Source organism: Saccostrea cucullata, unplaced genomic scaffold (genome assembly GCF_032062105.1).
Source record: "Saccostrea cucullata isolate Sc308-1 unplaced genomic scaffold, CSIRO_AGI_Scuc_v1 ctg544, whole genome shotgun sequence".
In the NCBI taxonomy this organism is placed as follows: Eukaryota; Metazoa; Mollusca; class Bivalvia; order Ostreida; family Ostreidae; genus Saccostrea; species Saccostrea cuccullata.
In genome coordinates this window covers 1-209,998 of record NW_026922756.1, presented here as the reverse complement: position 1 = coordinate 209,998, position 209,998 = coordinate 1, and the positions used below count along the sequence as shown (strand labels likewise).

Here is a 209,998-nt window from a genome sequence, read left to right as displayed (position 1 = left end):
GCTCCATTTTGATAATTTTCGGTCGATAACAATATCGCTTGACCTTTTTGAAGTACAACTAACAAGGATGTCCACCACATAGGCCTACATTTTCCCGCCAGAATGGTATTAACATGACGTCATAGTAGCGCGTTTGTAAACAAAACACTGAAAACGGATTTTTACATAAATACACCAAATTTTGAACTTGTGCACAAGGATTTTTACTCCCTTTATTCAAAGGACACGTCTGGCTTAAGTAATTTATTTTTTAAGAAAGTAACTGGCTTATTGTGATTCCGACATCAAGTTCAAGCTTCATGTAACACTTGTGTTCTTCCATGTTTGAACAATATGATATTTATCAAAATATTTTGCATAAAAAGTTTAAAATTTTTGTATAATATTGTTTTACAAGCTGTATTTAATAAATTTATACCACAAAATTTTATGGTAATTTATTAGGCTTACACAAAAATTTCCTAAATATGGCAAAAACATGTTTTGGGCAACTTCAGACGTTGTTTTATGAAGCATAATAGATAGAAGCATGATGTTTGATTAATCCACACGTATATTTTAAGAAAAGACCAATAAATGATTTTAAATAATGCATTCAAACTTGTTGAATTTGTAAAAACTAACCATTATTTACAAAACATTGTATCTAGCATGAAGCACAAAACCAACCCCCATGTTGTTTTTTGACGTGGGTACAACGTTTTAGCGCTCTTCGCTCATTGGATGACTCACTTTTGGAGAACCAATTAGCACGAGCAAAACTGAGCCAATCAGTAGCAAGTATATTCCCTAAAAAAGGATATAAGCACGAGAGCTCTAGGATCAGCATCAGTTGCTTTCAACGCATTGCGAAGGAAGGACGCAAAATGGAAACCTCCAAGCTCATTCAATCTTCCGCCATTCTTGGCACATTTCTTTCATCAACAGGCCGTGCCCTGCATCTAGACATGTATAAGTAAGTAATTTAAAATCTATTATTGATAAAGAAAAATTTGATAAATAACCTCAATTTTTATTGCTTTACAAAAGAGCGTCCATAGCAACGCATATTGTTTTGTATATAGATTGGGTTGTGATGTATGCCAATTTAGTAAAGAGATGGGTGCCACACTAGGGGTAAGTTGCTTACTAGAATTTTTATTCAATGTTTCTATGTTTCGTTGTGTTCGTGTTCTAGCATTCTGTCTCTATCGACTTTCTAATTCTCTTGTTATTAACTCTCTGTCGCTCATTTTAAATGTATTTCAAAAAAATTTCTTTTTTAAGTAACAACAGCAACACTGAGAGAATTATATATCTTAGTGTAGTCTACTTGTGTGCCACAGCTTTACCACAACTACTTCTGCTGCTGCTCTGTCTTTCTTCTCGGCAACAGATCTGCTCTTCTTTCTGGCCTTTCTGCTCTTTGTTGTTTCGTTTGTTGGTTGTGTTCAGTTTGTTCGTCAATTCAACACTGCAATGCAAGACCTCAAAAAACTGAGGAGAACTATAGACTTGTGTGCCAAGTTATATTGGAAATGGCAGAACAGACAACACCGTTACAGACAGACAGACACTTGTGTGCCAAGTTATATTGAAATCAGACAAAACTGTACATTTTGGTTTACAGGGACAGACAGACAGACAGACAGACAGACAGACGGACTTGCAGAAGGTGAATTTTGTTTAATTTTCTATGTACTGTCTTTGCATTTGCCATTTTACGGTGGCATTTCATATTTTATTTGAACCACAAAAGAATACAATTAGAAGAGGGTTATATGTTTAATTTTTCTTTTATTACATTTTCAGAGAATGTGCAGATGAGACTGGCTTTAACAGCTCTGATGAACGATGCCGAAGAAGCCGAGAAACCATTAGGTAAGTACACCTCAGCTCTCACCCAAAGGAATCCCTATAAGTAAAAAAAATATATAATACTAATCATTAGCTTATTTATAAAGCATTGGGATTTTAAAATCAAGCAAACGACTTATAATATTACTTTTCTATTATAGATTTGAAGTTGAGCGCTCTATCCCAGGAACAGAAAAATTTAAGCAAGTGGCTGAACTTCCACACTGATATGTTCAGCATCAGGTACTATTATTTTACTCCGTATTTTTGTTTTAGGTACAGATGCCTTAAAAATGAATAAACAGTGATCATTCTTGTAATTTGATGAGTTATATGAGTAAATTATTTACATTTCTAAATTTGATTTCAGACTGAACAGCATGGAGAGCCAAGCTCACAAAGCATCACAGAGCCGTAGATACAGAAGATGAAGTATTGAGCCAGAGCGCCCATGAACTTTGCATCAGCGAATTTTTAAATCATATTAAAACAGTTAAATATGTTCTAATAAAGTATTGTTGTTTGAAACTTTTGACTTCATTTAAAATTTTCCTTTTACTCGTAAACAGTAGAAATGACATGGGCTGTATACTGAACATTTGTCAGCGACATGTACAAATACAGGAAGGAAGGGGAGAGGGGAATCGCTTGGATCTTCCTGAGAAGAGAAATATATGTTAATTGTTCATCTACAGTTTAACCTGGTTTAGTTTGATTTGGAAATGGAAGATCACATTAAGGTGCTTTAGACCCCCTCTCCTCCAAGTCGTACGTGATTCAGTTCAGTTTATTGAAGTCGAGAGACATACATCTCATAGATTCATGCAATCTTATTTATCGGAGCTAGATACTAGAGGACCACGGCCGGGAACCAGAAGGTGTATACAAAGTATACTAGTTCTGTTAAATTTACAACTTGTAGCAGACGTTCAAAAGCACTTACACCTACTTATTTATGGGGATACGAAGCAAATGGAGAAATTTTGTGATCACTGTACTTAAAAAAAACCTTCACTGATTTTGACTTCGGCGCATGTTATTCCTATCAACCAAAGGCGTTTTAAGCATGTGATTGAAATGATAAGAAATATTAATAAGTACGGATATCAATGAAATACAGGGTGTTTCATAATAAATGTTACATTTTGAGATCTGATTATTTTTCTTACTTAACATATTTCTACTTTTATATCATTTTACATACACTCAGTGCTGAATTGTAAAGCTGTTTTTTTTTTTCAAATCATGTCGCCAATATTCATTCCATTCATTCACAAGTTCATGAAATAAATTTTCAAAAGAAAATAGAAGCTTTCTAGCATGCTTATCAGAAGGATAATAACAAGGTTAAAGGACAGGGACGGACAATATGTGATAAATGACACAGTATTCCAGGAAGCCAAAAAGACTTTAAGTAGTGGAGATTTTAATGGTGAAGTCGAGACTCTTCGTGTAGCGAACATCTGAGAAAAGTGTCTGATAGATATTTTCAGAAATTTATTTTGGCAATATCAACATTTTCAGCATATAATGAACTTTTCAATATGATTTGAAGTAATCAGTATACAATTACAGTGTACTTCTTTCAATAAGTAATGCGAGGAAAGAGTTTGACCTCTGCATCATCTCAATTTTGGGCTAATTTCTGGGGGATGTTCTTCAGGAACAGGGTCTACAATCCTAGACCACAGATATTGAGTGAGCTTAAAAAGATAATGGACCTTCAAATGAGTGTCTATGCAAAAATATGTGACAAGGTTATATACAAATTTCAAGTAGCAACTTCATTTGTTGTAGAATTTATGGAGATCATTTGGAACATGTAATTTGAATTTGAAACGAAAGCATGTAGAAACTTTTATGTGAATATGTATGGGCGTTGGAGAAATAAATGGTCACGTTGTCCCATCTGTTCAAAAATGGAAACTACCTACTCCATATCGTTGCTACAACAATGCTTTTACTTTAGAAGCAAGATCTACGGTGTATCTGTTCAGGAAAGAAATACTTGTAGCACCCTCCCCCACCCCACCCCTTTCTTCAATATACATGAAAGCACACCAACCATAACAGGATCTATCTTGAAGGGAAAAACGTTCGTCTATACAAATCAGAAATGCTGGAATATGTATACTTGTACTTGTATAATTCGGTGTGGTCCTGGTACTCTTGAAATCAATTATTTCTACAAATTCCATTGAAAAACTACCCATGCATGATTTAAAAAAAAACGAATAGAATCTATACTAGTACATAAACTGAGAATGTTTCAATGTAAATATGACTAATCAAGACCAAAAAATCTGTTAAAAGGATTTTTTCCATTTTTTCCTTGTATGTTATCTTTTATTGTGGCCTCCATCTACCCCAGAGCTATGTTGTGAATAAGCTTGAATCTACATCCTTATGTAAAATTTAATCTTTTCTATCATCAAATGTTCGTCAATGCTTAATTACATTTTCTAGATTTTATTGAAAAACAGAAAAATATCTATGTACAGGCATTAATTCACAATATATAAAAGAAACAACCAAATGAATGAGGAATATTGATAAGTTTTATAGATGTCCATTCCTCCATCAAAGACATTTTACTAATATTAAAATTATTTTACTGTTGTCCTTGTGACAAGATTAAATTCTGAGTTATGGCAAAATTTAGTCAAATGCGACTTGTTGGTGGTCAGCTATAGGTACTTGTGCTATTTTTGAGTGAAAAACTAAGGAAAATGTTGTTAATCATCAAAATGTGTATCCACTTTCTCTCTCTCTCTCTCTCAGAAGAAATTTTTAATTCGCATTAGTTTACTTCGCATTAATTTACTGCGAATTAAACTCTCTGTGTGAATAGGGCATTATATTATCTACCCTTTCTCTCTCTCTCTCTCTCTCATCATTTTTTTACAGAAAAATCATAAATGTTGTAAAGCGATATATTAGAATCGGTGTCAGAATTTAAAAAAAAAGATTTAAGCTTTTATTAATTTGGGTGTAATCATTTTTTTTTCATCTTTTGAGCTTGGAGTTTGACTTGCATCCTTCGTCATGAGTTGTCAAAATAAATTAAAGTCTGCCCTGTAAGTTTAGCGATCAATATCGCATCGTTCCAACAACCCTATTGTTCAATAAAACGCCAAGATATTGAAGACCATACTTCTCTAGATTTTTAGAATTTTTTTTTTAATCATAGACTAAATGTATTTATCAAATATATTATAAATACTTAAATTGCATCTCAGCCATATCAACTTTCATTGCGGTGAGGATGAAAAATATTGATTGTATACTAATGTTATCACGGCAGGACGTATCCAGTGTAGTAATGTAGTAAAAATATTACACAAATAGATTGATGCATTAAATTGCAACAAATCAAATAAACGGATTTCCACTTGTCATGTTGATAAACTATAAAAGGAACATTTCATTCAACAATTAAAATACACACGTCACAGCAAAACCGGATGTGTACACTTTGCCATGAGCTCAACAATGTGATTGGCTGGCGAAGACAAGCCCCCAGTACACGAGGTTTATTAGGAAACATAACCAAATAGAGAATACCCAGGTAAGTCTTATCATTTGATATCATCCCGAAAGTTAATATTGCGGTATATTTTGACTTATAAAAGCGATTTCATATAGGACTAAAATCCAACACACAGTTATGATACAAATCCACAGAACAACGCGACATATTGCACGATGTTTTTAAACGATTAGTGTACTGATGAGGTCAAAAGGTCGTGTCATATGTTGTAATGTAAAGAATATATTTTTATAGGTTATGAAAAGTATATATTATGTAGAATTTTTATTCTTTACTGCCTCGGGAATGCCGTCATTTTATCAGAATGTCCGTGTGTACACTGTAGGTAATTATTAGGAACGGAACAAGTCTAGACCGTGACAAGGAACTTCATAAAATCAATCACTGTATTGCTTTTTGAAGAAGAACGTGATTAATATTGAGATTTTAAAGATACATAGTGTTTACATTTCAGTACAAGTATACATACAGATTATTCATGATATTTCGATAATTCTGAACGATAAAAAATTAAACAAATATGTCAATTTGTAACACTAAGCACTTATAAGTGTTTTTATTTTTAAATGTGAACATTCCTAGTCCGATCATTGCGTAGATTAAAAGTCAATATGTTACTGTATGCCCTGGTTGTTTCACCAATTCCTACTAAACACGTGTGTCACAGGGGAAAAAATCGGTTCCACTCAACCATATACTCCCTCAACCATGAATGAATTTAGTAGATTAATACTTTTGATCCTTGAAAATCGTTAAAACTAGCGAACAAATGGGTCTTGTGACTCTTGTCCATGGGCGGATCTAGAGGGAGGGTGGCGGTCCCTCTTAAATTTTCAGAATGGAAAAAAAACCTTTGGACCCCCATCCCCCTTTGGAAACAGAGACCCTACAAAAATAGTAAGAAAAGTGTTATCTTTTAACCTCCAACATCTCGTACGTTCTATGGTCGATACAATGACATCCAAATATTATTTTCAAGTTTGGATGGGAAGTTTAAAAGATTCCGAGTCTGATGAATAACGAGTCGACATTGTGAAAATTTTCTATTTCTGGGTGTTTGTAATTTTGGGGTTTGGGGTTAAATGTGTATACTTTACAATGTATAAATGCGTTTTGATTCATTTGACACATGACAAATTAGTTAATTTGTCGTCTCAATTTGCACAACGACATCGACCAAGACACTGACAAAAAATCGTACGTGTCAATATGCTGCACACTAAAGGGAAGAACGCGATTAATAATGAATGTTAAATTATGAATTTTAAGTGCATTTTAAAAGAGCAAATACTTCTTGAAAAGGCACGCCACGTTTAAGTGCATTTTGCTTTCTTTTTGTCATTTTACCTGAAGGGTTTGTTGGAATGAGTGGACTGCCCGTCAGGAATTTGTTGCGTAGCTGTGTCCCGCGGGCAAGTTTTGTTCGCCAGTACAACGGTGTCAGTGGCGCACCAGGGGTCAAAGACAAAAATGAGCATCCTAACGTTCTAATTACAGGTAGTTACCATAAGAAGTAATCCTAGATCTAAGATATTATTTTCAAAATTAAGAATTTTTATGTTTACGATAGATAATTTTTTTTTACTTGACATTCACACCCCCCTCCAATTTGGCAAATGAATGTTTTAGATTTAGTTTGATGAGAATCGATGCAATGGATGAAAAAATTGCCTAATATGTATTATGTATGCTTAAAGTGTCGTTTGCATTTATACTTTGTGTATTTTCTTCTTACGATCCGTATGTTTTTTTTTTCAGGAAGCCTTGGGCAGTTGGGGACTGGACTTGCCAAAGTAATGAGGTCGGTAGATTTTTTTCTGTATACATTTAATGTTTCTAACAAAGATTTTAAGGTATAAAAGATTCGGGCCTAAAGTATAGATTTAATATAACTGTTTTTGGCTTGATAATAGAGAGGTTAAGCATTTGACCGTGTACGTCTACTTGTACGTGTAAACCTAGAAGTGATTTTACACGTACGCGTAACTGTCATCGTGTTCTGTTTAACAAACTGCACGTGTACCGGTACGTGTAAAACGTCATTTCAGTAAGGCACTTTACAATCCATTTGTGTCAAGTAAATCTATGACTTGAAATAAAAAAGATGCATTGGATGTACGTAATAAATTCTCAACTTCATACCTAACACCGGCTGAAAAATATATATTCTGTAGTTTAAGTTTAAGAAGTACAAGTTCTCACCTACGTGTACTTGCGAATCTACACGTTGTGTACAACTTGTAGAATTCATCGGTATGCAAAACTGATGATGTAAATCGCATTAAATTAGGGGATTTCCCTAGCTACACGTACACGTAGACGTACACGGTCATCTGCTTAACCTCTCTATTAGGCCAGTTTTTTTAAGTAACATTTCAATACAATCGGAAATGCGATACATACATGTATTTAAAAAAAATCTTTTTGTTTACAGACAACGTTATGGTCGGAATAACGTAATAATGTCCGACATCCTCAAACCATCAAAGGAAGTTTCGGAAAGCGGTGAGTGTTCTTTTATAATGTTATATTGGCTACAGATATATGCACTTTGTATTATTCTGTTACATTTTTTAAATAAAACAAAAAAATCTTTTATTCAGCGAGAATCTTTTAAAAGAAACATATACAGATAACAAACAGCATTCAAGGTCAAAAATGCATAAAATAATACAAAAACAGGAGCAGAGCAAACACGGACCTCCAAAACACCAGGAGGTGGGATCAGGTGCCATGGAGGACTGAGCATCTCCTTCCGACCGGTCACACCTGCCGTGTGCTCTTTGTCATGATCGCGAAATAACGGGAAAATCCGTCGTCAATTCAGTGTTTAAATAATGCACTAACAATTAGTATGAAAAACGTCAGTATGACTCAATGATAAATTGTATTTGCTGACAAGGTCATTGTATCGACCATAGAACGTACGAGATGTTGACTTTAAACGAAACTGCTGATATTCTTGTTTCATCAACTTGATTGTCAATAATTAACCTCATTTTTGAAATTATTCATACATAGAGCATGCTCAACTGAGATATATAAACTCAGGTGATAAAAGGATATTGCTGCATAAGTAAGGGAAGTTGACGATTGAAAAGTTAAAGTAATCATATTTATCATAAAGCTTGGTTGTTAAATTACCATTGACGTCTTATTCTTAAAATGAAATATCTAAATATGAAACAGTTGTGTCAAACTCTATGGTATCTTTTATCTCAAGGTCACCAGGATATATGATATCGGCATAGAATGGAAATAACCATTATTAATTGACAACACGTCGTCGATATATCTAAATGTCGAGTTGAAGGCCACAGCAAGTGTTTTCTTCTTTTCATGCATAAGATTTTGCATAATTTCTGCTTCATATGAATACAAAAATAGGTCTGATAATAACGGGGCGCAATTGGTACCCATGGGAATTCCAATAGATTTTCTTTGACCATACCATTCATGATTCTTTTTCTGGACTAGGTCCATATATTTTTGCCGATATATTGACTTTGAAAAGCAACAACATATTATCAAAAGTTTAGCTTTTTCTTGACTAGGTCCCTATGTTTTTGCCGATATTTTGGACTTTAAGAAGCTACAGGAACTGATTGTTAACTACAACATTGACTGGATCATTCACTTTAGTGCACTGCTTAGTGCTATAGGAGAAAACAATGTCCCACTGGCCATGCGAGTCAACATTGAGGGTCTCCATAATGTACTGGAGTTAGCCAAACAGTACAGACTTAAAATATTTGTGCCAAGTACTATCGGTAGGCAGATCGTGTGTCCACTTCCTTGCCAATTCCTTCACTAATTAACAGTTTATTTTTAACAATTTATTAATTACATATCTGTATCATTTATAGGGGCCTTTGGTCCAGATTCACCACGCGATCCCACTCCTGACCTGTGTATTCAACGCCCAAGAACAATTTATGGGGTCTCCAAGGTTCATGCTGAACTGATGGGCGAGGTAATTCTTTTCCCCACTAGGCACTACTCTGATAGTTTTTTAAAGAGTTCCCGAGAATTTGTTTGGAACTTATTTTTTAAATGAATCAAAAGGACTGGAAACAAGCTCTTTCAGCTTACGAGTTCCTTGAGAATTTGTGTATACTTTATAAAAAAAAAAAAAGTCTATATTTTTCAGTATTATTATCACAAGTTTGGTATGGACTTCCGAAGTTTACGATTTCCTGGAATCATATCAGCTGACACAAACCCTGGGGGTGGCACCACGGGTACGTTTTAAACTAAATTTTTCTGTTTCTCCTTTAAATAATCTAATTGGTAGCTTTACAAACAAATGACATTTTTTTCATTCTTTTAGATTACGCTGTCAAGATCTTCCATGACGCTCTGAAAACCGGCCACTTTAAATGCTATCTACGCGAGGACACAAGACTTCCGATGATGTTCATAGACGATTGTTTGAGATCAGTCGTGGAATTCATGGAAACTCCCGACTCGAAGCTGAAAATGAGGACCTATAATGTGACTGCAATGAGTTTTACACCCGGCGAGATTGTGGAAGAAGTCCGAAAACACGTACCGGAACTAAAAGTGACGTATGAAATTGATGGACGACAAGACATAGGTAGCCACTCCGTGAATTGTTTCACTTTAATTCAGTTTAAGATAAATGCATTTTAGAGACAATTACTATAATTCTTCTTGTAATTTGCAGCCGACACCTGGCCTAAACGTTTTGATGACAGTAACGCACGCACAGATTGGGGATGGAAACATACACTTGATCTTCCGGGAATGTGCAAGGCCATGTTTGATTTCCTAGCTCCCTCAGAAAAACCAGAACAAAGGATAAAAATGTAAACTCTAGTGTTAATTGTGTAAGGACTCTGGACTCAAGTCCCGCTAGAGAAAGCAATCTCATGATCAACAAATTAACGCAATGGAATCTCAATTTTTACTTCACATGGAATCTCACTTTTTTTGGAATTGTTTTATTTGCCTGATGTGAACTTTTGCGAGTTTTAATATTTATATTTGGTTTTTTGTTACCTGCTTTATATTGTTAATAAAGCTATAAGTTTTATTTGAAAAAAATATTTTATTTGCATTGTGGAGTTTGAATGACTTTGTTTTGGTTATGAATTTCATACTTTCTCAGTTATATCTTTTTTTTTAATTAAGAAAACGTGTAGCCAGTTCAGAGCATACTGTTTCAAACAAACTCGTATTTTTCTTTTGAAAGAGGGGGGTGGGGGGGGGCAGTCAGCAAAAAATTAGCTGATCCAAAAAAATTGACATGGAAATAAAAGGAAGGGAAAATGCCATAAAGTGATTTTTTATTGGCGGGGAGCTAACTTCAGCTTACTTTAGCAGATTTGTTTTAGCCTGCTTAAATTCTAATCGCTAAATTTGCACCCTTGTTTATTAATATGGAGAACAAGGGGTAAAAAAAACGATCAACCTATTTTTAAACTTTACGTAGTTCATTTTGTATTGTTATATTTTTTACTCAAAAACTCTTAACGTACTGAAATTCATTTTAAATCTGAATTTCATCTCTTGCAACAGCATGGAATCTTTTGTCCGCAAAAATAATCGACATGCTTTGATCAAGCAAATGCTAAAGAAACCCGCTATTCGATCATGTTAATGGCGAATACAGGAAGTCTTTAGGAATTCGTATAAGTACATGCACACGGAAATTTTCATAAATAAGCACCAATCTTATCCCAAATATTTACACAGGATTAGCAGCCGCAAAAAAAGAAAATTTGAAACAACAGGTCGACTTTTTTTTTTCCTTTCATAATAAGAAAATGTGAGAGATGATTGGATATCCTATTATCCACAGTGACGTCATGTGACTATGACGTCACAATAGTCCCGTTTCTATTATCTCAACAACAATGGAACCGGAAAACAGACCTCGCAGGTTTATGAACTTTTTTAGACGCCTGAGAAAAAGAAATCGTGTAAACGTTTACATTGAAAAACCTGATACAGAAGCATGCCAAGCCCGTCCACCTAGGAAAGGTCTGCTGACTAGAATGAGAGACGCGTGGTCACGCATTAAAAAGATCGGGAGGAATCGTGTACACCCCCAGGCTCAGGAAACCTCTGGTTCTTTACCTGATGCGGAGTCAGAAAGCTTATCTGAATTATCACTTACAGAAGGGATAGTCCTGTCTATTGATAGAACGCCGTCACTTATTTCATTAGTAGAGAGCCCGGCTAGGACTTGCTTACTTCCCTATGAAGAGGAATCGGACAATGTGTTGATAGCGTGTTTTGATAGAGACTGAGGTAATAATAACAGTTATTTATTTTAAGAAATGTTCTACATATTTCAATTACCTTTGAAAATAAATGTACTAATACACATTCATAACTTCTATTTCAGCTTTCAGTGAAACTGCTTTGCATTTTCCAAGAAAAGAAACCCTTGCAATGCTGTCATTCTTCAACCAAGGGATCAAGGGAAAAACATTAATACAAACGAGCTGACCCCATACTTTTACTTAGAAGTATGCATGTTGCAGGAAAGTGAAAAAAGGAAATGTATTAACTGACGGGATGTGGGACCATGTCGTAACTGAAGAAAATGTCGTCACAGTGCAGATTGAATGAAAACATACACTTAAAAATTACTTTTACTATCAAGTTATTCATTTTATCTGGTATTATTTCATGTTTTGTTTTTGAATTCAGCAAGTAATATTTTAAAAAAGATGATATGAATATTTTTTTTTTTGAGTTGTTTTTGTTTGTTTCTTCTTTTTTCGTTAAATAACCTAGCTGAGTCGGGTCAGTGAGCTATCTTTGTTTGGCATTGTGCGTCTAGCATTAAAATTTTTAGCGTCCGCTAAACTGCACGATTCCAACCAATTTTGACCAGTAAAATATCTATGGGTAAACCGTAGTGGGTAGTAAAAGTCAACCTCCGGGAGGATGGACTGAGGCGTGGGGCTAACTCAAAAAGTGGGGGATATATGAGACCTGAGCACGGTGAAAGTTTTAAAATCTACTAATTTTTTGTGTGCTCTCATTAATTGCCTTTTGTATAAGAGTGATGTTGATTCAAAGTTATGCAGTAAAACATGGAAACTTGAGTCAGTATAGATACTTTGCAGTTCCTAGGTAGTACTTGTATGAAAAAAGTCAGAGGTGTTCATATAATTATGCTGAAATTGCCTTTGTTCATACAATTCAGGACCATGTTATAAAACAAAGGATTATTACCAATTCTACTTTCGCAATTTTTTGTTATTCTTTACGGTGATTTATATTAAATTTTTATTACAATTAAAGAGAATTCAATTAATTTATGTAATTTTATATACTAGTAAATATATTCTCTAAAAATTTACAAGTTGTAGATATTTAAAAATGTGTACATATTTAAGGCTTCGTTGTTCTTTTGTAAAGCAGAACTCAGGTTCTGTTGAATCGAGAGGGGAAAAAAAAATAACACATGCATTTATTATTATAATTAAGATTAACCCTTGGATTTCAAGCATTTTATATATAAATGTAGCTCTTTCTTTCTGGTTCACTCTCTCTATCCCCCCCTCTCTCTCTCTCTCTCTCCTAAAAAGTATTATAACGTTGGTGTTGGAATTCACTTATTACTAGTATTACAGGAGAGCTAGGTGAATCAAAGTAAGGAATAAATTATCAGATTATTATCATGATTAAATAGTTTTGTATTGTGATTTTTCAAAATTTATTACAATGTAAGGAGTCTTTTACACACAAAAAGTCACATCTTGGTGCAGTGATAGTATTTACTTTTGAAAACAAGAGCATGTAAAAGTTGCTCATGAAAGTGCATCTCTTTGATACATTTTGAATTCTAAGTTCTAAAAATGTCTGGGCTATATAACATGTAGCAAATGGTTTGTAACCACACAATTATTACATGAAGGAAAGCATAAAGGATGTCAATTCCACAATGTCATAAATCATTGCATTAATAGTCGATATGCTCAATCTGCTTAATTGATATAAATTCTTTCATTAAGGCTTTTACGCGGTGATTTAGCATTAGCGGGTTAAAAGGGTTAATGCAATAATTTGTGGCAATAACGTTACAGTTGCGGTTGCTACACACGCTCACACATCCTCTCCCTCCCTTACGAAAATACACCATAACACACACAATATTTTCTCAAAGCTAAGAACAAATGCTACAGTCATTATAAAACATGTTTCTAACCAAGTCATAAAGTAAAAGAATCACTCAAAATGTTTGCGTAACTTTCATTGTTTCTTGGCATTCACAGGTGGCACCAAACGCCAGAATAATAAATCCCAATGCTTCCGTATTGTAAGGACTGAATTATATGGAATGTCTCTTATATGCACACAGCGTCCATGAAGTCGGTGTAAAGTTTTACCTTTAATTAATAGATAGTCCAGCACGTAGCATCGGAACAGAAGGGGACTTTCCCCTTCTTTTGAAACATAAACCTATACTATTGAAAATCTTCATCGTAAGGCCGATTCACCCCCACTTTTTGTTGCAATGATGGTCAAATAAGAGTAACAGCTTATGACCGCACCCCCAACCCCCCGCGCACTGACACAAAATAGGATTTTCGAATATGATTTGCAATTAAGACTCCCACTTTTTTTTTAGTCGACTACTCGACGTGTTTTTTTTTTTTTTTAGGTATATTAGCTGAATTCCCCTCTCAGGGCTATCATATATTTAATCATTTTTCTTGTACATTTTCCAGACATCCCTGTAGGTTAGTTCCTTGTACTTTTTATTTGAGTATCCTGTGTCTTCTATTGATGAAGATACCTGTAAATCACTATGTTCTTTAACCCATCCCCGTTCGCTGAGAAACTCACCAATCTGTAATCTTACATCACATTTATTGATCGTCAGTTTGCTGTAATTTGAACCGAGGTCCGTTAGCAAATTTTCAGGAAAATTGACAAAGTCTGGAGGCAATGCTTTCAGATCATCAGTCCTCCCATATAACGATGTAACTGTGCGTACGTATGTAGAGTGTAGAAAGTAATAAGATTTCTCTTCCACAACTTCTATGTAATTGAATCCTTGGTATTTTTTCATTGCTTGTTTTCGGGAAGATTTGATACTAGTTACCAAGGGTTCAATTTCGTAAAATTTGGCCTCATTTTCTAGTAAATCATAATCAGAAAATTGTTGTGGCAGGCAAAGTTTTCCAGACCTACAAAAATTCAGTATGTATCTAAACATTTGTCCGTCTCGGTCAATGAAGAAGTTTCCATCTTGATCCTTACTGAACAGGGTATCCTCTTTCATCATCAAACCCAGCGTTGAATTTGGATACTTGACAAGGGTGGCTCTTGTGGTGTTATAAATATAACCACCAACATTTAATAGTATGACTTCACTTTTTTCCATTCTCACAAACTGTAAGATAAAAGTATTTCAAATTAAAATGAAATAAATGTTATCGTTATTGTATAAGATGAAGTCTTTCGAAGGTAAGTGTGAGATCAACAAAAAGAGATAAAGATTTTTAGCTGACACGAGCTGAAAACTCTAATGAGCTTTAATTTTCTCATCAGATTTGTTGTCCGGCGTCCGTCCGTTTGAAAACTTTTCACATTTTCGACTTAATCTCAAGAATCACTGAGCTTATTTAATTAAAATTGCAAAAAACACCTTAGAGGTTAGTTTGACCTAATCTTGGCCCTAACTTTTTGGCTCACCTGAGCTGAAGGCCCAATTGAGCTTTTCTGATCACGTTTTGTCCGGCGTCCGTCTGTCTGTCTGTAAACTTTTCTCATTTTCGACTTCTTCTCAAGAACCGCTGCACCAATTTCAACCAAACTTGCCACAAAGTATCCTTGGGTTAAGGAGATTCAAGTCTGTTCAAATGAAGAGCCACACCCTCTTTCAAGGGGAGATAATTAAGAATTAGTGAAAAAATAATGACATCTTTTAAAAATCTTCTTCTCAAGAGCCACTGGGCCAGGAAAGATACAATATAAATTATATGGAAGCATCCTCAGGTAGTGTAGATTCAAGTTCAAAGATCAAAGTTTTACATACAAATATACTAGTATAGGGAAAATATTTGAAAATCTTCTTCTCCAGAACCGTTGGGCCAGGAAAAATGAAACTCATGTGGAATCATCCCAAAGTTGTGTAGTTTCATTTGTATTCAAATCATGACCCCCGGGGGGGGGGGGGGGGATGGGGTGAGGCCACAATGGACGATCAAAGTTTTATATAGGAATATATATGGGTCATTTTCAAAAAAAGTCCATTTTTTGAATGACATATTTTTGAAAAATGAAAGTGGTTTTACTATGATTTTTTCAACTTTATTTGAATAATAGGGTAATAAAGTACTAAAATCCACTGCATTGCATAAAAGAAAATATTTCTTTTAAAAAATATAGATATTTTATCTTAGTCATTTAAACTTTAATGTCCTTCCTGTTACTTTCATAAAAAGAGCTGTAAATCTCTATTTCAAAATTTTCATCAAATTATCTTTTGTATACCGTTAAAAAATGAAAAAATTATCATTGAATGCCAAGATATTTGACATTCATTTAATATATGAGCGTTTAAAAGCATGTCAAACTACCATATACTAAACAGAAGCAAAATCTATGGGTTTTTCTTCATGAAAAGCCTTATTGCAGAATGTTTATATGTTATAGTTGAAAAAAACATTCTTGTACATTATTTTTGTGATTAGAATAAACAGTTACAGAAAGTTATTTAATCAGGTGCTCTGCCAAAGCAATTTAAACTAAGAAAATATACTAGTAACAGTAAGGACTCGGGTAACAGGAAGGACAAAGCAGTGACAGGATGGACAAAACAGTGTAACAGGATGGACAATGAAATCTACATTTTAAATAAATATTGATTTTTTAAAAACTTTATTGGTTAGGAAAAGAGAAATAAATGTAGAATAAAAACATGATTTTGTCAAATCTGGCAAATTTGAGACAATAAAAGACATTTATGTCCATCCTGTTACGAAATTTAATTGTAAAGTGCTATTAAAATATTTATCAGTTCAATTTTTTTTATTAAGGTAGTATATTCTGTTGCAAAACTAAGAATTTTTCATAATTTTAAGAAAAACAAATGATGAAACTTGAATAGGTATATAAATACCAGGATAATTGTCCCTCCTGTTACAATTTCTGTCCATTCTGTTACAAGAGTGCATGTTTAAGTTATAATGGCACTATTTGAAGCACAAACTTATTTCAATATGATTTACGAAGTTTTTTAACATGTGTTATTAAGCTTATATTACCTAGAAAAATAAAAGTAATTGTTTTTATTGTTAAAACTCATGATATGAAGTCCAGTTTTCCTTACTGTTACCATATTAATGGTAACAGGAAAGACAGTAACAGGATGGACGTTTCTCATATAAATCACCCGTTATTTAGTATAATGTACTCTTTTTGCATCATCAAGACATTGAAACAATTTCTTTGTAGCTTAGTTAATCTAATTGTTTTAGCAGAATAAACAATTTAAAGAGTACTTGCATATTACGAAGGTAACAGATAGGACATATTTTCATTATACTCTACCAATAAGACAAACTTATCGACCTTTGGACCCTTTCTTTACTCACTTTCAAATCATGGCGCTCATAAACTTGAGACAACAGAAAATGATGATATATTGCGGATCATGAAAACAGTTCCTAGGAAAGTGAGATAACTTTTATTTTAACATTTTCTTTTGGTAACAGGAATGACATAAACTGGAGGGACATGTCACTTCCTGAATGTTAAATGCACAATACTAGTATCTAGTGGGCGGCATAATTAAAACAATCATATTAAATTAATCTGTAAATGAATGTAATTAATATGAGGTGCAAAATTGGTACATATCTTCACAGGGTAATATTTTCCCTATCATTTAAATAAGCATGTTATAAAATTTTTGTTAATGTGACATGGTTTTACTGTTAAATTTTACTTGGAATGCATAGAATATTTTTTATAAAACACCTGGGAGATGATCATAAAATAACTTATAAGCTGTATGACCATGTATATTAACCAACGGGGAAAAAATTCACTCTAAAAAAGTTTTTCTCATTTTTCTGATCAAAAGACAAAAAAATAGACTTTTTTTGAAAATGACCCATATATATAGGAAAAATCTTTAAAAATCTTCTCAATAACCACTGGGCCAGGAAATTTGAAACGCATGTGGAATCATCCCCAAGTAATGTATATTCAAGTTTGTTCAAATCATGACCCTTGGGGGGTAGAATGGGGCCACAGTGGACGATCAGATTTATACAGGAATACATATATACTAGGGAAATTCTTTTAAACTCTTCTTCTCAAGAACAGCAAAGATTTGAACAAGCTCGAATCTATACTACCTGAGGATGCTTCCATGTAAATATGACCAATCAAGGCTTTGCTGTTCCTGGGATGGGGTAGAGCCACAGAGGTGGATCAAGTTTTACACAGAAATAAATAGGAAAATATTGTTAGAAATCTTCTCAAGAACAGCAAAGCTATGATTGATCATATTTATATTGAAGCATCCTCGGTTGGTGTAGATTCAAGTTTGTTCATTTCATGTCAGTCGTGACCTCTGGGGTAGTTTGGGGTAAAGAAAAATGCGAGAAAAGAAGAGAAACTTTTTTGGCAACGAAGCAAAAGATGCAGAAAAATATCTGCCTGAAAACAATATACAGGGATCCTTAATATATTAAACTAAAAAATGGAACACAACACTGTATGCCAACCTCATCAAGTCAGCCAAAGCATTTAACAGTCCTGCGTTGAAGATCCTCGCATATTATCCATAACAAGATCATTCCATCATTCAGATGCTTTGCAATTTACAAATTCCATGGGCATTGTAGAGGAGGGGTCGCATCCTGAACTATCTGCTTTCTCTTCTTTTTTTTGGGGGGGGGGGGGGGTTGCTCCTGAGAAGGGGTATGACCAACCCAACCACCGGTTCTGCACTTGAGAATGTAATTTTCTCTCCCAAAAGTAAATTGAAAAAAAAATTTCTCGAAACGATTTCTCGTGTTTGCATGAAAGAGAATATATTAAACGTGACGTTTATTTTTTACGCGGTGACACCCCCTATGCTTTCCGATTGAAACATTAATAAAATCAATTTAACATTATTAAACCAAAATTTCAATGTTAATTAGATTAATGTATGTGTAGATTATGGTATATTGTGTTGATTATATGACGCTAACTACTAGTATCGAAAATATGGACACTGTGACATTACTTTTGGATCAATCCTCTTAAATTTCAATCAACTTCTTTCGATTTGGAATGACTTTGATATTTACAGATTCATTAAATTGATAATAAATTTAAATTATCTTAATTTTTAAAATGATAACAATTGTGACTATGAGTCAACAGTAGTAATAAAGTTGAGTCAAAAATAGTAATAAAGTTATTAAAAAATAAAAATGGAAAATACCTGACGATTTAAACGAAATTAGAGGTGTATCAATGCAAGAGGTCAACTGATCTATCTGATAAAAAAGTCCAAGCTCCAAACAGCTCAGTATTACGTTACGCTACAACTCCATATTATTCGTAGGGGAAAAGTAGTCCCAGAGAATTGACACTGTATGGAGTTGGAAAAAAGTCAGTCAGTAGAATAACAAAACTGAAAGATAGGAGATGCTACTTTCCAGACTCGTGATTTCTGTTTACTTAATCTAAAAACTCGATGAGTATACTTTTATTACCTGATACCGGTATATCCTCTCTCGTTCAAAGGTTTTGATCAAGGTGTAATGATAAATTTTATGAAACGTGAGTAAAATTTCAAGGTCAAGAGGTAAAACAGTGATATATATTGAAAGGCTACAGGTAATGTTCATATGACGTACATTGGAAGTGCATGGGTGGAAAATACATTAATTTTTCAGGTGAAGGAGGCATGCAGTCCTCTCCAGACATTTTTGATTCTGAAGATTTAATAAAAACTAGAGAGTACTGTGAGCAATGAACTCACACTAAATTATTACCCCCTCCCATATGATTAAAATGGTCAATGGTTTGTTCTGAGAGACCCGATATAAATGTCAGATCTAAAAGTAAAAAAGGGAGTGCAAACTGGCATTAGGTAATAAAGAAGCTGTGAACGTTTCATTAAATTTTATTAATTTGTGTAGGAGTATTTGTGGATGGATGGAGATAGATACCCTTCAATGTAATAGAAAGATTGCCGTGGAAGTGTCCATGTTCTGCTATGGGAAACCCGAAATGTGTATCCGATCAAAAAGTAAAGTAGGGGTGCACAATAACACTGTCCCAAAGATTCTGTGAATTTATAGCATAGACATCCCTATCACCATATATTATCCCACTTTCAAGCGGGAGTATAATAAAATTAATTCCCATCTATGTCAATCACTCAATATTGATGAAAAGGGAAAGAAGCCGTTTTGTTGTAATTAAAAATACCTGATTTCCATTAGAACCCCCCAAAGTGAGGCTAAGATAATATCTCTTAACACTCTGTGCATTTTGAGGTCTCTTTCTTTCATGACATACTGTGTTTGTGTTTCTTAAAAGTCTTGGTTTTACTTTGTTATCAGAAAGATGTTGAGGCTGACCTGGATCCCAAATCCAGGAGATTCCTTTCAACTGCAGTAGTCACTGCATATGGAAGATGTAATAAGAAACCGACTTTTCTTCTTGAACCTTTTCATTGCAATGTCTGTTGATGTTGACCGTTATTCAGGCCCCTTGACTTATAAAGTAACGATTTCTAATTGGCAGGATGCAGCAGGACGGAGAAGATTTTTTTAATTTATGGCCTTCTATCTCATATCCCCTCCGTACTCTAACATAACTAACAATCCACACCCCCTCCTCATCCTTTCTTTTTTCCCTTTTACCCTTTTCCGACCTAACTGTCTTTCTTTGCTGACTTGTTTTTCGTCTAATTTTCATGTCAGTAGTAATATGTCTGAATTTCTGTATTTTGTTTCATTGTTCGGAATTTTTACTAACTTTCTGTCAGTTGTGTATTTTCAGGGCTTCCGACGTAGGACGACGAGGGAGGAGCAAGGCCGACCAACAGAAGAAAAGAACACCATTGCCCACCCTTGTCTGGCACCCAACATTGAGGAAAGAGGCAAGAAGCTCCTTTTTTGCACTTTAAAATTCCTGATTGCATTAGAACCCTAAGTGTTTGTAAGATAATAGATCGTTGCACTCTGGGAATTGTGAGGCCTCTTCCTCACCTGATATACATGTATGCTTTCTTTGTGTTTCTTAAAGTTCTTGGTTTTGCTTTGTTAACAGAAAGAGTTGAGGTTGACCGGGATTCTAAATTGACATGCAGGATGGACCAGGACGAGACCAATCCGAAGAACAGTGCAAGGAACCAATTCCTTTACCATGAAGCCTAAGAGGGAAAATTTTTGACTTTTTTGCTTCTATCTCCTAGAGGTATTCTAACGTAAATAACAATCCACATTTTCCGTTCCCTTTCCATTTTCCCCTTCTACCCTTTCCCAACCTTCGAACCTGCAATGTAAGGATCAACTCCTTACTTCGAGACTCTAGAACAGACGCTTTAACCACTGCGGCACGCGGGCGACCTTTTCAACAGAAAAAGCATTCCAAATCCAATTTGATGAAAATTTTCAGATAAATTTCAAAATATAATTTTTACTATGCTGTGTTTGAACAACAACAATTCTTGCACCTTATCTATTGTGTTTGTTTAAAATAGCAAGAGGCCTATGACCTGTACACTAACCTGAGTCACAATAGCCGTTCATCAGAAGATTTCTGCAGCAGTATTTCTTTGTGAAATTTTGATCAAATACTGTGGACCATTCCACTCCCAAAGTTATAATTTGAACTTGAACCTATGCTACCTGAGGATGTTTCTATACATCTATACATGTAAGATTCAGAAATCTTTTAGTTTCATTATAAACTATTTCTCGCAAAGCTTAATTCTTCGGTAGAAGATGATATTTTCTAGATGACGAAGCACTTTTTACGTTTATGTAAGTTCTCATACTATGCAATTATGCAAAATACCAAATGCCATTCGAGATATTTGATTTATGGATATGTCAAGTAAATAAATTTTGAAATTGTTAATGGTTTGGATATGATCCGACCCCTGAATAAATTGAATTTTGGTTCTGAATTTGTAAGACGTTTATTTTATTACATATTAATGGTTTTAAATAATTATTAATGGATAAAATAGTTGCAGTTTATTACCGCTGGAATATGTATGAACGCTGAATGACCATGCAATTACTGCTATAACATACCCTTGCTGCATTTTTCTTCTAAGGAGCATTCTCAGTTGTTGGCAGATCTTATGATTGTCATGAGTCAGATTTTAACATTATCTTATGATCTGTATTAGGAAAAATTTTACGATAGTTTTGTGAAATCCAGTCTTGAAAACTATAAGACTACTGGTCCGAGTGGGCTCAGGACTCATGAGATTGAAGGATGATTGTTTTTACAAGTTTGCAACAAGTTTAAGTTTCTAGATAACCCCTAGCTTAATGTATATTAACTCAAACAAAGACTGTATCGACCTCTGTGAGCTTTGATACAAAAATAAGTACACTTGATGAAACAAGAGAAAAATCCATTATTCCATGCAAAAACTACTTTCTCTGCTTTGCACGTAACACCATGACCCCAACCAATTAATTAAACTTAGAAGTGATAACATTAATAAAAAACGAATCTTTTTTTTTTTGGGTACTACTTCATCGTATAAAGGCACGGACATGTACTTGTAGGTTTTTATTGTTTATCGCAATGATCTGATACTGGTAATGTTGCAGGAAAACAGCCACAAATATAAAATGGGACAAGACACTCTTCTTTCTAGTAATGTAAATATTATACATATCTGACCAGACAGATAAACGGAAGCGTCAATTGGTACATTATTTATAAAAAAGAGTTTGTAAATGATATAGTCTTGTTTTCCTGCAAAGCAATTGTAATTATTGCTCACATAATCTGATAGCTAGGTCACGTGGGTTTTCTCTGGACATTTATAAAGAACAATTACGTGTAATGAAATTGATTGTACCCAGATACCGATATTTTTATTTCCTTCAAGGAAAACGAGTCATTGTGCGTGTGAAGGAATATCAAAAGAAAGAACAAAGTAAAAACCGTTGATGCAAACTTCCATTGCGAAAACGTTCACTTTCTACCACAATTTTATGGACACTTTATGATGATGCAGAGTTAAGAGTCGGACATCCGGCAATATCACATAAAACTCAAGGAAGGTCCAGGAATTCTGTATGTTCATTTTACAGTATGAGTGCAGAGACGAGAAGACAGGCGCAGAACCGAAACAATATGGAAAGGAACGGTTTACGTGTGAGACTGTCCCGTCTTGATGGTGAGAGAGAAGAAACATTGTTTGATATCAAAAGGAAAGAGAAATCTATTCTGACGAAAAGAAGGAGTTTTCGTATCCGAAGAGAAAATTGTAAGAAAGCAGACTTAGGGGAGACTAGACGTGGCGGAGAAACGACGATAGAAACCATAGAACGCGGAACAAGTCATTCAGTGCGTCACCTACAGGGATCACTGCGCAGAAGTCGAACAGAAAGTTGTCTCCCCTGTATACCCCCTCTTCCCTCGTATAATGAACGGATGCAGAGTTTACATCTAACGCCTCCTGACCATACCCAAGTCGAGACTCCAGTACCGGATGACAACGAAACTGATCATGATCACAAAGGAGGAAACAAATCTTCATCTTGGGAATGTATGAAACAAAACAATACCAAACATTCTCTTGATCTAGATTTGACAAAACGTGTGTCATCTAATGAGAAAATGGATTACTTAGTGAGGAACGTGTTTGAACGTTTGTACCATGGCACCCGGAGTTTAAAGAAACCACCGGAGCCCCACCTTGACGAAGACTTTGATTCTTTGCGATCTTGCCGTTATTTACGACTTCCAAAGCTAAAATAAAACAGAGCTCATTTGCTCCTATGTTCAATGAAGATTAAACAAATTGTAAATATACATACAGATCTAGTCGCAGAGTATTTTTACCGGACCAGAAAATGGTTCATGGATAAAATATGTTCATACATCTGTTACAATTTGCTTAACTGTGTTTTGACTACATTGCTGTGGGGGATTGCAATTATTATTTTATCTTAGAATTTCTTGCCATGTAATTGCTTCACACGCATAAAATACAGTGTGATTATTGATATTTTTTCTTGTTTTGATACCATGAATTGCAATCTCATACGTGATCTTTTGTAGCCAGTCAGTATTGATTGGAATTTCTGCTGCAATTTGTAAACAACACAGTGTTTGTTTATTTTGGAGACGTCTTTTTTTTTCTTGAGTATTTATCATATTTCAGTCAGCTATGGAGTAGTGAACTGCTTGAAAAAACGTTAACGTATACCGTTTGTTTACTATGTTGCATACATTTTTTGATTGATTGATTGTATGTTGTTTAACGTCCCTCTCGAGAATTTTTCACTCATATGGAGACGCCATCACTTGCCGATGGAGCGCGGCAAATGTTGTCCTATGTTCGGCACTTAGGGATATTAAGCAGTGAAGGGTCAGTTCGTGCCAGCATCTACTGTGACACTAGACCTCGGTTTATATGGTCTCATCCGAAAAACCGATCTCCGAACCCCCATGTTTACAGTAAGATATCAATTGGTGTGAATGGTGCCTCATTTATACTTCAAGGAATGTCCAAAAAACAACATTTTATTAAGTAATATGAGAAGAATGATTCTGCACTATTTTTAGTTATAGGTGCGAAGTATGATACTAGTTATTTAGGAACTATAATAAGCAAGGTAAAATTCGTTTTGTGCGGACATGAATACCACGAACTTGTGGATTTAGCGGAGTTTCCGGAGGTACCTGATAAATGTAATTTATAATTTTACGAATTCGTAGATAGTACTTTTTTCGATCTTGTAGGAGTTGAAAAATTACGAAATTTACATCTTGCATAGCTATATTTAGGTCTCAAAAGTAAAAAAAAAAATTACATATAACTTTTCTTTAGTAATTTAATTTTGAAGATTTTTTAACTCTCTGTTCACTCAGATAAAATGTTTCTTTAAATGTAATAATTCTCTAAAGGAAACATAAATGGGGAGTAAAATTCAAAAGAATTATAGCATGGCATTCAGCGATAAACTGGACAAAAAAGACACTTCAACTTAACAAATTAGAAAGAGATAATAGACATTTTTGTTGTTTTGAGTTACCTCTCTTATCAGAGTATCGATGTACTTTAATTCAATAAAAAAATAATGTCTAGTGTATAAAAATTGATCATATTCGGTAGTTATACAAAGAGAAACATGTTCATGCATAATTTGCAACATGTATGTACTCTACGAATTCATTATTTGGACTCAAATTCAACATGTACTCTTCTTACTCGAATTCGTAATTCAAATATACATGTTCTAAGGACATTGCTATAACTGAGTTATACTGTAAAGTAATTCTAAAACGTATTATTAAAACAAATATAATATTCTAGTAACAGATAGTAAACATTAAATTTAAATAAAAATTATCATTATTTCATCAAGGCCACTACAAGGAAAGTTGTTTTCATGTTTCAATGTCTGTAAAGAACTTTTAAAAACTATGCAAACAGAATATTAGTACCATATTGTAACTGAAAGATCTTGCAGGCACATTGAAGATCGATCTTGAACTATATGCTGGTCTTATCCCCTACGAAGAGAAGACGAGCATAGTAAATATCCATTATTGAACAGTTTTAATTCAAAAAAGTATATAATCTTTGATTGAAAATCTAGATGTCAAGTATTTAAAAAAAAAATCAAAAGCCACTTCCAGGAACCACTTAAAGACAGAATAAATGGATGGACGACCTATTTGCAGACGGAGAGAGGAGACTAATAGTCCGTTTACCTTTTCGTCTATACACAAGTAGCTGGCTTCCTTAAAAGTCAGTGTCATCAACATACATCATTTCATCGTAAACTTTAGGACTTGAAAAAGGTTTTATATAATACGTGTATATGAAAGCCCTATCTTGGCGTTTGTTTCTTTGAACCCAGAATCAATACGATTTTTATACAGTTCTAGGGAGTCAAGAAATGGCTCAGAGAAATAAAAGTACATGTATTTCGAAGCCATTTTATTCAGAATGTCTGACCTTGGCGTTTAACCTTCTAACCTACGAAAGCTGTTCAATAAATAATGTCTTCGGTGCTCGGAAAGAAACAAAAGACGCTTTTCAATAAATTAGTCTTAATGATTTCACTTAAATATTCTCTTTTAATTAAAACACATGTCTGTTACATTTGTATCCAATTTCTGATTGTGTTTGAAACTCATTTTTGAGTATGATCCTTCGTATACTGGAATATGGCTGATCCTATGATTTCATGCACTTGTTTCTTCTTTCTGAAAGATGTTTTTTTTAAGTTTGGAAAATTAAATAAAGCAAAGGGTGAAAGGTCTGGCGAATATTGTTGGTGTGACAAACATTAACTTTCTGTTTATTCCAAAATTTCCTTTACTCTTTAGGGCGTGTGGGTTAGGACGCTGTCATGAAGAAATTCAATGTAGTGAAATCCTGATTCTGGTTCCTTCCTCTCATAAACCTTTCGTTTTTTGTCAAAAATTTTATATTCTAGACTTCTCCAGAAATTGAACTGCCTCCCCGAATGAAAATCCGAACAACAAGACCACTAATATTTAAGAAAATGACATATAAAACTGTCTTTGTGCTCTTGCAATTTTTTGCTCTCCTCAGACTTTTACTATTTTTTGTCAAGTGCATCTTATTGTGAATTTGTTTAGAGGGTTTTAGGCAATGGATTCAAGTTTCATTATCTGTTTGAGTTTCAGACAAACGTGGATGACTACAATTTATGATGTTTTGAAATAACTGTTTAGATATTCTTAAATGCTGTCGTTGTCATTCATTTTTCAAAACATAGGGTGACCAATGAGTACTAAGCTTTTTTTTACCGTCAAATGTTTCTTTAAACCTGTGTGACCTACTCCCAAAATAATGCCAATCAATTTTCCTATGTGTCTTAATTAAAGTCAATCAAACATCATCAGTGATTTTGTGTTGAATTTTGGCAAACAGAACATTGGTTGTTGTCTTTGTCGCGAAAGAGAGTACCCATTTTTGATGCCCATTATATAATTTTTGTTCATTGAAATCAACCAGCTCATGTGTCTATAAAACAGGCATTGGTTGCTGTAAATTTCACATATTTCAGTGAATATTTCTTTGGGATTCTTAACGAGTTTTACAGTAGTTTTAATGAAGCATTTAATTTCACTCTAGTTTACTGATTCTTTACCATTCATTTTTAGTGGAGTGTCTCGAATAGCCCTTGTTTTCCAGCTTCTCAAAATGAAACTATGTGATGAAAAGGGGACACAATAACTGTTTCAATCCATTAAAGATTCAATCATGAGAGAAAGTCAAGCTTAATGCCATATGATTATTACTATGTTGTTTGTCATAGAGTTCAGGACATTATTTATTGAACAGCCCTCGTAAAAGTAGAGAGTTGTTAATATGTTCAATAAATATGTAGTACTAAACATTACAAAAAGAACTAAAGGCGTCATCTTGAAACTTTTCAAAAACAATTTTTAGTTTATTGCTTTGCCGGCTTATTATGTTCAATAATAGTCGCCATGTTACGTGCAAAAATATAGTTCTTACTCTCAACCGCTTTTGAGATAATACAAACGCTAAATAAAGCAACAAAAATAAAACGAAGTTTTTTCTAAAATAAACATTAGTAGTAATGACTTTGAAAACTTCATAAGTCAAAGAACATAGTTCATTAGCGTAAGGATTTTTGATCATCAGTGTTACCGTAGTTCTCTACACATACGAGGTAAAAAGCAGGAGAGGGAACCAGACTGGCCTGTTTGTTTACATTCAGCTGCGGTACCAGATTAATTCTGATTCTGACAAAATCGGAGTGGTATTAGGATTGAAAAACTCACTGTCAGTGTCTTATCATTTATATTGGTTTAAATATAATTTTTTATCAGAATATAAACGTGATTCATGTAAGAAATCTTTTCAAAAACAATTTTATAATTTCTGACCCGGCCTTTGATTTTTTGAATGAAACATGGAGATAACGAACGGTACTCAAGATCAAAAGTCCATAAAACGATACAAAATAGGAGCAGAGCAAACACGGACCTCTAAAACATTAGAGGTGGGATCAGGTACCATGGAGGAGTGAGCATCCCCACCCGACCAGTCACACCCGTCGTGTGCTCCTTGTCATGATCGGGAAATAACGGGAAAATCATCATCAGTATTAAATTGATTATATCCCTTTAAACGAAAGAAGATGGAGGAGGGAGGCAAAATTAGTTAAATAAATTTGCATCTGAAAACTCGACATTTATATTTGGTGCTGTTTATCGATACATGTTATATTTGTGTTTGTCATTGTCTAATGTACAGGTGCATTAGCTTACGTTGCGTTTACGTAGTGTTGGTGTACATGCAGCGTGAGACGCCAATCAGTCTCTCAAAAATGGAGTACACTTGTTCTATCATACTTCTGATATTTCGAGAAAAGAGATTAAGTTTGTCCTTAGACTTATTAGTGTAATGTGTGTGTTTTAATAATCCGATAAAAACAATTCGGTAAATAATACTAGTTTAGAATCGGAACCAGTTTTTAAATCTCGTAGTGCTGTATCGTCAAAAAATAAATCGCGAGAGATGGCTTTGAATTTAACAAGTGAATGTAAAGCAGACTTTTTAATAGTTAGCTATTTTTAATCCGACTTAATATAATCCTATAAGTAACATCTTAACTCCGCGCAGATTGTGTTGATCAGGAGAGCACACTGACTTGTTCCTTACACAACCTTGGGAGAACTTGGAAGAATGAAAAGTATGAAGAAGTTGGAGGTACTTGCAGAAAAACTGGAAGCGTCGGAGATGCTGCGACGACTTCAGACCGTGACGGACTATAGAAGAATGCATACCATGGATGTGCATAGACAGTTTCACTTACAGAAAGATAAAGAGGAGATACAAGAACAAATGGAAAGACGCATTAAAGAAATCCGCATTGACAAGCGGATGGTCGTTAGAAAGTATCATAAACATTTGTTTAAAGCTAAGAAAGACCGCAGAAAAGGTCCATCAACTGAGAAAAATGGCATCAACGAATCTTCTCAAGAAGGAAAAATTAAGATAGAGGTACATCTTCCAACAGTGAAACTGGAGCGAGAAAACACCTTTTATTCTCCAGATGACGCTTTTTGTAGTGAAAGTGAGGCTGAGGAGTATAGCAGTGACACCGAAAGAGTACCAAGGAAGCATTCCACAGAAAGGACGCAGAGAAAGACAAAGGTGATGACGGTGAAACCTTTGTCTCTTTCTCTGCCAGACATTAACGAAAATTCAGTTTTCACATGGCAAAGTAATTCAGTGAGTGAATCTTCCTCGGTAACTGACCGAACACCGACTCCTTGCGAACGAAGCGACAGTGTTGATACGATCACGAGACTTCACAAAAACGAACAGACAAAAGCTGACGATAATCCTCAATTCCGAAACCGGAGCAGAAGTTTGGCTGGTCTGACGCGCTCTCACACACAATTTCCCAAAATAAAGGAAGAACCACAATTTTTAAGAGCAAGAAGTCAAAGTTTTCACACAATTGGACTTCTCAAGGAAATGGATAAAAACAGTTTGGAAAAGAAAGCTCTACGTCGAATGTCACAATCCCATAAAGGAATGCTTAAATTCAAATACTTTGCAAAATTGATGACCCATAGCATTAAAGAACTTAAAGAAGAGATGCCAGATGAGGAACCAAAGACATCACAAGAAGGACTTTATAGAGAAATGTCGTCATGTCGGTATCTTCGAATTCCGTCCCATGACGTTTAATGTCCATTCCTTGATTTTGTTTAAATACGGGTCGTTGATTTGAGGTTTTACTGTAAATGCATTTTAACCGATGTATTTTCGATTTTTCAAACTGACAGACTAGTATAAAATAATGCTATTATTTGACTTTTTAAAATATTTTGTATGTGTTTATGATAAACGGCTTCCTCGCATTGGATGTTTGTTTTGTGTAGTCCTTACAAATGCAAAGTATGCTTTAACATTCAAGAAAAAAGGGGGAAATAAAAAAACCATGATGTGTTTAAAAAAATCGTGACAGCAATCCATTTTCAGTGGAGGGAGGACCCCCAATTCTGCTTTCTATTCTTTACAAACTCGTTCGCTTTCTCTCAGCAGAAAAGTTATAAATTCTATATTAATGTCCATAATGACCTTACGCAGGGACAGTCAGAGAGTACACAAGATCAGGAGGGATTAAGGAATTTTTCTAGGGTTCTATTGGTAACACTTACGTAATTTAGTCGATTTATTCCTTGTATTGTTTCTAAATAGGTTATCGTAGTCTTATAAAAGCCCTTTAAGATACACGTGTAAATGAAAGACCTTCGAAATTCACCACATAGGGTGAAAGATTAATTATATTTTGCGTCTTTATTTAAGCAATCGGATAAGTATGCGTTTATTTCTGAAAATGGATCAGTTTCAAGTGTGGAAATTCCAACATTTAATCCTTCTAACAAATTAACTGAGCGGAAAATAAGATTAAAGTATAAATATCAGAAAACATTTTAAGTATTTTATTTTTTAAATAAAATGAAGCTTTCCAATGTTGTTTACAAACTGTGAAGATACCAGCAATTAATAATTAAGCATCATAAATGTTAAGTATCAGTAACTTGAAAACTTCATTTCAGATTTGAAACGTTCTTCAAAAACATATAACACAAAATATTACAAAGCAAATATACTGGCAAAAAAAAAAACATTAATAGTTATACAATTAAAAATCAAAAATATGAAACAAAAACTAATGTGAGGTTCCTTCTAGTGAATAAAAAAATCTGAAATGATAAGGGGGTGTATCTTAATTTTGAAAACTAGCACAAATATATATAAATTGGTTATGTCAAACTTTAAAAAAAAAAAAATGAATGTGAGGTTCCTTCAGGTACAATTTTGGCAAAATCTTTCTATAATGAATCAACATACATTACACCATGTAAAAATATAGGATTATTTCATTTACATGTATACAGCTATTAAAACATGACGTGTCAATAAAACATGAAGAGGCATTATAAAACTCCACTTCTTTAAATACATGTACAATATTAGATTTATCATTTTCATGAGTGAAAATTTGATCACTGACTTTTGATCAACCAAAACTATAATCTAGCCAAAATAATACAGTATGTTATTGATGTTTGTACCAACAAAAATTTAAAATAAAAATGTTCTTATGGAATAGTTTGGGGTTTTTCACATCAGCCGCAATTTCCACCAGTAAAAATTAACCAGATGTACAATATAAATTGGCTTATAAAATTGGTTCCATTTTTTTTTAACACAATTAACACTTAAACATGCTTAAAATGAAGTGTCAGGGACGGAAGATTTTGCTTCGTTATAAACATTATTCATTAAATCCATTAACTTAACAATTTAATTTAAAACCATGGGGAATAAAAATCACTTGCTAAAAGTATCAATTCATTAAAAGCTTGTTGGCTATAAGCTTGTTGTACTGTACACTGATTTTCAGAAAATACAGACTGTACATTAAAAAAGTCTTTGTGAGATCCATCTGCTGTGATTCATTTTGATAAAAATAAAATTATAATGGCACATTAAAATACAGCACTAGACTAGAACATGAGGATGGGGCCTTATGTGCCAATAGACACCAAGGATGGGTGGGTAAATGTGAGACAATTACAAGATTGTTATAAATGCCCATGTGATAATATCAAAATTTTAGGTTTTGTTCCTAGTGATCATCACTGGACTCTATAATACTGCTTTAAAAATGTTCCCGTTATCCTGAGAAGTCTATAATTAAGTAAAAATACTGATCCTGAGAAACAATCCAAACAACAATATGCACAAATACATGTGTGTAGCATAAAAAACAAAACATTACTATGGCTTCCACCAGACAAGACATTTTCTGTGTGGGACTAATATTCATAGAAATAGTGATTGCAAAGTACAAACAAGAGATTCAAGACTTACCGGTATCACAAATTTTCAACAACTGTGCATTTTTGTTCTTTTAATTAAAGACACACTACACCATATTCTTTCATTTCTCTAATACCCTGCATTGCTTTGTAAAATGAATCATCCATACATAAATAATTTCATTCTTATCTAAATAAAAATACCTGTAGTATTTATACTGATGTTTTAACTTGTCATGAATACTAGGAGATTCTAATCTAAGATTCTAAAGGACATTCGCAGCAATTAAAACTGGTATGGACTATCAGAAATACATGGGCAGCCATGCCACTTGTGTGTATTTCTTCCTGAGAGCTGATTGTAGTTCTTCTGAGTGGGCTTTGTCTCTTGCCTCCACAACACACTTCACCTAAACAAATCAAAGTCAAAATAGTGCACTTATTATAATATATTATTTTGTGAAAATGTGTAACATAAATATAGATTTAAAGCCAGGCAATGGGAAAAACTTTTGCTAAACATATTGTTATGTATATCATCATGAATGTCAAAAGAAAATCCTTCACTAAAATTCTTTTTATCGTACAACATGGAAATACTTTTTTGATTTTTTAAATGCATTAAATAATGTCATTTTAAGATAAATAACCAAAAAACAGACAAGATTCTCAGCTAGTAACATATACACCCTAATCTTACCTGTACTGAAAACACATCTGATTTAAGCCATGCTCTTTCATGAAATATATCTTTAATACTGCAAATAAATAAACATTTTTCAATTTTTATGATTTTAAATGACTAGTCTTTCCATGTAGCATAAAAACTGAATTTAAATAAAAATCATATTTCCTTGACTATATCACTTTTTTCCCAATCACAGTATGTGAACATAGCATGGTCTCATCTTGTAGTTACCTGACTCCTAGGTCTGCCAACAGCTTGGTAAGCTCAGCTATCCCTCCCGGTCTGTCTGACACAGTCACCACAAATCTAATGAGACGTCCATCAGCAGCCAGACCACGCTCTATCACCCGACCCAGGGCCGTGGTATCAATGTTTCCACCACAAAGTGCCACAACCACCCTATTTATACAATATATTTAACGTACTGGTACTTAAATACTCAGCAATTACCAGTACAGTGTAATACATACATTGTATCTATATACCTACTTAATGTTCACATGTAGAGGGGAAATAAAATGTAAAATGAACTTTTCTGTTGTTGATTTAGCTCACAAAAAACTAATTTTCATAAATTTTATGAGGCTTTTATTTATTTCAACTAACTTTTTGCCCTTGAGTTCTGGAAGTGATCCCTCTAATATGGCGGCCAGTCCTGTTGCTCCTGCTCCTTCTACAATGGCTTTCTCAAGTTCTATCAGACGCAGGATTGCTAAAGCTATATTCTCCTCCCTGGAAAAATCAGACTCACTATAAACCAACTGTTATTCAGGATTTGTCTGTTTAAGTTCAATGTTGACTATTAATTGTTGTGACTGAGTAAATAGTCTTCATAAATGCACAATGAAATACATATGTAAATGGTTCACGGCAAGCAATATCAAAAGTGAAAGAAGGTGATGAAACTCATTATTATTCCTGATGGACAAAAGTAAGTTACTTTACAGCTACTCACACTTCAAAAGCTTTCTTTTTAATTATTTGGCGTCACTTTGTTAAATTAACCTTACTTACTTTACAGTTACCATTTTATTCACCAAGTCTTTGGCAGTCTCAAATGCATTCACTCCAACTGTTGGTACAGCTAAACCTATAAATAATCATAATGCCCTATTACAGCGCTGTAAGTTTATAGTGCAACATATTTGACTTGTGTTATTGTAAGTTACAGAAAACAAGCAAACATCATGGATCTCTCACCATCAGCAATAGAGGAAGACATTGCAGTCCGTACTGGTTTTCTAGCTTTTAATGCTTCTGTAAAACTGGCACATCTCTCTGCCTCAACCCCCTAAAAAATCACCACAGTTATAATCAATATGGTTACAGTTCACATTGCACTAAATTTTGTGTAATCTGCAAAGGAAAATGCACTGCATATTGTCTTTGTCATCTGTTAATATTGTAATGGGAGAGGAGAAAAATGCAGCAGACAAGATCGAGATTCGAACCCAGGCCCCCTGAATCTCAGGTGCTCTTCCAACTGAGCTATCTGGCCACCAGCAATCAAAACCAACTGACTGCCACAATATCATACAGCTAGATTGTTTTGTAATGTTATTCTTACAATGATCTGTACAGATGGTTTGAGGTTCTTGATGGCGAGGGCAGCTCCAGCAATTAGCCCTCCCCCACCCACGGGTATAACAACAGCATCCACATCAGGTACTTGTTCTACAATCTCCAATCCCATAGTTCCCTGTCCAGCTAGGATGTGAGGGTGGTCGTAACTATTCAAAACAAAAAAGGAATGAATTAAAATATAAATAAAAGTTAAGCATAAATTTTAAGGTATATGTATATATCTAATGAAAAAAAAAATTGCAAAACATACCCATTTATGTAAACATATCCTTTTTCTTTCCCCATTGTCTGTGCATGTACTTTTGACTGAAAAAAAAAACAAAATTTGAAACATTATAAAGTTCCACATCACAACATTTTAAAACACAACTTTTGAAGTTTTTTCTTTTTCTTTTTCTTTTTTTTAAATGATTTACAGTTATATCACTAAGTGTAATAAACCTACTATAGTACCTCTACTTGAATTTTGTAGGAGCCCAGTTATTTTTAGCATATATTTCCTTAAGAATCTTTTTACATATTCAATATGACAAATGATAGTCAATAAAAAAAGTTTCTGTCAGATCTAAGTAAAATCAATAAAGGGATTCTCTTCCAGGTATACAATTAATAATGAAGTACCTGTATTCATATAACAAAAGACAGCAGATTCATCAAATTCCTGTCTACCAACCTCTGAGATATCATTGCCTTTGATAATGACATTGGCTCCATAACTGACACAAGCTTGGACTTTCATCATCGGAGCTATAAGGGGCATGACTACGGTCACTGGGATGTCCAGACACTGACCGTGGTAGGCCAGAGCAAGGGCGTGGTTACCGGCACTGGCTGCTATCACCCCTATCTCCTTCTGCTCCTGTGGGAGAAATTTCCAAACTATAATAATCCAACAGCATTTATTAAATGCACATTAAAAGTTTTTAATTGAATTTCTTATATAAAATTTAATTTCAGCTTAATAGCCTTAGGTGTCTTCTGTATCTACCAGTAAATGGGTTTTGAAATATAAAACACAGAGGAATCCGTGAAGTTTTTACATTCTTTGCTTCTTGCCATTTTGGTTTTAAATCACATTGAAAGGGAGACAACCCATTCACTGGACATGAAAAGTGTGTAATGAAATTCAAATGCATATTTCCTTACTTTTGATAGCTGCATCAGAGCATATCTTGCTCCTCTTTCTTTGAAGCTAAATAAATAGACAAAAATAATAAATGTGAAATCAAATTAAAAATACATCTTCAAATTTCAGTTAAACAATAACAGTTTGTAAAGGAAAAAAGTGGGTTTTTTTTAAAAGAAATAGAAAAATTTAGTTTAAAACAGTTATCTTAATATTTCTGATGCATAAGAATATAAAAGTCGGTATACAACTCTACAGCGCTAGTGCAGAGCAGTCTTTCATCTTACCTTCCTGTGAATTGCAGGAATTCTTTCTTGAAATAAATGTCCATATTCAACATGGCAGACATTCTAGATCTCTGAAATACATGTATTAATAAGAATCAGACATTATTCAAGAGGACCAGTTTGGAGAATACATTTACTTCTAAAGCACAAACTATCAGATTGTAAAAGGAGGAAAATCCATCAAGGATTTTTTTCTTATATGAATTTCCTATCCAAAAAAAGCAATATTTTTCAAAAAAGATTTTGTCCATTATAATTTATTTATTTCATATACTGTATTTGCTATATAATTTTGAAGTAACATCAATATACAAATTTACATCTTCAGAGAGAGAGAGAGAGAAGTAGGACAGTAGTAAGACAAAACAGGATAAAGGATACAGATTGATAATAAATGAACATTTTATGATGTGTAATACAATATTCATGTCTTACAATACATGGACTCCGGTGAATGCCATCTTTAATTTTATATGCTGCTGCGCTGACATCCTGGAACAGGATTTTCTTTGGATTGTCTGGATCACAGAATGGGTCTTTAATCTGTTCTGTGTTAGTGCCATTACAGACCGAGGGGCTGGTACTGGAGTTAGGTTTCTCCAGTTCTTTGGACTTTTTACCTTTTGAAGCACTCACAGGTGTCCCCTCGGATTTCCTTTTCTGCCAAAAATATAAAAATTTCAGTTTAAAAAAATATAGCATGTGATATCTACTAATACTTTGTAACTCAATGAGTAGCAGATGATTAAAATCTTCAATACTGGAAATTATTAAACAGTCTAGTATTTTAAACAGCCTAAACAGGTATGACAGTACTAGTGTGCAAGCATTTTAATTAATTTGAAAGGCTATGCTTCACATAACAATGATACTGTACCTATCTATACAAATAAAAAAACTTCACAAGCAAGTCAATTATCGCAACTTTCATAAAATAATAGTTAATGCATGGTTATCATGGTTATGGCCCAATTAAAGTAACAAGTAAATAAATTCATACTTATATGGAAGATATAGTGGTAGATTAAGTTATATAGATAAAATTTTCAAGAAGCAATACAAAATATAAATCAGATTTATTTTATTTGGCCTTTTGACAATAGTTACTTCTGCTAGATCCGCCTGTAACTGGTCTGGATCCTGCTGAAGAAAACATGTTTATCATACTTACTCTATTAGATCTACGAGGAATTTTTAACCAGTAAGTTTAGAAAAAATTAATAAATCCACCTATGAAATAGTAACAAATACACACATACTTGCTCATGTAGTATTTTAACTAACAACGCGGAAAAAAAAATATTGACTTACAGACATAGTTTCTCCTTGACCTTGTAGTCGAGGGTGTGAGCGTTTTCAACCAATAACGTTTATGGGTGCGATTTTTTGTGTTTCACGAGCCCGAAGAAATACTCCCTTGCACCGCGAGTGGGGATAATAATGACCCCCACAACGTAGTAAAAAAAAAGTGCGTTAAAACTGATAAAGAATCAACACACAATGAAAAAAATCAAAGTAGGTTTAAATTAGGACAAAATTTAAGGGTGTAAAAAATTCTGGACATATGTCTTTCACTTGTGAACAGTTTTCTTTAGGCCATCGGGGGTTGTGTAAAATTTCATTGCAAAAGCTAAAGCTTTAATACGGACCCTTACATCTGCCAAACTTATTACAGATTGGATGAATTTTTTAAAAAAATGAAATTGTGCAATTAAACAATCCTTTCTCCATTATGTCTACAGGACACATTTCTCTTTTTTAACATTTACGAGAACTGTCTTTCCACACATTTTATTTAATAATAAACTTTGTTGTTATGATTAGTTTTAGTCATAACAACAGAGTTTATTTTTAAAATAAAATTTGTGGAAACTGAAAGACAGAGAACCTTTGGGGAAAAGGCAATCCCTTAAAATCTTTAAATTGTCTATACCTCACAAATCTTGAAACGGCGACATCATTACCGAAGAGTTATCCATTCAGGTTCAAATAATAATTCATCATACCTAAAATTTTTAAGAACATTCCCCAAGCAATGCATTGATTTTTTTTAACATGTGTATTATTTAAAGTGCGTTGTAAAACCCCTATTTATCTGAGGTCAAATGTCAAGGTTGTAAATTCATACATTCTGTGTGTGAGTAGGACTTTGCCTCAAGAAGCTTTTGAGTTTTGCAATTCATTGGTTTTTTTTTACCATAACTCCCTGTGGTCCCGCTCGCCCTTCTTTTAACCCCCCCCCCCCTAATAACGTTAAAATTACAACGAAAAGCATCAAACAAGTTGAAAAAGTACCCAAGTGTATACTCCTTACTTAACAGGCATCTTTAAAAACTTTTATAAAAATGCCTTCTCATCTTTAAAATAAATTTTCTCCGATGCTTAATTTTTAAATAAAAAAAAAATAAAAATCATCAGAATATTTCTGCAAGGCTTTTAAACTGGCATTTGATGATTAGTATTAATAAATAATATTCACGTACCCCTTCATTCTCACGCCATTTTGGTGAATCTAACTCCGAAAACGACCCGAAGGATCCATCATCTGTATCAGATGTATCGTGTAGAATTTCTTGGATATCTTGAGTTGCACTTCGAGAATATGGATCATAACCAAGTTTTGTTTGTGCACACGGTGCCTTAATGTAGTAGTTGTGAATGTCTCCTTTCTTCAAACCGCAGCTTGGATTTCTTCGCCCTTTCTCTTCTTCATTCATTTTGTCTGTGTGAAAATACATGAATAAAAAGTGAATCTTAAGTCACTTTTGCATAAGGTCATGTCAATAAATCTTATTGTTATTTTGTTATACAATATATTTTCTTGACAATATACACAGATGTAATTATATTAGTATCCTGTGATGAGCTCGTATATCTGTACTGTCAACGCGGTCACCTTCAATATCAAAGCAATTCAACTGTTTTCTAAGTGTTATTAGGACACCCCCCACCCGCCTCATTTTTCTCATTCAGTGAAATTTAAAGTTTTGAAAATGGTACTTTATATTTTGATTTTTAAAAAAGATATACGGTCTGATTTTTTAAAAGTCACTTTGATTCTAATTATAATTTTACACTTCGTCACATGCATTCATGGTGGATCCAACATTTCATCAATTTTCCCAAAAGTGTTCAAAATAATTTCAATGAATGTTGGAATTTAACATGCAGTTAATGAGAAAATAAACCAATACTGTCTAATTAAATTTTGTTTTTCCTTTTATATAATGTTTATTTCTTTTCTTGAAACCTCCCGAAATTATGAATTATCCTATGACTCTTCCTGAAGTCACCCTTCATTGTTTCTCAGTCGAAATGACATGAGTACGTTAACTATATCTGACAATATACAAAGACTGGACAAAGATAACTTCAATATTTCGTTATATACTTTATTTATGCCATATACACTATAGGTACTTTTCGTTGTCCCTCCCCCCTCTCCTCTTAGTTGAACTGGGATCTCTAAAATTCTGGCATACGACTTCCATTGGCCAATATTGTATAAAAATGTATGCCTTTATAAACGCCATCTCTTTTGCCATATCATTTTGACATCATTTTTAAAAAAGTCTTGGTTTATACATTGTGGGAAAAGGGCTATGTAGTACCAGGCGCGGATCCATATTTTTTTCCAGCAGGGTTGGGGGGGGGGGGGGGTCCACCCAGTCAAAAAAAATTCCAACCCTGATCTTGACAAGCAAATAAAAAAAACCCAAAATAAAACAAAAGCAAAAAACTTAAACTTATTTCCCAAACACGAAAAATCTAAAACTTCATACCAGTGACTTTTTGTACCAATTTCACACAGATCTGTGTTTTCGAGGAGGGGTCTGCGTTTTCTAGGGGGGGGGGGGTCCAATATCACGTTTACTTGCTTTAGTAAATACATTTGATAACTCTGCAAATTCCGGGGGGGGGGGGGGGGGGGGACCCCGACCCCCCTGGATCCGCGCATGTATAGGTTTCTGGAAAGGGGGAAAGGAGGGGGTTACAGGAGAAGATTTGCCAGGGGTAACCCCTTTTCTGACTCTTTTATTTATTTTTAGTCATTTTTTTCACATATTTAAAACTAAACATAATCAAGCTGCATTACTTTGTTTACATTTAAAAAATGACAATTTTTGTTTCAAAAGTGAATTTTTTTCTTTTACTGAATTAACCAGCCCCTTTGGATAAGGCCTTGAAAGGCTTTAGAGAATTACCATACAGCATATTACATGTACTAGTACTGTCCCAAAATCCCAAGAAAAGGTAAAACTTCTCTGGACGTCCAACAAAACGAACGCATTTGTATCACATGTAACAAAATCCAGGAATTCCCAAACAACAGCTAGTTAAGAGGAAGAGGTCTTTGCGCACATACATGTAAATTTTGTAAAAAGTAAAAAGAATTGAAATTTTACAAAGTGAAAATTTGTGATAAAGACAGTTGAAATGATACTTGAAATTGCACTGATCCCTTAAATAATCTTCTCCCAGGTCCAAAAATCAAAGAGCTATAATAGCTGTGAGGATTTTGAGTAAATGAGTGTTTTAACTCAAAATTTACAAACAGTTGATTTACTCAACATGAGTGATATTTTAAAATAGCTGTCACTCGTTTCTAAAAGGCATTTATTATGATATTCATACCTGTAGCCCTATAATTTTTTTTTTTAACTAGCGTTTGACAGACTGCGTTATGAGCCTAGAGCACGCACATCATGTTAATAGAGGTGTTCACTTTGTTCATTGCTGGACAAAAATTTCGCATAAATGCATTTTTTTCTTTTAATTAACGAATAGAATGAAGAGTTGCTGAGTACAAAGATTAAATTGTAAAAATTCACAAGTAAAGACTAAATGGTGCTTTCCACGGTTCCACCTACATGTATTTAAGTTGTTTAAATTGTTTTTATTTAAAAAAGTTGTTTTTCGGTAGGGTAATTTGTATAAACAGATTTGAATTAATGAGTTAGACTTTTTAGCTAGCTGTTGTAATTTCTCCTTTTATCATGAAATCTTGTCTGAACTAATTGTGTTTTTAAAAAAAAGCAAACAAACAATCAAAACTTTTAAAATGCAGGAATTCAAGTTAATAAAATGAACAATTTTAAAAATTATTTTAAATGAAAGACACCTTAATTCGAAAGTGACGTTACATTTTAATATATTGCGTGTTTTGTTCTTGTTTTTTTTTTTTATTAGTTTTTTAAAATTAGTTTGTTTATTCTATTTTTTTAAATGTATTATTAGATTTTTTCCCTTTTTCTCTTTTTTTTTTTTTTACTTTTAACTAAAATTACGAGCGAGGCGTAAAACTGGAATAGTTCTCTTTCTATATGTGTGAAACGCATCCATCCGATATCGGAGTAACTCTACACAGGACAAATGCAAAAATTTAATCTGACGTATTGCAATTTTGATTAGCCCCGCTAATCTATAGGTAAGCTAATAAGGCCTTTACCTTTCAAAAGGTATTAGAGAGGTCACGTGACTAATTCATTTCCGGTCGAATGATGGCCGACTTCTTGAAGTTTTGGAAGTTCTGTCAAAGTTATGAACTTTGTATATAGCAATTTTAAACGTTGTATAGATCAGTATTAATGTAATTGACATGGAAATACTCGATAATTATGGTGCTTGTGCTGAGATTTTCAAGGCGTTTTCATAATGTCCGCATTGGAACGCCAGGAATTAGCATCAGGCAGGAAAATACCAAGTCTCGAAGCAGTGGAACAAAAGGTATATGCATGACAATGTCTGTAACTTAAAATGAATGGTTTACCCATATTTATAGTGTTGTAATTTAGTTAAGGCATGAAACATTTGCAAGAGGGCTAAACTTTAAAACATACTTTAGAGATGCTATATTTATGTGGCGGATCAAAAGTCAAATCATGGGTGGGGCTTTGCAAAATATTGTTTTAGCATTTTTCTGACTTTTCAGTTGTCTTTTAAAACTCTAAATCTTTTACACATATTTACACCAGTATATGTCTTTTGCTATGTAATGTACATACATTTAATGTGCATTGGGTGGAAAGCTCTCATCCAAGTTTTATCATTATATCATACAATACACACTCCCTAACCATGCTAACTGTGTAAAATATACTTGATACTGAAGCAATGTCTACAAAGTCACACAAAGTCTTAAGTGTTGTTTATAGTACATTTTTAAGTAGCAAAAATAAAATAGAAGTGGTAAAGCATATTAAGGACAGATGATGCAAACAGACTTTACTAAAAATTCACAAAAAATTCAAGTTTTCAACTAGACTCTTGTTTATAACTAAAACAAATAAGTTTAACCACATAGATTTGATTTTTTCATTCAAAGTTTTAAATGATGTGATTTAAAGTGACAAAAAGTGGTATAGATTAATAAGGGTGATTACAGAAAAGTAGAATTTTAAACATTATAGAAAATTAATAATTTCTTAATATTTTACAAGATTTACAATTTAAAATGGTTTTAAAATATATATACCAATCTTCGTATCATCTCTCCTTAAAATATACTTTATGTGTATAGATTGATACATTTTTTCAATAGTTGTATTAGCATAAAAGTTCACAATGCTTTTAAAGATAAAATACTTAAAAGGGATATTGACAGTCATACTTGAGCAGCATGATATATTTATTACATACTTTTTTTCTGTTGTTGAGTTAATAAATTTTGAAATGGCCATTTTGAATATAATATGGTGTGTTATCTTTTTGAAGACCGAATTCCACTCAATAGAAATTCTCTGCTTTGAAGGACACATTTATAATTTATGTTGGTGTTTTCTCCTGTGGTTCAGCATGTCACCTTTGTAAACAGGTACCTTCCCAATTATTCACTTGTACAAATCAATGAGAGGGATGTTTATGGCTGTATTCTCAATGTGGACAATTTAGCGGGAGACACATAACATGCAAACAGACAATTTAGCCGAGTATATAAACATGCAAATGTGACTTGTTCAATTTGACCAATCTGTAAATAATGGTTCAATAAACATTCAAGTATTGATTACGTGTTAGGGTTACAAATGTTTAACTTTTGAAATGATGTTTGTAGGAAATGCTGGGTTAATTTGATGTTAATGTACTTCATAGAGTGAGATTAGGATGTTCCTTGTGAATTTAATGAGCAAAGCTTTTATTCAGCTTCATAGATCACTGATCAGAGATGTGGGGGTTGACAGCTAGTGTGTGACTGGGAGATAGGCCTTGTAAAAGGGGCCAGCGCTCAATGCTTGTAAACTGTGTGAAGTCCAAACATTTCTATCCTGTCCCATATCTTGAAGTGATTGTGAAGTCGTTTTATAAATCGTTAGTTTACGTTCTTTATTTGTTCAAGATTTTAAATGGTCCTAGAGGGTAATTGATTTAATGACCATTTTATGTACTAAAACTGATAAGAGATCTGAAAATACACCTTGTGTACAGGTAAATTTTCATCTTGCTTTTTAATGTGGGTACCTGTATTTCTTATAGGTCTTTGAAGGTACATAGCTTCAACTTTTTAAAAAAGATTTAACAATAAAGTGCTGCATTTATCTGTTTTAATGTCACTTAAAAGGTAATGCAGTCCATAATTTTGCATTTAAATGATGTACATTTTAAAATTAGGAATGGAACTATAGAAATTTTCAAGGAACATAATTTCACAAGCTATGAAAAAAATGTAGTGTACAGTATTTTTGATACTTATATGATTATACTGAATTATCAGGGACCAGAGAAGTGCATGCCAACGGGGTCTGGAGAAAGCCCTGCCCCTCAAAGTTCAGCCTCACAGAAAATGACCAAGAGCATGTCATTGTCAAATCTGAACAATAACCAGAAGGCCAATGCTGGCCCTGTGGACCAAGACGATATATTGGCCCTCACTCAGCAGGTCAAATTGTTCTCAGATGGCCTCTCCCACCTTAAAACAATCTTCACAGACTTTGCAGGTAATAAAAATATTTTATAAGAATTTTAGAATATTTAAAGGTTTAAAGTTGTTTATTTTTTTGGAATTGTAAATTTTGTAAAAGGGAAAATTTACTATGGAATAATGATCAAAGTGATTGATATGGTAATGTTTTAGTATTTAGTTTAAGGACTTTGCATAATTTATCATCAACTGCTAATTTAAACTTCACATCTAGTTTATTTTGGACACCTTTAAAGTCTATAAGATGTAAGAGTTGTTTTTTATTGTTCACATCAATAGCCGCAAACCTTTGTTAATAGGAAGTTTAAAATTGTCAAGGTTACAGAGCTAATCAAAATTTTAACTGAATCAAGCAAGAGAACAGTTGGTCATATTTTATGGCTGGTTACTCAATACTGTTTGGTGTAAGAAAACAAAAGTTCGACAATTACTAAAGGCAATTTTTTGAAAATACTGTATTTTGAGAATCAGTTAGGACAATAATTGTGTCCTCATGCAGTTGTCATTTTGACATGAAAAGGCAATTACTGAAAAAAAAGTTTACAGAGCAGAATATCTAGGCAGGTAGAGCAGAATAACAAACAATTACAAGTGAAAAAAAATGTCAGATAAAAGCCTCAGATAAAACACCTTTATCAGGAAACCATCTCAGAAAACTGCTGATAGGTGATTGACTTCAAATTTCTCGGGAGAAAGCATGCATGTTTTATTGAACAAATACAATGCAACAATTAGGAAAATCCATGAATTTATTTTCTGAATTCAAGCATTAAGTGGTACATACGTAATTCCTCACATTTTATGTTGACCATGCCGCAGGATCGGGAGAGGACCTCAGAGTTATGTCCCATTCTCGTCTGGGAGAAGTCCTGGCCATCTTAAAGAACATCCTCAATAAATATCCTGCTCTGCAGTCCACAGAGTTATTTTCATCCTCTGCAGCTCTGATCAGCAAAATTAAAAGTAGGTGGCTTGTTTTTGAGTTTTTCTTACATTAGAATTTTTTTTTAAAATTGGAATCAGTAGAGCAAGAGAGAGAGAGAGAGAGAGAGAAAGAGAGAGAGAGAAAGAGAGAGAGAGTAGAGAGAGATAAAAAAGTAGAGAGGAGAAATTATAAAATATGTATTTAGATATTACATACTGAGATAGTAACATGTTATCATTGCAGCACATGACTATAGTCAGTCTCCTGCCTCCCCAGCTGAACATAATTTTTGTGAAGCAATTGACCAACTGGCTCTGGCTTTTAGCAGCAGGTGGGTTAAATGAAGAATTGTCAAACTGTTGCTCAAGTATGTGAATACATTATTTTGTTAAATATAAATTATTGATCTATTAATATCTAGGTATGTAGTCAATAGCTAGGTTACATGTAGTTGTAAATTGTTACAGTGTGTCTGAGTATTTGATGGGAGATCTGGGGAACATAGCTTTAGTGAAGCAGGAGAAAGTGGACAAAACCAAGGTAAGTTATACTTACTGTTGTAATTTTAGTTAAACTTCACAAAGTTTTAAAAGAATTAAACAGTACCCCCTTTAATTAATTCTTGGATGCATTTTATGTTAGAATGCTTTGATTAAAATATAGATGATGTGTGTTGAGGGGAATTACATCACTATCATTTTTGTCACATTTACAGTTTTCTTTTGCTTCAAAATGGGTATAAAAGGGATGTAGAAAAGAGAGAGAGGGGGGACTAGTAATTCTATTTTTGTCAAACACAATCATTGAAAATAGTTCCATTTTTCTTCATTGCCAATCAAATACACATATTCATTTATTGGTAGCTCCTTTTTTTCTAAGAAGAATATCATGCTTGTATTTTAATTTCCTGATCTGTAGAATGTCTTCTAAAGTTCCCAATATTTATTTATATAGTCTTACGGAGATCTTCTGAAGTTGGATAAGACTTCCGGGTTATGTGCTGCAGAACAGGCTACTCAAGATAGTAAGTTATTGTAAGGACAAAATCTAATAATGTGAGGCATTCAGTCAAGCTACACAAGAGTCCTGTCCTACTCGGGGAGAATTTCACCAGAAATAGGATGTAATTGAGTGTTTTATGTAGAAACCCGGGCATCGTTCTCAAAGGACCTATCATATTAGTCCCAAGAGGTAACATTGACCTTTTCATTAAGTGTGATGAAATGGTAAGGCAGGTTTCCATTGTGTGTAATTGGGATGGTGGCATGTCAGCTAATGAATATGTTGGTTGCAGCTTCTGTCATCTCTCTCTTACTGATGGCTGCTGCAAAGCAATTTAACATGAAACTGCTGCATCAGGAAAGCCTTCAACATCCTCTTTAAAACAGAGTTGTTGGCATAAAAAAAAGCTTATTTGTCTTTAAATTTCTGTGCAGTTGTAAAGTGCTCCATATCCTGAAGTGCATTGTTTGACATTGTGTGGATTATTGTATTTGTTTTATTTTATCCATTAGTGATGAATCCTGAGGAAATTGATACGGTGCTGCTGCGGTTACAAGCTGGAGTGGACCTGGCAATGCAAAGGGCCAAGGCATGGTCCAAGTATATGAAAGAAATAACAACTTATATAGAGAAAAAAACTCAGTTAGGTAAGCCATGCAAATTGAATGAAATCATTCAACAGATCTTGGAGAGTAATCTTAAAAATGGCTATAGGCTGTCTAGTGTGTATCATAAAAAAAGTATTGAGACTGTATTGAAGTGGAATCTACTTCCTGAGTTATAGACATGTTGAATTGATGTCAGGGAGCAATAGTTTTTTGCTCTCTTCTGTTGCATTGACATACCTAATTCTGTATTGGACTATAGAATAACGTTCCTTATTGAGAGGCAAGAAAATTTATTTATTGTATTTGGATTGATTTTACAGAAACTGATTACTCCAAGAATCTTCTTCGATTGGCAAACAATATGCTTCCCGTCCTATCAGAAGAGGTAATTATGGTGATTGTATTTCAGTTAATGACAGAATAATGTACACAAAATTTTCTATTTCTTTGTCTATTATATCATAGAGCTTTACAGAAAGCAAATTATCAAAGCCTTACAAATTTTAGAAAGGAGATTTACATATCTCTTTTCTGCTCAATCTTATCTAAAGGCTTGCATGAACATTTCTTATGCTTTGTTGTCTTTCCCTATGTATTGTAGATCCTTCATCAGAATTATTTTTTTCCCAAACAACTTGACATAAATTCCTTTTTAGGATGTAAGAAATAATTGTGGTTAAAAACCTTATTGCAGATGAATTGTATATTTCCTCAAATGGAAAATGAAAATGGAAAATGAAAAATAGGAATGATTATTTTAAAAATCTTCAGCTTTCTAGATTGTGTAATTGGAGGGTATACAAGGGTCTATAGAAATTCTGGGTATCATGGTTGAATAAAATGTTTAACAAATACGAGGCTAAAATAATCAAATTATTACATTAGTGACATTCAGTGTTGATACATTTCTCTGGGGAGATATTGTTCAGGTAAGCTTTGTAGTAAACGGGCCTCTTGTTTCTTTTACAGGACTACTTACCTCTGCAGTCTGTGTTCTGTACAATGATCTCACAAGTAAGTCATCAAAATACTATTATAAAAAAAGTGGAATTATTAAAATTATCTGTCTATGGATGTTAAGTAAATATTTTCTGCAACTTATAACAGTTTTAAAGGTTCAAATTGTTAAGCACAATTTTTTTTAATTCCAAATTTTTATGATCAGTATTGAAGATTCATAAGTACCTGTTAACTAGGAAATCATTATAGTATTTCATAGGAAACATGATGTAGTTGAATACTAATTCTATGTATTGCTCTATAATTACATTGTTTCTTTGTATTGTAGGATATTGAATATGCCAATACTTGTCAAGCCACTCAAGCCCTTGTTCAGTCAGCGAAATTTGTGGAGGTATGTCAGAAATAAACTAGATATCTCTGTGTGTCTCTCTGTTTCTCTGTCTACATTTACCTCTGTATTCCACTCATGTACATGTATATAATTTAATTCTGTTTGTATTCTTGTCTCTCATTGGTTGATTTCCAAAAAGGAACGCATAACATTTTGTATAATCTGGTTTGGTATGGGGACACACCCCTTTGACAACCAGCTGAATATTGTAATCAATCCCCTCATTTCCAGTCCTTCGGATTCATGAAAAATTCCAGATTTAATGAATGTACCTTTAACTTCAAACAGTTGCTTGATCTTACCTCATGTAAACAAGCATCATGGCTGCTAAATTTGTATCAGTTTTTACCTCCCCTTGCTTCCCATCACTTCCGTTACTACGGTTGTATTATTGAAATTTGAACTAATAAAAACAACACAATTTTACATCCCCAGTTGTTTAATTATTTTAAAATTAAATTATAAGGAATGACCTAATCTCTCTCGAGTCTAATATGTTTCTCTATCTACCTTTATATTTCTTCGCGGATTATAAAGTATATAATTCATTAATCTGGCAAGAATTCATTCCTTAAATAATTAATTGTTATATTTTCCTATTCAACAGCCTCTAACCACAAGGAGAATTGAGCATGACAAGATGAGGAGGACAATTAAAGACATGTGGATGAAAGAAGTTAAGAAAATGGTAAAAACTTTACTTAGAGGAATTTATATGCAATATGTATATATGTCTTTTAACATGTACAAGATACTTCTGAAAGTCTAGTTCAGTTCCAAATGAAGCGTTAGGGACTAGGCACTATTTCTTTTCAAATATTTGGATAATGAAAATGATTGTTATTTTATCAGTTAGTCTTTCAAAACCTTCATTTCAAGAATTATGACACATATTGTTTTGTTTTTACTGAGAAACTGGTTTCATGTTTTTATCAGCATGAGGCAGTGAACAGCCTGAGGAAGTCCCACTCTATGTACATAATGAGGAAGCAGGAATACGAGAAGGCCCGGGAACAGTCCAGTAAGGTGGAGTCAGACTTACTAGACAAGAGTAACAGCAGTAGTATACTCAGTAAGATGGACAAAAAGAAGAAAGTCGAGGAGGACGCAATGCACAAGGTAAAGAAGGCTTAGTTTATAGGAGCATTGGCTTGTTCTGGATTTGTTTAAGAAGTTCATAATGATTGATTTTCTGTGGTTTACAGGCAGCAGAGGCAGAGACGACGTACAAAGCGTGTGTGGCGGAGGCCAATTCCAAGCAGCAAGAACTGGGCAAAACTAAGGTACAGAACTTCATTTAATTAGAAGCAAATGAAAAATTGCAGTAGCTTATTGTAAACATTTCTGTGAAGTAACCTGTAACACATCTATATTTTATACTTGTAGAGTGAACTTCTGTCAAAGATCAGAGAGCAGATTTTGCTATGTGACCAAGTTATAAAAACTGTAAGTATTGTCTTACACATGTGATATTTAAGATAATTCAGTCCATTTTTGTTCCTGACTGTCCTATGTTGATGTATATTACAGGTGACGGTGGATTACTTCCATCTCCTCCACACCGTGACTGCCCCCGTTCCTGTTCAGTACCAGACTCTCTATGAGGCCAGTGACAGCTACCAACCAGGCTCACAGTACGGGGCCTTTGTACGCAGTGTTTCCATGTCCCCCACTAATGTTCCCATGAAAGAAGACGCTTTTGTGTTCGAGCCCTATATATCTTCAAGGTACAAAATTTTTAACTTTATGTAGGGAATTTTTTTGGTATTTTGTAAATAATTCTTTAATTTAGATTGTTTTTTAATAAAAAGTGTACAACTTAAAACGTATCGCATAAAAAATTTTTGTTGAAAGGAAAACATTTAATGTAAAGTAACACACGTGTAACAGGGATTTATTGGTGTAATGTTTTTGTAGAGAATCTCAGTTGAGGAAGACCAGTGGTCAGTCTACATCGTCCTCCAATGATCTTCAGTTACAGGATGGATCTCCTTTAATGGGTAGAAATGGTGTGATATTGATTTCAAACTGTTTTCCATATATTTCATCTCTGGATAAATTAAAGTGCAAAATTTGAGTGAGAAGATGTGCATGTATTTAACTTTTCCTGAAATACTGTCTAACTGCATGTTTGAAGATTGAGCAAATAGTTTTGGACTGATTACAACAATTACAAATTTGTTTTGATGAATTTTAAATAATGCATATCATCTTGAGTTGTTTCTTCTTCTTAAATGTAAAGTTATGATATAGGAATTCTTGATTCTGTAGATCAGATGTTTATATTGACTGTTTTGTTTAGATCGGTACCATGTGTTATTATTGACTGTCTTGTTTAGATCGGTACCGCGTGAAGGCCTGGGGGACAACTCTAGTAAGTGAATCAGACAGTGGGAGCAGTCGGTCCGTGGAGTCCTCCCCCAGTAGTAGTCCCCACCAGAGTGGACGCAAACCCTTTGTCAAATCTGGCTCACTTGACGACCTGGAGGAAACAGATGGTAATGGCTTATGTTTACTTGTTTTGCATAGACTTGACTATGTTTATCTTTGATGCATGTATTTAAGTAAATTTCAGTCTCCTTAGAGAGCCTTCCCTATTCAAATTTATAAATATTATTATTATGTACATAATCTGTTAAGATGAAAATGTGGGTGCTTATAGAAATTATTCTTTTTGTCAGTGTTTGGTTAGATGAGTAGAGGATATTTTTCATTGGATCTTTATTAAAGTCCCTTTCTTTGTAATCAAAATACATAATCATGCTGTGGGGCCTTGCTTGTTTTGTCTACTTTCAGTTCTGAGTAAATGTATGTTTGTGTTTCAGGTGAAGCTATTTTGCTTGGGTTACCATCTACCGAACTAGACCTACAAGCTTTATTAAAGGTAAGAGATTGAGTCTTATCAATAACATTTCATATCTACTGTAAAGTTCTGTGGAATAGTGTGCAGAATTAAAAAGTGCATAAATAAGTTAAAAGGTGTTTTTAAAATTCTATACAAAAGTGTATGCCTTTTTCAGAGACAGAACAAACGTCGTAACACCACATTTGGTGTAGACTTTCAGGAACAAGTGGAGAAAAGTCATTCAGCAATTCCTTGTATTGTGACAAAATGTTTAACAGAGATAGAAAAAAGGGGCATTTTAATAAAGGTAAAGGAAGCAAAATGTATGGTTGTAAATTAATGAATTATTGGACATACATGTATATCTATTTTTCCACTGAAGTATTACTTAAAATCAATTCCATTTGTTGCCTTTATAGTGTACAATGTACATCTCTACTATTAAGTACATATTTTGGGAAAATATTTTATCAGTTAAAAAATGAACGACTCTAAATTGACTAAGAACAAGGTACACTTTCAATACACAGTAAGCCCTGTATTTTTCAAAAATATGAAAGTGATGTAAGAAATTAAAATTCATTCTTTCTGAATCATAGGATTTCCATGCAGTAAGAGTACATAAATCGTTTTTCTCATATGACCTCCTAAATGCTAATTGTGACATCATTAACTTGTGCAATTTACCGTATTTTCTAAAAAGTTGCAGAAAACATCAATTTTCAGTGGAATTTCCCTTCAGAAAACATACTCTGCCACCGTCGCCCACAAAGATTTTGAGATTTGTGAATTTTCAAAGCACTTCGCATAATATATTCAAAAATTGATGCGGGCAATGGTGGCAGACACTATTTTCTAAAGGAAAACGAGCACAGAATGAGTCATTCTCAGGGTTTTCTGCAATAAACTTAGAAATGTTCCAAATTAGTGACGTCATATTTCCAGAATGGCCTTCCATCATGCCACATTCTTTAATGATTTATCATATTTATCTACTCAACTACTGTAAAAGCCAATTTCATACCTTTATGAAATTTTTAGGGCACAATAAAGCCTAAACCATACCTTCTTCTTTTAATAGGATTCTCATTTAGTGTGTGTAGCATGATCTTTCCTGTGTTAATTAGGGCCCCGCAAGGATTTGCGGGTGCCCTATAGTAATCACTCTGTCTGTCCGTCTGTCATTCTTCCGTCCACAAATTTTCTGTTTTTTTCTAATAACTTTTTTTATGGTTGCCCAATCAAGTTCAAATTTGGTATGGTAGTTCAGGAGGCAGAAAGACATATTTTGATGCTAAGTTTGGTTCTCTACGCTTTCTGGTTTGGAGCTGGGGTGGTGGGTAGATTTAACTATGCATAAGAATGAATGGGCAAAGAGAGATAACTGCTGAGAATGTTACCATTGTAAACTGGGAAGGCTGTGCAATTTGTCCTTTGGGATTAATTAACCTTCCACATGAAGAAAATCCTAAGCACTATCTTTATCTGTCATATTGAGGTTAATTACTGTACTAGCCTCTGTCTGCAATGAACTTTGTTTTGAAGTTAAGGTCAATTTTGAATGATGTGTACATTCTCTGAAATATGGATTTAAAATAATGTTCATACTTTATTTTGGTTAAAATACTGTACACAATGATTTATGATAATTTTATTGAATTCTAAAATCAAGATATATATTAAGATATCTTTTTATATTATTGCTATTTTATTTTATTTCATTATTTTTTTTTTTTTGCTGCCTTAATGCTGTTAATTTTAACAGGTAATCAGATAATAACCCCATTCTGTCAGTGCTGAAAAAACTTCTTATTGTAAATTTAGAAGAAAAGGATGAGAGAGCAGTACAATTAATCCTCTGGGACTAATTATCTTGCTTGCTGCAGAAAATTTAGAGGCTTGTCTTTATCTGTCACATGAAGATTAATGAACACCTTTGTCTGCAACTGATGTTTGTTTTGAAGTTGAGGTGTGTATTTGCATTCACTGAAGGCTTTCATTTTATAAAACACCTGTGTTTTTTTTAATGAGGTTTTCCCTGTTTTATGTAAATACAAGGTTATTATTTATAGGTTTTAGGACATTCAGGAATTATCTTGAAATTTTAAAAATACAGTTGTTACTTATAATCTTCATATATTTAAATAAAAAAAATGTAATCAAGTAAAACTCTCATTCAATGAGCCGCACCCTTGTATTTCTACCCCTCAGCGGGGCCCTTGCTGACTGGTCAGTTTTCTAGTTTATACTGGTATAATTAAAAAGTGATTCTTGATTACCCGTCTGATTGTTTTCTTAATTTTTAGGGCATATACAGAATGTCGGGAGTGAAAAGTAAAGTAGAGGCATTGTGTTCAAGGTTTGAAAAGGATCCAGATTCTGTGAACTTGGATGATGAGCATCCTAATGTTATATCTAATGTACTCAAACTCTACCTTAGACAGGTAACATTCCTACTCTATTCATAAACTCTTTTGTGAAGTATTTTTGTTTTTTGTATTTTTTAAATATATTCAAAGTCAGATAAAGCTTTGGAGCAATCATTCTGTAGCTAAAGTACAAGTGATGCATTTATTCAACTGTGCCAATTTTTTTCTTTTCAGCTGCCTGAACCACTTCTAAGTTTTAAGTTGTATTCCAGTTTTATACAAGTTGCAAAGGTCTGTATAGCATACACTGTAATGAGCAAATAGGAAAAGAGAATCTCTCTCTGTGTGTCTCTCTCTCTCTCTCTCTCTCTCTCGTTTTTAAAAATATAAGTATACTAGCATTAGGATTTTTTTAAAATTTAAAATTCAATAGAAAGATTTAAAACTAAAGTATTGTTTTTAATTAATTTGTATAATCTTTTTTTTTCAAAAGATACATGTACTTTGCTCATTGAACATTGATATTATTGAATTTTTATTGATTTTATGATGCAGGATAACATGGGTAATGTGTTGAGTGAAGATGACACAGTCAGCAAACTAGGGGACCTGGCATCACAACTTCCTTATTCCAATTTCAAAACATGTGCAATGTTAATGCATCATCTAGCAAGGTATGGTTATTCAATTGATATGAAGAGTTATCTCCCTTAAGAAAACATTTTCCTCTTTTGATATTCTCTTTCCAATGCATTACATCAATACTAGTGATATTTATGGAAATTTAACCCATAATTATTGTTTTTTTTCCTTATTTTATATTCAATTATTAAGTTTTCACTAAATTTATTTTAACAGGATAGCATCTTACAGCAGTACAAATCAGATGACATCCAGTAATTTGGGTATTGTGTTTGGACCTACTCTTCTGAGGCCATTGTGAGTTTATTGAAATAAGTATTACTTTTAGCTCACCTGAGCTCACCAGCGTTTACTTGACAACCTAAAAAGTACTTAAAATGGAATCAGAATTTTTATTTAACTAGAGGAAAATAAAAAAAAAAAATCAAATGCTATAAATTTTTTTTTAAAAATTGCTGGAAAGTTTGTTAAAAGTTGCTGTTGTGAATTTTTACAGGGAAGGGACGGGAAGCCTTGCTTCATTAGTTGACACGCCTCATCAAACTCGTACAGTGGAACTGCTGATAGCAAATGTCAAGGTGATTAATTGTACTGCTGGTTCAAGATTTTAGTGGTTTTCATTTTGATTGTACTCAAATAGATCAACTACTTGTAGATATGCTGGTATGTTAGGAAATGTTTTTAAAATTTGCTATATTCATGTATTGACACTTAAAATCTACTTGTTTCTTTATTCTCACTTCTGTATTGGAACAGGAAATCTTTGGGCCGGAGACAGAATATGAGTTGATACCAGGAGAAACACCTGTAGAATCCTTGTCAGTAAACGGACAAAACAGGCATGAGAAAGATACGGGTCATTCAGGTAACCACAGTAATAATCAAGCCCACCAGTACTTGTGATTGGTTTCTTTTTAGTTATGATTACAAAAGTAGAAATCTTAATTATTTTTCAATTTTTAGTGGAATCTGGTGGAACCAAAGAGAGAACTAACAGAACCAGATCTAGGTATTGAAAAAAAAATCTGACACTCAGAATCTATATGTATTTCTTATACGGAAATTGAATATGGGGTTGTTATACATAACTTTGCAGATTTAGCTGTCCATTTTCAATACACTACTTGTTATTTTTTAGCATTGAAGAGGGGAGCCTGCACTTGTTGAATGTTTCAGAGGATAACAAATCTAAGGTGTGTATCTCATATTATAAATCTAAATATATGTATTACTATATATAAGATTCAAAGGTAATTCTCAAGTTCAAAAATCAACAACTAAAAAATGATCAGTACTTATTTCTCATGAAGCGATCTTAATTCAATAACTTTTGTTGCTTTGTAGGTTGCAATCTTTTTTATAGCTCACCTGAGCTAGGGTCTCACGTGAACTTTTCTGTCTTGCGTATATATGAAAATCTTTCAAATTCTCATTTTTACCTAAATTATTAGAGGGTCAAAGTTTATCCTGAGGGTATCATGTACATGTATGAGAAAAAAAATTCTTGAAATCTTCTCTGAAACAAGACCTTGATAAGTGATATTAATATGTTATCATATTAAGGACATTTGGTTTAAAGGTTATATATTAGGGAAAATGTTTTGAAATCTTTTTAAGAACAGCAGACCATGATTATTGATATGCAAGCATTCATATTAAGAATCTTTAATGTGAATAAAGATGAAATTCTTTCTTAAATTTGGTAATTGAAAAGAGGGCAACTATGATTCAGGTGAACTCTTTGGCCCATGGGCCTCTTTTTGATGACAGTTTCTTTAACACATGCAGTTTATATGTTATAGCTAAATGTTCAATTATTTTTAGATTATCTTGTACGGTTAATATAAAAGGTAAAAGAGTGTTGAAAATACTTAGTGCTTGCTTTATATGCCTAAACATTCAAGATTCATCAATATTACAGATTTCAGAGAGCTTTTGGGAGTTGTGTCCCCTGGTTTCCTTTTTCCATTTAAATTAGAGTTGATTTATAGTGCTAATGAATTTGCAGTATATTGGTAGATTTAAAAGTTTGAACAGAGATTTTCATCAGATTTTTTCTCACATTAGTTCTTACATTCCTACACTATACATGTAGATTCTTAGAAAAACTGATTATGTGATTTTTTTTTTCCAGCAGACATTTTATACAGTAAAACTTCTCTAAACCGGCCAGCTGCCGGACTGAATAAAATGGCCGGATTTTAGTAGGGGTGGCCGGTTTTTTTAATCTAACATACTGAAGAAATGCAGAACTTTCTGACAGATGCTAGGAAAAATATATAATTAGTGTCTGTTATAATTATTTGTCAACACGTTATTGATTATCGGCAGACACGTAATGTACTCTCACGGTCTAAAAAAATGGAAATTATTATTAGTGAGGATAAATTCCACATACATGTTGATTTTTATAAATAGAAATTAAAAAATAAAAACAGAAAAAACGTGGAGAGTTACTTTAATAACCATATGCGAAGAAATAAACCAGACCCTTTACCTTAACTGAACTCTAGAATACTGCATGTGTATCTGTGTATCTGCTTACGTCATTAAAAAAATTGTTTGTACTTCAGTTAAATGTAAATAATTAAAACATTTCTGAGCAAAACTTCTGCTAATTTAATTATGAAATGTATATTTTGGTTAACATTTTATTTTATTTTTTTTCTTAGCATTTTTTAACAGTGCCCAATTTTAAGGCCGCTTATGTGTATTTAAAAAGATGATGCAATATGGCGTGCGATAATTTGTTAATTCATTCTGTGATTTAAATTTATTAGTTGCTTGATATTTTATTAATTCAAGTTTAATTGATGTTAATCATATGTACACAGCTTAGACCGGCCATTTACGTAGTCTGGCATGATGACTACCCCTTCAAGACGGCTAAACAATAGAAAACCCTGGGAGGCCATATTCAGTTTTTCACACCTCTGGGTAGGCTATTTTTCACACCTCCGGCCGGTCATTATTACCCTTCTGGCAAATGACAATTAAATTTCTTGCAATCAAAAAGTGGCCGGTATGATGAGGGTGAATTTCCTATGTTTCTTAACTTTTGTTCTTGGAAAAGTGGCCGGTGTCCGGTTTTCAGGGGTGGCCGGTTTTATGAGAGTTTATGTGTAAAGAAATGTTAAGAATTTTGCCGGGACTAATAAATTTGGCCGATGTTCAGGGAGAACCGGTTTCCAGGGGGGCCGGTTTGGAGAAGTTTCACTGTATTTCAGTGTTAAATTCTTTAATTTAAAGTAGACCTCTTAGGCATTTCTCATTATCTACAGGGGTTGGAGAAAAGTTTACATTAAATTATTAATGAATGTCAAAAAAGATACATCTAGTATCATTTTTTCAAAGAGAAATTTGTACCTGGATATTGAAATTGTGTGCTGGATCAACGTTTAAACAAAATTATTTCATTGTTGATTTAGACGTTGATGACACTTACTATCATCATATATTAGCGCCATTTATTGTTGTAAAAAAATATAGGATTCAACTTCAACTTTCTTTGGGAATTGAATTGAGTTGTATCATCTTTATATTTCTGAAGCAGAGAAGGCTTTAGATTCATTGAACAAAATTAACATTGTACTGAAAAGTTGGAGGAAATCAAATATCATTGACACACTTGATGCCATGACAGATATTTTCATTCCAGACCCCTGATACAGATTACGTTTTACCTGGTAGCACTGACAAGAAAAGTTCTTCGCCCCCAGCCGTGTCCGAGGGTAACAAAATTAACCTCACTCTAGCAATGTAGCTTTAACACCACATGATGGCAGCATTGTCTTGTTACTCTTCTCTGTTTACGCTGCTTATCTGTCCTTGTCTTTGAGGAAATGTTATGAAATGGTATCTGGCTTTATACTGGACTATATCGTACTAATGTTCTGTACATGTACATAGGTCTGAATTGTTACTTTTTGTACTTAGGGTGTTTTTTTTTCAGGATTATATGCTTATAATATTTTTGAAAACATTATTCGAGGCATAATTTTGGTAGATTTCATTTATTCAACAAATTCTTATTTGTTTTACATGTACCATAAGATATTACAGAAATTCTTTTTTTTTTTTAAATCTATAAATTCTAAAGCATGTTCATGTACAAATAAGTGTTTGTTTCTCTCTATGTGTGTATACAGTAATAACCTATATGTATTTGTATGAACTGTGTTTGTATCAAGGAAAGCGTTGTGTGAATCCTTCCCCTGTGTGTTTCTCTGTTGAGGGTGTTATTGTAGCCTGCATGCCTGTAGCGTTCTGTACATATTTGGATGGTGTTTTGTGTGTATTGTCCTTTATGACAATCAGGGAAAACAATGTCCGCTGTGTTTTATACTGTTGCCTATTCTGTTTTGCCTTGACTTTATATGTGCTTTCAGTGTTTATCACTTGTACCATAAAAGTCCAAAACTATTGCCTTGCCAAGCTACATGTAATCTTTTTATGCTTTGAAATTCTATTTTAGGAAAAAAAGTTTTAAATACATATGATTATTCACCAGTAATTTGATTCTTCTTTTTTAATATGTAGCAGATAACTTTAAATTTGATTAAGCATTAGGAAACAGCATGCTTGCTAGAAATAAATTTTGAAATCTTGTGCATTTTCCTGTTAATTTTGCATGGCCTTGAGTTTTGTTGGTGACCCTTTCAGATGATGATGTTAACTTCGATGACTTCACAGATATTAATCTTCCTGACGAGTCTTTTTCTTCCCAGCATGCAAATTCTTCTGTTTCTTCAACAACTTGCAAAGGTAGTATAGCTACTCCTGCTTGATTGTGTGCTTTCACTTCATTTAAAAGAATTTTCTGAGTTGAATTTTTGTGTGTTTTCACTTCAAGTGAATTTTCTGAGTTTGATGTGATTGAGTGATTTCCCTTGCCATTGATTTTTCTCCCTTGAACTGCAGATCGTGTGGATATCATGCATGGTTCAAATAAATACTAGGTAACAAGCTGCATGTAAAATATTGTGTGATTATATTGAATATGCTAAGTAAAGTCAAGACTTGTGGATAGCTGTGCTTGCCAGATTAGTACACTGGTGTTTATAGGCATGGATATTGATGTATTTTGAAAAACATGAAATATTCACATGCATGTTAAGAATATGACTAGATGAACACATATCTTTTTCCTTATATATAGATAGGATCTCCCATGGTTTGTTCTTGGATAAATTATGAATCCATGAAGATAAGTGTTGTTTCTATCCACAAACCTTTGGCAATGGAATAATAGAAAACACACAAGATGGACAAAACTTTATCCAATTAAAGACCACTTATTTGCTATCTTATTTTACATACTTTCCAGTACATGTAATTTTAATTCAATTTATACAACAAGTGTTATAAAATTTGGTAAAAAGATAAACATGTGATAAAAAATGAAGACGCATTTAGTCAGAGAACACAAGAATTACTTTAAAAGGGTAGCCAAATTTGAAATGTGGTTAGTTAGTTTAGGAAATGTAAGATTTATATACATGTACAGTTTTACAAGGATATTTATAAAGTAATATAAGCAGAATCAGATATGGTGTTGTATGTAGACAGTTGCATGTAAGCATTGTTAATATACAGTCAGTTTGTATCTTTTAACTTAGGATGTTGATAAAAAGACTATTTTTTATCATAGTGAAGAGTTGCAGCAATATTCTTTAGAGCATTAATTGATTGTGCTTTTGGAATTTTTGGAAAATGCTTTTGATAATAGGAATGTGAAGAAAAAGTTAAAACTTCATCAGTTTGTGATATGTTTTATTAATTTTCAACTTCTCTCGTTAACTGTGTGTATACATTACTGTAATATTACTTACCAACCATAGCTTAGAAAGCAGATGTTGAACTTGTCTGATTGTTTGTTGCATATAAATGGCATAAAAAGCTGAAAACTAAATGATTATGAACATTTAAATTTGAATTTCATCAAAGGATAGTGACATTGCTTTCTAGGCCATAGATAAATATTACAACTTGCCACTTTTATACTAACCTTGAAATTCATTTTGTCCCTCTATTTATTTTTAAAAAATATGATAGTGAATTGAATTATGATTTACAATATGTAATAAGAAATAAGTATTAATAAACACCTTTTTGTTGTGGAATGGCTTAATGTATAACTGATGGTTTATTTTGTAAGTGTTGATCTAATTTTACCCCCGATTGAACTCTGTGTTCTTAACTTTGTTGTTGTCACTAATAACAATGTTTTTGCATCTTGATTTACAGTTCAAATTGATTTCCTCGGCTACGTGTAAATGTAAGTCATGTTGTACTGTTTTAAACCAACTCCATCTCACTGTGCCTACAAACTGGGTGTTTTTGGCAGTAGAAATATATTCCATTTACATGTACTTCAAAATCTCTTGCTAAAATTCAGATTTTTGCTTTTGATCTTTCCATTTGTAATTACATTATAACTTAAAATATAATTAACAGAAAACATTTATTTTTATTACAATTAATTGTTACTGACAAAGATTAATATTTGTATAGGAATAAAAAATAACTTCTGTTTACTATTTAGTAGCCTTAAACCCCCAGTTTTCACCTTTTCATTTGGTTTGGCTGTAACATCTACAGGGGATAGGGTGCTCCAAATTTTCCAAAGACCAGTGTTATAGTAATTGCATGCATTGTGTTAAGAATGTCATGCATGAGACCATATGTCGGATGTGTATTTGTTGGCATGTTTAAAACTTAATACATTACTGATTGAAAAAACAACAATTAAAAACAAGAATGCCTTGACTTCACAAAATAATGAGCGAGTGTGCAGGTTCATAATTGGTTTTGGTGCATATTCAACCAAATATCCTTATACATGTAGTTAAGATTTGCTATCATTTTGATGTAGAAATTAGAACTGTTTATTGAATCACTGAATTACTAGTACCACATAATATTGTAGGAGAGACCACTTTTGGCTGGTATTAATGGCACACAGGTAATGAAGCATGATTAGTTCGCACTGAATCTTGATGCCTTAAGTAGCCTGTTGACCTTTGACCTCAGTTGACCTTTGTGTGTCCTGCAGTGTTCTCATTCTGTTTCTTTTTGATTTCTTCTTTTTAAGCTCACCTGAGCCAAAGGCTCAAGTGAGCTTTTCTGATCACATTTTGTCCGGCGTCCGTCTGTCTGTCTGTCTGTAAACTTTTCATATTTTCGACTTCTTCTCAAGATCCGCTGGGCCAATTTCGACCAAACTTGACACAAAGTATCCTTGGGTGAAGGAGATTCAAGTTTGTTCAAATAAAGGGCCACGCCCTCATTCAAGGGGAGATAATGGAGAATTAGTGAAAATTTGGTGGTATGTTTTAAAAATCTTCTTCTCAAGAACCACTGTGCCAGGAAAGATGAAAATTATGGGGAAACATCCTCAGGTAGTGTAGATTCAAGTTTGTTCAAATCATGTCCCCCGGGGGTAGGGCGGGGCCACAATGGCCGACCAAAGTTTTATATAGAAATATATAGGAAAATTCTTTAAAAATCTTCTTCTCAAGAACAGAAAAGCTTTATTTGCTCATATTTATATGGAAGCATCCCCAGGTAGTGTAGATTCAAGTTTGTTCAAATCATGACCCCCGAGGGTAGGGCGGGGCCACAATGGCCGACCAAAGTTTAATATAGAAATATATAGGAAAATTCTTTAAAAATCTTCTTCTTAAGAACAGCAGAGCCATAATTGCTCATCTTTATATGGAAGCATCCCCAGGTAGTGTAGATTCAAGTTTGTTCAAATCATGACCCCCGGGGGTAGGACGGGGCCACAATGGCCGACCAAAGTTTTATATAGAAATATATAGGAAAATTCTTTAAAAATCTTCTTCTCAAGAACAGCAAAGCTATAATTGCTCATATTTATATGGAAGCATCCTCAGGTAGTGTAGATTCAAGTTTGTTCAAATCATGACCCCCGGGGTAGGACGGGGCCACAATGGCCGACCAAAGTTTTATATAGAAATATATAGGAAAATTCTTTAAAAATCTTCTTCTCAAGAATAGCAAAGCCATAATTGCTCATATTTATATGGATGCATCCTAAGGTAGTGTAGATTCAAGTTTGTTCAAATCATGACCCCCGGGGGTAGGGTGGGGCCAAACTTTTGGATTTAAACTTTTCAATAGTAAACCTAATTACTACTTTTTCCTAGCCACAATGCTCGGGTGAGCGATGTGGCCCATGGGCCTCTTGTTTTCAAATTATTTCTCTATTAAATGCATATTTTTCCAAATGTGTGCACCATGATACTTTTATTCATGATTTGTAAACTGTCTATCAACTATTTAACTTTTAAAATGTGAAATATGGTCCCTAAATTTGTTCAGAATTGTTCCCTTCAAGTCTGAAGATAGGATTTTGTGAGACGATGTAAACATACATGTAGTAGAATGATACTGGGTATTTATATAAATTACATGCATTATATAAATGTTTGAAAGTAACTCATGTTGAAATTTTTATTATGTTTGTAATGTTCAAGTAAAAATTGATACTTGTATGGGAACAAATTCCTTTACAAAAACAAATTTACTTTTCATAATATTTTCACACATAAAAGTACAATGAGCATTTTGTAGCCAAAGGACCTTAGTTTTAGGTTTTAGTACTTATAATCAAAGGTGTATTCTTTCTGCCGGCCAGTGAAGTGAGATGAGTAGATATGTTAGTCAATAGCTGATACATTTATATTGTAAACTTTGGGATAGAAATTTAGAAGTATGTTATATTCCATATGTAGAAGATATAGTAGATGAACAAGAAGATGAAAATGATCTTAATCTTTTATAAAACTTGATTGTTGTTGACTTGCCAAGCTAGGTACTTCCACAAATTGTAAGTGTGTGCTAAAGACTTTGATTCCACCCCCACCTCATTTATATGAACCATTTTATTCCCAAATTATAAATAATCCATCTTTTATTTATCATTTTCTATTGCAGTAAATCATGATGATAGCTAAATGATGAATGCATGTATTATTTTTGATTCTTTTTCAAACATAAATGGGGGCCATTTCTATGTAGGATGAATCTATTTGTTGAAATGTGGATCATTGTGTAAGTTGAAAATAATAATTTAAAAATAAGATCATGGACCCAGAATTTCATCCTGTGCTATAAGTTGATTGTTTTCTTGTCATAGTCAGCTTCTGTGCTCCCTTCAAATTAGTCCTTACACAAGAAATATGTTCCATTGGATTACTTGTAAAATGTATATGCTTATTCTTAATTCACTCAATTTTGGGGGTAATTATTTTAATTAAAAATATGCTTCAATGGGGATAATTTTACATTGTGTTAAGTTGTTAATTTTCAGGCATGAGGTTGTTTATATTTTCTGCATGAATTAAACAATTTTTATACCTAGACGATATTTCTTTAAAGAAGTTATATCATGATCAAAATCATTTGAAAAAATATTCCCTTAATGCAAATACTTAGTAAACATTGCATTAATTGATCATTTAATATTGTAGGAGTGGAGCGGCTAGCCAGGCAGTATCGTCTCCAGAGTTTACCAATAAAGGAGGAGATTCAGAAAGTGACCCGGCCTATTATCATGAAGCCTTGCCCCCCACAAGATCTAGCCCTGAGTCCAGAGTCTGCCAAGAAGATGTTGGTGCCCTCCATAACAATTGTAGAGAGCAGTCCTATCACCGACTCCAAGCCACAGATGTGTTATCCCCTTAAGCCTTCAGACAAGTCCAAATTCCGAACAAGTGCCCTCCAAAACCTCAAATCCATAGGGCCTTCTTTACAGTCCTTTGTTATTGCAACAGCAAAAGGGCTCAAAGCTAACTTTCCTTCCAGTACCAAAACAGAAAAGTCTGATTCTGTGAAAGAAAAGAAATCAAAGACCTCTCCCCCATTACAACGCCAGTCTTCTTCTGACAGCTTGTCCTTGTCTTCCATAAAAAATGTTCTTCAGAAATCTCCCAAACTTCCTAGGCAGTCATCCTTGTCAGAAATTAAAGAAAAGCCTCATGTTTCAAAAGGTTTTAAATCTCTATCAGATGAGAGTAGTGAAACATTTTATGAATCTGCCAAAAAAATTAACACTGCATTATTAATTAATGAGCCCAGAGACAATGTGGATGAAGGAGGAAGGGATGATCCTATGGTGGAACCAGAAACAGGAATGGGTGATCCTATCATTGAAGGAGTGAAGGGTGATCCTGAGGATGAAGCAGTAAAGGATACCCAGAGACATTCAGACCTAGAAGTTGTGGATCCAACTTCTGCTGCCACATCCTTACCAGAGACCATGAGAAGGATGCCAGCTTCTTACCCAACTGTGAGTAATACTGAATTCCCAGTGCAAAAAATGACACCACCTATAACGAGACAAACCAAGGTGTCCTTTACACTTCCAGAGGACTCGGACGATTCCTCAATCTCCTCAGGAGTTTCTTCCTTAACCAGTCCTTTGTCCTCACCACAAACACAGAGGCCATCATTAAATAGACAGAAACCAATAGAAACTGAAATCACTGTTGATGAAAGCAGAATTGAATCCCATGAAGAAGATACTAAAAAAGTCCATTCAGTGACAAAAGATGAGTCTTTGGAGAAAGCTGAAAAAGATTCAGCTAATTCCTCAAAGAGTGATGAAATGTCTCAAAGTGGTTCCACTATCAAAGATGTGATGCCTCTTTTGACCATTGAAGGTCAGCCAGCTTTGGTACCTGTAGAAAAACTACCATCATTTGACCAAGAAAATCAACCACAGTCCATTGAAAGTGGCCAAGCTATTCAGCAAAATTTCAATTCAGAACATACAGACATTGCAATTGTAGAGAATACTGCTGAATCCTTGAGTCAAAGTGCAACACCCAGTTCAACAGAAAAGGGAAGCTTTAATTTAATGCCAAATATGGCTACCATACAAGAGAGTCAAGTAGAGGAGGAAGGTAAAAACCAATTGAAACCTCCAGATACCACACCTAAAGGACTCTCATCATCAGCCAGTGAGGGGGACATTGTTCATAATTTACTTTGCAAAGGTGAAAGTGACAGAAATGTTCTTGATAAATCGGTGAATGATGATACAGTGAAGAAAGCTTCCTCTACTGATTGCCTTAGGAGTGATTTAACAGGAGAGAAACCCTCTTCTAAAGCACCAACAGAACCATTTAAATCCTCCATCAGCTCCTCAGCTCTACTTCTGTCCAGTTTATCCCCAGTTCTTCCTCGCAGTCACAACTACTACTCGTATTCTCTGTCATCTCTGAATGCCAACTCCATCTTGGCAGGCAATGTACCCATGAGATCCAGCAGATCAACAGCAGTACCAAGTATTCAGGCTTCATACACTCCCTTCAGATCCCTGTCTCAGAGTGTCCCAAATCTGAGAGGGTCTCAGAAAAGGCAATCCTCAGCACCACCAGGATTCAGACAGAGCTTGCCAGAAACCACTTTTCTGGAGGAAGAACCAGGGAACTTGGATGTTGATGTTATGAGTGCCAGTGTTGAAGGGTTACCTAGAATTCTTGACACGGGCAACGAACCAGAACTTGACAAAAAGTCTCAGCAAATTGGTGCCAAGTACAAAGAGGGTCCAAGTAAAATATCAACCAATCCTGCTGTTACCAGAACAAAATCAGGTCCAAAAACACAAATGCAATCTTCCAAACCAGTGCGAGATAACCAGAGGCCCCCAAAGGGTCCAAGTGGGATAGTGATGGGAAAGGCAGCCATTATACCAAGCAGAACAGGATCTAGATCTGCTATAAGTCCCCGTAGAACTGGTCAATCACAAGAAGTTAAGAAACTATCAGATGTCTCAAAAGTGGAAGATGCGGGTCATAAGAAGTCTTCCTCACCTCGCAGACCTTCAGCTACTCTGGCTACATCTGAATCACATAACTATTCTTGTGCCACATGTGGAAGACGTAGGTCTTCAGCATCAAAAATAGAAACTCAGACTTTGTTAGAGAAAGAGAAAGGTAGTTCAGAAAAAGACAAGCCCAAAACTGAGAGGAAGGCATCTAGTGCTAGCAGGGGGACAAAAACTGCTACAGAGGAAAAGAAGTCTTCGGACAGCAAAAGCAGATCAAAGTTACAGAAGGACAGGACACCAAGATTTGTATAGTCTTAAACAGTGATGATTTTGGCAGATTCATTAACAAAATTTTTTTGGGAAAAATATAAGAATGACAAGGATGGTGCCTCCTTTTGTACTAAAAGTGGAATATTTCAAACACATAAATTTCTGGAACATAGAAAATGAAAAAAAAAGTTCTAGATGGACTAGAAAAAATTCTTATGGTTGCCATATTTTAACAAAAATCTCCTTAGCTTTTACCACAAATCTGTGATATTTCATTCTTGGTTACAACGCTACACAATAGTCACAACAGTTGTCCCGAGATATTTATGTATTGTGCAATATGATTGGCTGCATTCATAGCCAACAGGTCATGCTGTTTTATTGTGGTTGTTTTTAATCACATTTCAAATTGTTTGTGTTTGTAAATTTTTAAGACTATTTATTGTATCTGCTTTGTGGTTTTATATTTTATAATGTTTCTAGGTTTATACATTTGAATGTTTGTTTTTTTTTTTTTTTTTTTTGGTAGAGTGCATCGTGTTCATTAGATATCTTTTAAATCATTATATATATATATGTATACGGTTTTGAGCTTTGTTGTGTGTTGTCTTTATGTTCGTCATCAGCTGTAATATCTAGTCACTCTCTCAGGAATCCTCAGATAGTCCATCATTCAACATCAGAGATGCAATATTGTTGTTGACGCAAGTCACAGAGATTTCACATATCACTTCTTTTTTTTCTCACACTTTTGTTACTGAATTAGAACATCTTTGTATAAGAATCTCAATTTTATGATAATTTCTTTGAATGATTTCTCTGATCGTCTTACGGCTGTACATTCCTGAAGGAAGAATTTCGGGACTCCTGATTTAGCTTATTCTGATCAGGTGTCAAAACCCAAGATGCTTGCTGTTGCCTAAAAACAAAAAATTGGAATGACCTATCTTAATAATATCAAAAAATTTAAGTACTTTTAGTGCAAATAATAATCAAATATTCTCTTTAAATTCATATATTCTAAAAATATCAAACACAATGCATAACGACCTTCTGAATTCCTGCTTAAAAAAGTCTCATTTCCAGTAAGTGGTAAACACACATTCTTAAACTACCTCATATCCTTGTAATATATGGGAAAATTGACACATTTCACATTACCTGGTAACTAAAATTGAGGTTAAGGTCAAGGTCACAACAGGTAATGCTTAAAAACTGAAATAAAAGGAGGCACGAGACATTTTCGAGAGGCAGTAGTTTTCAAGGAATGTACACCATTAAGATACCATCAAAGAATCTATTTACCAGTCTAAGAATATAATTTAATAATTGTACATGTTCACTTATTAGGGTGATCATGCATTTTCTTTGTTTTACAACTGTTTCAAGAACAAAGTTATTCAGAGGAATCTATTTTGTACTAAATAATATCTTGACCAAGATTGGCATTTGTTCAGTAACTTGTAAAAGAATTTTTAAACAATATATCTCTATTTATTGTTTTTTTTTTCCAACAGAAAAATTTGATGAAAAGTTAACTATTTAAAAGCGTAGGTGTTGACAAATAGAATAATCCTGTGTTATAGTGTCTTTTGTATATTATACTGTTACTGTAATTGACAAACATTTAATTTTAGTTATCATTTTATTCAAAAGAGTGAGAGAGAGCATTCAAATAAAGATATTTGTATCCAAACAAAGTTTATAATAATTTAATAATATATTTATCTAATATTTCAATTTTTAATACTCAGTTTTTAACGAAATGTAATTTTCTTTATGGCCATATTTTGTTACCATTAATTTGGCAGGGTGCCTATAAAATAGTATAAGGGTTATGATGCAAAAAAAAAAAATGAAGACAACAAAGTTGGGTTGTATCCATTTTAATTTCAACCATCACATATTGTGTAGAATTAGATACCTCTTTAGTTGTACTTGGAAATTTCTTCTATTGTAATTTGGACATACGTTAGTTATTTACCATCAGTGTATCTCTGTTTGGTAGTGCTTGTCGGTTAGATATTAAGGCAGTTCATGGAATTGTCTTGCAATAAAGACTTGATATTAAATACAGAAAATTGATTTCTTTCTTTTCTGTGGAGGTTTGATACAGTATAACGTGATGACAAGTTTATCTTTTAATAAAAAAGATAGGTGAGCTAGCGCATAGCAATTTTTAAACACAGAAAGGAAGGTTCATGTTAAACTAATTTATTTTGCTGAAGTCTTTGTTTAATGAGTATGGGGTCTGATAGTTAGAGTTATAATCTTTTATGAAGTGTATTTTATAGAATTAAAATTATATTAGTGCAGAAGTGCATTGTATCAATTGCTTATTGTGTCTTGCTAATTCAACAAACTGAGAAAAGAAAAAAAGAGATTTTTTATGAGGTTGACGGCATTATCCAGGAAGGTGGTGTAACTCGCAGGCTAGAAGTCTCGAATCTTGGCATTATATGACCTAAGTTTTTTCTTGTGTAGTTTACTTTAAAGTGAAAGTTACACAGTAAATAAACAAACTTCAGAATCAAACAGAAAAGACCAGTGTTATATACTTAATGACACAACGAAATTTTTATAGTACAATCTATTTATGGTCGTGTGATGTTTTCCCAGAATGCCCGTCTGTGAAGCCGAGCGCTAGCAAAATACCTCTCTTGTCTTTGTTTAGAATAGTCAGATAATGATCAGGCTTTCCATCAGAAAAAAAGGAAAATTTGAAGTATTACAATAATGTAGTTATCTTTAAAGTGTAAACTACACAATGAATAAACAAAGTTATTTAATGATACAACAAAATTGTTATTGTACGGTCTATCTATGCTAGTTTTCAATCGTGAAGCCAAGCATGCGTATTCACGAGCGCTAGCAATTATACCCCACCCACACAACAAGTTGCGTGAGGTATAATGTTTCTGACCCGTCAGTCAGTCAGTTCATCAGTCCTGTTTTTTTTTTTTGTTAGCGCAACTCCTCATAAGCTGCTGCACAGAATTTTGTCAAACTTTGCAGATATTTAGGACACAATGTGTAGATATGCATATTACCAGGAAATTCTGATTCCTTTATTTTTCTGGGAATTTTCACACTTTTACACTTAGATTTTTGGCCATATCTTGAATATACAGAGTTTGTCAGTGCAACCCCTCGTAAACTGCTGCACACAATTTCGTCAAACTTTGCAGATATTTAGGACACAATGTGTAGTTGTGCATATTACCAGGAAATTCCAATTCCTTCATTTTTCCGGGAACTTCCTCACTTTTCAACTCAGATTTTAGGCCATATCTTGAATATAGAGATGAATAGTTTGTAAGCACAACTCCTCTTAACCCGCTGCAAACAATTTCGTCAAACTTTGAAGATATTTAGGACACATTGTGTAGATTTGCTTATTACCAGGAAATTCCAATTCCTTTGTTTTTCCCAGGAATTTCCGCACTTTTGGGGGAGCGTGGGGTATGTGAGCTTGTGAGTATGTGGTTGCATATTCCATGGCAAAGACAATTGAAGAAAAGAGGAATGTAATTGTGAATTTTGGCCTGGGTAGTTCAGTCAGTTGGTTCAATTCCCAGTATAGCCATTTATATTCATTTTTAACAAGAAAGAAAATGTATGACTGGACTTGGAATTGAACCCGGGACCATGCATCACTAATCAGGTGTTCTACCAACTGTCCTTCAGGGCCCAAATCATACACATATACACGCAACTTATTTACATTTTGCTACCAATAAATTAACTTGTCACACAAATAAATTGAAATATTCTTTATTCCATTTAGAACAACATTATTCGAGATAAATAGCATAGATAAAGTATAAATAAAGTAAATAATTTAATGATCAACATGAAAAATATTCTATAAATAATTACAATATACTGATAAATAACACTGCCTGCAACATGCAAAATAAGATATTGGTGTTGTCATACACAATTTAAACAAAAATCATTGAATACACAGAAATCAAATAACAGAGGCCTATAGGCCACATCTCTAACCTGAGCAAAAACAAAAATACATGTAATTCATTGATGGTCTAGACTAAGCATGCAAGTATAATTGTATAATTTAATAAGGTCAAGAAATAAATTTCTAATGATTAATTTCTAATGATTACCTAATTTGCTGTATGGAGGAACAAATGTGTCTTTGAGCTATAAATGGACATTTGACTTGAAATCTTGATTTTAGACCTTTTATAATCAAGCTGAACCATAGCAGGGACATCATTATAAGATATATATATATGTATAACCAAATATGATAGCATTTGCATGATTATAGTCTAAATATAAATCACCAGGGTATACACTGTATATGGGTCCACCAGGGTGTATAAATACAATTTAAACCATAATTATGTACAAGTCATGAGAAAGCAGCGAAATACTCGTACAAGCAATTTCCAGAGAGAAAATAAACAAATATGTCAGTATATTGAACAACCAACTCAGTTGATGCTAAACCAAAAATTTTAAACAATAACACTAGGGAGGATGGATATATAGCTCCCCTTCTCACGGTTTTGGGCCTCAGCTCATGTGTGGATATTCTCCTGAGATTAGAGGTCTCTGTAGATCCAACAGCATCAGTGCTGCCTCAGTGTCACCATGCTGCAAATGAAGAATGTCCAAATTATTTACACATTTTGTTGTAAAACTTTTTTTTTTTGATATTTAAAAAAAGGAGGAATGATTTTAAAAACAAATTTTTAAAAGCTTTGATAAGAGAAATCATAAGTTTAAGTGCAAGGGTTCTTTTTCCTTCTTTTTTTTTGTTTTGAATACAACTAACATCAAGGTAAATAAATATAAGACTGTGAATGTATGGACTTGATGTTTTGTTTTCCTAGTTTAAGTGCATAAACTCCAAAGTTCTGGAGATGACATACCTGAACTCCTGCACCATTATACTGATACTGAAAGGCAGCTTCATAGGACTCTCTAAATTGCAAAATTGAGATGAAAACAAAAGATAAAAAAAATTAATGAGCAACACACTTGCCGTAAAAAGAAGCTTTCTGTGCAACACGTTTACTCAGTACTCCTGATGTTGTGAGGACTTGTATGTTCTAATTGCTTATGATTAAGAAAATTCAAATGGCCTATAATCTAGTGTTTTCCAGCTTTATTTCTAAGTGAAGACTTAGTGTTTAATGTTTATGAACAAATCTCTGGACTTTACAATTTGAAAATTGAACCTAAGCTCTCTAAAACTTCATAGGTCTGACCAATCCTTCCTTTGTTGTCTCTGCAGGTTCATCCCTAGCAGGATTCTATAGGCCATGCTCAGGTCATGACACCAAATATAGCAAGGAAGGTCTCATTGGACCAAAACTTTAACTGGGGCCTAAACTTGGATTCTATAGTAAAGACATGCACAAATAAATGAAGACCTGCCTGCTTGCTGCCACATGAGAAAATATAATATATTTAAAGTACCTGAGGCAACACTGTCTGCAAAACTGATTTGGAGGTGTTTGATAGGTCAAAGGTTGGCAAAATGTGTCGCCATACACATATTTTGGTTCTCCCATATACTGGCTTGGCATATTTACTGGAAACACTGGATCTAAAACGAAGAATAAATGAAACAATATTGTTTTGGTAGAGACAACTATATGTATTTCACAAATAATATATTTAGAAATTTTATGGTGTATTTATGAAGAAATACAAAGCATAAAATGAGTATTTTATAGAGATATAAAAATTTGTAACACATCATACAGAATGTGTTGAACATCTCATGTGACTCAAACAACTTGTTATAAAACATGAGAGGGCCCTGAGGCCCATAGACCACAATGCCCACCTGTGCAATTACTTCACCTGAGCTTTCACCTCAGGTGAGCTAAAAGTATAATAATAAAAAGAAAGAATGAATAGATTTTAGAAGTATGAACATGCATGTGTACCACTTTGTTTCCAATATCAACCAAAGCAATTTTTTCCATTTGTTTAAAAGTGCGTTTTTCCAAGACGGCAAAATTATATTTCCATTGCTTTGAAAAAAAAATGGTCTTATCAAGTGAAGCCAGAATCTAACCAATGCTAATAGTACCAGTACATACCTTTAAAACATTGTGTTTGGTCATTGGGCCAGAATTTCATGTCATAGGATGGACTTACATCCTGATAATTATACGGCTGGGAAATGCTGGTATATCCAAGAGCTTTTTGTTGCCAATCATTGCACCATTTTTCTGCTTAAACAAAAAACAAGATGTATTTGTGAATGTGAAACACTGACACCCCCATATAGCAGCTTATAACGAGGGGTGAAGTTTCTCAAATGCAAGTCAGACTCCAAGGACTTAGGTCAAGGTCAAAATTGTTTGTATCCAAGGGAAAATCTTGTCATTAGTAATAAATCTGTGAAATATGAAAGCCCAAGTACTTAGGCTTACTGTTCAAAAGCTAGAGCCAGGGTTCAAGTTTTTTTTAAAAGTGGGTGACGGTCAAACTCTAAGGTCAAAAATTCTTATGTGAAGTTGAAACCCCTAGCACAAACTAAATCAAAAGTTGTGGTCAGGGTTAAAGTTTGGTAATTTTAGTAGAAGTGGGTCAAACTCAAAGGTCAAGGCCAAGAAGTCAAATTGGGTGGTACTCAAAGAAAGATCTTGTCCCATGGAATAAGCCTGTGAAATATGAAAGTCCTAGCCCCTCCCAATCAAAAGTTATGGACAAGGTCAACATTTTTGCAGACAAATAGAAAGATTAACAGATATATGGATGGACAAGAGAAAAGAAAATTATACATTCCCTATATCTACGATTACATGGGCATAAATAGAAATTATGTCTCTAATACTTCTTTTAAAAAGTTTAAAAGCAAAATATTTTGCATACTTTAATTCATACTTTTGTGAACATTACATTTGCAGATATGGTTTAAATTACATTGCATTGACCCTTTATTCATTAAAAAAAAATCCATAATTTGAGAAAACATGATTTAGAATTATCACAAAATAAATAAAATTTGTTCAGAAAGAAAACCATCATCATAATTTATTCAAGCTAGATTCTAAAGATACTGTACCTGTGTCAAATGATGATGCTGTGTTGGGATTTAGAAAAAGCTGGGGTTTTACTGAATCTGTCACCAAATACTTGGCTGTGCTTTTTGCCTGTTCTTTCTTGCCTCCAAAAGAGTTGTGTTTGACTTTACGCCTTGCATTTGAAAACCAAGTTTTGACCTGCAACAAAGATAAAAAATTAACCAATCATTCTCTATATATATCACAAGTACTTGTACATTTTTATTATAAAAAAATATTCTAAACTAAACAAGAGGCCCAGGGGCCACATCGCTCACCTGAGCAATTGGCTAGGAAAAAGCACATATCAGATCAAACATGAATCAGATCAAACATGGGTCATGATTTGAACAAACTTGAATCAACACTACCTGGGGATGATACCACAGGAGTTTCATCTTTCCTGTCTCAATGGTTCTTGAAAAGATTTTTCCTATATATTCCTATGTAAAACTTTGATTGGCCATTGTGGCCCCACCCTACCCCCTGGGGTCATGATTTGAACAAACTAGAATCTACACTACCCGAGGATTATTCCCTATAAATATCACTAAACATGGCTTTGAAGTACTTGAAAAGAAGATTTTAAAAGGTTTCCCTATATATTCCTATGTAAAACTTTTATCGGCCGTTTGGCCCCACCCTACCTCGGGGATCATGACTTGAACAAACTTGAATCTACACTACCTGGGGATGATTCCACAGGAGTTTCATCTTTCCTGTCTCAATGGTTCTTGAGAAGATTTTTCCTATATATTCCTATGTAAAACTTTGATCGGCCATTTTGACCCCACCCTCCCCCCGGGGGTCATGATTTGAACAAATTTGTATCTACACTACCTGAGGATGATTCCACATGAGTTTCATCTTTCCTGGCCCAGTGGTTCTTGAGGAGAAGATTTATAAAGATTTTTCCTATATTTCCTATGTAAAACTTTGATCGGCCATTGTGGCCCCACCCTACCCCCTGGGGTCATGATTTGAACAAACTAGAATCTACACTACCCGAGGATTATTCCCTATAAATATCACTAAACATGGCTTTGAAGTACTTGAAAAGAAGATTTTAAAAGGTTTCCCTATATATTCCTATGTAAAAACTTTTATCGGCCGTTTGGCCCCACCCTACCTCGGGGATCATGACTTGAACAAACTTGAATCTACACTACCTGGGGATGATTCCACAGGAGTTTCATCTTTCCTGTCTCAATGGTTCTTGAGAAGATTTTTCCTATATATTCCTATGTAAAACTTTGATCGGCCATTTTGACCCCACCCTCCCCCCGGGGGTCATGATTTGAACAAATTTGTATCTACACTACCTGAGGATGATTCCACATGAGTTTCATCTTTCCTGGCCCAGTGGTTCTTGAGGAGAAGATTTATAAAGATTTTTCCTATATTTCCTATGTAAAACTTTGATCGGCCATTGTGGCCCCACCCTACCCCCTGGGGTCATGATTTGAACAAACTAGAATCTACACTACCCGAGGATTATTCCCTATAAATATCACTAAACATGGCTTTGAAGTACTTGAAAAGAAGATTTTAAAAGGTTTCCCTATATATTCCTATGTAAAACTTTTATCGGCCGTTTGGCCCCACCCTACCTCGGGGATCATGACTTGAACAAACTTGAATCTACACTACCTGGGGATGATTCCACAGGAGTTTCATCTTTCCTGTCTCAATGGTTCTTGAGAAGATTTTTCCTATATATTCCTATGTAAAACTTTGATCGGCCATTTTGACCCCACCCTCCCCCCGGGGGTCATGATTTGAACAAATTTGTATCTACACTACCTGAGGATGATTCCACATGAGTTTCATCTTTCCTGGCCCAGTGGTTCTTGAGGAGAAGATTTATAAAGATTTTTCCTATATTTCCTATGTAAAACTTTGATCGGCCATTGTGGCCCCACCCTACCCCCGGGGGTCATGATTTGAACAAACTTGAATCTACACTACCTGAGGATAATTCCACACGAGTTTCATCTTTCCTGGCCCAGTGGTTCTTGAGAAAAAGATTTTTAAAGATTTTTCCTATATACTCCTATGTAAAACTTTGATCGGCCATTGTGGCCCCACCCTACCCCCGGGGGTCATGATTTGAACAAACTTGAATCTGCACTACCTGAGGATGCTTCCACATGAGTTTATCTTTCCTGGCCCAGTGGTTCTTGAGGAGAAGATTTTTAAAGATTTTTCCAATATATTCCTATGTAAAACTTTCATCGGCCATTGTGGCCCCACCCTACCCCCGGGGGTCATGATTTGAACAAACTAGAATCTACACTATCTGAGGATGCTTCAACATGCGTTTCATCTTTCCTAGCCCAGTGGTTCTTGAGAAGAAGATTTTTTAAAAGTGACCTTAATTTTTCACTATTTCCTAATTATCTCCCCTTGGAAGAGGGCGTGGCCCTTCATTTGAACAAACTTGAATTCCCTTTACCCAAGGATACTTTGTAGCAAGTTTGGTTGAAATTGGCCCGGTGGTTCTTGAGAAGAAGATGAAAATGTGAAAAGTTTACGACGCCGAAATCGATGAATATATTTAGAGTAAACATGTTATTTGATGGCGTTTTGAAAAAAGTCTCTCAAAGTTATTCATGATGATAATTAATTTTTTCAGGAGTAAGCATTTCAATGAGGTGGGAGGCAATTCCATACAAACAATTTTATTTTGGCCTCATTTGGTAAGGATTATAAGACCATAGGCGTAGTCACAGGGGGGGCAGCGGGGGCACTAGCCCCCCCACTTTCAGATCTGGGGGGGCAAGAGTATGTCTGTGCCCCCCCACTTTTTAATGAAGAACAAAATAACCGTTATTTTGAAATGATAGCAATATATAGTTGTTTAATAAAATTGTGTAGAAAAATTGTAATTGAAAGCAACTTGCAACTTGCCTCTGAAAAAAAAGTTGGCCACTAACCCCCCCCCCCCCCCCCCCCCCCCCCCCACGAAATAGAAATTTTCGAGTTTTGGGAACTTTAAAGAATTTTTTTTTTTTTTTTTTTTTTTGCTTGTCAAAGAATTTCTGGACATGAGCCCCCCTCCCCCCGAAATGCGAAATAGGATTTTCGAGTTTGGGGAACTTTCCATTTTTTTGTTGTTGTTTTTTTTTTTTTTGCTTGTCAAAGAATTTCTGGACTTGAGCCCCCCCACTTTTAAGCTTGTGACTACGCCTCTGAAGACTACTTATTTCAAATGAAAGTGAATGAATCTTGTACTTTGTTTTTACCTGGTAGTCTGATAGACCAGTAGCCTTACACAAGTCCTCCCTCTGAGGTTTGGAGGGGTAGGGGTTGTTAGCATGTTCAGCAAACCAGTTCTTCAGGGTCTCTCTTGCAATCTCTGGTAATTTGTGCTGGGGCCTTTCTCCAGTGGGGCAGATATTTTTGGGTGGAGGATATCTAAGAGCCATAATAATTTCAAATTTAGCAACAATAATGATTTATAAGCTTTGCTTTTTGGCAATATTTCACAACCCTGCTCCTATTTTTTTTTCAGGAAAATAAGTTTACAAATTCTCTTTTGAGAAGTTGATAGCTCTTCTCAATAGAGAATTTACTAAAACATAGATCATGTATTCTCATGAATTAAAAAAAAGTACCAAAAAAAAACTTCCAACAAGAAATGAATTCTTTAATAATCTTAACAAATTATTATCATCGTTGTCTTCTCATACTTTTTTTTTTATTTTTGAAAATTATACTTTGCTAAGCCGTTTACTTTTTGCGGACTCTGAACCTCATCAGGGGATTAAGGGGTTTGTTGATGATGATCTCCCGTTCTCTGTAGTGTGCCTGATCCCAGATTTCTATCAGATCTCGAGGATTCTTAAATTTTCCCGTCTGTTGAAATAGAATCATTAATGTAAGTATGTAACACCATATCTTCAATATAAACCTTTGTCCGTTGTGTGTTAAAAGATTTTCGATTTTTATACACTTTAAATAATTTAATCTAATTAACCTACTTCAAGTATGTGGTAAACTTTCTCGAACTCCCTTTTTTCGAAGTTGAAAGCGATCAGAGCCCGACAAAATTCGTCATATTGCATCAAACTTTCCTCTCTCTTTTCGTCCAAACTGTCCATAAATATACCAAGCATTTCATACTTTCTGTCCAAGACAAATGATTTGACTATATCTATGATGTACTTATCAGTGCTCCCTTCCATCTTTTCTCCTTGGAAATTTTGAAAAAGTGTAACCAACCAAACTTTTAAATGCGAGTCGAAGGGTACGGAAAGGATTATTACATTGTCCGCAACTGCTTTTCTCGAACTAACCTTATCGGATGCTTAATTTTCAGGGTGATTACTGAAAATTGATAATATATACAAAACTCACAAATAAGTTGTTCAGTTGTCGAAGAAATAATTTCTTATTAAAGATACTTAATACCTTTTTTTCACTGCATTACCCTTGGTGACCCCAATGCCTGACGCAATTTCTTTCCTCCCCATTTCCTGTTTGTCGGTAACTTCTAAGCATGTTAATTACTGCATGTACGTTACCGAAATTTACAAGATCAACTGCTGGACCATCTGACACCTGCTGGAGATATATTTCAATCTAAAAGCCACGAAGAGGGAAAAAAGGGAGCACAAATAGTGAATTCGAGTAACTTCTCTACAGAAAAAACAAAATCAAGGTTCGATCAATTTACAGACTGCGACTCGGTCCATAAAAAGTTAGAGAACAGTATAATTATATTTAAATCGTTTTGTAAATTACTTTCAAAATTATGAATATTTTAACTTTTTTTTTCAACGTGATCTACGGGCATATGCATACTATAGATCACTAAATTTTCGAGACACCTTATTTTCGCGAGATAGTCATCGACTCTTAATAAGCAAGACAAAATTTTCACATAAAAAATATTTCTTTTATAATCCTAAAATACAATTATACCGAGAATATTTTTCGCGAGCACATTGTCTCGCGTTACGAAGCCAAAATAAAGTTCTCGCGAATAAAAAGTGATTTACAGTACTAAGATATCGAGTGTCGGCTGTTCCATCAATTACGCATATAGTGACATGCACATCGATCTATACTACAATTTTTTTTACATTTTTAATATTACTTTGAACTTTTTTATACAAATAATTATTAACAATGAAATACAGTGACGTAGCATCGTTATTGAAGAGGGGCAACCCAAGGGGAAAAAAATTTCAACTTACTTGGAAAAACTTGACAAGCAACCAAAAGTGTGTGTGTTGGGGAGGGGGGGGGGGGGGGGGGGGGGGGGGGGGCCAACTTTCAATGAACATTTCCACTTTATCTGAAAACAGCCCCCCCCCCCTTTAAGCTACGTGCAAATTTCTTAATGTTACCTGACTTAAACTATATTACTGAAAAAATTACAACTTTTACCTGCTTATACGGGTTATTTTTTTTCTGCAAAAGCTGCGACATTAATTCCCATACTAACAATCAAAGAATGCATTAATATTGACAATCTAGCAAAATATGAAGCTCAACCTAAAACTGTTGTTTTCATACATGCCCAATTCAGCTGCATCTTGGGCCCCAAACTCTGGATCCTGTGCTATCAGTTACATATAATTTGTTTACTCTAGCAAATTGTTTGCTTGATGGACAATCAAAATGAGATTATTTTTTTAATTGCATGAATTTTAAATCATTTGGCCCTGACTTTAGATCTCTTGTCCAGTTCAATTTTTCTTTAGTCCATACTGTTAAAATTTTCTAAAATTTGTCCAGTTCATTCAAATATAAAGTTGAAAATATCTGATTGACAGATGAAAACGGATAGCAATACATCATTCATATGACGCTGGTTAACTTAATATTGAATGTATGAAGTCCCATTTAAAATTACTTGTAAATTAATTTATTTCTACAAATATTGCATAAAATTTATGACAAATATACATACAAATTTCAAGGTTTCTAATTTTTTTTAAAAATGAGCATGCAAAATTGTACAAAATAAAACACTGCATAGATTGGCAAGACATAATACATTGTATTGCATAGTGATAAAAATTCAAAATGAGGAGTTGGCCTCCACACGAGCATTTATTGCACACACCATATGTCGAGAAATTGCATAAAACCAACTATTAAAATATGATATCCGCAATGTATGAATAATTGCTTAATTACACAGACCATCTATTCTACAATAAATATGGCAGGATTTCTGGCAACTTAAAACATTTTGGCACTTTTTATGGGCTGCCTTGTGTACATGATATTTCCATGTCACTTGGATTTGCTAGGATTTCAAAAGTTCATGTATTTCTGGATTTCAACAATCTGTGTCTTTTTTTGCTTAAGAAAAATAGTCAACCCTTTGGTTACTTGCTGTGGGGCATGATAGCTTCACTCACAAATTCAGTCATAGCATTGCCAATGGTGGAAGCTGCCTGAAGCATTTCATCCTGTTCCACACCACACTTTGATAGAGAGTACACTGTGAAATAAAAAAAAAATCATGAGATATTGAGAAGTAATCAAAACCAATGTCTTCATTCACCATTCAAAAAGTGATTAAATGACCTTCTATTAAACTTCTGAAACATAATATTTAAAGTGCTATACCCTACTTGTAGAATCCATCTTTAATATTTTTATTTAATATGAAGTTAATAAAAAAAATTCAAACACTTTGGAACCTGTTTTCCCACCATGTGTTTGTATGTTTCAAAATCATGATGGGAACACTAACTATAATCATGTGAAAATTTTCATGTTTTCTACGAAATTAAAAACTTCGAAAAAATGTTAAATATTTGTCTTTACCTGAGTATGACATATTGCTGGGGAATACCAGCTGCATTTTGTCTGTACTGAGGATTCCTTCATTGTCATTCCTCCTCATCCAGAACTCCCTAAGATCTGTTGGTTAGGGTTTTAAACTGTTAGGGTTTAAGTGTAGGACCAAATAGCTGACCTTTTTCCTCAAATTCAATTTTTCTGGCTATTGATATTTTGTTCTGGGATACAAAATCTCTCTTTATATATAATATGAAAGAAATCTGGGTTTTTTGCCCACATAGCTCTGTATGTGGACTATTGTGAAATCAGTCTTCGACTTGAGAATTTCCCTTATTTTAAATTGGATGATTGTGTCAAATTTGTGTAATACTTTAAATAAAATAGCTTTTTGTTACTTTAAATCAGACTTTGATACTGGAAAATTTGGTTTTGAAAATAGAACATACATTGTGTCAGAAACTGAAAATTCACATGTAAATTGTGTTTTCTGAGAAAATGTATAATTCAATTTTTACAAAAAATCAACAGAATTTCAAATGGGTCATAAATAAAATGTGTAGAAATAAATAAACCATGGTTTCTATTTTGGCTTAAAAAAAAATCAATGACAAAAACTAGATCACCACATTCTGATTTACCTTGTATGACCTTGACCTTTGTAGTACATAAAGAATATAGACCTCTTATATATGTGTCACACCAGTCATAGGCCAAAAGTTGCACTGCATTTTATAACAGACTGTTAAATGCATTGCATTGCTCACATCTGTAAGCTCTGACCAATATATAGGATTCCTTTTTTTCATTAACGTCATTATCTTTTCTTTCAGTCTCATCGTTGTCAATATAGTAATATTATGTTCATTATGCTGGTTTTAAACTGTTAACAGCAATTTAAGCAACTTTAATCAAAATGAATTACAACAAACTGATCCATTGTTCATTTAACATATTTCTTTTCACCTCTTTCACTTTATGCCACCATTTTCAATAATAAAGTCTGAGAAATAACGTTTACTCTCTGTTGATACCTAATGCATAGAAGTTAATTTTTCTTGGTGAATTTTTGCCTAATACCATAAAACATCAACTCACCTATTTTCCTCCCGTAACTGTTCAATGATTTTCTGTAGATGCTCCTGCTGATCCAGTGCCTCTTGGTTAGGATGCCCTCTATGATGAGATTCAGTGTCAGCCAACTGCTGGGATTTCTGAGTCAGTGTGTTATGAATATCTGGGGCTGGAGGCTCTATTCTCATCCCACTGTAATCAATTCATATTTAATTATGTATTTTTTTTTCAGTAAAAGAATGATTCTAAGACCAAATACATCTTACTCAGCAAGATTTGACCTCTTTTATTTTTTTCTTTTATCAACAAGAATATAAAATCCCACCTTGATAGTCAAAGGTAAACTTTCTGATATCTCCCCAAAACAAATACAAGGTGGTTTAATAAATCAAGCAACAAATATTTCTCAAGCTTCACACAAAATAAAGGAGTACTTACGTTGTGTGAGAGAACAAGTGACTCTCGGCTACAACAGGGAGATACTTTCTCTTTGACTTCTGTCTGTGTTTCTTACTGAGATTGTTGCGTAGAGTCTTCAGAAAAGCTTTCGTGTCCACTTTGGCTGTTGTCTATCATGATTATATCAAAGATTAATGTTGACTTAATCTATATCTTTTTTTATGAAAAAAAATTCAATTTAACATCTTTTTTTTTTTTAAGTTTATTACTTAAAACAAGTTACATTCTCTTACTACTGAAATTTAATCTCCTTCTATGAAAAGGGTAAAAAAATTCTTAAATAAAGGACAGAAATGAGACAGCAGGTACAAGCATTATTGTTTGGAATAACATTTATTAAAAGACAATATTCTTGAAGAAACTTACAGACAAACAATACTCTTGTATTGGATGTTTTAACTTGTGTTTCTTTTTGGTGCATCCCATGTAAAAACACTGCTGACACATGTCAAAGTTAAAACACTGCAGACACCGATACCTAGGAAAAATACACACAACATTTATTCAATGAATAAATGTTAAAGAAGAAAAAATTGGTTCCACTTTCGTTTGCTTTTTATCACAAATTATACAGTCTTCTATCTTACCTGAATCCTACGATGGGGTAGGATTTGCAGATGTTACACTTTGAGTCATGTTTAACTGTAAAGAAAAAAAAAATTCCATTCTGCATTTTCAACTTTGTTTGGTCACTCTCACTGAAATGTTTTTCTTTCACTCTCTCTATATTATCTCCCTTGACATATGAGGTATTTATTTACCTGTCTCTGATGCTGCCAGCCTATGGAAGGTAGGGAGCCACACCAGGATCTGGGGTTCCTTTAACAGCCAGGAATAGATCTGATCCTCTGAGATCCCCACACTACTGTCCGCCTATCAACAAACAAGATTAACTGATTTACAAAATGTCTGAAAAGTAGAAGCAGTCGACTGGGAAAGTATATTTCATGTGCTGCATGAACAACACATGTTAAATGATATTCCTTTTGGAATGGAATTCCTGAATCATTTTGGTGTGGAAGAATATTAAAATAGGCACAAGTAGAAGTAATATATATAACAAATTACCATATTGATACAACTATTAACTGTTCCTGTGACATCCCCACTAAAAATTGCTCCTTCTTGTAATAGGTCTGGTAACTGTTGGAAATACATTTAAATTACATGCATGTAGTAAACTCAATGGTACACTTCAATGTAGTTCACAGTTTAGCCTTTATCGAGAAAAACCAATTCAAATTCTTATGCATAAAAAGTTTTCTGAACATAACAAGACTTTAACAGCATCCTACCTGACTAATATCCTGTAGAAAAGTGGTCAGACTATTACAGCTGATGTAGGTACTAGGATCAGCCAACTCCTGGTACAGGGCTAACCCAGAGAAAATAAAGGGATCAATATTCAGAAGCATGATTTTCTGTACTGAGCTACCATGATCTTAAACATGTTAAAAGTATCCTCCCTTAGAAATTTAGATTAAAATATAACATGATAATAATTTGTCTCACCTCGATATTTGTCTGCCAGGCGAGCTGATGTTAACACAATGAGGACCTGCTTCACTGAACAAACCCTTATACAACCTGTTCTGTCCCTACATAAATTTCAAAAAGATTATGATTTTATACTCCCTAAATTATTAAAAAAAAACATTAATTAACGATGACTAACATCTCATGGGAACTTCAGTTACAGAGTTTTTTTTTAAATTCTGGTACCTACTAAAACCCTGCTGTATACTTACATGTCAAAGAGATTGAGGATGAGGTTCTGCAGCAGCTGGGCGTACACTTCGGTCTGTTGTATGGTGATGTTGGCCGCCTGGTCAGCAGACTGGTAGACACTGGTCAGTAGTTCCTGTAACTCCTCACAGCCAATCACCATGTCACAACTCTCACGGTAACCATGGCAATCAAACATCTCCTTCAGAGCTTCCAGTTTTACATGGTGCACTGCAAAGTTCACAAAATGATAATTTTCATTAAAAATTTTTCTAATTCAGAATTATTTTAATTGAATATTTAAAAATGAATATTTTTATAAAAATAAATTTAACAATAAGTAAATTAAAATTACATTTCAACTGCTTTTGTACGTGGCGTATCTTGAAGGCAGTTCTGTATGCTGCATATCTAATATCTCTGTATTCATCTGAAACAAATCACATGAACATGAAATGGACAAAATGTTAGCACTAAAATAATTCATAATCAAGTTGAATCAACAAATACAAAAAATGTATTCATATAATGACAAACTCCATGGAAGGGTTTTGTGTCATTCTGCACGTGCACTAAGCAGGAATCATCCTCACAACTTAAATGAATTATTAAGGGGATCAACAAATGCAGTCAACACAAGTGTGTACATAAGAAGAGGATGTATTCTATTGGGAATAACACTGTCTCTCCACTTCAAATAAAAAAATGTGTTACCTAGTACTAACAATATTGAATGCACTGAAACTGAAGTAAGAAGTTTGATCACAAAACCATTGAATGAAGTATCAACTTCTACAAATTCTTTTAACAGTAAATTTTAGGACTCCAATTCTGTTGATCTTAATCAATAACATGTGCCCTATGTCAGCGAGACACATCTTCAGAAATTTATATTTCTCCTGCACAACCCCCTTCCCAAACTTTGTTGGGTGAAAATAAGTTTTGTATTCTTGCTTGATTTACTGTCTTACTGGGTTTTTTTCCCCACAAGAACAAACAGATTCAGAAATACATATAAAATACCTAATTCCTCCATCATCTTCTGATAGAATGGATGATTCCATGATGTGCTCTCTGTCTTGTGGCTGAAAGGGAAAATAGTTAACCATTAGTTAAGTTTCAATCAAGGCAAAAAGTCTGACAGAGAAAAAATGTTTTGTTCTCTATGCTACATGTATTAAAACTTTCTGTCTAAAAGATCATCTAAAATGACAAAAGAGTATCAAATTTTCTTCTCTGTGCTTTTAAAACTATCTGTTATCAACTAAAATGACAAAAGAGTAGCAAACATCTTCTCTACCTGTGTCCGTAATCTTTGGCAAAAAAAAAAATTGAAAACAATACTTCCCACACAGTGTATCATTAAACTTCATTTATCTCAAGTACAACAATTATCTGATTCCCTTTCCAGCATCCAACAATACATTATTTATCAGACAGGAAGAGCCATAGCTTTTAGTGGAACATGATTTTATCATTTGAACTCCTAATCCAAGAATTGTTATTTTTCAAAATCTCCCCAACTTTTATCAAGGATTGCCAGGAATGAAACTACTGGTGGGTGGGAGAAACCAAAGGATAGGTTATTGACATCAGAGAAAGTGGGGAGTTCCCATAAAATATGTACATGATGTACACAATTATAAATCTTTAATGGTTTCTACTCTCTGGAAATTATAATTATTTTAAAATTATTTATGTATCAAATAATATACATGTACATGGTTATTGTCTTCAAAAAGACCAAAGAAAAAGAGCCAATGATTACATAGTCCAATATAATATCACTTATATTTAAAGAAAGTATCCATGTATTTTGTTTATCCTGCAACATATCTTTTACATTAGACCTCCAAAACAGTTTTCAACCAGATTTAGGCACATTTCTGCAGCTGAAACTATGACACCATGCTTGAACATTACAATATACATGATGTCACAATGCTTTTAGAATGTCAGAATATATGCATGAGGTTTTACTAGGGCATTGACCAAATATAGCTTTGGTTTATTAGGTTACCTTTAATATGATAAGTCAATGTGAAAGGGTATTTCAGGATAAAAAAATTAATTTCACAAGTAGACACTAACTCTTTATAAAATACAGTATATACTTTATGTGGCTTAGCATCTGTGGACAAAATGTTGCAATGTTAACATATTTAGGATTCTTTTCACTAAAGATTACCATATGTAATAGGGAACTCCTCTGTCTGTTTCTGTCCTTTCCCATCCATCCACTATCTTATCTATAACAAACAAACAAAACATTTTATTATACAGGGAACCTTTTTTTGCAGTGCTTTATCAGAAGCAACCTTTTTATTTTAAATATTATTCTGAATTCGTACAAATGCAAACAATTAAATAATCTGCATACCAAATTGATTTGAAACTGCACTGACTAGAGTGATAATGAACATGAAGCATAAAATGTGTACTCATAAATACACCTCAAATATTGTTGTACACAATGACTTTACAGTTGGAGTTAGCTCCTGCACCTGAGCAGGAATATTGAGATTACCGGAATAGCATTCATTGGATTAATTCTAAATATTTTGATGGGAAATGATGTTTTCAAATTTCAATGCTAAAAAGGAGAATCTAGAGGATTGCATCATCATTGCAACAGAGGTTATTAAAAGAAAATGATGCGTTACGCAGCCTTTTATAATTCAGACTGTCCAACATGAATAGTAACTAAGAAACTGGCCAGGTAAGGCAGCATTCTTGATTAGAAAACATTTTAAACAATTTTGAATTTATTAAAGGTGACATAAAATTTACATCATGTTAAACAAGATTTCACAGTACACAACATTCAGATTGTACAAGTATTACTGTATATTATGAACACTTATTGTCTGGTGAAATCATTTTAATTTGTGGGGTTCAGTTTCATACATGTGATAATTTCTCAACCCAAACACTGTACAGAAGTCTTCAAAATACTGGAATTTGGGTGAAAATACTTGTACATAGCTAAACAAAAAACAGTTAACTGTACAAATATCGACAAAAAAAATCAATGTAAGATGCTGTCTTTAATTTCTACCGAAATTATTTTAACAAATCATAATGACAGTTGGTAAAATCCTTAATACATGTACATGTAACAGGGGTCCTATTAAAAAATATTCAGCCTAACAAAAAGCTTTGATTCCTCTTAACTACGATGTAATTATTACAGGAATGTTTCACAATTTTGTTAATGATGTTTTGTTGTTTACATGAACCAAATGTAGAAAGTCACGCATTGATCGAGATTTCCGATGTTGCGAGAGTGAGGATGAAAGAAAAATGGTGGTTTCTGGTAAACATTTCAAAATGCGGTTTAAATTTTCATTTTCATTGAATTTTGGTGTACCGCCATAAGCCCATGAATGGGGTAATATATATGTGACAATTTTTGTACCACCGGTACATATCATATGTATGCAATTTTCATGGGCGCACAAAGTTATGTAAAATCAGAAATATTTCAAACAAAATGTTAGTAGAAGTTTAGGCCTTCATCGGTTCTACATTTTACATATTTTCCAGAATAACAACATGAAGGCTTGTGAAGAGAAGTGGATGTAGGCGAAAGCCAGTCCAATTCTCTAAAACAGAATAACTATTGTCTGTACTTTGTTCATAACATCATCTACACAATGAATTCAAAAATTGACTATGATTAGTATGAACATGATGAATTGCACTTTATGCTGCATTCCGAAGTTTTCATTATTAATTTAGGCATCTAATTCTTTTAAGATTTAAAAGTTCCATAGACAAAACATGTTACTGAATTGTAAGAAAATGATGTTTATTTTGCAAACCAAATCCTTCATTAGGCCTATAATATTGTTTCAAGGCACTTAAGAGAATCTTTCGTTCACCAAGGGATAGATTTATATGGGTCACTATTTCTCTTTATCGAACGCAAAAATATAATTTTCATACAACCATGCAGTTAAATTTTACCATAAACATTGGTGTCATCAATTTCCATCTTTAGCTTTTTAAATAAAACTGGTCGCCTGTGGAAGAACACCAGTTTATTAGTAGGTCGTTCGTTTGAAGCACTCACTTCTTTTTCCTGAACAAATCTTCAGTCATAAAGAACGATAGCTCAGTATATTTCATCTTTACTTTTCTAAATGTTTCTCTATATTTGTTAACAATATGAACCTCAGTATTGTAAAATTGCATTTGGAAAACGAAATTTATATGAACATATTAACTTTAGTGGACTTCCGGTCAAAGAAAATTGGGACAAAATGAAAATGAGAAATTGTTATGTTGTAACAGTTTTTGGATTGAATTTTAGCCGTAATAGCGTAATCCCATGGTTTAAAACAATAACATGTAAGTACCTTTCTTGTGGTTTTGTAAACTTGACATTTACTGGAAAATAATTCTCTTAAAAGTATGTGTTTAGGAAATATTTTACTGTTTTTACAAATGTTAAGAAATGTAGCTTGAATGTTACCCACATATTAAGCTGTGAGATTGATAAGTCTGGTATATTTCTATATACAGTCAGACATATTAACTGATTTGTTTTCTCTAGATTCATTGTGTGAGAGACCTAAACACAAGACAGGCCTGTAATGCTTTGACTTGAAAAAAAGGGGGGGTAGAAAAAGTAAGAGAAAAATTGCCAAATTTCAGAGGTGATAGGAATCTTCCTGTATGTTTTGGGGGATATTTCAATACACTGATATGCACTAAAACTGATATTTCCACTTAGAAAGAGCATTCTATCATTAAAATGATATTGTCCTACGGACCCAACACCTGAATGTTTACGGCTTAAACAGTCAGAGCCCTTTCTCTCCCAATCAACTAATAGCTCTCACCTGCAAGAAGTAATGATCCAAATAACATGTAAATTTTTTTCATTCTGTAAAGCCTAAGAAGTGTCCCGAGCTCTCAATGAGCAAATGCCAATTTCACATATTAATCAATCCATACATGTTAACCTGTTGTGATGAAAAATAGGGAGATTCAGACCTCAAAAGCGGTAGCATTGCGCACGTTGTTTTACGCTTGGATGTATGACGATATATTGCATGTAATATATACATGTTTGGTCTTATATGAAAACTACAAGAATTAATCTTAAATATCAACTGTAAAGAAGTATAGACAGAAACACCTTAAGTTTGATATAATTTAAATTATACAAATTCAAAAATTTTTCATGCTCATCATTTTGCTTTGATTGGCTGCTTAACTTACACATGTAGCCTTTTGAAGAGTGATCTTTGCTGATATAGCCTAGAAGCAATAATTCTGAATGTTTATTCAGTTATCAAACACAACAAATGATGACATAGTTTAATCTAGATCTAAAACTAGTTCCTATCTTTCGTTAAATAAATCGGATTTCCCGCGATGATCGAAAACAAAAGTAGAGATGTGCCTCATGGCTTGGTCAATCGAGTGATTTCTATTGACTTTATTGATAAAACTGTAGTGATGAAACGATTGTCGCCGACTATCGATTGTCGATCGTTTTTGGGTGTTCGATTCCGATTATCGATTACATTTTTCAATTGATTGTCGCCCAAATAAACTCGCCCAAATAAACATGTACGATTTTAACAAAATAAATACGTACGCATTAACAATGCATGTAGAAACGAAAAGAGGTCAACAAAAATGGCATCCGAAGTGAAGTTAACAGCAATTAGATAGAACGTTCTATCGTTAAATTGATATTGTCCTACGGACCCAGTTTAATAGAACGTTCTTTCGTTAAAACGATATTGTCCTACGGACCCAGTTTAACAATAGAATTCGTTCTGTGTATTTGTAATGTACATGTAGCAAAAGAAACACGGGCGATAACTTGTACGTAGTACATTTACTACGGACAATCTAGAGAGTTCCGAAAGTAAACATGGCAGGTAAATTTGAAGCGAGAGAAAAACGTTGAGAAATTAATTGGATTTTCGTCTTTATATGGATTATTTTTTGGGATAAAAGGCATAAGCAATCTCAAAAAGGTTTGTTTTGATTAGTTTGGTAGTTGTTTCCAGTCAAATCCTTTTATATTTTTCGAAATCATTTCGGAGCGGATATGGGACGTATTCTAACTGTGGTGAGGGCTTGTACCAAGACACAGATTATTCTAACTAACAATTAGGAGAAATTTACCCATATCTAGGGAATGCAAAATCTGATGTCATGACAAACATGTTTTAGTTTTTATGAGCAAATATGTATTTTTTTTTTCTGTTTCTTTGTTACTTATACAACAAAAAGTTGTCTTTAGAATAAACTTGATAAAATTTTATTTTTGGTTTGTTCCATAAATGATAAATGCTATAAAGAAATGGAATTTTGTATTTGAAATTTGAATTACCAATTAAGTTGATGATTGATCGATTAAGCAAGTTTTTATCAACCACTTGCCCGTGGACAAGTGACTTAATCAATTATCAAAAATAAAATCAATATCTATGCCAATATTCTACTCAGTATTTGTTATATATATATTTATAAATACATTATTAATGGTAGGGCGATTATAGAAGTGAATTTTTCTTGCCCTTGGGCAAGTGCCTATTCAACACTATAAATCTGCGAGATTCTGTACTTTTATAGACGATGTCAAACATTTTCATCCAATTCTAAAATGCTGTATCTTCTTTTTCATGGCAGTAATGTGGACTAAATGTATCGTAACCAATGTAATCACTGAGTTTTGTGCTGTTGTCGTTTTCAAATACGTGCTTGAAATCTATGTACACATTGGTACAAAAAAAGCATTTGAATGCTTCCGGGTCAAATCACGCGATATCTTGTGAGATTTTATGACGGATGGCTTCAAAAATGGATACCCAAGCGAACCAAAAACTACTTTAGACAAAACTTTTGTAGAAAAGCGGTAGATTTACGAATAAAATCGGTAGGCGGGAGATGGAGTGAAAAAGCGGTAGACTCCCGCCTAAATCGGTAGAGTTAACATGTATGATCAATCTCTTCAAAATTATCAATTTCACAATCAACATGGTCGAGTGTTTTTGAAAAAAATTGTGGCACTTTTTTAAAAATTCAAATAATTTGTGTAATTGTAAATGTTTTACCTCTCTTATTTAAGCCAATCTGGAAGCTATGATCACTTGTAATGAAAAACAACAAAGCTGACATCAGTTCTTAAAAGGTCAGGACTAATGCTGTAATCATTAATTAAAAATAAAAAAGGAGGGTGGTATAAGTTGTAAACAATTTCTAACACCAAAATATACACCAAAGACATTAACAATAGTACCAGATAGAACTGTATCAAATATATAGATATGCACAGATATTCAAGAATATTTACCTGTTTTGAATTAAATTTGATTAGTATTGGTATGAACATACAGGAGATAGCACATCTCAAATAATTATAACCAAATACATATGATATTATATTACATACTACATTTTAGCATGTTGGTTTCAAAGTTGTAAAAGTTTGAATTTGAAGTGCATATTGTAATGATAATTAGACTAGAAATTGATAATTGGTAATAACAAAACACTCAATTTCATAACATTTTTTAAATCAATTGATTCAAAAGACTTTTTAGATAGACTTGTTAAAGAATCCAATATATTGGATACCATATAAGCAGAATTTTTAGCAAGGAATTAATTTTGGCATTTATTAGTGAGGTTGCTGATATGGCTAAAATTGAATATCGCTGAAAAAATTAATTGCATTTTATTTGTAATACTAATAGCTTCTTAAGTGAGCATTTAAAATCGCTAAAATTACATCTTCCTAAAAATAAAATACCAATTTTTAAAGACAAATCAATAAATTTGCATGTCATTAAAATTTCCACTTATACAGTATTGCTTTATAAAATATTGTATTATTACTTGTACGGTACATACCAAAAATTTTTGATAAATATACAGCCCTATTGCAAGATATTAATTCTCATCAGTCAGACAGAAATGTTGGTGGTTTGCATTTTAACCATTCGTCCAATGAAAGTGCGACTTTTCAATTTGAGGGAAAATGATTAAAAATGTTTCGTTTGAAAAACTTTAAGAAATTAGATATAAACCTTTGGAGGCTATATAGGAATTGCAGTTAGTGCAGTCATGGAATTTATGTTACTAGAGAAGCTTTTTAAATAGACTTTGTTAAATCTACTGATACATATACATCAACTTCTAGTAAAACTTTTTTTAATAGAAATGTGCAGAAGCTTGGAGTTGTTTTTTTTTTTTAGTTGTCATTTTGGTATTTGTACATGTGTTCAATTCTTCATGTTAGCCTAAATTTTTTGTACTACAGTAAAACTCATTTAGTATGAACACGGATATTGCAATCCACAGATATGGTGAAGTTATCTTGGATCCCCAACTATATCAATAATATTTCGGATATACCAAATAATTACAGATATAGCGTAGTAATTTAACAGGTCCCAGTGACTTTGTTTTAACCGTTTTTTTAACATTTGGTTTAAAAGCATATGGAAAGCAGAAACAATACCCGGTATCATGAAAATTGTAAAGATTTTAAATTTTTTCTGACAATCAGTACATGTGATTGGGTATTACTTTTTTTTACATGAAATTTTTTTATCAGAGTTTTTTTTTTTAACATTTGGTTTAAAAGTAAATGGAAAGCAACAAAAACAATACCCGGTATCATGAAAATTGTAAAGCAAAAACAATACCCGGTATCATGAAAATTGTAAAGCAGAAACAATACCCAGTATCATGAAAATTGTCAAGATTTTAAATTTTTCTGACAATCACTGCATGTGATTGGGTATTACTTTTTTTTACATAAAATTTTGTTTTTATCTGGGTTTGAAATAATCCAATGATTTTTTTAATGGTGAAAATGCTGGAGAGGCAGCTTCCAGAAGGGTACACCATTTGCTTAGATAATGCCTCTTCAAGACTGGGATCTTTTTTAGCATGTCAATTGTACATACATCAGAGAGGTGCATATTACTTGGATTTTAATTTTCTCTAATTATGAGAAAAATACCAGCTGTTGAACTTGTAAGCACAGAAATTAAGAATATGCTAGTAGATGAAAGAAAATATATTACTTTTTAAAGTTTAATTATTGATAAATATATGCAATATGCTCAATTTTCTCTAAGATTACCCCATGCAAATTTGGTATGTTGATATTTATGCACCACTGCTGTAATTAAAAAAAAAATCATATTTGATAAATAAGATCAAAAAAATATATGAGATGCAGTTGAATAATGCATTAAATCATGTTCCATGTTCTCCATTTAAAATTACTTAAAAGTAGTTATTACATGCAAAAAGATGAAATTTAAGTTAATTGATATTTAGATGGCATTTATCTCCATGTATATAACTAATATGCATAATTTTTTGCCAAGTCAATAATCTCTATCATTTGTATTGACAATTTATCTCTTGAAGTTTGTCAATTGCAAGTCATTACTTCATGCGACATTTTTATTTTTCTCTCTGAAGAAAACATTGTCGCCAGGAATTTCGTACTTGATGAACATGGTAGTTTAACTGACAAGTCACGTAAATGTTTTATTCTCCAGAGAAAATAATGTTAATTAAATTTTCTTTTGTTTTAAAAAATGCTGTAAATAACAAAATTCTTGGGAACGTTAATGACTAGGCATTTTTTCTCTCTCTTTCCTTATCAAAGTGTTTGCATGACAATGAATTCAAATGAATCTAAGAAAAAGAGAATAGATTATATATAGTGTTATGAAGTCCGAGTTACCGATTTCTGATACAAAATGTCAGTATTCTCTTTACCCTTACACGATATCATTAAATCCGCATTTATAGCATAATTACAGTCTGACTAAAGCACAGACCAGGAAGATAGAGTACCAAAAAAATGGCTTGTTGTCCCTGATTAGCATTAAAAATTCATACATAATCCATGCTGTTTTTTCCATATGTTCAAAAGGAGTGTGAATGTGTGATAAAGGATTTAATTTTATTTTCTCAGAAAATATTTTTAGTCAATACTTTGTTAATGATTAAATGTTTTGAATTGGCCTTCTTGTAAATCTAGACGTCATCTGTCGGTCACGTAAGGGTGTTAGCGAATGATAATTAAGTCTTTAATGATAAAGTTTTATGCAAATATTTATAATTACTATGTTTGTATGTGGTTTTGTGCAAAAGGTGCACTGGTATATATCAGTGATACATTTTTAATTATTTTTTTTTTAATAAAAGATACTCTTTTTGGTCATTGGATTTGAAAATAAAAATGGGCAATGTAATGTTTTCGACTTTGTTTACAATCTGCATGATTATTTAAATAAAAAAAAACTCAGTCAATACTTTGTTAATCATTTAAAATTTGGGATTCAGAAAAATTTTTTATGAAATTTTTTGTCGTGAAAGGTTTTTGAAGTAATGCTAGAAAAATCAAATTTTTTAAGAATATTTTGTGCATATTTTAAAATATTAATTAAAAACTTCATTAAAATGAATGTTTCACTGTTGCAATATATTTTCCCTCAGCGTTTTCATTTATAATGCTGTAGGATATTTCCACAAAACATGTCGTGAAAGTGGCCACTCTCCAAATGTCAATTTACCTAGGCAAAAAAAAAATTAAGACTATAGGTAAGAGAAAGCACACACAGCAACCAAGCTCTCAGACTACATTGGAATATATATGTAACAGGTATATCTTGTATCTGAAGCAGTGAGAGGCGTATCGTTTCCAATCATTGCAAAAGGCAGTTGTACTACTAACAGAATCGATTGGCAGGTAAAATGCTTAGTCATGTTTCCATTAACACGTTAAATACCTATGTCACTTCTCAATAGATCAAGACCCAAGCCAACAGGGCCCTTTTCATTTTAAACACATTTACCCTGCTGTTTGTTTTTCTGTATAACGGTAAGTGAAGATTTTGTTTGTTTGTTTGTGCATGATGTCAAATGCCTCTCCATCAGTGACAGATTGATTTGGAAGGAATCTGTCATTCCTGAAATTTATTGGAGTAGAAAGTATTAAAAAAGAGAGAGTTGGTGTTTGGAAAAAAAGAAGATTAGACTTAATCCTTGTGCTACCTAGAACAGATGTTGTAATCAAGCGGGTAACAGGTAAATAGAAAATTACTGAACAATTTTTCTGAAGTTTTATGACATTTTGGGTTATAATTTAATGGTAAGTTAAATATGTTTTTAAGAGATCTCATTATTTAGGGATATTTCTACCTTTATCAGGTGTATGGAAGGTTTTTGTCACAGGAAATATTTGAAATTTTTAATGAGTTTTTCAATGATTAAAAAGTGAACTTCTAAAATTTTTTAACAGCATATTATCTCATTTTAGTAATAAATTGAATTACTGGTATTATATACAATGTCTTTTAAGTATAACTTATTTTCTTGATGAAAAATTCCCACTGAAGTATTTTGTAATGAAGCAATTATAATGGCATAATCAGAGAGGTCAATGAAATGATATGAAGGGTTAGGAGAGGGTGGGTGTTCTATGTACGATGTTCTGTTATCAATTTTCCAATAATGTGGTAGATAAAATTCTGCCTAGTCACTGTCGGCTTATCTACTGTACAAAAACAATAAACCAATGAATATACATTTAATTCAATCCTCTGCTATATTATGTTCAACCTGGTTTTGTTGTTTCATGAATTTAAAGTTAAGGTTATAATTGTTCCTTTATTAAGATTTCGAGAGATGATAAGCCCAGTATGATATTGGTAAATCATTCTACCTTTTTTAATGTTGATATTTTTAATCATTTTTTTTTTTTATTAATTAAATTATTTTTTTATTAATTAAATTATTTTTTAAAGATTTTATGTTTTGATAAATTAATCTGTTAATTTATTGGTTTTTCTTTTTTAATTAGTCTTCCTCTCCCTCTCTTTAACTTACTTTTTTTCAGACATGTTTAAGCAAATGAATAAAATTTAAAAGAATATTTGTTATCAATTAAAATTAGCAATTAAATGTATTGATTACTTTTGGAAGGAGGAAATATTTAAACCAATTCAGTTTTATCATAACAAACTGAACTTACTGTAAATGTTTATTTTCTTGTAAAAATTCTGAATTTTTATAGTTTTATTTTCCCCAGTTAAGGTCTTATTAAAATATCACACTTATGTCTACCATATGAAATGCATGTTAAATCTTCAAGGAATAAATTGATATTATTTCTGATGTATTGTAGCCCATAAAAATCATGATTATAAAACAGTTAATTTAACAAATAGTTCCTTTATTCTGTAATTTTGATTTGCTAAAAGGTATAAGTTAAAGCCTTCCAATCAATTTCATTTTGACGAATTATTAGGTCAAAATTATCAGAAACTGGAATATTTCAGACTATGACAAATCTTTTTACCTTAATTTGTATTCAGTGAATATTTCCATATTTCTTTTTTTATCTGATTTTTGCTAATTACAAGAAATTAAGTAACTTTCAGATGACTTTATTCTTTTAAATTTTGATGATTAAACATGTTAAATTTAAGTTTCACAAATCAAAATTTCTGAATCTGTTGATAACTTCTAAGATATTTTTTTCTCTGTAGAATTTTGAACTAAAATGCAAATAGAACCGTTTTCATATTTTGATGAGGTCAAGTCTTTAGTTTGACAGCATGTATGATAGTGCAGTGCTGTGAATTCTTGGTGAAATGAACAAAAGTTTGCAAAGCAAAAGTTGTTCTTAGTCAAATCTAGTCAAATACGGTACTTTTGAGTGAAATAAGTTATGGAATAGGAATACAGTATGAATGATACAGGTTTAAATATAAAAGCCTAATCATTTGGAAGATTTTTCTAACTGATTTACTAAATGTCTTTTCTTAATAGTGACTTTGAATCAGATACTTATATTTGCTCATATAGATTGCCATAATACTGTTTAATAACTCTCTGATCTATATGTGTAAAATAAAATATATATTTTTTGTAAGATTGCATTTCTCTATGTTATAATATAATTAATCATAATGATATTTTTTGAATTTCTAAAGGACATACGCAAAGTACATGCATGTACACAAACTCTACAATGTACCTTTCCCACTGATAATTTTCCAAGATATTCTCAATTTTAGATCAGGGTACCATAAAATGGGCTCACACAAAAAATCAGCATACATTACCAGGAGTTTTGACCAGATATAAAATGAAGAAAAAGCTAGTATTTTTAAAAGAAAAATTAATATAAATATAGTTTTTAGTAGTATATTTTTCAAAATTTTATTTAGAGGAGGTTTACAGTATTACCAGACATCATGAAATTGCAAAAAAAGTTCCTTAATTGGAACTTTAAATTAAACAAAATATAAGGAAACTAAGTTGCATATGCCCTTAAAGTCACAATTCAGTGGGGGGGGGATGTCATTTTTTTTCTACATTGCTTTGAGCTTTATTTTGGCAAACAATTTTCTACCTTTATGATATTCTCTTAATTTACCCCACATTATTTTTCATTAAAAGAAAAAAAAATTAGGGAGGGTGGAGGATTACTAAAGTAAGATGCATTGAAATCTGCAAGGCATTACTGTGTAAGCATTTATGAAATTTCATTTTTCTACATTTAAATCTACTTCAGACATTACTAAATGAAATGTTTATGGTTTTTGAAGACCAAAAGACCAAGAATAAATTCAGTTGTTTGCGTATGTAATAAAATTAGGTTAGTTCTGGTTCAGTACACATTAATATTTGTTAAATTAAGAGAAAGTGACGAATTTTTCGGTTTTATGCAAAATGAGTAATTTGCTGAAGGTAATGTTAAAATTGACATACAAAAAGTTTAATTAATTTTTCAGGATCTAAAAGTTAATGTATGTGTTTTAAGCAAATGTATTAAAATGAATTCAATGATTATTGTGCACAGTCCGGCAGGCATGTGCTAACAGTCAACAATATATTTGGTTATGTTTCTAAAGATAAACGTGATGGCTAAACATTTTGTGACGAGGAAATGTACAACATGGGATCTTGTTATTGCTCATTACACCTGATTAGCCTGCCGGATTCTTGTGTTTTAAAAATGGTTCATTAATGTTAGAAGGGCCGATTTGTCTCTAAGCCCCAGTGTATAATGTTGAAGGTTTTCTGAGTGAATGAAGCTTTCGTAGACATTTCTAAGGATTCGAAGATGCATTCCAATAACATGCATCGAAATGATGCTGTGTCCATGAAAAATATTTTGAAGCAGAAGTCAAAGCTTCGGAGTGCTGTAACTTGATCTTGGAAGGTCATACACCAAGTCAGCTGATTTGGAACTGGTAAGGGGGAAATTCTACCAATATATATTTGGAATTCCTTGTTTGGTCATGTTCTGTCTATAAAGAGCCAAAGTGTTTGTTCTACACACTTTGTATGGATTGAGTGAATATTTTAGTTTTCACTGGAATTCGATTAACCTCTTTGGATGGACAGTTTAGTGTATTTACTCTGATATTTTAAAAGGCAATGGCTCCTATTTTTGGTCATTTCAGTGACCATTGCCAAGGCTTTCATGACAATTTTTGGACAGTGTTTTTAAGAGAAGATATCCATAGCTATATGGAATAAATCAACAGATGAATGGGAATTTATGACAAAGTGGCATTCCATGTCAAAATGTTTTGACAAATGTTCAGATTGAAGATGATAATGTAATAAAAATTAAGTCACCATGGCTGAAAATAAATTCTTACTAAGGTGAAAAAAATGTCCAGTAAGCGAAACGGAAGCAAAATTAACCCTAGTTGAAACTACTCTGAAAGTTTATTTCAAAATACCTTTCTGGGTGTATCCTTAATAATTTTGGAACATTTGCTATGATATGTTTCTTAATTGTTAGAAAAGATTATCATAACAAGGAAGAGGGATAATTCAGATGCAACTTAGGAAAAAGTTTTATCAGTGCTTGTCAAATAGCTATGATTGCGTAAATTTCTTTGAGGAAATATTAATGAAAGTTCTTTTTTTCCAATTTGGATGACAGAAAGTTGCTGAGTCAGAAAATGCATAAAAATTCTATTTATTCTCGTTATCATTTAATTGTTTTGTCATAAAAAAAAATAAAAATTTATAACTTTTGTCAGGAGATTTTTTTTTTCCTTCATCATATTTGATGCTTTGTAATTGAAGATGGCTTGGGAGTCTGAAGAGTTAAATGTTTTCTTTGTATTGTTAAACGCTCTATGTTATCTTCTGATCAAATTCTATATCGTAATCCACTCACGTCCACAAGAATGAGGTAGCAATATCCAGTAAAAGTCTATAGTCATGCGAACGTGAACGTATGAGGCTTTGGAATTCTATTTTTCCATGCAAGAATGATTAAGAAATAAAATACTCATATCTACACAGCTGTACATAACAATTATCGAGGAGAAATTGGTGTGTAGTGCAATGATTTCCTAGCAGTATTAAGAAGAATATAAGTAATCGCTCAAGCAAGAAACATTCCCAAGGGCGCCTTATTATTAAAATGACCGAATAACTCAGGTAAAATACTTTCCATTGATCAAAAACGTTGGTTGATCTTTGCGATCACTCTAGCAGAACGCTGCTTTCACGTTTCAGTCGAACTGGGCATGCGCTGGAGCAATTGACACACTTTTCTATTTCCCACCTATTGTCCTTCATAAGTCTGATGTCATTATTCCATATATGGAGATCACGTCTGCAAATGTTTTATATAGCAATATTTAATAGCAATGAAACATCACTTTTTTGAAACCGTTTCACGTTTACATCATTAGGTAGACAAAATTAGTGTGGAAGGTTGACCATAAAGGCTGCCATTATATTAAATGGATTTAATTTCTTTGTGTTTGCAATGGAAAAAATTGCACTTTGGTCCACAGTCCCTTTGTATGATAAGCGTAATTAACATTGCACTATATATATACATAGAAGTGTAAATAATTACTTTGTCCACGTTTTCTACAAATAAGTCTGCAGTTCTTAAGTATTGAATATTCAGAGTGTTAGGATTTTGCCAAGAAAAGTCAGCACAAATTTTGATTCTTCGCACGTAGGTACTTTCAAAAGGGGTATGCTAATTTTAAAGTACACTTAATAAATATTCCAAGAAACCTGGAAAATTGAAAGTGCTGATTAAGAGCAGGAATATGTAGAAAATTGATGACCATGAAGTCAGAATTGATGATTCTTCTCCAGAACTAATTGTCCAGGTGGCTTTTTGCGAGGATTTTTTAATAGGCTTAGCAATGACAATGGGCATTATGCAAATGACTTAATACTCCTTTTTTGCCTGCATTCTTTTTTGACATGAAAGGCAAGAAAGGAGAGTATTATGCAACTAATAAGCCGTTATTTTTGTTTAATGGTTTGTTAATTAGACACCTCTAACACTGACGAGCATGTGGAAGCCACAAATAAATTGTTTTACCTTGCCATGACTTGCAGATTTTCTCTGTTTGATATCATATCTGTCTGTAGGTTATATTCATTGATTTAGCGTAAAGTAATAAAATAGAAATGGTTGTGTTAATATCCTGGAGAACTTGAAGTGCTGAGTCATTCAACAGTACATGCAAAGTCTCCCTGTGCTGGTACTACCTGAGATCAAGCATGTGACCTTTCCAAGCAAGGTCAGCACTAATGATTACAAACTGACAGATTTGTGTAATTAGGTTTAAACTTTGTATACTTATGTACTGGACCATGGATCTTTACTTATCTGCCGGTCAGTTACTCTGCTTTGTCATTATTATTAATACCTTTATAAGCATTTTGTTCTGGTCAGTTTATATAATTTAAAGGTAGTTTACCAGTTTTAATTGGAAAAAGAGAAAGTGATTTTTGGCATAATCATGAGTATTTGTTAAAAGTAATAACAACTATTTCCCAAAATAAAACAAACTGCCTGGGTGATTATTTTGTTCTTTTTAATTTACTGTAAAAGAATGCGAAGCAGAGAATTAAGGGGGACAGGTGAATGTTTTTGATGACTGGATCTGCGTTAATCCGTGCCACTCAGGTCCTTGTCCCATGTCTGGATTCTCCCAGGCTCCATTGTAATCGACCCACAATGCCCTCACGTCCGCATCGTACTCCAGAAAAAAAAAGTAAAATTGAAACATGATTTGGAAGGAACAAACTATGTTATCGATGAATAGACAGCTCATTTGCATTGAAAATAAAGACAGCCAAAAAGTGCTGCCTCATTCAGGCTTACCTTTCCTAAGGTCACATGACGTGAGATTAGTGTAGCGTTGCGTTCGGGAGCTCACACTTCATAATTGAGTCCAATCATTGACATGCTGATCATTATTGTTTTAACTTGGAGTTTGATTTCTGATTTGGGAATTTTAAATCGTTCTTTGAATTCTAACACTGGACTCTGGATATGGACATCCGCTCAGGCAAGATTTTTTTGAAATTTTTACGGGGAAGTCTAATAATTTGACAGTTCCATTCATTGGGTAACCGGTATGAATTGATTTAACACCACGGTTGTTTACTAGTGTATTGAACTGTCCAGAATATTTTTGTCTTCAGGTGACTTGAGATAAAATTTCATGGATTGGGTTTTTAAGAAAACACTAGGCAAAGATATATTTGATTTAAGTTTATTTGAGGTTTTCATTGATCAATTGTACACAGTGACAAGGTTATGTCTATTTGAATGGAGTGAACACTCAATGGAGAAAGAAGGTTGGTATGAGAGGTTTATATCATTAAGTTTTGGTCTGAGGATGTATATGACAAATCCCAGGTTTCTGTATTGAAGTGACATATTTAGTCTCTTCTTTTGAAAAAAAAAATCTTTCTCAGCTGGATCTTTTTATGGTTTAGGTAAATTTGGTTTTAATAAGTGTGTGGTGTAAAAAGTATGAGCTTGTATTTTACGATATAAAATCTCAGTGTTTTATTAAAATATAAATCATATGAATGGCTATAGAAGTAATGATTATTTCTTCTAATTACAGGAATTTACACAGTTTTAGTTCAGAACCGCATCAATCCACCATGTATACCTGAATCGACGTTGACAAAACAAATTCAAAATGTCTGCACAGGAAGTGTATGAGGCGAAGTTGCAGACGGACTCCACCTCTTGTTACCGCCCTAAGGCAGTAACCACCGAAAAGCCTGCTGATGGGAGCATGCATTTTACAATCATGAAGCATCCAAAAGAAGCTTTAGATGTGATGAGCAACCTCAGAAGACTTACAAAACTCTGTGATGTCACACTCTTGGTGGGAGAGGAGAAGTTCCTCGCCCACAAGATTGTGTTAGCGGCGGCCAGTCCATACTTCCGTGCCATGTTTACAGGGGGAATGAGGGAGGAAGAGATGACCACCATTCCTCTACATGGGATCACACCATGTACGTTAGCAACACTCATAGAATTCGCATATACTGCAGAAGTTCGCGTCAGTGAAATGAACGTTTGTTATCTTCTGCCGGCGGCCACCATGTTTCAGATGAACCATGTTGTGGAAGCTTGTAGTGTCTTTCTAGAACAGCAGCTTGACCCTAGTAACTGTATTGGTATAGCAGATTTTGCTAGTGAACATGGTTGTGTAGAGTTACAGACAAAGGCAAGAGAATATATATTCAAAAATTTTTCTGAAGTGATAAAATGTGATGAATTTTTAACGCTTACACCCTGTCAGCTTATAAACCTAATCAAACATGATGAGCTGAATATTCGTTGTGAATCGGAGGTGTTCAATGCTGTGATACGATATGTTCAACATGATCCGGACAAGAGGATCTGCAAGTTGGAGGGACTACTTTATGCTGTGCGGTGCCATTTTCTGTCTCCTATGTTTCTGGAGAAACAGTTAAATCATTGTAATATTCTCAAGAAAATGCCCCAGTGTCAAGAATATTTATCAAAAATCTTTCAAGGATTAAAACTTCATCAGACCTGCCCTGAAAAACCGAGAAAACCATGTTCACCTCTAGTCATATTTACCGCCGGTGGTTATTTGCGACAATCCCTCAGTAATTTTGAATACTATAACCCTTCCTCAAACCAATGGACAAGACTTCCTGAATTACCCACTCCCCGTAGTGGATTGTGTTGTTGTATTGTAAAAGGCTCATTCTTCTGTGTTGGAGGAAGAAACAATTCTCCTGATGGAAATATGGACTCCAATGCCCTGGATGTGTTTGATCCCATTAGAAATATCTGGCTTTCCAGATCCCCAATGACTGTTCCCAGAAACCGCGTAGGAATTGGTGTGATTGACAATATGATTTATGCTGTTGGGGGGTCACAAGGGCAGCAGCATCATGCTTCTTTAGAAAGGTATGTTTTGTAGATAATTGATTGAGTTTCTTTACTTCCTTATATATGCGAGATAGATACTGTAACCCCCCCCTCCAAAAAAAAAAAAATAGTCCAGAGCCCAGTAAATGAATCAGTGGTTTGAGTTTAGTATGCTATATATATTTTTCAATTCTATCTTGGCTCCAGTATTAGGAAATTAACATCTCCAATTTGAGGGGGGGGGAGTCAACTTTGCTAGAGTATGCTTTTTTCCTATTTGCCAAATTGAGAGACAAATATTGACTCCAGGTTAGGTAGATTTCAAAACCCTGCATTACGATATACCGTGCTGGTTCTTTTTTAGAGGGATTTAGGAATTCATGATTGCACTAAGTTGTTTATGACCTATAGGTGGCCAGTGGTTTAAAAAAAATTAAGGTTCATTGACCCTCTGATAAGAGAGGTAACTCTTACTAAGATAATTGTCTTTTATTTCCTATAAAAACCCTTCAGTGTACAAAGGTTAAAGGACCTTAATAGTACCTAATTAAGGGCAAATGAAGTTTTTTTAGGATATAATTGTTTTTATTTAATGAAGTATACAATACATACTGTTTTGGCCATGGAAAAGGGGGGGGGGCTTTAACTGATGACATAATTATTTAAATGGAAAAATACACAAGTCAGGAATCAATGTAGATGTGCAGATTTGCACTTAACAAATTGAAAAAAAAATGATTAGACTAAATGTCTGTCGGCCACTTATCATGACAAAAGTATCGCTTGTCTTCGGGGAAAAAAATATCATGTTAATTTGGAAAATATCCAGGGTGGCATTGTCTACGAATTCCATTAAAATTCAGATTCATGAATAATAAAGCCTGTACAATCCTGACTTGCTTCCAACAAGTGTGGAATATTGTGAAACCCTATCCTGATATGATGAGTAGTCAATGTACCGCAGTCTTTGTCTTGCTTCGTCTTGGGAGTCGGAGCCAACCCTTTGTTAATCATGGCAATAATAAGCCCAGTTACTCAGCACTTTACGGAACTTTGTGCATTCAATGGCTGCAATATCAGCATATCAGGGCTTTGTCGCTGTGAGGCCTTTATCTCATCGGTGTATCCCTAAATTGGCATGCTTCTCGTCATGACTTGCAAATGCATATACGATTTGTCTAAGATTAATAGACAATGGGCCCCCAATTAAATTGATAGAAACATTTAATGATCTACTTATTAAACTTCTAACAAAATAAGGACAGTTGAAGAACTTTAATGGAAGTTCTTTGTCTCAAAACATCCATATGTTTATTTAAAATTAAGGTTCTATCAAAAGATGACCCAGAGTTTATGGTCCACACTACAACTTGAATTTGTCTTTCACAAAGTCTGTTGAAAATCCCTCTTGGTTTTAATTTCCAATGTTTTGCTGAATTTGTTGCATATATATATTGTATCATCATGATCATCCTTGCACTACTTGCATAGATTTCTGGCTCCAAACTATCCAGAATACTTTTAAAGCAAGGAGATAAATGTAATAATCTGTTATCAAATATATACAATTATTAAGATTTTTGCGGAAATATTTCATATTCACTTTCTCTTTTACTTGTAGATATGACCCAGACTTGGACAGATGGACAATGTTGGCTTCAATGGCTACCAAGCGTATTGGAGTGGGTGTTGCCGTGGTGAACAGGTTGCTGTATGCTGTTGGTGGTTACGATGGTAGTAACAGGTTACGGAGCATGGAATGTTACGACCCAGAAAAGGACGAGTGGCGCTTTGTGGCTCCAATGAACACAACACGCAGTGGTGCTGGTAAGTCCGAATTATTTTATTTCTGACAAAATGTCATTGTAATAAAGAAAAAAAAAAATGGTTGATCGTTATACATTGCAGAATATAACCAAATATTAGAGTTTTTAGAGAAGTAAATGTATTGGAAATCATTAAGATTGTGTTTTAACTTGTTTTTATTCTTCCACAGGTGTGATTGGTATGGACTGTTATGTGTATGCAGTTGGAGGCTATGACAGTAGTTGTCAGCTGAGCTCTGTTGAGAGATATTGCACCATCACTAACCAGTGGGAGTTTGTAGCTCCAATGAAGAGTCCCAGGAGTGCACTAAGTGTGGCCGTAGTCAACAATAAACTCTACGCTTTAGGTCAGTCTCAATTTGAAGAAAATCCAGAGACTCCAGTCTATATAAAACTTATGAATGCATATCTCGAAAATCCAGAAATAAAGAGAAAACAATTATGAGTAATCCAAAGTCTTAATGATGGATTTTGTTTGTATTTACAGGTGGTTATGATGGACAAGAATTTTTATCAACAGTAGAGTGCTATGATCCAGACAAGAATGAATGGGCAGAAGTGACTAACATGACTTGTGGCAGAAGTGGGCATGGCGTGGCAGTGGGCGCCGAGCCCTGCCACTCCTGACAAAGGTCAAGGCCACTAGTATAACCGTCCTATATCTGCTATCCCAGTGCACGTGATATAAACTGCTCAAATCCTGCATAATACACCACCGCCTCTCAAGCAAGAAAACTTTGTGTACAAGGACTAGTCCTAGAGTGCTTACAAGCCATGGAGGGATGGAAAGACATCAAAGAAGTACAAAATCAAGCTCAAAAACACCAAACTAGAACAAAAATCACAGTATTAGCCAGCACTGTCATGTCAATGCTTTTCTGTTTTGTAATATTTTATTAGAAACAAATGGAAAAATTGATTATCTGATATACATTCTTCTCCAATCAGTTCTTCTGATTTGAGTAACTGAAAAAAATCAATTACATGTAATCTGTTCCACCATCGATTTAAAACAAAACGAGAATCATAAACCATAGATGAAGTAATTATTGTAGAAAAACATTGACAAATTGATCATTTTTGTATTTACGGTGCAGATGTTGTTGAACTTTTTAGGAATTTTTTTCCCACAGTATATTGAATTCACATACAATGAAACATTGTAATTACCAGTACAATGAAACGTAATATCTGATGCTAGTAAAGAGCACTCTGGGTCATTTGTCTAACCTTGTATCATGGTGACCTCTCTATTTATTTTATCATTGTTTTTTTTTTATCAAAGGTTTGTGATATTGATCAGTAGTTGACAAAGACAAGAAAATATATTGGTGCTATTGTTGTTAAGCGGGCAAGTTAGTCTGCCAAGTTATTAAGGGGTGTCGTCACATCCAAGTAAAGGGGTGTGGTAACGTCCAGTTGTTACACTGTTTATTCTGCTGCATACCTGGTTATAATTATCAACTGGGAGAATTCCCTTGGTTTATGATAGAAACTATAAATTGTCAAGGATTTTTTACAAAAGTTATTGTACACGTGATTTAAAAAATTAGTGATTTTATTTATCAGACAACATATTGTATGATGCTAGACAAAAAATTCAGTCAAGATCACATATCATTTAACAAAAAATACTGTGTTCTTTTTTTCCTTCAGTTTCTTTTTCTCAGAAGGAATAATGCTGCGTTGTGAAGTTTTTATTTATACCAATTAAAACTACCATTCATTATACTTTTTTTTTTACAAAACCAGATAGATATAGTTGTGAAAGACGACCCTGGATATTTTGATCAGGCTCTAACCATTGAATTCGTTGTTGTTTATGTTTTCTGTACGTGTTTTATTCGTGTATGCAGTTCTCGGTGTGAGGACTATATGATCATTTAAATGCAGTGTTACTCATGTTATGTTAATTTTTGAAAAAAATAAGAAATAATGCATAAAAAAAATGTTAAAAATAAAAATATGATACATTGACATGGTTTTTCTCTGATTTGTTTCTGAGAAAAGAATGTTTGAAATGCAGAACATTTGACAAGGGTTGGTATTAAACGAATGAAACAAGATATCTTTAAAATCTTTAAAGATAACTGCTATTTTCACAAGTGAAAAAGGAAAATGAATTCCATGCTTTACAGCTAAGATAATTTTATGTAATTTTCAAGAGGAAACCAAGGAGTGAAACACTTTCTTTAACAGCCATTATGAATTCAGTGATGTATTCAAATATTTCATGTAAATTATGAGAGGAATTAAGTAAAAATCCAAAATAGCATTTTAAAAAACTTATTTCTGGGTGGATGGAATTGGAAAGTTACAGAAGATTAATTTTTATAAATACGAGTACACGATGATGCAGCAGTTTAAAGTATTATACAAGAACCATAACTCTGAATAGACTTATTGATCTTTCAAAAAGGAAAAAAAAGTATATACTATTAAAAACATTGATAGTGACATCAGCGTTTTTAGCTCTACTGGAAAGTTACAGAAGATTAATTTTTATAAATATGGGTATCATCTGTCTGTAAACAATTTTTCAAAATGCTACTCCTCCTACAGTTTTGGTCCGATTTCAATATAACTTGGCACACAAGTAGACTACACTAAGATACATAATTATTTGCATCGGTTTTTGATTTCGATGAACGGTGTTGCCGTGGTTACTAAAAATAGAAATTTCTGTCAAATTCTTTCAAAATGCTACTCCTCCTACAGTTTTGGTCTGATTTCAATATAACTTGGCAAACAAGTAGACTACACTAAGATACATAATTCTGTGCATCGGTTTTTGATTTCGATGAACGGTGTTGCCGTGGTTACTAAAAATAGAAACTTCTGTGAAATTCTTTCAAAATGCTACTCCTCCTACAGTTTTGGTCTGATTTTGATATAACTTGGCAAACAAGTAGACTACACTAAGATACATAATTCTGTGCATCGGTTTTTTATTGCAATGAACGGTGTTGCCATGGTTACTAAAAATAGAAATTTCTGTGAAATTCTTTCAAAATGCTACTCCTCCTGCAGTTTTGGTCCGATTTCAGTATAACTTGGCACACAAGTAGACTATACTAAGATACATAATTCTGTGTATTGGTTTTTATTTTGATGAGTGGCAAGGATCATTTTTCTATTTATTGCTGATTTAAAGTCTCAAGTCCCAACTGCTACTTTTCTCTTCCTTTGTTTTAAAACATGAAGTTTATAAACTGGTTTCCGATGGAAACTCTACAAGAGTAATAAGCCCTATTAATTTTGAAAACGGAGTAATAAAGCAGAATTTTAAAAAAAAAACATAATATAAATTAAAAAAAATATATATAAACATGTGATAAGTCAACAGAATGTATTTAAAATAAGTTATTTCGTGGCTTTAATAGTTATACATATATATTCATAAAAGTAGACGTTTATCAAGATTGCTTTTACCGAAGTAAGCAGGTTAAAACAAAATTTTATTCAGTTCGTATGAAAATATCACAATTTATACATGTATATATTTTTTTCAATACTAATAGGCATAAAAGTAATGCTACACACAAACACAGGTTTTACTATTTATCATTAGCCACTACAGTACACAACTAGGTAATAATATTTTTCTTTCTTCAAAAATTACATAGGTGCACGCATATGAAACACGGCACAAGGAATATACACTGTTCATTAAGCATGTCTGTGACTTTCAAATGACGTTCAGGGTCATAACGGTATGCACCATGGTTTGTATGTAAAAATTAAATTAATGAAACATAGAGAAAATACATAAAATGTTACACCACCAATGTCTTATAACTACTCGTTCAAATGGGGGATACATTAAATATTACGTACCTTTGAAAACTTAAATCTTTTGTACATGTACAGATAACTTATTAAGATAGATCTATACAGGGGCGGATCCAGCAATTTTTGAAAGGGGGGGGGTTCCAGGGTTGTGTCCCTCTATTCCCCCCCTTTACAAACTCTCAAGCAAAGATTCACACACACGTATTGAAAGATGTTATGTTGTGGTATATTATAAGATCTTTGTTTACATCTTTTTTCTTCTCTTTTAAAAGGTTCCCCCAGCCAGGAAAAAAAATCATTTCAAAAACTAATGAAGCCTGATAAAATTGAATCGATCTGCAGCATTTCCGAGTTAGAGTAAAAATAATTTTCTTTAAGAATTTGAAAAAAAAAAAGACTTTTTGGGGGTAATATGCGGATAGGGTTTAAAACCACAGGCCTTTGGATCGCTTAAAAAAAATTTGTGTGTAAAAAAATTTTTTTTTTTCAACACCACATTTTTTTTTCTAAGCGATCTGAAGGCCTGTGTTTAAAATAAAGGGTTTTATGTAAGTTCCTTCAAAAGATATAAAAAGGGTACATATACATGTATATTATAGAGCCAACAGTCAAAGATTGCGGGAATATCATATCAAATTAAACCTCGCATGTTATATTTAATATAAGACATATAATAATAAGTAGAATATTTTCTACCAATAAATTTACTACTCGTAGAAAGTAATAATGAAGGTAAATGGAGGAAACTAAATGTGTGGGAATCTATCTATTCAATACATAAGTTAGACGTAAAAATATATTTTTTTCTCTCTCTCTCCACTTGGCAAAAGATAAAGGGGGGGTTCCGATTTAGAATGCTATAGCTCTGAGAACTGACGTAACGGAAATTTTACAATATATCAGATAAAATTTTTGTTAATGAAAGAAAAGACGGCCTTGAATTTTTCAACATATATTTATTTTTTGTTAAGTACGACAATTAAAACTGTAGACAGTACAGAAAACGAGAGGTAAAATTATACAAGTGTACCAATAAACAGTAACAGTATAAATAAAATCCGTCAATAATCATGAAATAGTAGAATGACTACATGCTTTACATCTTGTGAACATGTAAACAATATCCATTGTCCAGGTATCAATATCCATTGACGCAATAACACGAGAAAAGGAAGGTATTTCCTCGTCACATCAGTACATACTCTCTAATGAATTATTTATAGTACATTTACTGACATATTTTAATCGTTGATTGAAAAACACCCACTTAATTATTTCAAATATAGAACTGCAAAACAAATTGAAACTAATGAATAAGAAAATGAGAGAGAGAGAGAGAGGGTCAATTCTTAATAACATCTGAAAACATAAGCTTTTATCTGAATTCTGTCATCTTTCCCAGTATCACGATTAATATATCTTGTAGAGGCAACAGCTGGCGTTTTCAGATTTCAGTACTTGTAACAATCACGCTTTCGTAGCTCAGACTACGATCTATAGTGTACTCATCTGGCGGAAGGGGGGTCTGGGAAGAGGGTTTACTTCTTTCAGTTTCTTCCCTACAAATAAAATGTAAGTGTGATTTCTATAGTCCTCTCCAACTTCAAAATCATTATTGATGAACTTCGCTTAATTTTTAATAGAAGTTAATCAATGCAGAGATGTAGCATCGTTTTGGAAGCCAGGGAACAATAATCAACTTACCTGAAAAAGGGGGTGGGGGAAACTGCCCAACTACCCAAACTAGAAATTCCTAATTCGGTGGGGGGGGGGGGGTTAATTTTTTCATATAGTTAAAAGTTCTGTCTGGTAAAAAGTGAGAGCCCCCCCCCCCCATGCTACGCTCCTGAAATGTTGCTTATTTTGAATGGAGATCTTTTTCGGTTTTAGACCAATAAATAAACGTAGTTGATATAATGATATCACGTGAACAGGAATTCTTTAAGCTTTAAAAATTCCTTTTAAGTTTTTCGAAATTTCTACACCCAAACTAATTTTATGGGTATTCAAATCGCGGTATTTGTATACACTCATGTTAGGTATTCAGTCTACCTTTGTTATAACTCGAGGCCCATTATACAAATCGCAGTGCATGCACAAATCATGAAATCAAACCTAAACCTTACGTAATAAAGTGTATTAAATTTCATTTTAAAAGTTAAGAACAATATTTTGAGTCGCTATATAGTCCTTTATTTTATACATAATTTTATTTTTAAAAAGTGAGTGTGATTGGACTGCAGACAAAGCCTGTTAAGCCTTCTCTCTTTACCATAATTATCCTACCCTTTACTAATTTTCACGACTGCCGCATTCCATGCAGTCTAGGGCACTTGCCTCATTTTTTCCAGCCGGTCCCAGTTGTAGGCTCGCCTGCTCTCGTCTATTGGGTAGGACCACAAAAAGAGGAGGGCAATGAGGACAAAGACGACGGGTCCAGGCACCACCAGGAGGCGGAGGGCGAGGTCCACATCCTCAGACTGTTTACACTCACCGCTCTTGTAACCACCTAATCTAAAAAGTGGCAACCCTTATTGTGTATATATTGTTTATGGTCTTAACTAATTCGATATTCAAGAGCATTCTGTTGTACGATCAATTTTGAAAACCATCGCAGGCTATCGACACATATGTTGATGGTACGGAGATTTCAACAGCATTTAGCAAATTCTTTTGTCGTCATTATGACATTGTTAGGAAACACAACTTAACACTGAGCCAGATTTATACTGTCATACATGTATTTCATACCATTTTGTTAGGCCTTTGTTTTTATATTAAATTTATATACACTTAAACTAAAGATTACTAAACCGAATCAATATATTAGGGCTTACAGCGGGTGTGAACGGTCGACATGGGATTATTACTCCTCTTAGGCACCTGATATCACCTTTCAGTTTGGAACTTTGTTTTATGTCTCATGCTTTATTGTTGCATTTTTAAAATCCATTTTTGCACGTTATTTTCACATTTTTAATATAATCATGCAGATGATAAATAGCTGATCGAGCAATATGTTGAGCTCAATACTGTATTATAAATGTAGATTTGGTATGTAAAGTGAAGTAATAAAATGATAGAAATAACGAAATTTCTTGCGATATATAACATTAAAATTCATGTTCATAGACAAGGATATAAAAATCGGAAATGAAATAAGATTTAAAATGTAAAGCATCCATCTAAAACGCTCATATTATACATTGCAATGTGCCTTATAGTATATGATTCCTGAACCGAGACTAGACAAATATTAGGTAACACCTTGAAAATTTTGACAGAAAGACAAAGATTATAGCTTTATCGCCATCTGCAATATTACCAATTTCAGCCATTTATAGACATACAACAAACCACTAACTGTAGCGCTAATTGCGACAGCCCCAGCCCCAAACCTGCAGCAAGCTTGTTGAAGAACACATAAAAAGAATAAAATATGGCATCTTTTCTTTCTCCAGTGGCAAGCATAAATTCGTCTAGCACATCTGGAAGCATAGACCTATAGAAGTAATGAGATATAGATTTTCAGATAGTTTTGTGCATATCGAGTATTAGTGTTATAATCTTCCACTAGATTGGAAAACGTTAATCTCTTACCACGGACATAACAGAGCCACTGCTATACTAAAGCCTGCCAACACTAGAATTGGTATATAGATGTAAATGTTGTCATCAAGGTAGAGCTGGGATATAAGAATTGGAATAAAGAGCTGAAAAAAGGAACTTGCAGTTTAAATTTTATATACTATAAGTGTCCATTTTATTAGCTCATTTATCATTATTATTATTATTTTTTTTTTTTTTGGAACAAGGACTTACTATCATTCCTGCTGCAAATGCCGACTTTTTGCCAATTTTCTTCAGGATAAGTTGCCAAATCGGCATGGACAATATCGAAGACACCTAAATGCATAACAACATCTTAATTAACCACTTTGGGTTGTTAAGTTATAATGTATGTGAATCCACTTCAAATTAAGTGCAAAATATTCTGAGGTTAACCAAATTTAAGATGCAAGCAGAATTTTTTAAGCCTGGTATTTTACCAATGTCAGTCGTGAAAGTTCAAGTCTCCTGATGAGATGGTATGCACATGTAATTGTAGTTTGTATTCTTTTTTTATGTTTTGGTTGTCACGATTTGTGTTTTTGCAACTCACCAGTAAAATAATGATAAAAATGGAGAAATCGTCTCCTAGATCTAGGCTATGTGTACAGTACAGGGCCAAGTTCCCTTGGACAATCTACAAAAGAAACCACTTTATATGTACCATGTTTTTAAAATTCAGTGCTAGATACTAATATTCCAGACGAGATGATAAAAATTCTCCCTTGTAAAATTATGTTTAATGTTAAAACATTTTTATTCTGCTTATAGAAGTAAAAAATAATTTAAAAAAAAAACAGAAATCGAATAGCGTTCACATCGTTCCTTTTTAGCGTATTTACTATGCAATAGTTTAGCTACAGTACTGAAGCTCTCTTAATTGGATATATAATTCAAACAAACATACCATGCAAAGACTATCCGAGTTATCTATCGCAAAAATATCGGTAATTCGGACAGACCATGCAGAGATTGTCCGTTTTTCCAGAGAGCTACAGTGCTGCAGCTACACAGTAACCACGAAAAGTCTAAAATACACCGAGTACGTCAACTCTTTTGACACACAGTGAAATTGCCAGAGCCAAAATCATTTCTTTTCTAGGAAAAAAATGTTGTAAATTGGATCTTAATCTATATAATCAATATTTTTATTTGTTGGTAAAAAAAAAACTCCTCCTTTAACATACGGCTATTGCTAGGGATAGGAAGAGAAAGCAGACGGACAGTTTGACATAGGGTTTGAAGGTCAGAACATCACGGATTCCCGCCAGAAAACTGCCATGTCTTCCGTCGATGACATCTTGAATTAAAAAAAAAAATAAATTCTCAAATTGACTGTCGATAACATATCATTAATAGATTTATATATAACTGGAGGTGACAATTTAGGTATTTTAGAAGGATGAACCGGAAAAGTACTTGGTAATGGTAATATGATAATGTCGTGATAATTTATGGAATTAACACTATCTATCTCCCCCAATCAAACTTTAAAACTACAAATATAGCTTTTGAAATTTGATCAATATATTCTGATTTAAATTCATGCTGCTGGGATGTTATACCATCGCATTCTTTCGTTCCCAACACGCAGACGACAGCACAGAAAACATAGACGCTGATGACGACAATGGATCCCTCAATATAGGACCATTTCTGTAAAATGTCAGGGAAAAGCCTTGAATTCAACACGATTATAAACTTTATTTATCATGTTGAACATCCATCATCAAAACTTGATTGAATTCTCAATGCTCCATTTGTAGTAAACATGTATTACCCCGGTATATCATCAATATCCTACAAATTCAGTACGGAATTTAGGAACGTTTGAAATTTATGCTCTTTTTTTGTCAAAAAAATGTTCATGAATTCATTTAATTTGCCAACTTTTTCAATATCAATCTTCGGTATATACCATTTTGCGCACAAATTATATGGACAAGGAATTGACTGTTTTAGTTATTTCCTCCCTCCAAGGGATACTGGCATAGAATATGGTGCATGTAATGACCAAAGGAAAACATGTAACATTTAACAACAAGTATGATGTAAAAGGGACAATTAACACAAATACACCCCCAAAAAGAGCAATACTCTACAAATTACCTCATCTTTAAGTTCCTCTGGAGAAACTACTGATGATCCATTCCCATCATCTTTACAGTCACCAGCGACTCTGGTAGAGTTGACAAAAACACCCTGCACTGTAGCGGCTATCAACACCCCTAAGGCTTCAAAAACCATTCCTACAACCCAAAACATCCGACTCTTTGAGTCACTGACTGTGCGAAAAGCAAAATTCAAGAAGTATTGCGAGAATGCCCAAATTCATCTGTGCTATGTATAGTTAACTTTTATTCATGAGCGAGAAATATTCGCGACTTTGACAACCCACGAATATTTCTCGCCACGAACCATTCTCTTGTTCTTGGCTATGAGGTTTTCAGTCCAGAAAATAAATACCTGAGGATGATTTTTCTATCCGAGGAATCGCGATTTAATAAAAGTGTCCCTTGTAATAGTTTCACAATGTTTTAATCTGCAAATGAATTGTGATCATAATTTTAACACAGAAACATCATAACACAAAAGCCAGTCTTACGATAGGCGGTTGCTGAGTCCCTGTCACGTTGGTTCTTACTGATGTACATCGTTAGGGAGGTGTAAGGTACATGAATCCCCTGTACATAGTGAGTGAAAAACTTGTCATTATGAATTTATAAAGAATTAAACTTCATTTGTTTGAATAGGGGGTTTGTTCCATTTTAACCTCACCGACAGGAAACCTTGAAATAAGCAGTAGAAGACGAAGTACCAAACGACTTTTTCCTCGTCTCCGAAATCTGGAACGTACCAAAGGAAAAAGTACGCAGTGCATGCCAAGGGGGTGGAAAGTAGTATCCTGTCAAACAATACGAAAAATGTTTATTGAAATCCAAATTTGGATCATGTTCTCCCTTTGCAATTAACAGGAAAAATCATTCAAAAATGTCATACCATGGCTTAAACTGTCCGAATCTGGTTCGTGTTCTGTTGACAAAATAACCGCACAGTGGGTCTGTGATTGCATCCCATAATTTGCCTCCAAACACTATAACGGCCACATAAGTAGGTTGAAGCTGGTTCAAGTAAAAAGAAATGACAATTTTTTTTTATGTTTACATATTATTTAGATGTTTCAGCTGCATTGGGATATGTTATTTGATACAACATGTACGGTTACGTTAAATATAAAAGGTACAATATTGAGAAATTCAGTCTTTGTTAGAGATGTTCCTTATTTTCCGATGTTTAATACGCAGCTTCAAATTCTGACAGATCATGTAGAAAAGATGACTTTCATAAGTTATAACGTATCAACGACAAGAATACGGTGCCAAATGCTGGGTATGCATGCATTTGAAGCAAACATCTTGTACATTCTATATTTTTGCATAAATTCCACGAGAATGTGGAAACTAAACTTTGCGTTTCTGTGTGCATGGATAAAACTACCTTGTCAGCAAATACAATCTATAATTTTAAAAGACGACTGACGAGTTTCATAATTATTTGTCCACGAATTTTTCCGTTTTCGCGATCATGACAGAGAGCACACGACGGGCGTGACCGTTCGACAGGGGATGTCTACTCCTCCATGGCACCTGATCCTACCTCTATGGTTTTAGGGGTCTGTGTTGCTCTGCTCTCAATCTGTATTATTTCGATGGACATTAAAGCTTGATTACTAATGTTTGTTCTCGAAAGGGTGCACAAAAAGGACATCGACCTCGACACTTCCTTTAGTTCGTTTCATTTAAAAATCTTTGAATTTTTCAACACTAAAAAGGGACATATATGACAAAATCTCCAAAAAATAACACTTTGTGAACTTCCCCTTCCTCTGTAATTATATGATGCCCCGAATACCCGATCTCTTCAAGTGTTAAAACAATTCTGGGGGAAAGGGCTGGAATTTTTCTTTCATTTTCTGAAGAAACAATTCGAGGGAAGGGGTTAAATATAGAAAATAATTGTAATGCATTCTTAAACATAAGTGGTGTATATAAATAGATTACTTTCACCGAAAGTCAATGTTTAGTCAGAAAACCCATTGTAATGCATAAATCGTTGGTTTCTTAATCAGGAACAGTAGGCCAAATCAAAGTACTGAGAGCATATGAAGTCAGACTTCAATGTCCAATTCTGAACGGACTCTTACGTTCTTATATAATTTTGTAGTATTCTTTGGAGTATATCTTGCACACAAAAAAAAAAAACGATCATATATGAACCCCATCCACATACTTTTATGTACCTCAGCTACTTCTAGTAGAAAAATGTTCAGGAAAAAATTGATGACCGTGTTTGTGATTTGATAAGGTGGTCCTCCGACTGCATAGCATAACTTTCTCCAGATAGGCAGAGGTGGGGAAGTTTTGTCGTCTTCCGAAAGGAGGGCTTGTTGTTCACCCTAGAAAAAAAAAGACGTGGTGTCTATCACCTAGCAGTCTTAGTTGAATTGTGTGTCAACGAAATTAATAATTTCCGTAAATAATATAGGCGTTTGGATAATGGATAATGAAATACTTTTATAATACTGCACCTGACTATCAGTCATCATTGATGTAATTTAGTTTTTAGTCCATGACAAGATACAATGTACTCTCATCCTTAAGAACGTTTTTTCATTGACGCTTTTCTGACCATGTTTGTAACGGGTCTTCGTCAAATAATTAACACATTACATACAATGGCTTTACGTACCTCCCCATATTATGAAGCAATGGTTTGTTGATAACACTTATCAACAAATAAATAAAGATATGAGGATTCGCTGATCAGGAAATTTAAAATTCAGTAGCAGTTCACATTTTGGGGTGATAATTACATTCATTATTATTATAAGCTGATTCTCACAGTGAATCCTATGATTTTTTTTTCTTTACATGTTTTATAAGTTTTTATTCTATCTTTAAGATATTTTGATATGTTTCAAAAATCTTTCAATGATAACGAAAATATTAAAGCTGAAAAGTTTACGCAAACAATACAAATCGGGAGCAGAGCAAACACGGACCTCAAAATAATCAGAGGTGGGATCAGCTGCCATGGAGGAGTGAGCATCCCCTGTCGATCTGTCATACCCAACGTATGATCCTTGTCATGACAAACGAAAAATCTGTAGACAATTCAGTGTGTAAACAATACTCTAGCAATTGGTATAAAAAACAAATAAAATAAAATAAAAATGTCAAGACTTCATGATGAACTTGCTGACAATGTCATTGTATCGACAATAGAATTTGCAATATGATGACTTTAAAGTAGATTTTTAATATTCTTGTTTCATCAACTTAGTGCCGTAGATGACTCGTCTTGTTTTTTTTTTTTTAAATCAAATGATGGACATAAGGGTGGGGCAATAAATTCTGCTTCATACGAATATAAAAACAACGGGGCGCAATTGGTACCAATTGGAAATCCGACAATATCTTGGAAGTCCTCCAAAAAACTACATCGATATTGTCAATCAGAAACCTAAGCATCTTTTTTCAAATATCAACTTCAAAGTACATGTCGTATAATCAAAGTGTATTTTACAAAATGGTTTTGCAAATGTCCAACGACAAAGTAACTTACTTTACGAGTTGGAGTTCCATTACATAGTGTCGGAATTGAAAAATCACTTGTAAACAACTTACACTTTACTTTCTTAAGAGAAAATGTATATTTCAATTTTTACAAAAAACCAACAGAATGATTCAAATAAGTCCTGGAATGTGTAAATATAAGGAAAATTGAATGCCCTCGTATTTGAAGATTGGGGGCATATAGTTTCTGATTTGCTTGTCAGTTTGTCTGGTAACACTTCAACTTACTCAAAACTTTTGAATGGTTGGTTCAAGGGCTTTCATATTTCATAAATGCATTCCCTACGATAAGACCTTTCTCTGGGTACGAATTGCAACATATTTGACCTCTTTACCTTGGAGTTATGACCTATTTTGTAAAAGATTACCTTTCTTTGGTAATCACTTTTAAATGATATGAGCTCGAGCTTTTATATTTCACATGTTTAATCCATTTGTTCAAGCCTTTTGGGTACTAACTTTTTCCATTTCTGACCTTGACCTTTGAGTTTTACCTCTTTTTGAAAAACTTTACCCTCGGCCATAACTTTTGAACAGTGAGTTTTATGACATTTTTACATATCACATGTAAATTCGGGGTTAACCCCACAATATGAAAATAACCCCACACTGCTGGAAAATACCCTCATTTTACCCAGAGGTACTTGTGGACAGGACCCCCCCCCCACACACCAATATTCAACCCAAATCTTTGGGTACAAACATTTTTGATTTCATGAACTTATGTTTAACCAACAATAAAAAAATTAACTTTGCCTACAACTTTTGAACAGTTGCTACTAGGCTGTTTCACTTATGCATTCAGTGACACGACCTTTCCTTTGTTACTTTTATTTTTTTTTTGACCTCATGATACTGACCTTGGAGTGCAATTAAAAAAAATAACCTTGACCATATATTTTCTGAATGGTTGGTACTAGGGTTATTATATTTAAAGACATATGCAACCTATTGATAATTTTTAAAGATATTCTTAATTTAAGATTATAGTGCCATTGGATGTTCGTAGACAAAAAATCAGCATGCATTACCAGGAGTTTTTGAAAGATATTAATTGATGAAAATTTTTGGATAATTCAAAGAAAAATATATAAAAAAATACTTAACACATATTCTAGATGTTTCTTTTATCCAAAAGTGTTATAGAAGAAGTGTACAACATCATATACAGAAGTTAAAATATTACATACAGTTCTTTCAAGATTTGGAACTCTTCAACTGCATGGAAAAGGACAAAAAAATTCAAACTACATTGCATATGACCTTAAATGCACATCTCTAAAATCCCTTTCATTGGTTATCCAAAATTTCAAACTATCAACCTTGGAGTTTGAGCTATTTCATTCTAATAGAAGTAAACCCTATGGAGGGATCAGAAAATAACTGTTCAATACTTTCCAGTCAAGTACGATTTCAAATGTGGGATCAATGTACCAAACAATTAAATGTATTTACCTCCCCTCCCTCTCAGCATAGCATATGACTGCACTAGATTTTGAATAGGCTAAAATAAGTTCATGCTAAGAAAACTTCCAGAAGTTTTACATCTGAAAGAGTTTTGAAAAGTGTATCATTTTTCAAATTCATTTAATACATAGTGATATAAAACAAACAATTCAGCCTCTCATAGAATACATGTACATATAACAATGTAATAAATAAGCACAATGTGATTTGGTGTAATTTTTCTCATCAGAGTGAATTGAAGTGCAGAACAGATGAGATAATATTGACAGATATTCTGACATTCACACATATCAAACACTATATATAGCATAAAACTGCTACAAATGATTTTTTTTTTACTCTGATGAAAATGCACTCTAAGTGTCTGTAAGCATTTGTAAAACTGAAAACAGAAGAAACTAAATGCTCAAATGACTAGGATGTATCTCTGCAGTTCTGGACCATTCTCCTGAATCTGTCCGCTGAGGAAGGCCGTACAGATTTAGCAGAGGTGGGGGGAGCCACCACGTGTGGCGATGTAGACACCACACTAGAAGATGACGGTGTATTCACTTTGACCATACCCACTAATCCTTGTTTATTGACATCTCCATGTGGGCCAGTAAGTTTGTCTGTTATCTTGACAGATAAGTCATGTGACACTTTAACTGGTCTAATTTTAGAGGTAACAGTCTGATAAGCATTGTCTGTCTGTGTGCCAGTGGGGCTATTGGCTCTTCCTGTGGGACTAGATCCTGACTTAGGACTCGGGTTCTTTATCTTAAAGGAAGACAACTGTGGTGGAGGAAGTTTCCTGAAATCAATGTGGAACATTTTGTTAAGTTAGTCTTAGTATCCAGTGTATAAATGTGTATAAATGAAATTCTGATTTTGTTTGTCTCAAGATATACTCACTTCAAGGAGTTAACTGGAGAGGGTTTCATAACAGGTGGTTGAGGAACAATATTTTTGGACAGCATTTCTTTTTCCATTTTGGATCTTTCTGTCTGCAACTCTGTAATAGATTAAGTAATTGCTTTACATTTGAGTTTGAAATCTTCAAGAAAAAATGCTTTAAGGGAGATAACCATATCATAAGTTCATTGTACCTGCTATAGTTGGCTCCCTTGAGATTGTTCCCTGTGTTTCGGCTCTATATGTGGCCTCCTCATCCAAACATTCATACAGAAACTGAATATCCTTTAACAGGGTGTTGATTTCATCCTCTAAGTATCCTCTAAAAGAAATACCAGGTATTTACAACATATTAATGACTGAACACCTCAACATTTTATAACTTTGTATTTGGACATCATTTGTAATTTTGAAATTGGTTTGCAACTTTTTTATTTATATATTTTTTTAACAGTAAGAGTTAGAGGTTTAATCAGCAAGCATTGTTAATAAAAAGTATATTCAGAAAAAATTACTATGATTGATCAGAACTATCAAACATTCAACAACAAATTTGAAATGCCATATTGTAACAATTTAAGGACCAGTTTTATATATTGAGATTGATATTTAAAAATCTTTTAAAATGGGATTATAGCTAGTGCCATGTAACAAACAGTTTTGATTCCTTACAAACATACTCCCTTAAATCCAAATAAATTCATAACGTTTAAAAACCAATGTCAGTGATGTAACTATGAATTCACTACAGACTTGTAAACATGTTTTCCAGTAATTTTCAGGTGAAAAAAAAAAGTTTTAAAAAATACATTGTATTCACTTAAGATTGATAAATGCCTCCCAAGGTGATTAAACTGTAGCTTTCATTTAATTATTACCATAATACAGTTACTAACTAGAACACTTTTACTGTTATAATACAATAATAATTAGAATGAGAACTGTACTTTAGATGTTGGACAACTTCATCAAACTTGAGGTAATTCAGCTTATCCGTCATGGACTCAATTTCTTCACTAAGAGTGGAAGCAGCAGACGTTCTGTTAAAAAAATTTAAAATGTCTATTTTCAATTAAAAATTCAAAAACTTTTAAACAAGGAAATAACTCTTCTTTTTCAGTGAAAATGATAAATAATGTTTAGTTTAAAGCTTATAAACGAGTCTAATCAATCTTCTGTTACAGGTGTTACTGAATCTTCTATTTCCTTCTTAACCCTGAGTCATTTGAGAACTTACCTATCACTTCCAGTGGGGGTACACATCATGGGTGTGTCCTGGCCGTCCCTTGACATGGCAGTAGAGGGCCTGGACCCTCGTGCTGTACCAGGTCCTGCAGTGAACAGATTCATCAAAAATACAGGTATATGCTATCAAGTTTACATGTCTTCATATACTTGTAAAAGAGAAAAAGAAAATGAATGGATAATGAAAAAGATTTATGGAGATAAATTATTTTCATTCAAGAATCTGTTTTTAACATACTGCTGACTTCCATGGTATAATCGAGTACAGCTTTATTGTGTCCTGTGGCTAGGATCCTCTCAGGATTTCTACAATGAAAATTCCACAGGATGCAAGAGTTTTGTCCCTTTAAATCATTTGTAACATCATTCAACATCAAATAATTATAAGAATTTATATGTCTTTAAAGAACATTGAGAATATTGAAAAGTATACGTTGTAAAATAATCATAGAATGATCACTTGAACAATATCAATTTCTATACAGTAAACCAAGATTTTTAACTTTAGATGTAGCAATATGTACCGGTATAACTTTAATCTTTCACAACATATATGAAATAAAAACATTTCACAACAAAGTACTTACAGTCCCTGTAACCTGGACTTCTCTTTGACATTCTCTATGAAGAACTGAATCTCCTGTACTAGTCTGTCTCTGAGTCCTGGTGGCTCAGGAAGTTTCTCCTTACAATTATCATTGGTCTCATCACGATAGTCCCTCCAGATGTCCAGAAGGGTCTCAATCTACAATGTCACAATTCATCATTAAAACAAATTCTTATTTCACCTTTTAAAAGATTTACCCATACAATGAAGCCTAAAGTTTATATCTGGTATGCTCATCAAAAACACAAAAGTGCTATTTCAGTAAAAATTATACAAAAAAGGGGGGGGGGGGCATTGTTTCCCTTGACAGTTTACCAACTTTAAATTTGGAAGAAGAAAAATTTCTCATATTAAAATCATTAAACATATGTTTCAATGAGTGTTTTCTGCATGTATATCAAAGATGTATATGAACAAACAGATTTCTTTCAATAAAAAAGTGTAAATGAGAAAGAAGTTTTGATAAAGAATGCAATGCACCTTTTTATTATCATGATTATGCACAATAAACTTAAGTAAAAAATTTAGATTTTGCTGAAATAGCCTTTTTTGTAAGGATGATCCTATGGATTAATTTCATTTAAAAACAAAATACTAAAATCTTAAGTCTTAGGTAAAACGTTTTATAAGTCTGAGCTACTGGTTGAAAATGAGACTCACTCATGGTACATTGGTCTAATGCTATAAGAACTTTTAACTTTAATTAATAGGGATTAATTAACATATATCTAATTAAAACACCTGTTACCATATCGAAATAACCCTTGTCTTTTTGTCATAATATATCAAAATAACCTTAATCTTAACACACACATATAACAACATTTAGTGTATAAATGAATGTGAAGGACGCCATGTAATCAATCTCAATCAGACCAATTAAAAATGTGTGGTAAACCAACGTTATTGTGTTTTCTTTTGTACATATATCTCTTGTGGAAGAAATAAATAGATTACAGGATTGTATTTCTTATCGCTATAAATACCGGTAAATTGATTGCTGAGTTGCATGTATTTGTGTAGTTTCTCTCTCATTTAAGATGGTAGTTTGGAGTAAAATTTGGCTTCAATTTCAAATATCTGATACATTTAACACATATATATGCATACAAATATTTTCTCTTCCAAAATAAACTGACTGACACTGGTTGAATGGACTGTACAGTAGGTGAATAGCTGCTATGTGGCAAAATAGTGTAGATTAGCTCCTACATGATTTTGAAGACTACAGATGTAGTTGCATTAATAATAACCCCTAAACTAAATATACTTTTTTGAGCTTTTATATATACCTTCTTACAGAAAATCAATCCTTATAAAGGGAAATTCAATAAATTTATCAATTTTTACTTGGCCATGTCGTCATTCGGAACTCTTTGAGATGCTTTATGAAATGAATGCTATCGTTAAACCAAGTCCATATGACCGAATAAATGGAAATTCTAGCGAGACGCAAATTTAGCAATTTGTCCTTAAATTATGGTAGTTTATTTTTAGCGAGAAGTAATTTTAGCGATTTTAAAATGCTTACTAAAAAAGCTTTTACAAATGAAACACAGTTTATTTTTAGCGATATTTAATTTAAGCGATCTCAGAACCCTCCCCAATAATGCCAAAATTAATCCTCATTTAAAATTGTGCTTGTACGGTATTCATTCTAAAGATATACCGCTGGTAATGCTCTATCCAACACAAATTACGTAACTTTTTCAATAAATCTTTGGCTTACCTCAGTCCTAATAAATCTTTAGCTTACCTCATTCCGAAGTTCTAAGCTCTGGTCAATGAGAGATTCCCCAAGCATACCCTTTATCTCTTCATGTTCATGGACTGGGATATACTGTTCCACAATACTCCAAAGAGATATTGGGGGCTCATAAGCATGCAGGTCAAAATTTGGCTCCATCAGAATCTGGTCCAATAAATGTCTCTGTGTTTCTTTATCACATCTTTAAAAGTGGTTTCTGGTAAAAAAAAAAAAAATTATTAAAAGTCAATAAAATTTTAGAGAGGAAGTGGAGTACATTAATTTAAAATGTATGGAATATTACCAGTATTGCTAAAGGCCCTATATTCATTATAGTATTTGAGTTTGCCCCTTTCTTTTTCACCCAAGTCTCACAAGATTGTTTTGCTTGAAGAAAACATAATTTCTCCTCACTTAGCATGAATCCTCTTTTTAATTCCACATGTGGCTATGTTTTCAGTCAGGTGTAAATTTAGGGTGGCTTATGAAAAAATATATTTTACTAATTTTCCATAAAAATTAATAAACCTGAGACACAAATATAATATACTTTACAGGTTAGAGATATATTTAACACAATTTCATAAGTCAAAGTCACTCATAAAATAAATTATTCAATTTTTAGTTTCAACATTCCTCTCATTTTTGGAATGTAAAATGTGACATTGCATAGGGTCTTATATTAAACGGTTGTATGAGCCTATAAAATCTTACTCTACAGACACAGTTCTTTTGCTAATTTTACTAGCGATGTTTCTTCAATAAAAATCAGTTTTTCTAGTTGCCATGGAAACTGTCTTTAATTAATAAAAGTTAAAATTAAAATTGCGTGTCGGACGAACTCTTGTCTGTCCAATTTACACTGACTAAAAATGATTAAATTTACAGATGTTGCATGCGTGTTTAAAGCTTCTTGCCACTTTTCAGCTGTAGATATGCAGTTTCTTGCATAATAAAATTCATTTCTATCCAAATTACATTGTTTTTCTGTGAAATATGTTAAATCAATTAAATCTTCTCCTTTGTCTGTCCTATGTTACGGGCGAAAATTGTAAATTTAAAAACCGATTTTTTCAATCAACGGACCTCTCTGGGGCCCCTTTTACGACATACATGTCTTGTGATGGAAGAAAACAAGTACATCACGTGTTTACCGCAAACCAGTCTGTTTACAAGATGGACGGAGGCAAGGAAAAATAGTTGTCCGTCTCACTGAAGTATGTAAGTTACGGGCGAATGTGTGTTCGTCCGAATGTTCGTCCGAATGTGATACTTTATGAAATTTAGACGCCAAAATTAATTAACATCACACATATTCTTGTGAATTATCATGCTACATTACCGTAATTGATATAATAGATTGAAATAACTTCGTAATTTCATCAAAATACAAAGTAAAGCTGTGATTTTTCAATCTGGACACAATGATTTCCATTCGGACGTAACAACAACAAATACTTTATAGATATCTATGTTATTATGGTAATTATATTGAATTCTTAATGCTTAATGTCCAGCAAACTTGAGTGAATTTTTTTTTAATGATCTCGATCATATCTATGAAAGTCGATTACAGATTACTTCTAATTAATTCAAATGAAATAGATTTGATATCTTAATTTCTTCTTTTAACAGTATTTACCAAAGAGACAGTTGAAGATCTTGAGAGGAACTTCATAGCAGCTATATATAGATTATGTCAATAATTACCTGAATAAATATCTTTTAGATGGAGATAGATCATTTTGTGTGTTTTTTCCTCAGTTATTATGTGTAATAAAAAATACAAAAGAGATTAAAATTCCCTAAATCCTCAGTGTCCGTCCAGGTTTTTCCAACATCTGTCTTCTGTTTGTCCAACATAAAAAATGACAGTTTAAAGTTTCATACTTGTCTTATTTATCAATTTTTCCCAATTTTCTTTGCATTTTATGTCTTTGGTCATCATATAATTTCAAATTCCAAAGCTGAAAATACTTTTCCTTGAGCATCGAGAACAGAAAAATAGAATTTTTGTCTGTCCCTGTTTGTCCAACACTTCGTCACTTTTTTAATATTTTAATGAGTTTAAATGATTTTGAAATATGAGAAAAGGTTTAAACATAATTGCTTAACTAGAATATAGTTCAAGAAATGTAGATTTGCAATTTATATTGAAGTTGATGGAAGATACAACCGATTTTGTCTGTCCTGTTCGTCCAACATGTGATGTGGACAGCCCAATTATTTTTCATGAATAAAAACATTTTTCCTTAAAAATTTATCTTTTTAATGATGCAGTTAGCAAGTATAGATATATATTTTATCCCATGTCAAAATTTAAGTTGATATTTCAAGAAAAAAATTCTCAAGTATTTGTCACAGATATTCTACACTGTACTGAAAACGTAGCCATATGTTCGAAAAATAATTTGAACATTTGTTTTTCTTCAAACCTATATCAAGTGCATTAGTGTTATACTGTTCCTTCAGAGTTTCCCAAAACTATCGGTCCTACCGGCAAAACCGATAGAAAATCGAAATGTTCGATGAAATTTGCTACAGTACCGGTCCGTGTGACCGATTGTGGTGAGGGCTTATCCTGATTAATTTATAATGCTCTAATGTAATAAAATATCTTCATAAATGTCAATTTGCAATGCAGTAAGCTCCTTTTCTTCGTTAATATCTATAATCTTATCCATTTTGCAGTTCTACTTGACTTATTTACTTCCAAAAACGATCGTTTTTTCTAATCCGAATTTCCTCCATTCCTCTGTTGGTAAACGCATGCAGTATATATAGGTAAAAAAGTGCAATGCCCACTAAGAAACCGTAAAGATAATTTAAAATTTATTTCTTATTTCTATCATAACTGCTATTTATATATGATTCAATTTTACAAGTGAAAATTAAACTTTAAATTTTAAAAAGAATTCTAGAAACCGTGAGAAGTTTTTTTTTTTTCAAGAATTAACTTTTTTTTTACAATTAGTTGTTTCTTTCACCCAACATATACTTAGGGCTAGTCACTTTATTGCTGCCACAAGCCTGTGTGAGCTGGTGCCATGCTTGAATAAATTATACATGTAGTTGCATAACCCTGGTATCACAATCAATGTTTGTCCACAAAATTTTCTACATATTCAATGCCTTTTTCTTTGAATTACATTTGACACGAAATATACACTGTATATTTTAAAATTTATTTGGACTGATAGAATATGCTTCGGACCGGTAGAGCACATTAAGTCATCAGTCCGAATGACTGATAGAAATATTTGGTTTTCGGAAACTCTGTTCCTTTTGTTTTCATTCTGTCAACCAAAGTTACATATCTGAATTGAGAGGGCTAAATTAGGCTTTTCCTGCTGCCCAATCCCATTCACTTTTATTTGTGAATAAAATTAGTTATAAATATTTAAAAAAAATCTGAACTAAAATTTGGTCTTTATTAGGGCTGGGACAATACAACTCTTTCTATATCGATGCGTTTCACGATATTTGAGGCAAGATGCAATATGTATCGCGAAATGTTTATTTGGTTATAAAATCTTTTTTTTTTTGGATTGAAATAAACAAAGCATTTCTTCGCAAATAAAAATAATTTATTCAAAAAAGTTGTTTATACAAAATTCTTTCACTCAAGTGGTGTTAATTATTATTTATTTCATATCTTTATTCATATTAAGCACATTTATTTATATATTAAACCTAAAATGTCAAATAAAGAAAAACAGAAGTCAGAATTTTTTGCAAGATACCAATATTTCTTCATATGCATCGATATGCATATCATCCTCACAAAGATTCGATATCGATATCTTGATATATCGTCCCAGCCCTATAGTCTTTATAATGTCATTTCCACTAAGAGATCTGAGCATACCCATAGGACCTAGTTTTAAACTTATGCCAGGTTAGGTATGGTACTGTAAGAGTGATGATTTATTAATTAATTTCTAATTAATTAATAAATATCAAATTATTTTGTATTCTGTTTGTATATATTTTTATTTCAGCTTATTAGGTAAGTGTATGGTCACTCAGGTGTAACAGACAGTGCTACCCTGTTATTTGCCTTTAGGGTTATAATTAAGGTCCTGGCCATAAGTTCTATAAGTCATTTCTTTTAAAATTAACCTTTACACTTAAAACTAAATTAATCAAGAATTTTCAATACCAAGGGTACCCAATAAATATGTAAATTTCAAAAATACAATAGGCTTGCAAGCAAAGAAAAGAAAAAAAAATAAATAATTGAGCTCTTAGTATACAGGTAAGCAATATTCTAACAGTAACACTCACCAATCAGCTGTTAAAATCACTTGTAGAAAATGCACACCATATATGGCACAAAACACAAAGCACAAAACACAAATAACACAAAGAATGAATAATGAGTCACCAACTTGTCCAAAGGTGGTCTTGACGGATTATACCCCGCAGAGGTGATCTCGACGGATATGTACCACGCAGAGGTGATCTCGACGGTTATGTACCGGTACTGTCACTATCAGTCACTACATCATCGTAACATATGGTACGCGTACATCACACATCACAAGTCCGTCCATCCATCCATGAATACGACATACACTATAGGACGGGCACTGGTCAGGCAGACTGTTCATTATGGGTATCAGAAATGGCGTTAGGCTGCTGGTTGTTGCAGAGAGGTCCTCACTGTCTGTCCCGAGGGTCTCCCTGCACTGTCTATCCCAAGGGTCTCACTGCACTGTCTATCCCAAGTGTCCCAACGTGGGCGCCAAATTTGTAACAGGGTTATGGAATCGTAATAACGAAAACACCTGTCAGGGTTCGACACACTGTTTATTAATGGTTGTAGATATAAATATATTCACTATTGCCCATTCTGAGGGAATAGGCAAGCTCCCATATGGTTTATCACACAACTACAGTATATGGCTGGGAGTCCAGATGATAACAGAAGATGAAGAGAGTCACAGTCAGAATGTCAAATAGTCAAATTCTGTCACAACCAAATCAATGGAACCTCTCTATATACAATCTGGACAAAGAATGACCAGAAAGACCAAGAACACTTTGGAGGGAATTTGACAAACCAATAAAACACAAGAACACAAAACTAAAACCCAATAGAAAGAAATGACTTATAGAACTTATGGCCAGGACCTTAATTATAACCCTAAAGGCAAATAACAGGGTAGCACTGTCTGTTACACCTGAGTGACCATACACTTACCTAATAAGCTGAAATAAAAATATATACAAACAGAATACAAAATAATTTGATATTTATTAATTAATTAGAAATTAATTAATAAATCATCACTCTTACAGTACTTCAAATAAAAGCATAATACATGCTTCATCATTCTGAGGGAAAAATATTTTAAACAAAGAAATGACTTAATTAAAAGATATAAAATGCTATTTTAGTTTTGTTTACAAATTTATTAGTAAAAGTGGAATGACTTATACATACAGACTTAACAGGACGCTGATTTGTATGAAATGTGACAAATGTGATGTAGAGACACAAAAACACGTACCTTACACAATAGGATAACCATAATCTGATCTAGATAAGTCGTGGGTAAAGACACTGGGTTCTAGTTGTTAATTAAGCTAAAATACATGAAAACAACTTTTGAAAGAGAGCAAATAAACTGTATATGTTTGAAGGCATTTTTAATGCTCTGGAAAATACGTATGAGTGTAAAGGACATTTTAAAGTGCTTGAGTCATATTTTTGGCCGCCATTTGTTTACAGGTCGTTCAGGACGACGGATATAGCAGACGATTCGTTTTTGCTCTCTACAATATTATTATTGCCATAAATTATGAACAATATGTATTAAAATGGATATTTACACCTGATTTCTTACTTACAATAGCTTGGCATTCGATTTTTCTTCTAATTTTTGTCATTTCAGTAGGTGACCGTGCGGATTTCTGCCATGTTCGGAAATTCTAAACGGAAAACCAAAACTGAAATGATGTCCGGATTTTAAACGTCGACCGTCAAACAGTTTTTTTCCTGATTTTTTTTTAAGGAAATAAAAACTTCAAATAAAGCTATTCAAGAGTTTATATAAACCGTTGCATGAACTTGAGATAAAAAAGGAAAAGCAACTCAGTATATTTAAAATATTAGGAAACCCAATTTTTTTTCCATATATTTTTAGTAAGTGTTAAAGATATATTATAGTAATAAAGGTGAATTATTTCATTACATTCCTAATATAAAAATAAGATCAAGATATCTTAAATTAAAAAAAAAAACGCTTTTGACCTTAACATAGCACATGTTTATTAAAACTTGACAATATATTTTCTGTAGGGCCAATGTAAATTTTATTTAATATTACTGAAAGTATAAGGCTCCAAGTATATATAGTACATAACGTTTGTCTGAAGAGCCATTAAAGGCAGAAAGCGCTAACAGTAAAAATGATGTTCGAGTCTTGTGATTCTTGAATTTTTTTTCATTGTACATATAATATATATATATATATTATATGTACAAGTTTTATACTCCTTTCAAACAGATGTACATGATAGCATATTAACAAACATATGCCATAATATTGTGTAACAATTATTTGACCTTTAAAAAAGATAAAAAAAAAATCTTAAAGGTTTACTATAATTTCAGAAGCACTTGCAATGACCACTGAAAAACTAACAATGAGTGGACATGTTAATTCTGAACTAAGGTGCAGAATTGTCACATGCAATTCCCTTATCAATACGTATATATGTGTTTATATGTCGTGTATTTGGGTATGTGACATATTTATGTCTTTTTTTTTTCTTTGAACAAATCTGAAATGCTATGGTTCCACAATAGCCCAATGGGAAGGGAGTAATAACAAAATAACATATTGGCCACTAAGAAAATTTTATTCAGATATTAGCACTTAAAACAAAAACAGAAAACTGTCCAAAGCATACTACAGTAAAACATAAAATAATGACATAATCACCATGACTACAACACCAAGACAAGAAAAGTTGACCTACTCCTTAATCATATATCTTGAAGCATAAGATTTATATTAAAAAATCAATAAAAATGTACCTGGAAAATTATCAAAATTACTGCTTTGAAGATACAATATAATGTCTATTCTTTAAAAAAGATGAAAAAAAGGATATCTAAATATTGTAATCATGATTAGATCTATTTCATTGATATAATTATTTGGATATGCATGTTTCTAAAACAGGTATTTTTAAAATATTTCATTGATATGACATCAATATCAGTTCACCCTAAAAACAGAAAAGCTGACTGCAATTACAATGTACTTGAGAAACATCAAACACACAAATGTGATAAGTAAAGAACTACAAAATACCATTACACAGAAAAAAAAATTCTCTGGAATGTCACAGTTAACCTAACAAGAAAATATTTTAACTTAACCTAATGTTTTTAAAAATAGAAATTGTGATAAAATATCTTATAGTTTTTAATAGAGTCAAACCTGACATCAACAGATACCTTATTTTTGTTGTTTACAATAAATCCTTAATGAAATATTGCCAGAAGTATGAGAGACTTTTTTGTTTCATTACTATTTTTTGTCACAGGACAGCTAAAAAATGTGATATTTTTCATCTACATGTATAAATAATTAACAAGTAACAAGATATTAAGTAACAAAACAAAATGATATTAAAATGACTAGTATCCATATTGCTAAAATGATCCATTATTATAAGACATCTCCTTTGTAACAAGGCATGATATAAAATTCAGCCAAAATTATGACATAATTGAAAATGAATATACCTTTGGTAATTCCTTCGTTATATATATATATTATCATTCTCTAGAGGAAAAATCCATGTATTTGTAGAAACTACAAGAAGTACATCTATAAATGCAACACACTGTTTACAAAAAATATGTACATATTTATAAAATATATAAATGTCTACGCCATTACTCAAATTATTTTGGAAGGTACAATGTACGATGCAATTAAAATCAATAACATGTAATTTCAATATGTGTTTGGCTTGCCAAAGCACTCATATTTGAATTGTTTGAAATAAGTAATGAAAATATGTATACATTCATTATATTATATATTATAAACATTATAATGGTATGTCTAATAAAGTTAACATTTTCAACTATAAACATGTACATTTTGCTTGTTATTTTACTGAAACTTATAACTTATAAGAAAAATGGAAAGAAAAGATAGAAATTAAGTACAAAATTTCCATTTTACTTTTAACAGAGAATTAAAAAAAAACAAATCCATAGCCATTTCAATATCTGAGCTAGATTTGTGAACCAAATCAAAGTTTAAGTCACGGTTGGTACAAGTGATATGTACACAAATCACAACCCTGCTATCACAATATTAAAATACTGTCTCCAAAAATATCAACAGAAGCCATTATTAAAAAGGCACTTTGCCACTATTGTTTTGAAATTTCAATTAAGGTATAAAAACAATACATACATTTTCATTTTTTCATTTCTGGCGTTCAATCACATGTGCATATTTCAAGTTTTTTCAACAGAGAGAGGTAGACAATTTTTTTTTTATTGGAATATGTTTTTTTTTCCATCTTCAACATTTTAAAGCATTAAGCACCGGCTATGGAAAGAGACAGAGAAAGCACAGAGTAAGAATCACTATATCAGCACCACACTATTACAACATCACTATTGCTAAAAAATATTTACAAAAAGAAAAATAAGTGTAACATTTTCTCCTTTCCAGTTAAACACTTAAAGCAAGCAGGAAAAAAATGGAACAAGGAAAAGAACACTGCTACCTGTAAAAGAAGACCTCACTGAGCAATAAAATGTAGCAGTATTTTATATATGAGCAATATCAACCTTATTATAAGAGATTCATTATGCATAAGCATTAAAAATGTGCAGAGAAATAACTTATTCCCCTTGTTTGGTGGTCATAAAGTGACAATACTTCTGAGACCAGATAAATACATGTATTCTAAAGTCACATGTGTAAAAAAAAGTGTCAATATTCCATGTATACCTTTTATGTAATATGCTAAAAAAATATTTGTAGTGAAGTATTATGCTCTGTTTTTATTGCAGATTTGTATGAATTTATATCATAATATGTATGTAAACAAAGTTAGCACCATTTAATTTTTAATTGTTGCTCCTGAATCTATTTCACGAGGCTAATTTTATTATGCGGAACCACCCCTTGGTTCCTTGCAAAGAAGAGAGTAAACTTAAAGCATATATTTCTGTTACAGAAGCAACATGCAGTGTCTTTTTCCATGCCAAAGTAAAATGAACAAATAATACATTTACGACATAAAAAAGCAAGTATTTTGTAGCAACACATCTCTGATTTGGTAGCATATATTTGGATAGGTGTAAAGCTTAACATGGATTCAACATTAAATGCACGCTATAAAATGGGTAGAAAGCTAAAATGGTACATATATCTCCTAAATAAATAATATCAAATTGAGACATTTGGCATCTACAGTAAATAAAAGTGACACCCCATCCATGGAGGGCTAACAGATGATGACTAAAGCAGGCCAAGAAAAAAGTCAAATGCTATATACATAGGTAAGGAAAAAAGCACTTTGAATAACATACCAAAAGATTAAAAATAACATTAAAACACCCCAAGGAATGAAGGAAAAATGCAGCACTTAAACGACATTTAATCTATTGAAACACACACAATGACAGCAATAAATGCAACAGTTTTGAATTTGAAACAATTTTTTTGGAGGGGGGGGGTATGAAAAAGTTGGGTGTTGGCACTGGGTAATACTAGGAGGAAATAATACTGCAAAGATCATCAGAGAAAAATATATTTCTGAATGTACATACATAATAATTTTTGATAACATCCATGTATTCATATTCCTGACTGACTACGTGTGCTAGTAACATGACTTTAAAAGTTTTCATTAGAGAATAAGTACGGAAACATAAAATTAATGCTGTGAATATTACAAGTGCACTATGTCACTGTGGCAAGATTTTGCAAAATGTGAATATCTTTCATCTACATTTAAATACATTCTTCATACAAAATGTATGAACATATCAGAATCCAACCATCATTTGATGAACAATGGACAAGTTTTCACCAAGGATATCAGATACCAAACTATTTCGTTGTTTTACAGTACATGTAATTATAAATCAATGGGAATAAAACTCCCCAGATACAAGTATGACAAATACAGAAAGACAGAATCTTGAGCTAATTGTTGAGGTGGGAGGAATGTGAAGATATATCTACACGTATATGGCTATTATACCAAGCACCATTGAATGCATCGATCTAAATACATGCTTCTAATTCCCTTGTGTTTTTTGCTGTTTGTATTCATTACTCTGTCATGTAGACAGAGCTCGTCTTTAAAAATCCCCGCTGCCTTGTATGGACTACTTGAACATTTCAGCATTTACTGCTGGTGCTGGTCATGTACTGAGTGAAGAGGGGGTGGACCAGGAGTTCCTTGGCTGTGGGTCGCTCCTTCTTCTGCTGCTCCAGACACCGCAGGAGGATGTCCCTGATCGGGGGAGAGAGATTCTCTGGGATCGGAGGGGGCTGCATGGAGGTGGCAATCTGTGAGAGAAAATACAACATAATGTCACCTTTTTTACTTTGATGGGGAATCACACCACATTCATAATAGATATTTTAATCTTTGTATTTAGAAAGGTACTGTAGAAAACCTATCCAGGTGTTAATGATATACTGTATGTATTAAACATAGATTAGAATTACAGTCTAACATTGATACTTTGAAGTCATTGGGATTGAGAAAAATTCTGAGATTTCTGATTATAGTAGGTGAATTGACGGTAAAATACATAAAGAAATTGTACATGTATTAGCTTACTCCAACATTTTTATGGTAAGCATAAGCATCCAAGTTTTAACAGAATTTACCTTAAAAATGAGAGCCAAATGGTTAGAAATATCCTTGGCATTCCAGGGTGGTTTAGTGGTACACATCTCAATGATAACACAGCCCACACTCCAGACATCACAGGCTCTTCCATAATTCTCACCTCGCAGAACCTGAAGTACATGTATAATGTTCATACATAGACTTAATAATCAGAGAAATAGAACTGATGACAGACAGTACTTTTAAATATAAACCATGATTATTTACTATCAATTTGAAATTTCATTCTTTTAGAAAATGGCCCCAAGAAATGAATAATGTAGGTGTGTTGATGAAATTCTTAAAGAATTTCAAGCAGATACAAAATTTATCAGAATACCTCTGGAGCCATGAAGGCTATGGTGCCCAGCAGTTGACCCTGGAATTCCCCTGCCCCTGTAGCCTGAGAGGCCAGTCGAGCAGCCGCCCCAAAGTCGCCAATTCTTAACCTCTGACCAGTGCTGTCCACCAGTAGATTAGCACCTAAACACCAAAACACAGATATAGCCAAAATCATCAATCTCTAAAATATTGAATTATCACTTGTGTTTCTTTCACAATGTTTTACGGTAAGTGTTATATACTGTACCTTTAAGATCCCTGTGGAGAACATGGTTTTCATGGAGATAAGCCAAGCCTCTAAGGATCTGGAGGGTGTAGCTAGTGATGACATTCTCAGAGAAAGCACCATACATTCCCAGGAGGTATGAGATAGAACCACCTTTAAAATACATGCAATCATGTTCTAAATAATGAGACTGATTTTAAATCCTTTCTTTTTGGCAAACAAAAATGCATACCGTATATACTCGCCTATAAATCGGTCCGCCTATAAGTCGGTTGTGCTTAATAAGCTTATATATCAGAGGGACTGACCTCATATAATACCATATTCATTTTATAGCTCGCCTATAAAAAAATCGGACATAAATGTTTTGGACAAGAGATTAAAATTTAAACACAGTATTTAAAAAACTCTGAAATTCCAGGTTTTGTATATACAGTACATTTATATTCTTAATCAACCTGTATAATACAAGAATAAAAATTTACATGTATGCACAAATGTTTATATCTTCTCTACTCATATATTTTTCATGTAAAATTGATAATCCAATATTAACAATAATATTGAAAACTTTTGATTTTGTAGGATATAAAAATCAGAATTAGCCAGTCTCTCCTAAATGCAAAAATGTGAAAATTACACTGGGTAACATCCATTCTGAACGCACACTGTTGGAGATAATTAGAATTGGACAGCTGCACTGGCATTTCTTTTTTAAATAGGCTCCAGGAATTTACATTTTATGAACTATTATCTGGTTCATTTTTTTTTCATTATATACACTATATCCTCTGTTAATAAATTTCCACAATACACTCTCCTACTATAGGTCAGTTTTGCATCGAGAAAAAAAAATGATCTAGCCATGGATACAAAAAATTCACCTGTTTAATATTTGATTTTAATAATTGGAATTTTAAATTTAATCTGTTTGTAAATGCAGTTTTTTACCATTGTAATTTAATGATAATTATTAAAATATTTCTTTACCAGGTTTGTAGATTAATAGTTTTTTTGAAATTTTAGAATATTTCTGAAAAAAAATTTGAATAGTTCCTAATTGATTTGTTTCTGTTGACTGGTTAGATTTATGCTTTATTAGTCTATATCCGTATATATTAAAGTTATATCCTTTTGTAATGATTCACATTAATTCAAACATATAAAGCGAATTCGCAATATAGCGAAGTTAATTTTTGACAAGTTTTACGGTACCAAATAAAAAGTTAAGGAAGCAAATATAACAAAACATGATAAGTTTTCAATAGGTATAACTAAGGTTTTATTATACCGAATTAAATTTTATATACAAATGCTAAAAGTAAATTAAATAAAATCAATTTTTCATTTTTTTTTTAGCTCGCCTATAATGTTGGAAAGTTCGTTATAAAAGATGTAAATTTCATTATATTCTGAATCTTTAACGGGACCTAAAAATTTCAGTGTATGCACAAGTGGTTTATATCTTCTCTACCAGTAATTCCTTGTAATCTATTACTCTGAAAACTTTTGATTTTGTAGGATATAAAAATCAGAATGCTTTAAATGAAAAATGTCATTACCAGGCATCCATTCTACGAACATATTGAAGTGGCAGCCATGGCGGGTGGCTCCCATGATTCTGACAACATTGGGGTGGTTCAGTTTGGTCATCATTATAATTTCCTCTGTTATGGTTTCCACAACACTCTCCTGCTCAGAGCGAGAATTACGACAAAAGGACACCTGTAATTAGGATTTAAATTGAAAGAATACTGTTTGTTGCAGATGTATATTGCATTTCAAAAGTAAGACATATGCTCTTATTCATGTACTTAAAATTAAAATTATTTTGATTGCAGATATTAATTTTTTTTAAGAAGTGATACTAGTATTTTTGTTTGAATTGTGAGAAACAAATCCTCAGAGACAACTTTCTGACTCAATTTTACTTTATGTGTGGATTTAAATATTATGTCATGAATCTGCAAATCTCTTGCATATTTGAGATTTAATTAATGCAAAGACCCTCTACTGATTAAATGTATATTGTATGAATTACCTGTTTGACAGCCATTAGGACCCCTGTCTTGACATCCTTAGCTTGGTAACATGTGCTGTAGGCCCCAGTCCCCAAAAGGGGCCCCTTCATCCAGTGGACGCTCTCGAGGTAAAGTGAGGGACCGTTTCCCTTTGAATCTGTGTGGCGTTCACCATTCTATCAAAACAAGGTATTATGTAAGAAGACAGAATTTAGCTGTTACATTTTAAAATCTAACATTAAACATTCAATGGACAGGTAAAACAATTATGAAGAAGACGAGAGAACAAAAATATTTTGTGTAAATTGAAAAAATTGTAAAAAAAAAAAAAAAAAAAAATTCCACGAAACACTCCTTCTTGTCAAAGTTGCATTAAAAGCTACAGAATAAATATTGAGGAAATGGAGAATTAATATGGTATCTTTTGTGTCCTAAAATGTGTCCTTAAATATACAGACCTCTGGCTGTATCCGGATAGTGATAACCTCCTCCCTATCTGTTGGGGTGAGGCCAGGAACAATTGGTTTGGGAGGATCCAGTGCTGACACCTCCATAGCCTTAGCCAGGGCCAGAGCTTCTTCTCTCTCTACCTCCTCCTTACAGGGGCATTCATCATCCTGTTCTATAAAACACAGACATGCATTATAAGACATGGGTATTTATTCCATCATTTGACAATGGCTACTGTAATTAAATGTTTTAGAATTTCATATATCTTTTTGTTCCACACTTTCTGCTGGCATTAATTATATTTTTAAACAATACACTTGACTTACTTTGTTTAAGGAAATTCACCACTGGCTCCTTAGGAGATGCCACTTCTGATTTGAAAGAAACCGAATGTTCAAGACGAGTTCGGCCTCTGGGTCTTACATCCAGAATTTCATCACTAGATGTTGCTCCCTGTTCTGCTGTAGGGAAATGTCCAAGAGGTCGCACCTTACGTCTGCAAACTCTGTCCAGTGAGTCGTCTGATGATAGGGTCCGTTCATCTGAGGAGAAGCTGGCACTGCCTTGAGCCTCAAAATCATGAGATTCCAGGGGTGGGGGAGAGGGCTCTTTCTTTGGTAGGTCGAGTGATAAAGAAGATTTCTTTGGTAGTTCAAAGGGCTGAGGAGAAGGCAGAGGTCTGTGTTTACAGCCCTCTTTGTTCTCACAGTCACACATTACGAAGGGCTTGTCCTCTGTTGTGCATGGCAGGGGCAGGGATAGTTTATTCCTCTCTGCCGATTCACTGGCACATTTCACCACATCAGGGGGAGGTGGCAGAACAGTCACGTGTGGAGGGAGGGTGGGTGGGGACAAGATTGGCCCTACCTGTAAGATCTCATAACTGCCTTTCCTTGAGAGAGGTCGAGGTGGAATAGGGGGAGGTGTTTTAGGTGGGGGAGTTTGCTCTTTAGGAGATGGACTTTTCCTCACACCTTCTTGTGGTTCTCTGGGTGTTAAGACTAGTTTTGCAGGCTCAAGGCATTCAAGGACCTTTTCTGTTACAGATATAGTTTCTTCCTCTGTTATCTCTCCATTAACACTCTCCTCATTTTTAGAATCATACTTGCACTCTCTGCGAGCTCTAATGGGAGTGTTAGGAGGGACAAGAGGTAGAGATTTTCCTTTGCTGGTGCTACTTGCTTCACTGAGATGATCTGGAGATGCTGATACTGGGGAGTTACATCTGGGTGTAGACTCAGGTGAGGAGTGAGGGGAATTCTCAGGAGTCTCATCTTGAGGAATTTTTTTATTTGTTATCCCATGATGCAATTCATGAACCAGTTTCTCTGACAGATTAAAATCATCAGCAATTCTGGACATTCTTTTCTTCAACGATTTAACTGATGTGGCATCAAGAACAGATAACATTTCCTGCAAATCCTCCATCATGGATTCCAAGTGAATGGAGAATTTAACCACCAGCAGGAAAACCCTTCTTGCCATGCGGCTGACTTTGAGGTGGGAATTTTTGACTAGTTTTATGGCAAAACGTGCAATAGTAAGCAGTCTCTCAGGTGAGGTCATGGCACCCCCATCAGAAGGCTTGGCTCCCAGCAGTGATTCCTCATCAGCTGATTTTCCTTCTGGGGGATTCCTTGGGGATAATTCATTTTGAAACTCCTCAAAGAATCTCTCCAATAAATACAGTCTTCCCAGAAGCCACTGCCATGAAACTGTCTCAGGGTCGAAATCTTCTGTAGCACATCTTATCACATAATCCAGGCTGTCGAAACTTTGAGCCCCTATAAAACAGAATTGAAACTGATAGGTAAAGCAATTAACTATGAAAGAAAATAAAACACAGGCTTTAAGATTTTTTATTTTTGAGACATTTCAGAAGAGAACCATGATTACCTGAGACCTGACTGCCAACACACAGCTCTCCCTCACTTCCTTTGGCAAGTTCCACGAGAGTAGACAAGGACAATTGACTAGTTCTTCTGCAAATATCAAGGAGAAAATGTAACATCCATGTAATAATAACATGACCCTAAATCTTTTAAGAGAGCTTCAATTTGCATTACCTATTGCCATCGGTACATTTGATTATTATGGCATCCACAATAGGTTTTAGGACTCCCTCCAAGCGAGACTTCTGCTTGTCCTCTCTACATGGAATATAGGACAAAACTGTCCGCAGTGTTTTCTGGAATGTAAAAGTGGATTTTAAATATTACCATAACTGCCTATAATTGTGTGTCAATGAATCAAGATATGTAAATAGAGCATAATCAAAAAGGATTTCAAACTTACTAAACATGCGACATAGACTCTGTAGACAGGGTCCCCACACATGAAGGCCAGGATCTGGCAGCAGATTTCTACAGATCTATGGATGTGACTAGCTTTTTCTGGGGATAACATCACCCCACTTTTGCCCTCTCCCATGCCTTTCATCAGCACACCTACTGCCTCCCTACTCAGATGTCGAATCCCTGACTCCCGAATTGACCAGTTACGAGAGAAGAAGCAGGACATCAAATCTTCACCATACATCTGATATAAAAATGCACATTGACAAAAAAAACAATATGTAATAATCATATCACAAAGAAACAATGTTTTAATAACATTTACAGTGTTACAGAGCAAAATTTCATTATTTCTGAACACAGGTTGAGTATACTTGCCTGTATCCATGGTTCTGCCAGAGCCTTGTGTTCCTGGGGAATAGGTTCAGCAAATGGCAGTCTGTCTCTTTCTGGGGGGACACCTTCAGTGTAGGGCAGTGCTCGGTCTGGGGAGGGGGCTCTTGTGTTTGGGGGAACAATTGGCAACTGGGTATCACCTCCAAGATTCCTGAAATAATTTCAACTTATTTTTAACTATGACATTTAAAATTGCTTGGTCATGATTTCTGTTTAAATACTCATTTATGTAGATTTTTTTTTTTATCAAAGAGTGATTTTCCAATCAAACTAGCAGTCTTGCAATTAACTAAAGAATAAAAGCCATGAAAATCAAAGTTTGTTTTCTGTATTCTTATTGTATCTAAGTTGGTATTCTGCATTTTAAATTACTCTGTGTTTATGAATACCATTACTGAGTTTAAGTAGACATGTGGTGTACTCACCCTTTAATTTCAATATCACTACTTTTCCAATCTGCCCTACACAGAGGGCAGATAAGTGGATCATTCTGTCTCCTGCAGAGTTCAAACCCTGAAAGCAGACACATAAATCAAAAGTAAGAAAATGTATCATACTGTATCACACCCCTGTCTGAGTCAAATCATTCTATTAATACACTGTATGTATAAAACTTTTATCTGCCTTTGGTGCATATATTATATATCTTTACAAAACTTACTAGATATATTAAAATTATGAGTTTAACAATACTACAATTAATTAATCAGTAATTAATCAGCGGTCAAGAAACATGTGGCTTGTCATATTTTTGATCGTGGATGTGAAATTGAATTTACAAGTTCAGGCCATGCACCTGACTGATTATTCACATCATGTTCAAAGAAGCTAAGAATTAAGGTCAAATAAAACCAGACACACATACAAAGAGATCCCTACTTATCTATCAATTAAATGACAAACTAATGCAAACTCTGACTTACAAACTGAAATGCAGTGATGATGCAGTCGATTGTGGCAGCCATTTTCACACTTGAGCAGACTCTCTCCTTCTAACATCTCCAACAGACAGATAGGACAGGTGTCATCCTCCTCCTTAACACTTCTGTACATTAAGGAGCATAATTTTGAGAAACAAATTCTAACAAAAGTTAAAATATCACACCAAGCAAGTTTGTTTTATAAGTCCAGAAATTTCTCTATTTTTAAGTTCTGATTGAAATTATGCAATCTTAGGCAAATTAAACCAGACATTTTATGAAAAAATTCAATATTCACTAACACCACCCTGAGAAATATTTCATTCTGAGATAAAAGAATAAGAAAATCACATTAACCCTTCACTTACTCTCCATCTACTTCTGACTGTCCTGGTGTCATGTCAGGGGAAAGAAGATCAGAACTACTCTGTGTCTTGGCTACTTTCACTTCTTTCTTCATTGAGATTCTGGATGACATTTTGTCATGGTATTCTTTGAACAAAGCTTCCACCTACAGTGCAGACCAAAATTTATGTCAGTGTTGGAATCAAGTTGTACTGAGATCTGTGATTACACACCCATAGTTGTATATTTACATGTATGTACTATATGTACTCAATTTTGGTTCTACTTTTACCTCATAGTTTTTCAGCACTTTGCTCAGCAAGCGAGGATCACTTTCTCTGATCTGAAAAACTCTCAGCATAACAAACAAAACATGGACACAGTGAGGGCCCCTGCCACAGGTACAGTTCTGAAAAATACCAAATAGTACACACACAAAAATCAGAAAGCATTTATATTCATTTATATCCTTAAAAAAATGCAATTTCCTAAAATTATTCACTGCTTGCTTTGTTGGTCTTTACTGACCTGTGGTCCTATGATGACCCTGAATTTATGATCAGGTGAATCTCCACCAATCAGAAATGAGTTTGGACCTGACTGTTGAAGTAGATACAGACGAGCTCTCAGGACTTTGGCAATTCTGTTTCTGGTCAGGGCCTGTGACTGTTTAAACTGATGAACAAAGAAAAATAGATAAGCACTCATATGAATAAGAATTTGTTATGTCTGTTTCTTAAAACGCTTTAATTGGAAATAAAATATTTTTTACTTCATCTCTATTCATTTCTAGACATGGAAAAAAAGACACACCATACATTATTCATCTTGTATTAAAATAGAAGAAAAAATAATTACTGTCAAAACTGGTACATGCATGTGAATAATTTCTTTGAAAATCACAAACATTTCCTTTTAATTTTTAAGACATAAAATGTACAAAAGAAAGATGAGAATGGCTATAAAAATACTCACAGAGTTTGAAGGAGACACTTTCTTTTTGACTTGTGCAGAATTAACAACTTGTTGTTGGAATGCCGACTCCAAATTCTTATTAAAAGATTTCTTCCTGTAAATGTTGGTGCCACTCTAAGAAAAGGAAGAAAAGTGCTTTGTTTTTGATTTTGAAGTAAAAATAAGAAAAAGGTAAAGGAGTCACATAATCACTAAAATTAATAAATATGAATTGAATAATTTAAGAGTTACCTGCCCTGCTCCACTTCCATGTCTCTGAAGAATATATAAAAAATATAATTTTAAAAAATCTGCTTTTTTATATGTCATATCATGGTAAGAATTCATTATATACAAAAAGACTTGCTAAACTTAATAAAATTGGGACAAAACAGATAGACGAATACAGCACCAAAATCATAAGATCTTTAGATCTTCAACCAGTACCCTAATATTAAAGAAGGTAAGGATCTACAGAGTCAACTAACCTTAACTGTAATCTTTTTCTTTTCAATTAAATGTCTTTTCCAGGAGGGGATTCTCCTTGGTTTATCAGATTCCCGAAGTTCTTCTAATGTCCTTCTCGTGCTACTGCTCCTAAAAAGAAAATATAATGAAAGATATTTTATTATCGCTGAGTTAAAAAGTAATTTTGATACATGTAGACCTAGTTGTACTAATGAGTGCAACAGAGTCTTTGTATTGGAATAGAAATCAAGTCTGCTATATGACCATGAGAATCAAAATACACTAAAACATTTCTGGCCATCAACAAGAACAACATTCTCCTTCTCTATACATTACTTCCAAAATGTCTTTCTTTTACGTGTGATACTAAAATTTAATCATGACTGACAGAAAACATTCCCATCAGATAAAAATTAAGCAGTAAAATGACATGAAATTGTATAATAACCCTCCAAGAGGAACGAATGCTAAAAATACAAGCAGGAAATTCCAGTAAAAGTGTCTAAAATATCTTTTATAAGTTTAATTTCTTCAATAAGATTTTCGGTTTTATCATATATAGAGTTTTTGCACCCCTTCAAGAGTTATTTGCTCATAATTTAAATCCGGCATTAAGAACTTGTAAAAATGGATGAACGGTATGATAAGATTGCTCTTCTTGTAACAGTATAGTTTATTTATGTTAAAATTGTTAATATTACACATATCTGTTACGCATAATCAAATATATTTTAGAAAAAATGTTAGTTGGAGTGTAGGCTGACACCAGTTATGATTTTACATGTTTTCCAGAGTCAAAACAGGAAGGCTTTAATGCAAAGAGAAGTGGATGTAGGCAAAAGCCTGTCCACTTCTCCAAAGAGAATAGCAGACACGCATGCTTCTTTACTTGGCATCATTTAAAATACATCATAAACCTAAAAAAGAATTTGAAACCAATGATTTTTTTTTATACATAAACCTTATTAATTATTAAAACAATCTATTGATAGTTCTGAACCTATTAACTGTTGCTGATGTTGGTGGCTTGGATTTGTCGGCTGTGAATTTGAACTGGACAGGCTTCAACCTTCTCCTCCAGTCGTGGGGTCCTTGGTACTCTTCATCACTACCCTTGTCTTCCTCCTCATTGTCAGACTGAAACTCCCTCTCTTCTTCACTTGTCATAGTGAAAGGCAACAAGTTGTGGAAAAAACAAAGAAATCATCTCATAACCAATCATGCACTCAACGAAAGAAAGGTTATAAGAAATCGGTAACTTCCAGTCCCTCTTGCATTTTCACATTTATGGAATCAATGTCAGGATTTATCTGTAAATAGAGGCTGGGATTTTAAAGGAAAAACAAAAATTATTAGCTGTCAATTTCGTCCAGAACTATTTACAAACATCTGTTTGACTTAGATCTGTTTATATTCTAGAAAGATGCGTCACACATGAAATCTTAGCTATAACGCTTTCTTTACGGAGTAATAAAAGAATGCGTCCTATAAAACATCCCTCTTCAACAACTAAGGTTCCATACTACTTAAATCCTTGACAAACGTAATGAATATTAAAGATTGAAAAATATCCGAAAAACACATGTACAAGTTACTTACAGCAGGTGCTCGGAATGAAAAGTAAGAATAGATGTTTTCAAACCGAAAAATATTCTTAACGTCTAATAAATAGAACTCTTTTTATGAATTATATATAAATCCAAAATATACTTTATTTATTGTAATATAAATATTTACAACCAATTTAATGCATTAAAAGTTGTAATCAGCTGTGTTCGTTTTATCTTAATAATCGTACTTTTGGATTGTTGTTGACAACGAGTGCCCTCGAGTGGTGGATCAGTGGATGATGAGGTCCTGTGTTTAAATCAGTAAGTGGCATCTGTCTGAGTCATGTTGAAATTCGTTGTTTTAAACTAAAGAGTGTTTAAGATATCTTAAAAATTAAATGCATGACTTTTTATTCACTTCGTTTCATATTTTTTGAGAATAGTGATTGCCGGCATGCCTTCATCTATTCTTGATTCCGATTGTCATAAACCCCTGATTTGAATAGTTTTGCTGTCTTTAGGCATGTTTATAATTTTTTGAACATGGGTTTTCTCCTCAGCATAAATCAACTTAATTGACATGAAGGATAATCGGAAATTTGTTATTCTTCCCGCTTTTTTTAGATCAGGTCCAGTACAATCAGTACATTTAGCTACGTAGGTAGAATTACCTACGTAGCTTTATTTACCTACCTCAGGTAGCTTGATTTAGCTACCAAATGAATTTATTTCTATAAAAAAGCATTTTTCTCAGGATGTGCAAAAACTATCATTTTGATACAGTGACCATTTTCAACTTTGAACTCATCTGAAAACAATTCATGAAAAATTCCCTCTTGAAAAATGTCTTTTTCTGTTGCAATAAAAGTTCTTTTTGGGGCTATGTATGACAGTTAGAACAGTTACTCCTTGAAGGAAATGACAAAGAAATCCAGTTCCGTTTAACACGATAATAGGTCAGTAATCATTCAGCACAATGTGAAGTAATTATACTCAGTCATGCCTCACCGCACGGACAGATAACCAAACAATGGAATTACATGTTTTGCTCTAAATTGACCAAACACAGCGATGTTTAAACTATCTCTGCTTTGGAATATTTTTTTAAGTCTCCCTAGTATAAATATCAATCGTCATTTAACTGCGATTTTTTGTCTCTTTTCCATAAAAAGAAAAGTTACATTGAAATAGCTATATAAAGCTACCTGAGGTAGGTAAATAAAGCTACGTAGGTAATTCTACCTACGTAGCTAAATGTACTGATTGCACTGGACCTGTAGATGAGTAAACCTAGGATCAAGCTGATAATGTAGAATAATCTAATTACTAGTATCATACATTGCACTCCAAAATAAAATTTGATGTGTCAGATGATGAAATTACTGGTACAAGCATACTTTTCTTCATCCTCAGGCTCACAAAGGTCCTGAGGCAACATGCTATGGAACACCAAATTAACATATATTCAAATATTTGTACCTATCTTCAGATAATTGTACCTATCTTCAAATTGTAACGGGAGAGGAGAAAATGCAGCGGACAAGACCGGGATTCGAACCCGGGCCCCCTGAAACTCCGGTCAGGTGCTCTACCAACTGAGCTATCTGGCCACCGGCGATAGAACCCAGCTGCATGACCGCCTCATTCCTCCCTCCTTAAAGGTCTTTGGCCCTCTAAAGACCCCAACCTAGGCTCATCCCTGGCAGGTCTTTCACCTGTCAATTCCAGGGCATGGCATGGCACGGCAGCAAATGTAACGGGAGAGGAGAAAATTCAGTGGACAAGACCGGGATTCGAACCCAGGCCCCCTGAAACTCCGGTTAGGTGCTCTACCAACTGAGCTATCTGGCCACCGGCGATCGAACCCGGCTGACCGCCACAAAATAATTGTACCTATCTTCAAATGAATTGAAGACAGGTACAATTGAATTAAAGATAGGTACAATTGAATTAAAGATAGGTGTAAATAATTATACCTATCTCTAAATAATTATACATAGGTACAAATGAATTATACCTATCTTTTATGGAATTACACCTATCTTCAATTCAATTAAAGATAGGTTCAATTGAATTATACCTATCTCTAATTCATTTGAAGATAGGTATAATTGATTTAAGGATAGATACAATTGATTTGAAGATAGGTTCAAATAAGACATATCCACAAAGGATTTGAAGATAGGTAAAATTCAATTATACCTAGGTTCAATTTGTTTTGTGTTGTTGAAAATAATGAATGCTCCCTTGGAGACAATATTGAACATGGAGGGAAATGCACAGAGCCTACAAAGCGACGACAACGAGGATGAAATGAGAAATAAAGTTAAATTCAAAATGTGCAAAAAGCATCATGTACTTATTAAAATATACATGTATATCGTGTATGTATATCTTGTATGGCAGCCAGATGAATATTCCGATAAACGAAACTTTTGCGCCAGCTCTGGCATACCGGAAATGACGCATGATAAAGGGAGTAGTTATTATTGCCAATATCTTAGTAATTAAAGATATAGGTTCAATTCAGTTGTACCTATCTTTAAATCATTTATACCCATCTTCAATTCTTTGCATTTGTACCTATCTTCAAATGAATTGTACCTATCTTCAAATGAATTAAAGATAAGTATAATTGAATTGTACCTATCTCTAATTCATTTGAAGATAGGTACAATTCATTTGAAGATATAGGTACAATTCATTTGAAGATATAGGTACAATTATTTGAAGATAGGTACAAAGATTCGAATATATGTAAATTTGGGGTTCCATAACATGCTGTGTTGGACCCCAAATAAATTTCATTTAATACTTAATGGGCTGAATGTAGTAACATATTTTGAAGAAAATACAAATCTTCATAGTTTTTCTAATCTCTTAAACCAATCACATTAATCTCGGTGCATCTATTTACCCAAAAGAACCCAAAAGGAACCCAAAAGGAAACCAAAAGGACCCAAAAAGGAAATATTAAAAACAATCCAAAAGGACTTGAAATAAAGAGAATAAATGGATATTCAATGAACACTTTCATATTTTTTGAAAAATAAAACTAGTTTGTTGTTGTTGTTTTGTTTTTTTTTGGGGGGGGGGGGGTCCCCCACCCCACCACCGATACCACATGCCTAGAACAAGTCATAAAATAAAACTTATTTCTTCATTAAATATCATATAGTAAGATATGGTAAAATACAAGGAGATATATGATAATACTTTGTTATTTTCAGCTAAAATAAAACAATTAAAGCATATCTGACTAGATTTGGTGTTTGATGTGCTATATAAGATGTATGTTATTCTGAAATAAAAGTTGCAACAATATAAGTTAATGTTTTTGCCAACTTTTATGTTAACTTAAAATACACACATGTATAATATTCATAATTTAATTCAAATTATTAATTTTCAGTACCAGGTATATTCATAATACATTTATTTTGAGTCCTTTTGGCTCCTTTTGGGTTCTTTTGAGTCCTTTTGGGTAAATTGACACACCCCATTAATCTTTTTTGTTGTTTGGACTGCTTGGTCCGATTGGTGCTTCTAAATGGAGGAAGCAAGTCTTTAGTATGATATTGAGCAAAAATTTGTTGAGGTCCAACGAATGTGTTTACTCATGAACCCAGATGTTGTCAGTATGACTTTTTTTTTTTACTTTCAATTGATAATAAGTAAAATCCAAGGCCTCTCAGTCTCAGTTGTTGGTCCGCAATCTTATTTTGCATACATCTCATACACTGATTCTGGGTATTTTGACTAGTATTTTTTTATGGTTTCAAATTAACTTATTTACTAATACCTGTATAACTATAAAATTTTTACTATGGTCCTTCATCAAATCTAGGAGATGCTTAACCAAGTGTTTCGAAACACTTATTATTATATAATATTGCAACTTTATTTAGCGTATGAAATTATGATAGTTTCTCTCTGACCAAACAATCTGAGATGCTTGACCAATATACATGTATATGTAATATATGAGAACAGTTTTGTCATGGAGTGTCTTATTTCAAAAATCTTTTAGAAGGCTTTTTGTCCAATCTAGAGGATATTTTCTCCAATTTTTATTGACTAATATTTGGGGATAGTTTTGTTGGAGGGAGAGGGAGGAGGGGGTTCACTGGCACCTCAAATGCAAGTTAAGATCTCGGTCTCTATCCAGAGTTATTGTTCCCGCTACACTCCCACGTACACCTCTGTAAATGCTTTATATACAAGATTCTTTGAAATTTGTACATGATGACAAATTGTTTTAATTATCATATTCAATAATTATATTTCTTCAAAACCGGTAAACAGGGTTTATTATAATTACTCTATTACCTCTTTATTAATACATGTATTAAACTTCTTATTAATAACATTTACTCATCAAAATAGTGAACCTAAAACTTTAGAGAAATGATAATTTTCATCTTTATCAATAATTACAAAAATTAATTACAACCACCATTTAAAACTTGTACAAGAATCTTAAAAATTAGATTTACAGGGGTGTAGGAAGCATATATAAAAGATAAACAATTCTTGATAGAGTCAATCAATTATGCGTTGTAATGAATATTGTTTTAAAAGAAGGTGCCTTTAAACTTTTCATATTCTTAAGTTTATCATCACCCTTCACAAAAATTGTCTGATTGTTGGGCATTAGCATGTACTCTTTTTTTCAATTCTGACACTTGAACAATGGAGACTTTCTGAAATCCTCGCATTTGATATTAATGTCACAGTTGTAAGAATAAATAAACTATTGCTGCTAATTACACGTTTATAATTTTGTCAGTTGGCATTTATTAAATGTATAGAATTAATTTTATTTGTTGGACTCCTTCTTGTGGGCTAGATGATTTCCTGTACTTAACAATTACTTTTCTTTGATAGTAATAGTCTACATTGTATATATGTGTCTGTAATATCAGTAATTAAATGGTAATGTTACAAGAATGCCAATGCCAACACTGAACAATTTAAAAATTCTTTTAGCCATTAATCTTCATCCAACCTAATAACTTAAAAAGAGCATTACGACAGAATCAATTTAAAAGAGGCTAGCTATGAAAATTAATAATCAATTCAGCTGTCCATTTAAGTGACAAAAATTTCAGATTTCATGCACATTTAAATGAAATTTTATGAGTAAATGATTTTATTGCCTTTCTGGATGTTGATAAGGTGAGCTATTACTTTATTCATACAGTAAGAATAAGGTGGCATTGAATTCTTGGCAATATGACAGACCAAATATATCTATTGGAATTATTTCATTGTAACATGATATGCAACATGTAGCTGGTACAATATATTTCTTTGATTGTTGCAGCATTTATTTCATATTTCCTCTAAGATTTTGAAAAAAAGGTATTTCAATAGGACTTGAATTGGTAGATATATATTCTTTATTTCTATTTGCATTTGGTAAAGGGAAACTTGTAAGTATTTAAAAGTAGAAGTCTTTGATTTTTCTTAACTTTCAATTTCAATTTCAATTTTTTTTTTTTTTTTATAAATAATTTTAATCTAGCGTAAATGTTTGACTGCTACAATTGCTAATGATTATTTTTTAAAATTAGTCATTAGAGTAAATCTTAACCTTGTAATTCAATTCATATCCAAGGTGCATGCATTTTATAAATCACCAACACAATTTTGCCTTTCCTTAATCTTAAAACTGATTATAAAAACAAATGCAATCTTATTTTAGAATAGAAAAGAAAATATTCCAAGAACTAGATCAAAAAATCTGATCCGAAGGATAGGTCTAGTTGGCAAGTTTTAAATGGAAGATTCCTTTGGTCAATCTTTTGGTAAAGACCTTGTACTGGATGAATAGTCACAGCCAGACCTTTATATCACCATATCTAAGTAATATTAAACTTTTTTATCTTTAAAGTTCTGAGGAATCAATTGGAGTTTTATAGAACCTTTTGATAGCAGGTGCTCTGGAAATGGGTGACCTAAGTTGAAGAGGGAGATTAAGTCTATCAAGATTGCACTGGAAGTGAGTGCACATTAGTGACAACAAGTGGCCAATAAATTTTCTCTCTTAATGTATTTAAGTCTGCAAAGTAAATTTCTCATTGTGCTATTGGATTAAATCCCATTACTTTGTTCTGTTCTAAGAGATTTGAGCAAATTAAACAAACATCCAGTGGGAACATTTTAATCCGTCTACTCGTCACTTGGTGCTGGCAAAAGTTTATGTACAAAGTAACTTGGTGAGTATGAGAGTCATAATTTATTCAACCATTATATTCAGAAACAATTTATGGAATAAAAAACTAAATAAAGATCTTTGTATTTCAATTGCGTATATGAAAAATCCATCTGTGTCCATGCATATATCATAAACCGGTACATTTAAGATAAAAATAATTGGGATTTATTTAAAAACAAACTTGAAAAAAAGTAAAATGACTCAGGGGAATATTTATTCTTCAGAGATAAGATGACATTATTGTCAACATTTTCGTTTAGAAATTTGTGGAAGCCGGTATAAATGTAGACAATTGTTTTCTAAAGAAGAACATGACAATTTGACACGGAGGTACACATATTGACGCGATCGAAGTGTTTGATCACCCTGGAAAATAAATACTGGAAACCTCTCTATGACAGGGCTAGATTACAAGTCTGTAGAATTAACAAATCATTGAAAATTTTACCTTCTTTTTCTTCTAAGCATTCCTGTGATACCGGTCTTTGTGATAGACACATTTCTGTTCTGTGCAGACATATAATTAAAGAAACTTAGGTTGTTAGCTTAGGTCATAGCTAACGTGAAACATTGAGAGGTGATAGGAACATTGCTAAATGGAGACTTCTCGGAATTAGACTAAGCAAGCTGTTAATGCTCTTTGAAATCTGTCATTTTACTTGTTTTGTGGAGATTTGTTGTTAGATTGGTTTCCATGTACTTTATAGAGACGCAGATCTTGTGTGATAAAAGGTTTGGTTCTCTGAATGTGCTAATGATGATCATTGACAAGATCATGATGTTTTAATATTATAAGTGTAAATGAAAATAATTTTCTAAAGACATTATTGATCAAGCAAATGTTTGACAAGATTTGTGATGGCATAAAATGAAAAGAAACATATACAGGTATTTTGGACAAACCGTAATGCCACCCTACCTGTAAATATTTTAACACTGCTTAGAGCAACCAATATGTTCTGTAAATTTATTTTTTATTTCATGGAAGGCCATAATGTAAAATATTTTGATTTAGTAAAAATATTTCCATTTATTTGTGCAGTCATTTTCTATACTTTTAATTTGACACAACATATGGATATTATTTCAAATTGCAATAGTCCTGTAGGGATAGAGTGATTTAGGATATTGCTCACATTGTATAAAAGCAATGTGTATTAAAGGTTATAATCATTCACTATTGATGCCTCTTTTGGTAATTTTTATATTATCAATATTGACATTTTAAATGAACATGCAAACAGTAACTGTCTACGTACATAAAACTAATTGATCACAAATGCTGCCACAATGTTATTTAGTGTGCTTTATCTAGACATTTTGTAAGCAGGTCTACGTACGGACTTTTAAATGTAATTTGTAAAAATTTGCATATTTTGATAAACATCTTGGAAGACAAATTGGAGCATTTTCTCCAAAGCATTTTATATCAGAGTTTTGCATCATTTGGAGCCTTGCAATGAATTCTAAAAACTAGCGTATGTATAAAATGCAGCATATATCAAGTATACAACTAGTAGGATCTAATATTCACATTCTGCAATTGTTACAGTGAATATTTCATTATTATTTTTGGTAGATGAGTTGTGGTGTCTTCCAGTAGTGACAGGACCTCATAGGAAGCGGTTACCACATCAGACACCACCATGACACAGCGGTATCTAGCGGCCCTGGACTACGCCGATTACAATGCCAGACAGATTCTCCGCAAACATGCAAAGGTGAGCTTCCCTACATAAAACATCAAAGAATTTCTCAATTACAGGGTAACCTTCTTACTGTATATACATATAGGGTCTTACTGATGAATAAAATATCAACAAATCTGGGGTCCATATAAAGACAAACTGGGGGACAAATTATCAGTAAGACAAGCTGCAACCCTGTGCATTTTTTCTTTATTCCATATTTCTATGACTGTATACTTTGGATTATAAATATGTAAATGCCTATTCTTCCATACTTGCAATTTTATAACAAATGTTAGACTTTGAGCTGTTGGATGCTATTGTATATAAGCCTTAAATTGCAATAATACTGGTAGTCCACAGGCAAAAATGTCTTTTATGTCAATTCAATCCCAGATCTTACCATCTCTGTGGTTTATGAGGTGCAAGTAAGTCAGAAAGTAAAATATCAGTGGACAACCAAGACGTAGTTTCCAGAGAATGGTCAGTGTTTATAAAAGGAGGGATTAGAGTTTCCTTCCAACAGGTAAAATTTTTCAACAGAGTCCTGTAACATTTTAGACAATAACTTCAGTGCATAATTGAATGCACAAGCAGTTGATTGCATATATGCTGACGTTGAGATGAATGTCAAAGGCTTGGTGTAAAATGTTCCACAAAACTCCAAAATGGAGGGTCAGAGAGTGCAAGGGGTGGAGCCTCTTGTGTCAGTTTTTATGCATTTGCCCGTTTTATCTTTCAAACATTTTAGAAGCTGGATACAACTGGGTTGCTTGTAGAGCTCTCCATCGGTGATAAAAAGTGTCTGTCAGAATTAATTACTGAGTGTAGATACTGGTATGTCCCAAAAATTTTATTGCAGATAATTATGTCATGCATAACATATAGCAGATCACTTTGTCTGCAAATTATCAACAATTAAAAAGTATATTTCACATTGCTGTAAAAGCTGCTAAAGCTTCTGTATGTGTAAACCACAAAAAGAAGATACAATTAAATTACAACTGAAAATGAAATTTAGCACAAAAAAGATAACATGACTTTCAATTATATCAACAACAAATGAGGGGACAATATTTTGTCATCTTTCCCTAGAAGTTTAGGTAATCTAGCCCTTAGCAATTTTAACATTTGGCCCTTCAGATATTTGATACCTATACTAATAAAATCTGTCAAGACCTCATGGGTTACTGCAAGATAGCAGTGTGAATCAGACAGTTTCCATTGCACTTAGCATCTGTGATATCGCAAAACAAAATTTAAATCACAAGCACGGCTGCATGCCCCTCATTTGTTTCTCATATCTGCAGGTCATTTCGATTCTCATTTTGTTGTCTCTTTATCATGATGCTTGTTTCTCATTCTTTTTAGAGCAAAAAAATAAAATAAAATAAAAACAGTTAATGGCCAGAGTTCTCCAATAAAACAATCAGTTCATTTACTGAATCTATTATTTAATTATTTTTAATTTTTCTAAAATGGGATAATATTTCTGAGTGAATAATGACATCACGGCACATTTCCAACATCGGACATTGCTTCGACAGCAATCAGATTTCAGATGGTAATAGGTGTTTTGTAATGAGGCCGATATTCCTTGACACCTTTATATACATATCAGTCTATTTATATATATCTGTATATAATATCACCAAAAGATAATAATTTTGATGCTATTCTGTTTCACAGTCTCTGTTATCGTTAAAAATTAAATAATCAGCAAAGCTGTTCCCCTCGTTGAAATGTGGTGTTCATTATTTTTTTTTATTACTGTTGCTGTTTCTTTGTTTCTCATGTAGTATTTTATGGACTTTATAAACAAATGTCATCAGATACTGTCAAATGGTCATCACAAAATCAGGTTGGATCGAGATATAACTGAGTTTCATTCACTCAGCTTCAATGAAATTATTTTTTTTAATTGTTTGGGTGATGTAACACTCTAACACATTCTCACGGGGTATCAGAAAATGAGATGACAGATCTAATAAGCACGTGCTAAATTTACGACAGGCACTATGCTCCACCTCCTGCATCATCTTACACAAGAGGCTCCACCCCCTTGCACTCTTTGACCCTCCATTTTGGAGATTTGTGGAGACTCCATCCTCCGCATTTTACACCAAGCCGAATGTCAAATGCATGTTTTTCTTTGTAACTCTGCATGTATATATTGTACCTAATGTCTGTCTTTGATTTTGGTTGACAATGGTCCTGTTCCCACCTGTGTTTGGAATATGAGATCCTATCTCTTTATGGAGCTTAAAACAATTCATGCTGACTATGTAATACACTATCATGTACCCAAATAGAACTGTCAGGCCAGGATCATAATCGACAAACAAATCAGTGTATGGTGGCACTACCCAACACTCGCCACATTTGTATCATTGTTAGGTGATCATTTTGTACTTGAGTTCAGGGACTGGATGTACTATGCCCCATTCTGGTATGTTCTAATGGATATTTTTATGAAAAAATTCTGCAAGTAGAATTTCTCATTTGGTGCAGCATGTTTATAAATAATACATATCTATTACCAGATGTGCATTTTCGATTTTGTGTATTGGATGAGATAGTGGAAGGAAAAATACTTTACTGTATCACTATACATGGAATAAGTATATTTTCACATTAGCAAGTGTTGCATGATTAATCAGGTATTTAAGTGCTTAATGGTGTATGTTTTGGACTTTTTAGGTAAGTTTCCATGCATTGTGTTTGATTTGTCATTGTCACTGTTTGAGGAAAAACCCACAGGTATTTACCAGAGAGAGGTCAAAGACAATTCAGAATTAAGGATTAAATGGATTTTTTCATGAAACTATTTGCACTGTGTATTTATTTGCTGATACATTGTACACATTGGAGGTGTTATATCTGCAAGGGTTAATTTTCACTTTGATCGGAATAAAGTAGAGCAATTGTCCTCGATCAAAAGTTTAATACACAGATTCCAGAGTAGACAGTTTAATATTTGAATTACATTATATTGTACATACTTTATCCGTCTATAAAATTAAGAGTTATTTATACAAAGCAATATAGATCGACTCCCCAAAACTTTTCTTTTTCATTTCAATCTGGATTGATCAATGTACAAGCATTATTAAATTGTTTGATCTTTCTTTTTATTAAAGCTTGAAAGAGATTATTGTAAATTATTTCTTTTATTAATGTCTCTGTTGTGCATTTTATTCAAGTGATAAAATACGAGGGGAAAGGATATATTGATCTGGAATTTAAGGAAAAAAAGTCATATAGAAAGAGATGGTAAATCCTTAGTACCGGTAATGATTTCCCATATAGTGAGAGTCCATATGTTTTGGGGTCTTGGTTTTGTCTCTTAATCTCCTGTCTGCGTAAACTTAAAGATTCTCTTCTATGGGCTGATTTCAAACTTATCAACTCAAGACAAAATCACAAAATAATATTTAAAAATTGTTTAAAAAATTTTAATTAAATTTTTTTGGGGTATCTGGAGCAATTTCTTCAAATATATATATTCTACCTTTTTTGAATGCCAGCATGATGTCTCAAGAAGCATTTAGGGCAACGAAAATTAATGAAATGTCTCATGAATGCTTAATTTGTCATGAAGGAGAGCAGTTAGCCTATTGAATTTTCTCTTTAAAACCCGTATGCATTTAATGATCAGGAAAATATAATTGGTTTAAAATGAAATTCAAATTGAAAAGGCGTCTTCATTTGTGTAAGCAGTGACTTACTAAAACATTGTATTGTATCCAAATATTACACCAAGATAATGGACAAACTTGCCAAAGAATCTCTCATTTACCAAAGTAAGCTTTCCATTAAAAAGTTTAAAAAATCTTTCCAGCTTAGTTTGGGTGTCAGATGTAAATTGAATGAGAGATTTTTACTTCTGCTTTAAATACTTGAGTGGAGTAGTTTGAGATTTGCAATGCATTATGTCAATATTGTTATGTGTAATGTGGAGGACCAGTGATAAGGGCAGGCCTATTCAGTTCCCCTCAAAGCTTTTAATTTACCAACCAGAGATTGTCTCTAATCATTCCCATATATAAGTTGTGTGGACTGATTTGTCAAAGAGAGTATTTATCTTTGTGCAGCAGCATTGAGCAAACATTAAGTTCCAAGCAACACAGAAAACCTCTAATTTGGAGTGAAGTTTATGTTTCAATTTTCCAGTGACACTTAAGTGACAACATTTTTCATACCTATTTGCCTACAACATTTGTAAGTTTTTTAATTCATTTGCTTTGTTGGCAGTGCTGCTTTTTTTCAGAAAAATTATTGATATTATAAATGCATTTAGGCTCTCAGGTTGATGCATGCCATAATTGGCAATTTAAACCCGATGATTTGAACTTTTCAAGACTGTTGAGGAAATTTGAATTAAGATATCTGAAAGTTTAAGATATCAAAATTTAGATTAAAATTCAAAGTTTGTTGTAAGTGATACTACAATTTAATTGTAAAATGTTTTACAATATGCTGTATTTTTTTCTTTTAAATAATGATTGAGAATAATTTATTATTGTACCAAGATTTCTTCACTTTACTGATGTAAAGCACACATCTTTCAATGGTTACATTCCTAGGTCAATTGCTCCATATTTTTGACAATTACAATTGGGTAGAATGCGTTTTTTTTTTTTTTGTACACCAAATGATTTATCAGATGTGATGTTTTTTGTTGACTTAATTAATGGAAATATCTAATAGTTATTTACTTCAATAGATGTGATGGTTAATGCTAGTATATTTAATTACCAGAATAGCTTTTAAATGATGTTATTTATAGACATTGATTGAAACTTGTGCAAAATTTACAAATAAACTCTGATACAACAATCATTGATAGGGGCAAAAAATTTGCACATGAGTGCTTATACAATTAAGTTACTAATCAATGTGTTGTGAACAGTGTTATATGAATGAAAGCTTTATAAGATATAGTTCAGTGCCTCTGTAATTAAATAAATTTTGTTTGAAAATGGCATCAGGCAATCGACTCCAACATTACCTGAGAAATTATAGGTAACGTAATATTAGAGAGTAAGTAACTGAGCAGATAAATACTGCCATTAATTTAATTCATTCTGCTGTTAGAAAGGTTTGCAATTTGATCCTTCAGAGGAAGTCCTCAAATTTCTGTGTTTTCAGATGATTCTAATAAAGAACTTTATCCGGTTATAACCAATATATGCCCCCCAAATCAAACTTTGATGGAGATATATTTAATTAAGTTCTTAAACAGGGGAGTATATGCTGACTTCAAAGCACTGAATATTTTCATAAGTAATGATGCCATATGTACGTAATGACGTCATAAACATGACGTAAATTTCAGTTTTTTATGAATTTTACAGAAAAATGTACATATTTCGTCGATATTTTGAGTAAAAGTCACCGAGCGCATGTGTGTTCAGGATCAATATTTTGATATAATGTGTAGAATGATAATATCAATGAAATATGTCAATATTGTTCCTGAACAAACTTGCGCTCTATAAATTTTAAAGCTAAAATTGTTGAAATTTTGTCCATTTCATCCTCTTTCTGAAAAAGGATATAAATCGGACTAGTTTGTGACGTCATAAAAACAAAAATTGTGAATACACTGCTATGACACTATAATATTTTCTTTTAATTTATATTTCTCATACAATTTATTGAATTCAGCACATTTCAGGAAGTTTTCAAAAGTTGACTATTGTGGGGGCAAATATATGCAATATACCGCATATAGTTCTTTGCATTTACCAAATATTGTCAAAATGGAATACATTGGTTAATTTTGTTTTTTGGGGGACTTCTGCTGAATTTCAGAACTCAATCTGCATAAAACTGGATTATTGCAATATTATGATAATCTGTTAATACAAAGTTGTTTTTTAAAAATAATTGGTGTACACAAAAGATACTCTTTCATTAAATCATGGGATATGTTTGACTTTTACCAAATAAATGAAAAGTGTATTTCTCATGCCTATAATTTATCTGCATCTCTTACCAAGAGGTTTTTTGATGCAAATTTGAATAAATCTCATGCACTGTCTACCACAGAACTGGTATCATATATTTATAAGTACTACAAACATTGTAAAACCAGAAGTCTCTGTGGAGACTGTAGCTTTACTGATTTGCACATTTTTTTAAGAAAGGAAGAGAAAAGTAGGACTTGGACTTGAAACTTTAACAGCAGTAATGAATAGAATAGAATAGTTTCTGACCATTTTAGCTAAATTTGTATACCTGGTAATTTTAAATTTGTGTTTTGATTGTTTAGCGTAGAATTGAATCTTCCTTTTACAGAAGCGCCCTCTGGGAGAGATTGAACTTCGACACCGATACACTCCAGCTCAGCCCGTTTTGTCCTGTCGGACGGTCAACATTGACGTCAGCGGAACACGGACATACCGACCCAGATCCACCACAGACATAATACAGGAACAGCATCAACTCATTCACTCACTGTACACTAAAAGGTAAAGTAAAATAATTTATTCTACTATAGTTTTCTAGGGATTCTTTGCACAAAAAAGGAATAGGCAAATTAGAGGTAACCTTGTGCTCAAAAATGAATCTTGAACTTAAATGGTCTGAAGAGTTTGTTGGTGAAATGAAAATAAATTTTCCTTTTTACAATTAAAATTGAATTCACTTATCATTTCATTGTTGAACAATTACTTTCTATTGTTTTATTTCTTGGGGAAAAAGTTTCTTGTATTCATGTTATTTTTAAATGTTAGATCTGTTGCATCAGCACCCCCAAGACGAAGCCTTCCAACTCAAAACAGCAATAGAAAAGTCCAGAGAATAAATAGTGAGTGTCTAAAAGAGCCTTACAGAGTCTTAAACATACAAGTATGATTGTCTGAACTTTCTGATTATAAGTAACTTTGGTTTATTTTCTTTCCTCAGTTCAGGTAACTGGTCAGCCATTGTCAGCTCAGTCCCAGAATCAACTTCCACTCAGAAAAAAGTCCATCACAAAAAAGCCCAAACCCAATGGTAAGCTTCCGCACTCTCAATAGAGATATTATTTTTAAGATTTATTCCTTAGATGCCCATTGGGGGCTCCGACTCTGTGAATGGGCCTTAAATTTTTTTCTGTTTGCTCAGAGCAAATATATGTCTCTTTCCCATGACCTAATTTTTTGTTATAAATCAACCATACAATGTTCCTAGAGAATATATTTGTTGTGACCTTGAGCCATATGATTCTGACTCAAATGTCAAGGTCAACATGGAACATTGAAGAATGCTCTCTCTTACAAACTTGACCTATACAAGTGTCATTGTGAGATAATCTAAAAATTTAAATTTTCAGGGAGGGCCAAGAGTGCTCCCTCTTAAAAAATTAACCATAGCTATACCTTTAATTGTGAGATCTTTTAAAAACTGACATTTTCAGGCAGGGCCAAGAGTGCTCCCTCTTACAAAGTAGTGCGATGGAGTGATGACCATGACCTACTGATGACGAGTCGATCGACAAAGGCCTTAACATCTGAAATCCACCAGCAATGGCAGCCAGAGAATCATGACCTCAGCTCTGGGGTCTTTGTCCGGGGACAGAGTAAAGCAGAGGCCCCTAATAGCCTTGACACATGGCTAACTTTTGGGGGATCTGCACTTGCAGGAGAAACTCCTGGGGGAATAATTGATGCCTTTGCACGTAAGTCTTGAACATAAAGTTCTACAAATGAAGAGCATTCAAAAACATAATTTCTGTGTTGTTGAAGAGGTGTAAAAATTATTTCAATATCCATGATGAGTATAATTAATATTATACAGTTATTGACTGGGTATGAGGGCAACATATGATTTGTTGGACCTGAAGGTGAAAATGTTGCCCGAGGCGGCAAATTATTTCAATATCCATGCTGAGTATGATTAATATTATACAGTTATTGACTGGGTATGAGGGCAACATATGATTTGTTGGACCTGAAGGTGAAAATGTTGCCAACATTTTCACCTTCATGTCCAACAAATCATATGTTGCCCTCATACCCAGTCAATAACTGTTTTGTTATACCCATCAGTGCTCACTTAAGATTTAATCAATACACACTATATTATCAATTACTATTACTTTATATGGAAAATTATGGCTTATTCAGTAAATATAAAAGTATAGCTGAGAAAGAATAAAATTAATTATATTTTTATTATATCACAAAAATTATTTATAACAAAACATACTCTCCCCTTCTTCCTTACCTTGCTGGTAGCAACAACTCTTGCAGCTCTTAACTTCAGCTATTTCCCTGTTGCCGATATTGAACGATGATTAGTTAACTGTGACGTAGCAGTGACGTTGCGGTCTAACAATTCCTATGTTGGACCGGCAGGCCAGTCAACAGTGAAATTGTTAGACCGATGTAATAAACATTTCTTTTGTTGGACTTTTTATTAGTAATAAATATACAGAAAGCTATTTATAAGGGTATAACAAATCAATATGATTATTAAAAGTTTTATCTTGAACAATGTTATCTTTCAAATAAATAATAACTTTTCCAAGTCCAGATGGCATGTCATTACCTTTTTCATGTTTTGTATTGACAGAATTCAAGGATAGTGGAGATTTTTACAGTGTAGAGGGGGGAGTGGGGAGTAGAATTGCCCAACAACTACAGAAAGGGGACCGAGTCAGAATAGGAATTAATGGCCGCCCCCAGACTCATCATCTGAGACTCAAACAGAGATGTCTTAGTGAGGAAGTGTAAGTCAGCAGAGAGAAAGAAATTATTAATTCACAGGAAGAGGAAGAGCATATTTTGTTAGGTAAAGAATTTCTTTTTTTCACTTTTAGAATTGAAGAAGAACCACAGACTCAAATGGATAGAAAGCCAGTTGTTCCTTTGTGTTGGAATGACCAAATAAATCAACCTACTGCAAAAGTTATTTCCCCTAGATCACGGAACAATGATCAACCTAGACCTGTAAGTTACTGGGTATATACAGTGTCAGTAAGAGTTCATTCCCTTGTGTAATATTTAAGAAAAAAAAATAGTGTTAAAAGTATCTTTATAAAAAATATATGATTTTGATCCATTATTAACAATATTTGAAACAATTTAAAATTAAGAATAACTTTGTTTTTATGAAAACTTTTCAAAATATGATTTTCAGCTTATTAGAATTCAGAAGTTGTAAACATAGCTTAGTTATTGCTTACTGTAAGTACAGTTATACCAAAAATTAGAAATTATGTTTCTGGTTTTCTCTTATTTTATATTTACTAAATATTTATTCCTCCAAGTTTTTACTAAATCTTATTTCCCACACTTTTGGAAAAGGTTCATACATCCTTATAGTTGTTTCCCCTTTCTGTGGATGAAATAGTCATCAAAATTAATTCTTGGGATTTGGTTTGCTTAAGTTATATAACAAACATGCATTTAGTTATTAATAGCATGAATATCTATTTGTTGTTTTTATGTAATTGCATATTGATTAGACAATGCTTACTGTGGAATCTTTATTGTTCATTAGGGACCAATATGTTTGTAGATTTCTTGGGTCACCCTTACCCAAAACTTTATCAACATAACTTTATCGATATATTCATTTATTGAATCCTTTATATTTGAAAAATACCTATGAAATAACATTCCCACAAACCATTTAAATTTTGATTGCCTTTGAAAATTGGCCTCCATGGATTAAAATGATTCCACAGTATTGATAAATCACAAGAGGTTGTGAATTTCATTTGTACTTCATATTATATAGAATTTTAAAAATGGTCAATTGTTATGAATTTCCAAATTAAGTTAATTTTGAAATGTTAGTAACTTCTTTGTTGTTGCTTTCTGTTTTCCAGAATCTTTGTGAAACTCATCCTGTAATATTTAGTCATCCGGAAGAAAATAAAACCCGTCCTAAGCTGGCCTCCCCCTCTCACGAGGGTTACAAAGTCCGACAACGACCCAAATCAGGACCAGGTCTGGATGGCCATGATCAGCAAAATAAAATCGTAGTTCTATCCATCGACCCCAGTGACGACGAGGACCGCCTCCAATCCCTGACAGTGGACGACGTGCTCAAACATTCCATCAGTGCCAAAAACACTCCCAGACAGGAGGGCTCCAAAAAGGAGTCTCCCACAGAAAACAGTGATTCTCCCCCGTTAGATTCTGTGTCTGAACCCGATGACATTGATCGCAGTCAAAGTAAGACTAGTGGAGCTGAATCTCATGTGAGCAGCAATAGTGAACCATCAAAGACTCCCAAATTCAAAGCTGTTACCCCCTCTTTTACAATGCAGCCATATGCGGTTGCTGACCTTTCGGTAGGGCCACCTTCTGGTTCATTTGTAAGATCTCAAAGTGAATTAAGTGCTAGATCTGTAGCCTCTAGTCGGGCGGGAAGTGATAGGTCTCTGAGTAGGAACAGTGATAGAGCTAGTGCAAAACACATGTATAAACCAGGCTCCAGTAAACCAATCAGGGTCAGCAGCCCTGCCTCATTTGCTGTGTATGGAACAAAAGGAGAAACGGAATTCATTCAGATTTCCACACAGATCAGAAATCCTAATCCAAGAGAAAACTCTGTCAACAAGAATTCGGAGGGATTCATTACACAGACAGCTAGCGAGGAGGCCATACGTCAGGTGACAAAGCAGAATAAAGCTGAGGAGAGAACCACGCCTCGAGTAACCCCCGCCCCGGCGTCCTCCCCTGAGCCCTCAGAACAGCTCTCCGCCGCCGCTACTCAGGTGGCCATTAATATACCTACAGCAGAAGACTTTTCTGATCGGGACTCCATGATGACATCACCCTGGCCTACCAATCGTCATGACAACAAAGATGTGGAGAGGATAACGACTCTGATGGAAGATACTGCAGTGGAACGAGAAACTTCTCAGAAATCAGTCAAGTTCAAAGTTGATAAATAAAATCCACTGTCTAGACTGTAAATTTATTTTGATCTTTGTCTGATCAGGGACATTTTAAACTTGATATCAAATTTGAAGCCATCCAATCGATATTCATACAATAATCATATTGTATATGAAATCTTTTTGCTCACAAATCTGAATTTATCTCCCTTTGAGGAGCGCATTGTACTTTACTTAATTTTTTGGAATATACATTTATATATTTTTAAAGATGTGATTCTTGAATTTTTTTTTCAATTATCTATGCAGAAAGGTACCATTTAAATAATTTCCTTTGTGTGTGTTGTGAAGTCTAAATAATCAGGGATACATGTTGTCAAACTGTCCTGTTAGGTAGTGTTTTAAAGTTGTTGATTTGTCCTGAACAATTAATGACCCTTAGTTTGCATTTGTCAATCCTTAATTAGCTGAAGTGGGTTCATCTTAATTAGCAAGCTTTATAAAATATGCAGATAAATGTGAAAGGTATAACAAAACATTCATTGACTGGGTTGTTGGAGAGAAAGTGTTTTTCTAAATCGCTTCAAATCAAATGCTGCCTTAATGGCCTCACACAAATAGCAGTTTGGTTTTTGGTCATACAAAACATCTTGCTCTTCAACACCATTAAATATGTGTATAGTATTAGACAGAATTAAATATTTTTAACTCCCCCCCCCCCCCCCGATAGTTTCTCAATCTGCCTGTACTTGGAAACTAAAATAATCAATTATGAAAGAAGTAGATTGAATGTTAAATAAAGATTAAGAATAATTAATATTTCCTTTTAATATTGTCTGTTTTTCTAAATGTATTCAGTAATTCTCCATAATATGGTGCCAAATAATCAGTATCTAACATACTTTACATTTCCGATTTCATAAATGCATGCATGTCCTGCATGGGCAATCACTCCTTGCTAAGTATGTTTGTGATATGGGAATTTTTTTTCTCGCATGTTAAAAATTGTTCTTAACATATTAAATGTGTATTTCCAATTTTGTATTTTTATACATTTTGTAAAACTTATTGAATAAATTTTTATAGATATTTATGCATGCTCTGCTTGGGATTTTGAAAAAAAATTGTAGTTTTTGTTTCATCTCTGTATTTGGGTGATCTTTGGTCTTAGTTCTGTACACATTTGTTGTTTGTACTTTAATTGGTCATGATTAATTTACAAAAAACATTTTTCATGTGAATTTTTCATTTTTCATGAAATAAAGATAGAATTATATACAATAAAGTCATTTATTCTGTAAGGGTTAATTAGGCTGGAGAGCACGATTTGACAAATCTTTCTGTTTATATACCAATGTAATTCATGTTCAGCTCGATCAGTTTCATAGAAAGTCCAGAACTGATAAAGTTAATTTCATCCAACTCCATACATATAACACTTAATGGTTTATTAAAAGGTTAAAACAAGAATTTTGAGCTTACGTACATTACAATCTTCTGAATTTTTTAACTTAACAGATTACCAAGCATCTGTTTGGAACCAAACTTTGTGTCAAGTGATGAAACAAAACTTCCCTAAAGTAATTTTGATCAAAAAGTGCCAATGCAGTTTCATGTAGACCTCTGTCTGTTGTGTCATGTTTGTAAACTTTTTGTGTTTTTGATTTCTTGAGAACTACCAAGTCAGTTTTAACCAAACTTGCCTTAAAACATCCTTGAATGAAGGGAATTTTTAAGTTTGTTAATTTATATGATATAAAGATATTTAATTGTTTATATAATATTAAGATATATGATTAAGAATGAGTGGAAATTTTATCTTTTACATGTATTTGAAATCTTCTCTCAAGAACAACAAAGCTAATTTTATCATAAGAAAGGATGTACCGGTATGTGTAGCTGATTCAAGATTGTTCAAATCATGACCTCCAGGGTAGACAGTGGTAACAACAGGAGATCGAAGTTATTAAAAGGAATACTATGTTTCAAAAAGGCAAGAGGAGCTGAAAGCCACAACAGGTCAAACTTACATAGAAAAAAATCTGTGATAGACATTCATGGTTAGGAAAAGAAATATAGAAGTATTTTCATCTAATGACTATATTAAAAATAGTTGAAATCATGCCCCCCACCCCCTTTTGGGGTAGGTTTGGACCACATATATGTTTAAACTTTTCAATACCAAGTTTAAGTCTGCTTTCTTGCCAAAGAGCTTGTGGTAGCAGTGTGACCCATGGACTTCTCATTGAATAATGTTTAACTGTTAATTTAAAATTAATATGTTCCAAGGTCATTGCAAAATTTTGAGAAGCATAAAGTGTGTGTTTTGGTCCATTAAATTTTCTAAAGTTGAAACACTGAAATTTCATACTTCACAGAACATTGCTCATGACCTGAAGGTGTCTCATGACCTTGACCCTCGGTCATCTATAGTTTACCGGTAGTTGTTAATTTAATAGTCCAAGGTCATTGCAAATTTTAAACAAGATGTGTTTGTGAAACACTGATGCCCCCGTATGGCAACATAGCAAAAATTAAATTTTTCTTAAAAGCAAATTTAAATATATTGGAACCCAAAGTAGAGTATTTTCACTGGAAATACAATTGTGAAATATGAAAGAAGCCAAGGTTAAAGTTTTTTCATCAGTACAGAAATCTCAAATGTCAAGGTCAAAAGGTCAAAGTAATTCATATCCAATGAAAGGTCTTGCCAAAAAGAATACATATGTGAAGTATGGAAGTCCCAACCCTTCAAAAATTATGGCCAAGGTTAAATATTTTTAAAAAGAGGTCAAACTCCAAGGTCAAAGGGTCAAAGTTCTTGATATCAAAAATAGTTCTTGTCACTAGGATAAAATATGAAAAGTATGAAAGTGCTGGCCCTAACCCTTCAAAAGTTATGGTCAAGGTTTTTTTTTTTAAAGTAAATCAAACCTCAAGGTCAAAGGATCACAGTTCTTGGTATCCAGTGAAGGGTCTTCTCACAAGAATTATATATGTGGAGTATAAGAGCACTAGCCCTTAGCATTCTAAAGTTATAGCCAATGTTGAGCTTTTTTCATAAGTACAGAAATCTCCAAGGTCAAGGCCAAAAGCTCAAGTCAATTGTTATTCAATAAAATGTCTTGACAAAAAGAATACATTTGTGAAGTATTTGTGGTATCCAATAAAAGGTCTTAAATTTCCACAAAGAATGCATTTATGAAGTATTAAAGTCTTTGTTTCTACTGTTCAAGAGCTATAGCCAAAGTAAAAGTTTGGAATTTTTGTGTAAAAGTGGGTCAAACTCCAAGGTCAAGGTCAAAATGTCAAATTTTGTGGTACCCAAAGAAAGGTCTTGTCACAAGGACAACACATGTGAAATTTGAAAGTCATAGCTCCACTACATCAAAAGTTGTAAGCAAGGTTATAGTTTTTGGGGAACAAACAGACAGACAGACGAACAGACACAACAAAAACTATATACCCCCGAAACTTCATTTATGGGGGCATAAGAAGCATAAGAATGTGTTATTGGTCCATTAAATTTTCAAAAGGAGAAATGCCAATCGAAAGTTCATCCTTTATAGAAGTCTCATGACCTTGACCCTTGGTCATTTATAGTTTAGCTGTTAATTTATTAGTCCATGGTCATCGCAAATTTCAAAGAAGCATAGAATGTGTGTTTAGTCCTTATTTTCTGAAGGAGAATCACTGAAAGCTTAAAATTTATAGAAACACTGAAAGTTTATTACTTTATAGAAACGTTGGTGTCATGACCATGACCCTTTTTTGACAAGCACAATGCCATTTAAAATAAAATCTTTACTTCCTATCTTGACATTATGACTTTGATTTAAGGACATTTTTTAACATATTCAATGTTGATCAAAACAATTCAAGGTCATTGGAGAAAACAGTGGAAAAAAAGTCCAAATATAAAGCATATATATGTAAAGTCGAAACATTTTAGCTGCAACTTGTCTACGACATCAGTTTTGGGGTTTTTCATCAAAATAATAAGGTAAAGTCTAGAGAGAATTTCAAAACAAACAAGATGGCTTCCCGAGTTGTTGGGACAGTGCGAGCAGTTGCTAAAAAACGACTTATCCCTACCAAGGCTCCACTAGTATTGGTAAGGATTGTTTTTTTTATCTAAAATAATCAGAATACTTTGAAATTCCAAACCTAGGAGCCACACAGTTCGTTAATGTCAATCGTTATCAACAGAGGTCGTGTCATTCAGCTGTCATGTTTTGTTTTACGTAATTTTTTTTCCATTAAAAGTCAGGAATATGAACACACTTCATACGTTCAGGAGCAATTTAATTTTCTTTTTTTTTCATTTATCTATATAAATACATCACGGATCAGCAATATGCTTAAAAAATTCCTCTCTTTTATATCGATTAGTTATACAACAATGAATTTTATAACATATTGAAGGAAGAGAATGTGAAATACAAGTTCAAACTATATGTATATTATACTTAAATCAAAAGAATAAACCAGACCTGGCAAGCACAGGATTTGTGGCAACATGGCCAAAAGTTTGGAAATCTATGAATGAAGAAAAAGTTTATTTTTATATATTTGACATTCAGTGTTATTATACCCCTCGCTTAGAAAAGCGGAAGAGTATATAGTGATCAGGTAACGGGTTTATTTGCCCGATCTACTGTTATGCTTTGAGGTACCTGCCCGAAATATTTTTCGCTCAATATCTTGTTCACCCTATATTTGGTTCGCCCAATACTTATACATACTTGTATATAAATGAATTAAAAAATAACATACGAGTATATCATTTTTTCTATTTATTTCCCTTACGAACTTGCCTTATTTTTTTTTTGATCTTAGGACAATGTTATTTTATAGTCTCTCAATTTTTGATGCAAAAAATGGACTTTGTTTGCACTATATTAATGATGATAATATCAATGTTAATTAGGGAGGCATTTGTTTTATTTTTACGAATTGTGCTATGCTTTGAAAACAATTAATTTGAAAGGACTGAGCGTTATAGGTGTGACCACTCACAGGTACCTCTAGTTTTTTTTGAATGTACAAAAAATTAGGAAAGAATTTCATTAGATTTTATTCTACTTTAAATTACGGTGAACGGACCCTGTGCGAACAAGTTCTAGGGCGAGTGCCACCCATTCAAAAAAATGTATATTTATTGGGCACAAAAAAGTGATCAGCTGTTTCTCGATTTATTTCTCTTATGTTTTTAACAACTCTTTTACTATGACTGAAAAAATTTAATAACTGTGTTCCTAACATATTCTTTTTGACTGTTTCTCTCAACAAAAAATGCCTTACAATTGTTTTTAATATATCCCCCCCTATCTGAAATTGAGATCATCGAAAAACAACTTCCAATTTATACTGCTTTTTTGGTTTTCTGTTAAAAAGATAATCTCAATCACCAAAGATCATATTTCACTTCTTTGAATTAAATGTAAACTCAAATAAGAGTAACACAGTTTTTAGAATTATTACAAAAATTTTTTTTTAACATTTTGATTTAACAGTCATTTTTTAATTTGCAATTGAGACAACAAGACAAGAACTTTGAAATGGATAATAAAACACTTTAATTTTTATGAAAAACATGCATTAAATGATTTATAAGCCTTTTTTGTGGACTTTTTATAATCCAATATATCGCATATCGATTTTTCAATGGGTGGCACTGTACACAGCTCTCTAGCCTGTATAATGTATAACCATATGGGAGGCAGGAGCATCATTTAGCGAGCTTATTGCTCACATTACCTCTATTTTTTTTTTTATTACATTCTGCATGTAAGTTGAAGTCAACATAACAAGAGACTATGCCATTTAAATTTTCATTGAAAATATTGCAATGCAGTCAGTTTAAAATATCACATTTTGCAATATAAAATTTCTTGTCCAGGGTGAACTTGATTTAGGGTGAATGACTAGACATTCCTATCACACACCTGAAACCTTGTCTCTGGGCAGTATAATATAAAGTAGGAACTTTAATGAATTTTCAATGCTCCAGGATCACCATTATATTTTATTCCATTTATTAATTAAAAACAATTATCCAATCAATGATAGAAGAAATATATCAATTGTATGTATAGAATTAATTTGTATTTTTCTCCCTCCCATTATTTGCACTTTGTTTTCGCTATATAAAAATAATTTCGTGTGCATTTAATTTCGTTGATTTAAAACTAACCCCATTTAAGATATAGTCATATAAAATTTCGTGTGGGATTTAATTTTGTTGAATTTTGTTAACAACGAAATTTAATCCCCCACGAATATTTGTGCTTTTACAGTATGTAAAACTGTCCATATCACGATGGCTCTTGCATCTATTTAGCACTCAAGTACTGAAGGCACAAACTTCAAATAAATATTTTTAAAAAATTACCATTGTTAATCTCGGTACAGTAAATGTCTGTCTAGTATGTATTTTGATATCCTTTTCTTTGTAATCTCCAGACTCCAGCTGCAGTAAATCAAGTAAAGAGGCTACTTAATGAAAATGTTGATATGGTAAGATATCTAAATCTTAACAAATTTTTCCATCCATTTGGTATTTTTGTATAATATATTGGCTAGATTTTCTTTGGTCACAGTTTGTGGTATTTTTCTTGATATAAACATAAATTCTTGATTTTTATGTGGATGTTGAATAAAGGAAGAAAAAAATGGAATGGCCATATCCTACCTTGAAAATAACTTTATTTTTATCCTTTGCAATGCAACACATGTTATTTTGAATTTTCAAACAGAAATATAATCCAAGTTTCTATTTTTATTTGCAGATTGGTCTTAAGATTGGTGTGAAGACCAGGGGTTGTAATGGTTTAACCTACACAATGGAGTATGCAAAAGAAAAGGGGAAGTTTGATGAGGAAGTCATACAAGATGGTGAGATTTTACGAGGATTATATGCTTATGACAATTCTCATCATTGGATACTCAATCTCCCATAAGCTTACTCAATAGTGTATGCAAGATTGACTGTGGGTTTCCAAAGATAGACTATTCTATGTAGATTATAAAAACTTGGAAAAAATATAGTCAGTGATACAATAATTACTGACTTTTATCCAATAGCTTTCCTCATAAATTTATAACCCCTTAACATCTTGTTTCTATATTAGACAAATATTCAGTGATATGTACTCATACCTACAATTTCTACAAACAACATACTTTTTCCTTGGACCTAAATATTATTACATTATAGCATAAAAGGATAGAGTACTCTGACATGTTTTCGTATACAGTTCATCTTCTTCTATTGTATGATGCTAGTATCCATAAAAAGAGTTAAATTTGTATCACATCTCTGAACTAAATGACTGTGGGTTTGCACATGTGTATTAGGCCTAATAAAAAAGTTTTCTGAATAACTTACAAATAATACTGTTAATATCCATTCCACCAATATGAATTTACTTGTCTAGATTTCAGTGTATGTATATACATGTATGTTTCATTTATTTCAGGTGTAAGGATTCTCATAGATTCAAAAGCTCAATTGACATTACTTGGAACAGAAATGGATTATCAAACAGACAAACTTTCGGCTGAGTTTATATTTAATAATCCAAACATCAAAGGCACATGTGGCTGTGGAGAAAGCTTTAATGTATAATATTTTTAACATTAATTCATCTGTGATTGTGTATAAGATAGAACATGTGATGTATGACTGTCTTTTATGTACGTCTTTTATCCAAATGTGTGAAACTGAGAAGGTGAAAAATACATTCATATATGTGTGTGTGTGAGGGTGTGTGTGTGTGTGTGTGTGAAAAATACCTTTATGCATGCAAATTTGGTTGCATATGTAACAGATACCATGCTTAAAATCATAACTATGTGAGATGACAAAATGTTCTAGTGTATTGTTTGTTGTTAGATGGAAAATATGCTTTTTGCAGACTTCTCCACTGTGTTTCATCTATAAAATTAGCTTTTATAGATATTTGTTATGAAAGTGATTTACACATAACATAATACATTATGTTATTTTGAAACATTTTTTATTTATAAAATCATCTCAATAAATTTTTTTGTGTGGATTCAATATTGTCATTCCAATTAATGTGAAACACCTGTTACTGTCATGAACCTTTGGGAAACTTGGGTTTCAGTCACAGTGATTTTCAGAGACTAATAATCCAATATCAATCAGACAATGGAAATCCACTTGAAAATTTTCCTCATGAGTAGTTTACAACACTGTCACTGGAATTGCCTGCTGCAGTTTCTGAATATGACTAGCTGCCAGAAATACCGTATAACTGGATTTTTCTACGGGGTGCTATTTTTTGCGAAATTCTGCGATCAAGTCTTAATCGCAAAAAATTCAATCGCAAAAAATACGTAAATAAAATCCGGAATTTTCAGTTGCGATCATCGAAGTTCTACTTCTACAGATACCGGAAGTATATGTAAATAATGCCATTGATTGCACGTTTTCAATCGTATTTTACAGGTAATTTACTTGATATCAACAACAATGATTATTTTTCGAATAAATAAAACGAATTCCTAAAGATTCAATATTTATTTGTTCCTACATTGTATTTCATGATTTATTTATATGAAACCAATTGTCGGTTTGGCTATCTATTTTACGCTTGATTGGCGTGTATACAAGCGCAATCAAAACTTCGAGAGATAGAGAGTAAAATTCAATGCTGCCAGAGATCAGGAGTAAATTTGCTTAGTTATATAAGAGATCGGAGTTCAATCCATCGAGAGTCAAATTGCTTTGGTTTGTTCAATAAAAAATAAAAATAGACTTTATTGTTTAAATGTCTAGTAATAAAATTCATAAAAATAAAAACTTAGAGAGAAAAAAAACCCCATCAAAATCCAGCAAGTGAATCTGCCAAGTGTCTACACATTTCCTGTATTTGCTGGTTAGTCATGTGTTGTGAAGCCGAGATGGCATTAGTTACAGCAATAGTCTCCATCACTGTGTGACACTTAATCCAGATGCGTCCATTCATTCCTACTGCAACCTCATACTGTAGACTCTTTCCTAGTGACTTGAAAAGAACACAGTCTTGGCTCAATACCCTGAAAAAGAAAGGAACCATAATGATATGCTTTGTGTTTTAAATGAAAACTCCTCATTTTGCTGTATGCAAATATAACTTACTTTCTTATTAAATTAAGGGGGACTTGAACCAGCATTCCTCCATCTCTCCCAATCACACCCAGTCCTGCACTCTTTCCATGACTATCTATGCATACTAACTCTGGCTCCATATCTTTGTTTGCGACTAAAAATTTGCAGTAAACTATGTCACCCACCTGGGAAAATGAATGAACATGTACAGCCAGGTATAAAGTTCAATAGATTGGACTAACCCTTTTCTGAAAGTGGCTTTTACTCACAAAAATTTGAACGATATTGTGCAGCAGACAAAACCTATTTTAGAACATAAATAAATGCAATAAGAGGAAGATACTTTATGATAATCATCAGCATACCTTGACATCTGGTCGGTTTCTTTTCGTTGCACTCTCAAATGCCAAATATGACAGTGTTGCCAGTTCATTAGCACCAACATCTACACGGAAGACATCACCAGCTTTTGCCGTTACAATCCCTATAACAGAATCTCCTTTTTGAGGAACATACTGAAAAAAAGAAAGAGGTAAATGTTTGTTAATAGATCTTTAATTCATTCCACACATGTTCATGTTATGCACAAAAAGTACGTCAACATTCAATAAAAATATTGACTTGCATACTGACATATCAACCTAGATATATTGCCTCTGATCTGTATGATGAAAAATGCTAGTTAGTTCTGTGACTGTTTTGAAATCAGGATATGTTAAAAGAATGATAACTCTATATCCTACACATGCACACATACTGGGTGCGTTCACAGTTCTACCATTAGTACCAACTTTCAATATACCATTGGTGCAGTAATTTGACAATGGTACCAACTGTACCAATAAAACCTGAACGGATATTGGCATAAAAATGTAACGATTTTACCAATGTTACCAATGGGAGTCCAATGGAAACGTTGGTAATACTGAATTACAGATTTCCTTGTCTTCTAAGTTATTGGCACATGTCAGAATCGCAAGAAAATCATAGCAGACTTATAGCCCAGAAACAAACCACATCAGGATCACACTTCTTTAATTGCCATATTTATGAGTTTTATATAATCCATTTAATGGATCATGTCTAAATCATACTTCAAAATCATGAATTTAAGTGTTTGTTATGATTTTTATGTGATTTTGGCATGATTGTTAAAAAGGCTTAGAGGAAAAATCATTTATATCATTGTGAATCTGGGATCCAAGTCTTTCTAGCTTGTTGCCATGTCGATAACTAGCTGTGACGTCATTTACCAACATTGACCACACTCTAGCCTGTCTGCAGAAAAATATACCATTGGCAAAACACATTGGTACCACTGGCATGCCATTGGTAATTAATTTTACCGACGGCAACTTTTGTCTACCAAGGGCAGAACTGTGAACGCACCCACTATGTCTATTTTGCATACTGGGATACTTTTCTCGCATATTGACATAATTTAATCTGTCAATATGCGAGGGAGGGAGGGGGCAGACATTTGTCACCAGATAGTATATTCCATCATGGAATTATCATAATTCATGTCGTGAGAGATATAAATAAGATTGTTCATATCTTACGCGTTTCTGAAAACTATCAACCCAATAAATATTTGGTTCCTTGAACTTCAATACCCCTGGTTTTGATATTATAACAGAGTCTGAGTCTTGACGTATTCCTGGACCTAACACCACTTTTGAAGGTAGATCTGCTCCGTGCAAATCAGTGAGAATCTCTCCAGGTACAACAACTTTTCCCACATTGTCAGCCATGCTTGTTTTCATTTCTTCGGTGTCACTAGTGTGTTTGAATTCGGAGAGATGAAAAGCCTTCTTTCATGCACTTTTTAGATACAGATTTAGGAAGATCCTTCTTTAGTCGGACAATTTTGAAAGAGAAAACCAGGGAATGTTATTGACTTGATTTTTCTCATCAATTGATAAACTTTAATATTTTTATTCATAAATTTCATATGCCTATAAAAATTCTAAAAACAAATTTACTTGATGAAATTAAATTTCTTCAAGCCAGCGGATAGTCAAATATAAAAATATGCTTAATTTCAATTTAATCCGCACTTGAATTTTAGGTATTGACCTGAATTTTAAGGTCATCAACAAATATAGTCTTTTTCATTTTCAAGGTATTCATATTTAAACAGTTTATTCTTCAAAGATTGATTGCATCTACTAAAGAAACTAAAGAGCTGCTAAATGTTACTCTAAATTTATTGAGATGTAAATTGATTTTTCATTTGCATTAAAAATTGTGATTTATAACTGATTTCTATACCCAATTTTTGAAATAAACTATATAAATTATAGAGAAAATGGCGTCAAGATTTGACAACGTGCAGGTCGCTGTTCTCGCGGATAATTACAATTTTAAGTTTTTGACTGATGATCCGCTCACTGTTGATGTCTCTCACCAAGGAGACTGTGTTATGCTCCAATTTCACAAAGGTATTTCTTTTTCTAGCCCTTATAAATAGCAGAAAAACCACTTTCTTATATTGGCGGAACAAAGGCATAATGGAATATGATCTGATAAAATAAGAAAATAAAAAACGATTTTTGTTAACAAAAACATTTTCAGCCAATAATTATCCATTTTTTTTTATGTATTTGGTTAATATATAGATATGTCAACTTATGCTAATTTAATTTGACAAATAACAAGATGATATATATTTGCAATCATTCAACAGGTTGGGCACACACCCCGAAATGGTCATTAAACCCCCGTTTGGTGGTCAATCGCCCATATCGGCGTCTTTATTACCTACCAAATGGTGGTCTTTTTTATTCAAATCCAAATTTTATTAAAATAAAGCATAAGCGCATTTACTTAGGCATTGGAGAATTTTAATCAACATATTCCTCGTACATTTAATGCAATTAAGTCAATTTTCCATGTGGAATTTCTTAACTTCATAAAAACAAAACCCACAGTTGTGCGTGACGGCCTATAAACAATACGAAAAAGTATTTTGTTGTGTATAGTTTGGTAAAAAATATATTTAAACAAGAGGTGTTAGTCAGAGAAGTAACTTTTCAAATGATCTTTCAATTTCATAAATCTTAAAAATCCCGTTAAACACGAGCTCCTCGTATTGTATTCGTATGGTGGGCACTTACTGCTATAATATTCATTTTTTCTACATTTGAATGTAACATTTATTTTTTATTTCTTTTAGGATGAAGTTACGATTTCTGTGCGACCCTTTGTGGTTTCATATGCATATCTATGATGTATCTACTATATTTATTAAAAATTTTTGAATAAAAAATTTACAAAGTGACATTTGCAATTATTCTTATTTCTATTCCAAGATTAGAGTTTTTGAGCGATTATTTTATCAAAAATTCACGGCATGTCGTATTTTTGTAAAAAAAATAAAGCCAAAACATACGAAATAAACGATATAAAAGAGAATTCTTACCTTTCATCGTATTTTACTTTTTGAAAATTTACACTAACGGGCCTCCGTAGTGAAATCAGTCTTTTGACCCAAGTTCGGAAAAGATCGTCCTTTTTAATTGGTTAAGATAATTGATCGGTTACCCGGATGACAGAAATATGAAGTGATAAACACGATTGATAGGCTCAACTACGCGCGAGATGGAGGGGATTTTTCTTTTTAAGTTAAAACACAGAAAAGTTACTCTTGTTTACATAGGTGACGATTTTGTCAAATATTTGAACGACACTGCGCAAAAAAGTCCGCGTTGAAATTCTGATTTTTTTCGTTCAAAGTTTAGAAAAATATCTATATTTTATTCCCCGTGAGTTGAAATTATGCGCCATTTCATGTTATTCCAGAGAACTGAACAAAACGATTTTTCTCTCCCATTTGGTAGGTAATAAAGACGCCGATATGGGCGATTGACCACCAAACGGGGGTTTAATGACCATCTGGGGGTGTGTGCCCAACCTGTTCAAGTATTGTGTAATTAAAATAGAATATCATTAAATATATGGCTGTTGTGAGAAATATTTATCTGTGAAAAAGTGATGTATGACGGGGTTGCTCCTAGACTGACCATAGACTTAATGTTACATTATTGGATTTGAATTGAAACCGTACTAAGAAATTAGATGAACTGCCCGACTTGGGTTTATATAAATTAGTGATATGGAAAAAATCTTCAACATTCATAGACTTCTTAATTATCATGAAATTCATAAATAAACTGTAAACACCAGCAAATAATAATAAACATTTCAATATCCAAGTTTTTAACCTGTACTGTATTTACACAAGTACCTGAACACAAGGTATCTACCGTTACTTATGTTCATTTGCATCTGTTTTGGTCTTCCACCATTCAATTTAGTGTTAATCTTTGAACATCTAGCTAACTCTGATTTACATGGAGTTCTCCCCTCTTGCAGCTACTTTCACTCTCAGAGAAAATGCACTGGCAAAGTGTTTAATACCATTCTCTTTTCTTTTTTCTTAATTTTCTACAAACCATATATCATATATGACATCATGCTCATGCATGCTTGTCTGTATTTTTTTCATCATCCAGGATTTTTCTATAATGGGTAAAGTTTCATAATATTTTTTTTTATAATAACACATTCAAAATTTTATTTTTTGACTTAAATATTAAAACATTGAAATTGAAAGATTGTTAAATTTTTCTTTGTGTCCAAGGTGGGTACATAGCACTTCAAATCAGCAATATTTTGTTTGTTAAATTTGTTACACATACTGAATTAATGCACCATGTGTTTTTTATTGTAAAAATTATACTCTTTCAATTTGTAGAAAAAGTCCCTGTGCACACATTGTCAATAAACAATGACACGGAGCATTCTCGTATGGGATCACAGAGCATCATCTTTACACGAGACAAGGACACAACATTGGTCCATTTTCCTAGTGTTCACAGTAAGTGAGTCCTGCCAAGTCTAATAAGTATCCTTAAATTCCTACATTTATTCTGGTTAACACATTTAACATTCATGGAACTAGTATAGAAAGAAGAAAAAATTAATTCAATGCAATATCATTTTTTTTTGTTTTTGCAGATATGAAGCAGTTTCAGTTTAGACTGAATGAATTGAAAGATGGCTTAAAATCTGTATTTAGTGACAGAACAGATGCTGCGTCAGCTGTCCAGTATTTCCAGGTAAACTTCATTACCTTGAAATGGGCCACTGTCACAGATTTAAGTCTTTAATCCAGTTCCTTGTATATATATGTTGTAATGCCTTCTGGGGCCCTTGATTGGTAAATATAATACTGTACGTGTACATAATTTGGTGTGTTCAAAATTTAGCGCAATAAGTGGATATGGAGTTGTTGGCGTAATCATGAATTAGCGCTACACATGTTCGTGCCTTATATTCTATATGATAGAATTATACCGGTAAATGAATTCTTAGTTGTATTCATGAATTAGCGCATCCTTGCTTCCGCCAAAGCCACTAAAATAAGCGCCCCCTATTTTAAGTACACATGCAGATTATTGTACCTTGTTATTAGTTTTACTACAAATAGTTACCATTCTCCATTGTAGTTTTATGGATACCTCTCACAACAACAGAACATGATGCAGGATTACATAAGGACATCTACGTATCAGAGGGCAATGCTGGCTAACTTAATAGATTTCCATGACAAGGTCAGTGATTGTCTTAAATATGGAACACACAGAGAAATTTATAAACTTTACAGTTCGTATTGAAATAGGTTGTTGTATAATCTTTTCATTTCTATATGTGATGTGTTAGATGAGTAATCTGTTTTATTTATAAGGTTGTGTTAGATGTTGGTGCTGGTTCAGGGATTTTGTCATTCTTTGCCGTCCAGGCCGGAGCAAGAAAAGTGTACGCCATCGAGGCCAGCAGTATGGCTACACACTGTCAGGTAGGAAACATAATGTATACCAGTAAGAGGGGAGGATACTCACAGCTCTGATCGTTAACATAAATAATTATTTGTTTTTAATGTATGGTGATATATAATGAAACAGTTTAAAAAATCCTATCAAGTAAATATTTACTAACAAGAGAAGTGAATTGTATTTTGTAAATGCTCTTTGTTTTCTTTTAAAGACTCTGGTTGCACAGAACAAAATGTCCGACAGGATAGTTGTAATTCCGGGTAAAGTTGAGGATATAGAGATCCCTGAGCCTGTAGATACTATTATATCAGAACCCATGGGCTATATGTTATTTAATGAGAGAATGCTGGAAAGTTACCTTCATGCAAAGAAGTGGCTGAAACCTGGAGGTACATGTAACCTTAGATGAATGACAAGAATTATCCGTATCAATATGTGCATGTCAGAATTGCATTTAATTTTACTTTGAAAATGTTTATTTCAATAGCTAAAGTAAAGTTTCACTCCAAAATGGTTCATATAACTGTGGCAGGTATCCTTGTTTGTCAACAAAGTAAATGCCACTAACCAAATTGTTGACACTTTATATGTCAGTTGCCAACAATGTGATATAAAGTTATATTCATATTTTTTTCAGGAAAGATGTTTCCAACTCTGGGAGATTTACATATTGCTCCCTTCACAGATGAAGCTCTCTACTTAGAACAGTTCTCTAAGGCCAATTTCTGGTAGGTTTTGACACGAGTTTTGAGTTGATAACCTTATACATAATTATATATATATATATATCTTGACTGGTCTGCTTGGCATCCACTGTGGGAAGCTTATAACTTTGGATATTTTTATTGCATCCTATATACAACTTAGATCAATTAAATTTTTCATTTACTGGTATTATTAACTATAAGACAATCTTGAAGATTCTATGGTTTTGATATTTACACCCTTATATGTTTCAGGTATCAACAATCATTCCACGGAATTGATTTATCAAGTTTACGCAGTGCAGCTGTTAAGGAGTACTTCACACAACCCATAGTCGTAAGTCTTCGTGAAACAAAGCTCACAGTGTCACATTAAAAGCAGTATTTTAAATATCCACAAAAAGAGAGCAAAATGAAAAATGTTGATATTTGCATGTATCTTTTATGGTACCCAATAACAGAATAGGCTGTGTACCTTGTAGGACACTTTTGATGTCAGGATATGTTTAGCCAAGTCTGTGAAGTACACCGTAGATTTCCAGGCAGCAGAGGAGACTGATCTACACAACATCGAGATCCCCTTAACTTTCAGCATGCATGAGTCCGGTCTGGTCCACGGACTCGCCTTCTGGTTCGACGTGGCCTTCTTGGGATCAATGTAATAAATACATAATGTTAAAAATGTATTTTATGAAATTAGTTTTCTGCATGAAATACATTGTATTTCTTGAGGATATAAACTCTGTGTACATTGCTGAAATTTTGTAAAATATTTTTTTTGAAAATATCAGAAAATATACCTACATGTAAGTACAAAGGTTTAAATATGGAGTTTGATTTTCCCTTGTTTGATGTGTAGAGAATCTGTCTGGTTGTCCACGGCCCCCACCGAGACCCTGACACATTGGTACCAGGTCAGGTGTCTAGTGGAGACACCAGTGCTGGTCAAACAGGGACAGACTCTTAATGGGAAGTGTGTGCTCAGGTGTAACAAAAGGTAAGTCATACTCTGGAATTTAAGTGTGTAAAATTTTGTGATGATGATTGACTTCAGAATATTTACAGTACAGACTTGAATTAAAAGCTTTGCTTAAGTCACAGATGCATTGTAAAATATACATTTATTCTATCTCAGTTTGATATATTCTTTGCAACCCATGATGAAGCTGTAAAATGTATGGTATTTAGTGACAAATTGTTTGGGGAAAAATGTAAAATTGTCACTTTCATTCATTACAGACAAAGTTATGATGTTGATATTGAGTTAAACATCCCTGGAACAACTTCAAAGTCCACAAACACACTGGATCTGAAAAATCCATTTTTCCGTTACACGGGGCAGACCCCCCAGCCTCCCCCTGGGACCAATACCACCTCCCCCACAGAAACCTACTGGAACAGTCTTGCTACAGGTATATACATCAATTAATTATCAGAAGCATTAGAAAGTGATAAGGTTCAGCCTGTATGATAGACAATATTCAAATGAAATCGTAATTTGTGTATTCTTTCCTTATAGGGTAGCTGTTTCATGCTTCAAACATGGTTTTAACAAATGGAACAATTGAATAGAGGACTAGATTGTTGAGATTTTAGTCGTACATATTTAAAGTATTTGTGTAAATAACATTATTATTTATCTACAGGTCAGACGGTGTACATGAATGGCTTGGTCAATGGAGACACCAACACCGTCCAGCTTCTAAACCACCAGGGAGTTGTTCAACAAAATCTCATCCCAGTCTGTAAGTTCTGGATTCACTCACAAATGTTTCAGTATAAAAAGCCAGAAATGCAGTAATCAAATAATAGATCTTTATTTAGATGTAAAATTATTTCCCCCCATTTCTTATATCTGAACTCAAAAAAAAAAAAAAATCCATACATTCACGTAAATATTTATATTAATACTCCATTAAATACTGTTGATTATTTACATGAATATTAAGTATATTTATTGGTATTATTTTAAAATCTTTGATTTTCAGCTGCTCCCATTAATCCAGGAGGTATACCAAGTGTTTTAAATTTGACATCTAATGCTAACAGGACATCTGTAGGGGCTGGCATTAGTCCAGTCAACTTCACACAAGCACAGGTATGTTACATTTTCAAATTTTATAATTTTTTTGCTAGAATTTGAATGAACACAAAAATTTCCCTGATTTTATTGATACCTGTAATGTATTTTATAGAAGTCTAAATTCTCTATCTTTAGTGTAAGAATGATGAAAATTTATTTTTTACAGAGTTCTCTCCCTGGACATTTTCCCGTCAGTACTCAGTTTATGATTGGGGACTATGTGATGCCAGGAAATGTTCTGTATCCCTCACAATCACAACAGTCCAATCGAAAGTCGGAGGCGGTGTGACACCAGGACAACAGACAATGGACCTATATACAAAATATTTACACAGTATCTGTGTGCTCGGAATAACTGTATAACATCATTACCATTGGATCTCCTCTTCTCTGCTCAAACTCTGTATCAGTGGTTTTTTGTGTCAAAATTCTGTTGGAAATCAGTTCTACACAATATATACAGACTTCAGTGTTGAGGGACAAATGCCTTACGAAAATGTAGTTCAGTATTGTTTTGAAATTAGCAGTTAGTGATTTTACAATAACGTGTATTGAACCTGTTGTTTTCAGACAATATGGACATTTGATCCTATTGATGGATCATGTTTTAAGATAATACAGTATGACACAATAAAATGCACAATGTGTAGTGAAGTACATGTACTTTAATAGAACATTGTGATATGCATGATCAAATGAAAACAATCTTCATTGGATATTAAAATTATTCAGTCCAAGTTGCATTATTTTTTCTCATGTCTCTGTAATTTTAAGCTCAGGAGCACCTAGTTTTTGGTCTGTCCATCTGTCTGCTAATCCTTTAAGCTTTAAAACTGCCCATAAATTTTGCATAGTTGGTGCTAGGACAGTGGACTGTGTATATTCATGTGAAAAGACTTATCTTAGAGTTCGAATATATTTGTTATTTTGAATTTGGAGTTTGACCTACTAACCAAACTCTGCTTTGAGCATAACTTTTGAATGATTGGTGCTAGGGCTTTAATATTTCACATGTATGTTCCTTGAAAAAGACCTTTTTGAGAAGACCAACAATTTTGACCTCCTGACCTTCCTTGGTTCTCAGGCTTTTTTTTTCAAGAAATATGATGAGGGAGGGAGGCATTTTTTTTTTTTTTTTTTTTTTTTTTTTTTTTTTTTTTTTTTTTTACATTTTATTGCCCCCAAACATGATGAGGCAGCTTTTTACATTGTACAAAACCTTAAAAAATGATGAGGGGTATTTGTTTTTATTTTATTGATTTAGCAATAAAAATGGTCAATGAGGCACCCTTGGAAAAGATGATGGAGGGCCTGAGAACCTAGAAATTAATTTTTTATGGCCTTACCTGAAAGCTGTTACTTTGAAAGTGTTTAAGAAGGTAAGATGAAAACTTACAGGGTTAGATATGACAATACCCTGAGCAAGAATTATTAATACAAGGTATACTGACAGGATATCAGATCACATATGGCTTACAGGTGAAAGATCATGATTTTAATGCTAAAGTTGTGTGCACAAGGTCATGGTCAACCAACCAAAATAATGTGTTCTCTGGGCATTTAGCAAAATGAAAACTAAAGTAAAACAAGTTACGACCAGTGATGGATCTAGAGGGGAAGGTCTTAGACACACATACTATACCAGTATACATACATGTATTAAATTAATGCTTTAAAGAAGCAGAAAGCAAGTATTTCCCATATCTTTACTCTCTATATGTACTATACATTACATAAATATATTTATACACATATTCACATACTAGCAATCTATAGTAACAAATATTCTTTGTTTAAATATAAATATTTAGTCATATTTATCACATAAAACTGTGATTAGGAGTCAGATTCCTTGTTGCATATTTATTGTTGTTTAATAAAAAAAAAATAACTAGAAATATGTCCATAGGACATGAATGTCCCACCGAGGTTATATCAGTAATGCAACATGAAAATTCGAATCTGTGTATGAAATTTCAGAATATCTTGAATAGTGATGCAGTTGAATTGCTTACATCAGTATGTATCAGCATATGAAGTTTAACACTAATTTAAGAAAAGTGAGGTCAAGGTCAAAGGTAAGGTCAAGGTAAAAAAAAATGTTGATGCAGTTGAAAAGCTCTCATCAGTATGTATCAGCATATGAAGTTTACTAATCTATGAAAAGTGAGGTCAAGGTCAAAGGAATGGTCAAGGTGAAAAATGTTGATGCAGTTGAATAGCTCTAATCAGTATGAATCGGAATATGAAGTTTGATAATCCTTTTGTATGATATCTTTAAAACTGAGCTAAATAATAATTTAAGATTAGTGAGGTCAAGGTCAAAGGAAAGGTCAAGGTCAAAAAATATTGATGCAGTTGAATAGCTCTCATCAGTATGTATCAGCATATGAAGTTTGATAACACTTTTGTATTGTATCTTTTAAACTGAGCTTAAACACTAATTTAAGAATAGTAAGGTCAAGGTCAAAGGAAAGGTCAAGGTCAAATGTTGATGCAGTTGAATAGCTCAGTATGTATCAGCATATGAAGTTTGATAATGCTTTTGTATGGTATCTTTAAAACTGAGCTAAACACTAATTTAAGAATAGTGAGGTCAAGGTCAAAGGAAAGGTCAAAGTCAAATGTTGATGCAGTTGAATAGCTCTCATCAGTATGTATCAGCATATGAAGTTTGGTAACACTATCTTGAATGGTATATTTAAAACTGAGCTAAACACTCATTTAAGAAAAGTGAGGTCAAGGTCAAAGGAAAGGTCAAGGTCAAAAAATGTTGATGCAGTTGCATAGCTCTCATCAACATCTATCATCCTATGAAGTTGATGAAAATATCTTGGATAGTTTCTTTGAAACTGAGCTTTGAACTGAGCTAAATGCAAAGTGTGACGGAAGGACAGAAGGACGGAAGACGGACATAACAAACACTATATGCCCCGGCCACATTCATGGCGGGGCATAAAAATCCAAGCACTAAGCCTATCAGCGCGGTGACGGACTGCTCTCTAGAGACAAATCCACTGTTGGCAAGGAAACAGTAATTCCATAGGGCGGTGCTGTGTTGACTCTGGCATTCTGAAAAATCAGGTAAATCTCAATAAATTTGTAAATGATGTGAAAAGATTAAGCCTGATGGCCATAAAACTAAGACAAGCTCATTTTTGATCTCAGTCTCACTGTTCCACTATTATTCCTTTGAAAAAAAGACCGAGATCAAAAGTGAGTTCTAAGTTTTATGGCCCCCAGGCCATAAGTTTCAAATATGCTGGCTGGTAGCTCACCTGATTCATGCCTTGTATTGTGGTGAAGTTGTCAGATCTTTCAGAGATAGGAGATATTGGGGGAGACACTGGATAGGAAGGCAAACCTCTCTAAAATTATACAAATTATATGATGTGTTTTAAAGATGTAGAACAAAGTATGACAATCAATTTACTAGCTTTATGGGAATTTTGCTCATTTTTTAGAGGACAGCAACTCCATGACTTACAATATGCATCTACTACTTGTGTATTTAGTTTAAAAATGGATTACTTTTAAGGTGCTTATTTAATATTAGACTATGATATGAATCCCTCTACAAATGATTCAGAAATGATTTCTGTAAACATAATCATAGCTCCTTCATAAAACAAACACAAAGTAATTTGAACACACAATTCAGAAAATAAAATAATCAATAATGATAATTGTATATATTTGAAAACTTGCCTTGTTCAATGGTGGCTGAGTTCTTTCATTTTCTGGTTGACTAACTCGGGCTGGCATCTGTTGTTGCTGTGGTAATCTTTTGGAAACCTGCTGTGTTTGCATCCCACCATTAGGAGCAGAGTTCTGACTTATTTGTACAGGTTGAGGTTGAGAGGGAGCTGATACAGCTAACTTGTACGGTCCAAGTTGTGGCGCCATCTCTCTTTGCTTGTGCTGCATTTGTTGTTGCTGCAGCAGAGCATGCAGACGTTTTTGTGCTTCCTCGTGCTGCTTGTTTAACTGTGCTATTTGTGAGGTGAGGTCTACCTGTCCATTTTGCTGGGGCGGCACAGTGCTCTGCACCAGTGGGGTAGGTCTGGGTACACTGACATGTGCTGCCTGGTTTATAGAGGACCCTGAGGATGACCCACTGTCCTGTGAAGGTGCACCCTGGGTAACAGAGCCCCGGGGATCATGGGAAATGTTTACATTAGACTGTATGGGATGTCTGTTATCCTCTCTGCCTGAAGACACTCTCACTTCTTGTATGGTTTTACTGACCATCTTAGGTTCATGAAATGCAGCAGGGTGCTCCAGGTCTGAAATGTCCAGGTTCCCCTGCTGTTGTAGGCTGCCATTGAACTGGGGCTGTGTAGGTTGTACAGGTTCCTCAAAATGCTGACCTAGATCCATCATTGGCAAAGGTCCTAAATGTCAGTAAATTTACATGTTTATCAAGCTATCATAATACTTCAAACTTTCTGATTAATAAATTCTGTCTATATACTGGAGCTTCAGAAGAAGCAGTATTTGCTTACCTGTCTGTTGTTGTGGTTGCTGTACCCGAGTTTTCCTGACTGGAGGAGATAACAACACAGCTGAGGGGTTGGCTAAGTTTGCTGGGTTTAAATGCTGAGGTATACCTGACATAGATGGCTGACCGTTTTCTGTTATGTTTGGGACTGGCATACCTTCATATGAAATTAAAAATATTATATGGTTACCTTGTATATACAGAAAATTCAATAAACTAATAACAAAACAAGAGATGTTTGTAAAACACTTATGCCCCCCTCCCCCAAAATGATTGAAATTTTTCTAAGTCTAAGGGGCATAACTCAATCCAAAATGGCTCAATCATATCCAAAACAGATAAATCTGTATACCAAATTTCATTTCAATATAAGCAACTTGTCCAAGGGGCATAACTCTGTCCAAAATTGCCCGATCGTACAGAAAATAAAATTTAATCTAGATATTTTTATGATAAATCTGTATACCAAATTTCATTTCAATATGTGCAACCTCTTCGGAGAAAATGAATGGAAAAGGATGGTGGATCGACTAACAGCAGCAAAGCAGTACAAAGGTCACCCACCAACAATGATAATTACACAATATTTCATTCCCACATTTGAATTGCTGGGAATAACATATCTGACAAGAGGCCAAAGGGCCTTGAATCGCTCTTCTGATAAATTATACAATCTATCCTAAGACCCAAGATGCATCAACTGACAAAGTTTGATGATTCTTAGCTAGTTAGGGCTGAAGATATTTAAATGTAACTATAAAATACTATAAGTAGGTCATGGTGACCTACTTTTTGATTTAAATTTTCTGAGGACACAAGATGCATTAATTGACAAAGATTGGTGATTCTAAGCCAATAAGTACTTGAGATATTCAAAAGTGGGTCACAGTGACCTACTTATTGGTCAACATTCTTCGAAAACCCAACGTGCATAAACTGACAAAGTTTGACAATTCTAAGCCAATAAGTACCCTAGAATACTTAAATATAGCCATATATGTCACAAGTAGGTCACTGTGACATTTATTTTGATCATCATTCTCAGAGAACCCAAAATGCATCAAATAACAAAGTTTGATGATTTTAAACCAATAAGTACCCGAAATACCTAAATATAGCCATAAAATGACAAAAGTAGGTCACTGTGACCTACTTTTTGACCTACTTTTTAGTCGACATTCTCCGAAAACCCAAGATGCATCTACTGACAAAGTTTGATGATTCTAAGACAATCAGTACCTGAGATATTCAAAAGTGGGTCACAGTGACCTACTTTTTGGTCAACATGCTCCGAAAACCTAAGATGCATCAAATGACAAAATTTGATGATTCTAAACCAATTAGTACCTGAGATACATTAAACTAGCCATAAAATGCCAAAAATAGGTCACTGTGACCTACTTTTTGGTCGACGTGCTCTGAAAACCCAAGATGCATCAAATGACAAAGTTTGATGATTCTAAGCCAATAAGTACCTGAGATACTAAAATATAGCCATAAAATGTCAAAAGTAGGTCACTGTGACCTACTTTTTGGTCGTTAATCTCCGAAAACCCAAGATGCATCAACTGACAAATTTTAATGATTCTAAGCCAATTAGTACCCGAGACACTTAATTCTAGCCATAAAATGTCGAAAGTAGGTCACAGTGACCTACTTTTTGGTCGACATTTTCTGAAGACTAAAGATGCATCAACTGACAAAATTTGATGATCATAGGTCTAATAGTATTCAAAATATGCCTTTTAAACAATTTGAAAACAAATGCCTGCAAAGTTCAAAAAGTAGGTCACAGTGACCTACTTTTTGATAAGTATGTTTTAAGGCCTCTAGATGCATCAACTTACAAGATTTGGTGATTCTAAACCTCTCGGTGTCTGAAATAATGGGATTAAATGTTTTAGAAAAGATCAGCCATAAAATTCAAAAAGTACGTCACAATGACCTACTTTTAAGTTGATGTTGTTTGTGGACCCAAGATGCACCAACTGACAAAGTTTTATGATCATAGGCCTAAAAGTGTCCAAAATATGCCTCCAAATCAATTTGAAAACAAAAGCCCGTAAAATTTAAAAAGTAGGTCACCGTGACCTACTTTTGTATTAACATGATGTCAAGTCCTGAGATGCATCAACTTACAAGATTTGATGATCCTAGTCATTATAGTAAGCAAAATATCAACGTTTTTAATAAGTGTAAATTTTGGTCAACTCTGAAGTGACCTTGAGTCCACGCCCTTTGCCCCAGGGTCATGCCTTGAACAATTTTTAATCTTCAACATATCCTGACCCTTGTATATAAGTTTGGTGAAAATCTGCCTGGTGGTTCTGGAGAAGAAGATTTTTTAGCAACCAGTACTTTGGGTTTTATTTTCATGATTATCTCCCCTTGTTTTAGGGTCCCACCCCCTAATTTTAGTACAAATGGTAGCCCTTGGCCCAAGGATACCCTGTGACAAATTTGACAATAATTGGCCAAGGGGTTCTTGAGTTATGGCCCATATTCTAAAAAGTTAACGCACACCGCACAAATGGCCATAGCATTAGCTCTTTGAGCCTTTGGCTCAGAAGAGCTAAAAATGGCATGTTACAAATACATATATATAATAATACCCTTCCTCTTCAATGGATATGAAACACATCCCAATGCAAAGATATATAAACTAGCTGTACATTTCCCGATAGAAGCAATTTCTTATTTAACCTCTTATAAAATCATTGACCCTTCAAAAATTTAACCAATCAATATGAAGCAATTCAAAAGCTGTAATCAGATTCAAAGGATAGAAAATAAGAAAAAAGGAACATGCAACTGCAGTGTTTTGATTTATATTTTAGAAAAAATACTGTCAGGGCTGAACAAAAATTTCATTACAAACTGGTTATGAACACCCTTTCATTATTTCAGACATTTTTGTTGTTTTCCAACCAGTATCCTAACATTTTCAGTATCTATAAATTTATATCATTGCTATATTACTGTTAGAGTACCTGATGATACCGTGCTGTGGGTTGACTGACTTGGAGGACGTGTTGTGTTCAACTGTGGCTCTGGTTCTATATACAGTCCAGCATTTACCAGGGAAACCTACAATCAAATATTTCATCTACTTCATTTTACCTTGAATTTACCGTCATTACATAGTAATACAACAGCATTCAAAACCAACAATTTTTTTTCCCAAGGATGAACAAAATAAACACCCAACACTTTCCTAAGTTTTTCATCATGGTTATGATCTAGGGATGTCAACGAGTACCCGGTTAACCGGGTACTCGATCAAACGTCCGAGTATCGAATACTAAAATCGGTACTCGGTTACTCGGATGTATATTTTTAAATATTTGTAAGCTTATTTATTAATGCATTAAAACATCGGGTTTAAAACATTAAATGTTCATTGCACTTGTACATACAGTAATTAGGGTTTCCTACGCCTCTAAATGACCGTTATTGCCTGTGGCAGTGTTTATACAGTAATTATCGTGACCAAACACCTGATGTACCTATACCTAGCTTTTCTCACCTTCGACTGTCTTCTTCCCTTATATTTAGTTTGCTTTAATTATTTGTTTTCATTGAACATCGTTTAAGGTCCATTATATTTAAATAAATTAAATAATTTTGTCAATTCTCCAAGAAGCCGTAAATTCTCGGGAAAGAGACAGACGATATTGCACGTGCGATTGTTGATTTGGATGCGTTTGATTACATGCCAATTAATGCAAATGGTTGAAGGCAAATGCTTCAATAATTTTATGTCTATCGTTGCTTCAAACTACAACATACCGTATCGTAATTCTATGAAATTTAGGATCAAAAAGTGTACGAAGATCGTACAAATCCGCTCATTTATAGGATAACTTTATCAAGTTTATACCGTACATGTAGCTCAGATAACTTATCACTTGGACGTCAAACGCACCAAAGAGTTACATTACAATTACGGAAAAGATTATTTTTTAAAACAAAAACACTGTGAATCATTTATGATTTTATTTCTCGTATTTATCTGATAAATAAATTGAACTTTAAAAAATGTCAGATAAAATCTCGTCGGATACAAAGTGGTCATAATTGTTACAACGCATTTGTAGGTAACCTCCCATCGGTTTTATTTCTACAAGAGTTTACAATGTTTTACAGTTATTAATTAACTTGTTCATATTTATTTACACTTTTACCGAGTACCCGGGTACTCGATCGGAAAAACGTCCGAGTAACCGAGTATTAAAAATTGACCGATTTGACATCCCTATTATGATCTATTCCTAACTGTAATTTTTGACAATTATCTCTTTACCATTACCATTTTCACACTCAAATTTCCAAATTTTAACCTGTTTGTCTTTTATACCAGTCTCCCTCAGTCTTTGATTACTTACTTCAAACTTTGTTTCTTTACAAATTTAAAAAGCCAGATTTAATTTTCCTCACAATAAAACTTTCAAACTTTTAAATACTGTGTACTAAATTATACATACATCACAATTTTTGTAATTTATAAAAGTACCTTCAGAGCCCTTATTTCTTGACTGGTCTCCTGCCTGTACTTGCTGTACTCTGTCCTCATTGTATTGAATTCTTCTTGTGTATGAATAATATCCTAGTAAAAAAAATAATGAAATTTTAACATTTTACACATAGTTTTAAGTATGTAAAAAAGCAAATCAAATGCATGTATTGAATTAAAGAAAAAAAATGAAAAGCTTTTTGAAGCATTCATGTTCAGAATGTCTTACTGAGGTAAGGGCATCTATAAGGGACGTCAGTTGCTTCACATCCTGCATAAGCTGTTCTCTCAGCAGGGCTTCAGCTTTCAACCTCATCTCAGACTTAGTAAAAATAAAATTAAAAATAACAATTTGAAATTTTAATTATAAAATTTTAATTCTTTAAGAAACTTAATTTATAAAAGTTTCTGTTAAGAGATAATAAATGATGACTACCACATATTTTTCCAGCCACAAGTGTGATAGAAATTCTCCCTCCTACAGGAAATGACTGAGTGAGATAACTTGAGTGATGGAAAACTTACCTCTTTGATATAAAGGCTGAATGAGATATAAACATTAAGTGATGGTAAATACACCTCTTTGAGATAAAGGATGAGTGAGACAACTTGAATGATGGAGACTTACCTCTTTGAGATCCATGGTAAAAATAAGTGAGATAACCTTGAGTGATGGTAAAATTACCTCTTTGAGTTGAAGGCTTAGCGAGATTACTTGGATGATAGTAATCTTAGCTCTTTTGAGATAAAGACTAAGTGAGATAATGTGAGACTAAGTGATGGCAATGATGGCAAACTCACCTCTTTGAGATACCTGCTGAGTTTGGTTACAGAGTCCACAAGAGACATTGTGTAACCTGAGAAGGTGTCCTGTCGAGGCTGTTCAGCTCGTGGACGACGGCCCGTCTGCGTCTCGAGATCTCCTATCTCATTCTCAAGCTGCACCAACACCTAAACAAAATATGCATTAGAGTATCTCTGTTTATAGTTAGAATAATCTAACTGTGTCTCGGTACAAGCCCTCACCACAGTTAGAATACCGCCTATATACTCGTAATGTAGCAAAAAATTGCAGAATCGCACCGAAACGATTTTGAAGGATACAAACGGATTTGCACTGAAAATAACTTGCAAATTAATCATAACAAACCTTTTTGAGATTGCTTATGCCTTTTATCCCAAAAAAACAATCCATATAAATACGAAAATCCCATTCATTTTCTCAACGTTATTCTCTCGATTCAAATTACCTCCATGTTTACATTCGGAACTCTCAAGATTGTTCCTAGTAAATGCACTATGCGAGTTATCGCCCGTGTTTCTTTCTGCTACATTACGAATACACGGAACGAATTCTATCGTTAAACCGGGTCCGTAGGACAATATCATTTTAACGATAGAACATTCTATCTACTCTGTTTAATGTTAACTTTATATTGTCAGATGCTTGTATAAACACAAAACTTCATTTTACAACTTGAGGTGTATCATAAAATACCTCGGTACCTTTTTTAATTCATTTAAGTTGAAAGTAGAGTTATGCTGAGTTGCATCAGGTTCAACCCTTCGTTTGGTTTTCTTTATCTTTTGTGTGTCATTCATGGCAGATTTTGGACTCCTCAGTATTTCTATGGATTCATTGTGTTGTTTAGGAGGAGTACGGCATTCATCATCTGAATTTAAATTTGACAATTTATGATATTAGGTCCTAAAAGAAGGCATTATGAATTTGTATATGATGAGTGCTGTAACATTCTTGTTTTGCTGACTTTTAATTTACATACATGAACATATTCCATTTGTAAAGCTTTTTTTTCACTATGGGCTTTAACTTTCCTGACCTTGAGTGGTCTGTAGACTCTGTGTGTCCTGTATTCTGGTACTCTGAATGGGCCCCTGGTCCATATGACTGAGGTGGGCCTGCCCACTTATTGTACTCAAAGTGTTGTTTTTCTCCTCTGCCTCCAGGAATTTCTGGAATCTGTTTAGGTCTATTTTAGGTTGATACATAATGGGCTCCATTTCTTCTTCCTCATCTTTTGGTAAAACAAAAAAGAAAAATGTTAAAATCTTCAGAATACTAAGATTCTAAGAATACTTTACAAAAATTACTGAAATGGAGATGCAATCTATTGTGCAAATTAGAGGAACATGAGTACAAATCATACATGTACAATCTACAATGTAATTCTGACACAAATACTTTAAAAATAATATGGTAAAACATGCTTATAGCTAACACGCTTATAATGAATTGATGCTTAATTATAGCGAAATAATTTTCTTTCCTTGTGGCTTTCAAATATATTGTAAACTTAACGGATATAATGAATTACGTTAATAACAAAGCAAAAACATCCTTCCCTGGCACTTCATTATAACCGTGTTTTACTGTATAGTTAGATTGTCAACAAAAGCTGGTAACAGTTTTTTCTGATAATGTTCACAACTGAATAAATGAATGGGAGTCTTACCACTCTCTGTATCTGGAAAATCATTTAAAGCTGACTGGTCCATCATAGATTCACTTAGAGTTTCGATGCGTGTCTTTATATCTGGCAGGTTAGCAACAATTGTCCGTGACCTTAAAATACCAATACATTTGTATTAAATTTATACGGAAATGAACATAAAGATGTATTTAAATGCAAGCACCTTAATCTGTATTGTAAATTGCAGTGAAAAGTCATTAACAATGCATTGATAGTCATATTTTCTATTTCAAATTCAGAACCAGATTATGAAATCTGAATATTACCTGCTACTGTTTTCAGCATTAGGAGCCGAGGTAACATTAGGGAAACCAGTAAATCTCTGTAAAGAAATTCCTGACATATTAAGAATTGGATGATAATCTATCATTATTAAAATATATACTGTGTTCAACTTAGTTCTGACTTGAAGATTTAATCATGGTTTTGATGCAGTAAATATATAATTTTACCCTAGGATCATCCCCAAAAATGTCCTTCACAACTGCCATCATCTTGTCTGATTTACTTAAAACATCATGGAGCTACAAGGAAAACGTTATATTTACACATATGCTTATTCAACTTTTTAAAAAGTTATATAAAAGTTACATATATATTCTCTCTTTTTTCTTTTCAATTCAGAAATCTACAATACCGGGGTAATAAATGGCATCTCGATATGAGTTAAATTTTTTTCTCTCAAACAAACAAGTATTGAATAATTATCTATAGATATTATTTTCTGGCCTGATTATTTCTGAGGAAAAAGATATTTTTCTGTTCTGATTATGTATGACTACACTGTTTCTGATTATGCAGTTTTTTCTGGCCTGTTTATGTCAGACTATACCTGCTGCTGGTCGTACAGGACTTCCTTCATAACGGCCAGTTGTCTAGCCTCCGCGGTGGAAATACTCAAGTTCTGTTTGGCAGCTGAAATGTTATTTTGCAAATTTCTGTATGCCATTTGCTTTTATCATTTTATAGCAAGTACAATTACATGAGATAAAAAGAGAAAATGTCAAATACATTGTACGCTGTACTTGAATTAATACCATTTGCTTTCTTCTGTTTTTCAAGTCTGGCAGCCAGAGCATTTTTTGACTTGTGGGAGGCTTTTCTTTGTTCCTAGAAATGTTAACATTTTGAATATGTATAATCATAGACCTATAACATACCCAATGGAAAAAAGACTTATGAAAACTAGAACTGTCCAATAGGGACAAATACCCCCCGCTGGGTTTTTCAGAGAAGGTGCCAATTCACAAATACTTTATTAATCTAGAGGTGTTCATAATTTACTTACAAAAATTTGCAGTGAAATATAATTGCTCATTATGTTTCATAATGAATGAAACAAAGGTGCATCCATATGAAACATCAATACTAATACATTGTAATTCCACTGTAACATTTTTTTTTATTTCAGCATTAAAAAATATATTGCAATTATGTGTCATGACACTCTGCAAACTAATTGTTGAAAAAAAAATCATATTATACAAAATCAAATTAATCTTGATAACTTAAAATCAAATTCATTTTGAAAGTAAAGAGCTGGTCATCCAGTAATGAAGTGCTTTGACAGACAATCAATTACAATTAAGAGAATAAGAGAAGAGAGATCTTTAATTCTTGTGCCAAATTCCCAGGAGATTATAGATAACACATGGTTGATAAGAGATGCCTTAACAACTTCCCACACCAAACTCATTAATTTATCTTTAACTGGATGCATGTCCAGTCATTATTCCCAAGAGACAAATGAATTTACATTATCTTCTGTGCAATGTAAAAACTGTTTTTAACACTTGATGATGTTTCTTTTTTTTAGTTTAAGTGAGTAGTTTTAAGCTGTAGTTAACATTTTTGTACAGATATTCTAGATTATATGTCTCAAACCTTATACATGAGCCCAAAATGAACAAGTCAATTAAAATAAAAAATAAAACCTGTGAAATGCAGAAAAATGAACAAGTAAAGTTGAAAATTCCAGGTGCACACCTTCATATTGTGAATAATAAGTGTACAAATTTTCAGATAAATCCTTGTAATAGTTTCTGAGAAATGGTCTGAACAAAACCACAAAATAAAAATGAAAAAACACCTGTAAAATTCAAAATAATCATCCAATCAAGATGAAAATATCAGGTGCACACCTCCATATGGTGAATAATATGTGTACAAATTTTCAGACAAATCCTTCAAAATCTGGTCTACAGACAGACGGACATGGTGATTCCAATATAACCCCCCCCTTAAACTTCGTTTGCGGGGTGGGGGGGGGTATAAAAAAGGAAAAATACCACGATTGCAGGAATACAGGTAATTTACAATGCACATATACTTACATACAAATTTAAGCATGAAGCAAACTAAGCAAAGCAACTTACAATTTCTTCTGGAGTGGCCTTCAGAGCTGTTAAATCTTGAATGGTGTCCTATATAATATAATAAGAACAAAAAAAAATTATCATTGATCATATCAACTTATAATATGGACACATAACCAGAGGAATAAAGAGAAGCTACTCTAAGTAATTTGCTTATTGTAAACATGCATTATCACAGATATTGTCTCTTTTTTATGCATATTTATGTCACAAATTCAAGCAGTTCTGGAGAGGAGATATAAAAAATGTTAAAATAAGCAACAACACAAATAGAAATCTTGAATCAAAAAAGCTTCTATAAATCTCTGATTTGGGTGATTTAAAAAAATCCTAAGAATCAGACGCTACATAGATATCTTGTTATTTGGGATATATATTATTATAACAGTAACTTGATCCGAAGGGTCATATCATGTCAAGTTGACAGGCGCAAATCATATCTATCGAGACATGAAGTGTCGAGTTTGATCTGTTGATCCGCGCCTGTCAACGAGACGTGATACGGCTCTTCGGATCAAGTTACCGTTATAATGATAAATTTATTATATACCTCCTCGTAACTAGCAAAATATAGCAAAAGAAAACCTAAGAGATCAATTGTGTAACATTTATTCATAAAACAAAGAATTATAACAAGGAACTTTTTAACGCGCAAGAAAAATAACGTCATGTTTCTGCATACTACGTCATCAGTTTCAGAGAGTGGTGATATGGATTCAGAAAACCACAGTGTGGTGATCTGGAAAGTTGTATCACAACGTCACGTGATAGCGTAAAATCAACAGTAAAATTGAGTGATACACGTTAGGTATATAATAAAAAGAAATATCAAATATTTTCATATGCAGACAGTTATGAACATTCATACTACTCCTTTTGAGTTTCCTATTTTATCTTCTTTTTTTCTGTATCATAACTCACATCCCAAGCTGGTTTCTTTCTGTGTACTTTCTGTTTTCTAGGCAACCCTGCAGGATGAGATTTCTTTACTCTCACAAAGGACATCTCTTCTAGTAGTTACTGAAAGTAAAATAAGTCAGGTACAAAATTTTGATAAAATTACAAAGGCTGTTAGAAATTAATTCAATATTTAACATCATTTAAAAAGTGAAAACTCATGAGAAAAGACTTGTTTGTGAAACAATGATGCCCTTGTATTACAGATCATGACCAATTTTAACATTTTTCAAAAGTAGGAAAACTCTGGTCAATTCACAGAGTCAAAAATTCAACAGAAAAGTCTTGTCACAATGAATACATATGTGAAATATTAATCTCCTAACAGCAACTGTTCTCAAGTTATGGCTAAAATTATAAACATTTTTTTCAAAAGTAGGTCAAATGTAAAGGTGAACCTCATGATATCAAAAATTGAAATTGTTGTTACAAGAAATACATTAAAAATATAAAAGCCTTAACACCAACAGTAAAAAAGTCAGTTGACAAGTTATTGCCACAAGTTGTTTTTGCAGACTTATTACTTTATGTCCCTGAATCTCCAATACTGGGGGCATAAAGATTTCAGAAAAAATCAAAGCACTCAGAAGTACAGAGAGCCAGGCTCATTTACAGAGTAAAATGAATTTCTTACATGAATCATACGTTTATATTGTATTAAGGTAGGACAAAACACCCGTGGATTCTATTTTAACCCATTTCTTAAAAAGTACTGGAGGAAAAAAGAATTATATTACTATATTGACAACAATGAATGATCCCTGAAAGAAAAATAATAAGTTTTGGCATATTTGCATTATATTTTGTGAAAAAATCAGAGAAACCTATATATTGGTCACTTGAGAGCTTACATTTTGGAATGTGTTTACGCTTTCTAAGTGCAATAAACAAGCATCTAACAGTCTGTTATAAAATGCAGTGCAACTTTTGTTCCATAAATAATAGAAGGGTGATATTTGGAAACATATATAAGGAGTCTCTATTCTTTATGTACTACAAAGGTCAAGGTCATATCAAGAGGTCAAAGGTCAAATATTGTGATGTCATCTACTGAATCTAAAAGTTTTTTTGCCATTGAATTTTTTTTAATCACCGAAATATCTGAAACCATCGGTTCAATTTTCTTTATTTTTACACATTTTATTCTAGGACCCATTTGAATCATTCTGTTGATTTTTTGTAAAAATTGAATTATACATTTTCTTTTAAGAAAACTTAAACTGTCGGATATTTACATGGGAATTTTCAGTTTTTGACACAATGTATGTTCTATTTTACTTAATATTTTACCCAAATTTTCCAGTATCAATGTGACTTACTGATTTAAAGTAACAAAAAGGTTATTTTTATGAAAAGTATCACACAAATTTGCAATAAAATCAATAGAAAATTCTAAAATAAGGCTCATTCTCAAGTCGAATGTCTGATTTCACGATCTTCTTACAGGGGTCTGATAGGCCATATTTCAGACTATGTGGGCAAAAAATGTGCGGTTGAATTTCTTTCATATCATATATAAAGAAAGATTTTGTATCCAAGAACAAAATATCAAAGTTTCAGAAAAATTGAATTTGAGGAAAAATTTGACCTATCTATTTGGTCCTACCTTAACAGAAAAATAACAAGAATATCAGATTAAAAATTCTGATGAAAAAATTATTTTAAAACTAGCAATATAAATTATTACACTGACAGTGAGTTTTCGATCCAAATACCACTGTCCGATTTTGTCAGAATCAAAATTAATCTGGTACTACGGCTGAATGTAAACAAACAGGCCAGTCTGGTTCCCTCTCCTGTTTTTCCTCGTTAGTGCAGAGAACTACGATAACACTGATTATCAGAAATCCTTACGCTAATAAACTATGTTCTTTGACTTAAGACTGAAGTTTTCAAAGTCATTACTACTAATGTTTATTTATTTAGATAAAACTTCGTTTTATTTATGTTGCTTTATTTAGCGTTTGCATTATCTCAGAAGCGGTTGAGAGTAAGAACTATATTTTTACACGTAACTTTAAAATGGCGACTATGGGGTTGACATCCTGTCTTGAACAGGAAGACATAAGCCGGCAATTGCTCTTTGAGCAATAAGCCTGGCTAATGAACCAGTAATCATTAATTTACATGAAGCAAAATGCTGTGAATATTTGAATAACATGTTCATTGTTTAATGGAATTTTTTTTTTTTAAATCAATGCAAACAAGAATTATGACAAACCAACCCTGGACAAATGGACTCAAATGAACAGGAAGATAGGACAAACAGAATAGACAGCCTTTCATGATAACTGCAGTATTTGGGTGAAATATGACATAAAAGCACAAAAACTTAGCCAAACTTCATAAATTTGTCCTTTAAAAGAGTACACAGTACCAGTTATCATGAAAGAGCTAAAACAAATTTTTTAAAGCAGTAAGAGCTAGTTCTATACTATTGTAACAGGAGAGGAGAAAAAAATGCAGCGGACCAGACCAGGATCCGAACCCGGGCCCCCTGAATCTCGAATCATCTCTACCGAGCTATCTGGCCACAGGCGACTAAACCCAGCTGACCACTACACTATTAATAAAATCTTGTTTTAAAGTCAAGGTGTGTTTACATGGTTGTATGTTCGTTTGTCCTAAAAATTGTTCGCCCATGACACTGTTTGCCCAAATTCTCGTTCGCCCCAAGTTCGCTCGCCCTAAAACTTGATCGCACAGGCAGAGCTGCCAACATTCTGAAATGACAAATAGTAAGGCGGGGACTAGGGACCACCAAGATGTTTTGTAAATGGACATGCAATCTGAGGCATGTTTCCATTTTGTTTAATTTAAAACATTGACATGAATGTGATCGGCCTTCTAAAACCGAAACAAGATACAAGCAAGCGTTGTAAGAATTATGAATATATTATAAAAGTAGAAACTATATAGGCTGCCAGCTATGAAAATACCCGGTATTATAAACTTTGAACAAGAAAAACTGAAATCAGGAGAATATAGAGAGAAATCGTAAGGCGTATTTTAGATGCTGATTTCGTACGCCTTACGCCAAAATCATAAGGGTTGGCAGCTCTGCACAGGGTATGTTCGCTCTATTTAATATAGAATAAGAATTTACATTTTTCATCTTCTTATAAATATTTTTTGAGATCAAAGGGAGAGATTCTTCAAACTTCAAAGGTAAAACCTTGTTCATTCGCAGTTCAGTTCCGACAATGGAAATGGATCTATTAACGTTTCAGTGCTTCAATTGTATCAAAACATAGACTATTACAATTAGTAAAAATAACATGGATGTATTCCCCTAATTAACATTGATATTTTAGAGCAAAACATGTAATTCCATTGTTTTGTTAACTGTCCTCTCTCATGCGTGCGGTGAGGCATGGCTGAGTATGATTACTTCACATTGTGCTAAATAATTACCGACCTATTATTGTGTTAACCGGAACTGGACTTCTTTGTCATTTCATTCAAGGAGTAACTGTTCTAACTGTCATACACAGCCCCAAAACTTTCAGAACTTTGATTGCAATTGCGCAAAAAGACATTTCTTCAAGAGGGATTTTTTAATGAATTGTTTTCAGATGAGTTCAAAGTTGAAAATGACATCACTGCATCAAAATATTTTCTGCACACCCTGATAAAAATGTTTTTTATAGAAATTAATTGATTTGGTACCTAATTTAAGCTACCTCAGGTAGGTAAATAAAGCTAAGTAGGTAAATCAAGGGTAGACAGACTACTCGACCCAACGACACCTCGGCCCGTGCTAGTTGACGCCTCGGCCCTGACAGGTCGGCTCAAAATCATTGACACCTCGGCCCATACTGAAGACTGCTCGGCCCATTAGGAATAAAATGAAATTTAGTTTGTTTAAATAGTTTAATTTTTATTTTTGGTTTTTCTATGCCATGGTAATGTAAATGTATTCTATGTATATTTAATCACTATAATTATGTTTACTAAAAATATACGATAATTTCAGTATTTCAGTATTTTCTAACAAGCCACGTGCACGGCACAACATCAAATTACAATCCGTTGATTGGGAGGTAACAGGTCTATTTATTTATTTACTTTGTTGTTTATTACAATGCAACATCATACATTATTAATATATTTATTAGCCATTTTAAACAAAAAATGTTTGGATGCCCTCTCCCGACTGACTGATGAATTTACTAATAATTATGTGTAAACCAATAGGTCTACACAGAAGTTTATGTCCTGGTCCACAAGATTTATTGATTTGTTTATTTTATATATATATATTTTTTACTGTTTAATTTTAAAAACTCATATTTTTTTTTCAAATCGATTCAATAAAATATCCACAATGGTTTCTTAAAGGAACTTTTCATTAACATGAATGATTAAGTCTCCCAATTATGGCTTCTCGAAATTAACTCCTCATAGTCACCACCCCATATGACACGCGCTCGAGACTCTAAAGGATGCACTGCGTCTTCTTGTTTGTTTAATGATTAGCACTTATAATCAAGTTCCTAATGGATTGTCTTTCTTTAAAGTTTAATTACCGTCAATTTGCTGTCTTGGAAGATTGCAAATGTAGCAAATTAATTTTCTTTTGCATTTCATAGATATATCAGGTCCAGTACAATCAGTACATTTAGCTACGTAGGTAGAATTACCTACGTAGCTTTATTTACCTACCTCAGGTAGCTTGATTTAGCTACCAAATGAATTTCTTTCTATAAAAAAGCAATTTTTCTCAAGATGTGCAAAAACTATCATTTTGATGCAGTGGCCATTTTCAACTTTGAACTCATCTGAAAACAATTCATGAAAATTTCCCTCTTGAAGAAATGTCTTTTTCTGCGCAATTGCAATCAAAGTTCTGAAAGTTTTGGGGCTATGTATGACAGTTAGAACAGTTACTCCTTGAATGAAATGACAAAGAGGTCCAGTTCTGGTTAACATGATAATAGGTCGGTAATTATTCAGCACAATGTGAAGTAATCATACTCAGTCATGCCTCACCGCACGAACAGATAACCAAACCATGGAATTACATGTTTTGCTCTAAACTGACCAAACACAGCGATGTTTAAACTATCTCTGCTTTGGAATGTTTTTTAAAGTCTCCCTAGTATAAATATCAATAGTCATTTAACTGCGATTTTTTGTCTCTTTTCCATAAAAAGAAAAGTTACATTGCAATAGCTAAATACAGCTACCTGAGGTAGGTAAATAAAGCAACGTAGGTAATTCTACCTACGTAGCTAAATGTATTGATTGTACTGGACCTGTATATAACAGCATAAATTATAAATATATTGAATTAATACAATTTAAAATCTGTTTGGACCGAGGTGTCTTTTATGTGAGCCGAGGTGTCTGCAAATTTGGGCCGAGCCGTCGGAGCCGAGGTGTCAATGGGCCGAGGTATCATTGGGCCGAGGTGTCGTTGGGCCGAGCAGTCTGACATTCAAATCAAGCTACATAATCTAGTGATTGTACCTATAGAAGAAGAAGAGATTTTCTACATATACACATTCTAAAAAAAATTATGATACACAAATGTCACAAAATTTTAAGAGCAGAATTTTCTGATGTTTAAAGGGCTCTATACATATGGATTCCAAACAAGTCATAACAAGTTGTAAAATGCTTTTGCATTGAACATTGTGTAGTAAAACACCAGCAAAACTATATGAAGAATAATACCAACAAAACTATTTTTTGTGCACAAAATAGTACTCACTTCAAATTAAGTAAGTAAGAACAAGTTTAAAATCCTTCAACTGAAATAGTCACTGCTATTCAAATTAAACAACCCGCTTCTATGGACGCCATGAAAAGATTTTCAAGGGAAGTAACTGTTTACAAAAGACTATTCTAATCACCATCTAAGTCGTACATGATTTTCATGACCATCTTATGGGTTTTTTTTTTATCAATTGCTGATATTTTTGTCAGCACAAAATACTAAGGACTTATAAATAGGTGAGCTTAATTTTAAATGAATGAATTATTATTTTTAAGTAAATTAAGGAAATATTTTTTTAAAAATACGTCTGGTCCAAAGTTTTGGGAGATACTAAAGACCTGACCTACTAAAGACCTGACTGACCTGACCAACGTAAAATTCGTCAAAAATCACCATTTTAAGACCAATTATCAAATTTTTAAGAATATTTTCTTGATAATAATATGAAATTATGTTTAATAAATATTTATATACACATTTTTACCAAATTAATTGTTATTTATCTGTTCATTTCATGGAAATGTAATGACCTGACCAAATATGAATTGACCTGACCAAAACCAAAATCATCAATAATAGTTATATTTTTTTAAATATTTGATATGTTTTAAAAGATTTTCTTCATTATAATGGTTGATACTCTAGATAAAATGGTTTTAGAAACATTTTTTACCTCAATTATTAGTTTATATCATGGAATTTTAATGACCTGACCTAATATGAAATGACCTGACCGAATATGAAATGACCTAACCAAATAAAAATCACTTCAAATCTGTATCTTTCTTTAAATAATTCATACTTTATGTTATATCATAATCAATTGTATGATATATGATATTATATTCAGCATAATACTTAATTAATAAAACACTTCAGACATGAAAACACACATTTATGAACTTTAAGATTTATATACATATGTGAATTTTCACAAACTATAATTTAAAGAATTTAATGCTCATCCAATTTTAAAATTATACTAAATCTTTTTTTTTAAGCATTTGAAAAAATATTGGTGACATTACAACAATATATTGCAATGACCAGACTGCATGGCCATGTCCAATGCTAAAGACCTGACCGACTCTACCTACTAAAGACCTGACCAACCAGGTGTCTATATGAATGACCTGACCGACCATTTCTACTAAAGACCTGACCAGCCATGTCTATATACATGTACTAAAGACCTGACACTACAACTTAATTCAAATTATATCTTTTTTTTTTTTAATTTTGCATTTATGAGTGCAATAATCAAAATTATTGAATAAAAGATTCAGTATATGTATAATAATATAAATAAAGCAGCTATTTAATATTTAGATACAAGTATTTTACATACTAGACTTATATTACTATAGTAAATGTTATTTTTATATTTTTTCACATATTCCAATGTTTTGAAAATTTGGTAATCTGTGTCATCTAAAGATATATACAACTGTAGTTGTAACCCTTATGCAGACAAACGAATTATAAACATTGATTATTTAATTTAAACATGTTACATGTAATAGGCTGTGATATCTGTGTATTTATGTTTTTTTTTTAATTTATGAAAGAAACAAAAATATTATAATGTTTTTTTTTTTTTTCAAAATTCAGATTAAAAATGATGAAATTAAAACGTATACTGTTAAATTTTACAATTTCTATGGTAAAAGTATTTAATTTAATCCTTCTTTCCTTAACAATTCTTGGGTATTTTATTTTATTCTAATTTAATTTAAATATAATATTCATGGAGAAATCTTTTTTAAAAAATTGATAAAATGAAATGGATTAACTACTGTTTCCCAGTTTACATTGTTGATTCCAATGTTACTGTGATAGAAGTGTCAAAAGGGGCACTGACCCATGTTGTTTGTTTAACCATTACCTTTCAATATCCCTTGTGTATACTGCTTGTATAATACTAGTAAACATTAAACTTCATTATACAGATTAAAATGGGGTTATTAAAATTCAATTATCTTTTGGAATATATTGTTTTTTCGTAAGAGCATATAGACTTGCTCAATGTAGATAATGTGATTTGTGAGGAAAGAATAAGCAAAGTTATTAATTAAATCAAACAAATAAAGCAGAATAAAACAAGATAAATAAAAATTGACTTAGTTTATAAAGAAATTGTAGATTTAAACAAGTGTTCATTGTTGAAAATGTTAAATGTAATGTTAAACAATTATCATGATTATAGATCAAGCTTTTAAAAAGCTTATTAAAATAAAAATTTCATGATCAGAGATCTATATAATAGTAGGTTAAAGTATATTTATTTAAAGTAATGATCTTAAAAAGATCATATTTTTGTTCAACTAAAAAAAAAAACATATGTTCAAATCAGAAAATCATCATTTGACATATATTGACACCCCCCCCCCCCCCAAAAAAAAATGATAAAAATTAGAGCACAACTGGTTAAGCTAATGAATTCTTTCTTTAGGCTAGTTTGTTACATCAGTCAGATCAAGATCTTTGTTAAATATTCAATATTTAAAGATTCGTGTTAAACTGGTCATGTTTTATAGACTAGAATTTAAAATATATGTTATAAAATTATACATTTTTATTATCATAACCTTTTAAATATTTTATTATAAATGTACTGATTCAAATGTGAAATATGATCAGTCAGGACAATATACAGTAAATCTACATGTTAATTCAGGACAATTGATTTTAACACTTCTATAAAAAAGAATATTATTTCATTTCAGTTGATAACATTTTATGTTTTTTAGTTTAGAGAAAAATATAAAGTTATTTTCAAAATAGTTGGGGCTTTAGCTGTTTAGAAGAAATAATTGGTTGAGTCTGAAGTATAGACATGGTTGGTCAGGTCTTTAGTATAGAAATGATCGGTGAGGTCTTTGGTAGAATCATATGGTTGGTCAGGTCTTTAGTATCGATATAGACAGTCAGGTCTCTATTTACAATTGTTGTAAGATCACTTACATTTTATTAAATGCTATAACATATTAGATTAAACATGATTTTCATATTTTATGTGCATAAAAATACTTTTAATTAATATGATTTATCAATGAAATATTTCTGTTTTTAAAAGCATTTTTATCTCAAATATGAAACATTTCAATGAAAAATATCTTCTATACTGTATCTAATATTTAAAAAAAAAGAAGCTATCATTAATGATTTCTATTTGGTCAGGTCATTTCATATTTGGTCAAGTCATTTCTTTAGTTATATTTGGTCAGGTCATTAAATTAAAATTTCATCATCATCATGATATACTGATAACTTTGGTAAAACTGTTTCTAAAAGCATTTAAATTTTACCAAAAGTATTAAACATCATAATGAAGAATATTTTCTAAAATGTATCTAATATTTAAAAAAAGCTATTATCAATGATTATTATTCGGTCAGGCAATTTCATTTTTGGTCAGGTCATTTCATATTAGGTCAGGTCATTAAAATTCCATGATATAAACTAACAATTGAGGTAAAAATGTTTCTAAAACCATTTTATCCAAAGTATTAATCATTATAATGAAGAAAATTCTTTAAAACTTATCAAATATTTAAAAAATATAACTATTATTGATGATTTTGGTTTTGGTCAGGTCAATTCATATTTGGTCAGGTCATTACATTTCCATGAAATGAACAGATAAATAACAATAAATTTGGTAAAAATGTGTATATAGATTAATATTCATTTAACTTAATTTCATATAATTATCAAGAAAATATCCTAAAAAATATGACAATTGGTCTTAAAATAGTGATTTTTGACGAATTTTACGTTGGTCAGGTCAGTCAGGTCTTTAGTAGGTCAGGTCTTTAGTATTTCCCATTTATTAGATAGTTAATTTTATTTAACAAATAATAATTTTATTAATGTATATAAAAATGAGACAAGATTTACCAAATTTTAGCCTTTCTCTCTCTCTCTCTCTCTCTCTCTCTCTCTCTCTCTTTTAATTTCAATTTGATGTATTTTCGTAAATTAGTTGCACCTTTCACATCAATCTGCGCTTTGTTGTGCGCGTACGCTTTGTCAAGTTTGTGCCGACAGATAGGTGTAAAAGACCAAGTATATTGTACATCTATTGTTTATTGTTATTCACCTGTTGGTAAGTTTTACCATATCATAGTATTTCATGTAGCTGAAATCTTAGAAAGGCAGGATTTACTTGTTTAACGCCCAAACTCACTCGTCTGCAAAATTCGCATTGTTCGGGAAAAGAGCATGAATTCCGGTTTGCTTGATTTGAGATATGCTTACTTTTCATTTTAGATATTGGTAGTAAAAAAGAATCATGCTTAGAAATATTGTGAATTATGTCATGCCTTCATCTTTATAATGTCCTTTATTCATATTAGTTTTTGCCTACGATTTGTTTGGGATTAAACCTTCAAGTTTGCATTTCCACTCAAGAGGAGTACGTAGAATTATTGAAAGGGAAGAGATACTAGGTTTGAATTAAGCATATATAATGAATACTAATCTCCCAGATCTTCAAATAATGTGAGTCGTAGACTCATAGGACAAACCTTTTTATACAGTAGAACAAAACCTACATCACTGTAGTATATAGATAGAATGTTCTATCGTTAAAATGATAAATGTCCTACGGACCTGGTTAAACGATAGAATTCGTTCCGTGTATTTGTAATGTAGTAAAAGAAACACGGGCGATAACTTGTACTCAGTGCATTTATTACGAACAATACAGAGAGTTCCAAATGAAAACATGGCATGTAAATTTGAAGCGAGGAAAAATGTTGAGAAAATTACTTGAATTTTCGTCTTTATTTGGATTATATTTTAGGTTTAAAGGCATAAGCAACCTCAAAAATGTTTGTTATAATTAATTTTGTAGTTAATTCATGTGCAAATCCCTTTGTATTCTTCAAATTCGTTTCGGAGTAATTCTGCAATTTTTTTCTACATTGCGAGTATATGAGTGGTTTTCTAACTGTGGTGAGGGCTTGTCCCCAGACACAGTTAGATTATTCTAACTATGTAGTATATGAATACATACATGTACCATAAGTTTTAAATTTTTGGTACCATAAATTTTTAAATAGATCTTGCTATGTACCAGGATACCGGAACCAACCTTGAATTTGCTCTTCTTTTTTGAGGAAAAGTAATAAACATTTGATTATTTCTTGATAGTTTATCGTTTCTACAAATACTACTTTTAGCTCATATTCAGTTCCAGTATATCATTTTTTTTTAAACTTTCTAACATCACAATATACATTTAAAGACTGTGTGAAGTGAGACATGGCCTCTGGGGCCTCTGGGGATGATGGGGGGATGATGCGGGCCACTCCCCCAGGTCCAGTGTATCCTCCCCAACAACAACAGGAAAATGTACAAAAGATCCATAAGGTAACAACTTACACTATTAACTAATCAGTAATGAGTTGTACATGTTACTCTTTCCCTTTACAATATGATTTATATAATTTTGATAATCTTTTTTTAAAAATAAATTTTAAGGCCATGACTCAAATGGAGGAAAAGGGGATGCAAGATGACCCTAGGTATGCACAGCTAGCAGCTATGGCAGACATGGCAAGGAATCAAGGCATGCCTGGTCAGCATCACGGTATGGGCCATCAGAGAATGGGAGACTACCAGGGTAACATGATGCAGGGGGGTCCACCTCACAGTATGAGTGGTGGATCCCAGGGCATGGGAGGAGGTTCACAAAATATGGGTGGAGGCCAGCAGAACATGATGCAAGGAATGGGTGGTCCCCAGCACAGAATGGGAAGTATGCAGCCAATGCCCCACCAGGGTCAGAATATGAACCAAGGAATACCTCCACAGGGTCAAGGAATCCCAACACAGGGGCAAGGCATGGGTCAGGGAATGCCACCACAAGGCCAAAACATTGGCCAGGGAATGCCACCTCAAGGACAAAATATGGGACAGGGAATGCCACCTCAAGGTCAAAATATGGGTCAGGGGATGCCACCTCAGGTCCAAGGCATGGGTCAAGGAATGCCCAGTAATAATCCTGGAATGAATAATCCAGGAATGCCTGGTTCCAATGCTGGAGGAAATTATAGTCCTATGGGAGGACAAGGAATGCATGGAAGTTCAAACATGGCGGGCCAGGGAAATATGACAGGACCCCAGTCAATGAATACAGGAATGGGATCCAACTCTCCACATCCCATGCCACAAGGTGGATCAATGCAACACAAAATGGGTGGCAACATGCAGCAGATGGGAAGTTCTAATAGACCAGACCAACAGGGTAAGTTGTAATTTTTATAAAGTGTTTAGATGCTCTTTTAATAAAATGTTTAAAATATTCAACAGTATACTGTAAAACTCGGTTATGTAGAAATCGCAGTTTTAATGACAATTTTATGAATCCCAAAGAGGACGATGCACTATGTTTCTTATGCTGAGATAAAGAATCTTGAATATAAGAAAGCAAACAACACCCAAATGACTTCCTCAAAATCAGGCTTTACTGTAGTGTACTTTGAAATATTGTAGGTATTAGAATGTTTTTTTCCTACAGGTCAGCAAGGTATGCCAAATCAGATGGGTGGACCGGGAGGAGCACAAGGTTCGGGAAGGCCTAATGCCTTTAATCCCCCACAGTTAGCACAGCTAAGGGCCCAGATAATGGCATACAAACTACTCTCCAGAAACCAACCTATTCCAGAGAATATCAGAATGGCAGTGGAAGGCAAAAGATACCCCCAAATGCAGCGACCACAAGGTCTGTAAATATTACAATTTTGCTCTGAGGGTTTCTATTTTAGTCATTCTGTTTGTGTTACAGTGATAGAAGGCACTGAACATATCAAGTCAATTCCATTTAAAATTATTGTGTTTTATAATGACTCTATTATTATAATAATTTCACAGATCCAAGTGGTAGAATGGGACAACAGCCAGGGCAGGCCCCCAACTCCCAGGCCCCACACAGCCAATCTTACAGTGCTGGATACTCTGGAGGGCAGATGACACAAGGACCACCAAATACCAGTGCCAGTCAGGTCCCCCAGAGACCCCCAGGCCAACAGCCAGGTTCTCACCCTCCTACAGGGCCCCAAGGAGCTGCCCAGCCCCCATCTACCCAGTCCATAATGCAGCAGAAACACAGCAAGATTGCTCCTGTTGCCAAGCCACAGGGACTCAATCCCATTGACTTACTGAATGAAAGAGAGAACAGGTACTAAAAATGGAAATATTGATATTTATTATGGCATAAGTACCATATATACTCGCCTATAAGTCGGTATTTTGGGAGTTAAATATTGGTCTAAAATTTTATGTCCGACTTATAGGCAAGTCATAAAGAGATATTTTTCTGGAGGCTAAAATTTAGTATTTTATTTGCATTTCCGACGATTATCGAAGAAAATGTCTGGATATAATATATGATAATTTATGTATTCATAGATTATACATAGAAAGTACACGATTTTACATATTCTAAACATTTTATTTGTATTTTTAGTGAGCATTGCCTCTTTAATATTAATTTCAGCTTAAATATTAGTGTTATTTCGAAAAATATTAATTGAAACCAGGTTAAAAATCAATCGATTTACTTGAAATTGGCATCCAATTTTTAGCAAAAAATGTACCGACTTATAAGCGGGTCAATAGCAAATCCCACCAAAATAACGTCAAAAAATACATCCGACTTATAGGCGTACCGACTTATAGGCGAGTATATACGGTAGGTAATACAAAACAGAAATGATATGGCTATGGAGTTCAAATATGAAAATTTTTATTTTCTCAGGATTGCAGCACGAATTTCATGCAGAATCAAGGAGTTACAAGATCTTCCTGCAACAATGCCAGAAGATATGAAAACCAAAGCCATGATTGAACTGAGGGCCTTAAGACTTCTGAATTTCCAAAGACAGGTACTAAATAATCATTATTCAAAGAATTTATATAATAATGTAGTATTTAAATGAGCATTGCAAACTTTCGTAGACTAACAAAAATTCATTTTATTTATATATAGCTGAGAAGTGAAGTTGTTTCCTGTATGCGAAAAGACACAACACTGGAGACTGCTTTGAATACAAAAGCTTACAAGAGGAACAAAAGACATTCTTTACGTGAAGCAAGAGTCACAGAAAAATTGGAGAAACAACAGAAAATTGAACAGGAGAGAAAGAGAAGGGCTAAACACCAGGTAAGATGTTGTAGAGAGAGTAAGATTTGTACTTTGCTACAAAATAGTAATAAATATTAGTAATGACATATAGAAATATGATATTGCAGGTAGAAATAAAATCTTAAATATAATCAAAAAACTTTTTCACTTGTAGTAAGATAAAACGTCTGTAAAATTTGATGCTACAATAACTTGTGTTTTTTATAGGAATATCTAAATGCTGTTCTTCAACATGCTAAAGACTTCAAAGAGTTCCATCGCAATGTCACCAACAAGATAGGAAAACTGAATAAGGCTATGATGGTACATCATGCAAACACTGAGCGTGAACAAAAGAAAGAGCAGGAACGCCTGGAGAAAGAACGTATGAGAAGACTCATGGTAAGGAACATTTCTAGTGACAGCTGTATTTGAATAAATGTACGAAAATTTTACAGTCTTGAAAACAAGAAGGAGCATTAGGAACATCTTTTTACTTGAATCAGTCAGTTACAATAGTTAAGTTGTACATAGTATATTATTGCTGTTTTTTTCCACAGGCTGAGGATGAAGAAGGTTACAGGAAGTTGATTGACCAGAAGAAGGACAAACGTCTTGCCTATCTGCTGGCTCAGACAGATGAGTACATCTCTAACCTGATGACTCTGGTGGCTGAACACAAGGAGGATCTAAAGAAGAAGAAACAGAAGCGACGTAAGAAGAAGAAGGAAGACAAACTAGAGGTATTTTAACTGTTCTAAATGTAGTTTCTGGATATACGCTGTAGAATATGCATGAACATAAAAAAAAATTCCATAACATTTATAAAGTATGCAGAGTAGTATCTTTTTTAGCAAAATAGAGATTAGAAGTGCTCAGTGTAAACTTTTTGACACAATGTCTGATATTTGTAGGATGGTGACTCTAACATGAGTGAGATAAGAGTATCTGTGATTGAGACATCCACAGGGAGAGTTCTGACTGGTGATGAGGCTCCACTGGCAAGTCAACTAGAGGCCTGGCTGGAATTAAATCCAGGGTACATATACAATTTACAACAAGTAATTTTACGCCCCACCATAAACATGCTTTGTGGTGCAAAGTAAGGCAATATTCCTTTGATTTGTCTCTTAAAAAAAGCATTCATTTTAATAGAAACAAATTTCTTGCATTGTATTTTTGAATCATATGTTTTGTTTAACAGATATGAGGTGGCACCTCGGGAGGATGGAGAGGAATCTGGGTCAGAGGAAGAGGAGGAGGAGGTGAGGGATTATAGAAATCTACAGATAAATTAGTGGTGTATATCTGAAACATCTTGATACAAACAATGTCAGATTTGTAATGCATGTTTAAATCTTCTATTTATTTTAGGTTGAACAGGAGGAAGTGATACCAGCCAAGCCAGAAAAAACTTTACCCAAGGTACAGGATTATGTGTGCAGAATTCAGAAAAAATGTTTTAATACCAAACTTCATTTAATGAGTGATTTTGAAAAAAAATATTTGACTTTTCTTTACAGCTTACTAGCCCTGATGACATTGATGAAGGCTTGGCTCAGGAAGTCATAAAGTAAGAACTAAAATCTTAAATATAATTGTCAGTTCATTCTAAGCAGGTTTACTCACAGAAAATATTACTTGTAGTTAAGATATGATTTAATCAAAATGGAAGTTTTTCCTGCAAAGAGCAAAGTATAACATAGAATGGATATTTTCTAGTCAAGCCTCCAAAGAAGTGGATGATGAATATCACCGCAATGCCACCAAGACAGAGGAGAAAAGTTACTATGGAGTGGCTCACACGGTCCATGAACATGTCACTGAACAGGCTACCATCATGGTGAATGGAAAGCTCAAGGAATACCAGGTAGGTCTTTTAGATCATAAGATTTGGCATCCTTCTGTTAGCAGCAATTAAAAAAAATATTAAAGATTGCTTCATGAATGGATTTATGATGTTTATTTTGTATACTTGTACT

At 33.3% G+C, this 209,998-nt stretch overlaps 15 protein-coding genes and 2 long non-coding RNA genes across 24 annotated transcripts; 9 read left to right on the top strand and 8 right to left on the bottom strand.

The window, feature by feature from the left end:
- The first annotated feature begins 658 nt into the window (after nt 1-658).
- Nucleotides 659-2,364, top strand: LOC134262367 (uncharacterized). The gene is made up of 5 exons (XR_009991003.1): nt 659-955; nt 1,065-1,116; nt 1,792-1,860; nt 1,998-2,079; nt 2,207-2,364. It is a non-coding gene; the product is annotated as an uncharacterized LOC134262367 (long non-coding RNA).
- A 2,930-nt stretch (nt 2,365-5,294) lies between these two features.
- On the top strand, nt 5,295-10,430 carry LOC134262377 (L-threonine 3-dehydrogenase, mitochondrial-like). The gene is made up of 9 exons (XM_062744755.1): nt 5,295-5,404; nt 6,740-6,883; nt 7,145-7,187; nt 7,821-7,891; nt 8,941-9,156; nt 9,253-9,359; nt 9,537-9,627; nt 9,717-9,983; nt 10,074-10,430. The coding sequence occupies exons 2-9, from the start codon at nt 6,751-6,753 to the stop codon at nt 10,217-10,219; spliced, it is 1,074 nt and encodes a 357-aa protein (XP_062600739.1). The 5' UTR covers nt 5,295-5,404; nt 6,740-6,750; the 3' UTR covers nt 10,220-10,430.
- Nucleotides 10,431-14,024: 3,594 nt separating this feature from the next.
- LOC134262366 (BTB/POZ domain-containing protein KCTD6-like) lies at nt 14,025-18,865 on the bottom strand. The gene is made up of 2 exons (XM_062744739.1): nt 18,819-18,865; nt 14,025-14,765 (listed from the first exon to the last, which is right to left on the bottom strand). The coding sequence occupies exon 2, from the start codon at nt 14,754-14,756 to the stop codon at nt 14,070-14,072; it is 687 nt and encodes a 228-aa protein (XP_062600723.1). The 5' UTR covers nt 14,757-14,765; nt 18,819-18,865; the 3' UTR covers nt 14,025-14,069.
- A 12,723-nt stretch (nt 18,866-31,588) lies between these two features.
- On the bottom strand, nt 31,589-36,537 carry LOC134262376 (L-threonine ammonia-lyase-like). Its single transcript, XM_062744754.1, has 13 exons — nt 36,438-36,537; nt 35,562-35,786; nt 35,127-35,197; nt 34,860-34,905; nt 34,387-34,572; nt 33,964-34,019; nt 33,697-33,859; nt 33,330-33,420; nt 33,144-33,219; nt 32,736-32,861; nt 32,361-32,528; nt 32,142-32,199; nt 31,589-31,851 (listed from the first exon to the last, which is right to left on the bottom strand). Exons 1-13 carry the CDS (start codon nt 36,441-36,443, stop codon nt 31,747-31,749), a joined length of 1,377 nt encoding a protein of 458 aa, XP_062600738.1. The 5' UTR covers nt 36,444-36,537; the 3' UTR covers nt 31,589-31,746.
- A 4,052-nt stretch (nt 36,538-40,589) lies between these two features.
- Nucleotides 40,590-66,942, top strand: LOC134262375 (uncharacterized). 2 transcript variants are annotated; one of them, XM_062744753.1, is made up of 29 exons: nt 40,590-40,853; nt 42,838-43,060; nt 43,864-44,007; nt 44,213-44,300; nt 44,437-44,509; nt 44,924-44,993; nt 45,484-45,618; nt 45,900-45,964; nt 46,549-46,593; nt 46,868-46,933; nt 47,541-47,621; nt 47,870-48,052; nt 48,139-48,216; nt 48,320-48,379; nt 48,464-48,660; nt 48,851-48,933; nt 49,273-49,431; nt 49,759-49,817; nt 49,954-50,085; nt 52,085-52,222; nt 52,382-52,438; nt 52,703-52,821; nt 53,006-53,086; nt 53,286-53,367; nt 53,546-53,654; nt 53,753-53,798; nt 53,928-53,982; nt 56,448-56,520; nt 62,287-66,942. In XM_062744753.1, exons 1-29 carry the CDS (start codon nt 40,782-40,784, stop codon nt 64,899-64,901), a joined length of 5,388 nt encoding a protein of 1,795 aa, XP_062600737.1. In that variant the 5' UTR covers nt 40,590-40,781; the 3' UTR covers nt 64,902-66,942. The 2 variants fall into 2 exon arrangements, with proteins under 2 accessions (XP_062600737.1, XP_062600736.1); XM_062744752.1 differs by having other exon boundaries at nt 48,851-48,942.
- Nucleotides 66,943-68,722: 1,780 nt separating this feature from the next.
- Nucleotides 68,723-76,157, bottom strand: LOC134262365 (protein sine oculis-like). Of its 2 annotated transcripts, none has more exons than XM_062744737.1 (8): nt 75,895-76,157; nt 75,648-75,769; nt 75,157-75,328; nt 71,914-72,070; nt 70,943-71,077; nt 70,311-70,440; nt 69,761-69,812; nt 68,723-69,482 (listed from the first exon to the last, which is right to left on the bottom strand). In XM_062744737.1, the coding sequence occupies exons 1-8, from the start codon at nt 76,096-76,098 to the stop codon at nt 69,402-69,404; spliced, it is 1,053 nt and encodes a 350-aa protein (XP_062600721.1). In that variant the 5' UTR covers nt 76,099-76,157; the 3' UTR covers nt 68,723-69,401. The 2 variants fall into 2 exon arrangements, with proteins under 2 accessions (XP_062600721.1, XP_062600722.1); XM_062744738.1 differs by having other exon boundaries at nt 70,943-71,074; nt 75,895-76,156.
- A 3,593-nt stretch (nt 76,158-79,750) lies between these two features.
- Nucleotides 79,751-85,958, bottom strand: LOC134262364 (dystrophin-like). Its single transcript, XM_062744736.1, has 13 exons — nt 85,901-85,958; nt 84,120-84,180; nt 82,955-83,016; nt 82,287-82,361; nt 81,955-82,162; nt 81,719-81,804; nt 81,502-81,581; nt 81,275-81,349; nt 80,968-81,079; nt 80,794-80,848; nt 80,573-80,684; nt 80,186-80,316; nt 79,751-79,939 (listed from the first exon to the last, which is right to left on the bottom strand). Exons 1-13 carry the CDS (start codon nt 85,926-85,928, stop codon nt 79,768-79,770), a joined length of 1,257 nt encoding a protein of 418 aa, XP_062600720.1. The 5' UTR covers nt 85,929-85,958; the 3' UTR covers nt 79,751-79,767.
- A 241-nt stretch (nt 85,959-86,199) lies between these two features.
- On the top strand, nt 86,200-104,950 carry LOC134262374 (kelch-like ECH-associated protein 1). 5 transcript variants are annotated; one of them, XM_062744748.1, is made up of 5 exons: nt 86,200-86,284; nt 99,856-101,186; nt 102,769-102,974; nt 103,144-103,320; nt 103,461-104,950. In XM_062744748.1, exons 2-5 carry the CDS (start codon nt 99,934-99,936, stop codon nt 103,598-103,600), a joined length of 1,776 nt encoding a protein of 591 aa, XP_062600732.1. In that variant the 5' UTR covers nt 86,200-86,284; nt 99,856-99,933; the 3' UTR covers nt 103,601-104,950. The 5 variants fall into 5 exon arrangements, with proteins under 5 accessions (XP_062600732.1, XP_062600733.1, XP_062600731.1 ...); XM_062744749.1 differs by lacking the exon at nt 86,200-86,284 and adding an exon at nt 90,146-90,195; XM_062744747.1 differs by lacking the exon at nt 86,200-86,284 and adding an exon at nt 92,721-92,810.
- Nucleotides 104,951-107,693: 2,743 nt separating this feature from the next.
- LOC134262373 (sodium-dependent lysophosphatidylcholine symporter 1-like) lies at nt 107,694-127,893 on the bottom strand. Its single transcript, XM_062744745.1, has 23 exons — nt 127,827-127,893; nt 127,487-127,562; nt 121,980-122,187; nt 120,204-120,361; nt 119,855-119,922; nt 119,609-119,702; nt 119,319-119,411; nt 118,566-118,693; nt 118,372-118,471; nt 117,919-118,270; nt 114,675-114,830; nt 113,375-113,496; nt 113,153-113,279; nt 112,980-113,058; nt 112,484-112,623; nt 111,940-112,030; nt 111,562-111,674; nt 110,928-111,011; nt 110,588-110,671; nt 110,366-110,478; nt 110,130-110,267; nt 109,103-109,279; nt 107,694-108,324 (listed from the first exon to the last, which is right to left on the bottom strand). Exons 3-23 carry the CDS (start codon nt 122,127-122,129, stop codon nt 108,210-108,212), a joined length of 2,682 nt encoding a protein of 893 aa, XP_062600729.1. The 5' UTR covers nt 122,130-122,187; nt 127,487-127,562; nt 127,827-127,893; the 3' UTR covers nt 107,694-108,209.
- Nucleotides 123,107-123,713, top strand: LOC134262363 (uncharacterized). The gene is made up of 2 exons (XR_009991002.1): nt 123,107-123,191; nt 123,606-123,713. It is a non-coding gene; the product is annotated as an uncharacterized LOC134262363 (long non-coding RNA).
- A 928-nt stretch (nt 127,894-128,821) lies between the features above and the next one.
- On the bottom strand, nt 128,822-142,762 carry LOC134262372 (mitogen-activated protein kinase kinase kinase 1-like). Its single transcript, XM_062744744.1, has 21 exons — nt 142,283-142,762; nt 141,303-141,411; nt 141,067-141,090; nt 140,836-140,949; nt 140,389-140,535; nt 140,153-140,269; nt 139,884-140,026; nt 139,519-139,640; nt 139,021-139,108; nt 138,578-138,746; nt 138,201-138,443; nt 137,972-138,093; nt 137,802-137,887; nt 136,232-137,689; nt 135,914-136,077; nt 135,476-135,631; nt 134,997-135,159; nt 133,456-133,587; nt 133,207-133,349; nt 132,866-132,997; nt 128,822-132,538 (listed from the first exon to the last, which is right to left on the bottom strand). Exons 1-21 carry the CDS (start codon nt 142,447-142,449, stop codon nt 132,368-132,370), a joined length of 4,170 nt encoding a protein of 1,389 aa, XP_062600728.1. The 5' UTR covers nt 142,450-142,762; the 3' UTR covers nt 128,822-132,367.
- Nucleotides 142,763-143,085: 323 nt separating this feature from the next.
- LOC134262370 (uncharacterized) lies at nt 143,086-162,782 on the top strand. Of its 2 annotated transcripts, none has more exons than XM_062744743.1 (9): nt 143,086-143,153; nt 150,632-150,773; nt 157,044-157,216; nt 157,481-157,554; nt 157,653-157,742; nt 158,146-158,406; nt 159,303-159,459; nt 159,550-159,679; nt 160,564-162,781. In XM_062744743.1, exons 2-9 carry the CDS (start codon nt 150,699-150,701, stop codon nt 161,635-161,637), a joined length of 2,034 nt encoding a protein of 677 aa, XP_062600727.1. In that variant the 5' UTR covers nt 143,086-143,153; nt 150,632-150,698; the 3' UTR covers nt 161,638-162,781. The 2 variants fall into 2 exon arrangements, with proteins under 2 accessions (XP_062600727.1, XP_062600726.1); XM_062744742.1 differs by lacking the exon at nt 143,086-143,153 and adding an exon at nt 148,833-149,053 and having other exon boundaries at nt 160,564-162,782.
- Nucleotides 162,783-165,553: 2,771 nt separating this feature from the next.
- On the top strand, nt 165,554-169,361 carry LOC134262362 (iron-sulfur cluster assembly 1 homolog, mitochondrial-like). Its single transcript, XM_062744734.1, has 4 exons — nt 165,554-165,694; nt 168,046-168,099; nt 168,372-168,477; nt 169,062-169,361. Exons 1-4 carry the CDS (start codon nt 165,617-165,619, stop codon nt 169,208-169,210), a joined length of 387 nt encoding a protein of 128 aa, XP_062600718.1. The 5' UTR covers nt 165,554-165,616; the 3' UTR covers nt 169,211-169,361.
- A 1,047-nt stretch (nt 169,362-170,408) lies between these two features.
- Nucleotides 170,409-172,502, bottom strand: LOC134262361 (exosome complex component RRP40-like). Its single transcript, XM_062744733.1, has 4 exons — nt 172,261-172,502; nt 171,064-171,213; nt 170,729-170,883; nt 170,409-170,646 (listed from the first exon to the last, which is right to left on the bottom strand). Exons 1-4 carry the CDS (start codon nt 172,462-172,464, stop codon nt 170,433-170,435), a joined length of 723 nt encoding a protein of 240 aa, XP_062600717.1. The 5' UTR covers nt 172,465-172,502; the 3' UTR covers nt 170,409-170,432.
- A 497-nt stretch (nt 172,503-172,999) lies between these two features.
- On the top strand, nt 173,000-180,062 carry LOC134262369 (histone-arginine methyltransferase CARMER-like). The gene is made up of 14 exons (XM_062744741.1): nt 173,000-173,142; nt 175,458-175,580; nt 175,721-175,821; nt 176,212-176,316; nt 176,451-176,561; nt 176,750-176,927; nt 177,176-177,266; nt 177,498-177,579; nt 177,725-177,900; nt 178,102-178,239; nt 178,482-178,654; nt 178,889-178,987; nt 179,231-179,340; nt 179,492-180,062. The coding sequence occupies exons 1-14, from the start codon at nt 173,010-173,012 to the stop codon at nt 179,612-179,614; spliced, it is 1,743 nt and encodes a 580-aa protein (XP_062600725.1). The 5' UTR covers nt 173,000-173,009; the 3' UTR covers nt 179,615-180,062.
- A 1,757-nt stretch (nt 180,063-181,819) lies between these two features.
- On the bottom strand, nt 181,820-199,987 carry LOC134262368 (spindle and centriole-associated protein 1-like). The gene is made up of 18 exons (XM_062744740.1): nt 199,880-199,987; nt 194,128-194,226; nt 193,207-193,254; nt 191,869-191,941; nt 191,664-191,746; nt 191,284-191,355; nt 191,098-191,153; nt 190,814-190,923; nt 190,181-190,375; nt 189,846-190,012; nt 189,141-189,290; nt 188,569-188,661; nt 188,340-188,432; nt 186,817-186,913; nt 183,831-183,983; nt 183,030-183,719; nt 182,604-182,689; nt 181,820-182,397 (listed from the first exon to the last, which is right to left on the bottom strand). Exons 2-18 carry the CDS (start codon nt 194,209-194,211, stop codon nt 182,305-182,307), a joined length of 2,343 nt encoding a protein of 780 aa, XP_062600724.1. The 5' UTR covers nt 194,212-194,226; nt 199,880-199,987; the 3' UTR covers nt 181,820-182,304.
- A 3,934-nt stretch (nt 199,988-203,921) lies between these two features.
- Nucleotides 203,922-209,886, top strand: LOC134262379 (transcription activator BRG1-like; the record flags this gene model as incomplete). Its single annotated transcript, XM_062744756.1, has 14 exons — nt 203,922-203,993; nt 205,137-205,261; nt 205,373-206,138; nt 206,412-206,615; nt 206,765-207,071; nt 207,651-207,777; nt 207,882-208,055; nt 208,245-208,418; nt 208,577-208,759; nt 208,931-209,055; nt 209,221-209,281; nt 209,391-209,441; nt 209,540-209,589; nt 209,739-209,886. Coding segments are annotated over exons 2-14 (2,478 nt in total), but the record flags the coding sequence as incomplete, so codon positions are not given.
- Nucleotides 209,887-209,998: the final 112 nt, after the last annotated feature.

Excerpts from the sequence above, each read along its gene's own strand:
- LOC134262361 (XM_062744733.1), bottom strand. The coding sequence starts at position 172,464 with ATGAAAACAAGCATGGCTGACAATGTGGGAAAAGTTGTTGTACCTGGA. Across the intron at positions 171,214-172,260 it reads TTGATAGTTTTCAGAAACGC|TATGTTCCTCAAAAAGGAGA; the intron begins GTAAGATATGAA and ends TCTTTTTTTCAG. Across the intron at positions 170,884-171,063 it reads GAAACCGACCAGATGTCAAG|GTGGGTGACATAGTTTACTG; the intron begins GTATGCTGATGA and ends TCATTTTCCCAG.
- LOC134262372 (XM_062744744.1), bottom strand. The coding sequence starts at position 142,449 with ATGACAAGTGAAGAAGAGAGGGAGTTTCAGTCTGACAATGAGGAGGAA. Across the intron at positions 140,270-140,388 it reads GGGTCATCATAGGACCACAG|AACTGTACCTGTGGCAGGGG; the intron begins GTCAGTAAAGAC and ends GGTATTTTTCAG. Across the intron at positions 138,094-138,200 it reads GAGTCTATGTCGCATGTTTA|AAAACACTGCGGACAGTTTT; the intron begins GTAAGTTTGAAA and ends TTTACATTCCAG.
- LOC134262362 (XM_062744734.1), top strand. The coding sequence starts at position 165,617 with ATGGCTTCCCGAGTTGTTGGGACAGTGCGAGCAGTTGCTAAAAAACGA. Across the intron at positions 165,695-168,045 it reads CCAAGGCTCCACTAGTATTG|ACTCCAGCTGCAGTAAATCA; the intron begins GTAAGGATTGTT and ends TGTAATCTCCAG. Across the intron at positions 168,100-168,371 it reads TTAATGAAAATGTTGATATG|ATTGGTCTTAAGATTGGTGT; the intron begins GTAAGATATCTA and ends TTTTATTTGCAG.
- LOC134262373 (XM_062744745.1), bottom strand. The coding sequence starts at position 122,129 with ATGGAGCCAAATTTTGACCTGCATGCTTATGAGCCCCCAATATCTCTT. Across the intron at positions 118,694-119,318 it reads GAAGTTGTCCAACATCTAAA|AGGATACTTAGAGGATGAAA; the intron begins GTACAGTTCTCA and ends TATTTCTTTTAG. Across the intron at positions 113,280-113,374 it reads TTCGGACAGTTTAAGCCATG|GATACTACTTTCCACCCCCT; the intron begins GTATGACATTTT and ends ATTGTTTGACAG.
- LOC134262377 (XM_062744755.1), top strand. The coding sequence starts at position 6,751 with ATGAGTGGACTGCCCGTCAGGAATTTGTTGCGTAGCTGTGTCCCGCGG. Across the intron at positions 6,884-7,144 it reads TCCTAACGTTCTAATTACAG|GAAGCCTTGGGCAGTTGGGG; the intron begins GTAGTTACCATA and ends TTTTTTTTTCAG. Across the intron at positions 7,892-8,940 it reads AAAGGAAGTTTCGGAAAGCG|GTCCCTATGTTTTTGCCGAT; the intron begins GTGAGTGTTCTT and ends TTTCTTGACTAG.
- LOC134262369 (XM_062744741.1), top strand. The coding sequence starts at position 173,010 with ATGGCGTCAAGATTTGACAACGTGCAGGTCGCTGTTCTCGCGGATAAT. Across the intron at positions 175,581-175,720 it reads CCATTTTCCTAGTGTTCACA|ATATGAAGCAGTTTCAGTTT; the intron begins GTAAGTGAGTCC and ends TTGTTTTTGCAG. Across the intron at positions 178,655-178,888 it reads CTGGAACAGTCTTGCTACAG|GTCAGACGGTGTACATGAAT; the intron begins GTATATACATCA and ends ATTTATCTACAG.
- LOC134262375 (XM_062744752.1), top strand. The coding sequence starts at position 40,782 with ATGTCCGCATTGGAACGCCAGGAATTAGCATCAGGCAGGAAAATACCA. Across the intron at positions 48,217-48,319 it reads AAGAACTGGGCAAAACTAAG|AGTGAACTTCTGTCAAAGAT; the intron begins GTACAGAACTTC and ends TTATACTTGTAG. Across the intron at positions 52,822-53,005 it reads TTAATGCATCATCTAGCAAG|GATAGCATCTTACAGCAGTA; the intron begins GTATGGTTATTC and ends TTATTTTAACAG.
- LOC134262370 (XM_062744742.1), top strand. The coding sequence starts at position 150,699 with ATGACACAGCGGTATCTAGCGGCCCTGGACTACGCCGATTACAATGCC. Across the intron at positions 150,774-157,043 it reads TTCTCCGCAAACATGCAAAG|AAGCGCCCTCTGGGAGAGAT; the intron begins GTGAGCTTCCCT and ends TTCCTTTTACAG. Across the intron at positions 157,217-157,480 it reads CACTCACTGTACACTAAAAG|ATCTGTTGCATCAGCACCCC; the intron begins GTAAAGTAAAAT and ends TTTAAATGTTAG.
- LOC134262376 (XM_062744754.1), bottom strand. Across the intron at positions 32,529-32,735 it reads CCAGAACTCAAGGGCAAAAA|GGTGGTTGTGGCACTTTGTG; the intron begins GTTAGTTGAAAT and ends TTGTATAAATAG. Across the intron at positions 31,852-32,141 it reads CAGATGTGTTTTCAGTACAG|GTGAAGTGTGTTGTGGAGGC; the intron begins GTAAGATTAGGG and ends TGATTTGTTTAG.
- LOC134262374 (XM_062744748.1), top strand. The coding sequence starts at position 99,934 with ATGTCTGCACAGGAAGTGTATGAGGCGAAGTTGCAGACGGACTCCACC. Across the intron at positions 101,187-102,768 it reads CATCATGCTTCTTTAGAAAG|ATATGACCCAGACTTGGACA; the intron begins GTATGTTTTGTA and ends TTTTACTTGTAG. Across the intron at positions 102,975-103,143 it reads CACAACACGCAGTGGTGCTG|GTGTGATTGGTATGGACTGT; the intron begins GTAAGTCCGAAT and ends ATTCTTCCACAG.
- LOC134262365 (XM_062744737.1), bottom strand. The coding sequence starts at position 76,098 with ATGGAAGGGAGCACTGATAAGTACATCATAGATATAGTCAAATCATTT. Across the intron at positions 75,770-75,894 it reads AAGTTTACCACATACTTGAA|ACGGGAAAATTTAAGAATCC; the intron begins GTAGGTTAATTA and ends CTATTTCAACAG. Across the intron at positions 75,329-75,647 it reads AGGTTCAGAGTCCGCAAAAA|ATATCCTCCACCCAAAAATA; the intron begins GTAAACGGCTTA and ends TATGGCTCTTAG.
- LOC134262364 (XM_062744736.1), bottom strand. The coding sequence starts at position 85,928 with ATGGAAATTGATGACACCAATGTTTATG. Across the intron at positions 80,849-80,967 it reads GCTGGCAGCATCAGAGACAG|TTAAACATGACTCAAAGTGT; the intron begins GTAAATAAATAC and ends TTTTCTTTACAG. Across the intron at positions 80,685-80,793 it reads TACCCCATCGTAGGATTCAG|GTATCGGTGTCTGCAGTGTT; the intron begins GTAAGATAGAAG and ends TATTTTTCCTAG.
- LOC134262368 (XM_062744740.1), bottom strand. The coding sequence starts at position 194,211 with ATGTCCTTTGTGAGAGTAAAGAAATCTCATCCTGCAGGGTTGCCTAGA. Across the intron at positions 190,376-190,813 it reads TTTTCCAGATACAGAGAGTG|ATGAGGAAGAAGAAATGGAG; the intron begins GTAAGACTCCCA and ends TTTTACCAAAAG. Across the intron at positions 182,398-182,603 it reads CAATACAAGGCATGAATCAG|AATGCCAGAGTCAACACAGC; the intron begins GTGAGCTACCAG and ends CTGATTTTTCAG.
- LOC134262366 (XM_062744739.1), bottom strand. The coding sequence starts at position 14,756 with ATGGAAAAAAGTGAAGTCATACTATTAAATGTTGGTGGTTATATTTAT.